This window comes from Platichthys flesus, chromosome 13 (assembly GCF_949316205.1).
Source record: "Platichthys flesus chromosome 13, fPlaFle2.1, whole genome shotgun sequence".
NCBI classification, from domain to species: domain Eukaryota; kingdom Metazoa; phylum Chordata; class Actinopteri; order Pleuronectiformes; family Pleuronectidae; genus Platichthys; species Platichthys flesus.
The window spans coordinates 15,213,118-15,477,302 of record NC_084957.1 but is presented as its reverse complement, the minus strand read 5'-3'; the positions used below and the strand labels follow the sequence as shown (position 1 = coordinate 15,477,302).

At 41.6% G+C, this 264,185-nt stretch overlaps 23 protein-coding genes, 3 non-coding genes and 1 pseudogene across 40 annotated transcripts; 14 read left to right on the top strand and 13 right to left on the bottom strand.

Annotated features, from left to right (window-relative positions):
• The first annotated feature begins 2,583 nt into the window (after nucleotides 1-2,583).
• Nucleotides 2,584-7,808, top strand: LOC133967791 (cell surface A33 antigen-like). The gene is made up of 7 exons (XM_062403448.1): nucleotides 2,584-2,731; nucleotides 3,097-3,263; nucleotides 4,505-4,718; nucleotides 4,849-5,013; nucleotides 5,119-5,235; nucleotides 6,068-6,191; nucleotides 6,286-7,808. Exons 1-7 carry the CDS (start codon nucleotides 2,650-2,652, stop codon nucleotides 7,043-7,045), a joined length of 1,629 nt encoding a protein of 542 aa, XP_062259432.1. The 5' UTR covers nucleotides 2,584-2,649; the 3' UTR covers nucleotides 7,046-7,808.
• Nucleotides 7,809-8,768: 960 nt separating this feature from the next.
• ildr2 (immunoglobulin-like domain containing receptor 2) lies at nucleotides 8,769-24,436 on the top strand. 4 transcript variants are annotated; one of them, XM_062401861.1, is made up of 10 exons: nucleotides 8,769-9,111; nucleotides 12,865-13,194; nucleotides 13,769-13,888; nucleotides 17,357-17,413; nucleotides 18,081-18,227; nucleotides 18,955-19,116; nucleotides 19,383-19,496; nucleotides 20,480-20,681; nucleotides 21,761-22,421; nucleotides 23,808-24,436. In XM_062401861.1, the coding sequence occupies exons 1-10, from the start codon at nucleotides 9,072-9,074 to the stop codon at nucleotides 23,841-23,843; spliced, it is 1,869 nt and encodes a 622-aa protein (XP_062257845.1). In that variant the 5' UTR covers nucleotides 8,769-9,071; the 3' UTR covers nucleotides 23,844-24,436. The 4 variants fall into 4 exon arrangements, with proteins under 4 accessions (XP_062257845.1, XP_062257846.1, XP_062257847.1 ...); XM_062401862.1 differs by having other exon boundaries at nucleotides 23,729-24,436; XM_062401863.1 differs by lacking the exon at nucleotides 17,357-17,413.
• A 4,223-nt stretch (nucleotides 24,437-28,659) lies between these two features.
• ildr1b (immunoglobulin-like domain containing receptor 1b) lies at nucleotides 28,660-37,586 on the top strand. Its single transcript, XM_062401860.1, has 8 exons — nucleotides 28,660-28,934; nucleotides 30,401-30,571; nucleotides 30,916-31,065; nucleotides 31,422-31,541; nucleotides 31,646-31,792; nucleotides 32,262-32,387; nucleotides 35,481-36,376; nucleotides 36,808-37,586. Exons 1-8 carry the CDS (start codon nucleotides 28,883-28,885, stop codon nucleotides 36,844-36,846), a joined length of 1,701 nt encoding a protein of 566 aa, XP_062257844.1. The 5' UTR covers nucleotides 28,660-28,882; the 3' UTR covers nucleotides 36,847-37,586.
• Nucleotides 37,587-38,317: 731 nt separating this feature from the next.
• Nucleotides 38,318-49,953, top strand: me3 (malic enzyme 3, NADP(+)-dependent, mitochondrial). Of its 2 annotated transcripts, XM_062402472.1 has the most exons (15): nucleotides 38,318-38,490; nucleotides 38,902-39,131; nucleotides 43,007-43,140; nucleotides 43,578-43,727; nucleotides 44,053-44,128; nucleotides 44,246-44,407; nucleotides 44,644-44,747; nucleotides 44,822-44,931; nucleotides 45,054-45,151; nucleotides 45,297-45,410; nucleotides 45,504-45,609; nucleotides 46,264-46,406; nucleotides 47,042-47,215; nucleotides 47,524-47,622; nucleotides 48,341-49,953. In XM_062402472.1, exons 2-15 carry the CDS (start codon nucleotides 38,907-38,909, stop codon nucleotides 48,500-48,502), a joined length of 1,857 nt encoding a protein of 618 aa, XP_062258456.1. In that variant the 5' UTR covers nucleotides 38,318-38,490; nucleotides 38,902-38,906; the 3' UTR covers nucleotides 48,503-49,953. The 2 variants fall into 2 exon arrangements, with proteins under 2 accessions (XP_062258456.1, XP_062258457.1); XM_062402473.1 differs by lacking the exons at nucleotides 38,318-38,490; nucleotides 38,902-39,131 and adding an exon at nucleotides 39,961-41,041.
• Nucleotides 49,954-50,389: 436 nt separating this feature from the next.
• On the bottom strand, nucleotides 50,390-57,709 carry nxpe3 (neurexophilin and PC-esterase domain family, member 3). Of its 3 annotated transcripts, none has more exons than XM_062402469.1 (7): nucleotides 57,584-57,709; nucleotides 57,323-57,458; nucleotides 55,347-55,549; nucleotides 53,779-54,548; nucleotides 53,191-53,261; nucleotides 52,856-53,077; nucleotides 50,390-52,767 (listed from the first exon to the last, which is right to left on the bottom strand). In XM_062402469.1, the coding sequence occupies exons 3-7, from the start codon at nucleotides 55,437-55,439 to the stop codon at nucleotides 52,211-52,213; spliced, it is 1,713 nt and encodes a 570-aa protein (XP_062258453.1). In that variant the 5' UTR covers nucleotides 55,440-55,549; nucleotides 57,323-57,458; nucleotides 57,584-57,709; the 3' UTR covers nucleotides 50,390-52,210. The 3 variants fall into 3 exon arrangements, with proteins under 3 accessions (XP_062258453.1, XP_062258454.1, XP_062258455.1); XM_062402470.1 differs by having other exon boundaries at nucleotides 57,323-57,431; nucleotides 57,584-57,688; XM_062402471.1 differs by having other exon boundaries at nucleotides 57,342-57,688.
• Nucleotides 57,710-58,279: 570 nt separating this feature from the next.
• Nucleotides 58,280-64,104, bottom strand: cep97 (centrosomal protein 97). Its single transcript, XM_062403143.1, has 11 exons — nucleotides 63,999-64,104; nucleotides 62,582-62,721; nucleotides 62,281-62,439; nucleotides 62,048-62,149; nucleotides 61,840-61,953; nucleotides 61,558-61,724; nucleotides 61,296-61,460; nucleotides 61,012-61,190; nucleotides 60,266-60,920; nucleotides 60,043-60,118; nucleotides 58,280-59,865 (listed from the first exon to the last, which is right to left on the bottom strand). Exons 1-11 carry the CDS (start codon nucleotides 64,033-64,035, stop codon nucleotides 59,368-59,370), a joined length of 2,292 nt encoding a protein of 763 aa, XP_062259127.1. The 5' UTR covers nucleotides 64,036-64,104; the 3' UTR covers nucleotides 58,280-59,367.
• Nucleotides 64,105-66,611: 2,507 nt separating this feature from the next.
• On the bottom strand, nucleotides 66,612-71,063 carry LOC133967102 (NLR family CARD domain-containing protein 3-like; annotated as a pseudogene).
• On the top strand, nucleotides 71,014-74,183 carry rpl24 (ribosomal protein L24). The gene is made up of 6 exons (XM_062403154.1): nucleotides 71,014-71,069; nucleotides 71,196-71,271; nucleotides 72,053-72,163; nucleotides 73,158-73,294; nucleotides 73,782-73,845; nucleotides 74,058-74,183. Exons 1-6 carry the CDS (start codon nucleotides 71,065-71,067, stop codon nucleotides 74,136-74,138), a joined length of 474 nt encoding a protein of 157 aa, XP_062259138.1. The 5' UTR covers nucleotides 71,014-71,064; the 3' UTR covers nucleotides 74,139-74,183.
• Nucleotides 72,582-72,762, top strand: LOC133967812 (small nucleolar RNA SNORA23). Its single transcript, XR_009924068.1, has one exon. It is a non-coding gene; the product is annotated as a small nucleolar RNA SNORA23 (small nucleolar RNA).
• Nucleotides 73,454-73,634, top strand: LOC133967813 (small nucleolar RNA SNORA23). The gene has a single exon (XR_009924069.1). It is a non-coding gene; the product is annotated as a small nucleolar RNA SNORA23 (small nucleolar RNA).
• Nucleotides 74,184-75,376: 1,193 nt separating the features above from the next.
• On the bottom strand, nucleotides 75,377-80,917 carry mpc2b (mitochondrial pyruvate carrier 2b). The gene is made up of 5 exons (XM_062402647.1): nucleotides 80,544-80,917; nucleotides 78,282-78,322; nucleotides 77,784-77,868; nucleotides 77,179-77,290; nucleotides 75,377-76,479 (listed from the first exon to the last, which is right to left on the bottom strand). The coding sequence occupies exons 1-5, from the start codon at nucleotides 80,635-80,637 to the stop codon at nucleotides 76,431-76,433; spliced, it is 381 nt and encodes a 126-aa protein (XP_062258631.1). The 5' UTR covers nucleotides 80,638-80,917; the 3' UTR covers nucleotides 75,377-76,430.
• A 1,845-nt stretch (nucleotides 80,918-82,762) lies between these two features.
• dcaf6 (ddb1 and cul4 associated factor 6) lies at nucleotides 82,763-102,806 on the top strand. Of its 4 annotated transcripts, XM_062402492.1 has the most exons (21): nucleotides 82,763-83,144; nucleotides 86,313-86,374; nucleotides 87,480-87,572; nucleotides 88,152-88,337; nucleotides 88,470-88,583; nucleotides 89,599-89,734; nucleotides 90,050-90,261; nucleotides 91,474-91,567; nucleotides 94,109-94,228; nucleotides 94,501-94,857; nucleotides 95,187-95,372; nucleotides 97,155-97,214; nucleotides 98,240-98,444; nucleotides 98,757-98,857; nucleotides 99,026-99,347; nucleotides 99,524-99,565; nucleotides 100,526-100,664; nucleotides 100,844-101,000; nucleotides 101,109-101,197; nucleotides 101,538-101,643; nucleotides 101,794-102,806. In XM_062402492.1, exons 1-21 carry the CDS (start codon nucleotides 83,057-83,059, stop codon nucleotides 101,850-101,852), a joined length of 2,928 nt encoding a protein of 975 aa, XP_062258476.1. In that variant the 5' UTR covers nucleotides 82,763-83,056; the 3' UTR covers nucleotides 101,853-102,806. The 4 variants fall into 4 exon arrangements, with proteins under 4 accessions (XP_062258476.1, XP_062258477.1, XP_062258478.1 ...); XM_062402493.1 differs by lacking the exon at nucleotides 99,524-99,565; XM_062402494.1 differs by lacking the exon at nucleotides 95,187-95,372 and having other exon boundaries at nucleotides 82,764-83,144.
• An 835-nt stretch (nucleotides 102,807-103,641) lies between these two features.
• On the bottom strand, nucleotides 103,642-112,119 carry gpr161a (G protein-coupled receptor 161a). Its single transcript, XM_062402496.1, has 6 exons — nucleotides 111,605-112,119; nucleotides 109,709-110,096; nucleotides 107,146-107,867; nucleotides 106,279-106,386; nucleotides 105,187-105,312; nucleotides 103,642-105,061 (listed from the first exon to the last, which is right to left on the bottom strand). Exons 2-6 carry the CDS (start codon nucleotides 110,050-110,052, stop codon nucleotides 104,787-104,789), a joined length of 1,575 nt encoding a protein of 524 aa, XP_062258480.1. The 5' UTR covers nucleotides 110,053-110,096; nucleotides 111,605-112,119; the 3' UTR covers nucleotides 103,642-104,786.
• Nucleotides 112,120-113,051: 932 nt separating this feature from the next.
• On the bottom strand, nucleotides 113,052-117,403 carry otc (ornithine transcarbamylase). The gene is made up of 10 exons (XM_062403421.1): nucleotides 117,249-117,403; nucleotides 116,996-117,134; nucleotides 116,817-116,898; nucleotides 116,130-116,217; nucleotides 115,757-115,910; nucleotides 115,564-115,686; nucleotides 114,887-114,940; nucleotides 114,656-114,805; nucleotides 113,974-114,111; nucleotides 113,052-113,859 (listed from the first exon to the last, which is right to left on the bottom strand). The coding sequence occupies exons 1-10, from the start codon at nucleotides 117,329-117,331 to the stop codon at nucleotides 113,800-113,802; spliced, it is 1,071 nt and encodes a 356-aa protein (XP_062259405.1). The 5' UTR covers nucleotides 117,332-117,403; the 3' UTR covers nucleotides 113,052-113,799.
• An 804-nt stretch (nucleotides 117,404-118,207) lies between these two features.
• Nucleotides 118,208-131,580, top strand: LOC133967099 (X-linked retinitis pigmentosa GTPase regulator-like). Its single transcript, XM_062402328.1, has 13 exons — nucleotides 118,208-118,238; nucleotides 120,475-120,600; nucleotides 120,707-120,799; nucleotides 121,125-121,187; nucleotides 121,271-121,429; nucleotides 121,523-121,672; nucleotides 122,043-122,201; nucleotides 123,301-123,456; nucleotides 123,871-123,995; nucleotides 124,225-124,422; nucleotides 125,005-125,211; nucleotides 129,664-130,338; nucleotides 130,441-131,580. The coding sequence occupies exons 1-13, from the start codon at nucleotides 118,208-118,210 to the stop codon at nucleotides 131,578-131,580; spliced, it is 3,282 nt and encodes a 1,093-aa protein (XP_062258312.1).
• trnad-guc (transfer RNA aspartic acid (anticodon GUC)) lies at nucleotides 122,434-122,505 on the bottom strand. The gene has a single exon. It is a non-coding gene; the product is annotated as a tRNA-Asp (tRNA).
• Nucleotides 131,581-133,258: 1,678 nt separating the features above from the next.
• Nucleotides 133,259-149,733, top strand: srpx (sushi-repeat containing protein X-linked). Its single transcript, XM_062403291.1, has 10 exons — nucleotides 133,259-133,403; nucleotides 138,870-138,926; nucleotides 141,476-141,664; nucleotides 143,144-143,320; nucleotides 144,178-144,304; nucleotides 144,392-144,513; nucleotides 146,101-146,280; nucleotides 147,229-147,362; nucleotides 148,598-148,719; nucleotides 149,010-149,733. The coding sequence occupies exons 1-10, from the start codon at nucleotides 133,349-133,351 to the stop codon at nucleotides 149,191-149,193; spliced, it is 1,347 nt and encodes a 448-aa protein (XP_062259275.1). The 5' UTR covers nucleotides 133,259-133,348; the 3' UTR covers nucleotides 149,194-149,733.
• Nucleotides 149,734-150,440: 707 nt separating this feature from the next.
• Nucleotides 150,441-190,251, bottom strand: sytl5 (synaptotagmin-like 5). Of its 3 annotated transcripts, none has more exons than XM_062402869.1 (17): nucleotides 190,126-190,251; nucleotides 168,890-169,250; nucleotides 168,590-168,805; nucleotides 167,430-167,542; nucleotides 166,317-166,434; nucleotides 164,721-164,858; nucleotides 163,805-163,913; nucleotides 163,545-163,674; nucleotides 161,939-162,051; nucleotides 161,188-161,283; nucleotides 156,308-156,486; nucleotides 155,898-156,000; nucleotides 155,642-155,803; nucleotides 155,425-155,533; nucleotides 154,081-154,219; nucleotides 153,781-153,989; nucleotides 150,441-152,746 (listed from the first exon to the last, which is right to left on the bottom strand). In XM_062402869.1, the coding sequence occupies exons 2-17, from the start codon at nucleotides 169,006-169,008 to the stop codon at nucleotides 152,604-152,606; spliced, it is 2,196 nt and encodes a 731-aa protein (XP_062258853.1). In that variant the 5' UTR covers nucleotides 169,009-169,250; nucleotides 190,126-190,251; the 3' UTR covers nucleotides 150,441-152,603. The 3 variants fall into 3 exon arrangements, with proteins under 3 accessions (XP_062258853.1, XP_062258855.1, XP_062258854.1); XM_062402871.1 differs by having other exon boundaries at nucleotides 161,948-162,051; XM_062402870.1 differs by having other exon boundaries at nucleotides 163,811-163,913.
• A 1,744-nt stretch (nucleotides 190,252-191,995) lies between these two features.
• On the top strand, nucleotides 191,996-194,587 carry LOC133967446 (dynein light chain Tctex-type 3-like). Its single transcript, XM_062402884.1, has 5 exons — nucleotides 191,996-192,131; nucleotides 192,855-192,896; nucleotides 192,995-193,118; nucleotides 193,235-193,312; nucleotides 193,851-194,587. Exons 1-5 carry the CDS (start codon nucleotides 192,105-192,107, stop codon nucleotides 193,919-193,921), a joined length of 342 nt encoding a protein of 113 aa, XP_062258868.1. The 5' UTR covers nucleotides 191,996-192,104; the 3' UTR covers nucleotides 193,922-194,587.
• A 147-nt stretch (nucleotides 194,588-194,734) lies between these two features.
• Nucleotides 194,735-203,131, bottom strand: xk (X-linked Kx blood group (McLeod syndrome)). The gene is made up of 3 exons (XM_062402883.1): nucleotides 202,786-203,131; nucleotides 198,051-198,313; nucleotides 194,735-196,785 (listed from the first exon to the last, which is right to left on the bottom strand). The coding sequence occupies exons 1-3, from the start codon at nucleotides 203,028-203,030 to the stop codon at nucleotides 195,848-195,850; spliced, it is 1,446 nt and encodes a 481-aa protein (XP_062258867.1). The 5' UTR covers nucleotides 203,031-203,131; the 3' UTR covers nucleotides 194,735-195,847.
• A 6,053-nt stretch (nucleotides 203,132-209,184) lies between these two features.
• LOC133967098 (gastrin-releasing peptide receptor-like) lies at nucleotides 209,185-216,992 on the top strand. Its single transcript, XM_062402327.1, has 5 exons — nucleotides 209,185-209,600; nucleotides 214,013-214,352; nucleotides 215,055-215,337; nucleotides 215,396-215,426; nucleotides 216,884-216,992. The coding sequence occupies exons 1-5, from the start codon at nucleotides 209,185-209,187 to the stop codon at nucleotides 216,990-216,992; spliced, it is 1,179 nt and encodes a 392-aa protein (XP_062258311.1).
• A 1,494-nt stretch (nucleotides 216,993-218,486) lies between these two features.
• On the bottom strand, nucleotides 218,487-223,142 carry asb11 (ankyrin repeat and SOCS box containing 11). The gene is made up of 7 exons (XM_062402999.1): nucleotides 222,987-223,142; nucleotides 222,458-222,537; nucleotides 222,262-222,369; nucleotides 221,401-221,551; nucleotides 221,175-221,309; nucleotides 220,027-220,215; nucleotides 218,487-219,916 (listed from the first exon to the last, which is right to left on the bottom strand). The coding sequence occupies exons 1-7, from the start codon at nucleotides 223,078-223,080 to the stop codon at nucleotides 219,792-219,794; spliced, it is 882 nt and encodes a 293-aa protein (XP_062258983.1). The 5' UTR covers nucleotides 223,081-223,142; the 3' UTR covers nucleotides 218,487-219,791.
• An 836-nt stretch (nucleotides 223,143-223,978) lies between these two features.
• Nucleotides 223,979-229,096, bottom strand: piga (phosphatidylinositol glycan anchor biosynthesis, class A). Its single transcript, XM_062402997.1, has 7 exons — nucleotides 228,959-229,096; nucleotides 227,342-227,824; nucleotides 226,972-227,242; nucleotides 226,572-226,704; nucleotides 226,247-226,379; nucleotides 225,162-225,368; nucleotides 223,979-224,729 (listed from the first exon to the last, which is right to left on the bottom strand). The coding sequence occupies exons 2-7, from the start codon at nucleotides 227,786-227,788 to the stop codon at nucleotides 224,430-224,432; spliced, it is 1,491 nt and encodes a 496-aa protein (XP_062258981.1). The 5' UTR covers nucleotides 227,789-227,824; nucleotides 228,959-229,096; the 3' UTR covers nucleotides 223,979-224,429.
• A 625-nt stretch (nucleotides 229,097-229,721) lies between these two features.
• Nucleotides 229,722-233,427, bottom strand: si:dkey-192g7.3 (uncharacterized). Its single transcript, XM_062403277.1, has 4 exons — nucleotides 233,206-233,427; nucleotides 232,187-232,489; nucleotides 231,344-231,429; nucleotides 229,722-231,255 (listed from the first exon to the last, which is right to left on the bottom strand). Exons 1-4 carry the CDS (start codon nucleotides 233,270-233,272, stop codon nucleotides 231,226-231,228), a joined length of 486 nt encoding a protein of 161 aa, XP_062259261.1. The 5' UTR covers nucleotides 233,273-233,427; the 3' UTR covers nucleotides 229,722-231,225.
• Nucleotides 233,428-234,305: 878 nt separating this feature from the next.
• appb (amyloid beta (A4) precursor protein b) lies at nucleotides 234,306-246,793 on the top strand. 2 transcript variants are annotated; one of them, XM_062403079.1, is made up of 18 exons: nucleotides 234,306-234,543; nucleotides 237,003-237,170; nucleotides 237,296-237,425; nucleotides 237,541-237,653; nucleotides 238,066-238,256; nucleotides 238,342-238,580; nucleotides 238,761-238,928; nucleotides 240,419-240,552; nucleotides 240,679-240,753; nucleotides 241,180-241,338; nucleotides 241,478-241,606; nucleotides 241,807-241,906; nucleotides 242,580-242,647; nucleotides 243,086-243,224; nucleotides 243,478-243,531; nucleotides 244,198-244,289; nucleotides 244,400-244,546; nucleotides 244,644-246,793. In XM_062403079.1, exons 1-18 carry the CDS (start codon nucleotides 234,484-234,486, stop codon nucleotides 244,743-244,745), a joined length of 2,268 nt encoding a protein of 755 aa, XP_062259063.1. In that variant the 5' UTR covers nucleotides 234,306-234,483; the 3' UTR covers nucleotides 244,746-246,793. The 2 variants fall into 2 exon arrangements, with proteins under 2 accessions (XP_062259063.1, XP_062259064.1); XM_062403080.1 differs by lacking the exon at nucleotides 238,761-238,928 and having other exon boundaries at nucleotides 234,307-234,543.
• A 74-nt stretch (nucleotides 246,794-246,867) lies between these two features.
• Nucleotides 246,868-252,875, bottom strand: gabpa (GA binding protein transcription factor subunit alpha). Of its 3 annotated transcripts, none has more exons than XM_062403081.1 (10): nucleotides 252,757-252,875; nucleotides 250,621-250,720; nucleotides 250,397-250,541; nucleotides 250,134-250,218; nucleotides 249,789-250,013; nucleotides 249,487-249,681; nucleotides 249,297-249,353; nucleotides 248,666-248,791; nucleotides 248,315-248,507; nucleotides 246,868-247,616 (listed from the first exon to the last, which is right to left on the bottom strand). In XM_062403081.1, exons 2-10 carry the CDS (start codon nucleotides 250,695-250,697, stop codon nucleotides 247,394-247,396), a joined length of 1,326 nt encoding a protein of 441 aa, XP_062259065.1. In that variant the 5' UTR covers nucleotides 250,698-250,720; nucleotides 252,757-252,875; the 3' UTR covers nucleotides 246,868-247,393. The 3 variants fall into 3 exon arrangements, with proteins under 3 accessions (XP_062259065.1, XP_062259066.1, XP_062259067.1); XM_062403082.1 differs by lacking the exon at nucleotides 252,757-252,875 and adding an exon at nucleotides 252,313-252,622; XM_062403083.1 differs by lacking the exon at nucleotides 252,757-252,875 and adding an exon at nucleotides 251,913-252,120.
• u2af1 (U2 small nuclear RNA auxiliary factor 1) lies at nucleotides 252,208-260,028 on the top strand. The gene is made up of 9 exons (XM_062403084.1): nucleotides 252,208-252,354; nucleotides 255,040-255,138; nucleotides 256,432-256,519; nucleotides 257,154-257,220; nucleotides 257,399-257,448; nucleotides 257,927-258,025; nucleotides 258,120-258,253; nucleotides 259,466-259,558; nucleotides 259,660-260,028. The coding sequence occupies exons 2-9, from the start codon at nucleotides 255,095-255,097 to the stop codon at nucleotides 259,850-259,852; spliced, it is 768 nt and encodes a 255-aa protein (XP_062259068.1). The 5' UTR covers nucleotides 252,208-252,354; nucleotides 255,040-255,094; the 3' UTR covers nucleotides 259,853-260,028.
• Nucleotides 260,029-264,185: the final 4,157 nt, after the last annotated feature.

The following is a 264,185-nucleotide window of genomic DNA, read 5'->3' as shown; positions in this document are numbered from 1 at the left end:
ACTCAAATGTGTTTAGGTCTGTACAACAACAAAAAGACACACTCGAGTAACTACAGTTTCATTTTCACCTTCATCTTAGAGCTATAGCTTAAAGCTCAAGTTTTATTTTTGTCATAAATTTTCTCACCTGTGACAGGGAGACTTGAACTTTCAGAGGTCGATATCAATCATACCATACCTACAACAAATCTATCTTTCATATGGCACACGTCTTTTCCTAAAGTTTATAATATTTACCATTTTCAATGCGTATGCATGAATGTTAATTGATTATTTATTTAAGCCTCAGAAAACACATTGAGGAATAAGACCCTCATTTACAATGGTGCCGAGGGTACAATAAAGAGTAAAACATTGAGAAATAAATAGATAAGAATAGAATAGATATGCATATATACAAACAGCAATACAAAGTAAAAGGTCACAAACAATCAACCCTGACGATTCAATAAATACTATAAAATACTATGGTTAAGCTTAACCCAACTTACAGTTACAATCACTGCAGGAGAAGCCAGCCGTACATGAAACAAGACATAAATCTATAGTTTGTGTTAACCAATTTAGCAATAAATTCTGTTTCTGATAAGGTAACAGTACTGTTAAACTTGTTGTACAAGAACATGTCCGCTCATCAAAAAGAGCAACGTCAAAGAAAAATGTAAATTAAGATAAAGAAAATACAGCTCAATTAAAAAATCTAATACAACACTTCTTCTTACACAGCCTACATATCTTTATTTACGACTTAGACCCAGACTATTAGATGGAAATTACAAACATATTATTACTACCCAAAAATAATAAAGCAATTATCAAGATGCACAAAAACTGAAAGCAAAACATATCAGTTTCTTTATCATAGCTTTGGTCATGGATCTAGAGGAAAAAGAACCAGCACACGTTGTCATTTCACTGTGATTTTGACACTACTTTCAGCTGCATAGATCTCGCTCACTCCATCCACTCTACACATCTGTCTATAAAAACTGGTTAACGTGTCCGTGGCCTCCCCCTGACCCAAGAAATTTCACTTCTCTGATATGGTGGGTTTTGAGGTGCAGACACGTGTCCTTCTAATCCAGTCGCTTCCTGCATCTTACCCATTGAGATTCACTGTCCATTGAATTACATCACCATTAAATTACATCACCTAACTAGATTCCCTCACCCAGTGAAACAGACTAACAGTTCAAAGATGGACGTTAACAACTGGACTGTGCCGACATGTTTTACTCCATTTATTAAAAAATTACAAACACTGATTAGTTTTATAACTTGAATTATTTTCAGGTTATAAAGAAAATCTACCAAAGAAAATCTAACAAAAATGTGTCCCTGCGTGTAATGGAGTTGAATGTATTGTCTACTGTACTGGATGAGAACAGGTCAGACTTCATGCACACAGCACAGAGGGTGGTAAGAGAGGGGTTAATGAGGGCTCAGCAGTTAATGTTTGCCCTGGGGCCCCCTCACCAGGTTAATCTGACCATACAAATCGTTCCATACGAACGGAATGCAAGAGGTATCTGGAGTTGTGCGGAAAAAAGACATGTAAAACTGTTCAAATTTAAATAAAACTAGAATAACAAGTTAAATGTGTGAACTCATAAGGCCCTTTAATTTAACGTTTGCCTGTTTTTGGAAGGTTGATAGTAGCTGTTATTATCTATTAATAGCCAATCACCCAGAACCAGCAGAAACTAGTGCTAATTAAAGCAGTAGGGTCAAAGGTCATTATACCTCAGGGACGTTTATAATGTTTTTATATTGTCTGTGATTTTCTGAATTTAGAGACAAGTGATCATCTCTTTGTGTGGGATTGAGTTCCATGTGTTCTGTGTAATACTTCCCCCTGCAGTTCAATTTGAGTAAAGCACCAGTTGTTGTAATGTCCACAAATACCTTGGCTTTGTAGGAAGACAAAAATAAACTGGCTGTGATCAACTGAGTAATTAATTCCAGAATATCGTGATCGTTTTAATATTAGTTGTTGACATTAGTTATACATTAAATTCACTATTTTAACAACCCTTAAGGCTTTTACTCTTCCTGTATATTTGACGATGTATAGGGAGCATATCTTACTTATGGAAACACAATCATTTTTCCATCACAAACCTTTCTTTATTTCTGAAAATGTGAAATATGATTATATTTCTTATTACTGGCAATATTGTTATTACTACTATATTTTTTTAAGACATTTACAATGTCATACCTATGGACTTAAATGACAAAAAGTATGTGTTCAGCTTCTAAGACATTTTATATTATCAACTATAGCTTAATTTATTTTAATTTCTTATCTGTTTACACACACGCAACAGCCGCTAATATGAGACATAATAAGAGGAAATATATCTCTTAACAAATACATTAAAAAACACATATTTGTTTACAGCTATAGCTTAGTTTGAAAAATATTTATCTACATTTCACTACATTTCATTTAGCGACTAACAATAAGTGCATTAAAACATGAGGGTACAAACCCAGAACATCAATGATTGGCCCTCTGGTGACATGTGACCTGTACCTGTTGACTTTTAACCTGGAAGAGTCATCCTCTCTGTACCTGGGAGTTCACAGTGAAGGTTAGGCGTCTCTCACTCCTTGACTGAGACCATCAGTTTGAGATATCTTTTAATGTCTGGATGGTTTTATCCTGTTACTGCGATGGAGACAAAGAAGCAGGTCGGATGGCGAAAGCTATTTCTGATTCTCACAGGTTGGTTTCATACTTTCATTCTTTCTCTTTTCTCTGAACGACCACACCTGTGTGCCATTATCGTCCATGTTAATCATTAATCTAATGTCTGGCTACTAAACCGGAACTAGGGTTTGGTTTCCCTCAAAAAAGATCTGCAGATTTAACTATTTGTAACATGCAATTTATTTATTTGTATTAATGTGTAAAATATATATTATATACAATAAACGGTTGTAGTTTGAGTAACTCAGATTTGAAGAATTTCTCTCTTGAGTCACAAAATTGGATGTCATTAATTTTAGCAAAAATAAAAAAATAATATAATTACAAACTTAGGAGGGCAGGGACTGGTTATCTGTTATTAGGTATTATTGTTGTTTCAGTGCTGCCCTGCTGCAGGAGCTTACAGGTTTCTATTCCTGAGCCTGAATACATGGTTGCAAGAGGAGGCGACGTTGCCTTGACCTGCTCCTTCAAACCAGCCCGAACCGACTTCAAAACAATTGTCCTCAGATGGGATGTCGAACCCAAGAAAATCAACGCTGCAATGGTAAGAATTTAAACTAACTGCCTGTAAAGAAATATGGAATCGATACATTTTCTAAGTGCAGAAATAATGTGGTAAAACGCACACTAAAATAACGGTTAACATTGTGGATCACTAACTTACTTAACAACTTAAGCCATGCATGTAAAACCAGCCAAGACAAATAGATATTGTGATTCAGTAGCAGAGTAATACAATTATACATTAATAACTCATTGGTACTGGATCGTTTAAACAGTGGATTTTAGTATATAACCGACTATTATTGTATTGAGTAAATAACAATATCACTTCCTTAAATGGACAATGGACACTTCCTGAAACTGATTATTCACTGCAGTTTATTTCTTTATCAAGGCGTCCTTTTCTTTATACACATGATAAGTTACAAATTCATGTTCACTGCAAACTCAACCTTACACTCTTTCCAAACAAGTGAGATAATAGTATCTTTATTAAAGTGTAAGTTGTCCTGAATTAAAAAATCCTCCAAGTGCCCATTGAAGTATTGTATTAACTCAGTGAAAATGGTGCCCCGCCTCTCTCACTAAGAGGAAGGTTAGTTTATCACTTATTGAGATACATCGTCTGAGGACAATGAACTTTTCAACCAAATTTCATGGTAACTCATCATATAGGTGGCAAAAGTTGGGATTTTAGGGGGTTTGCTGCCTGCTTGTGGAGTGTTGAGTCACTGAAGGGTCAACGTTCAATACCCAGCAACACAAACGTGTTGAACTTTTACTGAGCAACGGCGCCCTCTGCAGCCACTAAATAAAAACTAAGCCTATCAATTTATTGACCAGAGCTCTGACTGTGGTATCCCACTCACTGAACTTATAAACACGACTGGATGGTGAATATTACCAATGATCCCCAGCTTCCTGAACCGATAAGCTGCTGCTGTGACAAATTCACCAAACTCTGTTTTGAATTCCACATATTTTAAAAGTTTCCTCAATAAATTTTCTCGTTTTAACGGATCTACAGCTCAGCATTACTCTTGAGCTTGCTGGACCTAAATCTTCCGAATTGCCCTGCGACTATCAGTCAGTTCCACACTTCATTCACAAATAATTTCAGTTCAGTGCATGTAACTTTACACTCTGTACTGTATACTGTACCCTCTTATACCTCACAGTGTCATGGTGACTTGTTGCACACCACTGATTTTACTGTAAACATATGTTATTGTTATGTTAAATTGAGCAGATCTCTTCTGTTGTTTGTTTTTATATCTCCAGGAATCGGTGGCCACCTACTTTATCAATAATCCTATTGACATTGCACCTGCCTTTGAAGGCCGAGCCACTCTGGAGGTCGACCTTCAAAACTATGTGAGCACACTCACACTGAAAAAGGTGACAATACAGGACAGCCGTCGTTTCCAGTGCAGCGTCTTGATTCCCAATGACGACGAGGGAAACACAGCTGCCTCCACTTCCCTTTTGGTCTTGGGTGAGAGTTAACCACCGACGTACTTTAGTTATCTGTCTGCAGTGAACGCATGTATTCAAACATTGTCTCCATGAACACGTTGAATGAATAGAGTTATAGTTTTTACATGACATTCTGTGCTTTGTCTCAGTGCCGCCCTCTCCGCCGGTCTGCAGCATAAATGGGCGAGCAGAGTACTGGAACGACATCTCCCTCACCTGCTCGTCTGAGGAGGGATCCCCTCAACCTGTCTATGAATGGAAGGACTTCGATGTCAGATACGCTCCCAGACCATTTCCACCAAAGACAACTGAAAGTATGTTTCGTTGAGGCAGACATCTTTGGCCGCTGGCCCAAGAGTTGATTTTTCATTCGTCAGAGTCAGAATGAACAAATGACTCTTCATCTCATTATGTTGCAGAGGACGGAGTTCTATCTCTCTTCAATATTTCAAGAGAGACGTCAGGGATCTTCACGTGCACATCGACAAATCGAGTCGGTACTGCCAGCTGCAACTTTACCTTAGCAGTGATGCCTGGTGAGTGTGAAGACGTTATTTGCATAATCCTCTCTTCACAAGGAACCCTCAAATGTCCCTTAACCTTATTTCCTGCAGCTGCTTTCATCACAAAAGCTCTTATTAACTCAATGTACACTACATCATGCCAGCAACAAATATCAGGGGAAAAAAAGTAAGCAGCAGGTTATTGAACAGCATTCATCCAGTAACATATCAGACTTTTCCCTGAAGGAAGTAAATGAAAAATAGCTTTTAACTTGTAATTCCAGAACTGATATTTTTCATTGACAGTTTTCTATTAAACCAATGTTACATTGGTAAATTCATAATGCCTAATGACAAGTTACAAGGAAATATATCAACAATATTATCACGGTTTTATTCTGCTGCCCTCTAGTGTGCCAAAGATACAATTAACTCAGCTTAAACACTTCTTAGTATGTGTAGGCCACACGTGTACACTGATTGTTTATAAAGATGGATAACATGACAGCTCCCAAACATAGAAGTAAAATCCTCTTGATCATACCCTGGTGGCTGGATGCAGTATAGGTCATACAATCCACCTCCCCCATGTTAGTGGATGGGAGATACCAGTTCCACACCCAGGTCACATCTGCACACTCTCGCTCAATATGACGTCAAAGACAGCAGGATGATACGAGATGGCATTGCCTGTATCAAATATATTTTGGCTATTTTTGCACAATGGGAGGAAGTGTAGACACATGGTCCATCTTTATAAACCAACTCTGGTTTAACACTTGCACTCAAAATGACTAATGTAGCTGTAAATGGTGGTCAAATAGGGTGAGTGAGAAAACCCTTGTGTTTCTTCCTGTCTCTGCAGGTGGTATGAGGGAGGGCTCTGTTGCAGGTATAGCTGTAGGAGTCCTCGCTGGTTTCCTGGTTCTGGGGATCATTATCTTCTGCTGCTGGCGCAAAAAGGGCAAAAAGGACAAGTATGCTGAGGGGTATGTATTGTCGTGTGTGTTTACACCTCTGTCCATCACCAGCAACATCAATTATAGTGTATTGATTATAAGTATTCCTGCTTGTCTCTGTTAGTGCTCCTGCAGGAGTGGAGTTCTATGACAGAGATGCTCCTGAGGCTGGAGAGCAGTACTTGGACAACGAGACGAGCAGCGAGACAAAGCAGCACAAACAGCACGAAGAGAAAGAAGCTGCTCTACGAAGCACTTACACTGCAGCAGTTGGACACACGTTTGACGATGATCAAAACAGTCACAGTGGCAAGGGCAGTGACATCGACTCTAAACGTTACCGGGACGACAAGCCTAATCACTATCGTGGGAGTCGAGAGCACCTCGACGATAAACCTAGCTATCATAGTGGAAGCCGTGACCGCCTTGACGAACAACCCGATCTTTCCCGTGGCAGCCGTGACCGACTCGACGAACAACCCGATCTCTCTCGTGGCAGCCGTGATCGACTCGATGAGCCTCGTGATCGTTATGGTGGCAGCCGTGATCGCCTTGACGATCAACGGGATCGTTCCCGTGGCAGCCGAGATCGACTCGACGACCAACGTGATAATTACCGCGGCAGCCGAGATCAACTCAATGAGCCTAGTGATCGTTATGGCGGCAGTCGAGATCGCCTTGACGATCAACGGGATCTTTCCCTTGGCAGCCGAGATCGACTCGACGACCAATGTGATAATTACCGCGGCAGCCGAGATCGACTCGATGAGCCTCGTGATCGTTATGGCGGCAGTCGAGATCGACTTGTCGACCAACGTGATAATTACCGTGGCAGCCGAGATCATCTCGATGAGACTCGTGGTCGTAATAGGCTCGAAATATAGAGACGATCAACACAGGCCCTGATATGAGTAATCCTTTCTTACTGAAGCTCTCTAAAGACCAGTATCATTCATCGTAGCCAACCTGGTTGGTTTAACATGGTTGAAGGTCTGAGTTGCTATATCAACCTGGCAAGTTTTGGCTCTGCACCCCAGTGGCAGCTTGCTAACATTTATAACCAGTTTAGGATGACCTGAATTAAAAAAAATTATATAACAATAGCAACTATACAATATTTAGAATAGTCAACAAAAAGAAAAACTATATAATGTCTTGGTATCCTGATATAGGAGAAAAACAGGTGGTAAAGAAAACATGAGCATGTGGTTCGTCTAATTACACAGAATCTGAATTCATTAACTAAACCTAAACTTAGCCGAGGTGCTGTCAACATGCTGTATGTATCACATTAGTCAAAGAGGAAATAAAAATCAAATCTGATGGTAAACAGACATATTTTCCTTTTTAAATTGTTTATTACATGAGTATTGTTTCTCTCGTAGTGTTTTTCGTATTTGATAAAAAAATAACAACTCATAAATCTCATAAATGACTAATACCCTGCACACTTAGGACACCTAGGTATTGCAGTAATTATTGAAAAAATAGTAGAGTATTATGAATATTATTTACACTCCATGAACTTTTTTTGCATTATATCTGATTGGAAATGTCTGTTCAAGTCATGGTTTAAAATGATGCCATTTTTTATGTGTGTAATGAAGATCTGTCAATAGCCAAGCTTATTAAATCTTTTTTTCTATCGTATGACTCTGGATTAGAGGCAAAGTGAGTAAGTTTATGTTGAATTTATGTTTTACTTGAATTTGTTTTTATCCTTTACATTAATTACATATTACACATTGTGTGATAAATGATTTATATTGACTTTAAGAGCTGGCGCTAATTCAAATTAAATTAAATAAAGAAAATTGGCAAAAACATTTGCTTACGATTTATATTGATATATATATATAATGATATTTTGTTATATTGATGGAGGAAAATTATACTGCAATAATTACTGATATTTTTTTATTAAATAATATTCTAAAACACAGCAATATGACTAACGTACAGAATAGAAACAGAACCCCACAGGAATTTGTTACATCAATACATAATGATACATAAAAATCATACATTTTTAAACATGCCAAAAGAAGAGGAAAGTTGGGCTGGGAGACATCGATAATTATCATGATAAAATGTCTCATTATTATTTCTTTAATGTTCTTCTTTGCTCCCGAGCTGTGGTTTTAAAGTAAATTATTATTGATTTTGATTGATAAACATTTATATATACATATACATATAGATGAAAATAATGGTGTAAATGACCTCGTTTTGAGTCGATTTTGACACACCTGAGGCTTGTTTTTGTATAGTTTTTTTTAAGTTGGAAGAATCGTCCCCATTTACTTCCATTATTTTGGATTTGGCTGCAATGCTGTTTATCCCTGAAACTCCAGCAGTGTTTTGTGGACTCTTAACACTTCACCCACCCCCTCCATGGGCATAGTGCTGAGGAGATAATAAGTGAAATTTCAATTTTGGGTGAACTATCAACAACCTACTCATTGGGGAAAATTCACTCTAAATGTAAAAAATGAATAATAATGTGTCATTTATCGTGATGATTATTAACGATAAATCGACCAACCAAGTACCCCCCCCCCCCCCACCCCCCCTTGCATGCCCCCCTCCCTCCTCCGCACTCACGCCGGGCAGACCTGTCGACTCTGCCGCAGACATCTGCTCCTACAGCCGCTCCAGGGAGAAATAAAGAGCCGTAAACCACAGCACCAACCTCCTTGTTGGGTGTCGTGGACTCGTGTGCGGAAAAAGCGGTTGGGTCTCGGTGCTGTGTTGTCGTGTCGTTGATGGGACTCACCTCCTGAGTGTGAAGTGGTACAGTCCCGTTACTTCTCTCCGGAGCCTCCTGTGTTTGCAGCAGCGGCAGTTTGGGGCACGACGAGATGAGCAACATGCGGATAAAGTGCACTTTACTCTAACACGGACAATAGAATGAACTTATACCAGCTGGCGGTTTTACTGGGGACATCATGTAAGTCTCGTTTTGATTCTACAAAGCGCCTAACCCTCGCTAAAATGTCTCCTTTTTACGCAACAGGTTGATCCTATAAACTCACCGCCTCATTATCCCAGGCACCGTTACTCCGCACAGACGGTTTCCTTCAAGTTAACTGTTCGTTTTTCTTTTGCATTTCCATTTGTGTGAATAAGATAAGATTGAGCAAATCATTTACAGAAATGGTTCCCTCCGTTTTTAAGAACTAATAACACATCAGGGGCTTGATTGGGTAAAGCTGCTAATCCCTGGATTTATAGTGTGTGCTGATTTATATTGTGTATAGTTATAGTAAACATCACCTATTCTTACATGGTAACAATATTCCACATGTGTTTTAATATTGTGTTGTTACAGGCCTTAAGGTACAGGAAACCTTTGAAGTACAATAGTGAACATCGGGGAGTTACTTTATACTAAACTAGTCCAATGTAAAAGTTTATACACAGTGTAATATTATATTTGTATAGAGTGGTGTACTTTTCACTGGGGATGCAATGATTATAATAAGAAATGATTATTCCTGTAACACATTAAGGTACGTTTATTTATACCAAACACATGCACAGACATGCACAACACACTCATGCAATGGTAGCTATGAATCAATAGAGAATTAATAATAATCCATAATTGATTCATTGATTTAGACAGAGCTTCTCTAATACAAAGATGTTAATGCTTTTCTTTGACATTTCTTATAGTAGATTGAATATTTTGTTTAGTTTTAGGCCTTTGTTTGAGTAGCAACTTGTTTGATGTTACGTGGGTGCTGTACCTCCTTCTTTACGCTGTGGACCAGTCTTGTGGTATTTCTTGTTGTGTTTTCAAAATTGGAATCAAAAATTATTACTTCAGGCATTTTAGGCAAAATAATCATTTAAATAAAGACATTTTCAGGTTAATTGAAAATGAAAGTAATCCGTAGGAACAGCCTTATCCCCAGTAACAATAAAGTTCACCAGTTGTTGTAAATCTGCACCTCAAAAAGTGCACATTAGGTCTAAAGACGCCCAATGACACATTTGGGTGAAACACGCTCGTGAAAATGAATGTTCACTTTTCCCAGACTGAGTTTTGGTGTCACACTGGAGTGAAATCGTTGATAAAACATCAAGACTATATTCATTCTTATCAGTGTTGTTTTTGTTGTTGGGCCATTGAGTCAATGTGAAGGAATGCGTGACACAGAAAAGGCAGGAAATCCGACGGCTCTGCAGAGGAAAAGTCTGGTGGTGTTCAGGAAACATGCAGAAGCATCAGGAGAGCTAACAGAGCTTTGACCTGGACTACATTAATTTGTGACCACACACTGTTTTGAAATATACCGCTATGAACTGAGGCCTCGTCTTTACTCTAGAGGAGGAGGAGGAGACTGTCTGCTGTCTGTGCAACCTGTTCATTAACCTACAGTGAGTCACACCTGATGTGAGCTCGGTGTAAACAATAGTTAAAGGTGATGCATCCAACAGTCACTGTTTGCCTCTGCGAAACCTCCTCTCACCTCAGACTCATGGCATTCATGGGGCAACGGTTTGGTTTAAATCTCTAGCAGATAATTGGCCTGCCCGCACCCAGCTGGATAAGGCCAGGCTCTCCCATTGGCCGGGATCCGTGACCCCCCCCCCCCCTTTCCTCCCTTCCTCAAGTGGGACAAGAGAGGGAGGGGGGCCCTAACAATGGACTGGCCCATGAAAAAAAACAACAAAGGGAAGAGCAATGCTCTTTCATGGGAAGAATTTAGGACCCCCCCCCCCCCCCCCCCCCGTTCTCTCATCCTGTAAAATTAATTTGGTTTAATCACCGTCTTCTCTATTCGTCAGAGAAATCAGCAACCTAGTGATGCTGACCGGGGTTAGTGTGTCATGGAGGAAAAACACTCCCATTGGAGACTCATTATGATTCTCAATCAGACAGAAGTGATCAGAGACAATTTTGATAACTGATTATTTTATTTACTAAACAATGACATAATTATCACAACAGGAGGATGTGTTTTCACCCCTGTCCGTGCATTTGGTCGTTTGTTTGTTTGTGAAAAAGATAACACAAAAGTAACGGGACGGTTTACTATGATACTAAGTGGAAGGAAGCCGTATTAGTCAGGGAAAAACCCATTACATTTTGATGCAAATATGGATTTTACATTGAGACAATATCCCCTTGATGTATCTTGATGAAAAACCCCAGGCGTATTAAGAGAACTGATATTCATGAGCCTGTGAAATTTGGTGCTACTTGATTGAATTGAAGGGGACTATTGGGCCTTGGCAGATATATGCACACTACTCTAGTTGGTTTTTGTGTCAATCCATTAATCGACTAACTCGACTAATCTGTTCAACTTTTAAATAATGAAAGTTAGAGTTTGCTGGAGTGCGATGGTGGTGTGGAAATAGACCGACTTTCTCCAATTTTAGAGGGAACCTAGGAGAAGCATATAGCATTCTAGATAAAGGCGATAAACGCACACTGTATACGTTTCTCTTACTGGTCAGAAGGAGACTCACGCTAGTGGACTTTTGTTTTGATTTCCTGTCTGCTGGGAAACGTTTAGAGCGAGTTCCTGCCCCACCTAGAGCTAATATGACTCGCAGAACACACCCACCAGCGTCTCCATCCCCTCCCTCTGTGATGACAACCCCCTGCCTCTCCACGGGCCTCCCAGCCCCCCACACACACTGGAATTTAACCTTCTTGACCCTGGTACCAAGCAACAGAGGAGCCCCCCTCCCTCGCACACACCTAATCTCCCTTTATTTTGTTTTGACGATATGACGGATATTACTGTCCCAGGTGAAGTGTGGTCGTGAAGCATCTCTGCAGACAAAAAACGTACACAGCTGTTTGTGCAGCAACTGAGATGTGATCACGTGCATCATCCTACAGTCTATAAAGTGTTTTTGTCCTTTTAGACTCAGCTAAAACTAATACAGCCTTGTGATATTTTGTTCAGCACATTGTTATGAATGAGCCTTGACTAAATATATTAGTAATACCTTGCAAAATAACATAAAACGGTGGTAGCTGGGCCTGCTGTTCAAATCGGCTGAGAAGACATGCCTTCCTAATTAAAGTTAGCAAGATCCACCTTCTTCATTCTGTGGAGGAAATCAAAAGCTAATCTGAACTCTCGGCAGTCTGATGTAGATACTTCCAGTGGGCATCTCTTGAAGTTAGGTCTCTTGAGTAAACCCTGAACGAAACAAATCTGCCGATATAAGCCTCTACATCTAAAACTATTCGTTTTGGATGTTATGTTTGCCTATGTGCACTATATGTGTAAACCTTTTCTTTTCAGGATACTTCATGTTCATCTATGTTTATACTTTAATACTCTCAATTTGTGTAGGCTCTTTCTTTTTAATACAGGCAGTATAAACAATTTAACCAAAAATGTGGACTTGAACCTTGAAATTTGATCCCTTAAAACAAAAACACAGAAAAACAGGAACATAATGGTCCCCAGGATGGTAGAATTTATGCAGGACTGGAATGAATAATGACTGGAATTAATTAATTTATGATAATAATAGTAATGAATGAATATTTATGAATACAAACTGGTAACCCGGGGCTGTAAAAATGACTTATTACTAGTTCATTAATGACCCTTAGGCAAGAAGGCAGTTTGAAGACATTACTAGTTATTATCGAACTAGACCGTGGAGAAACTTTCACTTTCACTTATCTATCATCTTCTCTCCCTGTTTGTTTTGTCTGCGTCAGTGTATGTGTGTGATGGTGTCCATGTCACAGTGCGGGAGAAGCAGCGGCTTGGGATGCTCTTCCAGTCCGTGGTCCTCCCATGTCAGTACCAAACGGCCTCCAACCAGGCCCCGGTGGTGCAATGGTGGTACAAGTCCTACTGTCGAGACCGCACACGAGAGTCCTTCACCCTGCCAGAGAGTCTGGGCGTGCAGGCCTCCGATCTCGGAGCCAATTCCCACCTGGAGTGCTCCGACAGCGGCCGCACGGTTCGGGTCGTGGCCTCGGCGCAGGGAGCGTCCATGACGCTGGCTGAGCACTACAAGGGAAGAGACATCTCCATCGTAAACAGTAATGTCATCATTCTTATCCTCCAAGAGAAATATACGATTTAAAGAGAAAGAAAGACTGCAGCTGTTTGACCACTGCACCCTGAGATTAATCCCTGAGCAGGAATCATAGCTGACACTGCTTTGTGTTTCCTGCTCTCTAAATAAACGCCTTTTGTCCTCGTCTTACAATAGAGCAGGCATTAACACACGTGTTCATGTCTCATTTTAAACCTCAAGCCTTATCAAGACATAACACCTGTCCTCTAACCAAAAGTGCTGGTGGAACAACCCACATGCAACAAGGCGGCTCCTCTCATCATTCAGTATAGTTTAATTTAGATTTAGAAGGGCTTTAAACTCTGATTCTGACAAAACATTGTCACATTTTATTAAATTCTTTGATGCTTCTTAGATAAACTAAAAAACAGATTAAAAGAGAAATGTTCAACGTGTCAAATTGCAGGTCTCTCATGTATTCATAAATTAACACAGATGTCAGCTCTCCACAGAGGAACATTTGAATTTACAAAATGCAGCGGTTAAACACTGTTTGACTTCAGTACTTTTAACCTTGTCTTCCTGTCTTTGTGCAGAAGCAGACCTGCGGATCGGAGAGCTGAAGTGGGGCGACAGTGGAGTGTACTTCTGTAAAGTCATTATTGCTGACGATCTGGAGGGGAAGAACGAGGGCCAGCTGGAGTTACTTGTGCTTGGTATGTCTGTGCTTAACTCTTCAATGAAAGGAATGACAGCACAAACTGTTTGAGCCAGATCATGATCGGTTGACAACAGTTGTCCTTATATATGTTTATATGTTTGCATATTTAGTGTCCTTTTTATACATTAGTTAAGGTTTTAGAAAAGTATATTTGTTGCCTTTGTCCTAAAGTGTCCTTACATCAGCTTCCATGGACACGGTCCTGATCCTCTATGACGGGCTTAAATGTTTATCCGAGTTGGCTGGTCTAAAGTCAGTTGTGCATTATGAACATCAGGGTTGTGCAGCTCATAATAATAATCGTTTTCAGACATGGACCTTTAGAAATTGTGCAGACAATTGGGTCTGGGCATTATCCAGAGTTTGCCTTTCACATATGAAGAATGCAGCAGGAGATTGTCTGGGTCAGACAGATTCACATCAACAGGAAAATGTCCGGAATTCAGGCTAAGGATCGCGTCTGGGCAGAGAACGCAGGAGGCAGGATATGAATCCTGTTTGTTTACAAAACATCAACTCCGGTTGCAGCTCTTGAATCTCGTTGTCTTTCCGAGTTGATATCCAAACACACCACATTGCTCGCTGAGAACTTGCCGGTCATTCTCCTGTCATATTCTCACATGTGTTTTCACTCACATTTTTCTAAGGGGCTGGAAGGAAAAGTTGTGGGAAATGTCCAGAGCAACTGACTCTGACATTTGCTTTCTCACAAACGGCCCCTCTATTCCAGGAAAATAACTGGAGTTCAGTGCATGTCTGAAAGCAGCTCACGGACTCAATTGGCTAGCCAGGTTGGCAGGACTGGACTGTTCATCTTAAGTCAGTCGAACAATATTTATGTAAGAGTTGTGACACCATGTGGTCATATTTCCAGCTGCACAACCGTTTATGTTTGGGTGTGTTGTATTTGCCCATTGTAAAGGCGCGCCGCAGATTAATGATTAAACAGAGCTCTCGAAGCCGCACTGAACAGCTAATGTTTCGGTGCTAAAGGTCGGAGATTCACCATCTACTGTTAATGAAACCTGAAGGAGCGGGTCCAGAGAAATTGTGGAGACCATTGTTGCCAAAGCCACTCCTTAAGCCGTTACCATGGCGACGGTCTTTCTCACAGCCGACGGGCGCACGTTAAGGGTTGGTGCTGGAGCAGACGTAAAGAGAGGGGAAGAAAAAAGAAGAGAGACAAAGAAAAGGAGCAAACTGAGGCTCTAAACTCTCATGATAGTGGGATCTGAACGTGACCCAAAAGAGATTTCTTCCTTAAAGTCAAAACTGACCATGATAAGCTGGTGTTTAAGTTTGTTCTTTCATGTTATCTTTCTCCACCGTGCACTAATCTGATTATAATCAGCTCACAGGAGAGAAGGGGGGGTCAAACTTCGGCGAATAACAAAACTACTCTGGGTTTTTGTCTAGATTTTGTCTTAGCTTTGCCACTTTGCACCGTCAAAGTAAAAATTAGACAGTGGGTCAAAACACTTCAGCGCCAGATTAGCATTTCCTGAAGTTTTCACTGGGCTGAGCAGTAGATAATAATTTTATGTTTCCTAAACTAACCTCCTGACAGGAGCAGGTTAGTTTAACAGGGAAAACAGGGTTAAACCATAGACTGTATGTAAAGATGAACGATGGATCTCGATGTCTCCAGCATCCAGAAATGAAGCCACACTACCCTGGATAGGAACACTTCCATCTTGCACATTTGAACCCAGAGTCGGCACAATAGCGATCGGGGATGGAGTAGCAGTTGCACTACAACTAATTATGAGTCAGTCTCAACTGTCAAACATGATGCTTCACCCCGTTTTGTATCATTACATGACTAGTTAAAACCAATATCAGTACCTCTAAAGTTCAAGCATTAATATGTTACGTCTTGTTTTTTAGTCCTCCATTAGTTTAGCACATAAACTCCCATAAAACCACTGATTTTCTCAGTCTTCAAGCTGAACTAAGCTAAGCCAAACTTACCAGCATTCAGCACTAGCTTCAACTGTACTTATACCGTACAACTGTACAAAGACCCCTTTCAACCTTCTCATCCGACTGATGAAGCGTTAAAGCACCAACCTGTCCTGCCTCTTCTCCCCCAGTCTCTCTAATCTCTGGCTTAATTTTTCAATAGAATTACATTGCTAAATCTTCTTGTGCACTCCATTATTCATTCCTCGACCTTTACTGCTCTCCCTGTATCTTTCACTGCCTCCCTCCCTCTCAGGCCTGCATAGCTGCTCCGCTCTCTCAGGTTACTCAGTGTTACTGAGCCTCATGGTATGTAGATGAGTGTGCCAGGCCAGGGAAGCAAGATTACTTATTTTATCAGGGAGAAGTATATCATTTTATTTTACCATGATCCTGGAAACCACATACTCAGCACCACTCACCATAGAAACTGCCTGTAGTGTTATAAAGTCTCCCTGTAATCAGTGACTGGTCTTTACTCCTAATTATAGTCTGTTATCGCCACCTCATGATAAACACACATTAGAAACACAAATGCCTACTGTCTCTTTTCTTTTTTGCATTTTTCTTTTGGTTCCCTACATTTTGACCTGTTTATCTTGTAGATGAAGCACAGAGGAGGCATTGTTTCACAACCACCCGTTGAACAACCTTTTTAGACAAACTCCCGTGGTAAATTGTTGCCCTAGAATCGTGATATGCCCCAGTTTCGAAAACCCCCTCTTGGTCCTCACCCACATTGTTGGCACCTCTCAATTTGATGGTGTCTGTGTCTGTTTGCGCGCAACATACATCAGCATGTGCATTCATTCGTGTGCTGTGGAGAGGTCACGTGGTTGTTGTGCACCTCATCACAGAAACAAGGCACTGCAGGCCTCTTCCTAAATTTAGATTCAAAGTAAAATGAGTTTGACCTTTGAGCTCTAACCTTTATTCATGTTCATATGTTTGCAGAGACTGAATTAGGTCTTGAAATGTTTGACCTGATGGTGTCGCTAGAAGAAACGTTTAAGGTTCACCAAAGTGATCCAGCAGCAGTTCATCCTATTGGGAGCATGAATGTCTGGAGCAATTGCACCGGTGGATATTTCACTTAAAACTGCTTACATTGACATGTTGTCACTACAGGAAAAATCAGTGCAACTCTACAGCCATTAGGAGTCATCATCTGAGGACTATGAATGTTTGTACAAAACTGAAAGGCAATTGATTTAATGATTGTTGAGATATCTGGACTGACCTACTGATAGTCATGCTGCAAACAAGGCTAAAAATGTGACATGACCTCATAGATCTTAAAGAAAGGGCAGCTTAAAGGATAATTCACCAAATCTTGTTAAAACAGATTCATACTACATTAATTAAACATAAGTTAGTCCCTTCTATTACTGCATGGCCATTAATCATTCACCCTGCTGCCAGATTTTCTATTTGCCTGACCCTTTGACTCTTGCTTTGCCTCCTCTGCCGGCCTTCACCTCTGCTCTCCCTCTCTCTGCAGGCAGGACAGGTCAGCGGGACGATCTCCTACCTGAGTTTGATGTGGAGTTTATGCCAGGTACGGCACTTCACTTGCACTTATGTCTCATTTCCTGGCATTTTCTAGCTTTCCTAATGCGGCCTAATGTATAATTCTCACAGCCTAATCAAAACTTTGACTAACAAACATTGACTGACTGAGGAAATATTACCAGCTACAAAATCTAACCCAACCTGAATATACAGATAGTCTGTAGGTTATTGAAGCAACATAAAGAAATACATTGGGCATAATTTGAATTTCACAAGGGACGCATGTTTACTGAGCGAGAGGTTTCGAGTGGATTTCGGTTTACGGCACACCCTGAGGAAGTGTGTTGTTAGAGTCTGGATACTTAAGAGATGTGATGATGGATAAGAGTCAATTAGAGTTCCCTAGAGATCTGCTGAAGTCTACTATTTAAGTGCTCTGTGGCTTTGGACGCATATTCGGAGAGAAACAGAAAGATAACATGGTTTTTAATGAGAGTTTTAATTAATACAAATTCAAGTTTGGCCAACAAGTCTATCGTTTATGATGGCAGTGTACTCACCGAAACAACATTGGTGAAATGCTGTCAAAATGCTAAAATAAAGAGGTTAAATCAAGGGCAAAAAAAACAGTTGAAGTTAAACTGAGGAGCTGTGCACCTGAAATAATATATATATATATATATATATATATTATATTTGTGTATCTATTCCAGAGTGGGCGTTTGTGGGATCTGTAGTCCTGGGCAGCGTCTTGTTCCTGTTGTTGATGGGGATCTGCTGGTGCCAGTGTTGTCCTCACTCCTGCTGCTGCTACGTCAGCTGCTGCTGCTGTCCTGACACCTGCTGCTGTCCAAGACACCGTAAGTAACAAAACAATTGAATGAATTACTTAAAAACATGACTATCTTTCTTTATTTGTGTCATTGACGGCAGGTTAAGCCCCAATCCCATTTCACCCCTTGGCCCTACCCCTACCCCTTGTTTTCGGCGGTTATCTTGCCAATTGACAATGTTATTCGATTTGATTGTAATAACATTGATGAGATCTTAAATAAACCAATGCTATTATTTGCAGTTTCTGAACTGACAAATCTATAATATACAGTAAACGTCTATGCTAATGCTGGTGTATCAATTACAATTGAAATTGAAAAGCTTGGATGCTCTGCATTATTTCATGTATGAATCAATAGCACACCCTAAAATGATATGAAAATATGGGATTATCATGCAAAAAATAAGATTGTTTACATTCTAACACTCGCAATTTTTTTTTGAAAAAAATGACCACAATACATTGAAATGAAATTAAACTAAGATATAAAAATCATCATCGAACATTTCTAATCCTTATTATTGGAGAAAATACTACATTTGTGGGTCTCACTCCCAGCTTGCTGGTGATTTGCAAGGCATTCTGAGTTTCGAGGGCTATAAACTCTTAAGCATTAGCTCTACCCCTCCATACCAACAGGTTTGGGGACAGCCTACCCCTACACATGAACACGCATATCGAAGGGGAAAGGCTAAGGGCTAAGGGCTAATGGCCTTACTGTAGTTTTACTGTTTTGTTGTAATCCTGTGCAGTTTATGAGGCAGGGAAGATGGCAAAGGGTGGACAACAGGCCCAGGTACCTGTGTATCCCTACTACATCCCTGGTGTCCCTACTGTGGTCCCTATTGCCCCGTCATCCCACATGGAGCCAAAAATGACTTCCATCCCTTCAGTGGAGCATAACCTGGCGCCAGGTGAGTGTCGTCAATGTGGTTCCTAGATATTAGAAAGCTCTGTAACCGCCTCCTTCACTAACCCTCATCCTCATGTCTGTCGTGGAAACTACAGGAATGTCCAATCAGTCACATGCATGTTTGTTGTTTACATCTAATCTCTGTTGGTCTCAGTTTTTGCATTGTAAGAATTTGTATTAACCATTCAAGCGTCTGTTGCATGATTACTGTTTGTCACGATGTGTGTTTGTGTGTACGGGTGTGTGTGTGTGTATCCACATCCACAGTGCGCAGTGGTTATCGACTGAATGCCAGTCAAGGCCAGGACTCATCGAAAGTTCTGTACTACATAGAGCAGGACCTGGCTCATTTTCCCTCTGCCAAGATGGCTGCACGCAAACGTAAGCCTGCACAGATGAGGCCAGTCTCTGAAATCTGTGTGGTGGTGTGACAGTGTGTGTTTGTCAAAGTGTCTTTTTTATGTTATGTGCATTGTTTGTGTCAATTAACTAATTCTCATGTAATCCTTACATCCATTTCATAACATCTTACTCTAAGACCTTCTCATTTTCAAAAAGGAATGTTAATATGTTCAGCCCCTCTTTCTTTTACTCGTAAAGCGTTTAGGAGATTTGAAAAAATTCCAGGAAAAGAATTTGGACGATTTAAACAACCAAAACACATAGTCTTAGGCACGTGGAGCAAGTTCTTGAAGAGTTATTCCAACTAGAATTTTTTTAACTGCACCAGGTTTTTTCAAAAACAACACAATCACTCTCTGGTGTCTCAAGACACAAACACATCATCAACAAGCCTAACAAATCTGGTTTTAGGACCAACATGGGCTCTCAAATGTTTCTTATTTAAATGTGGGTTCTCGACAGGTAGATGATGAGTTGTGCACAGCACCACTTGCCGGTTTTAAGTTAAGGGTCCTGACACTTGACCTCTAACTCAAAAAACAAGTCACTTGACACTTAGTATAGCCAAATAATTCCACACATCTCTCTTGCTCTTCCTCGATCTGCCATTTTAGATAGATAAACATTAACGGGTAACTACGCCCCATTCCTCCACCAAGTTTTGTGCAAATCAGTTGAGTACTTTTTGCACCGTAAAAGCATAACCTCCTAGTGGAGTATATAGTAAAGCGCTAAGTCACTGAAGACATATCTGGCCTCAGTAATCCAAAGTGAGCTGTTATCCGAAGACGGGATTATATACTAAACAGTATATAGTTTGCAACATGCTTCCTCTCTAACACACCTCTTTAGTACTTCTACCTGACCACCTCTTATTCTGAAATGTTTTATAACAACATTTCACAGTGTACCTGAAAAATAATTTTCATGATGAAATTGGGTTGATGCATCTGTGCTCACAGCCAGGAGCCTATCAGAACTGAGCTCTCTGCACGATGGTGGGACAACAGACTTCAGACACACCTATCAGACGGTCCAGATGAAGGTGCTCCCGCCCATCGCAGATCTCGATGTCCAGTCAGTAGTGAGAGCAGCTCCACCTACACAGAGGCGAGGGCCCAGACGGGACAGAGAACACCTCTCAGATGATGAACTAGACCGAAGGTGCAGTCCCAAAAGATATAGCCAGTGTAATTGTGTCTGTATGTGTTCTCATGTGTGAAGAGAGTAAAGATCCCGTGAAATGTTGTTATTAGCTCTATACTTGTTTGAACATAGGCTACAATATGTGGCTTTATAGTTCAATTTTTCTGTATTTTTTTCAGTTTATATGCTGATGATGTCCAGCTGCAGCTCACCCATTCTGACTAACTGACTCACTGAAACTAGAACATAGATGCAAGCCAATATTCTCAATCTGAATTGTGATAAACGATTATTGTCCCATAATCCTTCACAAAAAACCACCTACAGTTGCCTTACTCCTTACACTCTTACAATCCTGCAGTAATCCTGACAGCAACCTCAGCAACACCACCCAGATCTTATCAATTAAATTTCCTCACATGCAGCCAGGACAAAATCTTCTAATTTACTTCAATGGACACAATATTACGATATTAACCTGATTAAGTCTCACCCACACAGTCTGATTAAGCATTTTGCAACATCAACATATGGCCTTTTACAACTGCTTGACAACATATGCTCTGGGTGTGAGTGTACGCAAGTAGGTAGCAATGTTGATGTAAATCATAATCAGATTATCGACATTATGAATATTAATTATATTAGTCACTCAAGTAAACATCATAATGTCCTATTCAGCATAATCTGAATTATGCTGTTGATGAAAACATAGTGACTGTGTATTCATATCGCTGCTTATCTACCAACACTTACAAAAACCAAACCAGTCTTTCAACACATTCAGCAGTTCCCTGACCTACATGGATTCAATTCAAGGCCGTTCTCTTCATTCATTAACCCCTCCACAACTAGGGACCCTGCTGCCTCCATCACACTATCTTTCTTTGCTCTTTCTGCAACATTTATCCCCTCCATCCCAATCACCAATCCTGGGGTGACTGGGAAGTTACTATGTTTTACTGTTTGATTTTATTTCTTGGCTTATTCTTCATGTATACAGTTTTCAAGGTTATTTTGCTGACCGAATTTGTGATGTAAGTGTAACCCCCATGTCACTGTGGGCTGAGTTACTGTATGTGCTCTTTTGCTGGTAGGTGGAACCCTCGCTCAGAGCACCTGAAGAGAAAGACGCTGGGCAGAAGAGGGCGCACCGGCTCCCTGGACGAGCTGGAGGAATTTGCTCACTCCTACGACTCCCACAGTCGACGGGCTGAGCCTCCGTACCGCCCGTATGATCGGGATTACAGCCCTCCAAGGCGTTCCTACAAAAAGGAGGATGAGTGCTGGGGGCGCAGGAGCCCCTCGCCATTACCCCAGAAGAGACGGGACACATGGGACAGTGATCGTCCGTGTCAGCCACCTCAGAGCAGAGGATACGACAACGCCCTCCTCAACAACATGTTGGAGAGCAAGGCGAGGGGGCGGGGAGCGGAGCGAGGCGCTGGGAGGACGGACGAGGACAGTGACACTCCCTCCAAAGGCAGCTCCAGAGGAAAAGGCAGCGATAGTTACAACAGCCGGTCGCCTAGCAACCGTCCAGAAGAGGATGACCCTTTGCCTCCCTACTCTGAGCGGGAGGCTGAGCGGTACCGCAGGGCTGACCCATCCACAGACCGGTACCGCACTGCAGAACCTCCCAGGTCAGACAGATACAGAGCCACTGAACACGCCACGAGGCCTTTCTCTTACACCCGCCCCCAACAGGGAATGTCCCAGACACTACAGGCGGGCAGAGAGGAGAGGAGCCGAAACCTGGTGAGTTATTTGTAGCAGGAACAAGGACTTCCTTCCTCTTCAGCTCCTCAGGAAAGGAGCCTCTGAATACTGTAAATAGTTACAGGATGCGGCTGGTGATATTCTATAGTTTTTTAATTGTCAACAAATCCCATGAAAAGGCAGTGAATTGTATTGCAAACTTGACATTAACCTTTTCTCTTCATCATCATTGTCCGTAATCTCTTAAAAAAACACATCAGTTAAACTACTCCTTTAGACAATTGCCATGAGTGGAATTATTCACTGTACCACATCAGTACAGGGAGAAGGGGTTTCCATTATGTCTGAAGATTCACGTGAACACTCACAGTTCGTTCAAGTTTTGGTTCACCAATGATTGCTCTCTGTTTGTCCTTCAACACAAACACAGAAGAATATCAAGTGAAAGAATTATAGAAAAACTGAGAAGAGATGGGGCACCTAACTGAAACTGAAACTAAACTCTAGCCTATTTGATCTGTATCTCACTGTGGTTGTACTTAATATATAAGAAAACAGAGAGAGACAGGAAAACCTTGGACCTCACAGAGATTGTGTGTGTTACTCATTGTTGACAGACAGGTTAAAGGCCATTACTTCCTGTCTTTCAGATGAGTTAGGCGAACAGTTTCATTCTTTCCTGTATTTTTGCTAAACTAATTTAAGAGATTTACTGTTTCCACTCTTATTGAGCTAAGCTCGGCTAAGAATTTCAGTTTGCCCTGCTTCCTATCTTTGAGCTAAGCTAAAAATGTCACTCTTAAAGTGTTTAAGAGTGGTACCATTTAACTAGAACACCCATGGTTCAAATCCAGTAGGGACTTTTGTTGATGTCTATCAAATTTTTTTTTTTTTTAAAGATCAGAAGGTATAGACTTATTGCTACATCAGAGAGGTAAGTGAAGTCAAAAAAGTTCTGAGAGACATCATTGGTTTTTGTTGACAGTATGAACAAAAGAGAACAGCACCAGTCTCTGCTTTAACATTTCAGAATGTTTCACAGTATTGTGTACATAATCTGTCTCTTTTGCAATGTACATGAAAGTTATATGGTCTTAACACTGAATCTGATTTGCTTATAGGTAGCTTTAACATATGTCTTTCAAAAAGGAATTGAATGAATGAGAAGTGAAGCTGAAACGATCACATTCACATTTGAACTCGTATAATCTGCGACCATCACAGTGTTACCTCGCTTATTTTCAGGCTCACTACCCAATCACGTGTGGAATCAGTGATACAGTTTTTACTAACCAGGCTTGAGCTGCATGACTTCTATAACCTGTAATAAATCTTTGATACCTCAGAAATCCGGCTGGACTAACCTCGCATGAGCATGAATGCGAAGCCTCCTAATCGTGTGGCTCTTGGTGTCTTCCTTAACAGAGCACCGCACCGAGCAGGGACTCACTCATTGTGTGACAAGGTTTCCCAGCCTCCATCTGCACAGCACTGCCAGTCCGTTCATTTAAACCGTCCTGTTGCGACGCAGGAGGGGATAACTGTTTTCCGCCACCCGCCACATGACGCCTGACTCCTCTTACTGATGTAACTGCACTGAGAAAAACAACATGAATGGAAGAGAAACGTGCATAAAGCAGCATGTGCCGATGTTTATGTTCGTACTGGACATTTTTACTCAAGTGCATTTATTAAACCAGTGTATTTCTGCATGTGTGGCATATAGACAATATGTATGTGGTGTGTACAGCTGTTTTATCTGATTTTTTTTAAACGTTGTGTGACTGTTTTTACTTCATATCAGTGCCAAGACGTGTTTTTTTTTAATTCTCTGCCAATGGTCTTTTGTAAACTAAGCAGAACACCATAGTCTTATTGTTTTCCTACAGTCTTCATAGTCAGTATACTGCAACTCAGGTTCACTGTGTATTTGTGTGGTTGTCTGTTGTTGATATTGTACTGTATGTAAGTACTGTACCTTGAATTTGCCAGCAGATTTGAATTGCACTGCTTAAATAAATACTTTTTGAATAAAGAAAACGTTATTAACGGCTTCATCTTCTAATATAAATACTTTAAAATGTGTGTGTCCTGGAAACAAACACAGCTAGGGGATCAAATATCAGTTATTTTCACTGGTGTTACTTTTGGACATTCTTAATCATTCTTAATCATACATATCAGACATTTTATTAGACATTTTTTTTAATGTGTATAGGTGAAAAATAATAAATGACACAAATCTGATTAAATTAGTTGCTACAAATCATTCAGATCATATATTTTTATACATTATTTTTAACCTTTGCATTTTTGGGAGAATATTGCTGCTTTTGTAATTTATGCTGTTTTAAAACTAAGCAGGTCAGAATTTCAAAGGTTTTACTTCTACAGGGTTTTACTGAATTTGATAAGAGGTTTGTTTCACTTTGGAATGACAAAGTCTAATATGAATAAAACTTTTCCCCATTGTTTGTTTCTTCATACTTCAACTTTTTTTTGGGCTCACACATTTGCATTGAAATTGTTATGAGATCATTGTTTTGATATTAATACCTTTTATCTGTCACATACTTGAATGTTTGTGTAGCTGTTTTATTTTATAACAATGTGTGTGATAATGTGTGTGTACCTTGGAAATTTTTTATCATAGCTTATCAAACACACACAATCATACAAACACTAGAGCTTTGTTGATAACTTCAATCTACTCAGTCTGCACATGTTACCACTCATGCAACATGTGTAGTTTAAAAAATTGATATCAAGGGATTTACAAGTGTGAATGGGGGCCGGTTTTCAAAGGACTGAGGCACAAAATAAAACAAGAAAAAAATTATCATATTTAGAGCCAATATTCTCTGCAGTAATACACTCTACACGATGATTAGTCACAAGGATTATCCTGTGTAATAAACGAATATTAAATAAACACCTTTAAATGTTCTAAAATGAAATGTCAGTAATGATATAGTTCAAATAACCTACTGTCATGGAAGGTTGGGACAGTGGGGACAATGGGACCCTAAACACAGACATGGCCCCCCAACCAAGAGAGAGACACTGAGACTGAAAGAGAAACAAAATGACAATAACCCACACAACAGCATTGTTTGTGGTCATTGTTTAACTTGTCCCTTCACTGTTTTGTGTAACTATATGTTAATTTCTTAGTCATCCTACTTGTCTATGCTGTCAATTAGTATCTCTTAATGCTTTAATTTTTAATAAGAAATGTTGACAGTTTATACAAAGGCTTTGGTGCAGCGGTCTCTGGGCCTGAACAAGTTAACCATCCTTGAACTCTGGAAGCAGAGGTAACACAGGAGCTGCTTCTGGTACCACTACGCCACCTCTGTAAATATGTTGTAGGTATTTTAAAACCGGGATACAAAAACTAAAACAAATTTCTCTATGTCTCCTCTAGACACTGCCAGGGGAGGACTTTGATAGAAAGCACAGACACTGAGGCTTTTCATTCATGCAGCATTTTTCACATGATTTGAAGCAGCACACTTCAGAGAGCTGAGAGCAGCTCTTGAGTCCAGCTCAGGCGCGCTTGTTTTGTGTCAATAATGAAGCTGGCCGGGGTCTATGTCCTGGATAAGAGATGTAAACATACTCACACAAAGAGCTCTGACACTCTCTCAACATGATTCATCCTGAGAGTGAACCTTACTCTCTTCGGCTGTTTGCCAAAACTGAATAAATGAAAACCTTCGTCTCAGTGAAGCTGACCTCCTTCTGCTTCACTCCTTTAAATTCAGATTACACAGGCTTCAATCCTTTTAATCCAGCGGCTGTTTTCTAAAATATTAGTGTTTACACGCTGAGGGACAAGAGAGACCGATTGAGATTAATTTTAACATTAACATCAAATGTAATCAGTTGCCAAATTAACATAATTGGATTTTGATAAGACTCATCAGATGCTTTGAACTCAGCAGGAAACAAAGTAGATTATAATTAATAAAGCAATGATTAACATATACGTTTCTTCCACCTTACCTTTTAGAGTGGTGTTTTCTCTGTATAGCCTCGATTTAAATGAGAAATGAAATGTGAAATGGTTTACTCAACACACTGATTTGTGTGATTAACCTTTGTGTCGTGTTCGTTTCTCCCCCCTTACTTTGGTGCTCCCGGTCAAATTTGACCGGCCTGTTTTAACTGCCCTTACATTAACACAAAAACCATTGATCGTCACCAAATTGTATTTAACTCCCTTTTAACCTGTAAACAATGTCTCAGACTACTGGTTACATGAATAACTGCAGTGAATAGACACAGAAATTGAAAGTTGTATTCCAAAATTAACATTTATTGTAGAAAAATCAAAACAGAGACCAAATTCACAGAACATCAGAACATCAACATGAACACATTCATGTGTGGTTCACGTAGGGCGACAGGCACATAAGCACGGGAAAGAGAGGACACATGGTCAGTCTGAAAGGGGTTCACGTGGGGTGGAGTGTGTGTGTGTGTGTGTGCGTGCGTGTATGTGCGTGCGTGTGTGTGTGTAGGTGTGTGTGTGTGTGTGTGTGTGTTCAGACACAGGAGTGGCATTTTGCAATCAGGTCACAGTGTGTCTTGCAAACGTAGGCATCACATTTGAAACATGTAAGACTTGTCTTATTGTCTCTAGGGGCACATAGCTTGCATCTCTTCCGTTTCTGCCCCTGTTTTGGGGGGAGAGTGGACTCTGGTAAAAAGAGTTGGAAGCTGGACTTGATGTCATCCACACGAGATGTTGCATACCGTGTTGGCCCTGGTGACATCCTAATGATATTTTCCCCTCTTGTTCTGCCTCCTCTGTCCTGGGGGGACGAATACCAGAGCAAGTTGCCATCCTTGGACTGGAATGTCACCTCAGGTGTGTATTCCACAGGGGCCTCTTCCCCAGGTGCCTCTTCCTCAGGGGCCTCTTCCTCGCCATATGTTGACTGTTTGGTCTCATGATGGTCTGGATCAAAATCAGGATCGTTGTCTTCTATTTCTGAAACATCCTCCTCTATTTCTGGTTCAACTCCAATCCCGTCTTCATCAGTTTGAAAAAAAAGGTCAAGAGCCTCTCTGACAGAAAAACGTCTGATCGGGCGCCGACTCATTGTGTTCAGAGTAAAATAAGAGCAATGCACAAGCAAGCTATATATAGGGGATCTGTGAGAAGATATCATACGGTTTGTATCGAAAGTGTGGTTCACGTGGGGGGATGGACACATTAGTCCGGGAAAGAGCCAGGTTCCCATAACAAACACCTAATTGGTAACTTTGAAGTGTTACACGTTTAGTCTGGAAGGTGTGGTTCACGTAGGGGGACAGGCACATAAGCACGGGAAAGAGAGGACACATGGTCAGTCTGAAAGGGGTTCACGTGGAGTGGAGTGTGTGTGTGTGTGCGTGCGTGTATGTGCGTGCGTGTGTGTGTGTGTGTAGGTGTGTGTGTGTGCGTGTAGGCGTGTTTGTGTGTGTGTGTGTGTGTGTGGTGGTGGTGGTGGATTTGTGGTTGTGTACTATCTGATGAATGAACACAATCTAGGGTCACCCATTCATTTCCTATGGCGGTCATTTTTGACCGGGAACACCACAGGTGTTACAAAGTTGACTAAACAACTCAAAATTCAATGAAAGTAGTGATCAGCAATTGTAAATGTTCAAATGCCTAGTGTGGAGGATATCATAAGCCCTTGAGACAATTAAATGTAAAACACAATATTTATGATTGATCGAAATGGAAATCGGTCAGATTTGACCCGAACACGACACAAAGGTTAACATTGTCGTACTGCAGAAATGACCAAACTCGGACCAAAGCTCCTGATGACGGCAAGGTGCACAACTGAGGTTATGACCTTATCATCTGTTGTTGGCCGCTAACACCTGTTAACATCTGCTGTTGGTTGGTAACTTAAATTGTGCAGAAGATCTTCAAACGTACAAGAGATATTCACCATCTTGTCCTACATTCTAAAATATGGAAATAACACTGTGTTATAATATTAATTAAATGAATCAAACAGAGTCTTGGCCAAACACATTTCCCCACAGTAATGTGAGGTTAGGGTAAATATGATCAGCAACAAAGTACCAGCTTTAGAGTTCCTCACAAAAGTAACAGATCTCATCCTTGTCTTTCTTGAATTGCTGCAGATAATGATTATTTGGATAAAACCTGTGACGTGTCTCCTCTTCTTCTTCTTCTTCTTCTTCTTCTTCTTCTTCTTCTTCTTCTGTGTCCTCCATGTTGCACCTGTCTGGGGGCGGAGTCATGATGTCACCTTTGTGATCTGAAGTTCCCTCTTCACGGACTCGTCATTCAGCGCAGGGAACCGAACCCCCACCGAACAACATGGCGTCCTATCGTGAAGCAGTGTGTTTACTATGAAGAGCAGCGGCCGCGGGACGGTTTCCTCCGAACACTTTTTACTTTTTAACGGATTTTCACTCGCCGACGGGATAAAGAGCAGAGCTTCCGCGGAACGATAAAGAGCAGCGAGATGAGTAACACGATAGTGACGGTGCTGCTGCTGCTGGTTTACCTACCGACAGGTGAGGCCTCGCTTCATAGATAATTAAAACGTTTATAACATATACACTTTATCTGTTCTTTCGTTGTGTTTATATTCAGGAATGTGGAGTGAAGACACTTAAACAAACAGATGAAACTCAGAGCAATGTGCTCAAGTTAATAATCGACAGGTGTAAACAGAACAAGGCCGACATGTTGTCACGTGACGGTGCACCACTACTTCTCTGAACACAGCATTTACTTTCAAATATTACTGGGCCATAACAATATATTAATATATATATATATATATATATATATATATATATATATATATATATATCACTTTACAATTTGCATCAATAGCAATATAACAACGGTTCAGTAGATTACAAGTAGTACAAGCATCACTCAGAAGCAAATACTGGTCTTTAAACTCAAAAGAGATAATATGTGACAGTAATCATGATAATTATCAATATCGACTGATCTCTATTTAAAATCAGATTTAATAAAACAGTCGTTTCTTATACCATGTTTTTCTTAAATTGTCCTCTTTTTGTTATGTGTCGTGTTTCGCTGTAGTCTGATCATTGTGTTTCATTATGTTGTTTGTGTTATCTGTACCTATATTATTGTATCACAATGGGACTTTTCTGATTAGATAAATTATTAAATTTTTTTTAAAGAATTGATCAAAACATAAATAAAAAATTTGATTAAAATATTATGTTTTTTTCTTCCACAAGAGGCTTTTAATCTGCAGAGAACAGCTGATAACGAGGACGATATCTCCTTCATCAGTTTTGCCCAGTCTCCCCAGTGTTGAGCTTTAGTTATTTCCCAATGGCTTAAGAACATGTGTTGCTATTATTTTGTCACCATTCCTATTGATGAGTGGCATTAGCTAAATAATGATGTGAGAGCTTCATGATACGCCATAGAAGTACGACAATCATTCGATTACTTAATAAGTAATTCTTAATAACATCAGATCAGCTATTTCTTGAGCTAAATGAATAGTAAACTGAATATATTTAGATTTGGGAGCTTTTGGGGCTTTTAATTGCTCAAACTAATCAGATAATGAAAGTGATAATAAAAGTTGTTAATTGCTGCCCGCTTGAGTTCTAACAGGACTTTGAAAAACCATTTAAAAGAGAATATGTAAACATTGAACTTTAAATCCTATCTCTATCTCTATTAGCAGCAGTTGCCTGTCATCAGTGAGCTTTCCTCTCTCACGCCCTGAATCGCTGATCATGATTGACGTTTAATGAAATGGTTTCTTTACACAGAGGTAATGCAGGCACAGTGAAAGACCTCAAGGCTAAGCTGTTAACCAGTCTGTTCAGATTCTTATCACTCCACCATCCAAGAGCAAAGCTATGACACAAGCAAAGCAGGAGTTTTTCTGTTTTAGAAGTACAGAAATTTGAATTGAGTCATTTGGTATTTTACATTATATCTGACTTTTTCATCTGACTGTTGTTCCTGCTTGTGTCAGAGCTGCTGTCCGTCCAGGTGATCGTTGCAGAGTCGGAGAGGAGCACGACTCTGTTTGCTTCTGTGATTCTGCGCTGTGACTACTCAACCTCAGCGAACCTTCAGGATGTGCTGGTCACCTGGAGATTTAAGTCGTTCTGTAAAGACCCAGTGCTGGAGTACTACTCCACAGGTGAGACGACGGCAGGAAAGGGGCAGGGATTTTTTTAAGGGCCGTAATGTTGTTGAACCAAAGGATGGGGATGAAAGAACAAAACATCAGGAAGGTTCCCATAGATGGTGAACGTTTCACAGTTGTTTTACCCTTTAGAGAAATTAATTTTATTAGTTTCCAAATCAGCAAATCCTCGTAAATGCTGTGTTAAATATGCTTTTCAAACCTCGATGTCAGTTCATTTACCACTAACTTCTTACCACCTGAATTCAGTTCTTATCGTTTTCATGAGTAAATGTTTAATGAACATATCAGTACCAAAAGAAAAAAAAAGATAAATGCAATGACTTGTGTTTCTGAAGGTTACCAGGCATCTCTGCAGCTGGGTCAGGACCCGTCCAATGACTGCCCGGACCGCCAGCGCACCGTCCGCACAGTGATCCAGAAGAGAGGCTCGAATGAGCCCATCCTGGGTGCTGACTACAGAGAGAGAAAGATCACCATTCAAAACAGTCAGTTTAACTTATTATTTTTATCCAATCTTACTGAATGCACTGATGTTTTATTAGTTGATTTAGCAAGACATCACACAGGCTGGATACAATGTATTTGCAGAAAAACAGGAAATAATAATATACATGTTAATATATATGTTCTTTTGCACTTTCTCCTTGTGACGTTTTAAATTTTATAATCATAACTGAAGAAGCGAAAGTGTCTAAACAAAGGCTTGTTAAAGCTTTTTATATTGTGTTATAAAAATCACCTGAAATTTGTTATTCCTTTTTGCATCGGTGACACCACCTTAGAACTTTGTGAAACAAATATTTCTGTATTTTTTGATTATTTTACGATCATCTGTCAACAGAGGCGGACTTGGTGATCAGTGAGGTGATGTGGTGGGACAACGGTGTGTATTTCTGCAACATTGATGCTGCTGGTGACACGTCGGGGGACTCGGATCGGGAAGTGAAACTCATCGTTTACCGTACGTTAATACAGTTGATTGACCTTTAGGTTAGCCTGGATGCATTAGTTGGTTTAACTGAGGTGCTTCAAGTGACAGTAGTAAAATCCTATTTTCTGTTCCAGACTGGCTGACGGTCCTGCTCATCATCATCGGCGCTCTCATGCTCATCATGCTGCTCTGCATATGTTGCTGTCAGTGCTGTCCACAGAAGTGCTGCTGCTATGTCCGCTGCCCGTGTTGCCCTCAGACATGTTGCTGCCCTGAGAAAGGTAGAAGAGATGATTATTTATTTTGTATCCACAATTTAGAAATAAAAAAGTCTTCCATTCTAGATCTTAACAAAGTTTTATGAATAACATGTTCCTAGGTAAATTATTCATTTTACAGCAGATTGACCCCTGACAGTGTAATATTATACACGGTTTTACTGCTCTACCATATAAACCTTTTTTACCTGACCGCAGGTTTAGTTTAAATCACTTTATATAAAGTATTTGAATTATAATGTTGCAACAGATGTGAGTCACTTGATGTCGGAAACTTGTTCGACTTTTGTTTTGAGCATTGACTGTATGTGAGCGGCAGTAGTTCTCCTTTTTCTGAGCATGAGTAGCAGCTGCCTGATGTCTTTGGAACAACAATAATTAACCAAAATCAACTCTCTAGCCATAATAGACAATAGTGAGCGGAGATGCGTTAACTGTTTTTAATGGCGTCTCTTCTCTGCTTGGTTTACAGCTGTGATGCAGCACAGGATGATGCGAGACGCTCAGAAGGCCATGGCTCCTTGGATGAACGGTCAACCCATCTATGCTCCCATCAGCTCCCATCCCTCCCAAACGGGCGTCCCCATTCTGTATTCAGGTGAGTGGCACAAAAGCACAATAGGACTCATCCTTAATAATTTGTTGAGTGTTTCTCCAGACCCTGAAAAGCATCAGATTTCACTACTGACTGGACATCCTCCTACTCACCCCATAACATAATCATATATAGCAGGGGTTTTCAACCCGGGGGTCCTCTGCCCCCTGGTGGTCCGCGACAGCATTGCAGGGGGTCCGCGAAATTCACTTCGATATTTCAACACATTTCCAGATTACTTTTGAAATCGTGAAAAATATCTAAAATATGAAAAATATGTCTAAAATTAAATATAGGTGATGAGGGGAACCTTGAAACCGGCTTGGGGCTTGAAACTGCCAGTAGTTTTCCCCTGTGCATGTGTGTTAAAGGTAGATGTAGAAGAGCGGTTGAGCTAGGTAGAAAAACTCTCAGGAGGTCTTGGAGATGTAGTTTGTATGATGGGATTTTTTATTTGCCCAAAAAGAAAGCCCAAAAGGGCAGAATTAAAAATGAAAATATTAAATAAAACAAAAGAGCGAAAAACGAATAGTTTTTAATAAGACTAATAAATTGGCATAATAGCCAAAACAATGAATTGCAATAACAGTCAACTTTACCACGTTCGCTGGTTGAGAAACAATTTCTTAGGAGAGCTCTAAGTATAAAACATCTATCCAGTAGCAGTTCTCCCAACATAATTAACAGACACGCTTAAATCGGGCCTAAGCACCCCCCAATTGTTTGCGTGATATTGTATGATTATCATTTGGGACATATTCTGTATTACTTTGTCATCTTACTCTTCAGTTGTAGCCCCAGCTTATGTTGATTGTTATTGATCACCGTTACTTTTAACGTTCTCTCAACATGTCAGCTACATGTCTGTACATTTCAGTCATGAACGTTATATATTGATGTACATATGGTTCTGAGATGCAGTAGAACTACAAACTGCATTTTAATTTTGTCTTTGATTCTTAAGCATCTGAAAATCAACCGCTTTTGTTGTTTTTTACACAGATTTTTCTAGATTTGTTTGAGGTTTTTAAATAAAACCAGCATGGAAAACCAAATGTTAAAACTTCCTTCTATCCACATGCACGCACGTAGGCACGCGCGCGCGTAGGCACATCAGTGGGCCGTGGATTATTTTGTAGTCCGAATGGTGGTCCCTGTGACAAAACCAGTTGAAAACCCCTGATACAGTTGCAATCAGAAATATTCAACCCCCTCACCTCAATAGACATTATAGTGATGTGGATGACAGATAATGACAAAAAAACCTCATCAAACAACAAAAGATATTTATTGATGCGTATTTTAGTTATTTTGACAACAGAAGTTGACTTAACTTTGAAGTTCAAATGAAAAATGTAACTCTTTCAACACATGTGCATGTGCAGTATTATTCAACCCCCAGCTTCAGTACTTTGTGGCACATCCTCTAGCTTTTATAACTTCTAAAAAATGTTTTCGGTAAGTGCGGACAAGCTTCTTACACATCTCGATTGGAATCTTTGCCCATTTTTCAAGTGCAAAAGCCTCTAGATCAGTGATGTTTGATGGCTTCCATGCTGCAACTGCCTTCTTTAAATCCCACCAAAGATTTTCAAATTTGAATCTGGTGACTGTGAATGCCACTCCAGGACGTTCCAGGATCTTTTTCTCAACCAAGCTTTGGTGGATTTGGAGATTTTGCTTTGGATCATTGTCTTGCTGGAAAGTCCAATGATCACCAAGGTTCAATTTGTCAACAGAAGGAATCACATTCCTCTTTAAAATGGCCTGGTATTTCTGTGAATCCATGATGCCATGTACACAATAAAGATTGCTAGTTCCTGCCGCAGAAAAACAGCCCAACATCATCTTTGACCAACCTCCATGCTGGACTATGGGGATGGTATTCTTCTGGTCATAAGCCTGTCCTTTCACACGCCAGACATAGCGCTGGTCCATACGTCCAAACAGTTCCAGTTTGGTTTCATCAGTCCATAGAACTGTCACCCAAAACTCTGTAGGCTTATCCAAATTCCTCCTGGCATATTCTAGTCGACTTTTGATGTTGCTTGTGGTCAAGAGCTGAGTGCGTCTTGGAGCCGGCCATTAAGTCCTTTTATTATTCAGTGCACGTCTTATAGTTTCCACTGCAGCACTTGTACCAGCCTTCATCAGGTCATCCTGTAGGTGTCTTGTAGTCACACAGGGGTTTATCTGAGTTGTTCTGACTAAGTTTCGAGGGTCTTGATGAAATGCTGGGCTTTCTTTCACGGCCAGGCATGTTTGAAGCTGCTCCATCAGTTGTAAACTTCCTTATAATGTTCCCAATTGTGTCTCTTGGAATAACATTTTTTGGGGAATTGTTCTTCTACCCAAGGCCTTTCAGGTGTGATGAAATAATCTCCTCTCTCAGCTTTTGTGTAAGCTCCTTTGTCTTTCCCATGATTGCAACTCACCTTGAATACCTTCATGGGTGGGGTTTATATATGCATCACAGCTGAAGCAAATGAAGGATCAATATAGAGTTCCCAATGGCTTAATAATGTTTCAACTCAACTTTAGGACAAAAAAAACTGTCAGACAGCTTTAAAAACAACAATATTATATAGGGGTTGAATAATTGTGACATGGCTATCTTAACAAAATATACTGCTACACACAAATACCACATCATGCATTTTCCGTGTTGATTTTCTTTATCACTCAACTCATAAAGAAGGCATCCGAAGCAGAATCTTGATCAAAGAACAAGATTCTGTCTACTTTAATTGATAAATCCTTAAAATCTTTGGGTGGTTGAATATTTCTGATTGCAACTGTATATAGTTATAATGTCTACCCCAAACCCTTAATTCATTGCATGAAAAGGTAGTGTGTCTCAGGTGCTGGATTAAGACTCCAGTCTCTCAGGAGTTGTGGGTTCAAATCCCACCACTGTCAGTTGACTTTCTCACTTGTGTTTGTTAGCTACTTGTAGAACATCCTACTATTCTATAAAGATACATAGGCCAGGAAGTAGAGCGGGTTGTCCAGTAACCATTGGATTGGCAAACATTTCGGAAATAATTTGCTCCAAACTCTGTTGTAAACGCAATATATTATCTTACTTTTTTCCAGGGTCATTCTCAGACTACCCTTCAAAACAAAACTTACCCATGGCTCCCATGCAGCAGATGGCCCTGCAGCACCAACACGCTCAACCACCCCTACACCATATGAATGGCAGCATGCACGGAAGCGTCCAAGGTCCCAACCAGGTGTTGGACTACCTGGAGAACCAGGTGAGGGGGCTGGATATAGTGGAACCTCAAATGGGCCCGCACACTGTCCAGCACAGGCCTCCACTACAGCCTTGGCCTCAGCTACACCGCCAGTCGCCTGCTCAAGCAGTTCCATACACGCCCGGGCCTCCGAGTATGTTGTCGGCCCTTGATGAGATGGGGGTGAGAGGGGTGGAGAGAAGGGTGATCACTCTGCCTCCTATAATCCAGCGTGTACCCAGCTTCACCTCTCAGAGGGGGCCTGCAGGTGGAAGCGGAGCCGGGGGGGCCCCTAGAATTTATAGTCCGTCCAGTGGGAGTACAAATCATTCTGGAGGAAGTGCCCACCGCGACAGACGTACATATAGAGACCGAGACGTCTCTCCACCCAGGCGAGGAATCTTACGAGAGTACAGTGATGACTCCGACTGGGATAACAGGCGAGGAAGAGCCCCCCCAGTGGGTTCGAGGAATGAGAGAGGACGCGGGTCCAAGAGGAGAGGTGGCGGGTCCAAACCGAGAACCCGAAGTCGAGATGATCTGATGGAGGAGCTGCACAGCAGAGCAGGTCGACGGGAGAGGAGCTATTCGCCTCCTCAGCGCCGCAAAGCTTCGTGGAGCTCCGACGACGAGCACAGCAGTGGACTGAGAGGAGGAAAAGGGAAGGGTTGGCCAGAGAAGCCTCCCAGCTACTCCTCCGTTGAGATCGATCCTGGACACAGCAGCGACCGGAGGAACTATCACCGCCTTTCTGTAAGAGCCACACACGAATACTGACACTGACACACACTTTACGCTTACTTTTCAATTCTTCTGTTCATCAATTTTTAGCCACGTTAGGCATCAGTGGATCAGTGGATGTCACTCTATCAACCACTTTTGTGTAAAGTGGACATTTTGATATTCAATGGATTGCAATGAAATTTTGTACAGACATCCCCAGAGGACGAATCCTTTTGGTTGTAGTGATCTCCTGATGTTCCTCATTAGGTTGACCTTCGTGTGTTTATCCAAGTATTTGTAGGATTGCAGTTAAATGTGGTTCTGACATTTTATGGTCTCACAGGATGAATTGTTGTAACCTAACTTTTCTTTTCGTGCCATCATCAGGTCCAAATTTGAATTTGTCCACCAATCATGTCTTCCTGTAACTAAACCTCATCTCTGTCACTCTTCTCTCTTAGGATAGAAGCTCCCGTAGTGGCACGAGCGTAGTCATCTGAAGTATTTCCATCTATTTAGACCCTTTTCTTGAATGTTTCCAGAACGGTGAAAAATTAAGACAAACAGAAAGATACCTTCATCAGTTCAATGAGTGTGCATGAATGTAGTTTGTTGGTTTGTACCCTTGAGTTGGGAATATGTATTGCATGGATAAACTTCCACTGAGTATGTAGTAAAAATATGATTCTTATGCATGAAGAAAAAAGTTAATTTGAGGCTTTGAATTGCAGACTTGCAGTTATATTAAGCCTGGTCTTATTTTATAATTACTGTGTGTGACTCTTGTCTTTGTATTAAGTGGTTATGTGTGTGTGTTTAGCTTCTGGTGGTGGATAAATGTTTCCTTCTGTTGTTTGTGAAGTAAACACAGTTTTAACAACAGATTGTTGGAGACTGTGACATTGTGTTTGTTATTTAGGTTGTCATGAATGCTTTGTGAGTTTTCAGACACATATGATGTGTCTTTGTTTTTTATAATTTCTTATTTTTACAAAATATCTTGTACTATTTAATGCGTCATTTTTAATCGTTATCTGTAGTAACATTATTAGACTGTAGCAGCAATGGAAAATACTCTGTGGACATTTGAAGTAAGGTGGACCATTAGTGGACACTATCGAAGCTCTTGGTGTAATTATTGGATGAAAATATAATTGTAATATTAATGTTTGTTTTTGTTGCAAACATGAATAGAGATGCAACGTCCTATATATGTATGTTTTTAATAAACATTTTCAGAAACAGCAAGTTTGCATTGGTTCCTTCATGTTCTTTTTTACTTTATGTACTTGGACATTACATTTAATGTCTAACGGTCTTGACTGAATTTCCCCTTTAATTAAAAATTGGTTCTTAAAACCTGTAGCAAAAACTACTTGATGGATGACAACAATTTGGTAAAAAGATGGGGTATGGGTCAGTAAAATAAAAAACAAAGTTTCTCGTAGAAAGTTTTCATGTGAACGAACAGAGGTGTTGATTCACCTGTACTGCAGTAAATTATACTGACAGGTGTTTCTGATAATTTGTCTTGAGGGCACTAAACCAGTTTAACCTGAAAGTGTGTGACCATGTGTAGCCCAGCAGAGGGAGCCACACGATTTGTATTTGTCTTCTGCGTGCTGCAGAGATGTTTTTGTGAGAAATGACTCAGAATTCAAATTTCTGTCATTTTTTTTCCTGAGCTGTGGGTTTAACAAAACGGGATGAAGCCATGAAACTTGAACAAGGGCAAAGTTACACAATTGATTCCATGTTAATAAGGACAGAACATCAAATATGTAGGTATCCATGAATCCATTCTTTTGTTCCAGTGCTTCTAAAAACAAGATGATCCTAAATGGCTCATGGATATGATTCTGTTTAGAGTTGTTACAGATGTAAGTGTTTACAGTGAGGGAGCAGGGAGGCGGTGCTGGCTGCTCCTCCTCCATTTGATTGGCGGCTCCTCGGCTCTGGGAGGCCGGACTCTGGGCGGACTGACCCGCAAGCACTGACCGCGGCAAGTGAAAACTGTCAATGTCACAGGATCCTGGATCAGCTGCGCGTCTGTTCGATCCCCGCTCTAAAACCTCCACTGACCCACAGTAGCATCGCACCATCTCCTGAGGACTGAAGTCACAGCAGCTTCACGTCATCTTCAGGTAAAAGGAGCTGCTGGTTGTTAGCTTCCTGCTAGCCAGCTAGCATTTGCTGCGCAGTTTGTCCCGTGAAGAAAGAGCTAATTCTCTTCAAATCTGCGGGATGATAACAGGAGCTAGCTGCAGGATATCTGGGTGAAAACAGGGAACACGTTGGCTGGAGGTTTAATCTCCACAGCTCAATACTTTCTACCTTATTACGGTTTGTAATGTTTTCTTAGCGCTGAGATAAAGAAGTAATGTGAGCTGTTGTTTATCACTGTGGTGACTCAGCTTCTCCAAAGCTAGTGCACTTACAGCAGGTTGCTTACTGGAGTCATTATTGTCATTACTTTATATTTGTAACCGAGAGATGACTTTGTATTTCCACCACTCTCCGGTTCTGACCGTGGTTGTCTCCCTGGTTGTCTGCAGGCAGCATGAACTCTCTCCCAGGCAGAGCAGCGCTGTCTCTGTGCAGGCGCACGGCCGCGGGCGGGCTGAGGGTCCTCGCCGGATCCCCGGGTCACCCCGCTGGGAGCCTGCCGGCGGACAGAGCCTCTTTCCAGGCTGTGCGGGTCTGTCACTCCGGGAAGACCCGCAAGGGCAGCATCAGCACCAAGAAGCGAGGCTACGACATCACCAGAAACCCACACCTCAACAAGGTGAGCTGTCCATAATGGGTCTTCTACTTTCCCTCACGATCACAAGTGCCTGTATCCTTAAATACACATAACTACACCTCTGGTTCATGGAGCAAATATCTACACAATGACACATGGCAACGTTTCAACCACAACACCAGGTGAGGGCCAGGGTGTGAACTAGAAATCCTTCAATACCATTTTCCCTTTCCCATACCTGGGCTTTGTAAACTGAGCCAATCTGAGACCAGTGCATTTAAAACAGCTCACTGTGTATATAACGTATAGTACCAGCTGTATGCTCCTAACTCTTTGTGGAAGTGGTGATTGCCATCATTGTTGTATGATCTGGCTCAGGTTAAACCCTTTAAAAACAGACACATAAAGCGAATGAAATCCATAGAACTTCTTTTTTTATCTTGTGTGACAGTCATAACTGAAAAACAAAACTACGCAACAAGAAGACGATTGTTATACGTAAGGTCAAAACACTGTGCTGTGTGTGACAGCTGCACAGCTGATGAGATCTCTGTGTGCCAATATCAAGATTTTGCATTTTAGAGCATCAAATTGTAAACGACATTTACATGGAGCTTTTCTAGTCTTCACAACCTCTTGCAGCCGTTCCCAGTACAAATCACACACACCCTCATACAGAGCTTCTGCAGCCTATGAATTTTATTGAAAGTACAAAGTGCAATGTTCGACACTGATCCCCAAAGTGCCCCTGATAACCTGCTGTGTATTTCATAGATTAAACAATAATCTCACAGTCAATAAAACATTTATGACATTAAGTTTCCAGTGACATCGGATAATACCTGTCACAGTTTCTTAGAGCCCAAGTAGACACATCCTCATATGTGTAATACAATTTGATGCTCTAAAATGCAAAATCTTTTGCTAGTTGTGCAAATGTGTAGCAAAGAACAAGCAATGATCTTCTCTGTGTCGGGAAGCTGTGTTGCCACTACAGTCACATGACTGTTTCAACAGAAAACATGAAGTCCTACATACCATATGCTATGTTTGCTGAACAAATGCAAACAGAGAATACCATATATAGCAAGTAAATACCACATTTATGCAGCGCTGGAGTAGCACATTAGTGTCAAAGCTGCTATCTAAAGTGAGGTGGTCAAGTTGGCAGAGGTATGAATGTTCTGAATGGTTCCTGCCTGTACAGTCGACCTTCTCTATCTCTGCTCTTTCCCAGTCTCAGTAAAATCATAACACCATAAATTCGATGTTAAGGAAAGGGTTTCGAAGGGGAAGTTATTTAAAGATGTGGGTGTGGTCAGTTCATGCAGCCTCCATTCCTACTTGCCCCTAATGTTTGGTTATGATACCCAAAGACGGAGACTTCAGATGCTTGTCGACCTAAGTGGAGGAATAAAGCCTTGGTGGGTTTAAAAGGGTCTGCTGATAATCTGCTACAATCCTATCTGTCAAAAAGAACTTTCTCTGGTGTGGTTGGAAACTCTCCAGTTTCCCCTTTCTTTGTCATGGGGTTCCTCAAGGGTCAATCCTTAGTGTAGACTTGGTTTGAATTAACAACTAAATTCTCTTGAACAGGAATCTTAACCTTTTCCATCATTTATATTCTCTGTTATAACGGTAAAACATTTGCAGTCACATTATGGAAAGAGTAGTTTTCAATGTTAAAGAGGAAAAGACTGCTCTTTTCCTCTGGCACATTTCTGGCACAAGATAAGATTGTGCCAGAAATAAAGAAAAACATCCAACAAGTGACTCAAAACCTTACAACGGGGAAATAACTTTCTTCTTTTTCGCTGCCTTGCTGTTCTATGAGGACACCAGCACAGATAAAGAAGCTTCAGCTGAGTTTATAGCTTTGATTGAGGACATGGGACGCAGTTTCTTCCCCGGCTGATGCCCAGTCAGCACTTGTATTGTACGCTGACTCACAGGTTAGTTCGGTGCAAGCAGTAAGGAAGTGGAGCTTAACTTGTATTGTTTTTTTTACATTTTTTAAAGTTTTTTTATACCATGTGGGTGATTTGCTCTGTTTTACACATACACTTATTCCACATATTTTGACATGTGTACTATCTTTTTATGGACAAAGGGTAATATACATTTTTACAACCACAGCTCTTCGGTGGCTTCTCTAAAACCCAATATAATTATAAAAATGTACATCCTCCCCTACTGTATTCTGGCTTAAAGTTTTATGTTGTCCTTTGATATTATAACACCACAGTACAGAACTTCACAATGTGGTTTGAATTGGAGTCGTATGTGTGTGTGTTGGCTGGTGTCACTACAGCTGCTGGTCAGGAGTGTCACCTTAATGAGTTTACTTTAGAGCCTCTTTACCTGCTCACTCTAATAGGTTTATCTTAACTCTGTTAATCTGTGACTTTTCCTTGGCCACGTTCACACTGATGTGGTTCATGGATGGATTACTGAGCAGCCCTACTGAGCACAGGCCCCAGGGCACAGCCAGACATGGAGTGAACAAATACATTGCAAATACAAAACTAAAAAGACACAAAACAACGACAAATAACTATAAAGTGATGCAAAAGAAACACTGAATTCATCACCTGTGCATCAGTGCTTTCAGTCCATATGTATTGCTGTAGTGTTGGATGTGTGGGGGGAGCTTTTACATGTCTTTGCCGTGGGGCCCATATTTCTATATTCCACTAATAATGTGGACGAACAGCATTTGTTTTAGAGCCTGAGCCTTTTTGTCGGTTGGCTGATTTAAAACTGGCCGATATGAGCCTTTCACAAACTGGTCTGATAGTATTTGCGGATTTATAGTTTTTAAAATAGAGCTCATCGTAAACTCATGAGGGTATAATAACAACATCTTAGGAATCATTAACAATTTTTTTAATATATATATTGGCTGTCATCAGTATCAGAAATGTTTCCTCCTTAATATCAACATGAGCCCCTAGAAATCCATATCGATCGGCCTCTGATTTGTCGATACTGGTTGCATGTGAAAAGTTCCATGCCCACCGATGGTAATAGTTTTTTTAAATTGTACTCCAAATTAACTTTCTCTCTGTGGCTCTCACTCTCTCTGCTCCTATCTCTCTGCCTGTCTCTCTCCCGCTCTCATGTTTGGTATTTAAGGCATCGGTATAACGGTATCTCGGTAGTATCTCCTTAACTGACCTTGCAGACAGAGCTTATGTTGGGCAGCTACAGTGAAAGCTGCTACACAACTTAAAGCTCTGTAGTGTTGCTCAGCATAAAAATACTCCTCAATGGGGAAGCAGGCAGCTTGTGGGCAACTGTAGAGGTATCGATTGTAAACTGTGGGTTTAATTAGAAACCAAATATCCAATAGTGTGTCACATTTCACACCCAGCTCTACCAGCATGAACAATTTACTGGGACAAAAGTGTGTTCAGGTAATACCCACGGTAAAATAAACTGACCATAGAAAGTGAGTTCATTCCTCATGTAGGTCTGTGTTTCCTCTGGTGTGTGAGATTCAAGAGGAAATGGAAAGAGTGATGAATAAGGGAGGAGGAAAGTGGATCTGATTTGGGAGGGAGTGAGTTCAGGCTCTTACGCCATTGGACAGAATAAATAGATTAAACCTCTCACTCCACACAGCTCACCCGAGTAAATGCTCGGCCTCATGTTATTCACTGCTGAACAACGTAGGGCATTTCTACTGGGCCTTGTTTTGTTTTCATACAAACAATGAATCATTTATAATTTAGAAAAAAAGATGAAAAAGACCTCTGTATTTGGGGGCAAGAATGAGTCATGATTCACCGCACAGCGTGATGACTAACATGTGAGTCACTGGGGTCTGGATTGTGTGCTTTTTTTTAATTTAGTTTTGTGAAAACTCCTCCCTGAGATCAAAGTGTTGTATAACCGATCTTTCTTCCACCCTGCAGGGCATGGCGTTCACCCTGGAAGAGCGCCTCCAACTGGGAATCCACGGCCTGCTGCCCCCTTGCTTCCTCTCCCAGGACGTGCAGGTCCTGCGGGTCATGAAGAGCTATGAGACGCGCTCCAACCCTCTGGACAAGTGAGGGAACAAACTCGGACACCATTGCTGAAGTGCAGACCAAGATTTGTCAGGCTGCAGCTGCAGATGTTAAATGAGCTTATAGTTATCGGGGCTGTCCCACTTGTTTGGTTAAATCTCCTTTAGCATGTCACATCTGGTGCCGGGTCACTGTCGACAGTTGTCTTCTTCTTTCATCTCGTGATTAAAAGTGTATCCACTGCACCACAAGGGCTTATAAAGAGGCCAACAGGGTTCTAGTAGTTTAAACACTCAATATGTTCTAGTAGTCAGGTATTTTCGATTAAAATCATGGACCATGATGCAAATTTCCAAACCATAAATCATGATTTATTTCTCTCTCTCTCTCTCTCTCTCTCTCTCTCTCTCTCTCTCTCTTTCTCTCTCTCTCTCTCTCTCTCTCTCTCTCTCTCTCTCTCTCTCTCTCCACATCTCAGGTACATCCTGTTGATGACGCTACAGGACAGAAACGAGAAGCTGTTCTACCGTTTGTTGACCTCTTACATCGAGGAGTTCATGCCCATCGTGTACACGCCCACCGTCGGTCTGGCATGTCAGCAGTACGGACTTGCCTTCAGGAGACCACGGTGAGGGTTTACAGAGGAGTGTGACTCACACTGGGGTCTGTCTCTTACTCTCAGGAAGTATTATCTCTACATGAACAGCGCATTTTTGTTTTCCTGACATTTCTGCAGTTTTCAGATCTAGAACCAAACTATTATTGGGGTTACAAAAAGTATTAACATGTTTTAATGTCAGTCACTTTAGGCTCCACACAAAGGATGATGAAATTACTTTTAATTAATAAAGTCAATGTCATCAGATCTCCATCATCAAATCAATCATACATTTTTTATCTTGGCTGTACCACGCCACCAATAGTAATATCTTATCTTTCCTACTTGTTTGCAGAGGACTCTTCATCACCATCCACGACAGAGGACACATTGCCTCCATGCTCAACTCCTGGCCAGAAGAAGACATAAAGGTATGACGCTCTCTCTACACACATCCGCACACACATACACAGACACACACACAAACACACACACACAAACACACAATGCCTCATTATGTGCCTCATATGTGTTTTGTCCGTGTGCAGGCCATCGTAGTGACAGATGGGGAGCGTATCCTCGGGCTTGGTGACCTTGGAAGCTACGGGATGGGGATTCCTGTCGGGAAACTGGCGCTCTACACGGCGTGTGGGGGTGTTCGGCCGCATCATTGTCTCCCGGTCCTGCTGGACGTCGGCACTGACAACCAGGCGAGTATTAGCTGAGCTGAAGGAAGGCAGGAAGCAGGGTTTATGAGCTGGTGAAGTGCTTCCTATCTGCTTCTTATCAGTCGTCCCAGATTACATATCAGACTTGCTTAGAGAGTCACTGAGGTGACTTGTGTAATCCTCTACTGAATCAAAGCCATCATCAACTTCGAATCCTGAGAGTAATGTCAAGTTGTCTCTTAATGATTCACTGATTAACTGAAGTGTTTCTGGCGCAGACGCTGCTCGATGACCCACTGTACATCGGACTGAGGCACAAGAGAATCAGAGGAAAGGAATATGACGACCTGGTGGATGAGTTCATGCAGGCGGTGACAGACAAGTGAGGGGAAACATTAGTGAGCAGGAGGCGATCAGGTGATCGTGTTGTCTGACCAGCTCTCTGTCGCTCTGCAGGTACGGGATGGACTGTCTCATTCAGTTTGAGGATTTCGCCAACAGCAACGCCTTTCGCATCCTCAACAAATACAGGCATCGCTACTGCACCTTCAATGACGACATCCAAGGTTTCAGCCTGTTTACTACTAGATCAAGAGCCCAAAATATATTAAATAACAGTCTTATGTTTCAGTGTTCAGTTCAATCCTCTTACAAAAGTGTTTCAGTGAAAATGTTTTTTTTCTTTCAGGCACGGCGTCCGTAGCTGTTGCCGGGGTCTTAGCTGCTCTGAAGATCACCAAGAACAAACTGTTAGACCACACCTTTGTTTTCCAAGGAGCAGGCGAGGTGAGAAGACACGTTGGGCTGATTTTTATCACTCAAAATATAAATAACTGCAGTTAATCCCAGGGAGATCAAAATGAGACTGATATTCAAAGCTAGAGACTGTGAGGCAGATGGAGAGTTGCCCAACCCTGTTTTCTTGTACCAGGCGGCTCTAGGAATCGCTAACCTGCTAATCATGGCCATGGCCAAAGAGGGGGTATCCAGAGAGGAAGCTGCCAAGAGGATCTGGATGGTCGACTCCAAAGGTCTCATTGTGAAGGTTTGTGTGTTCCTCGCCTCTTACGTCCTCTCAGATGTCCCCTGCTTATAAATAACAGAGTTTTATAAAAGACACAATTTTAAAAATTCTTAGGGAAGAGGCCATATAAACCACGAGAAGGAGGAGTTTGCCCACGACCACCCGCACCTGAAGACCCTGGAGGAGGTCGTGGAAACCATCAAACCCACTGCCATCATAGGTGAGTTCAACTGGTAGATTTCTGCTGTGAAGCTGTGGGGTGTCATCAAGACACTGTCGCACTAAACATCCTGAAACATCCCTCAGTAGAACTTTGTTGTATTTAATACATGAAGCCACTTTATAACCCACATTGTCTCTTTCACCCATTTATTTGATCAGTGGAAAAACAGAGAAACCTGTTAAAGGTGAATTTCTTTTCTCTACAGTTTATTCACCACAGTAACAACTTTGTAATTAGCTATAAATCGACTAACTCATGCTGTTTATTTAATCTGATCCTTCAAAGTTTTACAAGGAATAAATGTTAATTCTGGACCTCAAATTCGTACACTGCATGTATGATGAAGTGGAAGCTCTTTTCAGTTTCCTAATCAAATCTGCGATAACGTGACCATAATGGTTTCTACTTCAAATCCACAGTTTTTTAATGTTTAATGACGATATTATTTTGGAAACAAAGAGGGAGAGAAAACGGTTTCAGCTTAAAACTACAAGGTAATTTTATGATTTATGTAAGTCTAATTTAACCAGATGCAGTGATTGCACTCATGAATCCTACAAAATAAACCGTTACTCACATGCTCTCATTAATTGAAGTCTTTTCTGTTGTAAAACTGACTGTGGACTCTCCCTCTGTGTCCCGAACATGAAGGCGTGGCTGCTATCGGAGGAGCGTTTACTGAGAAGATCATCAAAAACATGGCGTCCTTCAATGAGAGGCCCATCATCTTCGCCCTGAGTAACCCCACCAGCAAGGCGGAGTGCACAGCGGAGCAGTGCTACACGCTCACAGAGGTGAGAGGTGCGCAGCCTCCCTGAAGGCTGGCTCATTCAGCCGATCGTAGACCCAAAAGTCAGCATAGAACACAAACATCATTACATCTGCTAGGAGGTCATGTTCTCATGGTTGTTTGTTAGTTAGTTACTGTATTAAGCAGTGTTACATAAAAGCAGGTCAACCAATTCCCTTTACATTTTGTGGAGGGGTGTGGCAGGACCCACCCCTCCACAAGAACAGATAAAAATCAATCTGTCTTTAACACAGCGAGAGGCATTGGCCCTGGCAGGGCACTTTCTAGCTATCGATCGTCTTTGTTGCCCAGAAATATTGTGTGTATCTCCGGGGCCTGTTCCAGTATATCAGGAAATTTGACACCAAAGTGACCAGGAATTTTTAGACTTTGTAAGATTTCCCAAATGAGAATATTTGGAAAGTGATCTTTCCTTTTTAGAAATCATATACACATGGCTTTCCAGTAAATTCATACAACATCTTTTATTGTCGGGTTGTATAGATATTAATACCCCGTCAATCTTCCCTTTTTATATATTGCCATCTACATCCTAACACACTTGTGCGTCACTGTCCTCTGCTGTCACAGAATACCTCCATCATCCCTCTCTTTTTTCCCCTTCTTCTCTGTTATCAGGGTCGCGGCATCTTCGCCAGTGGAAGTCCGTTTGACAAGGTGACGCTGGCTGATGGACGCACCTTCTACCCCGGGCAGGGAAACAACGCATACGTCTTTCCTGGAGTGGCTTTGGGTGTTATAGCCTGCAGGGTGCGCCACATATCTGACGACATCTTCCTCACCACAGCAGAGGTACGTTCCTCTTACTGACTATAGACCTAATAGAAAGATGGATGAGATGACGGCTCCCTAGCTCCCAAAATCATCTTGATTGGCTCCTGGCTGCATAAACCCTTTCTCCTCCAGGTTAGTGGATGGGAAATGGACCAATCTGAGAAAAAAAAAGGCATTTTAGTTCATTCTTATCACATTAATGTTTGTTCAAGTGTTCATTTGTCCAACAAGTTCGGTTTTATTTACTTATTTGATGCTCTAAAAACGAAATGTTGTGTTGGACACCTGAGACTGACGTGTGGAACTTTATTGATTGTGACTCTCAGGCGATAGCTGACATGGTAACAGAGGAGCACCTGGCTGAGGGACGACTTTATCCTCCTCTGAGCACCATCAGAGAGGTGTCCTTCAAGATAGCAGTTAAGGTAGGTGTCCTCTACATAATGACAGTCCTACATAAAAAGATAATGGTGATTATGGTGGCGTGCTCAGATGTTATGGAACGACGAGCTAAAAACAAATGTGTTAAATATTTCCAGATCTTTTGGGGAAGAAAAATTCAAATGAGGACATTTTCGATATTTAAAATGTTTTTATTTAAAGTGTCTATTTCATTAAACATGTTCTCACAGCTCACCAATAAAACCATCATATCAACTGAATGTAGTAAAATATCATTCATGTTTAAAATAAAACAATACTTCAACTGGGTTTCTGAATGATCTGAATTGTAGGCCTTTAGAAGTTTTAAATATTATATAATAGGTCTTTATATGTTTTAAAGTAAGTCTTAATTATAGTAATGTTCATCGAATTTAACTACTTTTGCACTTTAACATGAGTTTCCTTTTTAAGAGAAATGTTTTAGTTATAGTCAAACTTGAAAATATGTAAAGTGAGAACTCAGAATTATCTCAGTATTCAGGAATCCTGGAATATTCCTTAATATTCCTTCATGTCTGCGTTCTTGACAAAGGTCTTAAATTTCATTCATCATGGTCTTAAACAACTAATCTTTACTTTACAAACCCTGTGTAAAGTGACATTGAAGAGTCAAATAGCCACTTGAATGACTGACTGACTTAATCCTTAATATCTGAGCAATCACTCACACATATGCCTTTATGTGTCCCCCTCCGCCAGGTTGTCAACCATGCGTACAAACACAACATTGCCTCGTTGTACCCCGAGCCTAAAGACAAGGAGGCGTTTGTGCTGTCTCACATCTACAGTCCTGATTACGACTCCTTCACTCTGGACACGTACGGCTGGCCACAGGAGGCCATGAAGGTCCAGGACGTGTGATCAGCTGGTGTCTACACTCAATACTCTGCCCTGGCATCACGCCCAATTTCTGCATTGCCTCCATAAATACATACTTAGCCAATGATATTTTTCTTATTATGGTTTGTTTAAAAAAAAAAAAAAATTGTTTCCATAGCGCTCATTATCAACTTGCTGCCCATCAAACCCTGCTACATGCTGTATATATATCTTCTCTATGATGCCGGTGCGACCTGGTATCAAATTAGCATTTGTCCTGAGTGATCCGATGACAAGTGGTCGGCTCTAAGCACAAGCGTGAACGTTCCTTAATGTGTCATGAGATGTCATTCTTCTTTGCTGTGTGAATGCAAATCTGTCCTGGATCACATGAAGGGCCAGCAGCAGGTCAGCTGACGTCTCTGACCTGCTGCAGATTCACAATGAGTTAAACCCATTTTTGCGCCTCTCAGTGACCATGGTCTTTTGTTTGTGGCCCCAGCATCGACCTCGATCAGCACACAATGGCCGATGCTTCGATTAAATTGGTCGAATCTGTGGTCACAGTAGATCTGCAGCTCATTGTGTTCAGTCATTGCTCGCTCCCTCTGATTCATGTCGACACGCACCAACACACACACACACACACACACACACACACAAATCCTTTGGCCCCTCACTTATACAAATGACGCACATGTTTATTTTATTATAAGCGTGTTAGTAAGATCCAATCACAAGTGATCATTTTAATTTCCTGTGTGAACCGGGGATCTTCACGCTAACCTCAGGAGGGATGTTGATACCAGGTCTGAACGGACACCTTTGTGACTTATTTCCTCTGCTGTACTCGTTTTCTGAAAGTTGAAGATATAACTCTGTGATTGAAACTGCTCCTCCGTCACTAGATTCTCCAGCTGAGATGTTGTAATGCAATATTTAAACGCATGTGCAATGAATTATCTGTTTCTGACCCAAGCATCGGCGCTGGTGCACGGGAAACATTCTCGTCCCGACACAGACGATGAGAACTCGTTTTGACACTTGGTGAGAAAATAAATCAGACCAGCAGAAACTCTGGGGTCCTCTGACTGTGTGACCTCAGGTCATCACTGCTCCAGATTATGAGTGAAAGCCTCTGTGTCCCTGCTCATCCCTTCAGCTGCTTCCTCATATTTCACACTCCGGTCAGTGTGTTAACTTGCACACACTGAAAAACACTCCAGCTTCATCCTGTTCTTCTGCTCAGAGGAAGGTTTCCCCTCGACTGAGTGCGACCGTCAGGATGTCTCTTTTGCGGTAGTGTGTTTTCCTCCAGTTTTGTACGGAGCTCTGCCTGTTGTGTTTTTGCCAAAGTAACAGATGAGATGTATCTTATCTTATTTTACTCTCAGAGAATATGATGCTCAGAGCGCTTTAGTACTGCGAGACAAGCTTGATGTTTTTTAAAGAGAAATTAAACTTTTTAAATAAAATTGTGGTGACAATATGAATGATTTGTTGAATTTTTATCCCCTTTCAGTGCTTTCTTTGACACAGTTTCACAGAACTCCAAAAACTCAATACTTGAGAAGTTGATTTGGAAGGCTATGTTTTCGCCTCATCCATTCGTTTGCTTGCAGGATTACAGGAGTCTGTGCAAGTTGGTGCAGCTAGATTGAATTTGAAGGGTCTGTTCGGCCTTGGCAGAGGTAAACGCTCCACTGAGATACATCCTGGTTTAATTTGGTTACTTTTTAGCCTCGTTTTAGCTGGATACACTGGATTCATATATTTTTTTATTTCATTTGAAAAACAATGGTTTTTATCATTATTCAACAGGTCATTTCGCACCGTTTCCACTGATTTTAAACCACCTTTTTAAATATAAGAAATTTCTGCAATCATTCACTTTCTCTATACTTGCACAAAAAAATCAAACACATTCAGTAGGTTTTTGCATGTCTCTTTTAATATCAGCTGCAATCTGATTTCGTTGAAATCCTCCAACATTTCCAACAGTTACACAAAGGAACATTGATGAGAGCTCGTCCACCACAGCTCTGACCTGTCAGTTTTATGAACAAAACATTTTATTTGATTAGAAACTTAGTGCTGACTCAGCAACATGATGGCATAAAATGAATGGGCTATAAAATGTGAGTTAGAGGTTATGTACAACATAATCTTTGATTTCAAATACAGAGCGGAAAATTAAGACAAAAAAAAAATCAAATACACAATAATTTCATGTCTTTACCTCATACCAGGATAACAATGAACTGATGGTTATAATTAAAGGTTGATATAAAACATAAACAATGCTTCATTGCTGCTCCATCTATAACCCAAAGTTTGCGCTCATGGCTACATTTGTTGATCTTTTTAATGATATATGAAAAACAAAACAAGAAATACATGATAACTATTAAAAACAAAAAAATAAAAACTTTGATCGATTCAGGGACGGAATTAGATATAAAATAGGCACAATATCTCTTTGTATCACAAAGATCAGAAAACTCTCAATAAGCAACCTCCACTCTCTTCTCACCCCTTCACTGATGTCATATGATGAACATTAGAGCCCGATATGTGATCCTTTCACAGACATCTGTGTCATTGTTTATATTCGCTAATGTAAAAACTTCATTGATTCAACAAATCACTAATATATGTTTACATTCAATAGATATTTGGTTGTTTTTAGGCTGTGATTAGGTTAAACCGTAAAATATCAAACCTCAATAAAAAATGAAGTGAATTTTTTGTCTTTATATATAGCGACCGATATTTTAGCATCACTTTTTTTCTCTCCATCATCCCCAAAACTCCATATTGGTCGGGCTCTAATGAACATGTGACACTATTTGATATAGTTGTATAATCCTCAAATGTCCATAAAGAACATCCCAAACACAAAACTGAATAGGAAAGTTAAATATGAATAAAAAGGAGTCATTGCGTCAAGGTCAAGCCTGGGATGGACGGACATGCCTGCTTTTGATTTGATGATTTTGACCTCAGTAAAAGTTGTTGTCTGAAAGGCAAAGAGGCAGATTTGTGAGTCAGAGACGTCTTCGGGTAAAAGTCGACTGGAACTATCACAGTTAAATCTTTGAAATAAAGAGGATTAAGAAATTATAGATAAGAAAACATATAGATAAAGAAAATCATAGAAGCCAACACTGCAGCTGCCACAGGTGCAGGTGCAGTGTTGGCTACTATGATTTACAGGGCAATGATATACAAGATACAATACAGTAAACATGTGGTAGTATGTGGTTCACATTATAAATCATTCTCAGTGCACATGGACTCACAGTTTACACATGTAAACAAATAGATACAATAGTGGACGTGTTGTGACGTGGCTCGGATCGGAGTACCATTCTTTAACACTGAACAGTCTGAGAGAAAAAAAACTGATACGAAATGTCAATGAGATTTTAACTGTGGCAAAAATGAATGACCCAAAGCTCACACTGTGATTCTGAAAGAAGGACAGCTGATACGGGCCAGTTAGGTAAAAGAAACGCAAACACTCAAAATACCTCGGCACATGTCACCGAGGTCTTTGGCATTCCTGGTTGTGATGAAATGTAACAGGCAAGATCATCTGGTCTTTCAGCAGGGGAAAGACCAGATGATCTGCGCTTTCCCCTGGGTTAGCTCTGGTCTTTCCCCTGGGTTTGCTCTAGGGAAATAAAAGATCTAAAGAACATATCTGTGGATTCACAAGGTTTCCTCCAAGTCACTGTCCTGCTCCTGTTAGCTCTTCTTCTCCTCTGGGCAAACGTAAGACAGCAGCATGTCTATCATGTTCTTGACGATGGCTGGTGGCGGATGGAGGGCGTGGGGGAGGGGGTGCGCTACAGTCATTTGCCAGGCGTCCACCAGCAGGACGCTCATTCCCTTGAACATGGCCCTGAGCACCTCGTCCAGCTGCAGGGAGTACCAGTCGCTGTTGTACAGGCTCACCTCCTGGTCCAGGGCCTGGAGGTTGGCCGAGCGGATCACCACGAGCGTCCCCGGCGCCCGGTCCAGAAGTCGCACCAGAGCCAGCCGAATGTGGCGCAGCCGTCGTATGTACACCTCCACGGGGAAGGTGCTGAAATGGGCCCAGATGCTGAGGACCACGACGGTGTTGGGACCCCCCGAGAGGCCGTCCAGCTCGTTGGAGATGTACCTCAACTCGCTGGACATGACGGTGGAGAAGCGGATGGGCGGGCCGTGGCAGCGGTATTTCAAGAGGATGTTGTGCGCGTTGTCCACCGCCATGAAAGGCCCGACGTTTTTAGGACTGTTCAGGTTGAACTCCTTCAACCCTGAGGAGAGAGGAACGCACAGAGGGTCAGGTGAGGGGGGGGGATACACAAGGACTGAAACAAATTTAAGAAAAAAAAAAAACCTCACCTGGGACGAAAGCAATGAGGTACTCAAACCACTGCCTGACGGTGGAGTCTCCGTACAGGTGGATCATCTTGTCCTTCAAACACCGAATGATGGCAGATGTATTATTGAACTGGCGCATTGTGGCGCCCCCTAATGGCCTCCATGACTCCTCGTAGTAATACCCCGATGGCGCGAGCATAATGGCGTCTGGCTTTGCACTGCTGCTCTCTGCCTCTACTTTATCTGACACAATTCAAGAAATGGTGCAGAGAACTGAATTAACCTGAGTAGATTCAATAAAAAAAAAAAACGTGCTCCAACTGAAATGTTAGTGTCAATCTGCAGGTGAACTGTACCTTTTCTTGATGGGAGCACAGTGACTCTGTCGGGTCCTGAAGGGTGTATGTGCACTTTGATGTTTACGCCACTAAAACACAAAAGAAGTAGTTCAATGTTAGAGATTGAGGCTAAAGAATAGCATTTTTGTTGCCGTCAACAAATCCTATTAGAAGACCCAAACAAACAATGTTAGAGCACAGTCACAAATGTGGTGAGGTGTAGCGAATATCGCCAGACAAAATTAACCAAAGTTACGTGACAGGGCATTTAGACCCTCCCTAAATATTTGAAGGGTTCCCAGGCTCTCTGACACTTAGCCCCAAACACCCGCCCACCTATAATCCTATAACAGCCTAGCTCTATAAATCAAACTGAAAATAGTCGCTAAAATGAAAACGTTCAGCTGGCGATTGACACACTCTCTAGAAGCAGGATGATCGATTTGGGATAAACTGGTGTGTTTTTAATTGTTTTTGGACAATGTTGGTCTGTCGCAAAGGGGATGGATTCGTTTTTGGTCTTTTCATGGGATCTGTTCAAAGTAAGAAAAACTCCCAATATAACCAGTCTCATCCTTTCAATATTTTCTCCCATCAGTGACAGACCTCTGGAAGAGCAGTGCCTCCTTGTTGCTGATGAGGTGTTTCAGGTAGCCTCCTTTGGCGTGGTTGACTCTGGTGTCGCAGCTGAGTATCTTGGGCTTATAGCAGTACCATGGCTCCCCAGTGTAAAGGTCTGTGTAGTTGCAGAGAGGCTGCTGATCGGGCGGCAGGCACATGTTGCACACAGTCGTTTCAGACAGGAAGCCCAAGCGGAACAGGCTCTTAAAAAACACCCGGTCGGGGCGCTCTTCCCTGAGCCGCTGCAACACCGAGACCGCCTCGCTGGAGTGCACCAGCGTGACCTCGACCTGTGCAGATCCCACCCAGAGGAGCGGGAACAGAGCAGAGTAGAATCCATTCCTGTGGTCCAGCACTTTGCCTGCCACACCTGCGCCGAGCTCCGGAGAGTGCAGTCTGGCCAAAATGAAATCGCCGCCATAGCGCTTGGGACGGCCGTGGAAGTCGTGCATCTGGACAAGGACCTCCAGCTGGTCGCCCACGTGCCACTCCCTGCCCCCTTTGGTGGGCAGGATGGCGAACAGGCTGTGCAAAGGGTCGCTCGTCAGGCGCAAGGCCGTCTGTGCGGAGCGAGTGAGGGGCCCGGGCCAGGCGATGGAGTCCAGCAGGTAGCGCTCTTCCAGCTCATCTTCGGGGGAGGGTTTCTGGCCCAGCTGAGCACAAAAGGTGTGGTTGTGATAGAAAGTGGGGAGGAAGGACGACTGGATCCTGCTCTGCAGCTGGTAGAGCGCTGAGATCGTGTGACAGTTCCAGTTCTATAGAGAGGAAGAGAAGAGTGGTGACTTGTAGAAGCATGAAAAATAAAGGTTAAGGGACGCTGGAGAAGATGAAACAATCAACCATGAGACTGGCAGATTCAAATGCATTAAATACAGAGGCACATTACAGTATGTGTGTAAATGAATGTAATACAGATTGGAGCAAGCCGACAGAAGCCTTGACATTCAAGCTTTTTTCAGACAGGAACTTTCTTTCACATGAAAATGCAGAAGAAGAATGTCCGGGTCATAAAGTTCAACACAACGGGACCATTTCTGGAGCGTCAGGCGCCTGGGTAGAGCATGCTGCAGGCAGGACATTCCGCTCAATGTTTTTGTTTACAGCACATCAACCCCAGTGTAAACGTCACAGGCTCTGGGATCATGTCGTCTTTCTAAGTTGACATCTTCTGCGACATCCTTTACGTGTATCGCTTCTTTTTTTTCCTCCTGAGATATTTGTGTTTTCACAGTTTTGCGTCTGTCACATGTTAGAAACGTCATCGATCGCCCACTCGCTAGCTGTAAATTGTCCAGACACTTTTTCTGCTGCAGTCTAACGTGGGCTCATTCGGACGATTTCAGGAGATATTACCCGTCTGGCGTGATAATTTAAGGGTAATGTTTCGAGCAATTTACTTGGAAATTAGCTTTCTCACGTACAGCCCCTCCGGAAAATGTCTAGAGTTCAGTGAAATAAAAAGATAGATTTTTGAGATGGGTCCTGTTACTTCTTATGCTACCCTATATTATCCAACAGCTAGAACAAAACACTAATCCATCCTCCTTCCTCACCTCCACAGTGTGGATGTTGCGGAGCAGCAAGAGGAGTCCAAACAGAGCGAGGAAGAGGAAGATGAGGGCGTATTTGGATAGATTCCGGCACATGGTGATCTGCCTCTGTCTCCCAGAATCAGGCCCCGCGTCTCTCTCTGCTGTCACCACAGCGATGATGGCATCACTCCGTCCTCGTATGTAAGGATCATGTGATCATGAGACTGAAGACAAAGGCAATTATTATGTTTTAGATTTTTCAAAGATGTTGTCTCTGCTGGTTAGATGATTCAAAAATAGTTAAAAATAAAAAAGTATTTTAGAAGATTCTTTTTTTCAATTTTAAAAATCATATTGGGCCGGACACAGAAACCAGTCACTAGATACACCATGTACAGCTGTATAAATTGTTTAGTTATTATAATGTTAATAATTTTACTCAAGTTTTTTTGTATTATAATTCCCCAATATTTGAAAAATAAATACATTTTAAGTCATAACAATCCAAGCTCAAGCTCCAGTTATAGATATTTAGAGTTTTTTTAAGTTGTATCATATGGTCTTTATAATTTCTCTAAAATTTCTGTTCAGATCAGTTACACTAAGATAACAATTGCCCATCTAAACAAAATAACCTGGACCTTGAGCTGAGATTTGTCAAACTTGCCAATGTCAAAACCGAACGTGGCTGCTTGCATCTCTGGGACCAATGGTTCTGGAGAATGAACCACAAAACAAAAAACACTCTTCTTTCACTTCCTCCTCTTCTCCCTCCCTCCTTTCCCCACACATCCACTCTTCTCTACTTGTTTCCTTTGTTAATAGCAGAAATGTAACCTTTTGCTGACATAGTGAACTGAAATAGTGTTCTGTGTTTCGGTTGTAGGAACTTTTGTTTCTTACTATTAAGTGCTCTGTAAGAACTGTAGACAATACAGACACCTGCTAAAGAGAGATTATTATTTCTACTGAGGAAGTTGACATCAGTATCCTGCAGGACTTGCCTATGCATTCCATAGACAAATAAATAAAGTACAACTTGTTTAGATATATGGAAGGTACTTTTAGAGAAGGCCTGGCATGGTGGATTAGTGGTTAGCGGTGTCACCTTACAGCAGGAAGTTTTCGATTGAACCTGACAGCTGGCCGGGGCCTTTCTTTGTGGAGTTGACATGTCCTCTCTGTATCTTTAACCCACCCTTCACAGGACAAGTTATGGAAAATGGAAGGACACACTCTTAACAACGGCCGGTAAACTCTGACTCGTGCCCACTCACAGGGGCTACTAAGCGGCTACTCTCTGCCCAGTGTATCCCATCCACATTTTGCAATAGTGATCTGTTGTGCCCAGAAAACATGGCCGGGTTCAAAGGGCACCTGATCCAGCAAAACCATTACATATGCAGAGAAAAATGACCAAAAGCAATAAAGTCTATGAAAAGAAGACACCAAGAGACGCAAAACATCCACAAAGGATTAACTTTTAACATAAAGTGACTGGAAACCACCAAGAACAGATTCCAAACCAGTGTAGCTGAGCTCCTGCTCTTATAAGTAGGACAAGTGTCAAGACCCAGGGGGGGCGTTGTCTCATTAGCTGTCTATTCTGGTGCTCTACTAATGAACCCTGTACTTAAAATAAGCACCTATATTACATTACATTACATGTCATTTAGCTGACGCTTTTGTCCAAAGCGACTTACATTTTTAATACACTCAACATTTATGAGGGGCCATTTAGGGGTTCAGTATCTTGCCCCTATATGTACTCCGTTATTATGCACTTTAATCAGTGTATCCTGTGTGTGTGTGTGTGTGTGTGTGTGTGTGTGTGTGTGTGTGTGTGTGTGTGTTCTCTTTCACGATGCCCCACTGCAGATCCACAAAGTGATGTGAATTTAACTGAAAATACAATGTTCACAAATAACAAACTGGACCCAGTGGATTTGGGACATGTCTTCGAACAGCCAGCCCGGGATCACGATCAGTGTGTGTACCTGCTGTGTATGCACACACCTCCAGGACCGTTAGCGTCTGTTCTCATATTTCCTCCATCGCGAGTCGTCGTCCATCAACAAGCACCATCAGCCTCCATCACCTTAGCGGCTGCAGGAGCCACAGACAAAGAAGAAGCTGCTGGACAGTGATGATCGTTCAGAGATTCAGAAACGTCTCTGTTATCACCAACAGGGCTAACGTGTTGTTAGCTAAAAACAGCGGTGGAGCGGCCGTGACATGCTAACAAAAGTAACACTTACACATTTGGACGAGAGATCATCACCACGTCGGACCGTCAGCCGCCTGGGGGAGAGGGAGGTTGCGGTTAACGGCGCGGCCGGAAGAGAAGATGCAGCGGCGGGAAGAGCTGCTCGTCAGAGTCGGCGTCAGGTGAAGGAGGCAGAGCCGAGTGGGGGGCGGGGCCTGAGAGTATAGGTTTCTGCCCCTATAGCGCCATCTTGTGGTCAGTCCATCACAACGTAACATAAACCATAAAACGGTTTTTGTTTGTCCTCTTTTGGTTTTACCTTAAAGAGATAGTTCACCGAAAAATGAAAAACCACCCATAGTCTCCTCACAACTGCGCCGATGGGGGGGGGGGGGGGGGGGGGGGGGGGGCGTTTTACCCCTGAACACTTCTGAGGTTCAGGGGTAAAACAGCGTTGCAGCCAAATCCAATACAATCAAAGTAATGGCGACTGATTCTCCAGATGTAAATAAACAACAGAAAAAAACAGAGAATGCCTCCATGCTGCTCCTGTGGTGTCATCGCAGTGTCCGTAAGCCCCGACATTCAAAATGTCATTTACATGTTTTGAGCCTTAATGTCCACTGTTGTCCTCTTCCTAGTTACTGCTACTAATTAACCAATAGTCATGTTATATTTTTACTGCATAGAAACACTGCAGGACCAGGTTATTATGAAAAATCGTTTATTTCATCAGGTAACACAACCGGAATGGGAAAGTCTTTACATATAAATATAATAAAACACCTCTTATCATTAACATTTCACCTGGTCAAACTCTGTATAAGTTGATAAATGGTTATAGTAGAGTTGTAAATGTTAATCAGCACTTAATAAAACAGATTTCAATCCTTTTTCAGAAGATTATTGAGCAAGTCTGAGGTCTCTGGAAGGAATCAGAGAATATCAATTTGGACATACCAGTCATTTCCGGTATTACTGTACCAAGTGTTGTGGTTAATAGAGGTGAAAAGACTGATTTTGTCAACTAATAAATTACTCTTGAAAAAATGAATCTTTTTAGCAATACACTTTCTTTACAGGACAGTTGACTTGTCACAGCTACAATCAACGTCATTAATGATGGATGGTGCTGCTTACTCTACTGTTTATCATTATAAATTTACAGCTATTTATTAATCTGTGTGCTATGGTTTCTACTTTAAAATTCTTTTTAATTTTAGCTTTGCACACCAAAGGATTCTCTGAACAATTTTCAAATGAATTGTTCATAAAGTAAATGTTGACTGCAGCTGTATGTTTTAATTTATTTCAAAATAATATGAAACCTAAATTCTAATTGCATATTTATTTACATTTTTTTCATAGGTCAGTTTAACTATTGAAACTGTTACTTGATATATAGTATGCATGTCAATGCTCAGGTATAAATACAAATGTGGTCGGATGTGTGCTACGTTTAAAACATCAGCATCTTTTCTTATTTATTGCAGTTTATTAATAATTCAGTGGATATGGACAAAGTGAATGTGCCTGGTCTTTTCATACAAAGAGGAAGAAACCTTCTGACTGTAGATGACTAAAAAACTGATTTCAAGCTACTTCTGAAGCTACCTCACAATCATTGTCTTCACACAAAGAGGAAAGTGTCGCTTAAATAAGAGTATTAAGTATAAAACTCGGGTTACATTCACAGTAAAGTACTAGTTTTCAAGCCTGAGCTGGGTTCAGACTCGGGGGCGCAGTTGCTTGAAAACTGGGTCAGCTATCAAGATGAGTGCAGGTCACTCAGTGTCTATTTACACAGACTCAGGAGTTCTGTAAAGGTGTTGACTGTCAGACAGACGTTCCCTCCGTTCTTTGTGCTTCTACTGCCCTCTGCTGGGTGGAGTGGGACTGTGCTGTTTTACCGGGTGAGACTGGCGATGAAGGCTGTGATTTTGCTGTTCTATCACTGATCACCTCCTCCACCTCCTCCGCCTCCTCCGCTCTCTGCTGCACAGAGGAGAGGTACTGCTCCAGCAGGCTGCAGTCTGCGCTGTCCACACCAGCGAAGCCGCTCGGAACGGGACTCAGTGCACGCACCGTCTTCAGGGAGTCTTCTGTCCCGCTGCTCAGGAAGCTGTCCTCCAGCATGGCCTGCTGATTGCTCGTCGACTGGAAGCCAGAGTCTGGGAAGGAGACGTCTGTGCTGGGCGGCTTCGTTGTGCTGGAGGCCACTGGGGTCGCCGCCTTACACAGTCCAGGAGATGAGGTCTGATTCAGGGTGGCAGCCTGAGAGATGTCAGCCAGCCGCTGCTCCACAGACGTCTTCCACTGCTGCATAGACTGGAGCTGCATGTAAAACACAAGAGAGGTTTCAAACTAATTAGGCTGGAAATCACAGAAGTCCAGAGAGTATTTCTGGACATGATGCTGCAGAAGAGCGGCATTATACGACGTAAATAATGAATCAGGTGAAGTGAAGTGAATGAGAAGGACATTTTAAAATAACCCTCTTCAATCACCGACCTCTTTCCACAGAAACTTCACAGCCTCCTCCTGAACAAGCCTTTGTAGTCTCTCTTCCTCATACTGCTTCTGCGCACTGCAAACACAGAAGTTTGACCTTTTAGTTCCATAAAGTCAATATCTATCAGAAACCACAGTTACGCCATAAATGAAACAGACAAATACAAAAAGACTGAATACTGTTTCAGAAACAGTTTATTATTGCTGATGCTCGGTCAGTTACCTGTCCAGCTTCTCAGACAGGAACAGGATGTGCTCTTGCATCCTGTACAGGCGGATTTCGCTGCGCACCTCTCGGGCCACGTGGTGACAGCTTCGAGTGTAATGTCCCCTCCACCAGGACTGTATTCTCACTGCCGCCCTCTCGGCTCCCATCGAACTGGATTTGCTGGCACACATACCAGCGTCTTCCTGCTTGGGGGCTTCCTTCATCTCCACTTTAACACGATCAGAGGGTGTTTCCAGGTCATTTTGTGCTACGCTAACTCTGACCCCTGGTGAGAGAACTGTTGCAGCCTCAACAGAGATAACCTCTTCTTCGTGAGTCTTCCTCCCCGGCGTATCAACCGGAGGCGAATTCTGTTTCTCGTTTGTCTTGTGCTTTTTGGGCTGAGCTGGACGCTTCGGGGCCAAGGAGTCCGGCTCGAATGTCTCTGTCTCGTCCTCGCTGTCGGACTGGATCGTTAGTGACTCCACGTCAGACATGAAGGGGAGATAAGTGGAGTCTGAGGAAAGCATGCTGCCATTGAGTTTATCCTCATCTGTGTGAACATCCTCCAAAGACAAGTGCTCCTCTCTGAGCTTTGCGCAGCGAACTGTTGGCAGTGACGGGTGGGAAGAGTCCCCGCTCACCCAAGTGTTGACCTGCACAACTGGCTCTGGAAGTTAAAACACAAACGGCATAAATATACTCATAAAAACCATTTGTTTCCTGGAGACCAGCAGAGTATTAAGTCAAAACTCTCCCACCTGACTCTGAGACTGATGGAGCAACATCTGGTCCGGCAGCAGTGTTTTTCTTCACCTCTCTGGCTCCCTCCGGTGGTGTGGCAACCGGAGAACAGTGCATCTCCACGTCAAGATGAGTCGGACGAGGGGGACTGTGACCGCTCCCCTGCGTCTCCTCCAACAGCTGCCTTTGGTGAAACCTGAAGGGCAAAAAAAACATGGCAGCACAACAAAAGGTCGTTGGAGTAAATGTTTTCCTTCATCAGAAATGCAGTGTTAAAAGCCGGATCAGATTGACAGGACACCTCTGCTTATTGAGGATCTTCTCCAGCTTGGCGTCTTCTGCCGTCTCCAAGGCTGGCGATGAGGTCAGAGGGCAAACGGTGGTGAGGTACTGAACGAGCTGCACGTGCTGACCCGGTCGAAACAAGCGTCCTTTCCCTTGACTGTACAGCCACTCCGCTTTAAGACTGTAATGGTGACAATTACACACCAGATAGAAGAAAATTCAAAACGTGTGGATACTCTCTGTTACTTCACAATGTAGCAGCATAGACGTGTACACACCCTTCTTTTTGTGACACCACGTAGCCGTCCAGGACCTTTAGGTTCAGGCACCAGCTCATGATATAAGGCCGATAGTCAAACTCTGGCAATGACGGGGTTGCCATAACACAAGGGTTGCTCATTATAGACAGCTGCTCCAGGTCATGCAGCGGTGACAGGTATGACACCTACGGAGCAGGAATAAAAAAAAACAAAAATAAACGTGTGAATAAATACAAGCCCCTAATATATTTTAAATGAAGATCCCTGTTGCTGTGTGGAGTCGTAGACAAAGACAGTTACCTCATTGAGATCTCTTATCTCGTTCTCTGCCAGGGAGAGAATGGATAAACGGGCAGGCAGGTGGGCAGGAACAGTGCGAAGTGTTGTGATGCTATTTCCGTGGAGTAAAAGTGTCTGAAAAGAAAATTAATCAGTACAGAAATCAGATTTAATAATAGTTCTTTGTTTTATTTGAGCTGGATTACGACCGAGATGGCGAAGCACCCACCTTTAATGCCACCAGTTTCGTGATATCACCGATGGTTGATATGTTATTGTCAGACAGATCCAGGTGTTGCAGGGAAACACAGTTGGTGAGTTGTTCAATGACCTGTGTAAAAAAAAAAAAAGAGTGTACAGTTGGCTTAACATATCAACAAATGGGCTGAGACTTATTGGTGCACTTACATGTTTGTAAATAAATGATGATTTGTAATGTGTGAGAATCTCTCTTTAACTCACCTTAATATTGTTTCCAGACAGGTTGAGCCACTGGAGGTGGGGCAGATCTCTTAGCCCTTCAATATACCCAATACTGTTGTTGGGGAGATTGAGGACTCTCAGCTCTGTCAGCCGAGACACGCCCATCATTCTCACCAGACGGTTTTCTGCCACCGACAGCTGAAGAGGAAAAGACCAGGAATTACCACAGGACGTCCAATCATTAAACTAGACAGTGTTCATGTAAAGAAACCTGTATGACTAAGCTAAAATTCTGTTAGACAAAGAGAAAAAACAGTCAACATTTCAAAGTGGTCACTACCTGCTGAAGGCCCGGGCTCCGCTCCAGATAGTCCAGCTTCATGATGTGGTTCCGGTCCAGGACGAGAGTGTGTGTGTCGTCAGAGGTGAAACTGGGATCCAGCTTCTGCATCCCCTGGGCAGACAGATCCACCACAGGTCCTTGTGAGAGAAGAGAGGGTGGAGATTACACCGACTGGAAAACCACAACAACAACGGTGAGCGCATCATCACCACAACTACATAACACACTTATAACATACACAGTATACAGAGGGCTACTGCACTCGGCTTAAATATTTGACAGAAAACCTGTGTTAAAAGTTGAGGGAATTTACCAAGGGCTTCTTGGATTGTACACGAGTTTGTGAAGCCTGACTCGAGAACGATTCACTGCTTCAAGAATGGGAACAGCAAAATAACTTTTAAAGAGTTTTAAGGTTCAACGCTCAAGTTCAAAACTGCAGCGTCATCACATCCCTCCAGTGCTCAGATCTGTACACTGGCTCCAAGTCTGTCAAAGAATTTCCTTAAAAATCCTGCTGGTGGTTTATTAAGCACTTCATGGTTTAGGGCCACAATACATTACTGATCTGCTGCTATGTTATAAACCAACTAGACCTGTGAAGTCTGCTTTCCGTCCTCAGAGTAAAAACCAAACACGGAGAAGCAGCGTTCAGTTTTTAAGCTGCACGCACGAGGAACAAGCTCCCAGAGAACTGGTTGCTTGATTGAATTGAAGGGGACTGTTGGAGGTATGTGCTCCGCTGAGTGCCATACTTGTTTCTCATTTCTCACAATGCACTTCTTTCACTCTTTAATTTCTTCATTTATTTCTTCATTTTCTCGATGCAACTCTTTTTTAAAGCTCTTTCACATGGTCATATGTTGCCTTCACGGTTGCTCCTGAAGCCTGTTTATATTGTGTGTTCAGTATTGTGAATTGACTTGTTGTTATAATGTGCAATACATACAAACTGGCCTCATCTTAAAGAGCAGTAGAGATGAAACCCTGCTGCACTAAAGGCAGCGCTGGTTTTGGGTAATCACGTGTAGATCATAGGAACATTAGACAATATCTGAGTCGTTTCAACCGGTTTAACGGAACAGTTGAAATATACTCTAGTGCTATTGTTCTGCAGGACATATGATATCTGAGGACTATCAAGGACAGCGAGGGAGTCAAGGTACTGCATATTATACACACCGCTACGATCTGTACATCCACAGAACACACAGGCGAGTGAATAGCTCTGATCATCGCGACAAGTCTGACACATGATGTTTTGATGTGGATCCTCTGGACACGGCTAACGGCTTCGCGGCGGTTATTCACGCTAGAGCTAGCGTTAGCTAGCTACAAGAACACATCGGCCCCCTGGAAACAAACGCGACATACTCCAGTTCGTCTGACCACAACAAACCAACGAGGCTCTTACCGGCATCGGTATCAAACTTTAAATCTGCTACACCCATCCTGTCGCCCCGGTGTTCCAGGTTAACTGGGGAACCTGTCTTCTTCTAAGGCTTATACTTATTTTTAATGGCGGGTGGCACCTAACGTTAAAGGCGCATTACCGCCACCTACTATGCTGGAGTATTACTCTGCGGAAATACATAAATAAATAAAACTTACATAAATAAATTTAGATTTAAATAAATTAAAATAACTTATATCCTCTTCATTTAACCAATTACTTATATTAATATTACTTTAATCTTTTTGTATCTTGTTTTGCTCTGTTCATATGTTCTTATTCTTCTTTCCCCTTACTGAGAACTGTACATGGCAGATTTTCCTTGATGAATGTATTGTACCCCCTCCTCCTATCCCCTCTACCCTATCACACCTAGCTGCTGTATAACTAAGGATTCTATAGTCCAGATTTGGATTACTGATAAATACAGTTTTTTAAGTTCCTTCCATATGCTACTAATCTCCTGGCATTCCATTCTAATATTAAAACCAAGTGTGATCCAACCCATGCTGCCTCTTGGCTTGCCTGTGAATTGAGATCCTTTCTCACTTCCTCCCAAGTTTGTTCATTCATGTTTAAATGATTTGCAGCTGCTTTTACTGCTAATTGTATTCGGTTTGTGATTCAGTTTCTAATGTTGCATTTATGACTCATGCTATAAGAATGACTACTTTCTTTAAATCCACCCACACCTTGCCCTCTTTTGGTTGTTCTTATATGTTGTTATTTGCATCTGCATATGTGATTTTGTTTTGTAACCTGACCTGTTGATTCTCTATCTCCCTCTTCATTACTTCACATCCTCCATATAACAGCTGCTCAAGGCTCATTAACAAGTTTAATCCACGCTCACACAAAAACAAAGTGTCTTGTGATGCGTGACGTCACAAACACTCAAAGATAAGTAATTCACTATTAAAAAGTTTAACATCTCATCTAAGGAATTTTATTTGTTCATCTATTATCTACCGTACACTTTTCCGACCACAACTCCATTCTGGACTGGTTGTGAGAGTGGTGGTTTGGAAATAACACCATGTGCATTTAAAGAGAAATCAATAAAACCTGATGAAATCATGATAAATATTCGTTGTGCTCTGATTCACCGTTTCAGACTTGTTCTGAAGAAGAATCACATCCCTAAGACAAATCATCTGTTTTTATTTCACACATATGTAACACGACAATAATCGTGTGGACAGTCTCCCCCTTGTGGTTGTTCTGAGGTGGTGGTTGAGAACGTACAACAAGAAACTTCATCTACGTTTGTATAAAACGTCCTGGGGTCAGTTTTCTATTAAATGTATCAAAAATAATTATTGAACAGTTTCCTCAGAGACTTAAAGATGCTCTGCTCTTCATAAACTCTTCTTCATACTGTAAATGTCTCATTCACTTTTCTTCTGGTTGTTTCCATTATGTCAAACTGGTGATTTTGTTATTTTACCTGCACCAAGGACGGGCTGTTTCCACCTGTTTGTTTGCAAGAGGAAAGAAAACAAGAGTCATGATCCCAGTGAAGTCGGTGGAAGGATGTTTATTGAACATTAAAACAGAGACAACAAACAGAACTTTTCTCTCTGAGATGTTTTTCTTCTTGTTACATCTGGTTTGTCACAGAGGAAATGATCCATGTGTTTGACTCATAGACTGAATATAAAGGCTTTGACTGGGATGTTCAGCTGTTACACTACAGCGCCACCTGTGGGTCAAAAGTAGAAAAGCCACCACCGCTCTGCACCTGATGCAGAAATGAAAACGTTCCATTTTTAAGTCTAGAGTTTTGATCTTTTGTGTCAAAGACAAGTCATTTTTTAATCTCAAATTGATTTGATTGTGTTTAACTTTTGGTGGAACTAAATCAATTTGTGACATGAATCCAGGAACTTTCACCTCACAAACAAACAGAATGTGGTTCGACACACATGGAGACTTACTGAGGGACAAAGGTGGAACAGAATAAAGGAAAATTAAACACACATATTTTACTCTTTATAGGGGGTTTATATATTCTGCTTGTGTTTTGTCATTTCAATAAACACATTCTTCATGTGAATAAACACAATCGGTAGCGAGGGCCATCTAGTGGTGGAGTTACATATTACAACAACCTCCTCAGGATGAGTCTGGAGAGATTGAGATGTACTGGGTGAGTTAGAGATCAACTGAACCAACCAGACGTTGATTTAAACTTCCTATCCTTACCTTTAAGGAGAATGTGCACCACACAACAGTGTAGAGTCACTGTGGTCAGTGAGCGGAGCTTTTATACGGGTTGATCTCCAACTTAAACTGCATCAGGTTAGCTGTTCATCAGATGTTACCATGGTGATTTACCTCTTTAAGAAGTGGACGAAGTTCATAGGACTGAAATAACTAAACCTGAAGTTAACCTGATAACCACAAATCCTGCTTGGTAGCACAGACCCTGGGTCTGTACTGTGATACTGACTGTGTTTAGTAAAATACTGATGAAAGCAGTGTGGGCTGACTCCAACCATTTACTGACCTTACAGTCTCCAGTCGACAGGTTGAACTCTGCTGTAGATCAAGCAGCTCCTTCACTCCTGAGGCCTACAGGAGGTTATTACTCAGATACAGTCCTCTCAGATGAGAGGGGTTTGACCTCAGAGCTGAAGCCAGAGAAGAACAGCTGATCTCTGACAGTCTGCAGTTCTCCAACCTGGATAAAGACTAAAACTTAATTGTAAATTAAATTGAGTTCATGTGTGAAAATAACAAACACATATTCATGTTAGCACAGACTCATAACATGGAAGATAAATATGAAATCAGACATGTTTGACTAAAAAACGAGTCCTGATTCAGTACAAATAGATTATTTGAACCCGGTCTCTGTCCTGCAGATGAGTTTAGAAAATCCAGAACTAAACTCAGTGTTTTAACAAGTAGGTAAATATTTAAAATGTCACAGATTAATTAATGAATGGATTCAAGTTATGTATGAAGTGGAATTATGTTAAATTATAATGAAATGATAAATTGTGTATAAATGCTGTATTATAGAAATGCGATCTACAAAAGTCAGTCAGGGAACTGACCTCAGAGTCTTCAGTAGACAGGTTGAACTCTGTAGAAAACCACACAGCTCCTTCATTGCTGAGTCCTGCAGGCCGCTGTTACTCAGATCCAGTTCTCTCAGATGAGAGGGGTTTGACCTCAGAGCTGAAGCCAGAGAGGAACAGCTGATCTCTGACAGACTGCAGCGATCCAACCTGGATAAAGAAATATGAATATTTGAATGTTTCCTCCTGTTGTTGTGGATCGTAATCATGTCAACACAGACTCTCAACATGCTGCGGACCTCAGTCCAGTCTGTGACCTGAAGATAAATATCAGATCAGACGTGTTGGACCATTGAGGAACTACAGCCTTCCTGCAGTTCCTCACAGCTGGGATCAGTCTCTGTCGACCCTGTTCTGATGTGTTGAACTTCTTCAGGTCCAACTCATCCAGAACCTCCTCTGACATCTGCAGCATGTAGGCCGGAGCTGAGCAGTGGATCTCGGAGAGTTTCTCCTTCGATTTGTTCTCTGACATCAGGAACAGTCGCATCTGCTGATGAACTGAGTGGTCGTTCATCTCAGTCAGACAGTGGAAGATGTTGATGCTTCTGTCAGGAGAAATGTCTTCACTCTGCATCTCCTTCAGGTTATTTATCACTCTCTGGATGATCTTTGGATTGTTCTCTGTCCGACCCAGCAGGCCTCCTAAAACTCTCTGGTTGGATTCCAGACTGAGGCCGTGAAGGAAGCGAACAAACAGGTCCCGATGACCATTTGTACTGGTGAGGGATTTCTTCATGGTCTTCTTCAGGAAGTCATCCAGGGAGAAGGTACTGTCTTTGTCCTCGATATTCTCAAGAAGTTGTTGAGTTATTTTGTGTTGCGTGTGTAACGGTAAAACAAGTAGAGTGCAGCCAGAAACTCCTGAACGCTCAGATGGACAAAGCAGTAGACTGATTTCTGGAAGATCACTTTATCTCTTCTGAAGATCTCAGTACAAAATCCTTGGTACACCAAGCCCTCAGGGACATTAAGACCAAACTGCTCCAGGTCTTCTTGATAGAACATAATGTTTCCTTTCCTCAGATGTTCAAACGCCAGCTTCCCCAGCTTCAGAAGAACGTCCCTGTCAGCCTCCGCCAGCTTCTCATCGTACTTGTTGTTCTTCCTCTTTGTCTGAACCAGCAGGAAGTGTGAGTACAGGTCAGTCAGGGTCTTGGGCAGCTCTCCTCTCTGGTGTGTGGCCAACATGTGCTCCAGAACTGTACCACTGATCCAGCAGAAGACTGGGATTTGACACATGATGTGGAGGCTCCTGGACATCTTGATGTGTGAGAGGATTCTGCTGCACAGCTCTTCATCACTGAATCTCCTCCTGAAGTACTCCTCCCTCTGGGCCTCAGTGAAGCCTCATACTTCTGTGACCCTGTCAACTGATGCAGGAGGGATCTGATTGGCCGCCGCAGGTCTGGAGGTTATCCAGACGAGAGCCGAGGGGAGCAGATTCCCCCGGATGAGGTTTGTCAGCAGCACGTTGACTGATGACCTCTGTGTGACATCAGACACAAGCTCCCCGTGGTTGAAGTCCAGAGAAAGTCTGCTTTCATCCAGGCCGTCAAAGATGAACAAAGGTTTACAGACAGCGAGCGTCTCTGCCGCGAGCTTCTGTAACACTGGATGGAAAACACGGAGCAGCGTGAGAAGACTGTGCTGCTGGTCTTTCACCAGGTTCAGCTCCCTGAACGAAAGCACCGTCAGAAGACCCACATCTTGGTTTTCTGAACCCTCTGCCCAGTCCAGAGTGAACTTCTGCACCGAGAAGGTTTTTCCAACACCAGCGACGCCGTTGGTCAGGACGACTCTGATGCTGCTCTGCTGGTCAGTTGAGGCTTTAAAGATGTCGTGGCACTTGATGGGAGTGTCGTGGAGGCTCTTCAACTTGGAAGCCGTCTCAAGCGTCCTCACCTCATGTTGAGTATTAACCTCTTCACCCTGTCCCTCTGTGATGTAGAGCTCAGTGTAGATCCTGTTGAGGAGGTTTCTACTTCTTGTTTCATCAGTTATTTCAGTCACATGTTCATATGTCCTCCTCAGACTGAGCTTATGTTCATCTAAAACCTCCTGCAAACCACGATCTGCTGAAAGACAAGAAACAATGTCAGATACAGAAAAACTACAGAAAATAAAAGCTTTTTAACTTTGTGCTTTTCTAACGATGTTAAATGTTGATGCTGTATGAAGGAACAAAATAAAACAGCACACACATGTACAGTGCCAGTCTGTCTGACCTCCAGCTCCTGTTCTGGATCTTTGTCCTGACTGGGGACAGGAGGAGTCTCCTGAAGAACCAGACTGGTCCCAGTACGAGGTGAGGCACTGTTTGCAGAACCAGTGTCCACAGATGGTGGAGACTGGATCCTTCAGGACGTCCTGACAAGAAGCACGGAAGGACAACTGCTCCTCCTCAGAAACATGACTCCTCTTCCTCTCTCTGTGAAGACATTTCCTGATAACTCACATGTCACAGTCACAGGTTGTCATTACTTTTGTCATAGAGGTTTAGTTTTCACCAAGTATGTTTGAGTGTTGGTTGATTCGTTAGTGGGATTATAAAAAACATCAGATTACATGTTAACTTGGTGGAAGGATGTGGTCTGAGTACCAGATCAGGGGTGTGTGTGTGTGTGACATGTTGAGAGGACAGAATTTGACTAGTGTGTGGAATTGGATGCAGATCCTAAATATTTGTGAATTTCAAAGTGGTTTCATAAGGAGCGCTGGACAGCTGGACAACTGCTCTGTCGTCCTCTTTCTCCTCATAATCACTCATCGTCAGTCTGAGAGGAAACACACTGTGAGCTCAAAGGAATCAGGACAAACAAGTCTGTTTAAGAGACACAAGAAAAGAATACCAAGGACACACACGCACACGCACACACACACACACACACACACACACACACACACACACACAGGTGACTGTAACGTATGATTGTGAAAACACATTATGTTATTAAACACTTGATGAACAGATGTGATTAAGATAAAAAGTTAAACTGTGAGTTCACTCTGTTAATTAATCCTTTGAAAGCTCTTTGTTCCAGACCTGTGTTATAATGCCTGGGCCACACTAGAAGAAAACTAAATCATCTTCAGAGCAGGTCACAGTAGAAACAGTCTCTTACTCTGTGTGTGAGGGTCCAGGTACAGTCCTGAAGAGTATTGGAGGTTCCATGGACATGCCACTCTTCAGAGACACACAGCTGGACTCTGCTCTGTCCTCTTTGGGGCTAATATACAGTAAAATAGTGAAGTTATTGAGTACATTTGTAATATCTCTTTTTGGTGTTGCACTTTGCAACTTCAGACCCTGGCGCTTTGTGAAAATGACGAATCTGCGACCGAGTCTGCCAACGACCGACAACATCTGGAATAAAGAAAACAAATTACTAGTTGCCAGGTTCCCCAGTTAAACCGGAACACCGGACAAACACCTGCCGCCGCCGCAGTGAAGCGAGAAACATGAAACGTCTGACACTTGTCAAAACGGCTAATCCGAGAGGCTCCTGGGAAATGTCGTCCACGACGACTGTCGGTCTCATTGCATAGCGGTGTCTTATTGGTGCGGAAAATCTACAACAGCCCTAGATTCCTGAAAACCGCCTGCCAGCTTGTAATCATTGGGAAATAAGCTTGGTAATAACGTTAACGTCCATTCATTTATTAAGGTGTTTTAAAGTAAGATATTAACGCTTGGCCGGTTGCTGCTACGCCTGCTAGGTAGTGACGTCAATGTAATGAAAAGCTGAAGTAGTAATGTGATTTAAATATTTATTACAACAATATTTTTTGCGTATATACAGCGCTGAAAATATAAACAAAATACTACCAAACAAAAATGCTCAGTGTTTATTTTTGTATTAAAGTCAATTTTTACCCTCTCAATTCCGTTTCCGTATCCGCCAGCTTTCTTTCCGGTTGTGTGCCCTCTCGTCGCCATCATGAAGTGAGTGAAGGGGAAACTATCAAATGCCATCTTCACCTTTAAATAAACATGTTAACGATCCTACACAGATCAATGTTTCGCCCGTATTCTCCTCTTTAAGTGATGGCTTGTATTTGTCGTTTTCAGGGTCGAGTTGTGCAGTTTCAGTGGGTATAAGATATACCCCGGCCATGGCCGCCGATACGCCAGGATAGACGGAAAGGTAACCACCGGTTTATCCCCACACTGTCCTCAGATCTAATGAAAACCACATTAAATCCATGTTGTGATGCCCTCTTTAAACTAAAATGTGTGTAACTTAAGCTCTGGGGTCGCCCAATTGAAATGAATCATATGTAGCATGCTAATGTTAGCTCCTAGCATCACCATGTAGCTACCAAACAAGGTAACTGACTGCTTAGGTTTTCAGTGGCTTTGCTTTTTAACAGTTTTAGAAATGGCTCATGTGAACAAAATCATGTGTCATGGTACGTTCTAGTTTTTTCAGTATGGTGTCGAACATGTGACCAAACGCCACAGTTCTGTTTGATCAGTGTGTTGTCTAATGTGCTCCATTAAAGTTGTGTATTAGACAAACTCAATTTTAAACTTTGACTGTAGTTTCCTACCACCGAAAGACTTTGTTCGTAATAATTTCCTATGTGTATTGTTACTGATCATTGTTTAATTTGTAATTTTTTATGGTGTATATTGTAGATTACTTGACAAAGATGGACATTTAGCTGTAATTTCTCTCATAGTGCCCCTCAAAATCCCAATTGAAATTTAGAGTATTGTGTTAACATAACACTCGGCCCACTGTCTCTTAAACTGTTCAATGTTTGCGTTAATTTTTAAGATATTCAGGACTGATTCACTAAATCATTCAGATGATCGTTGAGTGTGTGGAGTCTCAAATAATTGAACTGTTCAGGTGACTGTGAGTGATCTTAGGACATTGTGTATCATAAGTTATTAATGCTGAGGTCATTGTCTTCATCTAGGTGTTCCAGTTCTTGAACCACAAGTGCGAGGCAGCTTTCCTGTCCAAGAGGAACCCCCGACAGATCAACTGGACTGTGCTGTACAGACGCAAGCACAAGAAGGGACAGTCTGTAAGTAGATGCCTGCGTGTGGATGGTGTTTTGTATATTTGTGGTGCTTTTATCTGATAGATTTAGTGCTGTAAGGGGGACGGGATCGAACCCGGGCCGCTGTAGAGACATAGAGCCTCGTTATGGTCTAATTTAGGTTTTAGCCTACATTGTTATAGTGTCTGCCACTACTGTAGCAGCCACTATCGGCTGATGAAGTAGCATTTGTTGGTCGAGTAATATATTAGCTTTAGGTGCGGATATTTGGTTTAATGTGATATTGGCATTTGACCTGTTCTTGCACATCATGATCAGCAGGCCACACTGGTCTATTACATTTATGATTGAACAGATTGAAAGCTCTATTAACACGCTATCACAGTAGATGGTACATGTAGTAGGGGTTTCCACTTATTTCCACTCACAGAGTTTGGCTGCAGGTGACTGGTGTGCACGGTGTTGGTCTGTGTTATGTGTTGCTGTCGGATTGCGTTTTGCAGTCTTGGCAGCAGCGCTCACTCCACACCTACAGCCATAGAAAAACGAGAGATCATAGTACTGGTCCTTGACGTCTGTATGGACTTCTCACCATTGATCAGCCTCCAAATTCTCTGACAAGCTACAATACTTATCAAATGTAACTGTAATATGTACAGTTTGATTTCAGTTCCGCCAGCTGCAGTTAAAAAAAACAGCATTTAAAGTGTTACTGCAGTGAATCATTTATTTTATTAAGTATGCGGAAAGTTCATTGCCACCATAATTCTAATTTAACATGGTTCCTGTTTATTGATTAGTCATAGTAACAGCAAATTCGGTATGTAAGATTATTGATGTCCATGTGGAGGGGGAGGTATCACTTAACACAAATGGACTTTTTTTTGGATGGTTTGGGACCATTTCTCTCCCTTCTAGAGAAATTTCTACCAGGTTGTAATTGGATTGGACATGTGCATCTCTGAAATAACTGCAATTGTGATGTTGGGCCACAAATTAACGTTTGTGTGTTTAACAGGAAGAGGTGAGCAAGAAGCGTACCCGCCGCGCTGTCAAATTCCAGAGGGCCATCACTGGGGCCTCCCTGGCTGAGATCATGGCCAAGAGGAACCAGAAGCCTGAGGTCCGTAAGGCTCAGAGGGAACAGGCCATCAGGTAAGACACAATACAAACGTCAGACTCCTTGATTTATCTTGCCTTGCTAAACTTCAAAGCCCAGGAGTATAGGAGCATATGTAGTATGTGTCACCCTCACTTATTTGCTAGATGTTCGCTTATTTGCTCAATTGAGGCCCCCCCCAGAGTTTGGCTGCAGGTGACTGGTCTGCACGGTGTTGGTCTGTGTTATGTGTTGCTGTCGGATTGCGTTTTGCAGTCTTGGCAGCAGCGCTCACTCCACACCTACAGCCATAGAAAAACGAGAGATCATAGTACTGGTCCTTGACGTCTGTATGGACTTCTCACCATTGATCAGCCTCCAAATTCTCTGACAAGCTACAATACTTATCACATGTAACTGTAATATGTACAGTTTGATTTCAGTTCGGCCAGATGGACTTTTTACCCCCAGTAATTTACTGTCACAGTTTAGCAAGACTTAGATGACAATAGGATTTATTTTCACCTACCCGTTTTCTCTCAGAGCTGCCAAGGAGGTCAAGAAGGTGAAGCAGGCATCCAGGAAGCCCGCTGCCCCAAGTGCAAAGGTAAGATCCCCTGATGCGTTGGTTCTTCCATCTGAGCTCAGCATCATGGTTTTCAAATGACTAGAAGTGTAGTTTATTTGTTTGCCTCTTAATGTACATGAAAAATATCAACTGCCTGCTCGTCTATAATGGATAATTCAGCCACTTCATTTTTTTGAATTGTATGATGCATTTCTGAATTTTATGTATTAAATGCATTTCTCCTTCTACAGTCCACCACCAAGGCTGCACAGAAACCCAAGGTTGCCAAGACCATGAAGATCAGCGCACCCCGTGTTGGTGGAAAGCGCTAAGCTCATCACTTATGGTTGTGAATAAAATGTTGTGGTTAACCAGCATTTGTGTACTTTCTTTTTTTATTTAAAAACAAGATGGTGAAACTGAGAGCCTTTTGTCACAAATATGTGACCCTGCTGTACAAGATAAGAACACATTAGTGACGTGCCAAGTTCAGACAGGATTTTGAATGGTATCAGTGTTAAGGAAATAAAGGGAAACTAATTGATTTCTGATTGGCTGAATCAATACAAATACTTTTTGTGTTTAACCCTGACAAAAAAATCGCTTTTTATGAAATGTTGTGGATGGCTCTGCCTTTGGTACCATACAGACTGACCCTTGCTTTCCTGTTATGTCTGTTCTTGACGTTTATGGTTGTAAAGACCCGATGTCCCCAAAAAAATAACCCTCCTACTTTAACGCAAGCTTGGGTTAAATGAGTAATTCCCAAGGAGGTGTGTGGGTCTTTGACTGTCTAGATATTACCTAATACTATCTTAACCGTAAATTCCTGTACGGTGTCATAACAAATCAACTCTGGATGTGTTTTTTCTTTGTGAACTACACTGGTGTTGAGGATGGTAGATCCTGAGATGTTACTGTAATGCAGAGTTTGAGCAAAAGGGGGCGACGTTCAGCTTGTCTGTCCAAGGTCTTGAAAAGATAGAATCTCAAACCATGAAATTAGGTTTTAATAGTTAGTCTAATATTAACTATTACTTCCCTGTTGCAGACGGTAACATTATTCCAATGTATTCTCAGCATTAGTTGCCACTACTTCAAGTGGCAACGATGCTGAGACCATAAGCGGGCAAATGTCTTTAAGCAAAAACTGTTATCCATTTATCTAGCAACATCACAATTTAAAGTTAGGTATATATAGTTATATATACACAAAGCTTGGAAGCACTCACAAAATTTGATAAAAACAATCAGATGTATTGAATTGTCCTCTTATAAACTGATTCAAGGTTCAATTTTTTAACTGACACAGGTATTACAGAGTCTATTGGTAAATACTGCAGAGGCTCCTCAGGTGAGGCTTTGAAGAGATGTATTGCTTATACTGGAAACAGTGGCTCACATGTTCTGCAGCCATAGACACAAATAGACGTTCAAAGCCTCCTGTATTAACTGCTCCCTATTTCCACCATCACATGTTCACTCATCTTCTATTGTTTCAGAGCTTATTTCATCGACCAATATATATCATACAGTCACTATGTATAAAATATCCATAACTTAAATCCACTGTAGGTGTTAAATATGATTTATTAGAGAGCCACAATGATCGACCTTCATAGTGCCATTTTTCTCAGAGCAGATCAAGAAATACTCAAGTGACGACACCAATTATTGCTAAAATCAAGTAGGGATATTCAGTGTAACGACAGTGGAAACATGTCAAAGAAAAAAATATCGAATATATTTTCTAAGAACGAAGAGGCATCAAGAGGGAGGGTTTTAAAATCAAAGAGCCAGAGTTAGCGTGTCAGTAACAGTTTTTACTGGTTCACTCTGTCGTAACAATCAATAAAAAGCTGCACATGTTAAATATGTGTTATTGGTGTCAATATCAGAAAATAACAGCATCTTTCTATACACTTTGGACTAAAAGAGAAAAAAATTAAATCAAGTGATTCATAAATTAGGATTTGCTCGCACGCAGATTAGAAGACTTTAAAGCCGTTAAGATGGGAGGAAATGTTACATGGTAATGAAATACAGATTAAATCATCACTGAGGTACAGATGCTGCGACTCAACCGAATTCTAAACAAGTGGTAGAAAAAACTAACTTGATGGCGTCCTTCTTAATTTCATTAGGAAACATTCCTTCTACCACGTTCAACACAAATTCAAGATTCAAGTTATATTTTTGGGGAAATTATTGCACGAGGTACTGATCTGCTACACCTGAAAAACAATGATGGAAAAAGCAAAACTTCTAAATTAGTGCACGATATATAAAGCATGAACTTAATGTACAATCATTCAACTTGTTGAACAAGTTGTACTTGTGCGCTGATGACCGCCATTCTTGAATGTGTTGACTACAGTTGACAAAAAATGTATCATGGTTCTTTTCTTATGTGTTTTTTTTTAAACCCTGAGGAAATTAGAAACTTAAGGAAAAGTGCACAATTCCAACAGGGACGACAGGCTTGATGTGGTAGAATCGTGGTTATGGCATGGATATACTGAAGAAGACAGATGATGATGATGATGGTGAGGGGGCAGGTCGGTGCCTGATCTCAAGTCTCCCTTTCAGTCCTCTGCAGGTGGAGCACCAGCAACAGAAAACACTCAGGATTCAGCAGCTTCTTTAGCCTCTGCCTTCTTATCCTGCTCGAACCTGTTGTAGGAAACAAATATATGTGACATTAGATCAAACTGCTCATAAAATGTATCTTTATTCCACCAAACCACAGTTAAAGGGCCCATTAAAGTATGACGTGCTTCTGAACAAAAAGGCAGATCCAGGAATTTAATTTACCCTTCTTAAATTTAAGAGAAATATGTGATTTGGACATTTTCACTACTTTACCAGGGAATCATTCATGGATCCTATTGAGCAAATTGAGGGAATTGCTGTGTTTGTAATGTGGTGCAGTTTGATTGAATTAAAGGAGACTGTTGTGCTTTGGAGGACGGATGAGCTCACAACTGTGTGTCAATACAGAACACCCTCGCTCCGGAAAGGTTCAACAAGCGTATAATCGAGGGGTGGATCTTTGGTATCGAGGTTCTATCGTCATGTATCTCGACGGTGAACATTGTTTAGTTTCTTCTGCCTTTCAGAGTCGTACACACCTTGTTAGAGCTAATTTCTCTGGTGGAGATCCGTTTAATATGGACTCTGGAAAATGAAGCCCTCGGGTAAACTACTGTATGTTACACATTTACAACTCTTCCTGCATCAGCTGCAGATCACTTACACATTAACCTGCGGCCATGATTTCATATCAGCTATGAGTGAGGAACACATATTGAACAGAAAGCTACTGTTAACTTATCTTAGATTCCTAAGTATTAGTGAGAGATGAAAACAAACCTCCAGATCCTCCAGAGCTGGGAGGCTCCTGCGCTGCCGACGAAGAAGTTGACAGCAAACAGGTTCCAGTTCTTGGGGATGATGACCAGTGAGTATCTGGACCAGATGAGCCCTGGTGGAGAAGGACAGCAGGTAGAAGTGAAGGTTATGCACACTAATGCTCAACTGGCGGTCGCTCATGAGAACAGAGTCTATGCTTTGGCAAAGAAGTCGGGAGATAAGATTTGTTTAAAGATACATATTGCAAAAGCAGACACATCAGGGGACTATTAGCACAGAGGAGGCAAAATCATAGACAGACGATTAGTAAAAATATTAATGAAGAATCCAAGTTTCAAAAATACACACAAAGCACTAAACCACATTTTCCTTACTTCATACACAGGTGTCTTTTTTAAACAGTTTTTTAAATATGATTTCCTATCTTACAAATTGTTCTCCAAACTCTCCAAATTGTTGGAGTTTAGGTGGGAGGTAGGTAATGGGAACATGTAACATGTTGGGATGCCAGTTACATTATCCTCGATCACACGAGTTTCAAACAAAAGTAAAACATGTTTCAGACGATCATTTTGTGACAAATGCAGTTTCAAATCTCTTCTCACCTGTGGCCGTCAGCACTGCAGACTGGGATTTACTGAGCTTGTCTGCTGGACGAGTCATATCAGCCAACCCGGCTCCGACCAGACCCTGTAGGAAAGACACCACATTGTCTTTACTCCATTAAATCTGGTGTGGAGGATTTTCTACTGTAGTTACAGTTTAACAACCCACTTTAAACTGATTTGACCGTTCCCAACCGCAGCAACCTGTGGTGGCTCCCAAACGGGATTTGACATATTTCAAAACACATGGAACAGTTCTTAAATACAAAGTTGTGTTTATTTAGTCTTACTAATTGTTTAATGGATCATTGTGTCTCAATAGGCAACTAAGCAGTTCAAATAAAACAGATTGCATCACTGACTTGAGTGGCTGCTACAAACAGATACAGCTTAAAACAAGTAGACAAATCTTTATAATAAAGGGTCAAAATACAAAAAGGTTGGGAACCTTTGCTCTAACAGGTGTTATTCAAGTTACTGAGTGAAAGATGCAATTACCCATTTAAACACTGGGGCCCAGAAGAAAACTGTTCTTGGACCTGGAATCAAAAGAAATTGGAAATGTGAATTTCATAATCATTTTGAAACAATGGACGTAACATTATGTAGTGTAATTAAAAGTTTTTTTTCTCAGAGATAACTAATCTCAGTAGAAGGTTTACATGGACAGCAACATTCTGATATTACCCAGATTAAGACAATAATCAAAATAAGTCACTGCCATGTCAACAGCATTTCCTGAATTAATTTTGTGTTTTAATCGCGTTATAAATCCCTGTAGAGTTTTCACAGCATTTCTTGACATAAGAAATATGGGGTTCAAGAGTAAACAAGATGGAAAAACAACCAGAAGTTTATCATCTTTAAAATCACACGACTCACTGATGCAGGTTAGAATTTTATAATCCTGGCAGGAACGTTGTGGATGTAAAGTTGACTCGATTCATAATCAGACAATGCTCTGTCACATATACATGGGAATTTGAATAGAATATTCTATTAGCAACTGTCTTGTTCTGAATACGGTCATTAGTGAGATTATTGGTGTCCCTGTAAACGTAGTGAGTGTTTGTGAGTATCAGAGAAACAGGTGCTCAGACATCTCAGTGTCCAAAGCCACTGGGAGAAGACGCATCGACGCAATCAGCTCTGTGTCGTTTACTATTTAACACAGGTAGGGAAAATGTGAGGGAGCTTAAAAACCCGCTGCTCTGAAACCTTCTGTCGTCATATAAGAACGTTCTTCCAAGAACTTCTCAAAAAGAGGAAAATCAGATGTAAAGTAAACAGATTGATAACAGTCTGCACTCCCCCTTCATTGATGCAACGGGACTTAGAACCAAACAGTGACTAATAAGAGACAATAACACATAGACACCAATTAAAAGGATTATTTTTGTAACATGTCAATATAAACAGAAATTTGTTTTGGCGATGGAGAAGAGAATTGATAGATCAATAGTAGTGAGCTGCATCTGAGGCTCACACAAGTGACCAGATGCTTATCGTGTTGTTTTAAGCACGGCTTCACTTTTCGATTTGTCCTTTAATGGCAGAACTTCTGAACTTCTCTTAAAGGCAGGTCTTAATTACACAATCTGTTAATGTCACTTAAGGACAAAAAGTTCCAAAGCAATAACATGGACTATCACACCATCAGGCTGATAAGGAAACCCAGAACATCAATAAAAAACACACACACACACACACAGTCGTTGGAAAGTATGTCACCACTTGATGTGACATGAAAATGATTGTCACTGAGGTTTTACTCCTTAAGAGAAGGTAGTTAACTTCCTGCCAGGCTTCTCTAATGGGTGGAAGGATTAGACATAACCCCCGACAGCGAGGCCTGGGTATCTATCTAAGAGACACTGACACCTTTTGCACAGGAAGCAAAACCAGCTTTTAACCACATTCCTGACCAATGCTGAACGTGGAGGAGGACGTCTGCTGGCAAATCATCACAGAGCGAGTTTGCTTTCTGTCACCGCCCCTTTGTACCTGGCAAGAAAGTCCTTGCTGTACCCTTGCACAGACCAAACAAACCAAACTGAGCCCAATGGCGCCTGAAACTCCTTAATCTCAGCCCCCTCGAAATATGTCACAGAGATCATATGTGTGTGTGTGTAAACAAATGCTCAGTCTATTAGTTACGCCTCAGTGAAAACAATACAGTCTGCTAATCCTCCGTCTTTGTTTAAACTCTATTAGACATGTTTCTTCAATCTTCTGTTGTTTGTGGTGCATTTACCTATGAGGTGTTCCTGATAGATTTTAGATTTAGAAATGTGACGACCAAATAGAGCTTTGTGAAGCTGGCATTTGTCACAACTGGAGTGGCTAATAGACTTTAAAATACCTCACACAAATTTGGGAATGCAACAATTTCAGACTACAACAATAAGTTGATCTGCAGCTTTTCTCTTAGCTTTGAATAAACGATTTAGAAACAAACACATTTGGACTTTCGATCGAAGCAAGGAACTTAGCAGGTCAACTGAACTTGTTTGGTTTTTCATTGACTGAAGTGTTGGGCTGTTGTTTGTCATCCAGGCAGATTAGTGTATCCCAGACACGTTATTAACACAGTGACCTCCATGCAGCTCAGGTGCATGGAGGGTGCAGGGGCTTCTCCCCTCCAGGATGAGGGGAAAGTGGGGTTAGTGCATCCGCATCACCTCGAATAACAGCCGGACAGAGCCCCACACCCGTCACCCACAGTCACAAACACACACCAAGCCTGCTCATCTGCATTACCTGCCGGGTGGTTGTACAGGGGTCTCAGTTTGGCGGGCAGGATGTGCTCGATCCGGTCCATGATCCGGTGGTAGGAGGCTCTCAGCGCAGCCATGATCGTGGATGTTCACGCGGAGAGATGAGGACACTTAACCTAACTTGAAGCTAGCTCAGGGGGCTAGCTTGCTACGCCTATTTCCTTTAGCAGCCACTAAGTTAATAAACTCCACTTGTCGTAACCTGTTGGTAGGGTGCCGACGAATAAAAGAGCGACGGGCGGGTGAGAGCGAAGCGCTGGATGCTGCCGTCCTACTGTCGACCTTCGCCCGGTGTCTCTCTCACCATGCTAGTGATGCTAACCGTCAGTAGCTGCTTCCTCTGACCGATACTGAGGTGACTTTCTGTGCGACGCAACCTACCGCGCGAGAGGCGGGGCTCTTCGTTTCCTTTGTTCTCATTGGCCGGCCAGCTCGGAACCTCAATATGATTGGTTCAGATTACGACGCTACTTTTTGTACCCGGCATATCCCAAGTGGGTGGGTACTAATAATCCTCTTCGATACATTTTTATTTTTAAATAAATAAAGATGACACAATTGAAAGGAATATTTAAATATTTTTTTGTCAATATTTTGTTGCAGTTTCTTTGATTTTATGAATTTCTTCTACAAACAAATATGGTGTTGGTGTTAATTGTATTACCTCTGTCAAATCAGAATCAGAATAAGAATCAGAATCAGAATTCTTTTTATTGCCATTACATGTATATTTGCACATACAGGAAATTGCCTTGGTGTGGTTGGTGCACTTTACAAACAACAAAATAAAAAAAACAATATCGAACAATATAACAATATAAAAAAAAAACAATATATACAGTAGAAGAGTTACGTGCGGTTTTAAGGTGCAGAGTGTGCAAATCCCACACATTTAAATAGAATATATATACACAGTTAAATATTACAAAACATCCAATCGTACGTATAAACACACAAGCACGACATTCCACATTTAATAGTTTGTATATTTTTCCTTTCTAATATTTGCACTTGTATGATTTTAGTTGTACCCTCCATGTAAGTGCTTAATGCTTAAATCTCAAATTGTATCATATTTTGAGATTTTAGCATTACTTTACTATATTAACTTAATTTGATTTTCTTTGTGTTCAGACGAGGCCCCCAAGTCTTTGTTTAGACGAATTATCGATTAACAGAAATAACAGAATATTTTCAGAACAGCTCTATAAATAAATGTACAAAATGGATCATGGGCTCCAAACTGGCATATTTACTTTGTGCTGTTCGTTTTTATCTATGCAATTCGTTACAATTGGTATAAAATGTAAGTCCTGCTAGTGGCCTTATTTTATAGAGATCCCCCTCTGTCAAAACCTAACAATACCCTGATAGAATACATCCTGCTTTATTCCCTCCAAATAAGGAGGTTATGTTTTTGTCTGTTTGTTTTGTCTGTTGGTTGGCCGTGTGTGTCTGAGGATGTGGAGGGGCAGGGGAGGAAGACGCACGTCTCGTAATCGTTGACAATGAGCTGGTTCAGGGGTTCACGTTTTACATAGAAGTGGCATGACATGAGCAATATTTAACCCATGAATCAAGATTTTATTCCATAATACCTTGGTTAAGAAGATGATGTCTAATAAGAATTGTGCACTCTGGTGTTTATATAAACATTTTTTTTTTACTGGCACTGATATATTGTGCCTACATATAGCACTTTTTTAAGCTATTGTACTTACATGATCCTTGCTGTTCTGAGTATGTACCCTCATGGTTGAATACACTTATTGTATGTCGCTTAAGATAAAAGCATCAGCTAAATTATATGTAATGTAATAAATTTGATATTACATGTGTATCATTTAAGAACAGACTTGAGTTATCATTATTATTATTATTATTATTATTATTGTGTTTTTTTCTAATGACCACTGATAAGACAGGAGCACTTGAAGTGTAAATCTGATTAGCTGTGGCCAGTGCCCCCTGGCCAGGGCCCTGGTTCCGCCCCTGTGACAACCAAGCGTAGACGAAAATAATATATCTTCCTTGGCTGATTTATTAGGATATAAAGACTGTTCTTTTATTGTGGTAATAAAGTCAAACATTTTCCAGCTGTTGTCGACTCCGTACCTCACCCCGCTTCTCCGTGAGCTGCTCGGTGTGTTAAAACGAGCGCCCGTGTGTTTGTCTCGCGTTGTGTGGACACAGCTGACCGCTGTCTGCGAGCAGGAATAAACCAGGCTAGGCTAGCAGCCCGGACAGTTAGCAGCCCACTGAGCGGGGGGACGGGTCGCACCAACCGAGCGGCACCGCGGAGGCAGGACCGGAGCGAGTCTGATTTTATCCGACAATGCAAACACCGAGTGTCGCAGCTAGCTAACGTTAGCACCATCCCCGCGGACCATGGCAGAACCGACGATCAACCGACGATAGAGAGACAAGGCGACATCGACAGGAAAGCGGTTCGCTTAGTTTCAATGTTATTGTCAATTGAAAGCACATTTGGTCACAATGTCCTGCTCTGGGAACCTGGTGTGGGATGTAAATAAACGCCTGATCGGATACAACGAGCCCAACACCATCAGGACCAACTACTTAGGTAAGAACAAAAGGAAGCTACGCGATGCTAGCGGGGCAGCGGAGGAGGAGGCGAGCAGGAGATGTGTTGTTGTGTGGTCGTGTGTGGCAGAGGAGGCAGATGAAGTGACAGCCAAACTCAACATGGCCTCTTAGCTTTTCCTTCGTGTGCATGGTGTTGTTTCTTATATAAGGCAAGAGAGCTGCCGCTGCCGCCGCTTGCTCAGCACAGGCACATCCCTCCACATGTAAATATAGTCAATGAAGACACGTGAGAGTTCCCAGCTAAAGCAGCCACATACATGGGATTTTGTGTTATGTATGACTGCGACTCTCTAACAGAACAACATCACACACACATATATAAACATATCCTCTTTCACCGACTACAGAACATTGCACACGAATCGCAGCACGGATGCAATTTCCGTGCAATCGCAGGATTTGCGCAGGTGGATAATGCAGAGCTAAGGAGCCATCAGCAGGCGAGACCACCACACTACCTGAACTCTGAAGTTCACCAGTACCATGGCCTGAAAACACATGACAGTAAAAACAGGGATCGATCATTTAGAGCGTTTAATGTGTTTTCAGTTCTGACCATGCGACCAAGTGTCCAGTTCAAAATGCTCATAGCAACAAAGTGTCGTCATTCATATATATATAAAATGTCATAGATGGAAATGCTGCTATGTGCACTTCATATCTTTTGAAACTGTAAGTGTTGAACTTGTCAGGAAATATGATGATCTTTTGAAATATTGACGATGGTCATACAAACAAGATCATTTTTACCATTCTGTGTTCCCTGAGGGATTAGTAGCCTTATGTGTCTTTGTTGGAATGTAGCTGTGACGTGTGGTTCAAGTCTTGTATCCAAACGACAAACGATTGTCATAACCATGACAGCAGCACATCGGGAGGGATGGAATACATGGCCCAACATTTTCTATCAAGATAAAAATGTTCATATTAGTCAACATTGATCTTTATCTCAATGACTGTCACTTGATTATGTCTGTGAAGTTTAAAGACCGATTCTTGCTTCTCAGTGAGTTCCTTATGGACAGAGAATGACCAAGACTTGATGAACAGCGAGACATTCAGCAAATCTGAGGTAGATTAATCAATCAAAGTTATTCTCATAAGGCAAGAAATATCTTTATATTTATATGTGAGGGAGCCCTCTCCCAGGATGGATAGAGGAGCAATAGATGCCTCGTGTATCTAGTTGATATATTGGAACTCATCACTGTGCACAATGCATAAGTGATTTATAGACATGTAATTAAAAATTTGTTATAGTGTAATAATTACTTTTTCCAATATTTTCTTTCTTTTATTGGCCAATCCTACACATCATTCAATACTCCCCCCCCCCCCTTACACAAACAATATTTTAATACATTTTAATTAATTAAACATGTTAGTAAATGCATTGTGTTGATTGATTATGACTTGCCAGTGTACTGGATCCCTGAATGTGGAAAAAGTGGCTGTAAAATTAAGTGTATAAATATTATGCAGTTTTGTATTTTTATTTCATATCCTGTGGGTGATTGCATGAGGTTACACAGACTATTACTAAATAATGAACCAGTCTGATTTTTTCCGTGTATATATAGTCCTCATTGAAGACGTGTCGGTATAGATTTTGATGTAAGTCTCCGTGTCGGTCGCGAGGGAACAACACGTAAGAGTCGAGGTGACTGCAGAGGAAACAGAGGACTAGGCTCCTGGTGCTGGCGGAGAGGTTTTGAGGGCTCTTCTGCAGTGTGTCAAAAAGTCAGCACCTGACAGTGGTTGAATGAAGATTTACAAGCCTGCAGAGGTGGTGCAGGGGCCACTGAGGTTTAGTCACTGCTGCATTTAGCAGGACTGATACGGTGTGAGCTTTTATTGTGCATGTGTAGAGGCGACACGCGGAGAGGTGTGGGTCAGAGCTCTTGCGGGTTATATTTAGCTCTTAGAAGTGGGTGGGGGGTGGGGGGTTGGGGGGTAGCAAGTAGTGGTCTATATTAATTTCCACAAGAGAAACCTCCGGGGGAAAATAACCGTGTTGCACATTTACATGTGTTCATCAGGTCAGAGCTGTTGGACTTCCCATGAACTTTAGAAATATTATGTTTTTTTATTTTCATTGGCTGCTGTTTTACATGATGATTAGAGACTAAAAAACTCTAACCCCGCATTTGTATTGGTCAGTATCTGATCTATAGATTCATTTTAATATGCATACATGTTAATGTTAGTCCCTTTGAGTTTGACTGTCAGTTATATAAAGCTCTCTGAAGTCAGGACCTTTTCCTACTCTGCTGCTGTCAGAGGACAATCCCTCCACTGCTTATAAAACTTGCCGGAGCAGGTTGGGTATAAACAGCCTCCGGTTGTAGCACAGATCTGTTTGCCCAATAGATCAGGCAACTCTCGCTGTAACTTGTGCAACTGCTTTACAAGACGTTTGATTTGTCATGTAAAAAAAAAAGTCAAACAACATGAGCAACTTGGAGGAAGGAAGTTGCAGCTGCTTCATCCTTTTATTACATTTATCTTATATCAATCCAGAAAAGAATCAGAAGATTTATCAATAATGACTGGTTACCCGAGTCTGAAATTAAATTCCACCAGTCTAGTAGTGAAACAGTGTGGGTTTATGTGGTTGAATCCTGGTTTTAATCAGATCAGGGGTTTGGAGGAGCATCCTCGCTCTGTGCATCCTGGTCTAAGAAAACCAAATAAAGCTTTATGCTGGATATTGGGGCAATAATAGAAGTCAGGATTGTGTGACATGTTAAGACCTGATCCTCCTTGTTGATTAGGGAACATAGAGGCTGAGATGATGTGATCGAGACACAACACAGATGACGAGAACCCTGGGTACTGTTAGAATAATGTATCATGCTCCGTGTAAACAGTTGTGATCACGACAAGGAAGAGTCTTGAACCAGAGCAACAAGTGGACTCTGTGTTCAGATCCAACAGGTTTTAACTTGTAATATATTTTTTAAATCAAATCTTTTAAATATCACAAATAAGTGAACAAGTATCACCCTGAAGAATCGATTCCGAGATCAAACCTTTTTTCTTTTCCTGCACAGCAGCATGATTTAGACAGATGGACGGACTGTGAAACAATATGAAACAAAATTGTGATATTTTTTTTACAATTTGTGTTTTTCTATTTTCACAGGTAGAAGAGAATTTGTCCAGAGGCTTAAACTTGAAGCGACACTGAATGTACACGATGGCTGTGTAAGTGCTCCACATATTTCTATATCTATTCATTGTTGTTCTTGTTTTATTTGCATGTGTCCAAAGGAAATATTTTACCCTCATCAGTTCCTCGACCAGTTTGAGACCTTGGTGTCCGAACAGAGAGCAGATCTCTGACCCCTTAGAAACCTGAAGCTGACAGGTTAACAGTCACGCGTCCTGTCTCAGTATCAGCACGGCTGTCTGCCCCAGCAAAACACCCAAACAACAACAACAAGTGTACAAGGCCCTGGAGAGCAGCAGTTAATGTCTGCCCTGTGTAAATCAGAACTGCTACACTAACAAGGATCAGAGGAATATTTTTTTAATACATGCTAGATATTTATTAGATGCTTAATCTATATATGGACGAGCTGCGATGTTCTATGTTAAAACTAAGGGCTGTTCAAATTAGGACAATTATTGGAAAAGTCAATTAACAAATGAGAGAAATGTTTTAATTGGAAATATTTGTTTAAGTTATGTGCATTTGCTACTTTCTTGTTATACGCAGCAAAAATTGAGAAAACAAATGGGCCTTTTTATTTTGAAGATTTCCTTTCAGGCCCTTAATGCTGATTAAGTATAAGGTTAATCAGCGCCTTGCAAACACAGGTATATTAGGCCAGATGAGTTTGCATCTAAGAAGAAAAGATGATGCAGCAGCTTCCCCGCAAGAAAGTCATAAATTATAGAGACCGCACCAGTGGAGTATTAACTAAGAGGCAGAGCATGGATACTAAGAGCTAGATCTACTGATGCACCATGGCCTGCCACTGCTGAATGTATGAACAGAGGAGAAAGGAAAACTAGAAGAGAAACTTGGTCTGACTGTCTCTGAATTCCTGGAGACTCATGGTGGGAAGTAAATATTTGTTAATAATGTTAGAGACCTGCAGTACTGAAAGTACACAATACCTCACAAGAAGAACCGGTTCTGAAAACAAATAAAATTTTATGGGATGAAGTCCAGTTTGGGAGCCACATGGCGGATCCTCACGTCCGAGAAACTGTAATCATTAAAAAAATGAATTAATAAATACTTCAGTCTAAATGTAAACTGCATTTCTGTCTTGTCCTCATCCAAGTTTTTGTGTCTCCACAGGTCAACACGATATCCTGGAACGACACAGGCGAATACCTCCTGTCAGGATCTGACGACACATTTTTGGTTATCACAAGCCCATACAACAAGAAGGTTGGTCTTAATCAATAAAGAGGTTATCACAATTAAATACAAAGTTCCATCTTATTCTGAATTTTTTTTTCGTAGGAACAAGAAAAGGAGGTAAAACACTGTGATGCAGCACTTGACCACTAGTAGATTACTTATACTGAAAGTTTTGGATGCCTATTTTATTACAAATTTTACATGTTTGTTATATAACCGTTATACCCCCAACCTGGCTGTAACAAGCCACCAGCGATCACACAGAGCTACCTGAAGAGACACTTAATGGTGTTTGAAATGTATTTTCCTGAGTGTTTGTATGCCCCATAACAAATACACAAAAAGTAGATAAAAAGTGGAAGAATCACCTCATGTCTATAGCATTGGTGTGATTCTCTGCCAACTGTCTCCTGAAAAGAAAGCAATTTAATAGTCATTAGTAAAATAAAAAAAAAATGTATCCATAATTTCTTTTTTTTGCAAATTTCGTTTCCAGGGAAACAAATTGAATTCAGTTCAGTATCTCTCCTTTTTTTAATGTTCATTGGTAGTTTATACATGTTAAATATTTTTCCAACAAACATTCATGTATTTGCTTGTCTCTAGGTTAAGAAATCCATACGTTCAGGTCATCGGGCAAACATCTTCAGTGCGAAGTTCATGCCGCACACCAACGATCAGGAGATCATCTCCTGCTCTGGAGATGGCATCATCTACTACACCCACATTGAGAAGAGTCCTGAGTTCAACAGACAATGCCAGTTCACCTGTCACTATGGGACAGCGTATGAGGTACTGAACCAGAGAAATGTCATAACACAGAACCTGTGCTGTAGAAATAACATATCTCACTTGAGATATGTGATCAGTTTGTTTTTTAATCGTAACCCTCGTTACCCCCCCCCCCCCTCTGTTTTCCGTCAGATTATGACGGTACCAAATGACCCCTACACGTTTCTGTCATGCGGGGAGGACGGCACCGTGCGATGGTTCGATCTTCGCACGAAGACGAGCTGCAATAAAGAAGACTGCAAAGATGTACGGTGACAACTGGGATATCTGTTCTCAATTCGCAGAGCAGAAATCACATTAGGGTCTCCAACAATTTCTACTGATTAATGAGAGGATAATTTTTTTAATGAATTAAAAAAAATCGGGCACATTTACAATGACAATGACATTATGTTCTTCACACATCGTTGGACATAATCTTTAGCAATAAAATAGAAATGTTTTCACGTAATTAGCAGCTCATGAATAACTTTTATTGAACTAACTTTTTTCAGCCTCAGACATTTTTAGGATTCATGTGGTTGTCATATATCCTAAAATATTTTATAGATTTCGTCCACCACATTTCCGATATAAGTTTGTCCTCCGCACTGCTCTCTGTCACAAACATCTTTCTGTCTCTGATCCAGTTTTCTTGGCTTCAGGCCAGGCTGCATCAGAGGAAGCCCAGTGCCTGATGGAAAGATGGATGTTGTGTGTGTGTCTGTGCGTGCGTGCGTGCGTGTGTATCCCAGATTGTGTTGCCTCTTCTTCTGTTTCATGCTTACTTCTCTCTCTTAGTTATCCTACAACGTGTCAGTGTTACCAGTTGAACGTCCACAGCTGGAAAACTACAATTATTTCGAAAATGTATTTTCCGATTTGCTCAACTGGACCTAATTGTTTCCCCGTTCATCCATCTGCCTGGACCTGATCCTTAGGTCTAACCTCACTGATATGAATGTGGTCAACATGTGACATAATACTGGAAACACATCTCAGAATAATCCTTTAGAATAATAAAACATTAAGTTAAATCGACTTCTCTTTTAAACATAAAAATCAAATACAGAATATCATTACCTTAATGAGGGTAGGATTTGATTTAAGACTGTTTGAGTTTTATCTCGGAGTACCCAATAAACTGGTAACTAGGTGTATATTGTGATTATCTACAATTATCTGCAAATATTTAAAAAAAAGTGCCACTTCTTTAGTTGCTGAGCAGACATAATCATTTTATTCTAGTGAACTAACCACATTGTGTTTTCTTGGATTCCAGGACATCCTGATTAACTGTCGGAGGGCAGCCACCTCTATATCCATCTCTCCACTGGTGCCATATTATCTGGCCGTGGGCTGCTCCGACAGCTCAGTGCGAATCTACGACAGACGTATGCTGGGAACCAGAACGACAGGTCAATTCACTTATTCACTCTGCATTCTCTATATCTATGTTATTGAAGTGGAGCTGTGCTGCCTTTTTGGATGTGATTGAATTTGTCTAGAACATCTGAACAATCAAGTTATAAATTCCTTATCAACTACAGATGTTCTGCAGATTTAAAAAATATGGTTCGCATAACCATAAAAGGGAATTTGTATTACTAAATAATCTTTATTTTCAATTATTCTCACAATTGGCCTTAGCAGTTATTTAGTGAGGCTGACTGATGGAGGGGATGAAGCAGACATGAAGAGTTTCTGAATATCTCCCCGTTTCTCTTCCTCAGGTAACTACATGGGCCGGGGGACGACGGGCATGTGCGTTCGTTTTGTCCCCGCTCACCTGACCAACAAGTCGTGCCGGGTGACGTCCCTCTGCTACAGCGAGGACGGGCAGGAGGTGCTGGTCAGCTACTCCTCCGATTACATCTACCTGTTCAATCCCAGAGATGACCAGGCCCGGGAGCTGAAGGGCCCGTCCGAGGAGAGGAGGGAGGAGGTGAGCGCGCAGGACAGACTCGAGTAGTGTCATCGCACATCACACGAGTCCGGACGGGTATTTTTTAGTCATGCTAGCGGCTTAGATTTGAAGACACGAATATCACAACAATGTTTGGATTGATCGCCATTAAAACTTTACTCCGATATTCATGGTGCCCTGAGGATAAATCCAAACGATAACTTGATTTGTAGTCACTTTGATCTTAACATGTTTTACTTGAATAAGCGAAATGCAAAGTAGAACTTAGGCTGATGGGAATATAATCGTTTTTGCAGCTGTTTGGGTGAACAAAAATATTAAAGCTAAAGAACCGTGGAAGGATTGTTTGTTGTGAACAGAGCCGATATCTGCTTGTTGTTGCTGTCTGCTTCCTTGAGAACACTGCGGACATCCGAGCTAAATCTGTACTGGCTGATGCAGTGCAGCGAGTGGAGCTAAATGAGAGAGAGACAAGGAGGAGGGAGGTGAGGGGGAAGAGGTGCAGTGACGAAGAAGGAAAGAAAAACATGATGGAAAATTAGTAAAAAATCAAATCTACAGCATGAGTGTTGTCTTAGATATAGTTTTGGTCATTGTGTATCTGTCTGGTGTTCGCGGTGAGAAGCAGTCGCTGCTGCACATGAGAGTGAATGTGCTGGATCATGGTGCCAGCGTTTCAAAGCCTCGTGGTGAGTTCAGCTGTGTGGAGATGCAACCACCACACACATTCCTTTCCAAATTCAGCGACTGACGCAGGCAGTGTTCCTCTGTCCTCCAAAATAGTTCAGGATGAGGGGGGTGGGGGGTGCCAGCCAAGAAGAAGCTCATTAGCCAGCCTTCCCCTTTTTTTTCTACCTGTGACCCCATTTATTCAGGGGCTTTCCCCCCCCTGTTACTAGCTCATTCATCCTCTTGCTCCCTTTCACCACCTCCCGCCCATGTGCATACCCGATGACATTTCTTAAGTAAAGCAGTTGATAGTCGCTGCACTAAGACCCCCATTTTCTATTTCTGGCCGTCAGCCTGTTGCCCTGTAGCACTGCGAGCCAGGGGACTGGAAAGAGATTGCAACCTCAGTCGTGCAGTGAGGAAGGAGGGGGCACTTAAAAGAGGACACTGACCTCTGTCAGTGGTGCAGTGTTTTGCTTTGGCAGCGGAGCTAATTTTGATCTTGCTTTGACTGACGAGCTTCTAATATTTCCGTGTGTGTGTGTGTATGTGATTCCCCAGCTGAGGCAGCCTCCAGTGAAACGCCTCCGACTACGAGGGGACTGGTCTGACACTGGACCCCGAGCTCGCCCGGAGAGCGAGAGGGAACGAGACGGTAAGATCACAGTGACATGTATGTTTAGTTTAAAGCAGGGGTCTCAAATTACACATCAGGCCCCTGAGAACATTTAACAAGGTCACCTTCATATTGCTGTTAGATGTTGCTCATCATACATTCATTTTCTCACACTATTTTCTATTTTAGAATAACCCGGTAATTTCCAGATTATGCTGCAAAATCAGAACATACATTTTTTCCTCTTTTTTAACCGTGCTATGTGCTAACCTAAATAGATACAAACTCGAAATCCTTTTTATCCCTTTTTAACAGTAACAACGTTGTCATTCATTTTCAAAGCCCAGTATTTAGCCCTGTTTCATGTCCCCATCAGTTCCTAATCCAAATATCTGGCTCTTTAGCTGCTTAATGCTCCATTACGTTCACCAGCCAGTCGTTACGTGTGTCTGTCGCCTGTCTGTTGCTGAGCAGGTACTTTTCAGATCAGCATTGTGAGAGCAGTGACATTGAACCAAAGTACTAAAGTTGCAGCCATAAACCATAAAGTTCTGCAGAACTGAGGATAACTGTCACTATGAATGATACCTTTCACATTACCTGTGAACAACCAAATGGTGATTTAACTATTGACCCGGGAGAAATTAATGAAACATTCACCTCATTTTATTCTAACCTATATACATCAGAGGCGATCAGTGATAGAACTGATATGGAACATTTCTTTTGCGATCTCGAGGCTCCTTCCATAAAGGTAACGGATAAGACAAAGACCGAACTCCCATTGCAACTGTCTGAAATTATTAACGCAATAATGGCAATGCAAAGTGGTAAGACACCTGGCCCCGACAGCTATCCAATAGAATTTTTTAGGACTTTTTCTAAGAAACTATCCCCAATTCTTCTTGAAATGTTTATGGATTCTATATCCCGTGGGTCATTACCACAAACACTGAGGCATCGATTATTCTCCTGCTTAAGCCAGGTAAAGAGAATACAGAATGTGGTTCATACCGACCCATCTCCCTCCTAAACAGTGACGTGAAGATCCTAGCTAAAACTCTTGCCCTACGCCCAGAAACCACAATGACTGATGTGATCTCTGCTGACCAAACCGGTTTCATTTTGGGTCGACACTCATTTACAAATATCAGACGGCTTTTGAATATTATTCACTCCCCTGCGTCCAGTGAGGTACCTGAGGTGGTCATCTCGCTGGACGCAGAGAAAGCTTTTGACAGGGTTGAGTGGGAATATTTATTCACGTGTTTAAAGAAATTTGGGTATGGTCCAAATTTTATCTCATGGATTAAACTTCTTTACAGCTCACCCAAGGCCTCTGTGGTTACAAACGGCAGGCAATCACAGTACTTCACCCTGTCGAGAGCGACCCATCAGGGATGTCCAATTAGTCCACTGTTATTTGCCTTGGCCATAGAGCCCTTATCCATTTCACTCAAATCATTGCCATCAATAAGTGGAATTTTTAGAGGAGGAGAAGAGCATAGACTAAGCTTATATGCCAATGATTTACTATTATTTGTCTCCGACCCTATTCTTAGTGTACCTCATATCCTCCATGCTCTGTTAAGATTTGGTAAATTCTCTGGGTATAAACTGAAATTTAGTAAAAGTGAATGCTACCCTGTTAACAACTTGGCTCTTCAAATTCAGGAGAATGTTTTACCGTTTAAAATGTCTAGAAACGGCTTTAAATATTTGGGCATTAACATAACTAGAGATATGAAAAACCTCTATCGCGAAAATTTTGCTCCTCTACTTGATAAAGTCAAATTAGATCTAAAGAAATGGAGAACACTCCACTTGTCCTTGGCAGGTAAAGTGAATTGCATCAAGATGAGTGTGCTCCCCAAATTCCTCTACCTGTTTCAATGTATCCCACTTTACCTTCCTAGGTCTTTCTTTAAAGGTATTGATAGTGCTTTTATTTTTTTATTTGGAATGGCAAGAACCCTAGGGTACGTTTAGAGGTTCTACAGAGGCCTAAATTACAGGGAGGCCTAGCTCTTCCTAATCTGTTCTACTACTACTGGGCTGCAAATGTTCAAAAAATAATGTTTTGGCTTCACATTACCTGTGATCAATTGTTAATATAAGAATATAGCTTTTAGCCGCTTTTTTTGTCCGTCTGTCCCATCTGCAAAGAGGAAGCTGTCGTTCTCCAGGAGTAAAATGAAACATTTTGCGGTCTGATCGCTACAAGTGACCAGGGGGATGAAAGTTTATTTTCTCAGGTTCAGAATTACCATACTTAATATTTGTTTAAACCCCCCCCAAAATTAAAGCCCCCTCCTAAGCAGAGAGCTAACTATTAAAATCACCTGGGTTGGACTCTCACCACCTGTAGTTTTTTTATTGTTGTTCATTTGATTTGTTATTTTGCTCCTTCAGCAACAAGGTCCCTGTTTTGTGCAGCTACAACAAAATAAATATCAACTTTATGTTCTTGCAGCAGGTTCCTTTTTAAAACAGCATGTCAACAGGATGTTCTGTGAAGTCAAGATGTGTGAACAGTTGACAACGTCTTACAGTGTTTTTTTGTTTGCTTCACTCTTGTAGGTGAGCAGAGCCCAAACGTGTCTCTGATGCAGAGGATGTCGGACATGTTGTCTCGTTGGTTTGAGGAGGCCAGCGAGGCTCAGAGCAGCAGAGGAACGCGGCCACAGACACGGCCCAGAGGTGAGAGGACGTCTTCCACAGGCCCACTCGCTCGCTAGGAGTTTTCTGGACTTTTCCCCTGTTGTATTCTCTAGTGGATTCATTCGGACAGTTACTGGGCGTTAAGCTGGGGTAGATGGGCGGAAAGGTTGCGGAGCAATGGACTCAGACATATGCGTTCTCACAAATAGCCCCTCCCGCATAATGTCCAGACTCCAGTGCAGGTCTGAAAGCAGCTTTAGTGAACACCTTTTCCATGCTGACAAAGTATCTGTTATTATTCTCGCTTTCAGGAACAGCCGTCCGTCCCGAGGCCTCATCAAATCCTCCAGCTGCCCCTGCAGGAGACTCCAGTCAGAGCCCCAGTGCCCCTGAGAGGCCTGTGACGACAGACACTTCAGTGGAACCTGCTGCTCCTGCAGCTGCCACCGCCGCTGCTGCCCCCATGCCTAAGTCCACCTCCTCTTCCTCCTCAGGGTCTTCATCAAACGTTACAGCACCTCCTCCCTCAAGCTCCACATCAGTGGAGAGTTCGGTCCCTTCCACCTCCCTCCTCACCTCCTCCCCTGAATCAGAGCAGAGGAGTCAGGCACATACGACCAGGACCCCCACGCCGGCGGCCGCGTCCACCTCAGAAGCTGCACTCTCAGGTAAAAGGTTAAAAAGACACACACCAGTCACTTTTTTTTTCACAAATAGTCACAGAAATGTTACTCTTTACGTGAATATGCATCCTCTCCTCATCAGTAGTTGGAGGGTGAACTCTGTGTATAAGTGTGTGTTTGTTGAAGCCTCTCCACTCAAGCAGCTGCCTCACTCCACTCTTTTTCTCCTTCAGCATCCTGTTGTCCTCCTCTTCCTCCTCATCCTCATTTTCTTTCCCTGACTGTCTTCTTCTGACCTTTTCCTCATATCCTCCTCCTCTCAGTCTGCTAATCGCTTCGTTCACTCTCCCTCTTCTCCTCTGCCTCTCTGTCAGAGTACGGTCCCCACCGGCTTCCCATAAGTTTAGTGTGTAGGCGTTTGCAGAGGTTACTTCGGCTGGCCGACCCCCCGGGACACGGTCAGCTGGCGGGGCCATCTTCTTCCTCTGCAGAGAGAGCAAGAGAGTCACAAAGAGCTGCTACCTCTGCTGCTGCCGCTGCTGAGACGCCACCCCGTACAGGTTACCCTCCCCTCCAAGCTCCCCACAGCACCCCGCCTGTCCATACGGGCTGTCCGCCTGAGCCCCCTCCCCTGCCATCCAACCCTTAGGCTCAGCAGACATGTCTGCTTGAAGAGACAGTCATGCTGTAGAGAGACTCGGTCTTGCCAGAACTTACCACTAATCCCACAGTGATCCTCTTTCTTTTACAAATTTTTCAATAATGCACCTTGTACTTATTAACCCCTATAGGTGCCACTGTGGCCTCTCTGCTGTCTGTTCAGCCCCCCACTCACTAACGCTCTCACTCCATCGCTCCCCCTGTCGCTTGAGTTCTCACCTGCATACCCTCCGGTTGGAGTGACACCAGCTGACGTATGACACTCTGCTTTGGCATCCTCATGGCTCATGTGGTTGTTCACCCGTGTTTGTTGATACACAGCAGTGACCATAATACAGGGACTGATTCGCTTTGGTTTTGATCTCACTGCAACTGGAGAATCCTAACTGAAGCCCTTTTCAGACACGGAACATTGATGTGAAATGACGGAAGCTTTACACAGACAGCGACAATACTCAGATAACATTTGGCATGTGGTGCTCGGATAGTAAAAGGTTTAAAGTGGTCATATGAAGGGATGAGCTTATTCTCAGGCTGCATCTGTGGTGGTTTTTAAATTTAAATGTTGCAGCCTGAGCCTTGATTAATCACCACAGTGAGCTTGGGAGGCTCCCAATGGCATCTCAAACTGAATCCTCATTCTCAGTTTCATTATTTATTAGTGGGCAAATGCAAGTGCTTATTTCTATAATGTGCACCAGCATAGAATGACAATACGTGAATTTGGGACTCTCTTATTGAATGTGTCAAGTGGCTGGATATTGATTCATTCATCCATGCAGTTAACTAAAGAATCAAATAGGCAGTGAGCAGTGCTGCTATTTATTTTGTTTCCAGACTTCAAAAGGTTGCCGTGTTGAACTTCCTATTTGCACACGAGATCAAAGTATGAAATTGCCGTCATGTTTATGTCATGAGGTCTCGTGTCTGAAAGGAGCTTGTTTTACTCAGACAGGAGTTAATCTGACACCAGTGTTTCAATGAGAGAATAAAGAGTCATGGCTTGTTTAAGTTGAAACCAGCCTTCACTATAAGAGCAGGGGATATTTTAATCATATAAAGCATGTTGCAGACTTGGTAAGGCATTGATCTCAGAATAAGTCAATCTTAATGGTTGTGATTAACGGACTTGTATACCATCACCGATCTAAATCATTGATAAACTAGAATGACACTCAATAGAGTGGATACCTCCGCCAAGGCCCAACAGTCACATTATGAAACCATATTTCATTAGAAATGGATTCCTGATCCCATTCTCTGAGAAGTTAAGGGGAAAATGCTGAAAAATGCTTCACAATGTTAAAGACAGTGGGGGAAAAAAATCCAGGATCTGCACAAAGATTTAAAGGGTGGTTCCCTGACCCACACTGCATCCTCCCACCAATGTTTTTGGAAATCTGTGCCGTGGTGTTTGTGTTATCCTTCTTACTAACAAACCAACAAACGGACAGGGGTATAAACACAACCTCCTTGGCGGAGGTGGTAAAATAGTACTTCTGTAGTAGACGTGTGAACTTTTGATTGTTTTGAATCGGACTTGCTGATTTTAACAGCTTCCCTTGCTTGGCGTTGGATCGTGTTTGTTGTTTCTGTCTCAAACGCTCTTTGCTCGTTGACTGTGTGAGCGCTCAGGTTTGACCTCTGTGTCCAATATTCAGAGGGTCTCATTTGTGTTCCAGATTCCCCCTCGTCTGTGGTTAACAAACAGCTGGGATCCATGACTCTTGATGAACAGCAGGGTGCGTCCTCTCCCCCACCACCCTGCCACTCGCTTTGTCTTCCTCACCCTAAAAAACACCTTTCCTCATGTTGAACCTCTCCAGTGTGTCCTCCATTGCCTTGACTCTCTGTCTTTTTCATACTTGGTCATCCACAGATTTACTTTCACATTATCTGTCCACCACAGATACTAACAAATAATAACTCATCAAAAGAAATGAATATTGATTTATTTACTGAATCAATACATTTATTTTAACTGTTAAGATTAGTTTACCCAAATTAAACCGATTTTTTTATTTTTTTTAATTGATAATTACACTTTTGATCAATCAATTGTTTAGCCCACAAGAATTCTAGTGTTTTTTGTTGTACAATTTAATATCCAAGGGGAACATTAAACTGTTCATGCTAGAGGGGGACGACTGATACTTATTGATCAATGAAAGTTAAAAACAATGAATTGTCCCTTTTACTTACAAGTGTATTAAGTAACCAATTATTGCAGATATGAACCTAATTTGTTCTATTAGTGAGATTTGTATATACTTTCATATTTTTATAACAAGCATGAATAGAAAATGAACTTTTGTTGGCCTAAGGTTGACATTTTTTTAAACTCTACATGGCTCCAAAAACTCTGACAATAAAAAAGTGTAATATAGTCCAGGTTGAATCTCTGTGACATGATTGTTATTAACAAACTGAGGTGTGTGTAACGATCATTCAAAGCCTTTGACTTGTGTATCTTGTGTCCCTGTGTGTTTTCGTCCCGTTGCTGTGGCTGCTGGTCGTCGATTCGTGTCTGTCACTGTGTGTTTGCTCCGATAACGTGCGCTGCATGCTCCCATCTGTGTTCAGTGCTTTGAATCGATGGGAAGTGATGCGACAGGTGGTTGCATATTTCCAGTGTGCTTTACATGATGTGAATAATAGTTGAATGAAACGTTTCACATGTTTTAATCATAATGATTGATTTAAACACAAGAACTGGTATTTTTCTACCACACCAAATAATCTGTGTTTGCTTGTGTCTTCGTCTCAGGAGGAGCAGAAGCTGCAGCTTCACCTCCTGGTCAATCTGCATCTGCACTAGTGGTCGGCAGCAGCAGCGGCAGCAGCAGCGCTCCCTCCTCCTCCACCTCCACCGGCACCAGTCGACCCAGTGCAGCAGAGCCGGTCATCAGCCTACATTACAGCTCAGAGGGAACCACCACCAGCACCATCAAGCTGGACTTCACTGATGAGTGGTGAGTCCTCGGCTGAGAGACTCTCTCTTAGAGAATAAACAAATTATCTTTTGTTTACAGAGTAGTTCTTTATTCCAGAAAACATGTGATATTTACAGCTGACCAACAGGGGGAAGAGTTTCTTTTTACTTATATCTACATTCAGTGATGTAGCCTTGATTTACAAAACCTTCCCCTCTGAGTTGTTCTGTATACACAAATGTTGTAGATACAGATGCAACATCGATATCGAAATAAGTTTTTTTTTATTGAGGAACAGTTGAAAACACATTATAAGCTTGAGGGACTCAATCACTGGTCTTTTTCCTACAGGAGCAGCACGTCTGGCACTATGGGCAGCGGAGCTCGCAAAACATCTGAGGCTGTACAGAGCAGAGCGAGTGTGTCCACGGAGAGTTCAGCATCGGGGCAAAGTGAGTCGTCTCGTCCAGCTCTTTTTTTTAAAGTATTGTTTGTTTTCTGAACATAATTGTATTATACAAACAAGGCTATTGTGACACTAGAAAACAGCAACACAAGCCAAATCCAATTAAGGAGTAAAAATAGAAACGAAATTTTGTTATAATATCTTTCCCCCTCAGTTCCCTCTGAGCCCATGAGGCAGCAGAGTTTGCCGGCCGCCTCTGCAGAGCCGCCGTGTGACGCCTCCTGCAGCTCGACGCCTCCGGCTGCGGCAGAGGGCTCCTCTCAGGGGGACAGCACGGAGAGGAGTCAGCCGGAGGGTGCGGAGGACACATCGGGAGGCTGCAGGAGGGCGGAGCCCACCGGGGAGAGCCAATGCGGCCCGCTCCCATCAGAGTGGGAGGGCCAGAGTCAGCCCGCACGGGGCAACCAGGACTCTGATGACAGCGATGACGATCCCATCCTCATCCCGTCAACGAGGCTCAGAGGACAGGGACAGAGGTACGTCAGACATGATGTCACTCTCCTTTCTTCATCTTCTACGAGCAGGAAAACAACCTCATGGGTTTGATGTCAGATGATTTTGATCTAAATGCTGCTCACTTTTTAACAGTGGTTAACCTGATTTGGTATATTTTTCTGATACTATGCAATTGACTGTTTTACTACAAATATAGACTTAGTACCAGAGGATCTGCAGTAGGAGATAGGATGATCAGGTAAAATGTTTGCACTGGCAGCTCAAAGCATCTAACCTGTCAGGTGTGACTATAGACTGTTTATGAAGATGGATGACAAGCCTCCACTTCTTCCTGTTCTCCAAAAACAAGCTGAAGTAACCCGGATGTAAACGTTGCCATCTTGCACTATCAATGTTATTTGGAGGCAGAGTGAGTCTCAGCTGTCAATCATGGTATTTCCCCCCAACTTTATAACATCAAGTAACTACTTACGACTTAGATAATTTCTTTAAATTTGGACATACATTAGTGTGATAAACGCCTGACATGACAGAAACCATCTTTAAGAAACATTTCCTTTTGCCCGTATTTTAACTCATTGTTAAGCCACCTGGGGGCGATGGAGATAATTTGGGTTCACTTTTGGGCCGCTGTCAAGTCGTCCATCTTTACACACAGTCTATGTCCGTGACCTGCCGCTTTAAAACTCAACACTGTGTAGAATGAAGAGAAGGGTTTTTTTGTTGGTTTTCGATCGTTTCCCTCACACTAACAAACACACAGTTAACAGAGTGTTGTGCATGTCAGTACTGACTCTGAACACGGTGTGAGCATTGTGAAGATGTTACACTGGAGAGCAGTTAGGAATGAGGCCTGAATAACGAATCCGTGTGAGTGCATGACATCCTGGTGAAAAGGAGCCGAAGCACAGTTTTGATTTTCCCCAGTCGGACGTCTTTGAAAAACCACGTGATGCTCATTCAGTCACACTGTTGTCGTGTAGTGAGTGGACAGCACTTTGCACAACACGTTTAATGTTCTTTTTAAAGTGGCTGCTTCCAAGTTGACAATAGCTTGTCAACTTTTTTGGTTTAAAAAAGTCCCGCATCAATTCAAAGCATGGCGTTCATGAGCATCGGCGACAGCATGTGTGGTGTCTAGTCTTCTGCCGTGTGCTTTATAGTTACACATGTTTTTTTTTATTGTTGTGTTCGCCAGACGCTCGGCAGCAGCTCGCATCCAGGAGCTGTTTCGCAGGAGGAAAGAAAGAAGGGAGATGGAGGAGAGCGAGACCCAGAACATCAGGAGACCCTCGGTCAAGATGGTCTACAAGGGCCACCGCAACTCCAGGACAATGGTACACCTCAGGCCACTTGTATCACATTAGTCAGAAGAGCTTAGAGACCTTGTGAAAAATCCTCTTAAAGCAAGACTTCAACTTTTTGCAGAAAAAATTTGCTAGTTCAGAAATTAGTAAATGAAAAAGGTCTATTTTAATACTTGAGTCAGAACTTCCTTCATTTTCTTTATGCGCAGATAAAGGAGTCGTGTTTCTGGGGCAACAACTTTGTGATGAGCGGCTCCGACTGCGGCCACATCTTCATCTGGGACAGACACACGGCAGAGCACCTGATGCTGCTCGAAGCCGACAACCACGTGGTCAACTGCCTGCAGCCGCACCCCTACGACCCCAGTGAGTCCAGCCCCAGCCTCACACTTTCATCATCCTGTCTACAAACCTAAAGGTGACGCCATGACGTCGACCAGGGCGCTAACCGTTTCATTTTCTGGTCTGTTTCAGTTCTCGCTTCTTCAGGGATAGACTACGACATCAAGGTTTGGTCGCCGCTGGAGGTTTCGCCATCATTCAACAGAGTCCTCGCTAATGAGGTACAGGAGATCACTGAAATCAGTCGGAAGTGGAAACCATGCCCTGTGCCAGATTCATCTCTAGGTTTAGCTATACGATTCCCGGTGCATGTTAACTTTTAACATTTTAACTATAAACACTAAAACGGGTCTCATAAAGCACCCAGTTCTTCACAGGGTAGTGGTTATTTGTTGTAGCTGCACGAGGAGCCAAGTGTCGGAGGCCGTTCTGCTAAGCATGTTGTCCAGGATTGTCTTTAGATATTCCCTCCAAACACTTCCTGTCGTCCGCCCAATTGATGTGGCTACTCACTCTTATTGACACACCTCTTTTCTGTCGTCGTCCTCCTTCTCTTTCCAGGTCATAACTCGGAACGAGCTGATGCTAGAAGAAACGAGAAACACAATCACAGTCCCGGCCTCTTTCATGCTACGGATGTTGGCCTCCCTGAACCACATCAGATCAGGTACACTCAGAGCTATGTTTTTTAAACTTCATGCAAGTCATTTGGAAAATTTGTGCATATTAATGTCCGACCGCAGAAACTTTTATATTCTTATGCTTTTCTCACGATTTTTTGTAAATGTCTTGTTTTTGTGCCTTTGCTGTCCTGTAGATCGACTAGAGGGCGACCGCTCTGAAGGCTCGGGTCAGGAAAACGAGGAAGAGCAGTAGCCTGCTGGGATTTTATTTTACAGAAAACATCATTTCTTCTTGCTGTATAGCACTTGAAAAAAAAAAAAAAAAACTGATTTGTACAAGTATAGTGTAGAATACTTCCTTTCGGAAATTAGTACAATTTCTTGGCCCCCTTGTGTTTTTTTAAGATCACTTTCTTACTGATGTTTCTGTACGAGGATAAACTGTGTGAATGCAAAAGGAAAGGACGTCAGCATATACAGTATATATATATATATATATTATGTGTGAGAATTACGGCGGCTGGTGTGAGAGGATGTAAAGTGCAATATTTTGTTAGGAGAGAGTGAACTTTGATCAGTGTTAACGTGTGACATTTTGAATTTGTAGCACAAAGCTAAGAGATGTTGATGTGCTGCTGCGGCAGTTACGCATGTGAACAAGGAGTTTCAGTAAAACACATTTTGAACAATGTAAACATTTTGTTGTTGAAGAGAAAAAAATAAGGAAAAAAGCTGTGGATCTCTATGACGGAGTATTAGGGCCATGTTTAAGAAGAAAATATTAATTTCGAGAATGATATATTAAAAAAATATATTTAAATGAGAAACAAGTCATAATATAGTCTATAGTATACAAGTAAAAATATTACAAGGATAAATAAAACATTTCAAGGAAATTACAAGCAGGTTTAACCTGTGCTCGCCTGAGTTTTATTCCTTCAAAGTTTTGGTATATAACAAATTCTGAAAAAGACGCAGATGAAAACAATCGATTACAGCATTCTTAATCATGAATACAATATTATGACTTAATTCTTGTAAAATTCAGACTTTTCTAGTAATATGACGACCTTGTTCTCGATCTCAGATTTGTTTCCCTTCTTAAGTGGCTCTAATACGCTGTTGTGTTTCTTCTCAAAGGGTTGTTACTAAATTATTATCTTTTACAACATTTGGAAAAAAATAAAGCGAAATGGCTTCTTAAAGATTTGGGGTTAATGTCGACTATAAAAAAAATCTATCAATGAAATGTAGCTTTAATTAAAAAGCTTCTATTTTTGCACATTTGATTTTTGAAGTGGTAAAGTCCACATAAACAGAGTTCCCAAGATATAAGATACTACAGAAAACAAAGTTCATCAGTCAATATCACTTAAATGTTAAATTAGAACTCTGCTTGATGGGCAAGACAAAAATAATCTTTAATTGAATTTAAGAGTTTTAAAACCTTCTGGACTAGTTGAATTGCAGACGTGGCAACGATTTCAAATCCCAGCAGCTCGTAATAAGGACGATATTTTTAAGTTAAAAAAAACTTTTAATATAAGAATCTTGATACAAAACTTTAATGCAAATATGGGTATTAATACTTTCTGTATAGTAAAACTCAAAAGGTTACATCACTTCTCAGGTTAACAGCTTTTTCTTACAAAAGTAGTACCTGTGCAAACATAGTACGAAAATACGAGGTAAGACTGAAGCACCAAAGACGTGCTCTACTCATTCATCTCAGAAGTCCTTTAATGACAGTGAAGGAAAGGATGGAGTGTAGAAACTGAGGTAAATGTACATGTACTAGATAACAAGAAAAAAACTTTGTAGTTAAAGACCTTTACTTTTCATTAAGACTTCACTTGTCCTCTGATTCAACAATGAATTAAATTTATTTTTCAGTGAGTTGACTTTTAATGACCAATAAAGGAAAATACAGTCACTTATGTCTGACATTGTCGCCCAGTAGGTCCACGACATAATGAAACATGGGCTAATGTGTTTCCATTAATATAACACATTATGTTCTCTTACCTCATTTGGTTCTGCTATTATTCTGCTTTACATATGAAATAACGCCGACTTAACAGTTATAAATCACCTCGTCCTCCGACATGACACTAGAGTGGTTCTGTGGGAACGAGCACATGCCACGTGTTCAAGTGCAATCACTCTGGTACCTCCACAGTCGTCTGAAGCAGATAAGCATGAAATGTCGGGACTGTCCCTGCAGGTATCTACACAACAAGCAACACACTTTATATACTTTACTTATACTAGAGATATTTGGCCACAGATTTTGCTGATATGGTGAGGCTCAGGGCTGAGCAGTACAAAGACACTGATCACTGATGTATCTCCACACACAATTCATCCGTTTCTATTACAATTCATTCTGTATTCACACCACCATTTTAATTATCCAGGCCACAACTAAAAATGCGATCCTTTCAATTTTTTGGGAAAATGCTAATAAACTGAATGTCTGGGTTATAGAGTTGGTTATAACAGGAATTTACTCCAGTTTTATGTCATTTTATAGACAAATAAATGTTCAATCATGTAAATAATCTGCAGATATATAATTGATGTTGAAAAGACCTGAGTTGTAACCCTGCAATGCCCCTGATCAAGTTATTGTCATACATAGTATGTATGTGAACTACTGAAGTGGAGTACAAACACAACTTGGCTCTAAATCTGTTTCTACACAACAGACAAACTGAGCTCAAAACAAACATGTCTTTATGTATTTAGGTTACAGTTTTAAAGGGGTCTGATAACAGTGTTGTGAAGATAGAAGTGAATATTGTTTCATACAGCTCAGCCCTGATGTCGCATCCGTTCCTTTTGATTCTGAGGACCAACAATAATATGTAATGAACGATTTACTACACGAGACCATTCGGGTGACTGTACTTATTTGATGACATGAATCCGTGTAAAAGCTTGGAAAGAAACTGCTGGTGAGCACCGTGTGTGGTCGGACCAAGTGGAAATGTACCTCTGCCTTATCATTTCAAGTATGGTGTACCTATGTGTCACGAGACTTCATCATGTGTACCACAGAGCAGGACAGGCTCCGCTCGGACAGGTCACACAATAGCGTCGAGGGTGGGAAACCAGCACAGTTCACCGATAATAAACTGAGTATGGTCGATGGATGTCTGACAAGTTACCAGACGAGCCGCATCTTTCAGACTGGTTTCTCCTCTATGTCCTGCTGTTCTTCATCTCTGTCGTCTTTGACGATCCCTTCATCGATACTCTCCAGCCTCAGTCTCTGACCGTCTAAGTATCTAGGTCTCGGTACCGCCCTCGTCACAAACAGTCCCCCAGGCAGAGCCAGACCCTCGCCAAACAGGGTGAGCTTAGCATCGCTCTCTATGGCCAACGCCAGGCAGGAGGCAAAGGTATCGAGAGATTTGTGCTCCTCTGCGTGGACTTGGGCCGAGGACGCGTTGACGTCAGCTGTGGAGAAAAGTATAGAAACTGAATTATTGATGACCAATCTTTATTTATTTAGCAAATCCTCAGTGAATACAACGTTAACCCCCCTGTCTTATCTTTGGGGAAAGAGAGGAAATGACAGATACCTTTGGATTGCTCCACCTGGTCTTCAAAGGTGACCGAGCTCCTCCTCTTTCCGGACGGATTCCCGTGCTGCTGTTGATGGGAGGAGCCGTCAACAGAGAAGTCATCCAGCAGCATCACGTCTGTGCCTGTGGGGGGAAAACCAAAATCCTTGTTCAGGGAAAGAAAAACTTTACAAATAATTAAAAACCTTATAATTAGCCAGAAAAGGACAGAAATGTGTCTACACTTAACATTACTTGTCTTATTTATGTCATCCTCGAATGAAAACATGAGCTGTGACACAGGAATGTGGAGCCTGTGGTAACAAGGCTGAGGGAGTATGACGCAATAGGGTGAGTAAGACCTTGTTACGACATTTCACACCTCCTGTTTATAACATTGTCTCCTTTTTATATAGTAAGGATCAACTATAGAGTTTTCTTAAGTAGAATAGACACAATTTAATGGCATGAATGAAACGTATGTTAGGAAACATCCAACTTCCACTGGTAATAACCAAATGACAACTCAGTAAATTTATAATATGAACTATCACTTGACGACAGAGGGTTGTGGTCACTAAATTGTTTAATCCAGTTTCTCTGCTTTATACAAATGAAAATAAAAAATGTTTAAGGTCTAGATTGTTTTGGGGCAGTTTAGACACACAATGAATACAAATGAATCATACTGAGTTGCAGCTGTAGCTGAGTTTGTGGCCATGTGAAAACATTGTTTACAGATGGAGAAATCTTAGAATTTTTAGATTGTATGGTCAAGATATTTAAAAAGTCAACCCCTCAAAAAAGAGCCACTAACATATTTTCCAATCACACTGGTATTTGATTAGTACGCTCTACACGTGTACTTGTGAGGTTTGTGAGTTTATTGAACAGTGGTTGTAGGTATGTTATTTATTTAGAGCATCATCTAGTCACAGCAAATGATGTTGGCAGAAGATTCTCAGAATGTCATTAATTTGTCATCCAGCCTTGAAATCAGGTGTTGTGTTGGCTGTATCACATGTAACATCAGAATCAATATGTAATATTTGAAGTGGGTTGTAATCACAGATGCATAAAGTAAAACTTGAATAACGGATCCTGACTTACACGAGTCCTGAGTGAAACTGAAGCCGGTATCTCCTGTGCTGCTACCAGGGGCCAACAGATGCCCTCCACCAGCAAACATGGCCGTCAGGTGTGGCGACATACCCAAGTCTGAAAGGGCACAAGTAAATTCTTATCATACGAAAAATAATACACATCACATAAAATAAGTAAAACAACACCACAACACAAAACGCTATACATGAATATAATACATTGAATTATCCTGAATGTATTCAAGTTAATCATTGCATTCACTACCAATCTAATATATTCTGGACAAAATTAATCAAATGCTATATTTCCCACTACAAATTCATTGAAAAATATATTTTATAAAAGTAATTCTGTACATTGTTTTGGTTTGGTGTGTACACAACACACAATGACTGCAACTGGAAACCAGATTCAAACTCTTTGCATGTGTAAACATTTTTAACCACATTTAGTCAAATATGACAAATTAAAGGTTCATCATCTAGATTTAGTGAAGAAGTGAAGTTTTATGTTGCAGCTAAATACCCCTCACCTTACTCTTCCCGTTCAAGGTGAATGAGAAGCGGTGGCAGGCTTCAATTGTCATAAAAACTCAAAAGGTGTTTAGTTTGTCCAGTCTGGGTTAATGTAAAAAACATGGCAGCCTCACTAGAGAGGACCCGTCCCCGATATAACTATAAAGTATTTAAATATAATGGGTAATACCATTACATACTAGTGAAAACATCACTAGGATTATTTTATCTGCAATTTCTGCCTTTCTACCTGAATCTTACAACCTGAACCGTTACCATAAAAAAAAGTCGGAAATCCATAATACAGAGATACACCAACATCCTCATTCATACTGAGCTGCGCAGGAACCTCTCCCACCTGTGATTCTATTGGAGATGCTGAAGAGTCGGGACGTCCTATGCCGAGTAGCAAACGACTCTCTGTAGTAGCGGTCTCCAAAGAACATCCCCAGCAGCTCCTTCCTCACCGTTTTATTCCACAAACCATAGATGAGTGGGTGGCACGCGGCGCTGCAAAAGGAAAGCCATGCGACCAGAGTCTCCAGCCCCTGAGATACACTCCCTTGTCCCCACAGAGCCTCGGTGCACACCACACTGACATACGGCCCCCACGTCACCAGGAAGGCGCCGATCACCACTAAAATGGTGACAAAGGCCTTGAATTGGCTCCCTGCGTACACAAGGCTCCGCCGGCTCCCGCTAGAGGAATTCGAGGTGCTGGAGTTCTTGCGTCCGTTCTTCTGAGCTCCACTGGAGTCGTCCTGACTCACCACGACTGTGCCGCAGTGGACTTTACGAGCTTTCATGCGGGCAACGCGGAAAATGACACCGTAGCAGGCCAGCATTACGATCAACGGCGGGAGGATGCACCAGCTGACCCAGAAGGCTGTGTAGCTCGGCTCTCTGTGCCAAGACGCAACGCAGGTCCACTTGTAGCAGTCAAACTCGAAGGAGGACCAGCCGAACAGAGGGGGCACACAGCCAATCAGAGAGTGTAGCCACACGTAGGCGATGACCACGGCGGCCCGGTTTCCTGTGATCTTCATGGGGTAGATCATCGGGTAGAGCACTGCGTAATACCTGTTCGGACAAAAGAGGAAACTAGTAAGGAAAGCACCAAGTAGGGAGACTTAACACCTTTTATCAAGGAACCGATCTGAACGTGTGAAACAGGAACACAAGGCTGCACTTTCCCTTTCAACAATGATTTCTGAAAAGCTGAAAACAGAGGAGAAACAGAGAACAAAGCATGTACTGTATCACCCGAGGTTCTTGTGGTAATTAGAACAGCCGTGAGAACAGTAGGGATTGTTTGTGTCAGAGAACATTAACAGGATGGCTTAGGTACTTGCAATACAGTTATTTGTCATCATACACTGCACAATCACACTGAGGGAAACAGAAAAAGGAAGAAAAAAAAAAATCACAAATTTCAAATTGACATAAAACTGAGAAAACCGGTATCAAATGAATGTTTAGGCTTTTTTTTTACAAGATACACTATTTAAACAATTAATAAAATTACATATTTTATTGTGATTAATTGTAAATTAGAATAAATAAGATCAAACATTGAATAACAATTAAATAACTAATTATTTAAGAGAGTTCAAAAACAAATCATCAAGCTTGATATTAGTACTTATTAGCGATGTACCTGAATGCAGTTTCAACTGTCCCTTTTTTATTTTGAATTGAAATAACCCTGGCTCTACAGATGAATGGTGCATTCACGTCAGAGGACATTTGAGCTTGCTATGTGTAAGTCTGTCTAATGCTTGTCACTTGAGTTCGGAAAATCTCTAGATGAACTAAGTGGGTTGTTAACTAATCTTATTTACAAGGATGCAGGCAGAAGGGAAAAAAATAGACTTATTGAGTTAGTGAGCATGCACATGTTTCTCTCAGAGTCCACTACAGCAGAAACTAGCTTTGATATAGACAGAGGTAAACAGGCAGTTTGCTTTTACCACAACAGGTTTGTTGCTCACAGAATATGCAAAAATGACATATAACTTATAGTAAATAACTGGTCAGCCAGTGAAGGAACTTACTGCTGCATAAGGAATGAAACATTAACATGAACATTTGAAGAAATATTAATCTAAATGTCCCTTCCGAAATTTACGCAATAAATACTTTCCTGCCGTCCCCAGACTTGTGTACAACTGTAATCATCAATTACGTTTAGGGGCTAAACTATAGAATATACACGTACAGCCAAGACGCTTTGCAACTGTTTTTATTCGGCCATGAAAAGGCTGCTTCACTTATAACAAATGCTGGGCCATGTTTCCAGTGATTAGACTCGCTTTAATTACAGTGGCACAAATAGGAATATGTATTAAGGAAGTTAAACATTCCTTCTCAGCAGTAACCTGCCTCGCGCTCAATGACACAGCTGTGGAGAACAATCTGATGCAGCTGCACTGGTTATGGTGGGAGTTAACGGTCATAATCAGAGGCACGGGAACTCTGACCACACAAACGCTCCTCTGTTTACCTCAAACCACTGTTTTCTCTGAACGACAAAAGAAGTCTGAATCTAAATATGCACCACTCAAACATTTACAACCGAAACATGAATAATACATCACGTTTAATTAGAGCAGTTTATTATGAAAATTGTTATCTAACGACACAGTGGCCCCCAGCTCTTGTTTTCAATCAATCACATGTTTTTGTATAGCCCATGATCACAAATCACAATTTGTCTCATAGGCTTTGACAAGGTGTGGCATCCTCTGCCCTTAACCGTCAACAAGAGTAAGGAACCACTACTAAAGAAACCTTTTAACAGGGTAGAAAGAAGGTAGAAACCTCAGAGAGAGCCAGATGTGAGGGATCCCTCACCCAGGACGGACAGAAGTGCAGTTGATGTCAAGTGTACACTATCCAGCTTAACAGAACTCAGCACCAACCTGTCAATGGCGATGGCCCCGAGGGTGAGCATGCTGGCAGAGCTGATGAGCAGGTAGAGCAGGGCGGTGAAGTTGCACCAAACCACCCCGAACACCCACTCCCTCTTGGCCGAGCTCACGGCCACGAACGGCAGCACCAGCGTGGACAGCAGCAGGTTGGACAGGGTCAGGCTGAACACAAACTTGTTGCTGGGCGTGAGCAGATAAGGCCTGCGATAAAGGGTGACCACGACCAGGAGGTTCCCCAGGCAGGCCAGGAGCGTGATGGTCACTATGGAGACCGACTCCAGGGCAGCCAGACCCTCACCATTGCCGGCTGCGGTGCAGTTCCTACTGGTGTTCATGGTGAGAGGTTGGGCCACCGGACAGGTGAAGGAATGGTAGGAGACTGTTAAAGAACAAGACATGGACAAAAGGAAAGATGGTAAGAGAAATGACAGGAAAGACTCCTGTTTGCATGACTGAAACTCCCCAATACTGTATATTTCTATGCAGATAAAAAATGGACTTATAAAAAATGACCTAGTGGTTTTGGCAATGGTTTTATATAGCGCATTTCGGGTCTTGATGATCACTCATAGCTCTTAACAGTACAGTTTTACATTCACACACACGTTCATACAGTGCACCCATTAGCAGCACTTTGTTGTTCTATGAGCCAAATCAGGGGTCAGCATCTTGCCAAAGGACACTTCGGCTTGCAGATGGGCAGACTGGGGATCGAACTGCCGACCTTCAGGTTGGAGGACGACCGCTCTAGCCCTCAGCCACAGCCGAGTTAGTATACATACTACACACATATCTTTCTTACTTCTGTATCATGTCAGCGCATTTGGCCGGGGAATACAAGACACCCCTATTTACACACACACACAAACACACTCACTCTTCCAGTTATATATATAAACAGAACATGTGGAAAAAAGGGACACATATATACACACATATATTTACATTGACTTGATAAATACCATTTTCTGCTCTTCTCCTAGAATCGAATTCAGGCTAATTTATAAGTTTAAACAAATGCCAAACATTACATGTATGAGATATTAATCTCATACTTAACCAGCTTCAACATTTAAATGATTCTTACATAATTATGCATTAGTAATCCTAATGATGTCATCACATAATATAAAGGGCTGTAACTAATCACCATTGTGATCATCAGTTCATCGCTTCCCCAGTAAATCATCATGTTTATGAAATGTAAACAGATTTCTCAGGTCATGTCTGACAAACCCTGAAAATAAGAAAACCAGCAGAATGTCACATATCAAAATCTGCAGCCTGAGCATATTTGACATCTTTGCTTGAAAAATGACAGAAAGAAATAATCTGTGATCAAAACTCTAGTGATATTAAATCACATACATGACACCAAGAAACAACTTGTCGACTACTTTTGTTTTATTATAAAACCATATCTGAAGGTTCACAAGTTTACATGTATCACCATCGTTGACCCAGACTGAGCTGCTACTTCTTTCCAAGCTTTAAAAGTGGAGCTCAAGAGTCTGGAGGAATAAATCCTTTAGAAGTGAAAGTTCGCAGTTTCAGAACAAAGTAGTGAAGCTGTAAACACTGACACTGTCAAGTTAGCCTCGTTAGTTTTCGTTGTTTTCCAGCGGATTTGTTAGCATCTCTCAGCTCGGCTCGAGTCAAACTGCTCACAGTAAAACCTCGGGAGTGAAAGTAAACTTTAAAACGCGGTGTTGTCCTCCTCCACATCTCAGCCCTGACACACATCGACTTTATCAATGTGTAGAAAGAAGAAAAGAGGGAGAACACATCGCTAGCTCAAACGTCAACCGTTAGTTAGCCCGGGTTAGCTTCAAAACTTTCTCCCATTGTCCGCCGCTGAAACGCGTCCACTTCTCCCCCGGCTCTTACCTGCTCGGGCTCGGCTCAGCGGCACCACATGTTCGGCCCTGCGGCGACAAAACCTCCATCTTCTGCTTTCACGCTGGGACCCGCCGGGACGGAGAGCTGGAGGGTCTCTGCAGGACCCGGGACACAGCGGAGTCTGAAAACATCGGAGCCGAATCACACTCGACCAGAGGCGGCTGCAATGGCGTCCTCCTCCCCCCTCCTCCGGTGTGTGGGTGGTCCAGCCGTGTTTTCTTGAGCACCTATTCAGCCTCCGCCTCAGATAGTGTCATGTTTTTACATCGCTACAGCTTCAGAAGCGCTTAAAACCTCTTAAAGGACATTTAATCCGTCCTCCTGTTCAACGTGAAGCTCAAGCGTCTGATCTCATATCAGAAATAACAATATAAACGTATGCATGTGTCTTTAAGGACGACCTGTTGATATTTGTGAATGAAGCCTCGTTTTTTTTCCAGCCGGACCACCCACGTGGATCAAAGCTTCCCGCACTAACGCGTCATCCTCCGTCAGCCAATGAGAAGCAGGGAAGCAAGACGGATTCCGTCCATATGGTGGCGCAGTCTGCCAGACGATGCACCCAGGACAACGAATCTGAGGCTGATAAATATGAATATTGTAATATCATTATAATATCTATGTAACAACACATGCATGTAGATAAAATCTTACTGCTTTTAAAATATAGATATAATATATAGAATAAGAGGCTCCAAAGTAAAACTCATGCAGTCTAATGTAGCAGACTTGCAGTAAATCCTACATATGTGAATGTTACGATTAGTATTTGTGTTTTATTGCATAACTTGTGTTTTGTTTATTTCATAACTCTTGGTGGCGGCTGATCCTGGACAGATTTCAACAAGACTGCTTGATATTCTCACATATTCTATTATTATTGGCAATAACTCCTCCATTCTCAGCACCCTTCGTTTCTATCAGACATTTTTTTTATGAAAAATACTTTCAATATTGACACACTTCTCCATTATGCTAAAAACTGTTTCCTCTTATCATTGTTGAAAATAATTTAATATTTTTTATGTCTTCAGCTCCATACGGCATCTATCGCACTTCTGTCTGTTCTGGGAGAGGGATCTCTCACATGTGGCTCTTTGATTCCTCTCTGTTACTAGGTTTGTTTCTTAGTAGTTTTTCATGGATGTCTGTACTGTCTCAGTGTCCGCCGTCTCTTCATGTGATCCCAGTCTGACTCCATGACTTAACATTTTCATTATGAATGATTCTCCTCATTAATAAATGTATTACTTGGAAAGGACAAGAAACTAAGGCAGCTCTTGCCTTCTGGCAGTGTTTGTAAGGACTGAAATTATTTATAGTGTTTGGTATTCTTTCTTTTTGTTCCATGATTCTGCATCAAATCTAAGGGACAAGTCAGAGAAAATATTAAAAAACTGATATTTACACTCTCAAAAATGATGACAAATTTAACCACTGGTTAGAGATATTTATTGAAAAACTAAATATGTATTTCAATATTTCGACATTACCCAGGTTTTTTAAACATTTTGTATTCCATTTGCTAAAACGTGAAAACATTTTTCATTTTAGCAATAAACAACTGTGTATATGATTATCACATGTTATCCATACCGCTGCTGTGAGTCAGCCGGGATTATCTGTTTAGTAATATCTGTTATTTATGTTGCCATTTTGGATTTTGGTCTTTCTATCTGGGCATGTTTAATGCATGAGACAAAAACAAAATAAACTAAAAATCCAATCTATGAATTGATTTTCTTACTGTTATAAACAATACTTTTATATTATATCCAATCCTGAGTCTGCAGTAACATAATGTTTATAATTGTCATAAACTGGCTGAGATATGTTAAAACAGTGGTTTTGGTATGATCACGCTCGGCCAACGTGTCGTACAAGTTACTAATCTTTTCTCTTTCAGTAACACACATTCAAAAGCTACATTTCCACTGTAAACTTGCCACAATCATTGCGCTCAGTCACAGTAAATTTAGAATGTAAACAGAAAACCATGAAAGCCGCAGTCTCCTATTGAGGAGCGGGGCCAGGCAAACCATGCCACCTGTGCTCTAAATCCAAAAGATGTTGTCACAACGACTTTGAACTCATTCATCTTGTGTTAAGATGGTGAATAAGTAATTGTCTCGTCCTGCAGAATCCCCTGCAGCCGGACTATAACACCACGTTAAGACCTGAGGTTAGAACTTCGGCATGGGGATCTGTGGAGTGTAGTCAGTCAGAAGAGAAACCATCAGACCCTGAGAGAGAAGAGAAACATGCAGATTTATACCATGAACATGATGGATGTTAACGACTGAGAGGATCTAATTTAACCCACACAAGGTTCCTGTGAAAACTGAGTTTCATCTCACCATGATTGTCCACTTCCTGTTCTCAGCCTCGGGGAAGACCAGGGAGCGGGAGGAGTAGAAAACCTCATCATCCACCTCCTCCATTTTACGGGGGAGACAGTGTAGGAAGGTCCAGTCTGGTTTGGCCACACTTCCTGTCTGAAATGACCCAAAATACAAAGGTCTTAATGAAGTATGAACCAGTTTACAATCCCTACACATCTAGTTATTTTATTCAGAAAAAGTGCCTTTAGTGCCTTTGGACAGTAACAGAAATTCAGTATTTGTATTGACAAATTAATTTTATGTGCACTTTTACAGATAATATCACCTAGGCAGTTTTGTTCATATGATAATCTACCGTGTAAAGCATTTTCTCTGTTTATAAAAAGTGCATCTGATTTAATTTTTACCTTGGGTCCTTGTTCATATAAATAAAGTAACACACACTTAACCCACAGTTAAATGCTACTGCCTTGTTTAGAGTCATCTATTCTTACAGGAGCCGGTTTGAGACATAGTGGGTGTATTTCAGTGATAGTGTGTGTACAGTTGCGTGGGAACAGGCTCCTGCTTATTTCACCTAAGCGACAGGCATGCTGGTGGGTGGCCCTTTCTGCGTTCTGTACCAAACAAAGTCTGAAAATGTCAAGACGTTGGATTCTCCCTTAAATATGAATACAAATACTCAAATCGATTTTACCTTCATTGTAATCTGGTAACCATGAAAGTCTTTCAGCCTCTTTTTCTTCTCCTCCTCCTGTCCCATGCTGACCCAGGTGTCAGTCACCAAAACGTTGCTTCCGTGTGCGGCCTCCATCGGGTCAGAGGTCAAAACAAGCTGTGTCCCATGCTGAGACAAAAATAAACCATCATGCTCATGTTATCAGACCTCAGGTATGTTTATAGGAATGACTCTTAATGACAAGCTCACCTCTTTGCAGAGTTTCTGTGCCTCTTGAATAACACTCCTCTCTGGCTCATACCCCTGTTATGAAGATAGAGTTTTAGGTTAATATCTGGTTAGAAAAGCTGATGTAGATGGTGATAAAGAAGCTAAATGATTTGTTCCTCAAGCATTTCCTCTCTCAAGACTATATGGGATTAAATCATTTATTGCAAATAGCTCAGAACAGAGCAACCAACAAAGATCGAGGTTGAAACATTCAAGACTAGAGGATGTAGGACATTTCTAGGCATTGCTCATTCATTTCTAGGCATTTTGCTACTATGTTAAGTGGCTAGAAATGTCCGGCTCATTCGGATTGGTCGGGGCATTTCTAGGCATTTTGCTACTATGTTAAGTGCCTACAAGTGTCCCACGTATTGTACATCCCTAACCACAAGTGTTGGACAATTCAAGGCATTTTTCTATAATGATAAGTTCCTACAAGTGTCCCAAGTATTGGATAATTTTTGGTTCTTCACACTTGGACTTGTGGCTGAGCTGGGGACGAACCAAACCCTTTATCTCAATCATCCAAGAGCCGCTGACAGTTCTCTGCCTGCCTCTACACCTGCTAACTACAAAACGACAATCTGCCAACAGAAGTTATAAAAGTGGACTCAAAGAGAAGACAAATGCTTGTGATGGTGTATAACGAGACAAACCTTTGGTGTAGCGATCTTAAGATGAACGCCCAGTTTGGCTGCAGTCATCATGAAGGAGTGGAGGACGTTGTTGCCGTCTCCAATCCAGCTCACTGTTAATCCACTGAGCGACCCATAATGCTCCTGTAGCAGAGAGGTCATTTTAAAACACTACATCATTTTCATTTATTGAGTAAAGTGAAGAGTTAGATACCTGTAAAGTGAGGAAGTCGGCCAGGATTTGGATTGGGTGGTAGAGGTCGGACAGACCGTTGATGATGGGGACGGAGGCATCATTATCCAGCTCCTCTAACGTGGAGTGACTGTAAACTCGGGCCAAGACAATATCACAGAATCCTGAGAGAACCCTGAGGAGGAGGAGGAAATATTAAACATTGGACTGAGGTTCATATACAAGATCAGACACTCGGCTCTGTCACTTCAAAAATAAGGATCGTTACCAAAAAGAAAAGTTCACTGGTTAGACTATGTCAAAATCTAAATCTAATTCAAATGGCATCATAAAGAACAGGAGGACAGTGCTCGAGACCATCAGGACCATTTCAACTCCTGACTCTAAGACTCACCTGGCTGTGTCTGCACAGCTCTCATTCACTCCCAGGTGGATGTCCTGAGAGGTGAGGAAACAGGGGTGCCCACCCAGCAGAGCAAAACCTGCAATAATAATATTTAGACAACTTCAACTTGCCTACAGAGCTTGAAAATAAATTTAGATGATTTAGCTCAAGTGCGTGTGGATGTGGTCCAGGTATTTTTCATGCACTCATGTTGTGGGGGACCTAGATCTGTTTACACAGCTACATTATGAAGACTGGAGACGAAACCCCATAACGTAAATCATTACATTTTAATGTGAAGACATGTTTTTTAGGTTTGGTTTTGGTTAAGTTTAAGTTAAGGTTAGGATTAAGGAAGTAGTTACCATGGTTAAGAATTGAGTCCCCATGTTAGGCAATGTGTGTGTGTGTGTGGGTGTTACTGCTGCACAGAGGCTATTTTACAGGGTTGCACTGAAAGTCGTCCATTCAGCAGTTCTATTGTGTCAATGCAACAATAACTTTGAGCCCTGCTAACAGTGGGAAGACACATTCTTCTACGAGCGGGCACATACATGTAATAATGGACATTTGTGTGAACTTAACTTGTCCAGTGCATTTATTACTTTTACCTCCAATGACCCACCTCCACTATCATTCACGTGAATGTCTAACTGAGCCACATGGCACACACCAGAGCAGATAACAGCACCGCACCTGTTTCTGTGGACATTCTTGTTCTGGTGCTCCTCTTCTCAAATATCATAGCAATGGACTTTCCTTGCAGAAGAGGAAGATACTAAAATAGAAATGATATTAAGATTGTGACCCATACAGAAGATGCACATACTTTAAAAAAACTGGAAAATGAATACATAGTTATGACAGCAACATACCTGTTTCTCATGTTTGATCCTGTGTTTCAAATCTCCTGACACCCACAACAACCTCTTGATCTCATCTGAGCTGAAATCTTTCAGAGTGAGACAGCTGCGACCTTTCAAACTCACCGGGGCGAAGGAAGCAGCTCCACAGCTGAGCAGAGGAACAAATGAAATCCCGATGCATGAAACATTCTCTGCACTTTAACTGCAGAATAACTTTGAACCAACGTGAAAAGTTCAAAATAACTCATGTGCAGCTTCTCACCTAAACCCGCGTGCCGAGCGGCTGTGCAAAGTTTTCAGACATTTGAAAACTGGGCTGTTGACGGAAAATAGTTTAACAAACATTTCAGCTCAAAAAACAAATTCAGTGGAGGCGCTTGTTTTGATTCAAAGTTTCATCAGCATTGAGTCACCGCCTCTCAGCCACATTGCAGCCGGAGGGTCACCAGCCAACCGACAGCGTGGCTGCTGTTGACGTCAGTGCAGGGGGAGGAGAGGAGGCGGGGCTTAGAGCTGCAGGACAGATGATGTAATATTATTATAACCAAAGCCTGCACAGAGAACACATCTCTACATATTATACATCGTGTGTGCAGGAGTTTAACCAGGTGAACATAAAGGCGACTGGACTTGTTTGCGTTTCTTGAATCTGTGTTTTTTTCCTTTGTGTGCAAGATTTTTTTTTTTTTTTACTTTTCAATCAAATTCAACATCTTTTCTGTAGTTTTTTTCCAATCAAACTAGGTTATTTAGTAAACAAAAACAGTTTTTCTGTTTTCTGTTTTCAAATAAAATGTGTATTTTATGTTCTTAGAATCAAAATATGTAATCTCTTTGTCTTGTACTTAGTTATAAATCCTGTTAACAAATGTTCTCCCTTTTTCTGAAAGGTTTCTCTTTCCATTTTAAACATCTACTGATTTCTCATAAAGCATTTTGAGCCATGTCTTAATGAGGATTAAAAATATGCATCCATCTAATATCCTGGATTTAGGGTACTCATGTGTCGGGAAATCTTTTTTGTAGATCTTTTTATTTCACTCCACACCAAATACAAAATACTAGTCTGCTCTTTATATAATCAAAAATATCATTGCCCATGACTTGATCCCTGGTTAAAACCAGGATGATCTTCCTGGTCCTCCCCTACCTGACCTCTCCTTCATCTGCCGGTCTGAGCACAGAGCTACATGTGACATGTGAGGGGGGGCAGTGGAGGAGATGACCGGACAGACTGATGCAGACATACCTGGTGAGCCTGCCATCTTGTTCTCCACACATACAGCCTTCATCTCTGTAAGGTCCTATTTACCTTTGAATACTGCTAATGTATGCGTGTGTTGTAAAAACCTGTTGCTATTCCTGTCATGCTGCCTCTTAAAGAGATGAGATGTGACAGCAGGCTGGGCCGGGATTTAGCCGGTGTTAGAGAGCATTCAGTCAGACAGTGCTGCCTTCAGGTCCCTTGTTAAGTTAGAGAGCAGACAGTCAGACAGTGATGCCCTCAGGTCCTGTGTTAAGTTATAGCAGTCAGTCAGACAGTGCTGCCCCCAGGTCCCGTGTTAAGTTAGAGAGCAGTCAGTCAGACAGTGATGCCTTCAGGTCCCGTGTTAAGTTAGAGAGCAGTCAGTCAGACAGTGCTGCCTTCAGGTACTGTGTTGAATATCACATTCGTCAGCAGAAAAGTGCAGTCAGCTCTGTGCAGTGCAGAAATGATGTGCGTTGCTCAGTATACAGTCCCTGACAAAAGTCTTGTCGCTTGGGTACAAGTTGACCTTAAGTGCCCCTCAAATATATTTGTAATAATTTTTTTTTAACAAGAAATGGCCAATTTCAATCCCAACAGCTTTTGAAATAATGTTTTGGTGCCAAACGAAACTGCTGCAAAGCATTCTAAGGTTCACAGCTTGGTAAAGCCCACTGATTCAGTTTTTGCAAAGACAAAAGTCTTGTCGCCTTGTCATATGATGCACCCAATCCTAGATTACAGCCTCATCTGTGATCAATAATTGATCAATCAATTAGTGGGTGTGTATTAAAAGAACCCCTGCACAACAGACTTTCAAATCAACTGCAACTTGACCTCTGACAACATGCCTAACCCTGACACCTAAGCATTGATTATCAAGAGGCTGAAGACCAGATCCACTGCTGAGGTGGCTGAGACCTTCAATGTGTCTCAGCGTCAAGTACAAAGAATAAGAAAAATGTGTTTTTGACAAGACCAGGTCCGGCAGACCCCGCAAGACAACTGCTCGGGAGGACCGTTTGTTGGCTTGAAAATCCAAGGCCAGCCCCTTTTCCACTGCAGCAGAGCTCCAATAGGCCTGGTCCCCTTAAGTCCCTGTGTCAACCAGGACAGTAGAATTCAGTCTCGAAATGGCCTCCATGGTCGAATCAGTGCCCAGAAACCAGCACTAAACAAAAGTCAATTAAAAAAACGTGTGGCATGACCAAGGCCCACAGCCTGCTAAAAGGATGGACGCTGGAAAAGTGGCAGAAGGTGGATTTCTCAGATTAATCTTCGGTTGAATTACATCACAGCCGCCGCAAATATTGCAGGAGACCTACTGGAGCCCGCATGGATCCGAGATTCAACCAGAAAACAGTTAAGTTTGGTGGCTTAAAAAATCATGGTCTGGGGTTACATCCAGTATGGGGGTGTGCGAGAAATTTGCAGGGTGGAAGGCAATATCAATAGCCTAAAATATCAAGAAGTATTAGCTACCTCTTACATTCCCAACCATAAAAGGGGTCAAATTTTTGCAGCAGGATGGTGCTCCATCGCATACTTCCATCTCTACATCAAAGTTCCTCAAGGCGAGGAAGATCAAGGTGCTCAAGGACTGGCCAGCCCAGTCACCAGACATAAACATCATTGAGCATGTCTGGGGTAGAATGAAAGAGGAAGCATTGGAAGACAAATCCAAAGTATCTTGATGAACTCTGGGAGGCATGTAAGACTGCTTTCTTTGCTAACCCTGATGACTTCATCAATAAATTGTATGAATCATTGTCGAACCGCATGGATGCAGTCCTTCAAGCTCATGGAAGTCGTACAAGACATTAAATATGGATCTCACAGCACCACTTCTTGTATGGTGCTGTGAGATCATTACTGATATAATGCAACATATTTTTGTATTTGAATTAAATTATTTGTTCAATTTTCACATTACTCTCTGTAGGCGACAAAACTTTTGTCTTGCCAAAATCTGACCTTTCTGTGTTCATTAAATGATCAATCTTTCTTCAGTGAGGCAAATAATTTGGGAGGGTTTTAGCTTTCACATGAGCCATTTCTAAAACCAATGGATTAATTAAAAGTCAGGTTATAAGCTGTTGTTTCTACAAAATGGATAAGTGACAAAACGTTTATCAGGGACTGTACATACTGCATGTGTGTGTGTGTGTGTGTGTGTGTGTGTTTGTGTGCGTGGGGGAAGATACAACAAGACAAGATTTTTTTTGTATTCTGTTTCCTGAAGAAACAGGAGCCATCTTCACATTTGGAAAGAGCAGCTTTGCAGACAATGTGCCCAGTAAATTCTGGTTGAAGAACGACCATCCAGTGCATATATCCTGTGGTGGGGCGCACACTGCTGTCATCACAGGTACATATATGTAACTTTTTAAATGAATACTAACCTTGCTCACTTATGGACAAAAAGTCCTTTTCTGCAGCCAAGTCAAACTTTCTCATCTGTTGTGGTTATGCAGACAATGGGAGGATCCTCATGTTTGGTGCCAACACCTGCGGCCAACTGGGACTGGGATTTAAAAGTGCAGCCAGTAAACCTGCCTCGGTGAAAGGTACGTCACTTCACATTCGGACTGTAGCTATAATAAACTGTTTTATTTCCTTATTAATTCCTTAATTAACAGTGAAAAAGGCCCTGGGTGACACCTCGGAATCCCTTAACAGTCCGAAAGCCAACAATATGCAGTTTACACTCACTTATGACAAAGGAAATCGGGCAAAATATCACAACTGACTTGTTGAAATCAAACAATATTTGGTATCTTGGCTCAGAAGTATGTTTGCAGCAATAAATTAATATTGTTTTTGATTGATTTTGTCATCTGACTAAGAAATTCCATTGATTGTATTAATAACGGCTATGTTTCTCTTTTTTAGCCTTTAAGTCTGAGACGGTGAAGCTTGTAGCTTGTGGGAGAGATCACACAATTGTCTTCACATGTAAGATCAATAATGACCATTTCTGTGAATAGTTTGTGCTCAGTGGTTGTTCTCGTGTTGAGCAAGGTTGTGCATGTTTCCAGGGCAGGGTTGTGTGTACAGTGCTGGCAGTAACCAGGAGGGGCAGCTCGGTTTGGGTCACTGCAGCAACACGACATCCTTCGCTCTGCTGCCTCCCTTCTGCGACCATGCACCCGTCAGGATGCTCTCTGCAGGGGGCAGCACCTCAGCTGCCTTAACAGGTTAAAACACCCTTGAGAATGAACTGCTGCACATCGCCCAAACTGTATGAGTGTGTGTGTCGTTGTTGTACTACTATTTCTGTGTGTTAGCAGAGGACGGCAGGCTGTTCATGTGGGGAGACAACTCCGTGGGTCAGCTTGGTTTAGGGGACGAGGGATCCGCAGCAGAGCCCAGAGAGGTGGATGTTGGAGAGGCGGTGGTGTGGGTCTCCTGTGGATACCACCACTCAGCATTTGTCACAGGTACAACACAAACACAGCACAAACACAGCACAAGACTCAATCTTTTTATTCTGTCAAACAACCTCTGTAGCACATGATTAGCAAAAATACATTTTGACAGGCAGTTTATCTTAAAAGTTCAAATAAGTTTTCTACAATAATAATACTGGAAGATCAGTCTGTAGCTGGGCTGCATTGTGTATTGCAACTATTTAAAAAAAAAATATTTTTCATTTAATTATTTACTTAAGTGCTTTTGCGTTTGCCTCTTTAGGGATCAATAAACTATTTATAGAAAAAAGTCCCATTAACAGTGATCCTACATCAATATTGTACATTCAGATGTCTTAAACATGATTCCTGGTGTTGGGACTATTGTGTTGGTTTCCAGTGGCTGGAGGTCTTTACACGTTTGGTGAAAGTATGAATGGACGTCTTGGTCTCCAGACAGAGCAGCTTGCCAATCACAGAGTCCCCCAGAGGGTGCAAGGGATTCTGGGTCATGTCATCCAGGTGTCCTGTGGAGGGGAGCACACTGCAGCACTCACTGGTAGGTGTTACAGACATTATCATTTATTTTTCCTGCTCCTCTGTTTGAACTAAACACACAAAATATTTGACCTCCATGTAATAATAGGTGCAAGAATTCAGATCCTTTACCGATTGTGGTGAAATCAATGATGCAAGTGTAAAAAATACTTCATTTGTGGTTTTGAAGGTTTTATCCAAGAAAAATCACATTATCAGTAAATTTTGATCAAAATCGGACAAAAAGCTTTTTCCTCCCCGTCGGGGAATTGAACCCCGGTCTCCCGCGTGACAGGCGGGGATACTATCCACTATACTAACGAGGAGTTAGATTATGGGCTAGTATATAGTCTACTTATTCCAGCGTGATGTCAACAGTAGCGGAACTCTCAAGGACATTTCTTCTAACCTAGATAGATAGATGGATACTTTATTAATCCCGTGGGAAATTCAGATCATCCAGTAGCTTGTACACTCACCACATCACTGACATACATACATAAATCATATACGGAGAACATATTTACAGATACAGGAATGGAATGCAATGATGTGATTGTGTCAGTGTCCAGTAGGAAAGTGTTCTTGTGCTGCTGGAGTGGATAGTACAACAAAATATAAACTGCATATATATATAAAAACAGCAGATATATATATATATATATATAAATATATAAATATATAAGAACATGTAGTGGTAAAGTCTGTGCATGGGGCTAGTACAGCCAGTAAAGAGATTGGATGGTACAATAGAATATAAAATGAAGCTATATAAAAACAGCAGAAAAAAAAAAAAAATATATATATATTTTGAATATGTAGTGGTAAGTCTTTGCATTGGTCTAGTTTAGCCAGTTAAGGGATGGACAGTGGGTTGTTATATAATAATGAGATGAGATGAGAAGAGTAGAAAGAACCTAAGAAGTAACTCAATCACTCAGATAAATATAATGATGTAAAAACAACTATACTTCTTTTTAAATATAGTGGACTACAAGTATCATATAACGGAAACACTAAAGTAGGGTAATTAAATATAACGATTATATTTTCTAATGATTACAGTCACTGGTGTTAACTGTATATAACCAGTATGGCCTGTTTGTCTGTTTCTCTGTCAGAGGAGCATGTGTACACGTTCGGCAGGGGTCAGTACGGTCAGCTGGGCCATGGAACGTTTCTGTTTGAGGTCGATTTTCCAAAACCACTGAAGCACTTTTCTAACGACAGCATCAGACATGTCTCCTGTGGAGAGAACCACACTGCTGTGATCACTGGTAAGATTTCTCTTGTCATCATAATAGCATGTAAAACAGTAAAACCTGTTCAGCTTTGGGGTTGTTCATGCATGTTTTGAATAGTGTACATTTTATTCGAGGATTCAAAATAATGCATTTTTTTATGTGGATGGGGAAACTGCTTCAGTTTCAACTGTTTATCTTGAAATCAAACCTAAAATGACAGAAACCATCTTTTAGGAAAATAAAAAATTATCCATGTCCCATCTACTAACATGGAGGAGGCAGGAATTTGTGGTCTTTATTGCAGCCATCTTCACTTTCGGGACGCCTTTATATCTGTTAATTTTGAGTTTGTTGACAAATGGATGAATCCAGGTACTATTCCATTACAACCACAGATTATAACACAACCTTTAAATCTGATTTCATGTTATTTCCCCTCCTCTGCAGAGAACGGGCTGCTCTATACATTTGGGGACAGTCGTCATGGAAAACTGGGCTCAGGGGAGGAGAACTTCACCAACCAGTTCAGCCCAACACTTTGTAGACGTTTTCTGAAATACAACGTTCAGTTAGTAAGTGGATCGTTTCATCTGTAGCTCCAAGTGTGTGCCTGTCGACTTTATTTTAGCAAAACAATAACCCTGAAGCTCTGCAGCTTGAATCGCTGTGTAACTGCTGTCTATATCCTAGGTGGTATATCCTTTGTGTCTGAGAGTAAATCAGTCTAAGTGGTTGTTGAGGCCGATTAGAGGAATTATACAGCACACAGTTAAAAACTCCATGTGTTTTTCCTACATTCAGGTGTCCTGCGGTTGTAACCACATGCTGGTACTGGCTGCACCCAGACCACCAGAGAGCCAGGAGGGGGTGCCAGAGACGAACGTCACCATCAATGACAACTTGTTGCGTTTAGAAATGCTCCTGTTCGACACTTGGACGGATCCAACTCCACTGGTCCCAAAGTCTGCCCTCGCTGCTCGAGCTCGCCACAGAGAGAAAGTGAGAACCTCCTTCTAATTCTAACGATAAATTGACGGAACTGTCCGTCTCTATTATAATTTTCTCAACAACTCGTCATTCGATTGACATCAATCTTTGTGGATGTTTCCGTGAGAATCCATGGATGTGCAGGTTTTTGAAAAAAAACGCAGGATTAAAACATACAAGCTAAAAAAAAAATCAATGCATTCATACCATTTAACTGTGTCCAGGTCCCTTTCATTTAAACATTGGAAATAAATGTTACTATTACTGCTGGGTAGTACCTAACATAATTTATGCCTTAGTGGTTTCCCATCATAATTTGGCAGGTATGATGATGAAAGAGATATTTAACTGGTTTCCATGTGGTATTAAAACGTCTGTAACAGTCTCCTGCTCAAATCTTAGAAATATATATTTTTGGGGTTTTAGTTTCAGATAATTGTAATCATTGTTTAAATCCAATAGGGGGCAGTGTTGCACCAACATGTGCCTCTGCTGTAGTGCCATTAGCTAACTGTTGGAGGAGCTCAATAGATGTGACATAAACCTTTAGCTCAGTAATGATTATTTAGCTGTTTACCTCCTCTTGTGTTTCAGGAGAGCTCATTGGATCTGTTTGGAGAAATGTTCCAGAACCTCCCACGTTTGAACTCCGACTTCCTCAACGCCTCATGGCAAACATCCAGAAACGTCTTTACCCGCACAACACGTTCAAAGGATGTGACCACCCCTTCATCACCCCCCAAACCCCTGTCGGACACACCACCAAGCCCACCACTCTCACCCGCACCTCTGTCAGAATCTGTATCCTCCAAGCCATCAAGCTTACATTCTCGATCATCACTTCAGAGTAAATCCCATAGAGTCTCCTCCTCTACATCTGAACCCGGAGACTTTCCCTCTTCCACACTGTTGCCAAAGTCTGTAACTAAACGTAACCCGAATGTGTCGGGGGCAAAAAATGGCAGAATGTCATCACACACTACAGGTCTCAGAGAGAGAGAACGCCTCACCTCATCACCAACCGGTATATTAAACCTGTCATTTTAACAGTGCTTGTTGCAGATCCATGTAAATCCATGAATAAGTATTAGATGTTACAGATGTTAAACACACTCTTGTCTTCTGTTTCAGAGGGAGAAAATGTTCAGAGACAAGTGATCAATGAAGATTTGCAGAGCACAAAAGGAGTCGACTCTGACATTTTGCCAGATACGGTGAGAGAGAAAAAATACATAAATGGAATAAAAATAAGTATAGATACGAATATATAATGGAATGCATCACCCTTAACACATTGGATTGCACAGGCAGAATGAATATTGCAGTTACGAGAGTTGAACCAGAGGGAAAGTGGAGTTCATAATGGGTGCGTGTAGCACATTGTTCATAGTTGGACGTTATTTTCCCCTGTAGGCTCCTTGGCTGTGGTTGAGGTTGTGTGCACTCCAGGGCAGGAAGAGGCAATGTTGAACACTCACTTAGTTTTCCAAGAAATGTGCATAGCTCAGCAATGTGTGTGTGTGTGTGTGTGTGTGTGTGTGTGTGTATGTGTGTGTGTGTGTGTGTGTGTGTGTGTGTGTGTGTCTGCAGCCTGTGTGTTTGTGTGTTTTAGTGTCTCAATATTTCACATTAATTTGCTCTTTAGTTTGGATTGACTCTACTAATAAACAAATGTTGTTGGGCTACACACACAAACACACACACACACACACAAACACACAAACACACACACACACACACACACACACACACACACACACACACACACACACACACTTACATACATACACACACATAATGCTTTGGAAGAGTTGGCAGGAACTTGCCACATCTCATCAGTGTTTCCATTGCCAGGGATGAAGCAAGCTGTGGAGTAATGTATGAACATGTGGTGCTCAGTAAATTTTTCCTCTCCTGGCTGTAGTTTTAAAAAGTACAGAGGTATTTTTTACAACTCATCCTCATGAATAATAATAACAAAAATAATGATAATACACTTTATTTCTGTAGTACTTTTTTTTTACAAAGTCCCAAAGTGCTTCACAAGATGTTAAAACAATAATCTACCCCCTCAGCATCAGCCTCAGCCTCAGCCACAGCCGCCAACCATGAGGAATTTATTATCAAATAATTCCTTATTTACACATTTAGTAGTTATCATCACATCGAGTCATGTTTCTGACTATACAAAGACTGTAAGTCTAATATTTTAATCTCTATTATCTCTGTTTTTGGTCTCCACCATCCACTGAGGGAACAACCTGTCTCTTTCACTGCTATTCTCTACTTTATTCACCAGACAGTCTGTACCTTTATCTGTGTGGTGCTGAGTATTTAGTGCACAGGGTTTTTTTTTTAGCTTTTTCAGCTTCCTGTTGTGGCTGAAAATGAGACAGTGACTCTGATAACTCAGCTTATCTCTGAAAGCTGAGTTATCAGAGATACTGAGGCATTCTGCCAGCTCCATAGACTGCAGATATAAAGGCTCCTTCAGTCTGGTCATGCTGGAGGTTCGGCAGATTTGTATTGATAATACAGCAAAATGTTTTACTGTGAGTGACTCCTTTTACATTGTCACATTGATTCCACATTGTAATTTGACACATTATTATTAAGAATATTGATTAGAAACATTTTAAAACAAGTGAAACTAAATGTATGGTATTTTTTGTTACATAAAAATATTATGGACTTCGTTTAGGTCTTTAAGTGATTCAATTTAGGTTTTGTGCACTAAGAATTGCATCATATTTTAAAAACATATGTTTTGAATGTTAGAATGTAATTTGCAAGTCACTTAAAATGTCAAACCCTTTTGTGGAGTCTAAAGAGGATTTTACCCTCAGAAATTTAGTGAAGTGTAGTATATATAAAGTTGCATCCATTTGAAATTCTGAAATACAAGAAACTCAATATTATATGCAGTAGTACTCCAGTGGCTGTACCTCTCTTTTGCTCTGTTGTGTAGGCCTTGATGTGTGACAGAGAAATAATCTAGAGAGGCACAAAAGATAATTCTGCGACCAATTAAACATCATCTCACTGACCCCAAGTTTACCACCATCTGTTGATCTCCACTGTAAAATAAAAATTAAGGATTACTCTTCTTTTCTCCACCGTCACCATGGTTTTCTCTCACGCCCACACCAACGACAGATTTGTTGATGACTGATTTGTTATGTTTGCCCGTAATCAACATATGTTCTGTGATATTCTTGGAATTATAATTGAAATCTATCTAAACACCATAACAAGCCACGATTTCCCTTAGAAATTGTATAACACTTCCTCTATCATTTCTTGTTAAAAATCATACTGTGCAGAAATGTAATTGTACAGTTAATCTAAAAATATACTAAATAATGTATTTTTGTGTTGTTGCTGACATGATGATGTATATACACTGTTATATTTAAAATATCTATTGTAAATATTGTTAATGAATAACAGCCCCATCTGAAATTATACAGTCAGATGAAATTTGGCAGTAAAATGTCATAATTATACATGTACAGTCACATTGATTGCAGGTCTGTTGCTTTTTTTTAACTCAGCATATGACCTTTTTCTGTTTATTTAAAATTTCACATTTAAACAAATCTCTGCTTTCTCTTTGATTTATTTCAGGAAAAGAAAAAGGGCCAAGCTCTCAGAGGAACTACAAAAGACGATGCTGCGTTTACTGAGCAGCTCCAGTCCGGAGGGAAAATAGAAAAAACTTCTCACGGGGCCTTCCCCGCCGAGCTCCTGAAAGGCTGCAGCTCTTTAAAGAAAGGAGCATCTACAACAAAGAAAAATAACCACAAAGTCACATCCAAAGGAAAAGAGAACATCACAAAGCAGCCCAATACAATCCCAAATCAAGATGAGAAAAAGGCACAAAAGGAGCTCTACCCTATTAAATCCACAAAACACAGTAGGAATAAACCATCAGAGATAAATGAAAAAGCACCACAATCTACTCACCTGGCTAAAGCAGGTCAGAGAGCAGCTGCAATGAAGGAAAGTGGAAGGAAAAGTACAGATTTACAAGAAGTCCACGTTAACCAAGAGGATGTGATAGAATTGATACGGACAGCAAACCGAGAGGAATCTAACTTGTCAGCTTTGGACAAGACATCTCCTGTTATCAAGGTCACAGAAGGAAATGAAACAAACAGCATGTCTTTTCAAAGAGGAAGTTCAACTTTCAAGGGAAAAGCTGTAGAGGAAGACGTCAAACATGCACCAATCAAGATGAAAAGGACAGACGTCAAACGGGCCCCAGCGAGAGATGCGCACAAGGTTAAATCTGCAGCAGGGAATGGTCAAAGTAAAAAGCTGTCATCAGTGAAAAAAGGAAATACACCTGTCACCATCCCTGAGAAAGCCCTGAGTGTGACATCCACACCTGTGAAAGTCAAAGAGAAGCAACAGCAGCTCAAATCCACACCAGTAAAAAGTCAACATGTAGAAAAGAATGCAGTTCAAAGTAGAAGTGAAGGACACGGTGCAGATAAATCTGACATGAAAGGTAAACCTGCAGACGAGCAGAAGTTACCTGATGAAAAGATAGCACAGGAAAGGCCTGTGTGGGAAAAAGGAGAGGAGATCAAGGATAAAGGTGAGGCAGGCCCTAAGGAAAATAAAGGGGCCACGCTGAGGAGAAATAAGACTGTATCTCCACAGCAGGATACACCTACACCTGTGGTGGGCAACACACTTTCCTCACAAACCCCTCAGAGAACAGAGGAGGTTTTTGTCGGCGGTGCCAAATTCCTGCAGGCCTTTGAACCTGCTGATAGAAATCTGCTTGTTTCACAGAGTGAAAACAAGGAAGCGGAGGATAAACCAAGATGGGCACAAATTCTCAGTGACGCAGTCGCTGTTCTTCCTGCTGCTGGGATGGTAGGTGCAGCTGTGGAGGTCCTCGCTGAGGCAGTGACAAGTGTACAGGCGGACATCAGCGACACAGCCGTCTCAACACCGTCCAGAGCATCCAGTCGAGGGAAAAAGTTCACAAAGCAAAGTGCGATAAGGCAGACTTCCTTCGCCTCGACATTGTCCTCTGCAGAATCGTCAAATCAAGAAGAAGAGAACACAAAGAAACACGCTCAAGTCAGTGTCCCATTAGAGTCTCGGAGTAGAGTTCAAGAAGATGACTGCGATGATCGTGATCAGTCTGAACATGAGGCTGTGAAAAGTGACATGACTAAGCAGACAGGGGTTGAAGACTGTTCGCAAACAGATGTACACACCTTGAAAACTTTCCAGCAAGACCACGAAGAGGAGGAGGATGAAGATCAGAAAACCTCAAAGGTAACCTCCAGAGTAGATGTAGGAGAAGATGATGAGAGTAAAAAGGAAGAAACTGAAGATGAGGAAGAAGAGGGACAGAGTGTAAGCAATGTGGATGACAAAGAGGAGGAAGAGGAGGAGGATAGAGGAAATAGTAGCTGTGACAAAAAGGATGAAGAAGAGAGTGTTTCTGGAGAGGGTGAGCCAGAGGGAGATGATGAATCAAAGGAAGAAGAGGGTGAGGAGGAAACAAACTCTAGCAGTGAGGAAAAGGAAAAAGGGACTGAGATGAACAATAGTATGGAGATTGAAGAGGAGGAAGAAGGAGAAGAGGAAGAAAGCAGTGAAGCGATGGGTGAAGGTGGAAGTGAGTCTGAAGCAGTTGAAGAAGAGGAGGAGGGAAGTGAACACTCCAATGAAGAAGAAGGGGAAGAGGATGAAAGTGAGGTGAGTGAGGACGAAGAAGATGAAAGTGGTGAAGAGTCGGTGAGCACAATTGACAGCAAGAGTGAAGAGGAAGAAGAGGGTGAAACTGAGGAGCAAAAAGATGATCAAGATTCCACAGAAAGTGAGGATGAGGAGAAAGACTCAGAAGATGAAGAGTCAGATGAGAGCATAGGAGATAGGAAAGATGATGAGAACAAGGATGAAGTGAGTGTTGAGATTGAAGAGGAGGAAGAGGAGGATAACGAGAGTGATGAAGAGGAGGAGGAGCAAAATGAAAAAAGTGAAAAAGAAGATGAGGCGTGTGAGGAAGAGGAGCTGTCAGATGAGGGGGGAAGTGGTGGGGGTGAGGAAGGGGATGAGGAAGAAGATGGGGAAGAAGAAGAGAATGAAACAATGGTTAAACTGACAGAGACAAGACCCACAAATCTGAGACAGGAACAAGGTAAACATAAGATTGAGGATGAAGGGGCAGAAGAAGCGGGTGAGGAAGAAAAGGAGGAAGAAGAAGAGGGTTTGTATAGAGGAAAGGTTGCAAAGGTGGCTGAGGACGAACATGAGAGTGAGGAGGAGGAAGGAGAAGATGAGGAAGAGGAGGAGGAAGGAGAAGAGGGTCGGGAAAGAGGAAAGGTTGCAAAAGTGGCCAATGAAGAACATGAGAGTGAAGAAGAGGAAGAGGAGGAGGAAGGAGAAGATGAGGAAGAAGAGGGGGAAGGAGAAGAGGGTCTGGAAAGAGGGGAGGCTGCAAAGGTGACTGAGGACAACCATGAGAGTGAGGAGGAGGAAGAGGAGGAGGAAGAAGAGGAGGAAGGGGAAGAGGGTCGGGAAAGAGGAAAGGTTGCAAAGGTGGCTGAGGAAGAAAATGAAAGTGAGGATGAGGAGGAGGAAGGAGACGATGAGGAAGAGGAGGAGGAAGGAGAAGAGGAGAAAGGAGAAGAGGATCGGGAAAGAGGAGAGGTGTCAAAGGTGACCAAGGAAGAAAATGAGAGTGAGGAGGAGGAAGAGGAGGAGGAAGGAGAAAAGGAAGAGGAGGAGGAAGGAGAAGAGGAGAAAGGACAAGAGGGTCGGGAAAGAGGAGAGGTTTCAAAGGTGACCAAGGAAGAAAATGAGAGTGAGGAGGAGGAAGTGGAGGTGGAAGAAGAAGAAGAAGAAGAAGAAGAAGAAGAAGAAGAAGAAGAAGAAGAAGAAGAAGAAGAAGAAGAAGAAGAAGAAGAGGATGAAGAAGAAGAAGAAGAAGAAGAAGAAGAAGAAGAAGAAGAAGAAGAAAAGAAAAAGACCCAGACAAAAAGACAGGACACACAGAAGTTGCCTCCCGACAGAAAAGAGAAGCAGCAAAGAGAAAAATCAGAACCAGCTCGGAGGACAAGGCAGAGAACTGCAGGAGAGAAGAACCCAGAGGAGAAGCAGTTCTGGAACAATGTTCTACCACAGTATCTGGACCTGCAGTGAAGGCTAAAAGGCAAAAGGTATTCAAGTGGTATTTAGAGCCGGAGAAAGTTTTATTTTTTGAATATTATATATATAGATATAGAGATATTTTGTAAATTCAAAAAATACATTAACGATTGTGCAGACAGTAGTTGATCTTGTTAAAGATAAATAATAATAATCTTTTATCCGGCTCTGGAAACATCTGCAGTACTTGTTGCCAAGGCAATTTAATGCTGGTTTTAGTCATTTCAAGGAATTTGTTGATAGTAAGAAAAATACAGAAATCACAGAACATTCTTTAAAGATCAACATTTGGTTTAAAATAAAGAAATGTTTGATTAAACAAGTTAAATTAAAATTTTGGTTCTCTGTACATAATTGGATATGATTTGGATTACTTAAATTAAATTGTATATATAAATTGTTTTGTTCTTCCTGATCATATTTGTATTCCTTCATTCTGCCTGGATTTTGTATAATGATTACGGTTGAGCTAAAGTGCATACTGTGTGTACGTTGGCGTTAAAAACATAAATTCAAATACTTAAACCTTAAAAGATTCTTCAAAATATACCCAGTGAGAGCACCCACTCAGTTTAACTCTGTGTAAACAACAGTTAGACACAACAAGATAAAGCCCAGAGACGGCCTTAATCCCAAATCATTGCCTGTAACACCACATTAAAGTTGTCAGACCAATCCCTCAGAACCAGGTGAGAAAAGATGGAGTCTGTTCAGTCTTTAACTCTTTCTTCCCCTGATCTAAGAGCCGGGTTGAGGCTCATGCAGGCGTTAACCGTTGGCCGAACCCTTGTGTAATTACAGCTCAGGGGATTGTCCCGCACGCCTCCTTTTCCTGTTTCCAGTCAAGACACGGAACGCTTCAACACCTTCATGTGTTGACTCGCCTCCAAACGCACACGCACACACACACACACACACACACACACACACACACACACACAGACCCCAACACACACTCTATAACCCAACTTCATGCTTGTGGAAGAGGGAATTAAACACTGATTATTCTTACACCAGCGCTGAACTTTCTCTGAAACTTTCCGCTGTGAATGTTTGTTTACATGAGCAACTCTTATGAAACAGATGAATAATCAGCTGTTTGCTATAAACATGTCGAGCCAGTATCAACCTGGATCCAACTAGATTTACTGTAAGATCGTCACATCTGCATCAGCAAGTGGCAAAATAAGGAATTAAATCTTTCCACTGTTTTACTTCAACTTCACCCTGACGATGAGAGGAGATAGAAATTGAAAAGCCTCATATTATGTACATTTTGCACTTTTGGTAAATGTTCTTATTTTTACTCAATAGCCTTTTATTGTTTATTCGCTACCTCATTGTGACTTTCCCTCGTTTTGAGGATCAATAAAGTTTGATTTCATCTTATGAACTATCCTTGTTTAGGACCCTTCAGATTTATCTTGTGACCTATTAATGGGTTCTCATCCCTCAGATTGGATAACATTGGTATCATTTATGTGGTTTCTTTGAATCTGATTTGCTGCTCGTCTGTTTTTATGTAAAGTAAATGCGTCAGATTTCTCCTGTGAATGTAATGGAGATAGATGTGACCGTTTTACGCACAGAAACAGTGTGTCAGTGTCCTGCGCACCGGTGGCCCGGGCTGCCCGAGGAGAGTCCTCCCTTGTTTCAGGACGGAGAGGCGGGCCTTTGGAAGCAGGAATGCGCTGGAAGTTTTCCTGCAGCCTCCGCTTCACGTGTTGAACAGCGACCGTCCCGCGCCCCGCTCGCTACAGACATGTGGCCGCTGCTGCTCCTGCTCGTCCAGCTCTGTCTCTGCTCCGGCTACGAAGGTAAGCACCGACCGAGGGGCCTCTCATCCACCGCTGTGACTTTATCGATTAACCCCAAAATAATCAACCGTCTGATCTTTGCACCCAATGTGGAACACGTGTGAAGTCACTGGTCTGGAGGATGGGGCCGAGGTACAAAATTTGTCCCAAAGGAAGACGTCTCGTTCCACTTTTTACGCACGAGATCGAGGCTTCCTGTCACCAATGGGTTTTGGTGAGCCGCGGTTGTGTTTACGTGGAGGGGGTGGACAGACAGCGGGGGGAGTGCAGTGTGCATCTGGGGGACGTTTCTGTGCTGAGGCTCAGATGAAAACCCGGCACCGCCACTGTAACTTTTCATTTGATCCTTCCATATGTCTGTGGTCTTTAGAAAGTGAATAATGATCAAATAATCAGTTTTTCTATTTTAAATACCGGATTAAAAAACGCCCTCAACTTGTGAGTGCCTGAGGTCCGGGAGTGTTTTAGTGTACTGATGAGGTTCTATCCTGGTGTTGAGCAAACACAGAAGGTCTCTCTCTCCCTCTCTCACTCCCTCTCTCACTCACTCACACACACAAACACACACACACACACACACACACACACTCACACACACACACACACACACACTATTCTGCATAACTTCAGACGACATTACATTGACCTACATTGGTTGAAGAGTTACAGCAGTTACTACTTCTCTAACCCTAACCCTCAACTTAACCTTAACCTGAACTTAACCTTAAAACAAAAACCTTAACCTTTACCACTTCTGACCCTAACCCGAGCCTAACCACAGTTCGCATCTCACCACTAACATGAACCAGGACTTCAGGAATGACGTTTTACTCCATTGGGACCAGGCTTTGGTTCCCATGAGATCTATTGGAGAAGGTCCCTAACAAAACACGAACACACTGAGGTAGAGCTGCAACAAATGATCAATCAATCAATCAATCAAATGAAGTGTGGAATGCAGAAAATGAATTGACGGCTATCAATTTAAGGATCGATGAATAATTTAATTTTTGCCAACATCTCTGAAGTTCTTTAGCTCCATCTCGAGATTGTGAGTTTAGTGAGAATCTTTGTTGGTTATATAAGGCATAAGACTTTAGGAAAAAGGAAAATGTCATGGGGATTTATTTGTATATCTTTACTTTTTTAGATGAAATTATTAGTCAAAAATAGAAATAATTCTCATGTTAAGCAATAATGGAATAGAGGAAAGTGTAACATCCAATCTAAGGCGACGATGAAGCCAGAAAGTTCAAAACAGTGTGCGTGTGTGTGTGTGTGTGTGTGTGTGTCGTGGCTATGTGCCTGTAGATGGTATGAGAGTGGCTCACTGCTGCTGTATGATCATACAGGCTGCAACATGAACAAAACTGTAGAGCAGATTTACACTGACAGACTAAAAACTGCTTGTCGAGCCGACAGTCACGACTCTCTCTCTCTTTCTCCCCCTCTCTCGCTCTGTGCTCCTCTTTGTGTATGTGTGTGTGTGTGTGTGTGTTTATTTTACAGGGGTATGTTTGTGTTTGTTTTAGGGGTCAGTCGGCTCATTTCTCAGTTGTGTGTGGATGCCTGAAACTGGGTGGGAATTGTTTGAGAACTGTTCTGTAGCAAGTTTTCATTAAAGGTCGATCACATTTTCCATGATGAGTCTTGTACTGATGTGGGTCAGGAGCAGAGAGATCACAGTGAGTAACCTGAGGAAATGCCACATAAAATAGCACAATCACTGCAAAACAGTGACTACAGTCGTGTGTGTGCGTCTGACAGAGAAATGAAACAGATCAGGAGCTTAGTGTGTATTAATGGAAAGCTGATAGTTCAGTGTATAACTTAAAGCTGCATTAACCAGGAGCAGCAGAACAAGCCGTAAACACAACATCGATATTTTATCACCAGATAAAACTGATTTAATGAATGTGTTCGCGAACAGCTGCAAACCATCCAGCAGCGTTATGAGCAATTCAGAGTTATGTTTCCGATGAAGGCAGATTTACACATCACCGCTCTTGTGTCTCTGAGACTCAACATATTTAACCAGAAATAAAATAGGAGATAATCCATTACAGTGCCAAAATGTACTTTAGTACAGTAACTAAGTATATGTACTCGGTTCCGTCTCACCTCTGGTGGTGACGATGTGCATCTGAGCCTTTACTGAAAATGCAGCATTTTTTCATCACTCAGATCTCAGACAGCAGAAATCTGACATTATACTGTACATATGAATTAGATTTAATTGATATTGGGATCATTGGATAACGTGTATATAGATACACCTAAAGGATATACATAGATAAATATGTGACATTATTGTAACATTGAAACAAGTTTATTTTGAACCACTAATGGGGACATAAGAAGCAGCTCTTACAGACAGTTGCAGGAGTGGATGTGTTGGTAAATACAGTATAACTGGAACAGAAATCATTTGTGCTGGAGAAAAATATTACATAACTGCGAAATCATGGCGTCTCCCCTGCTCCGATAGCCTGTAGCCATACTTCAACTGACTTCACATAATGACAGTGTGTATTACAGACCCGCAGAGAAAAGCTAATTGGAATATCAGCCTCTGTAATTTAAAGCTTACACACTCCCAGAGGTTTTCTGCTGTCTGCACTTCTGCCACTGAGGCATCTTTCTCTTTTAAAAGTAGGAGAATTGGTTCAGTCAAGTTAATCAGAATGCAGAGCTGCAGACCGAACAGTGTCGAGCCTGCAGGTCCATATGACACACTCCACATTAAGATAGACGACACATCTCCACTTCGTCTGAATATTCAGAAATGAAGCTGAAGTATCCCGAATGCAAACACTGTCCTCGTGCTCATTTAGTGTCTGAGCAGTTACGATCAGGGAATGGAGTCAAGTTGTTTGTGAGATCCCATAGATACACATGCTTGACCAATCACGAGTCATTCTCAGTGGTCAATCATGACACTTAACCTTGTTTTTATTACATCGAATAAAACCATCTTCGAGAAAATGTTACTTGACATGTACTTTGACTTTTTTGAAATGAATGACCTATAGTGCAGTCATGTCGTTTATTTTTTATACATAGTCAATAGTCTAGCCAGGCCCCCTCCAGCTAAAGGCAAGAAAAATAACTGCAGCAAACGTTTAGGTCTGCAAATAAAGGCATTTAGAATATATGAAAGAAAGGAGGATATCATTATATCCTTGTTATTAGAGCATGAAAAACAAAATAAAAGAGCGTTTGGGTTGGTGTCTTACAAACATTTATGGCCCTGTAGGCTTGCCTCAGTGTCCTTAATCAAAAAAGGTAACTTCAGACACCATCAAACGAAAGAGTTCTATTTAATTTGTTTAATTAATTCGTAATTTCTATGGAGATGTGTTCTTCTTTGGAGAAATAAGAGAGCCAAAAGAAAAAAGCTCAAGACAAATAAAAATAAACTTCCTTTAAATTGTTCCTCTGGAACAATTTTTTGTTTGTAATTGCAAACATTTATTGTTTATTGTCTGGCTTCAGACATTTAAATATTTTATAGGCAATTATCAATGGGACCGAAAACCCCCGGCTCATAATGTTTATCAGAGAAAAATGAATACAATTTAACAATTGCTTAGCTAACTTGTCTCATTGTTCTTCTACAATGAGTGAAAGGCAATGACTGGACTTGCAACACAAGTAGATTTTTTATGTTTGGGCATTTATTAGCTGCAGGATGCTACAGGGACAAAATTATGCAATTTTTAATGGTCAATTTCTTTAATGGGGTTTTGGAAGGTTCTCTTCCATCAGTGGAGAGGTATCGATTATATGTCTGAACTGAGGTTTACGAATGTGGGGCTGTGCCTCTAACAATGAAGATGTCTGTTTAAAGGGGTACTTGGAGAATACATTTAGGTTTCTCCTTTATCAATTAATCATTTTGAGAAGTGATTTTTTTCAATAACGAGGAAAATCTGTGAAAAAGTGACAGAAGTTTTCTGATGAGAACTTGTCTTATAAGACAGTTGGGGCTTTTCGATGTCATTTATCAAAGTAAACTGATTATCTTTAGTGTTTGGACTCTTGCTCGGTCAAAACACGACATTCGAAGACACATGTGACTGTGAGTTGTTTTAATTCATTAAATTATAATAAGTATCAAAGCTTTTATGAAAAACCTTATGGATGATGACTTTAAAACACATATCCATAGTTTTTTTTTACAATCGGAGAAGAGTAGAAGTTCTTCATTGTTTATCGTGACTTGTACCAGCCAATCAGAAACAGGTAGCCTCCGTTTGACGTGGTGTACGTTGTTATATCCGATGTTACAGAACTCTAACTGATCTGTTTTCTGGAGATTTATTGTAAAACTAAGGCTCATTATAAAGAAGACACATACACAAACACTCACACATACCTGTTGTTAGTTTTCCATACTTTTCTCTGCCTCCCTCTCCCCATTAAGAAGCTGTTACTAGACTTTTTCCCATTAGACCTCTAAATATGACTCACTCGGTGTGTGGGTTTGCTCTGCACAATCCACGCTGTGTGATCTGACTGCTGAAACCTCAAAGCTTGTTGTGTGTGTGTGTGACTTGCAGCGTTTTGGGTCCAGACACTTTTTTTTATTAAACTGACAGAAAAGCCATGAGGAGAAATGGGGGACGGGAGATGTGCTCACCACAGTATCAGGTTCATTGATCAACACGCGGCTGAAATGTGGAGCCGGAGGAGCTCGAACACTCCTCCCTTGTGGAGCCCGAACAGAGGACACATTCACACCGAGGTTTCAGGACATCCCGGGGCCAAGGTTGAACACCCCTCCCCCCTACTTTAACCCCTTCCTCACCCATTTCCTTTTTTCCTCTTCGTTTTTATTGCATCTTGACCTGCTCCTCCTGATCCCTTCTTCCTCGTTCCCAAAATAATCCTCCTTGCTCATCAAAATTCTCCTCACATTTGTCTTTTACCAGCGCCGCTCAGCTGTGTCCTGCAGCAGCTCTGAGAAACATTTCCCTTCTTGAACGCTGCAAGTTTTATCATCTGATTTAACCTTTGCTCCGTCTGATAAATCTGCTCAAAGTTGACTCAAATTAAATCCCTGTCCATGGTAAGTAGGATCTATCTGAGCCCTTTTGGAACAACAAGTTTCAAAATAACTGGAGCTTCTTCTTTCATTTCTACCAAACACAAAATGAGGGTCGCAGAACAAATCACGTATCAATTTTTCCTAATCATCTGGGCAAAAAAAAACAGGGATCTTTACGGGTTCATCCTTTCTGGATGTGTCCTGTCCAAAAGATTTATAACGACCGCCTGGAGTTTGGTACAAATGAAAAGTTAAGTAATGATTTGCAGCCTGCTCTTGGTGCTGTGTGGCTGAAAAAAAAAAAGGCCGACAGTTCAGCCCAGGACGATGCTGTCTATTGTTGCCTAACATCTTGGACGCAGCTCTTTTTCGTCATAGTAGTTGCTTTTTCTTTCTCTTTTCTCTCTCCCCCCCAGGGTCAGGACAGTACGCCTACGGAGACGATGAGGACTCGTATTCTCGCCGATATAAAGGTGACATCATGCAGATACACATACGGTTATTAATTTCTAGGGAGTGTTTGTTGTTTATCAGGGGCAGCTGCTGTTTGCAAGTTAACTACAGTTCCTCTCGTCCTGATGAATCATAGTGAAATGGCACTTAGAGCATCTTCTTCCCTTCTCGAGATGTTGCAGGGTAATGAAGGGGATTTAAATAAAATCTCTTAGATTTAATTGGATTGCTCAAAAGTGCTGGTGGCGTGGGTGATAGATCTGAAGTGATATATGTGGTGTTGTCAACTGTTCTACCTCCTTGATCAGCATTGTAAGATCAGAACATAAATGAGAAAGACATCTAGATTTTGAAATGCCAGCAAAGTCTCTGATCAAAACAAGTTATGCTCAACTTTAAATAAGTCATTAAAAACTATTTATTTTTATCTCCAATATTCAGCAGGAAACTTTGACAATATGAACAATTCTAAACAGAGCTTGGTGGATTTGTTACAGCAGCAGCTCTTCTGGTTCTGGAACCTTGGGATTATGGGTAATACCCACCGTTCAGTTGTGTTTCAGTTCAGTGTGTGGGACTGCAGAGGGCGCTGCTGCTCAGTAAACGTTACACAGTGTTGCTTTAAAGTTTTAGAGCAAGAGAAAAAAACGCAAGGATTGTTATATAGTCAGGGCAGCAATTCACAGTGACAGGGTTAAATGAGAAAAACTGTACTTTTTATTCAACTGCATCTTTAAAGAGTCGTAATTTAACACCAGCTCATTCAGCCGGCTTTGTAAACTGACACAGTTTCGTCAAAGTAGCTTCCAACTTTATATTCAGAGTCACTTAGATACGGAACATTATCGTCCAGGCCAAACCAAACACTCTCTGTGTGTAAAAGCTGAAATGTAGTATTATTTTCTCTCTCACTCAGCGGCTCTGGAGACTCTGCCAACACACACGCACACACACACATGCAGAGAGAGAGAGAGAGGGCCCGAGGCAGGTTCGCTGTGTAATGAATCCCCTTTTCATTCCAACTGAAAATTTGCCTAATATGGTGCGTGTCCTCTCCGAGTGTGTGCAGACAATGCGTTGGTCTTGTGGGTTGGAGTTTGTCCTGAGCCAGCAGGAAACAAACTGCAGGTCTGGATTTCTGTGTTCTGGAAACGAACCTGGTTGCCTCTCAAACTTGGCATCAGACAAGGGATTCTTACGCAAGCGTTGTAGAGATGGCAGCCGTGTCTTCCATGGGAGGAGACAAGAAGAGAAGTTTTAGACCGATGGGACAGTTGTTGTTTTGCTCAATCGAGGGATTGTGTTCTGGACTATTTCTATACAACAGGAGGTTGTGTCAGACATGTCACAGCAACAGGAACATTTAGAGCACTTGAACATGGTCCTTATCGTCAAAAGCTCTTGAATCTCGTCTTACCAAGTCGGCGTATTCACTTAGCTCCTCTTGTCTTTTTTATTCAGAGACATTTGGCCTTTAGTTTTTTCCAGTCTCAAGTGGGCTCATTCGACCATTTTTCAAGGGGCCTAGCAGGAAAAGTTTTGCAAATGTCCGGAGCAGCTGACTCTGACGTTTACTTTCTCACGTACAGACCCCATGGAAAATGTTATGAGAATATATGGACGTCAGTTCACGTCTGAAAGCAGCTTTGGTCTGGACCAGTAACTTCCTGGTTTTCCAGCTGAAGTAGTCCATAATATGATCCCCATAAAATGTCATGAGATACTGCAGACATATGTACGATCTTCAGATGTGAAACTTTGCTGATGTGGAAAAGTTAGTTTATAATCAATAATAATAATAATAATAACGAATGCAACGAAGGGCAATATGAGAGTTAGTGATAAATCAAGGCGTACACGAAGCACATGACTTTCATGTTAAATCTAGCTTATAAAAAAAAGAGATAAAAACATTGGATGTGTGTGTGGACCAATGAGCCTTTGACAAGTTGCTCAAGTTGATGCCTCAATCAAACTCTTAATATTCACAAGGCAGTCGTGGATGTGCATGATTTCACTTTAATGAGGACGAAAATACAACTGACGTGTTTGTGCTCGTGTAATCAGGGTTGTAATTCTGCAGGGATAAAATCTCAGAGGGGTGAAAATGGAAGAAGATGCATAATAACCAGAGCTGAGTGTTAAAATAGGGCCGCACTCAAAACACAGACTTTTATCTTAACCTCTATAGCACACACGTACATTCAGAAATGTAAGTGCCCTCTTCACATCATTATCTTTTTCCTCAAGTGAGACCATCTTCCTTGCCTCATCAGACACTGTTGGATTATGGGAAGTCTCAGACAAGGTAATGAGAAATCCACCGGATCTGTCTGAAATCAGACGATGGGCGTGTTTCTGCTTTTTCACACTTAGAGCACAGGGAAGGCTTTCTTAGCTTTTAAAGTCTTCAGGTAAGATATTATTGAGCCCATACTAAACACTGATAAAGCAGACCCTTTCTCCAGTAGTGTGGTGTTGTTGAGTTTCAGGTTGAACTATAAAAACACTGAATTGCCTTGATGCTGTGGAAAGAAAGTCAGTGTAATAATCTATCCTCCATTTTTAGGGGCCCCGTGGTGCGCGCCCATTAAGATAAAACACGGCGATGTGAGCTGCCGCACACCCAGAGGAGAGCACCACAAGGACGTGATGGGGACGCGCTGTAAAATCCGCTGTAAGCAGGGATACGAGGTCCGGAGCCCGGAGGTGGTGTGCATGGCGAACAAACACTGGTCCTCTAACTACGCCTGCAGAGGTGAGAACTACCATCCACACAGCGGTGTTTCTGAGGTGTATGTGTATGAATGTAATAATCTGAATTTTAGGCCTTAAAAGGTCACATACTAGGTCTAAATTACGATAATGTTGATGTAACGCCACTTCAGTCGCCATTTGAGAAGTTGTTTTGGCAGCATGCATAGTCAGACATTAGCACACTGTAATAAAACTACAAACCAGACCATCTTTGAACTGATAACTGATCATCTACAAACACTCTGGTCAGAATTGGATGGATAACTACTGTCTGTGCCTGTAGTTAAAGAGATTATGTTTCTAGGTTATTCTCTACTTATCTGCAACCCCGACATCTTAATCTTGAACGGCACCCATAGAGCTCACATCCCTGAGAGTAATTCTCGCACTCTGATATTCCTTCATATCTGTCGTAATTCAATTTGATTTAAAATGTTTTCTTTGTGGTCTTAAAAAGTCAGAAATTTCCCTTTTTTACACATTTATAATATCTCTAAATATACAAGCGTTGTCTTTTTGGATTTAAAACAATAATCCTTTACATTCCTGAGCATCAAGGTTTATTTCTTTGGGTGAAGTTTGGGAAGATGTTGGGTTTTCCATCCAAGTCGTATCTGCAGCAGATTTGTTTTCAATCAGTCAAATTCGTAAACAATATCCTGGATCCATTACGTCTCCCCGGAGTCTCTTCCTGGCGAGTGTGAAGCCTCTTTGGAAAGAAACAGTATTTATGAGACATGGGGCATTAAACTGCTCCATTGTAACTCAGACACTGATGGAAAATTACTGCCGCTGCTACTAAATCTTAAACCCCCACCGCCGCTCCAGGATAAATGAAGTGGCTTTTCTAGACAGAGTGGGGCTGATTAGTTCTGCAATAATGATATAATCAAGCAAAAGGAAAACCATAACTTTAAAAGGTCAACACAAATTGGTTGATATCTTTTAATTAAAGGCCAATATCAGTGAATGAATGCACCGGGTTTAAATTATTTCAAGTACGTGAAAAGACTGAAGAAGAGAAGCTATATTCCGCAAGTCATTAGCAAGCAAAGAGGGAGGTGAGGAAACTTCTCGGTGTGTGGGAGGATGTTCGAAGGGATTTGTTTAGTGAAAGCTATAGATTGGCTTATCTAGTTCAGTATGACTCATCTTTTACAGTCTGAACTTATTTTTATGAATCAGTGCACTGATTTGGACGAATTTAACTTGTCTTGATTTTATAGAGATAGATATAGAGCAAGATATGGACTTTAAACCTGGAAATGACTGTGAAACACTGTTGACTCATTTTTGCACAAGGATTTCAAAGTCATAGTTTAATACGTTAAAAAAATATAACCAGTTTCTTGACTTTTTAGTTCTTTGTATTTCTCTTTTTGGTTTTTATTGGGCTACAGTAGGTGGAAGATGTCCAGTTTGGGTGTAACGATTATCAACGACCTTAGACAAAGTTGTGAACTGAACTCTTCTCTGACAGAGATCCGCTGTCCTAAGCTGGACATGCCCGTCAACGGAGGCTACAAGTGTTCGGACGGCTCTTACTTCAACTCTCGCTGCGAGTTCTTCTGCTCTCCTGGATTCAGTCTGAAGGGCCAGAAGACGGCGACCTGCCAGCACACCAAAGTGTGGAGCGCTGCTGTTCCCACCTGTGTCGGTAAGACTGTGTGTGTCTTTCGTGCTGTGGCAGAGGACCGGAAGCCTTGTAAATGCCTACAATGGAGAGAGACTGGTTAAATAACATGTTTATATTCATATTATTGATTTCTGTAAAATACAAAGACACACACCCACACACCAGCAAAAAATGTGAATGTATTTCACGTCTTTGTAGCTTGAGTCTGAAACTGAAAATGACAGTCTTTTGTGAAAATAGGAGTGATAAGGCTCAGGCACTCAGCTGCACATAGAAATGGCTGAAAAGTCCTGCAGCCTTGGTAACAGTGGGCAATCACAACACACACACACACACACACACAACACACAGCTTCAGATGTTACTGCAACACAGCAAGCATATACTCACCGATGTTATTTGTGAAATGACATTGAATCTCCTTTGTCGGCCTGTTAAGATTCATTCTCCTTACAGCGATGAGGCATTTTACTTTTCTGTTATTGCCCTAAAAACAGGCCGTGACTATTGCAACCCAGTCTCCAGACGAATCTGTTAAATAATTGAAACGTTTCATATCAACCTGTCTCTCAGCAGCTCTGTGCCTCGATAACTCAATTTTGTATTTTAGAGGTGATTTCTACAGGTAGGCGCTGCCATTAGTTGCTAAGATGAGTTTTTCTTATTTATTTAATTAATCGAATTAAAATTAATAAAAAAAAAGTCCAGTCTACAAGTAAAAAATATGGTAGAGCAACATACATCCAGAAAAAAGGTTATTGGTTTGCTGTATCCGGCCTTTCACCCCAAAGTCACCAGGCTACTCTCCATTTCTGATCCATGCAGTAACACATGTACATTTGAATGTCGACCATTTGTTTTCTCTCTCTCGCTCTGTAGATATTGATCCTCCCAAGATAAAGTGTCCTACTGTGAAGGATAAGTGGGCAGAGCCGGGAAAACTGACAGCGAGGGTGTCCTGGGACACACCGGAGGGTGTCGACACTGCGGATGGCATCCTCACAGAGTCAGTCTAATACCCAACACACTTGTTATTCCCCCTGGAAGCAGCCAGATCACAGTGAAAGATTAAACCTGAGCCCGTCTTTTGCAGCGTTATCCTGAAAGGGAAACCTTCAAAATCAGACTTCCCAGAGGCGCTCCACAAGATGTCGTACACCGTGTTTGACCGAGCAGGGAACAAAGGATCCTGCCGCTTCACAGTCAGAGTGCGAGGTGAGTTTCTAAAGACGGTGTCTGATTGTCTGTGTGGGGCAGGGTCTCAGTACAACTTTATTCTAAGGGGTTATTTCCAAGGGGTCTCCTGGAAAGTCTTTAATAACTGTGACATTTTGGAGGAAAAAACTAAAAGAAAAGCAAGCTTACAGTCTTTGTTGGAGGCAGAAATGCAGGGAATCCAATCAAAAAAAACAAGATTAACCAAACCCATCAGGGAACAAGAAATGTGAGGAAACACTGGGGAACCGAGCAGAAGAGCACAGAGATGAAATACACAAGGAGGCCAGGATGATTAGACTGAGGTGAAGCACTTCAGGGGGCAGCAATCAAAGCAGATCGTAACAGGTTCTACTCAAAGAGGAAACAGACCCTGTTCAATCGCTAGTGTCACCTACATGTCATTTGGTTTAGAGCACAGCAGGTCAGCTTAATGGGGAAAAAAGTTAAATAAATGGGAAGTACAACTCAAAAACATGGAGAATAACCTCTTTAGTTAAAATTTGATTTAATTATTTACTAATAGGAACTTTTCTAGGAATCTGTTGCTTTGGTTATTTATGAAGTAAGTCATTTCTTTGGAAGAAGGTCAGAGGTGTTTCTATCAGCTGTGATGGAGCTGCTCCTTCTCCATAAATGTGATAATCCTGCCTCCTAGAGACGAGAACTAATGATTTGTGGTTGATGGGTCTTCTTTAGCTCGAGTCAGAAATTTTCAAGTTCATAGCTTTGAGTTCCGAGTAACATTGATGACAAAAAACAAATAAACAGCTGTTCAAGTGTGAAGCTGTTTAATGAGAAATATCCCCGTAATACCTCTGGTTTAGGGATTTAATGGATTCAGAGGAATCTGTGTCCTCCATCATGACTCATGATGTGATGCATACAGCCGGCTTTGATGAGCACCTGAACCAACAAGCACCGGAGATTAACTAGGTGATAATGTGATATTTCCTGGATTAAAACACTCAGGTAAACAGCTGTGTCTCTCTGAGCCTTTGGAATGAGGTCAGCCGTGTTATCCAGATTAATTCATGATATCATCCAATCATACAGACTTAAAAAAATCTGGCCTCTGAATTAAGACACAACTACTCTTCATTTAAACCTCAGTCCTTGAAGTGAAACAACTAAATTCCTCCCTCTTTGTAAAAAGTCAGACTCGTGTGATGAAGCCGGCGAGCTAGTTCTGGCAGGCAACTCGAGCTGCGCTGCGACAATCATGTGACATACATCATGTGACATACCTCAATCTCCACAACCATCTATATTACAAACCCACCTCATCAGGTGGTCTATTAAACAGAGGAACCTTTCCCATCATCCCCTCTGGCTCGCACTGCTGCTGCGGTATTGCCACCAGTTGCTTCAGCCCCTCCACCACCCCAGCATCCACCTGTAGGCTCCAACTGGGGGGTTACAAGTATTTGTTCATCACTCCCATCATTCCTGTGTAATCATATGGGGGAGGGATTAAGTTGGAGCCTAGACGTCAAACACTGAACCTGTTGTAATGCTGCAATAAATGTTCTCTGAGTTGTCCGACTGAGCTCCCATTGTGTGCCTCGTGTGCGTCTCTGTGTTCAGTGCGCCGCTGCAGCTCACTGTTCGCCCCTGACAACGGTTACATGAAGTGCAACAGTGACGGAGACAACTACGGCGCCACGTGCGCGTTCACGTGCACGGGCGGCTACGAGCTGCGTGGCAGCGCTGCCAGAGTGTGTCAGTACGGACTCACCTGGTCGGGCACAGACACAACCTGTGCAGGTACGTATACTGCATGACGATGAACACACACTCATCCACGAACAGACAGATGTCACAAACAAGCTTGGATTTAGAGTTGAACCTATTATTTATTGGAATATTTGTCATAGCAAATTGAAAAAATGAATGTTTGATCAAGGAAGGATCTGCAGCATTGGGGTTTATTTATCAGATTACTTCATCACCAAAAAACATCTCTTTGCTCTGGTTTTGTTTTATCATGCGTCCGAGCACAGTTTGTTTTCAGGTTGTCCATACATCCCGTCCATGTGAACACAAAGGTCAAAGTAACCAACCTCACATAATCCTTTTCCGCCGCATGAACATGTTATCCTAAGAACACCTCAAGAGGAACCTTCAAATTTGGCACAAATGTTCACTGAGACTTCCAGAATAACTGATAAGATTTGTGTGGTCAAAGGTCCAGGCCTCCCAAAACAGGATTTTGGCTTTTTGAATATTATATCTTAAGTCTGCCTTAAGGGAATATCTTAAACCCTTGGATTTAGTGGGATAAGATTTTAGTGGTTAAAGGCCAAAGGTCACGTTTACCTCATATAATTGTGAATGTCATATTTCTAGAGCACACATGCAGTGACTGCACTGGTTGGTGGAGGCACATAAACGCAGAGTATCATTTCTAATTTTTCCATTTTCTATAGTTAAAAATATCATGTTGCAGATGCTTTGTTTGTATGTATCTATTTGTGCTTAGCTGCTCTCCCTGTGAGAAGCTCAGTTGAAGTGAAAATGGCCCCCGCTGCTTTTCATCGATCTGAAAATCTAATGCCGGATGCTCGTCAACCGAACATCTGTATCTGTGGCCTGTGTTGCAGCTCAACAGACAATTATAAAATCATGCGGCATCCCCTTGTCATATTGTGCTGTGATAAATCCCCTGTGCGTCTTCTTCATTATCACTTAATCGTGCATTCATTGTCATCGCAGCCATGAACATCAACGTGGGCGTCCGGACAGCTGCAGCGCTACTGGACCAGTTCTACGAGAAGCGACGGCTCCTCATCATCTCGGCGCCAACGGCCGCCAATCATAATTACCGCTTCCAGATGACGAACTTACAGGTGAGACACGACGCAACGACAGAACACGAGCAGGAGCTCAGAGGCGATCGCAGTGATTGGTGTCATCTCTGCTCCCACGGAGAAACGCAGTGTGTGTGTGTGTGTTTGTTTTTGTGCGTTGGGTTTACTCTCTCGCTCAGTGGGACAAAGCAGCAGAAGAATAGGAGGGAGGGCGCGGTGATTAAGAGAAAATGTCAAGGCGATGAATAAATGATACTGACGCTGGCTGTGATAAGGCGGTGCCGGAGATGGATGTTCCCGAGCTAGTCACAATCCATTAAGTCTGAACTGTCTCTAAACGCCCGACCTTTCAGAGCGCCTGGGTTATCAGCTGGAAGACAAACAAATAATAAAAGTTAGTGTTATTTCTAATCAGCAACTATTTTGATAACCAATAAATAAAATGTCAAATATTTGCAATTTGAGCTGAAAGGAACAAATGTAACCTTTTAATTTCTGGAATTTTTTTATTATTTGCATAATTCAATTTTGAAATAATGTTGTCTCTGTGGCACATTTAATTTTCTCCTATTTTAAGAAAACTATTTTTTTATTTATTTATATACGTCTATCATAGATAGAAATCAATAACTTCTCCTTTACTGCAGCCAGCCACCAGGTGGCGATCAATACATTTAGCCTTTGAGACATTATGCCTGATCCCGACATGTCGTCCATCTTTATTTACAGTCTGTGTCGCCATCAAGTTTATATAGCAGCTTCCACTGGAGCAACTGTAGTTAACAAATACAAATACATTACTAAACATGGATCTGTTTACAGCTACATTATACAGTGTAAACCATATATTAATTAAATGATATATGAATGTCTTTGATGTGTGTTTATATAACAGAAAATTACAAACACAAAGTGTGTTTTTTAGGTATAAACCAGTTCCATTATTGTTAAATATATAATACTAAGCCTTGTAAGATTTATTGTGAGGAAAGTTAATGTAATGATACAATCAGACTGCACATAAATCATTCTGCTCAGGCAAAATCGAGCATCCTAATGAAATAACAATGAGTAAAACGCCTTTTTGAGTTGAAGTCTTGAATAAATCATGAAAACAATCATTACTTGCAGCCTGAGCGCTATCTCAACTTAGTTTAACAGAGTTTAATACTCTCTGGACTTGGAGTTTTGTTTTGTGCTGCACTGGAATCAATAGCAAAGTTATAAAAGTTATGGATCCGTCTTGTTTTCCTCCGTCTGACCTGTGGGAGCAGCAAGCCCAGTGTGGACTGGACCTGAGGCATGTGACAGTGATCGAGCTGGTCGGGACTTACCCGGCTCAGATTGGACGGATGCGACACCAGCTTCTCACCCCGGCGCTCTCCCTGCAAATCAGGTACACCCAACCACCCACACACACCCACCGACACACACACACCAACACACACACACACCGAAAACACACCGACACACACACCGACACACACACACACACAGCTAAAACCTAAAAACAAGTCTCCAACTTAAAACTATATTATCTATGTCACGGGCCTTTTTTTGACCCCTTAAGGAAGACAAGTCCCAATAGTGTGACCATGTCAACAGATATACATTATACCTGGAGCACACGCACGCACACACACGCACACTCCACAGCTGCTCACTGGGCTGATGTGTGTTTCCTAGGTTACTGCTCCAGATCCCACAGAGGTCTTTCCAAATGGTGCTGGTGGACAAGCAGGGCATGGACAAGCAACGCTACCCGTTCCCCATCACCGCGGCCGAACTATTCACCACCATCGACACCTTCCCGCTCCGCAAGGACGAGATGTTGCTCCAGCAGGAGGCGGGTCATGGCTGTCAATCATAAAAACACGGCTGCCTTTTTCAGTGCACATCTGCGGACTGTCGGCCATCTTTGATCCTTTTCCCTCCCCAGTGAGAGGAGACTGGACCTGCTCTGTTTCTGTCCACATGTCCCACTCTACCTAAACTCACACACGTAACACTGCAACATCCCAACTACTCATCCAACTCATCCAATGAGAACTCATTTCAGTCCTGTATCCTAAGGTGTGTGTGTGTGTGTAGTGTGTTTGTGTGTGTGTGCCATCAAAAGAGTCATGGAGATTACTAAGTGGGTCATACAGTACATTACAATCATATTGATTCCTCAGTCACGTCTTTCTGTATGTTTTATTATTATTATTATTATTGTTATTGATATTTTCAATCAGAAATATGTTTTACTATTTTGTACAAAAAGTATTTTTACTATAGAAATCCTTTCGCCTGTCTTAATATTTATATCTCTTTTCTTGGATAATGATGTTCTCTGACACTCCCTGGAAAACTGTAAAGTACATACGTCAGAATTTACAAAACACTGATTAAAAATGTTTTTCATGGAGGATGTGATCTTCAGTGTGTCAGTGAGAGTGCACGAAAGAGGTGTGTGAGAAAAAATGACGCGACCCTGAAGGGCAAATCATGGCAAATAAGTAACCGGGACGACAGGTAAATACCGTTGAAACATGAAAAGTACACTGTACATGAATTAAACAAGAAATATATTTTCTCTTCAGGTCTGGAAGTAAAGATGGATCCAGACTTTTCCAGATTTAACCCTCAATGACTTTCTTCTGATGAAACCATAAAGCAGAGTTGAGTTATAGTCTGTCACACAAGCTGATGATGAAAACGACTCAGACTGCGAATAATCTTTAGGTTCAAAGTTTGGTTTGTGCCACAGAAATTAAATCAAACAATTTGAAGTTGGACAGAAAATAAATCAGCAGCTCCTTTGATCATTCCACTGGTCTTTTAATTTACCAAAATCCCTGTGAAGTACTATTTCAATGTGAATATTTTCCACGTTTATCTCATATCAAAGCACTTCATTAACTTTAGGTTTTTGACACTTGCTGGCTATTTGAAAACCTTCGACTGGGTGTGGAAATTGCAATGATAAATGACTGACAAATATTTTTGTACACTCCTTCAGTCAGAAATACCCAACTAGTGTTGGAGCTACTACTTACAAAGAAAACACAGAAATAGTCTGGTATACATTTAGAAAAATTGGAAACATTCAATAAATCAATCAAACAATTAGACTATGGAAAGATGTGTTTATTTGAAAATATTCCCGTAACATATTTTGGACAAAAAGGCTTGAATGGAGTGAATCTGATGTTTGGAACAGAGACACCACATGATGTACATCAAGAGCTTCTTCAATTAAACGGGTATTGCACGAGCCTCTCATCTAAAATACATTGTACAGTGAACACCATGAGTTATTACTTTAAGTGTGGAGTGTGAAACTATTTTGCTCTGCGAGTTCGGTTTTGCCAAGGACGGGCGTTGGGAAACTGGCAAACCGACATGAAAAATGGATGAGCAGGGTTTTAAACTGGAGGAACCTTTTTAATTCATCTTTTGGTGAACTGCGTGATTCGTCACAGGATGGTGGGCCGCGGAGCCGCGAAGCCGTGGGTGACAGGGACGAGGTGACCGCCACTGCCACGTTATCGGGCTCCCCCTGAGACGAACGCAGCGTTGCTCAGTGCTGACTCACTCTATCACACAGCGGCGGCCCTAGGGTTCCTGGGAACCCACCGCAAATCACACGTCCTCTTCTGAGTGTAAATCAATGTCATTATCAGTGCTTTTAATAACCTCCTTTTGTTCTTGTCTAATACAGTACCATGCATATCTATTATCACACTGATACAGTGTCATGTTCATTTACATTGAATCTAGTCTACATCATGGATCCATCCAGACTTTGTGCCACAGATTATGTTTTACCAGACAGTCAGGGGTGGAAACGAACTGAGCGGGAGTACTCCTGTTACTTGACTTGGTCACAATCACGGTATAATGTTCAGTATCATGAAAAAGGATTTTCGAATTTGGCAAGATTTGACCTCATGGTGTCGCTGCGGTGAAATTCATAAATCACCAAAACAACAAGTGATTAACCCTCAATTGGACTGATTGCCACCAAGTTCGTTGTGTTGTAAAATGTTGAGAAATTTCCTGGATGAAGGGAAAACTTTGGCTGATCATCTCACACAGATTCATCCTCTGGGGACAATGACTCTCTGAACAGCCTGAGCCACAGAGCGACGCATGTAACATGTGAGCATTTGTATGATTTGTGGGTCAAAGGTCATTATGACCTTGCAATCTTTTTGAAATATTTTCTCATACAAGTGAAATATGAGAAAACTGAACACAAATGTCAACAATTTATAATATTACGAATTAAAAATTATGAATATTTCGACCAGAAGGCATTACTGACTCGTTGGCGGAGTTTGAGTAAACTTAAACGTATTTGGGTGAAGTATTTCTACTTCCATCCATTACCTGTGTATTTGTATGGTCTCGACCTTACAATGCAAAGTGCCTTCTTATGATTTGGGGCTATACAAATAAAACTGAATTAAATTGAATAGAATCTGGAACACTTATCCTGTGAGGGTCGGGGGGAGGGTACACACCCTGGACAGGTCGTCAGTGTAACGCAAGGCCAACATAAGCTTTAGATTCTTCAATCATCAATTAACATGGACTCTGGGAGAAAACCCCACACAACAGGGGACTCAAACCAGGAACCAGGCTACCGTGCTACCCTCTGCAAAATAAAGGCTTATGGGGGGTTTCTCTATTTGGATCCCTCGTACATCTGAAACAGAAGCATGGCCGTGACCACACAGTGTGTACGTACTCTGAGGAGTCTTCAAGTGTTCTCAGCCCCTCATCACCCTGCTTCAGTTATAATTAATTGGAGTGGGATGGCGCAGTCGCACTAACACCAGTCACTTTCCACCCCTGAACACAGCTGTTAATGAGGCACCATTGTGTGCTTCAGACCAGGATGGAGCTTCGTTGTAAAGGGAACGTCTACGTTTCTACATTAATGGTTGGTGCGTTGTCGACTGTGGTCTAACTCAGCCGTTACTACACGAGGAAATGACTCTAGTAAATGAATCACAGAGACGAGGACGGACGCATCAGGAGCCACACTGTGTGCTTATTCTGTAGCTATAGTAAGTTACATACAGGTTTCTGTTTTTATATTCAGCGGTGAACAGCAGTGTTTGGTCAAGACTAGATGCTGAGTGTGTAAGGCATGACTGGCTGTTCTGGATCTGAACATCTCAGGGTGGAGAACAAGTCGGGATCAGTCTCCACCACTCCAACCTTCTTCTTTTTCTCTTCCTCCTCTCCCTCCTTCTTTATCCTTCATCCCCTGGGCTTTGGTCCGGCTCATGTCTCACGTTTGCGCATGCTGGATCGCAGCATCAGTGTGCACTCCTGAGGGACCTCTGGGTTGTCAGTCATGCGTTGCCACACCCGCTGTTCCTCCCCGTAGGAGTCCATCCAGTCTACCTCACTCCCATAGCTTTTGCCTTCAGGGGAGAAACAAACAAACGAGCAAACATTAGTTTTAGTTTGCTAGAACTACTCGTGCTGCGGAGCCCCGAGGAGACAAACGCTCCCTCGGCACTCCGCTCACTCTTTAATATTTGATGAACTGTAAATGAATGGATGAATGAATTAAGTTCCGAGGCCCTGGGCTCACAAAACAACACATTTTCATAGGACTATAAGGGCATCAGTAAAATGCATATTTGAATTCACTCGATCTAGATTTCTATTTGGGTCTGAACAAAATTGCACAAACTCATAAATGGCATGTCTGAGAACATGTTGAAAAACACAATGTTAAAGAAAGTGAAAAGATTCCTGGATTCCCCTGATCTGGATTCTCACCAAAACGTTGAATCCGTTCACTGGTTTTGTATTAAGTATTTTGAATAAGCCTTCTAAATAACATAAAAATGATTATCAAGCTTCTTTGCAACAAACATACAAACAAATCTATCAGATTGTCAAAGTTTAGTTTAATTATGTTTCAATTGTTATAATGTACAGTAATTGAGAAAAAAAAATGTCTGTCACATTCTATAGAATTAAAGAAATCAAGATTCGATTAGTTAAATATTTATGAGTTCAAAATAAAGAACATGTTAATATTTGAAGAACCAAATTAATCTGTTAGCCCGAACACTGAAGTACAGCCTTTCTTAAATACGACGAGGGGTAGTAATGTTAATATTCTGCTGCAGAAATCACATGTTTTTGTTTACGTGTCTCGCTCTTCCTCGTCATCCTGAGATGTTTGTATAATTTAGTTTTTTTTCAACTTTGTGTGTCTGACATTTTCCTGCTCTATGGGCCAACTCTGACATTTTAGAGACATTTTTCTCCGGAGCTGGCAGGGAGAAGCTCTGGAAAATGTCCGGAGCAATTGATTTGGACATATGTGTTCTCATGCAGCTCTCTTGGTAATTTCAGGAAAAATGTCTGGAGCTCAGTGCATGTCTGAAAGAAGCTCTACCAGAAAGCTCTATCCAGACATTTGACTTTTTCTCACACATACCTGTGCCGGCTCCCAGCCTGACTCCTCCCAGGAAGACGTTGCTGGCCAGAGCCTCTTTGTCCCACACGGTGAGCTCCAGGCAGACGTTGTCCAGGTCCCCTGGCTGCAGGCCGCAGTAGGTGAAGGTGTGGTTCCACTGCGGGTGCACTGTGCGTCGCTCCACCGCCGTCTTGTGCTTGGTCGACTTGTTGCTGTCTGGAAGCAGGTACCTGGGATGAAGGTGAGAGTTAAAATTACTGCACAGTGTTGGGGCTGTTCTTTGTAAATCACAGGTCATGTAACCAGCAGGGAGCAACTCACCCTTTTACAAACGGATCAGACGTTCCTCCAGACTTCACAGCCGTCAGATTTTTAGCTCCTTTGACGAGCAGCTCAACCATGCCCCCTTGAGGGAGGGTGAAGCTGCTCTTCTTCTTGCCTTTCAGGAACCCTTTCTTCACTGAGGAGGGAGATCGCAAACAAATCATTATTTATTTATGTAACACTTGAGAAAGAAAACAGGTCTGTAGTATGTACTTTACATGGAAAGCATATGAACGCAAGTGTTTACAAAGACAAACACATGGACGCACGACATGTTTTTCAACAGTAAGCTATACTCAGGTGTAACAAACCACACAACAAAGAATAGGCTTTAGATTTAAGGAAAACAATTCAACAGGTAATTAAGACTCAAACAATCAATCAATCAATCCAATTAAATCCCATGTAGAGTACTAGACAAACTATTAACTTTTGGATGCGTTGCAGCGTTTTTTGTAAATTATTTTGCATAGACTTATTTTTTTAACTTGCTTTGTCTCGTAACCTGTCTGTTCATCCCCTGACTAAAACCATCCCTGCAGTGCAGCATGGTATTGAGTTGAAGGATGGATGAGTGCAGCCTAATACAGAGAGGTCCTTGAAGAAAACCTGCTCTAACGCACACGGCCTGAGAATGAGGCGAAGGTTCACTTAAAGCAGAGAAAACACTGGAGAGGCTTCGAGTGGCCCAGAGCCCAGACCATCTGTAGAGGCCTGAAGAGAGCAGCTAACAGACGCTGAGATGTTCTGCTTGTTACCCATTAAGATACAAAGAGGTTATTTCTGTGAAAGTGGCTTCAACAAAGACCAAACCTTTGTGTACATTTGTAAATGAGAGATTTCGGTGTTTCAATTTTCATTAAATTTGCAGATTCTGAAATCATCTTTCACAAAACCATGTAGTGTATTGAACAAATGGGAAACTGAGAGTTAATTTCTCTGTCAAAATTTGATAATGTAATAGCATACCGAAGCCTGAAAGTTCCTTTCAACTCAATACGACTGCACAAAACTCCACATACTCCTAAATATCAGCTCCCAAAATGGGTCAGTTTCATCAATGAGTTATTCTCTGGGAAATTGGTGAAATCGTCAAAAAAACAACAATTTTAAAGTTTTAAGAAAGTAAAAAAAAAAAAAACTAGATCAGGACCCTTCATTTGGATCCACACCATCATTTAGTGGTTCGTTCCTGACCCATTAAACATCCATGCTGCCAACTAACATACAAACAAACATGCTAGTGAAATCATAATCTCCTTTGCAGAGGTAATAACACAAAAGCTTTTGCAACCTGTTCCACAATATAATAAATAATAGACATCATCGTTTTTAGTGTACCTTGCACTTGGTCCAGAGGCAGCGTAAGGTTCTTCTCTGCAGGTATATACTTCAACACGACTGTCAGTTCTCCTTTATACTGCATGGTAGAGTCTACACCGCTCTCCATCTACACAAACACATTTTCACAAACCTCTTAGGCACTTGTTGTGTGTTTGTAATTGTATAACCCAGGAGAAGAAGACAACATGTGTACGTGCTGATTTGGGGTTGCTACCTTTGGCTGCAGCGAGTACCACTCCTCAATCTGGGAATCGAACTCGCAGGTGTCCAAGGACAGCTCCACTTCTCCCAGGAAGCTGTTGTGTCCGAAGCGGTCGTGGTGCCACACGGACGCCTGCAGGGTTCGAGTCTCCAGCTGCGAGTGGCTGATCACGTACTGCACGACATGATGAGGAAACACAGAAGCTTTACTAAAAGAATGAAGCTTCATTGATCAAGACTGGCCGTTGGGGAGTTTTTCAGCCACTGACCCTCAGATTCTCATTGAAAACAGGGTTAATGTTGTTGGCCTTGATGCTCGTCTTCCTCTTGCTCTGCCGCGACATGTCTGGCAGCAGGTAAGTCTTCACATATCTGCAGTGAAAACCACACAGACACTCAGTCGAGCTCCATCGGAGGAAATCACATGCAGATTCGTCCTGTCCCCACTATATTACATCAGCTTCTTGCACAGGCAATTATGGATATTTGTGGCCAATATCAGTCAAATACAAAACTTATTTAGATGTTTTTTTTACAGAAAAAGCGATGTTTGGCAAGAATTCATCAAATTTGTCGATTAAAACAATGACATGAAGACGGATATTAAAACAATAAATGTTACTATGAAGAGTGACAGTGACATTAGCAAATATCTGTGTGTGTGTGTGTGCACTCCTACGCGTCCGTGCGCTGCTTCCTCTCGTCTCCCGTGGCCAGATTGTGACACTCTTTAACCAGGATGTTGAGCGCCCCGGTCTTGTAGCTGTAGCTGATGTTCAACAGGATCTCGCCGCTCACCCTGGCGTTGCCATAGTCACCAGTCTCGCTGTACATGCTCATCATGCTGTTTATACTACTCTGTTATGGAGACACAGGAGGAGGAGGAGGTCAAAGGAGGGAAAGAGGGAGGAAGATGTAAAGAAAAGACAGGTTACACACGAGCGGCACGGCCGGAAAAGAGGGGAGACGCCGAAAATACCTTTGTTAGCCTTAAAGTTTTTGCTAAATGCTGATGAAACATGGTGGAAGTACTTTGCAGCCCTTAATGAACATGAATAGAGTAAAAATATGTGTCGATCCACATTAAGATTAAGAATAAGATATTACATCACTACTACTGGATCCTAAGAGGGTCTTACTGTCTACAGAAGGCTTAAGTATTCAGTGGGCGACACATAGTTGAGATGTGAGCTTGACCTTGAGAGCACTGTCCTCAGTGAAGCTTCCCTCGGTAAATAAATGGAAAAAAGGTCAAACACTGTTGACCAAATTCCAAACATTTCTGTAGGAAGAGTCACTTTTATACCGTGTAAGTTTGCAGTTTGTATCATGTACAGAAATTAGTTTTTCATTTGTGTTTTGGCATTATTATTATTATTCACAAAAGATAGAAGAGGGAGAATGAAAGATGTCTGTGACACACCCCTTTTCAGGAATGAGCAGGACTCAGGATTACTGCACATGAAATGACGTCATGGGTCGGGATGATCAGTAAAGCTTTTCCCCAGAAGTGATGCATGCACACAACCGAGAGAGTGAAATGAAAGTGACAGTGATTCCCATGTGTGTGTTTGTGCTTTGTCAATTATTTTTCTTAAACTACCGATCTCTGAAATTCAAAGTTGAGAAAAATATCTGTTACAATATTTAAATCTTCTCAAATTGCTTAAAGAAAGATGAATTAAAAAATAGTTTATGTACTATCACATAAAACACAAGTGGAGCTCCTCTTAATCTGAAACTTTCAGATTTTAGTTGTTAAACTCAACATGGGCCATCTATTTTATAAATGAATGGCATGCAAAATAGTTAGTTGCAGTGGTTACAATATATTATTATTGGGCAACTGTGGCAGTCAACAAAATGTATAAACATAGTGTAATGTTGCCAGAATAACAATTTGAGCCTTTTATTGGTGGAAAGCAGCAATTTTAGTGGCCATCCAAAATATGACATGATAGCCACTGCTGTAACAGTGCCACAGCTGCTAGAAGATACAATCTACTAAACTGATTCCAAATGTTTAAGCATGAACCATACATTAACACACATTTATAAACATGAGGCCCAAGTTGAAAAAATACTGCAATTCCCCTTCAAATAAATGTGTATATTATATATATAGCTGTATAACCAGAAGAATAAACCAAAAAAAGACAAAAACTAAAAAGGGAAACAGTCAACAGTAAAAACACACACACACAAACTATTGAAACTTGTCTTGACTTCTTGTCTTGTTCTCACCAGTTAAATCCAGAAAGTTAACTGTATCTGTGTGAGTTAAGAGTCAGTATGTCTCCACCCTCTGAGCTTCATAGATTACAAAATTAAAAAGTCATAATTCTTCCACAAACTAGCTTACAAAACACATTTTACTTCCTCATATTGTTTACCTGGAAAACTCATTTCATGAACAAAATACCCCAGCAGGTAATTATAAATGCAGCATTTCTTGGGGAAGCAGGCTACCACGAGTGTTCAGGACAGGAAATAACTGGTATAATCCACTGATAATGGTATTCCTGTCCAGGGAAGACAGGTATACTGGAGAAGGTAAATCGTTTACCTCCTCCAGGGAGCCATTGGGATAAATGACTACTTCAATGTAAGGGGTTAGTCTTAATGGCAAGAGATGAGGATAAAACCACAACACGAATGAGCACAAACACACACCGAACATGCAGCTTCCTTTCGGAGCATACAGGTGTGTTTAAAGTAAATCTATGTATTATTGAATCTTGCATGTACTATTTGTGCTCTGCAGCTGCACCTTCACTCTTCTATAATGCAGTGGTGAATATAAACGCATGCACAAACGTGGAGGAGGAGACTTACAGTCTCAGCATCTGAGTCGGGGATATTCAGGTACCCCCACCTTCTCTCTGAGCCAGGAGTGGAAGACTAGCAGCCGGTTCATTTAAGAGACAGAGACAGGAAGGAAAGACGGAAGGCAGAAAGAGAGGGGAAGGAGAGACATCAGAGCTTTTGATCTGTTAGTGATAGAGGCAGACCCCGAGCACAGTCAACCGGCCCCTGAGGAGGAGCTGCACAAAACCCAGTCTCTGGCAGAAAAGCCAGAAACCCCATTACACTCGGTCACCATGGTGATTATCAGATGAAACAAGAGATTACAACTGATCTGGAAACAGCAGCGGTGAAATCAACACACAGACACAAACTCACAGACACACATGCACGCACAGGGTAACAGCTAGAACAAGAGAGATGATTGGTTTCTCAAATTACTTTATATTTTATTCTTTTGAAAACCATTCATTTCAGCCAGGTTAGCTCTAGAATGGCAATCATTTGATCAGACTGAAAAATCTAAACAACTGATGGATTCATTGCATTGGAAATCTGTAAAGAAATGACATGATCCCCTTGGGATGAATAGAAATAAATTTGGTGATGCTTTAGGGTTTTGTTAAGCACCAGCATCATGTCACGATTGCACTTGACCAGGGGCGTGTCTTGTTTGTCTTATATCTTCTCCTTTCCTTCAAATAAGACGTCCCTTACTCTGATGTGCCATGTGGTAATGTTAGTTTCTGAGGTCCGAGTACAGACCTAAAACTCTGAATAGTAAATCCTTACACACGCTCGGCACAGAGTGATGTATTGCTACTTATCATAATTATTCTGTCTTATCTCTGACAGCAGCAGAACGAGCATCTTTAAATCTATACAATGCTGCATATTTCATTGTGAGCTTTTTATCAGAAAGTAAATTTTCAATCCTTTACAGTGTATTAAGGGCACTATAAGAAAACCCGATACAATGGAAATAAAATGGTGGAGAGTAAATGTAGTACTAGCTCACAATGGTTAACAGAGAGTGATGTTCAGACACATGTAGCTTTACAGAGCTCTGAGGCTGTACACTCTTATTTCACCTCAACCTTTCCCAAATCATTAAAAATATACATTTATTGCTATTTGATGCAGCAGCATAACTTGATTAATAGAATAGAAATAGTCATTTCTCTAAAGCCTGAAAAACACTATAACACACAGTAAATTGCACAACAGTATAATCAATGGCACTAAACAGCACAACAGTTGTGCTTTCATTATCCACCCAGAGCCCTCTATGACACAACCGTGTGTTTGTGGGCAGAGTATATCACAGATTGAATCAATGAGGGACTCATCTATCTGCATAATGTCCCTCATCGCCTCCTTCCAATTCCATTCACTCTACCAACAGCAGGTTGGCGACGGCCGTTATTATACGACATAATAAATGAGAGAGGAAGCGCATCTGTCTTGGCTGCTTACTTCTCAAATTACACACTCACACAAACACACCGACGGTACCATGCGTCATGACAAAAGACAATTATGTTGGTCATTTGAAAAACGGGATTTTCTGCCAGGATAAGTTATAGCTGATCACGGGAGCCAATGAGTAAACATTGGAAAGTCAAAGGTTCCATGGTATTTAATATCATATTTAACCATGAAGAGAGCTTTGGGTTAATGTGCTGATGCTTGGAAATCCATCCATCATGTCTGTCAGCACAACACATTTCAATTCAATATCACTTCTCAGCTCCAACTCCTGAGTTAGTGCCGCTAACTCTGGAGTTGGAGCTGTGACAGTTTGTAACCAATTCACACACCCAAGCCTGATATTCATTAACCCATGTTGATTTTTCATCCACTGTCCCCTGGGCATGCACTGCACTTTGTTCACCAGCCAGTTTCTAGCCGCGTGTGCCTGCTCCTTGGTTCTGAGAGCGATCAGAACTATTTCTTAAATCAAAACGATGATAATAAGAGTAAAGAGAAGCATAAAGTTATGGGCCAGAAAAACAAAACAAAAAACAATTAGCTTAAGGATGGTAAAATGAGATTATGTTTTCATCTGCGTTTGTGAGTTAGTTAGTTAGTTAGTTAGTTGGTTGTCAGGAATAGCAAAAACTATAGATTTCCTTGAAATTTGGTGAAAGGTAAAGATGGTGCTGATTTGGATCAGAAATCAAATAAAGGTATTATATTGGAGCTTTCTGTAACATTTTTGTTGATTTCTCAGAAAATAGGGTCTTGATGCTAAGGGTCTCTGTTTGAGGTTATAGAAATAGGTTTGAAAGACAACCATTTTGCAAAAAATACTACAAAAACTGCATAACTACAGATGCCACAAGGGTTCTTCTAGAAATGTCTGTAAGTCATTTGAGTATAATGTTTAAAATATAAACCATTGAGTTGCTGTATTAACCTAAAGAAACCCTTCTACATAAACATTACTCTCCTTTACGAAGCAGTAATGTTTCACATTAACATACTACTAGTCAAGTTTTATAAATGCAGCAGGTTTCCCCAGGCTGTTATATTTGTGTTGCAGGTGTCCGTGACACAAATTGGCCCCACTGCTCACATGATGTTTACACAGTCAACACCGGAGCGTACAGCCTTACTCACTCCTCAGGTGACACTGAGGCAATGTGTATACAGAGAGTGCATATACACAACCTTTTTATGAGCACACAAGACTCTTTACAGAATATATTCTTCATATTTTTGTGTTTGCAGTGGCTTGAACACGGGCTTTACCGTTGACACTGCGTTGCTGAGGCGTCGCCGGGCCGTCTGGCTGTGGGCCGACATCAGGACATCGATGTCTTCCTCCGCATCCTCATCGGAAAAGTCCTGCAGATGACAGCGCTCAGTTTTAATCAAAAGGGAGGCAACGTCTGGAAAGCTGGCCAGTGCCTCTTTAGGATTTGCTCTGTGTGGGTGTACGCAGCCAGTTCCCGTAAATTCGATCAGACAAGTCGTGGACAATTGTTTTTCACCAGCAAAATCAAAATGTCACCGGGTGTACAGTAAATGGATTGGCGTGAAGGAAGGAGTACTTTTATGACCCAATAGCGTGTGTGTGTGTGTGTGTGTGTGTGTGTGACCCTGTGTTTGTATATCCATGAAGAGCTTTGAATGCAAATGAAAACTCAATAAACACAAAGACCGAGCCGCCACGTACAGGCCGCCTCATCCTCCACCTGTTTTCAGCCTACAGCCGTTTAGATGCTCCTCATGCTCTTTGAAGTGAGCTCTGAGTGAAATTAACATTCAGCCCCACATCTCTGACGCATCACGTTCAGCCACAGATCCTGAGCTGGATATGGACAACCAGTATTTATGGATGTATTTAAAAAGGGGCACGGACTGAAATAGCTAAATGTCTCTGTAAATGTCACACTCGAAAGCTCCGGCTGTGACGAGAATCTGCGGCGACACCGCTGCAGGAATATGGGATCAGCGTGTGGGGACACAGTAGGAACACAGGAAGAAGACATATACTGACGCTGTTTACTTTTTCGTTGAGCCCGGGGACAGAGCGGCTTCTGAGGCTGAGGGCCTCGTCACTGGTGGGTTCAGAGCCGGGAACTGATAGGTCCATCTCTGAGCGACTGTGATCTGGGAGAGAGGGGAGGGAAACAGGATGGGTGGGGGTGCAGAGGAGGAGGAATGAAGGAGAGACAAAGTTGTTTCAAAGACGGCGTTTGAAGGGAATGCAGGACTGGGAGGCAAAACACTGAGAAACGGAAGCAGACAGCGTAAGAGGGAGGAAACTAATGATCATGACCATGGTTCTGCTTGGATCAAGATCACGACTGTGAATAAAGTTCTTGCAAAAATAAATGGCAATGAATTTCAATTATTTTGCACTTCAGGTACAAGAAATAAAGCTCAACTTGTTTGATTTAGACTTGACATTTGAACAAATCCCATTTCCTCCGTGACATCAGAACCAACATCTGAACCAGGCTGGTTTTAAAATCAGTTGTTTCCCATCCTGTTTTCATATGCAACCATTTTATGAATGTGTGCGAGTCAAAATTTAATGTGGCCGCGTTCGTGTAAGTGCATCACCATCATTAGGCTTTTCTGGTGCGAGTACTGCATTAGCCATTGTGGTTGACAGTCGCACTCTTTCTTCTTCATGAGCTCAGTCATTTCTTTTTAATGTGGAGAGAGAGGAGGAAGCTGATGAGAGGGAGAGTTGACGAGACTTTCAGCCACAATATATATTTGTGTATTTGTGTGTGTGTGTGTGTGTGTGTGTGTGTGTGTGTGTGTGTGTGTGTGTGTGTTGAAAAAACTCCAGTCAACACAGTTAAAGTCAGGAACCTTGAAGATGCGTGACAAGAAAACCTAAAACCTGCAGGCAGGAGTGTTTCAAAGGACTTTGGGATTTCTGTGCGCGTGAGAATTCTGCTGCAGCTTGATTGAATTGAAGGGGACTGTAAGGCCTTTGCGGAGGTATGTGCTCTCATGAGTGCTATTCCAGTTTCAAAATGACATTAAAGAAAGTATCCATAAAGTAAGGGACATGTCTAAAAGAAGAATTATGGACACAAAAATTAAATGTATGATAAAATGATATATATATATATATATATATATTAAAAAAAGTACTAGGTTTTTATATGCTGTTGAAGATACGGTGTGAAACATCTGTGGGTGAAAGTGGAGATACTAAGCGGAGCCACTTTAAACTCTTCACACACAGCTGTCACTCGCAGAGATAAAGAGTTTGACACAGACAGAAAGTGAAGATGATTATACTTTAAAAGGAGAGAGCTCCACACATAAAGAAGAGCAGCAGCGAGTGACGGGGAGCGAAAGTCAATAATGTCATTTCTGCAAACGTACCATCTGGAATAGGGAATAATCTCGACCTATAAAAGATACTTAGCAGTCTGTGCCGCAGCCCTGATTAGCCTGTCTAACATCCCTTCTGATGTGATACTGCTTCCTCTGACACATTTTCAAACTGTGACTCTGATGGGGAAATGTTTGTGTGTGAGCTGTGAAGCTGTGAGACAACAGCAGGAGGCAAGTTGAGTTAATGTGGAGGAGAAAAAAGAAGAAGAAGATACAGGAGGAGTGGGATCTGATGGAGGTACCTGAGGAGACTGAGGCCTTGGACACAGAAATAGTCGGGGTGCCAGAGTTCGTCCTGTGATGGCCGACACCTCTCTTCTCGGGCGCACTGTCGCTGGAGTGTAAACTGGCAACGCTCTCCGCTCCGTCAGGCTGTTTGCAAACACAAACACAAACACAAACACAAACACAAACACAAACAAACACGTCAACACCAAAGCTGTCAAAAGAACATTTTAATCTAGAATGTGTGTGTTACAATGTGTGTGTATGATTTGCTGACCCTGACCCTCCGGTTGTCGCTGGCAGTGGACAATGTGTCCGGAGTTTGGGATCGCATGTTGTTAAGGACTGTGGGCATCCCTGAGGACTCCACGGCAACAACCCCGCCCCTGAAAACCAGTAAGATCGGAGTTCAACGACATCAACAAGTATTGAGCACTTGTCAAAGAACATTTTGCATGAAATCGGTCAGAAATAATAAGAACAGCTCTTTGTGAACCAGTGTTGGTGCAGCTTCAGAGTCCAGCTGGCTCGATAACTGCAGGTCACTTTAGCAGATTCAGAAAGTAAACTGCACAACAGCATCACCACAGGCCAAACAAACAGCCCAGGTCAAACAGGCAGGTTCACAACTGGCATGTAGTCAGTACCAGTGACAAAATTTTAAGAGTTGAACAGTAGTTGAACACTTGAAACAACCTGTGTGAGGTTGTTTGGCTGCGGTAGTTGGATTTATTTAAATATCACTTTAGCAGATGCTTCAATGTGACGGAACTTTCAAAACCATTTACTTCAATGTATTTAACTTTTTCAGCCATCGAAAACATCTGCTCCATTCAAATGAGGTTTTACACTTTAGATTTTATACTGAAGAGACCGAGGCTGCACCAACGCTGGCTGGATGAGCTCTGAGAACATCTGCTGTTGTCTCTGCTAAACAGGGATCTACATCGACTGTTCCAAATCTGAGTTAATCTTCTAATGTGCTGTAATATGTGTCCACACCATTGTTATTTTTGTACATCTTTTAATACCTTTTGCTAGTTTTATGTTTTTATCCTAAGTCTTTGTTTGCTTGCTAACACGTTCCTATCTTATCTAATTTCATGTCTTTGATTTTATTGTAAAGCACTTCCAGGTGCATTTTATGTATGAAAGATGCTAAATACAATTTATTGTTATAAGTATATTATTACCTGTTTGAACGTGGACTCGGAGCAGAGCGAGCACTTCGCACACTCTGAACGTCTCCGTCCGAACCAGATCTGACGCTGGCACTGTCCACTCCGTTGTGTGGCTTCAAGGTGAGTCGGTTGCCTTTTTTATTCATCCTTCTGCAAGCACACACACAAACACACACACACATACATACACAGAGCCAGTTATCTACTGTATATTAGAGATACAAGGTCATGTCCATTACTTCAGAGTCATTACACTGTGTGTCTGTCTGTTCTCTCTGCTTTATCAGGATCATCTCGGTCACTTAACTCTACAGTGTGCATCTTGAGAGACGTACAGCCCTGGTACATAAATATTTTATTCAATTATTTCCACTAAATAGGTTATTTTCTGTCCCATCCTGAAGTCTGCTGATTATGTGATCTGCGATGATCCAGATTTAGAATTTTTACCCAGGTTAGCTGAATGGCTGTTTACATGACGGTGATGTTGGTGTTGGTTGATCCACCACTTGGGTCCACACTGAAAAATCCTATCTGTTATTGGATAGATTGCCAAAAGATTGTGTACAGATGCTCATGCTCCCCAGAGAATGAATGAGTCATATTTCAGTGATCCTTTGACTTTTCCTCTAGCATCACCATTAGGGGTCAAAGTTCCCCAAAGTTGAACTCCACTCAAAGCCCTGCTGTGATTTGCTTCCCCACAGGAAGGAAAATGTTTAAGTTGCCTTCTCGCTCGCACAGATTTATATAATTTACATGTATTTCGTGTTGCATTGAATCTGTGAATATTTGAAAAAATCTGATATATGCATGTAAAGAAAACTTAAACAAAAAACATTTCTGTCTGTTCTTCTTTCACTACCTGAACAACCTATGGACCCCCTGATTGTCTATCTCTAATGTGTCTGAGGTTGAAACATTCAATTCTGCATATGAATATTTATACTGATATGCAGATTTGTCTTTGCTACCACAATTTCCAAATTCAAAGCAAGTAAAATGTACATTTGATAAAACTATTAATATTGCTGTAGTATTTATTATTTGTGATGAAGTAAATTGTTGGAATTATTACTTTTTAATCAAAGGATTATTTGCTGTATTAGAGAGAACTCTGCTGGTACCGCTCTGATGAAATCGTTATCGTTCCTTGAGATTTTGAAGTCAAAGCAGCAAATTGAGTACATTTCTTTTTGACAGAATGGCTCTAACATGTATTGTTAATCAGATCTTTTCTGCTTTTTGTCCGTGCAGCTACTTTGACTGAGGCACTGCGATGCCTTCAGGAACCATTAGAGTGCCGACAAGATGTGGTGATGTTAGCCTGCACAATCCAATTATTGTTGTGTTGCTTTTCTAAATGTGTTTTAAACTGCATTCAGAGCCTCAGAAATCACTGGAGCATCCATTTGATCTTATCTAAGGCCTTTGTGCTGAAGTGAGCCGTCAACACCCTGCAGAATTCCTCAGAACTTATCTGATGCCCTCTCTTCTGTCAGGCTTCTTTTGTATTTTCATGCTGTGGAATAAGTCACTGAGTAAACCCTATTAAATTAACATTTGTATGACTATAAACTCAGCTCTCAGTCTTTGTTCAAATCTTACTCTTTTCTCCTGACACCGTCCATAGCGCTGCGTATCGCACTCCTCTTGGATCTTGGCGTGCTGGATCGCTCAGACTCCGAAGGGGCCGGTATGTTCTCTGGAGGCTTTTCATCTTTAGCTTAGGATCAAAACCAGAAATAAAGCATTAATACAATCGACACATATCCGACAACTTCACCTACTGCACTCGACGAGCACTTTATCAGGAACGCCTGCACATCTGCATACTCATAATTATTGTCCAATCATGCAGGTACGGCCAGGAACTTTAGCTATTGTTACATGACATTTTAGTTTTTGAATTTTTGATCTTTTTTTCAGACACAATTTGCTCACAATGCTGTGAACAACAGAAAAATGGATGGAAGCAAGAGGAGATCCAGATTGGAGGTGAAATAACTGGGTTACAGTTTTTCAGATAACAACTCTTTACAACTGTGGTGAGCAAAAAAGTTTTTTTAAGAAAGTACAACTTGTGAAACCTTGAGGCAGATTGACCACATCAGCAGAAACCCACATGAGACAGTAGTGGACATAGGTTCACCAAAGAATGGAAAAATGGGGGCGGCTGAGGCTCAGGAGGAAGAGAGGGATCTTTGACAATCCCTCCAAACTGCTTTCTGGAGTCTCCTTGGTTATATGAGACTTGTACATTGAAGCGCTTTGAGTAGTTAATATAACTGGAAAAGTACAAGTACAGCACATTTACATTTTACCGTTAACCACAGCCTGGACTGATTTCTAATGAGACTGCAAATGACCGGGTTGGAATTTGACGTCAACAGCAGGAATCCATTGATCAACCTGCCTTGTCAACAGACCAGGATGCTGCTGGTGGTGTAATGGTGTGAGTAATGTTTTCTTGACAGATTTGGGGGCCGTTAATACCAGTCAATCTTTGTCTGAATGCCACAGCCGACAGATCTGCAGAGATTTTATGATGCAATCATGTCGACATTGAGCAGAATCTTAAAAAAATGTTGGTGGACTCCATCCCACGCAGAATCAAGGCTGTTTTTGAAGCCGTTAGAGACACTCGGTGTTCCTAATAAAGTGCTCATTACTGATCATTTACAGTTTTCTAGATCTGTGTATGTGAGTGGTCGGACTCACTGATGGGGCTGCTCAGGATCGTCTGCTTGATCACGTCGGTGCCCGGCGCTACCTGCTCAAAGCGCTTGGACCGTTCCTCCAGGAACCACTCGCCTGTCACCACCTTCAGCTCCCTGCAAACACACCAAACTGACTGAGAATTCAACTCCTCAAAACACCAGGTCACACTGTTAGATGTTATCATCAGTTATTTATTGGTGTAATCAGACAAAACCCACTGAGAACTGACAACCAGTAATATTTTAGTCGGTGCTGAATAATTCCCACTATAGCAGAGCTGGAAATGTCTCACAGTCAGAAGTCCTGCCATACATTTTTCCGTCATGATGTTTGTAATCTTGAATTTTTATCGAAAGTATTTTTGGAGGGATGATGATTAAACTTAAAAATCATTCTAAAAGCTGCAGTTTGTGATGAAGTCTTTTTGGGCAAAGTGGTATGGATTTTCTGCAAAACCATTAAATCAGACATTAGATGTTGCATTGGTTGTTCCACCGAATAATTGTCAAATTGGAAGCGTTGATGACAGGCTGGGTGCTGCAAGACTTAATAACTCATATGATACAAAAATGAGGTTGACATTTTCACCCACTAGAATTTCGCATTATGCTTTTACAATGGAAGAATCTCTAAATCGCAGGATTAAACACTGTTTTAATGATACTGTAAGAGTGGTGGTAGTTGCCATAGTAACAGAACACGCCTGTTAACGGAGCTCAGAGGGCGGAAGAGTCAAACTTTGAGTGAAACAGCAGAGTAGCCGTTCAACACTTGAATGCCTCATTAGCAGAAATAACTGTCGGAGAAGTTAACAAAGTCAACACAAAACAACAAATAGCAAAAACTTCAGCTGAAGAAGATGTGATGCATGGTGTCATTTGTGAGTCTTATTATATCTTTTAAAACTAAGGAAAGAACTAAACTGCAGCAGTGAACCACTGGTATAAATAAATGATAAATAGCTCTCAAGTGTCTTTAGGGGGTTAAGGTGGATTTTTCCTTTAAGCCTTGGAGAAGCTCCCAGCAGCGAGACACCTGAGGCTGCCAGCGACAAGCAGAGACAGATGTTGTGTCATTTACCATCTAATCCAAACCATCTGGTCTCCATTCGTCTTCCAAACACTAGATATCGATTTGGTCCCTGCAGGCATCGCACTTACGTGATCTTGGCACACACGTTGCACCTCCACTGGCGTTCCTGGTGGATCGTAACCCGACAGTTGTTGCACACCCGCAGCTGACACTCCTCGCAGAGCTCCCCGCGGTCGAAAATCAGGCCCAGCGTCTTCAGGCAGCGGGCGCACTGTCGCTCCCCCAGATCCTGGGGCCGACGGGTTCCCTTCCGTCTGATCTCCAGCAGCTCATTCTTCAGCTTCCTGGAAAAGGAAAGAGGAAGACATCAGGAGCGATGTTAAGAAAAGTCAGAGTGAGGTGAAAATGGGTGGAACTGGAGTCCTCACCGTATCCTCTTCTCCTCTCGTTTCCTCAGTTTCTCGTCTTTCTGCAGCACCTTCAGGATCATGTCTCTTTCATGTTCCAGCAGAAAGGAGAGGTTCAGATCCTTATCAGCCTGCTCCATTGATCCCTCAGTTAGACGCAGGCAGTCACAACAGCCGGCAGCGATGTTACATGAAGGGAGTCAGAAAGAACTACATCCTGATACAAAGTGCTCCACGTTCTGTTCTGCTAACGGTCGGGTTGTTCTTGTTCTTTGAGTGACGGCATAGCCTGAACTTCCCCAGCGCCGCACTAGTGTTTCCTCCTCTTCCAATCTTCTGATTCTTAGAGAAATCTGATGACAGACGACCACTAACAGGAAGCCTAGAGGAGAAACAAAAACACAAGGAGAGGCCAGTGAAACACATCTGAGGTTAATAATTTAGTAGAAACTGTAACTGGATCAGAGGCAGTTAATAAGTTGTAAATTAAGAGTTCCAAGAGCACAGCGAGGGTATTTCAGCAGGTTAGTTACAGAGTAAAAACACAGACTGTTAATAAAGATGGACGACATTACTGCTCAACAAAAATGAAGCTAAAGCGTCTCTATCGCCCCCTGGTTACTGGCTGCAGAAGATTTAATTTCATGTCATGATTGACTCTGTTGAGCAAGTGTATCAATGGGACCTCCATAACTCAGCTCTGCACACTGATCAACATCCTATTTTCATCAAAAGCACAAGCATCTGTATCCTGGATATTGTGGCTTCATTTTTGAACAATGGGAGGACTGGGCAAGATGGCAGTGTTGGTATCCAGGATGGTTCAGCTTTCAGCAAATGAGACATCATCCATCTAATTTAAATACAGTCTAGGAGTGCATCAAAAACCCCACAGTGTCTGGAGAACATTGGACAAACAGAACAAACTGGCATAATGAACGAACCATGATTTGTTTACATTCACTAAGTGGACCAGTCACGATAATCAGCAGGGGATGAAGTGGCTGTTTAAGGCTGGCAGCTCCCTCTGTTTCCCCTCACCTCCCTGTTGTTTCCCTTCTGTCCCCGGATCACTGTGATTGGAGTAAAATGGAATTTTGGCTGGAAATACCATTCACAACCCCAGAGAAGCAGGTCGATAGAGAAACTGAACCAAGTCACGTGGTCTGTCTGCTTGTTTACTGATCTCCTCAAGCGTCCCACATGCTTCAGGCCTCACTATTAGAGCAAAGGGACCTGACGTCTCTGTGTCACAATCAGATATAAAATACATTCAAAATATTGGCAAACGAGCCATTTATGAGTAACCCTCATAGGTGAAAATGTGTGTTAGAATATGGGAGGTCCAGTAAAAGTCCAGGTTAATGTGCTTGCATGAATTAGAGAAAGATGATTTGCCGAAGTACAAGGAAAAGGACAAGTAATTGGAAGACATTTGACGGCTCCACAGCATCTTAACAACCGTCCAATTAGGCTCCGAGCCTGACATTCACATTGACATTTTTCAGCTTCCACTAGCGAAGCTCCGTCCGATATACACAGCAAGACGAGTACTAATTATGTGCACACCTGCATGCCAACGCTATACAGCTACGTTATATTCATTTGGCAGATGCCTCTGTATGAAGAGCCTCTGCGGGGATCACAAAGTCTGCCCATCAGTCGGCTCAGACTGAAATACCTCATCAGCCATTGAGATCTGATGTGAAATGGTGCAGATATCACAAAGCCTTTAATCCTTGGTGATCGTCATAGGTTGATTTTGTGGTTTGGGGTGAAATGTCTCAATAAATGTTGTGTGGATTGTAGACTCTTGTTTCCGCCCAACTATTAACAGACTTTTGTTGTTAACCATCTTGACATATTTGTAGACACTATGACATATGGACGGGAGAAGCGACAACCCTTTGGATCATGGCTCCATGAGCTGATGATGATAAACGATGCAGTGGAAATGGAAATGTCACTTCCACCAGTGCTGTGGAAATGCCAAGTGGCTCTGATTTCACATAAGGTGTCTGCGAGATTGAGATAAATGATGTGCTTTGAATGCAACACACACACACACACATGCATGAGCACATTTGTGTCACCAAAACCTTAACCTTAACCATGACCAATCCATGCATAAACCTCACCCTAACCTAACCAGGTTAATTATGATTCACATCTTTCCCCTAACCTTAACCAGGACCTCACAAATAAGGCTTTGCTACATTAGCTATGAGCTGTGGTGAGTTCACACACACACGCAGAAAAAGAGACATGATTCTCTATCACTGCAGCAGCTGAACAAGTTAACTGCTCTGAATAACCTGATTTGCACGAAAATAAGCTTCCCATGCCGTCAATAAACCGTGGAGATCACAAACTAATACAGGGTTATATGAGGAACTGAGGAGAGAGACCAAAAAAATGAAGTTGGGAAATAAAAGTAGAATGAAGTGGAGGGATCTGCATAAGCCCACACCAGCACCCTTCAGTCCTTCTTCATTACTGTCTCTTTCATCCTGGTCCTCTCTCCTCTCCCTCTCTTCCCTCCACTTTACATGAATTAGCACTAATGAACCGGCAAACATCATCCCAGCCTCGTTTGCAGCCCGAGGCACATCATGACATCGACGATTACAGCATTTTAAACCGAGCTGCAGCTGCATTGTGGCCCACGAGGAGATTTCTCCTTCTGTGAGGTAGAGATTTGATAGAGGAAATAACGAACACACGCAGACACAGTACCTTCGCATTTTATATTCACATCCACTTAACACAGTGATTGGAGATTGAAATTTCCTTTCTCGTGCTTTCTTACCCCCGCCAAAGAAGAAAGGTTTTCACCCCTGTTTGTTTGATTGTCAGTGGGATTGTGCAGAAACTACAGGAGGGACAGCCATGAATCTTTGTGCGTCTTGATGGAAAAAGAATCAGGCATATTCACAGGATGGATTTCTATCAGTTGCGGCAATTTGATGCAGCTTGAATGGATTTAAGGGGTCTGTTTGGCCTGGAGTTTTCATTCTTCACTCAACTATTGATAACAAGTGCAATGTCTTCCAGGAGAGAGGGTTTGGAAATATCCACAGTTGTTCATATCTCAATCTCAACAATATCACATCTCCTCCCTCTCAGCACTCTGGACTTTAAACTGGTGATGCACTGCCACTGATATCACTTCAACATATATCCAATACGCTAGTATCGTAACAATAGGGCCAAATTATGGGCTCAGTCCACTTGATGAAATTTGACCTTTATTCTTATGTTTACATGTATGGGTGCTATGTGGTGAATCAGCTGCACACTGGTAAACGTGTATTTTTCCTAAGAGGAGAGCTAACATAATGTGGAGGGAGCTTAAAACAAATAGAGGTTATGACAACTTCTTCACAAGTTCTTCACATGGTTATAAAGATGTACGAGGCGCCTCCACCTCCTCTTATTGAAGAAAATTGAAGCCACAAGAGCCTGGATGTGGATGCCGCCATCTTGTGTTAATTTGTTTCTCACTTATACATGTGCGCCACTAACTAGGACTCAGTCTCAGCTGTCAATCAAGACATTTCACCCCAATTTGTATAGCATCAATTAAGTGATTCAAACCAACCTTACTGGAAAAACTCTTGAATTTAACCAACGGTGTGATGTGAACAAAATGCAATGAAAGAAAGCATCTTTGAGAAAAATGTATTTGACGTCTACTCGACTTTTCCCTTTTCTACTAATCAATTATTGTGAGTCAGCAATACACTGGTAGACCCATATTTAACTAAAGGAAGCTTAAAAATATCGGTCAGCAGTTTCGAGGTATGCTAACCGGTTTCACAGCTACCTGCAGAATATGTACATGCAATGTTTAATGGGTGGCAGCAGCGCTTCAATTTATAACACAACTAACTTAAGCACTTGTATCAGATCGATACTCAGTGTTACTCAATACCCAAAGTCCATGTATTAGGACTATGAGAGGCTTGCTTCCCTATACTTCAACATTAGGGATACACACCACTGCACAGACTGAAATAAGAAAAACTGAAAATGCAGCCTTAAATAAATGAAATCTAGGCCATCACAACCTCAGAAAAGAGATTGGAACAGCATATGAATATCCTGGCAGCTGAGAAAACAGCGGGCACATGATCTTCCTGATGTACCGGACACACATGACTAACACTTGGTCAACAACATCAGCGAAGCAAAGCTAACATTTATCTGAGCTTCTTTCATATTACAGCTGTGCTGCGAGAGCAGAGTTTGAATTGTGTGCTGCAGTAGGCGTGGTGTCTGACGCAGCCCTCCCTGAGCACACACAGCGCACATTCCCACTGCCGCGCTCTCTGCCCTGAGCAAACACCAGCGAGGAGACAGTAAAACTGCTGAGCAGGAAATGCTCCTGAAAATACAACACAGCTCAGAGGGAAGCACGGTGACTCACGGCACCCTCGACACAGAGTGAGAGGAAAGTTTGCATCTTCTCCACTAGTCATACAAGCACGTTGTTCAAAGACACACTGCATCATTTCTCCCAACCTGCAACATCTGACGCCACAGGTGTTTAGTAACCGTTGCATTTTACCACCGGTCAGAGTGGTGCTCACAGACAGCACAGCCAATCTGACTATTACAGATCACAGGTGAGCTGCCACAATTGGCATAAAAGCAAAGTAAAAGTGGATGAGAAACATAAAACACAGTCATTACTAAACATTCGGCGGTCGCACAAATGAACAGATAGCCTATGAAGTAAGAAACCAGGGCCACACGTAGCCTCCAACAGCGTCTGTCACTACTTTGGTATAAGGTTTAATACTGGACTGTTCTTCCAGAAGAACCATATACGGTGTCGGATGACTCATTTTATTTTATTACCCTCTGTCACTGACATTACAAAGGGTCCACATTTGTGCTTTTCACAGCATGCTCGGCTTTGGATGGGTGCACTGCCCTGTCAGACTTATAGGATAATTCTGTTCATAATTTACATTTTTATTATCCGTTTTTCATTGCCATTGTCTGTGCAGCCAAAGCCTGATATAAGTTATTTCTCTCTAATGCTGTCTACAAACCATTAAACAAACACATAAAATAGCCACATGTGCCGCAGAAAATAGTTTCTGAAAGAATTCGCTATTTACTCTAGTTTGAGTTGTTTTGATAAAAATGGCCTGAGGTCAATGTGGAAACTAAGGACACTAATATCAGGCAGAATCAGAGCTTCTTGACGTGGTTGAAATATCCACAATATTAATATGGGTACCGTCAAATGTCAAAACACAAAGATTTGTAAAGTATTCAGACCCTTTACCCATTTTATTGTGTTGTACATTTAATTATGAATTGATAACATGTACAAAAAAAACGTCCCCATCAATCCATACTCGATAACCTATAACGACGCAGTGAAGCATGTGTTAGAAACAGTTAACTATCATTAAACTAAATTATCGTTTAGCAAGGCACACGTGCATGCTTTCTAAAGGGACCGACACTTCACTGCATATCAGCATGTCAGCATGTCAGTCCAAGGAAATCCATGTAGACCTCAGCGATAAAATTGTTATGAGGCATCGATCAAGGCAAGGGCATGAAACCATTTCTAAAGCTTTGAGTGTTCCTCGGAGAACAGTAGCATCAATAATAATAACTGTGAGATGGAGGACGTTTGCAGCCGGGGGAGTGATGAGCTTGGTTCAGGGAGGTGACCTGGAGAGAACTAACGGAGCTTAAAAAATTGGAAAACCTGCCAGAAGGACACCCATCTCATCTGCACTCCTTCAATCAGGCCTTTATAGCAGACACGTCCCATTAGATTGTCAAATGTGTGCAAAAAAAGAACTTGGGTGCATTTCATTTTGTTATACAATCCTGTACTTTTCCTTATTTCACGTCAAAAAGTCTGCTGTGAAAGGGACCTGTGGTAGACCAGCGACACATATTCCACAGAGCCCCCCCCTATGTTGAAGGATGGTGGTGGCAGCTTCAGGTTATAGTGGTGCAGCCCATTATCAGGGACCAGGTTCAGCTTTCAGCACGACAACAACCTGAAGCATGACGCCAAGAAAACACTGAGTGGCTTTGAGATAAGTCACTTACTGTCCTTGAGTGGCCCAGCTGAGGCCCAGACTCGAACACCAGAGCTCAAGATTTGAGGAGAAACCTGAGGAGGGCAGCTCAGACGCGTCACATCAATGTGACGAAGCTTGAGAGGATTTGCTGAAGAAGAAATTGGGATAAACAGCTCAAATCCATGTGCTAAGCTTGTTACCCAAGACGACTTAAAGCTGTGATTCCTACCAAGGGGCTTCAACAATGAAGGTTACTGAATACTTTCTATTAATGAGAGATTTCAATTTTTTTTTTTAAATAAATGAGCTTTCACTTTGTCATCAAGCTTTATTTATTCTGCCTTTTGTTTCTCTACTTCCAAACCGACACAAATAACAACTGCTCAAAAAAAAGGACAAACAATCAGCACACAATTGGTGATACTTTTCAGCGGCTGTTTCCAAATTCTAGACCGGACTTTATACCTTTATCAAATTTATATATATATATATATATATATATATATATCTATAAATCGATATAGTCGCCATTTTGTAGTGCTGTCCGAATATTTGCCTATACAGTGTACTCATTGTTTCCCACAATGCATTGTGACAAGTAGTTTACAACTACTTTACAACTACCCTAATTGAGCAGTATATATGATCATGATTGCGCATGGGGCATCGACGGGAAGAAAAATGGGATAGAGAGGAGAAAGGGCAGCGTCTTCAGAGAAAGATCAAAACAAGTGGTATATCATTATCATACAGTGTTAGCAAGTAGAAAAGAGTGTAGTAGTTGTAACACCATTTTGTATATGTAGGTACAAAAATAAAATGTATATGTTCATCTAGCTAAGAAATGTCCATTTTAAAATACAGCTTGAACAGAATTATTAATTTGGATGGCGGATGACACCTTGATGAAATTGAATTATTTCAATAGGATTGATTTGCTATCGGATATTAACTATTACATTGAAATATCGCTGACATTCTGTTGTGAGGATCCTATTCTCATTTTGTATCTGTTACAAAACCTTTCTGTGCGATCATCCAAGTCGGGCAAACAAGGTTGAGAGAACATTGTTTGATGTGCGGGTATTTTCTTCCAGAAATGTGGGTCACTCCCGTCTTCTTCAAACGAAAAATGCATCAGCTTAGACTTCAGCTTTTAGCCCTGTCGGTTCTGAGAAGAGCCCCACGCATCTGAAACTCAGGAGATCCCTTTTGCTTTAGAGATCGTACATAAATCATAAAGTACTGTAGCTCCTCTTGCCTCGTATCAGCAGATTCTTCATCCCCAAGGGAGGACAAGGTTTTTCTAGATAATTTCCTCTGGCGTAACATTGTTTCGCATGTACACTAGTACACCATGCTTGGAGACAGTAGTGAGTCCATATCATTAATAAATCAAACACATTGCCAGTTGCATGTAACAGACGTAGGCATGAATCGAGGTGGCTTTTCTTCAAGATGATAGTTGGTTGAACCTGCAGCCTCTAATGGACTGTGGCTTTAATAACTCGCTTGAATCTACAACCTCTAAATCCTGCGGTAATAAAACACAGGATGCTGTATATTCTCCTCTTGAATCATTGATGCGACACAGACGGCAGCAGACAGTGATGATGAGTGGCAAAGAGCGTCTCTGGTGACCACTAAACAGCAGGTCACAACACAGGGTCTTATATGGTGCAGACACACACATACGTTCAAAAGCATGCTCCAAGTGTAGGAAGCATCAATTATTCATTAATAGAAGTCAATAATGACACTTCACAGCTGTTTTCACCACTGCTATGTCACACACCACAAATACAAATGTACTGTACCTCTGATCGTCAACATCCGAACGTTTGAGAGCTTTGGTTTCTCTGAATGTTGATGTGAGGAGTAAATACAGTTGACAAACTAGTCATTATGGCAACTCCCATTTAGTATGAATGCGGCATACGCATGGATGGTGGGTGGGGATTAAAGACGTGGAGGAGGTGGTCTTGGTGCTTAATGACGCTAAAGTGGTTAAAGAGGTAAATAAATGCGGAGGCGTCGCATCGGCCAAGGACTGCTGTTCGAGGTCATTAAATGATAAGGCTTTTCTGTATTTTTTCTTGTTGTCAACAAATAACACACATAGGACAAAACCAACAGTAAAATTCATCTCACTAGTCAATATGCTGCGTTTGACCAAAGCCTGATACTGTATCTTTGTCCTATTTGGCACATGAGCTCCGCAAATATCCCCAAACTATTCAAATATTTGAGTGTTTCTGTTGTTGGCAGACTACTACTGCTAAAAAAGACTAATGTGGAATAACGCCTGGCCCCGGTAGTTATGCAGCGCTTCTTAATAATTTTGGAGTAATGTCACAGTTTTACACTCATCTAAATAGAAGACTTTATTGTTAAAACAAATGAAATTAGTTATTAGTGACAGAAATGATAGTTGGTTCTGGATTTGTCACGGGAATTTAAATATAAGAATAGCCAGGCTTATCCTTTACAGTCAAATTTAAAAGATAAAGTTCTATGTTTCAATTCTAGGAGTATCTTCCACCCTCAAAGAAACTCTTTCCTATTTCTATCGTCAGTCCCACAAGATGTAAACACAGTGTTCGACTACGACTCGTGATGTTCAGACACTCCTAGTTGTATAAACCTCTCCTTGTAGGCCTGGCAGCCTTTTACCTTATATCTGTTTTAGTGGGGAACAAAGAGAGAACCTGTGTCAGTTGGATGTTTCATTTTTATGAATCCTTTTAACTTGGTTTAACCTGCAGTAATTAGTTTCTTCTAGCTCCAAAGGCCAAAGCATCCCACAGGTGAGGCGGTGTACTTTAAAAGCTAGAATTGTTTTGAATTGCATTTAAATTATATCCTGTGTTTTGGTTAGCCCCCTAAGGAACATAAAAATAGCATTGATGGATGTTAGTGGAGGTATTGACGTGACTTGATTTCCTCAGCCGAGGAGGTTATGTCTTCTGTGTGTTGGTTGGAAGGTTTATCAGCAGGATTGAAGGGATTTCCACAAGATTTGGTGGAGGATAGTACGAAGGAGGCTATTTGTCATGGACCCAGACAAAAGGGTGGATCTGGGAATTCTAATCACTTTCTGTGAGGGCCTGATCAGGGTTTGTTTACTTGGTACAGATCCAAATAAAAATCCGGATTTAGTGGATTTAGATGTGTCTTCATGAGGGGAGTGTTGGGCTTTTGTGGGGGTATGTGCCATTCTAGTTCAATGCTTTGTAAAAAGTTTTCCTTCCCATGCAATATCACCCTTAAAATGAATTGCATCACAGATAAGTCCCTTGAACAACTTAACATGTGCAACGCAAACCAGACGCTCTATGAGCTTATTACACCACTAGTGTATTCTCTTTAGATCTAATAAAAAATTCTCTATGATAAAAGCAACATATTACCTCATGTGAGGGAAGGAATCACACAAAGCAGCAGGGCAAACTGGACTATAAATCCAGACAGGTGTTATTTGTCCTAATTCATTAATTCAAGGAGAAAATCCAGAGGGAAATATCAAGTGAAAGATACAGTGACAATGAAAGAGCAGCAACACTCACTGCATCCTAGTAGGGCTGCTGCACATAAGAATCATAGAGTAAGGACAATTAAATGTACAATTGTGGGTCTACAACAGTGAGTCAACAGACTGAAAGTGCAAAAATAAAACAGAAAGCAAACACACGATATATAAGTGCTGCGACAAACATCCCCCATGCTTGTTGTTGTATCTCAAAAGCAGCTTCCGGCTTATCTCAACCTAGAGGAAATGAAGCTGATAACATTTGTCCTGTTATCTCAGCTGTGCATCTCCCCGCATGTAATCCACTTCCAGGGGTCGGATGTGGTCCTGGGTTCTCAGCAAAGGTGAAATCAATAGGCAGCCATCGTCTCCTCGGAAAGCTGAAGATGAGATGAGATGCGCTGGAGAAGTTTGGATTGAGCGAGCAACAACTCATTCAATGATACATGACATGTTTGTCCGAGTGGAAAGTATCTCTGCCTGTGTGTACTGTGTGTTTATGTGGCGATCTCTCTGTCTTTCTCTTGACTCTTAGACACACACACTCCTCCGGGACGATCCGCACCCCCCCCCTGCCTTGAGACCTGTCAGACACACTGTCCATGCCTCTTCCAATCAAGCGAGGATCTGTCTGCAAAAATTCTCGCCACTGCTCCTCGTCCTCCGGACTCTCCCCAAGTCAATAACTCTGCTGAGAAACAGCCTGTCGTGGTGTGTCAATCAGAATCCAATTTGAAACCGTAATTACTCGCTTGGCTCAAAGGTAATGAAGCGACATTAAACAGCGATATGAATAACTCACCTACGTCAAGTCTGACACCTCGGATAATGGTGACTAGCATTCTGTCCTCACAAGATTTGGCCTTTTGCTTATAATCATGGGTCCACAGGGACGGTGGAGATGTCAGGTTGCAGCTAAAAGAAAGATAGCCTCCACCAGACCAGCAGCCAATGCTTTTGATCTAATCTCTAAATTGGCTGCCAGCAAATAATCATGCTCGCACCGGAGATGAGTGTTACCTCAGGGGAGAGGAAGGACGTGGTAAAGACGTCCTGGAATAAACCAGTTCAATTCTCCAAAAGGAAGAAGTGTTTATCAGAGTTCTGAATGACCTGAGTGAAACGGCTTCTATCACAGAGAGGCGTCACACATTGTAAAGTGGATAACATCACTCGCTTTCTGATGGCGCCTCTGCAAATGCATTCACGTTGTTGCACTCGTTCTTACACAAGAGACAGAAGTGCTAAGGGGGAGAATGAAAAAATAAAGAGCTTGACAGTGAAGTTCAAATATGAGGATGCAAACGATTGAGTCAGTTGCAACGGACATTGTCTGGAACTTTTTCTGGCAACTCCCTCGTAAAATGTCCGTAAAAGTCATCGCATGTTGATGAAGCGACGGACTCGACACTGGAGGAATATAAATATCTCAGGATGATAAAGAGGAGCCATACATGTCATAAACATATACGAAGATGTAAACTGGGAAAGACAAAGAGATTGGACAGCTTTCGGTCTCCTGGCTTTGGCCTCCTGTATGCTCTCCTCAGGCGCTTCCCCTAAACAGGATGTTCCAGAAATGTTCCTGTTGTTGGGAACACATCTGACCGAGACAATCTCCCACAGTGTTTTTTCATTTTTCATTTTTCACTCCATCTACTCGAGTCAGAGCTCCTCTCCACGATAAGATATGTTTCTACTAGAAGATGCTATGAATAACATTTCCACTGCTATTCCACGACTATTGGATATTATAGCTAATGCAGAATATGAATAGCATCAAAGCTCCGACCCCGTGGCTCCTCACAATGAGACAGCAAGCTCAGGCCCAGTGGGAGGCTGGAGTGACAATTGACTGACATTCCCCTCTGGCAGCACGAGCAGATCATGGATGAATTAAATAGAGTGAGAACTGTACGGATGACCAACAGCGCAGCCAGTCCACAGACTTAACGAAAATAAGTACCTCTTCACGGCAGGACTTAAATTTGTTCTCAAGTGTTGGTCGATTTATTTAAGTAAATAATATTTCCTCCACTAGTATCAGGGTTGTTTTCCAGAACACATGCATCACTCGAAGCACTGCCCTTGCAGCCATCGTGCACATGTCACTACCACCGTAACATTACAGCTCTCCGAGGAGCTGCTGTCAGTAATGACCTATCAGACCTGCACGCCTCCACAGTTTCCTGTGGGGCTCGATGGAGCAGAAAACAGGGAAAACAACCAACAGAGTTGGTGCCTCTAAAAAAACCTTATCCACACCCTCCCTGTCAGTTGTCCTCTCTTATTTCCGCAGCAGTCCTCCCTCCACTTTCTGCTCGTCTACTCTAACCTTCACTGGACTCAGTCTCCTTATCTGAACGCTGCGGATTGGCCTCACAATGATGGGTTGTTTGTGCCATTTCATCCCCTAATTAAGAGGAAACGGAAGCGTGGCCTCCAACTGCTGCAAGCAGACCGGCAGCTAAGGCACAGAGCCGGAGACTGAGCATGGATGACTGCTTTAGTTGATTGTGTTGAGCAGCTGGGTGTGACTCATGGAATAAAAGCAGAGGAGATCAGCACTTTAAGGGGAAAAGGAATCAGCCAGATATAACAGGCACTCAGCCATGACTTCAATGCAGGTTAAATGTTCTGACCTTGAAATCTCTGATTTTCAGTCACGGCACATCTAAGAATGAGGCTTAATGCGACTAAAGCAAAGTTCAAGACTTTCCTCCTCCTTATTTAGCCGATAACGTTCAGAGCAATCATTGTGTGATCACAGTGGCAAAGCAGATTTTTCCTGAATACTTTTCACTTTCATCTGATTGACTTCTGTGAGGGAAATTACACAAGGGTCAGGTTTATTTATTTCAACACTTTCATTCGTAAAAAAACTATGACGTTCCTCCCTTGTTGACTACAAAACGTACTCCCGTTAAAAACTAACCTAATATGATGAAATCGAATTACAAAGACAAGGAAAAAGGCCTTAGATCATTTCCTGACCTATGACGGCTCAAGCCGGTGAAGCATGACGAAAAGCCTGTGTGCAGTGCAGAGAATAAGAAGACTAATCAGAGCTCAGTCCAACTGAGCATCAAACTAATGAAGCTTATATTCAACTTAAATTCAAGTTTGGTGCCTAAACACGAGTCTACAGCCGAGTTCAGCACAGCAGCGATTCCAGCTGAAAAATGACATCATGCTAACATGATGATGTTGAGCAGGCACACATTAAACACATTCGATCATCTTAGCAATTGTTTTTCAGCGCTAATGCTAAATTAGCACAGTAGCCCATTTGCCCCTTTTGTTGTGTTGCAGCTTGTAACCAAGGGAAATTGGATATGAGAAGATTATAGCAACTCTTGAATGCTGAATTACAGAAGTGTTAATGGAACAAAGTTGTTGACACTGACATTAATAATCTTTCTACTCGGTTGCTTGTAAATATGGTGTAAACATCATGACATGACACTTACCCCAACCCCCCGCTGGGTCCCTGTATTGTGTGACTCCCTGCCTGTGAAGAAGTTATCAGGCTATTTTGTCTGGACAAAAGTGGAGAACCAATCACAACCCATCATTTGTACCATCTCTGCAGGCAGGGCGCCAGCATCGTTAAAGAGCATCGAGAGCCTCTTTACTGTAAAGTGTGTCATGTTCAAATTAAGTCGAGGGCAGGAAAACAAAGAGCCTGGCATACAATGTGCTGCATATTATTCATTCATTGTATCCGCAGCCGCTTCACTGACAACATTTCAACCTCTTTGCATGAACCTGATGATGCCAGTGAATGAAAATGATAAATACAGCAATTCTCTTATGAAATGACACAGACACAACTCAATAATTATCCACCTCTGTCTCTTTTCTTATGTCTCTGTTTCTAGAAAATAATGAACAAGACTCCAACGCATACTGCATATTCAATTATTCGAGACGGATGATAAAATGATAACAATTATTTTCGCAATATAATTTTCCTTAATAGATATAACAAATGTGTAATAAAAGTTCAACAGAACTAATTTCTATGTAATGATTGGATACGATAACCTGCTATTAAGACAATTAAAAAGACAAAAAGAAGGTTTTACTTAATTTTGCTCCTGTACATTTAGATTTTAAAATCATTTAACGTATTTTTATTGTTCCGCCACGAATTTGAGAAAAGATGTTAGCAGGGGCTTATCATGAGCAAATATTAAAGCCAAAATTTAAAATCTACATTAATAAACAAGCAAAACCCAACCTTTAAACTTGAGGGAAATAATGATAATTATTATATCTTCCCCATCTGCACCCTGTATAAATCAGTTTGTTTGCTACTTGATTATTCTGTGGAGCTGCAGTGAAAACGGTCCAGATTTCAAGCCACAATCTGCCGTCAACGCCAAAAGTCTGGCACCGGTCAGGTTTAGGATGCAAACTGTGAGACAGCTCGAGTGCCGGCAGTCTGGTTGTAACACAAACACACACGCACAACTACACGCTTACTGGAGAATGTCTGAAATCTCTTGCCTTAGCGAAACAAAAATGACCATTTAATTTTTCATTTCTAGCGCACCTTCTGCAAAAAAAAGGGAAAACGTATATATTTAAGAAACTCTACAAGGAATTATCAGAAGATAAATCTAGGATTTTTTTCCACTTTTGGTTTTCAGCCTCACGTGTTCAATACTTCTCTGCACGAGCACTTAAAGAACAACGATAAGAGGTTTCCAGATTGAGGTTGGAATTATTAACCCACTTTCAGTTTGGCCTCTTCTGCTGCTGCGGCTTCTTCTTCACAGAGACACAGAGAGCTCCCTCTCTTTTCACCAACATGTCTGAATATTTCATAGCCCTCCCTTCCTGTTTAGCCGCCGCTCGCCTAACACGTTTCATTGCGCATCATCTTCGCAAGGCACGGCTAATTAGGTGTGCATGTGTTCAGTGCAGAGTTAGCGTTAATCTGAGTGTAACGTGGAAAGCACGTGTAATCTGATGCCGAGTGGGTGCAAATGGATTGTGATTTACATTTTTTTAGATCAGTCCTTGTGTCATTTTTGCTTTAACATATTAAGGAGACAGATGCACAATGAAATGCAGCGTTTGGAGGACGGATGGGTGTCTGAGCTGACCGACACTGGAGGAGGGATCGATGGATTAACATCTTTCACCAAAGAGAAAACAGTTTCAGACAGGTGGTACTTAAATCCTCCAGCTCGAAAAGCTCAGCCTGCATTTATCTACAGTATCAAGTCAAAAAACAGAATCACAAATTAGACTCTATTCCAGACAATGAGGTCACTGGACCTTTGAATGCTGAAATACTGTGTATTCAGTTCATCTTTTAGTCCATGTGACAACAGGTCACAATATGAAGATATTCTCTAAAGACAAACTTGACATATTCTAGACAGGAGGCCAAAAACATGTTCAGTAAAGCCAACATGACTTTGACCTCTGACCACCCAAATCCAATCAGTTTATCGGTGAGTCTAAGTGAATATTTGTGCCACATTTGAACAGATTTTTTCAAGACGTTCTTAAGTCAAAAAGGGATTTGTGAGGTCACCACAAAATTTACCATTGACTACGAATTTTTGTACTAAATTGTAAGAAATCCTTCCAAGGCGTTCTTGAGATATCGTGTTCACAAGAATGGGACGTAAGGACAGACAGACAAGCTTAAAAAACATAATGCCTGTTGCCAGTGACCAGACTTGTTAAGACCAGATGTTCTGCAACCAGTTTGGTGGAGGAGGTCTTGACCAGCTTGCCAACACAAAGCTTGTACTTGTAATGTAATTAGTCTTTAAAGCTCTGTTTACCAAAACCACCAGACACAAAAACAGTTTCTTCCCCCTCGCCGTCTCACTTCTGAACAGCTAACCCACTGTGGCACTGTGTATTAACTCTGGATCCTTATAATGACCACTGTACAGTTACTCCCGAAATTATATGATATTATATATAATATATATTATAATTATATTTAATCATGTTTACTTATTTCACCCTCACTGAAAAATTGTAATATGCACACCTGCACTTCTTTTCTTAGATCGTCGCACTGTTCGGACTGTTGTATTGTTTTGTTTTGCTTTTTTTTGTTTTGTTATGTTTGTTTTGATATGTGTATTCTTTGTAAGTAACTGAGAGCCACTTTACCGAGTCAAATTCCCTGTTTGTGCAAACTTACTTGGCCAATAAACCTGATTCTGATTCAGATTCTGATCACCAAACAATTAACAATATCAGTTTTTCCAGGTTAGAAACATGTTATTAGAAGGCAATACCACAACCTTCAGCTCTGACTGCCATGGGCACAGAAAACACAGCAGATGTGTGTACCAACATTCAGCCCAGGACGTATTGACACTCCAGATAGCTCTTACAATCAGGTGCACGATGAAACTTAACTCCCCGAGGAAATAAAACGACAACCTAGAGGTGCGCAAATGAATGCCCTCCTCTTGTGATCCAACTCCGGTGAAGGGAAAACAGAGAGAGCAAGATATGGTAAGAGAAGTCAAGGACTAAAGCAGCAGAGGCCAATTTGACTTCTATCAGGAAATCCTGCTGAAACCGATGATTAATACTTATTACGACACTGGGAATTACCCTTTAATCCTCCACCTGTGGGTCTCCACCTATAATGACATCATAAATCCATCTGAGCTTCTACCTTGCCCTTGATAAGGGCGATCGCTTTGACCTGATGAAGAACAAAACATCGTCTATTTCCTCAGCAGAAGATAAACAGCGTATGAGCTGTTCACACGCAATGCAGCTATTAGTTTTCATGCAGAGAAAGTAAGATTAACACAACGCTGTCATATGTCTATATACTAACCATTGCTAACAATTTCCCCCCATGTTTTGAGTCCTCATGCTAAGCTAAGCTAAACTAACTAAAAGCTGTTTATAGCTTCATATTCAGTTGTATCAATCCTCTCGTCTCACTTGAAGCAGAAAGCAATTACACATTTCACAAACTGTCAAATTGTTCCTTAAACTTTGCATTACGCATTTCATCTCCTTTCAATAATATCAATATATAAATCACTATTTATATTATATATCTTAAAAAGATATAATATAAAACACATACATACATTTTTTTCAGCATCTTTTGCAAATTTTATTACAATCGTCCAACAGATTTGAGAGAATGAATCTTAACTAAAGTGCCACTTTAGCTTTCAAACACATCACAGCCCTGAAGCAAATTATAAAACATACACTCCAATCTATTCATGTTGTTTTGTCAACCGGCAGTTAATGGTTTTCAGATTTTTAAATGAATATTATGTGAGCAAAATGAAATTTGATGGAAGATTCTTTCATCTCGTTTTGAATCATGTTCACTGAACCTTCCCAGAGAAATGTTCATTAGTAAATAGCACTGTGGTTTCATTTCCCTCAATCCATTCCACCCGGTGATGCCATTACAATGGCCTTGATCAGCTCAAACACGTGTATTGACTCAACACCTTGATGTACACGACTTGCAAACAAGGAATCGAATTGCTGTCCGTGTTTGATGTACACTCAGCTGTGTTGACTTTTCCAAAACACTGGTCAAGATCCTGGTCCTGGGAAATAATCAAATAATCATGCAATGTGAACAGGGGGAGGGGGGGGTATTTTGAGCCTGCATGTGTGTCCAAGCCTTTGGCCTGATTTTCGATGTTGAAGTGTCCCATTTTCCATCACAGCCCTCAGAGGTTCAGTTCAGCATGAGCGGCACACAGCGCCCACAGAGGCATGTGTCCATCCACATTAGAGGTTTCGGTGCAGGGCGACACAGAAGCAGCGCTCCCTGACCGGCAATCTATTACTGAACTGAGTCATTCCTCTCAGCACTGCCTCCAAATTACATTCCTGCTTTTCAGATTTTTTTTTTCTTCTTCTTCTTCTTCTTTCCTCTCCTCCCACATCTGCGTGATTGAACGGGGGAACGCGATGTATCTCTGAGGCCGGGGCTATAGACTGCATACCAAACGGTTACGCAGCACACACAGGGGAGCCGTGGAGGAGAAGGGCATCAATGAGTGGGAGGGAGGGGAAACTCCGCACAGAACGGCGCCACGGATATCACTCAATGCAGCAGCACAGTCTGTTACAGCAGCTTACAGGGTTTTATGTGGATATGATATAATAACGCAGATTATCACATGCATTACAAAAGGCTTTAATAAGATAATCGTCAGTGTGGACGAGACGTGTGTGTAACTCCACGGTGCATGTCTGGTTAAAGCTCGTTGTTTGTTAGACAAGGGAGTGGGCAGTGTAAATAGGATTTATGTGAGCTACAAAGAGGATGCCAGCAGTTCTAGTCAACAGAAATAAACAAAAACAGTGAGATTGAGAAAAGTTCCCACACAGACATATTGCAGTGCTGTCGTTTGATCTTACCATCAGAATGTGTTCAAATAGTTTGTTTGTTGGGATTCAATGTATCTCTATTTTGGGATTTCCTGTCCACTCTTGAACTTAGCGTCTCATAATTGATCATAAATTGCAGAGGTGGCTGTCGGCCCTGTTGCCTCACGGCGAGAAGGCTCTGGGTTCCAATTCCGGTTCCTGGAGCCGTTTTCAGACATGAACTCTGGCAAATGTGTGGAAAGCTAAGTCCAGACATTCTCCAGAGGTCGCCTTTCACATAGGAACAACACAGGAGGAGGTTGTCGGGGTCAGACGTGTTCACAACAACAGCAAAATTACTAGAACATACAGTTGAGAGGTGGAACCTGCCTACAACCATGAAGTATTGATTCCCCTTTGAAAATCATGTATTTTTGTTCACAGCACATCAACACCAAACTCTGTTCTCAGCGTCGGAAGCTCAAATTTGATATTTATCCTATGATATTTGCAAACTTTGTAGCTTTTTCCAGTGACGCATCTATCACACGTGTTAGAAACATCACTGACGTCCTCCTTCTAAATCGGCCAGTTTGGTTGGCCTGTGGTGATGCTGGTAGCAGATTTCTCTCTGTAAAAGTGACCTGCAGTAATTAAGCTGCGGCAAATAAAGAACTGCTGCTGCACTCAGTCTGCAGCGGCCTGAAGCTGCACAAGGAGCTGTGCACCTGTTTATTCAAAGTTCAGGTGAAGCCAGAGAGGGGAGAATCTGCTTTTGTGAAGACGCCCGTTACTGAGATTGACAAAGTCAGAGCGCTGGTGGGATGTTTGTTCACAGTGTTTTCCTTCTTTGGACCCTTAACCAGACACATGCCAAGTGTCAGCTGATAAGATGAAACAATTTTGAGATATCCAAACAGACAGACTGAGATTTCTGGAATCATTCGACAGATGAAACACTTTGGTGAGACATTTTTTTTTTTTTTTAATGGCACGAAAAGGCCAGACTCTGACTTTTGGACAAATATGGTATTTATAGTCTAGTGTTGTGGTTTTTGTCGGACATTGCATATCCGTCTGGCACCCTGAGCTGCAGCCTGCGGAAATGCATAATAATGTGTGTCTTTGTGAATGTGCACACACACTCACGCACACGAGCACACACACACCTCCGCTCCGTCTTTGCCAGATCTTGGAGACGGCAGACCTCTAATGCTGTGTGACTGCACTCCCCCGGGGCTTTCTCTTTCTGCTCCACTGGATGAGCTCTGCTGCCTGCACATAGAGAAATCAGGGAATCCCTTCATTCTCCAGCTCTACTCCTCCTCTGCTCGCCCATTTATTCTCTCCTCCTCCAGCCTTGTGTGTGTGAGTGTGTGTGTGTGTGTGTGTGTGTGTGCAGTATTACTCAGTTATCATCAGGGAGCCATTCTCCCTCTGACAACGATAAAACAGCCTCAGCAGACGCAGCGTGTGTTTCTTAAAGCCGAATGAAGCAATTTGTGGCAAAGTCGTGACGACAAATTACTGTCGGCCGGAACAGCGATGTAACATTGGTCAGGGCTGGTCACAAATAAACCTTAAAGAGACGGCTCACTTACGTATTACAGCCACTTGCGGGGCCTCATAATGATACTAATTGTAATGAATGAACTCGTGGGTGTTGTTTTTTTACTCATTAGCACTAATGCTTTGTTTTAATTGGCAGCGGTCGGGAACACAGGGACTTTGTGTTTTCTGAGGGACGTCTGTCGAGGGAAGGATCGGGACACATATCGGCTTCTCAGGGCGATGTGAGGAGCCACATTGACCAGCGGCTGCCACGGAGCGACGGATCTAATCACCTCTTCCGTAAGTTGATGTGACCTTTTCCCGTCTTCACCCTCAGTAGCTGCTCAAGCTGCTTCGTTAAAAATGGGCAGACCTGATGCAGCGGATGAGACTAAAGCTCGAAGATCCCGAACACGCAATCACTATTAAATCAAGTAGTCGGTTCAAAACTTGATCTGCAAATTTCAATTGTGTGTCTTTGGGCTTTAAAAAGAGAAAAGCCAAACATTTCTCGGTTCAATCTCGATAAGAAGGACTTGCTTGGGACATTTGAAGCCCTTTTCAATATTTCTTTGGCATCTTGTGACCAGGAGCAATCGATAATGAGTCATATAGATTTGCTGCATCCCTAAATTGATTGATACAGAAACCAATGCAACTCCAACAACCCAATTATAATGTGCTTCCTGTCGGCATCATGTAATTCAGTAAACCAGACTCACACCTTATCGAAGCAGGACTTTAAATCCTGCTGATTTTCAAAATGCGCTCAGAGTGAGGGGGAATCAAACACCAGCTAATCTGAGCCGAAACTCCCCCACTGGATTGGTGTGAGGTCAGCATGTGGGGGCTGCCGGTGGACCTGAACGCCTCCCCAGTCCTGGAACCCCCACTGACCATGATGACAGGAACCAGCAGGTTATCATTTACATCCAGCTGATGTAGAACAATGAATCGTGAACATTAAAATGAGATTCCTCTTTATGCTCATTTTGGACGCTGCAGTTTTTGAATGTGTTCGCTTTCAATACAGATGTGTTTCTATCCTTTTTTTCCAGCCCGTTAATAATCAATGAGCGTTAAACTAAATAACAGGAAACTCTCTCCTCGGTGTCTGAGTGCTCTGCTGCATTTCTGTCACATTTCCCTGTCTCCAGTCATCCCTGAGGAGCTGTGGGATTTCCTGGTGATTCCACATTAAACACTAAACTAACATGGACAAGGTCATTATCAACTATCAACTATGAGGCACAAACATATTCTAGGAACATCAGAGCGATTAAAACGATTCTGAGACAGGAAATCTTTCACCAAACCAGGAGATAACATCATGCACACATCCTGTCTGTTCAAACTGCTGCCCTGCTTCTTCATGTGACATGGCAAGTGTCACATATTTCCACCTGAAGTGGATTTGTTTCCACAGACTATAGAATTGACCTGAGTTGACTGCCGGTTAGAACCCGGCGTCGAGACCACGAGCCAGGAGAAGCAGCTTCTTCTTCTTCTTTTGCTGCATTGCACCTGCACACACGCGCCTAACTTTGGCCGGTGAAGTGGCTCCGTCTGGTCCCACCGACATTAACGCTCCGAGGGTCGCGGTCGTGACGGTGGACACGCCGCCCCTTCCCACCCCCACAAGATCATTAAACAAGGCAAATAGAGACCCGTCCACCGGGAACAAGCGGAAGCGGCGGACCGTGTGTGCCATATGCCAGAGGAAGGCGCGGCGGGGCTCGGTGTCCCGGACCCGCGGAGCGGCGGGGTCTTACCTGGAGGCTGCGGGTTGGAGGGGGGAGCGCGGCAGGCAGGAGAGGAGCGAGTGTCCGGGGATCAGAGCCCGAGCGTCAGTGTATCGGTGCAGCGAGCACCGTCTGAAGACAGGGGACTACAGCCAGGGTTTTCCCGACAGGAGGGGGCGTGGTGTACGCGTGCATGAGTGTGCGTGTTTCTGCGTGTGTCTGTCTGTGTGTGTGTGTGTGTGTGTGTGTACGTGTGAATGTACTTGTACAGATATCTTTGGGAGAGCCATTTCGAGCCTTCAACCTGCAGAATGAGGACATTTTGGCCTGAGTGTTGAGGGTTGAGGGTTAATTAAAGGTTAGGCATTTAGTTTGGATGGTTAAGGTTAGGGTAAGGGGCTAGTACATGTATGATGCCAATAAATGTCCTCACTAAGATAGATGTACAAATGTATGTTTGTGTGTGTGCTCGGGTATTCCCACTGTTGCAGGGACCAAAATCTGTTTTAAAAAGTCATATTATGGAGACTTTTATTTCTCAAAATCAAGTCCTTGTGATGTGAATTAGTTAGAATTAGATTTAGGTTTACATTGGGTTTAAGTTAAGGTTAAAATAATAATAGGTTTAGATTAGGTTTAATTCGGGTTGGGCTGTCCTCACTAAGCTAGAAGTTACTGTTTTAATAAACATAAATATCCAGTTAAAGGGGGGATTCCGTCAAATCTCACCTCCCTGTTCTGCAAGTGCTGGACTCTATATGTTCTGGGGAACTCCCTGCTGTCTCTGCTGGTACATTATGTATTATGGATTTCCCCCTTTTTCCTCTATGAGCTCCTCTGGGAGTCTGTTTCTCTGCTGCAGAATTACGTCTTATGTAATCGTAGTGGATTTAGCTGGGGGAAGGAAACAGGACAGATGTGATGAGGAGAAACCCCCACAAATGAATACATGAATATTACAATAAGACAACATTATACCTGATCATTACAGCCTCTATATGCTTTCTAATAACCTGATTATGCGTGTTCTGTCGTTCTGTCCTTAACCATTACCCTATGTACTGAGCTTTTCTTTTATTGTGCCGCTCAGGGATTTATATGTATGCCCCTGTTTGATGAATGTTACACTCTGTGGGCTATTGCATGCTTCTGTGTTGCATGATAATGAGCATAATGATGCCCTGCACACTTTATCTTTACCAACATTAACATTCCCCTTTCTGCTCTGCTCTGTCCTATTTCAATTCCATGCCTATTTTTAGTGTGACTCTGTAACATCAGTCCAGGGACAACAGATACAGCACAACAGATTAGTGTGTTAGTTTGTTAAAAAATGTTGTACCATCCCTGATGGATAAAGCACTAAAGTAAATCTAGTCATGACCATCACTTCATTACAGGAACACAACCCACACAAAGAATACATGTGAGGTTATGTTTCACATGTTTAACATATGTAGAGATTTCACATGTAAGGGATTCACAGAAATGGTTCTCAGATATGTCATGTGTCCTCCCACACTCCAAGACATGAAGGATCTAGTTACCTGGAGACTCCAAATTGACAGTAGGTGTGAAAATGAGTGTGAAAGGTTGTCTCTATATGTAACCTGGGATTGGCTCCGGCTCACCTATAATATAAAACATATCGGGAACAATACTTTTTTGTGTGAGGATTTAGATATTTATACTGAGCATATAACATAAAGCATATAGCATATGACATTTAACTACCTGATTATACATGAAATAGGTTTAAGTCAGTAGAACTAACTACAACATTTAAATGCCATTTCTATATTTATTAATATCCAATAATATAATGTGACAGTAACAAGTATGGTGAAATGTGCGAACTCAGCCACAAGGGGGCAACATTACACCCCAGCTTCAGGAGGAGCGGACGCCTCTTTATCTGAGCTCGTTGAGTCTAAACCACCGGAAGTGCTAAGCGACAATAATCTGAACAACAGACAGGGAAGCAGGCGTTTGTGTCTGTGGTGGAAACGATGGAGGAATTTAATTCTGGAGATGAGGTGAAACTATTCTTTACTATTTCTCACTTTACGTAGCCTCAAAGCTGTCGCTGTCATTTACTCTCGAGGCGCTTTGGAGCTACTTAGCTTGTGTAAGCTAAAGCAGCTATGGCTGCAAATAACGGTGTTTCAGGCTGGGTGGGGTCAGATCATTCACATTTATACTAATAGCAGTATATTCTATAAATAAGCACGTTTATTTTACAATTTTCATACGTATTTATCATTTGTATTTCGTTTACCTATTTGAATCTTTTATTTTGCTTGAGAAATGTTTTAAAATACTTTTTCTGATTTTGAATCTTTTATTTTATTTTTTTATCTTAACACATCGTTTTAAATAATATGTTGGATTAAAACCACAAATGTGGTCAAATTGATATAATAATTGTTAAAAAATAAAGTGTTTGAATATGATGTGAGTCTAGTTTGTATTTAGCGTTCAGTTGTTGATTAGATTTCACTGTAAACATCCCGAGGTTTATTGTAGGCTAAACAATGCCTCGTTGCAGTTAGCTCTTTGGATAAGTTTATTTGATTTTATGTTAGTAATTGATTCAGGAAGCTGTAACTTTAAAGCACAGAATTCCCTCTTGTGTTTCCTCTTACGCTATATGTTAAAATCAAGCTTTTTAAAACGTGAAGTCAAACTCTTTCTGCTGAAAATGACTTGCTGCAAAAACTCAAATAGACTAACACCGATGTATTTCAATCATCCTGCAGGTTTTGTTCAATGCCGATGAGGCCACTCTCTCAGTTAAAGAGGTGAGTTTGAATCCCTGGAAATGTCAGTTAACTGTATTTCAGTGTAAATCCACTCTTTTGTGTGATGACGGTGTTTGTCTTCTGTGGTTTGGTCTCAGTGTATTGAAGGTGTCCTCGGAGGGACCGATTATAACCAGAATAAAGTGAACCAGTGGACGGCCGGTATAGTGGAGCACTCTCTGACACACCTTGTGAAACAGGGACGCTCGTTCAAATACATAGGTGAGCCCACTACCCGACCTCTCACATACAGTAACATGAGATGCTAACACATGACGGACCTCATGTTGTGTATGGAGGTAAACGTGTGACTGATATTGGTCTCTGTTTTTTTGCAGTAAACTGTACCATCATGCAGAAGAGCGGTGCTGGTCTCCACACGGCCAATTCCTGCTACTGGGACACTGCCACTGACGGTGAGACACAACCTACAATCAGAGCTGGTATCACATGCAATCGTTTAATACCAGTAACTATCTGACTTAGTTCCAGAATATACAATATCTTAATTCAGGAATAAATACATTTTTGACTACAAAACCCTTTTTTGTTTATTCAGAAAGAGAAAATCACAGTTGTCTTAAACACAGGCACCTTAAATTGGCAAAGTTATTAAAATATTTATGTTACATTTCAAACGTAACTGTCATCTATCTGATTGAAGATGGGTTGAACGAGATCTGGACTCTGATCAGGAATTCAGTGCCATCACCACAGTTTAGTCATCCTCATTAAAAAAATATAGTTAGGACTGGAATATGAAATCTTGCAGAATATTTTTTTTCCACTAACAAACATTTATTGGGTGCTATATCATGTTTATTAACAATTACCCGATCAGTGTTTTCTGCTCCAATATCTGTGTTTGAGTAATTCTGTTCAAATCATTCATGGGATAATGTAACTTAGAAATTTCTCTTTGACTTCAGTGTACTTTCTCGTGCTGTTTTTCAGGAAACTGCACAGTCAGGTGGGAGAACCGCACCATGTACTGTGTGGTCAGTGTGTTTGCTGTGGCGCTGTGATCGCGGCACAGGGCTTTGTCCTGCTCTTTCCTCTAGTGCAGTCGCACTGTGACCAAGAAACCAGGAAGATCTTCAGGTGGACGTCAACGGACAAGTGGCTTGTTTCTTCCCACAGGCAGGAAATGCGTAACGTCAAAATAAGAGTTGTGGTTTGTGAGACCACAGTCTGCATTTGGCGGACTCGTCTCCGAGAATAACTTGCAAAGTCATGGTCAGTGTTAGCCTCGTGGTTTTGTTTTAACACTAAATATTGTGATCCGTCAACTTTCAAATTGTCCCAATACTCTTTCCTTAAATGTAGACACCTGACTTGTCCTTATCCTTCATTACATTCCCAAACCGACAGGACTGAACAGTTGCTAGAGAAAAGTTTCCCATTTATTAAGATGAGAAGTTTTGATTGATACTGAATAACTTATGTAAAGTGTTTATGCCCGTCTGCATTTGTCTTCCTGATATTTATACTGGTCTGTAGCTGTGCAGGTAGGAGGGAGTTTATTTCAAGGATGGACTCGTTTAAATGATCCGTCCCAAAAAAACTAAGGCACTTTTCCCTCAGAAATTGTAATGTTTTACTGTATGTTGAGTTTATTGAAGCCGTTTGTGAATCAACCAATAACTGACCATGAACTGTGGATTCATTAAATGTATTCAGACAAACACAAACTGTTGCTATTATTCTTTCCCATCTTTCTTGAGCAGGCCATACATATTTTGGAGAGGGGACATTTTTTGTAACATGCAGTTTGGGCTTTTGTCCACTAGAGATCAGCATAGAGTGAGCTCATCTCATCCAAGAAAAAACAGTTCACATATAAATATATAAATTTATTAGATTTTTTTGTTCTTTTCTTTTTGAAGTATCATCTTTGAAATGCCAGAATTTGTTTCACAAGTTATTTCTCTTTTTGGCTTGTTCGTCTTAATTGTACAAATGTCAAGAGCATTCATGTGATTGGCGAGGTCGTCGGTCCTCTGCAGATACAATGCAAAAAGGAGCGCCAGGTCAAACAACACTGACGTTCCCTCAAACACAACTATACATGAAGGTGGAAAAAAAGAAATATACTTTGTTACAGATTTGTGCACTCAGTGTAAATGTTGTAACTGACGACAGACATACAGACGCAACTAAAGCATTTTACATCACAACAGCATTTGCTGCTCAGCGTTTGAATCAAAGCCACTTTTTTTTGTAAACGTGCAAGAAACATTACACTTAGATGTGCGTGCATTCACAGTAACGTGTTTGGTGATTAAACGGCCTCTTTAAAATCGGCAAAATGTGGAGATTCCTGTCTCAGTGACAAGCACAAATACAGAGGAAGCAGCACGTGGTTCTGATAAAGCTCTTATCAAGGAGTAAAAAAGCTGATTGCTCGCAGCCGCAAAAAAGAGCAGGAGGTCCAGAGAGATATACAACTGTTGAAAACAGACCCTCTACCCCCGGGAGAACAATGCACCTCACCCAGAGGCTCCACACATGCACACCTCCATGCCAAAGACATTTTAAATACAATCAATTCAAATGCAGGGCTCCTTGTGATCAGTAATGCAGCATATATAGTTTCCAAACCTAAGGAAAAGTAATGGCATCCATGGGTTTGTATTTGTAACAGGCTGCAGGATGACCGGTCAGGATGTCGGCTGATGAGATGGCCTTGCACCACCTCTGTGTTGTTTTCAAACAGATTAACACTAAGCATGTTTGCAGCCAGGACAGATCTCAAGTTAAGGACACGTTTGCTTCATGTAGAAGTAACCCACATGATAGAAAACACAGTTGGGATGAGTGAGATTAAGTTTGAAGGATTTAAAATGTAAACTCAACTCACAGGCGCATCCATGTGGCACTTAAAAGGTAGCTGAGGGTATGATAACTGTCAGAGTGGATGCTCTGAATGGCACCGTACACATCGTGATGCTCTAAGCATTGCAGGTGAGAGTGTGGCTGATGTCGCCATTGATTCCGCCTCCTACATTACTGCCCGTTTCATTGGGAATGTCACAGATTGTGTCGTCGAGCATGTCATAGGTTGTGTCATTAGGGGCGTCGCCTGTGGGCTCACTGGCCGAGTCTTGGGCTCCATCATCGGCCGGCTCCTGGCACGTGGAGGCCCTCGGCGGCTCCAAGGCGGCCTTTCCCATCGGCCTGTTCTGCGGTGAAGTGGAGTCGCACATGAGACACAGAAGCGCCGAGCAGTCCCACAGGCCCTGGGACATGTTGGAGGTGAAGAGCCTCCGACACGGATGACAGAACTGGTAGAAGACCAGCATGAAGGAGATGGCCATGGCGTAGGCGACCAGCAGCTGCAGCACCAGCAGCGGCGCGCAGATGAACTTGTAGAAGTCTGTTTTGTAGATGTACCACAGCAGAAGCAGCGAGGCGTTCTCCACAAAACGCAGCATGTAGTACACGGCCATGCGATACCAGTTCTGGGATTTATTGATGAGGTCGGGGTCGTTGAGTTTCACCTGCACGGCCGACCAGCAGAACATGTTGATGCCGGCGTAGAGGAAGGTGAGCATGCAAAGCACGATGGTGGTTCCCACCCTGGTCAGAGTCTTTTCTATATTCTCTGGGAACGGCGAGTGACTCTGCCAGAACAGGATCCAGGGGTAGAAGAAGAAAACAAGGAAGTTGAGCGCAACCACAGGCAGAACCCAGAGCTGCAGCACGGAGCTGAACAGCACCAGCACCACCACACGGGTGGCGATCTCGAAGCTCCTCCACATGAAGATGCACAGATACGCCATCGGCCGGATGTCCACTTCATAGTCGTCATATTTGATCTTAATGGCCAAGATGTTGCAGCGCAGTGCTCCGTACACAATGGACAGGAGGGAGATCACCATCAGTGTGCCTGACAGGGACAAACAGAGAAATACGAGGACGACATCAATTAAAGGAAAGAATCCCATGTTCTAGTCTTTTCCAGAAGTGAAAGTTGAGTTTCATTTTATGCAAGAAAGAAAATAGTTTGGAACCTTTTAAAGAGTCTTTACCCACATACATGTTATAAAGAGAATAAAGCTGCCAAGAAGATATACATATGCACAGTATGAAATATGCCTATTCAAAATAACACATCGTTAGTGAGAGGGACCTAAAACAGAACTAAAAACAGTTTGAGGTTTGAGAGTTATATTTATTTATACACACTAACATAACAGAAATTGGAAATGTTTTGTGTTTTGGATTTTCACAGAATCTGGTTCTCCTGTCTTTATTCAAAAATTCCTAAGGAAGAAATTAGTAGTTAACATACTGTAACTTTGGATGAGCTGTAGCTGTAGCCCAATTCTATCATCAGCCAAACTCTGGAGGAGGATAAATAGATTTCATCACGTGCACTGAAGGCACACAATGAAGGAATCTTCTACAGTGAATGGTAGGAGGGGTTACAGCAACCAACAATGTTGTAAATGCACAACAGTCAGTTTCGGTCACAAGGGGCGTCTCTCAATCAAAACAATAGATAGCAGCTTGTTGACGGTTTCCAGGTTGCTTTTGTGATCTCCTCCCCTCATTATAACAAACAGACTTTGGCAGACACAAAACTGACACGTGTGGAAAGAGAATATGACGACACTGAGACCTACCTTGATTAAATTAACAGATTTCTTAGGGATGGAACATTTCTGGAGGCATTTGGGTTGATTAAACTACACATCTCAACTCGTCTTAACGGTTTAATGCATACAAGTCACACATTAAACCTTTAGAGTACATATGGACACCTGACTGGTTCTAAGACAGTCGTGGCAAATTGCGAATGTACCCCGTCAAGGCCCTGAAGCTTTTGTTCATCACTTCCTGGTCGTTAAACCGGTGGGCGTGTAATAGAAGTGTCAGAGCCGCAGCTGCAGAGAACATTAAACTGGCCCACTGTATTTCTAACCTCTTGTGTTTGGCCCTAATGCAGAGAACAGATGCTGTGTGATCCCTTGAGTTAATCTCAGTGACAGAAACACTGGCAAACACACACATTCACACGGACTGACCCCTGATCTGAATCAATCTGATGAGAGAATCCCCAATATCAGATACAGGACGCAGCATTGATTAGGATGAACTGAAGCCTAATCAAAGGGTCCAGAGTCCCCCCCCCCCCCCCCCCCCCCTCACCTCTACCGATGGACACCCCCTGCTGCAGGACGCAGATGTAGAGCTGCAGGGTGAGCTGGGGCGCCGACCCCAGAAAGGCCTGGATGACAGAGGTGCGGGCGAAGGCTGCTCGGTGGGTAAACAGTTTGCCCTCCGCCTGCCCCACCTGCCGCTCCACCTCCTCAGACTGACCCCCGCGGGGGATCTGCTTCTTCCTGGTGATGCTGACATACGGCTCCTCCACTCGGCCCACGCTGCCATAGATACAGAACGCCTCCAGACACCTGCAGAGCAACAGCAGAACAGAGAGCATGAGGAGCGGCCGACCCTCTCTGACGTTTAGAGACACTCACTGAAGGGCTGCAGACACATTACAGAAACAAAATGATTCATTTTCACATTCAAACATCAACCTCATGACAGAATGAACATGCTCATGTTTAGGGGCCTGTGGTTTAGTTTAATTTGGTAGAACGTTTATTAAAAGTTGAAATCTTACCATGAAGTCAGATTAATGTGTTATCTAGATCACCCTGGGAACCGATGCTGCACCACTAACAAACCACAGCTATGTCTGAATGGAACATGGACTGTATGTACCATTCAGATTTTATTTATTTGAATCAACTCCAATAAATTGTACACACTCATTGCCGAAGTATGGAAATCTGAAAATGTGGAAAACACCCTAACTCACAATTTTTTTAGAAAATGAAAAAAAAAATCCTGGATCCACCTTCTTATCCAGATCTGTACCAAAAGGGTTCATGGTAATCCATCTTGTAGTTTTTGCGTTATCTTACTAAGCAACAGACAAACAACAAACAACAGCAGATGAAAACATAACCTCCTTGGTGAAGGTAACATGAACTACAGGGACAACCAGATCCTAAACTGTACTGATTGTTTTCTTGGGCACGTCAGAGACGCTACGAAATACAATGTAAGACTTAAAGAGTGGATTCGTACTTTCTCAAAACAACTCATGCTCTTGAACACTGATAGAATTATTCTTCACACAATCTACACCTTTCTAAATCAGGTCAGGCTCAAAAGTGACAGACTTTCAGTGTGAAACTCCATCTTACAGTTCGCATGTTGCAGCTGAGAGGACAGACGCAGTATTGTGTTACACTACATTTTTTGGTAACTCAGACTGCGAGGCCTCTTATTAGTTTTAGAGAACATTTAATTACGGTTCTGGATTAAATTCCGCATCTCTTTTTAACTGGAGTCACTTTAGAAGCAGAATCTGCTCATGGCCCGAATAGAGAAGAGGAATGATTTCAACACTCTACAGGAAAACATGAATAAGTGAAAACTGTTCAAAGACTGATCGGAAAACATATGTGTAGGTGGAGGTGAGCAGATTTTACTCAAGCACTTAGAAAACCTTCAGTACAGCTTCAGTCAAACGACTGTCATATACCCCATAAACAATCAGGTTTATTTCTAATGATAAATTACATAAGATGTGGGAAAATCTGGTCTCAAATTGATATCTATGTGTTATTATGAATAGCGGAAGATCTGTCAGAGACAGTGCGTCACAGTCGTCAGCTGACATCTTAAATGCAGATGTGGGCAAAGAGCCAGAGGTCGAAGCGGCGCCGAGTCGATAAAGAAGCACTTAAAACCAGCCAGGCAGGAGGTTTAATTCACAGTGGAACTGAGGGTCGGACTGATTATCACCGGACTCACACGCACACTGAAGGTTTAAAGAAAATGCCAAAGTCTCATTCAAGAAAGAAGTAATAAATATCAGACCCACACAGTTTTTAGTGAACGTGCTTATGTCTTTCCTGGTTTTTGAAAACGGACAGAGTTTGATCAAATTAAATAATCTTCACTCGGCAGAATCAATTTTTTTAATGCAATAAATAGATTATTACTAGAAGTCGCACACAGTGACAAAAACACACATACTCTTATTTTATGGCTTGTTTTAGTGTTTTCAGCTCTGCAGCTCACAGTTTGGTTCAGTCTCACGATTTTAAAAGTGCAGCAGCTGTTTTCAGAGACAAATATCTGAAAACTGACTGAACACAACCTCGGTTAGCGACAAACTGACACACACAGTGAAGCATTTATCAGCTGAGGAGACCGATTTTTCCATCAGTCCCAAAATCCAAGAGGTTGTAAGTGTAAACAATTGTTACCTCCACCGAGGAGGATACGTTTTTACCCGGGTCTGTTTGTTGTTTTATTTGTTTGCAGGACTACCCAAAAACTACAGAACTAATTTCAAACAAACATGGTGGAGGGATGAGCCCTGGGCCTGAAGTACCCATTACATTTGGATGCAGATTAAGAGGCAGGCAGATCCCCATTCGTTTTCCACTTTCTTTACTATGTTTTATGACAAATAAATAATTTTAAATTATCCGACCACTTCCTTTTTACTATTATACATCTACTATCAAAATTAGACTGTTGCACGAATGGATCTCAACTTGACACCCCTCTTACATAACAAACTAGTTGTGATGGCACAAAATAAGCTTGTACATTCACGTCATCAACCACGAAACTCAAATATCCAGAAGAGGTAACAATATGTGAAACACATTTTTCAGCTGAGGACAAATTCTAACGGTTTAAAGAGGCAGGAAAACATTTAATGATTTTTTTTGTGAAGCTGTTCCCAAGACTCAAAACACTCAACAGGCTAATTAAACTGCACTTGTGTTTATGAGCACAGCCAGGGAAGCATTAAGAGTTGCTGATTAAAACCTAATAAATAGAAGTTTTCAACCCAACAACATACAGTGTCATTCCTGCTTTGACACAAGACTAGAAGAACTCATGCCTGAGATACTCGACATGTTGTTTTTGGGCGGATGATACCGAGAAGAGGAAGTGAGGACATTCCCCTCTGTGGCTGTGCTGTCAGAGATAAGGCGCCAGCGGCGACATGTGCTATTCTTGGTTGAGCTCTTCACCGAGGGAAGATGTGGTGGTCCGAGAAATAGTCGTTCGAATGCACACGCCAGGGGGAAATGGGGGGGGGGGGGGGGGGGTGGGGGGGCAGGGTCACGTCCACAGAGGCCACAGCTGGGGAATCAACATACGCTGTGTGAGACGTCCGCTCTACTGGACGACCAAAGGAAATACTGTTTATATACAACAAAACAAAGGCTGAGTTGAATGTTGATACTCACAAGCTGACTTTAAAAAAAAATGACTTTAATAATTATTCAGATATCAATTCAAACTGTTATATTGAGCGATGCAGCAAGATTTCCTACAATTATCATATTGTGACAACATGTCTACAGAAGTTGTTGGGAACATTACTTTAAAACGGTTACAGCCTTGGGTAAATTCAACGGTAAAGATAAAATCCTGTGAGTAAAAGCTCAGAGGATTAAAAGGTAAATGGGCAAGTAATAATTCCTCCTCCGATTTGTTTTACTTTTGTCGTAACTACATACAAATTGACAAAGTGTCTGTTTACTTCTCATTTATAGGTATTATCATTCCTGTTGTGTGTGTCCTTTAGATTGATCAATTTACTGACCTCCTGACAAAACATAATGCAACTTGCTGCCACACAACAAACGCTTACATACCAAAGAAAAAACATTAGTGGATTATCATCAGATTGGTTGGATTACCATGTGTGTAAATGTCCTCAATGGTCATTTCAACTGTAATTATGTGTTTCCATTAGAGCCCCGATGAACAGCTATTCTAATGATTGATTAGTCTGCTTTCTCAATAATTCGATTGATTATTATAATTAAATGCAAAGTTAATGTCTTCAAGCTCCTCTAACCACACCCACAGATCAGCTTACTATAATGTTAGAAAAGATATTTCGAGACACTAAACTCATCAAATATTTATCCTTAGTTTGACAAATTAAAAAGAATAGATCATTTAAATAGTTGCTGATTGCTGTGCTTTCAATCCACTCCATGAATTTCTTAATGGGCCAACAGTTTCCACTCTAGTTTTCATGTTCCAGGGGTTGACTGGGTTCCCATGGGATTCCTGTGGTCATATCTCGAGCTGGTGTGTATGTTGGAATCAGTGTGAACCGCAGGATTAGGCTCTGATTCCTTTAGCAGAGGCAGATGGTCCAGCCAGACCAGGGCCGAGCTTACCCTGGGAAAGAACAGGCCTATTGGGCCTCTGCTCTGCTTGTGTGCATATGTTATAAAAGGTCCCTACATCCGAGCGCAGCAGCCACACTGATGGATGTGTGTCAGCCGCTGGATGTGCTCCAGCCTTCATGCCGAGTGATTTCATGAATAAATCAGCCCCAGCTCGGGCCTGTGAGATCACCACGAAGATGATCACACAGTGAGATGGAGGAGATCCCGCAGAGAGAGCTCTGACTGTGGGGGCCGAGCAGACTGTATGTGGAGCATATCAATGAGGAGTGGGAGCATTGATCAGCGTTTGATTCCGATGCCACAGATAGGCTGTCATTGTTCCGGCACGTGTGCAGCCATTCGGGGGGGGGGGGGGGGGCGAAAAGGCCAGATAACAAATGAAAACAACAGCATGTGGCTAACGCTTCGATCCCAGCGGCAGTAAGCAGCTTATGTATTGCAGAGGCCGGACATGTTTATAACGCGAGAAACCATCCGTGGAGTCGACACCTGTGCGTAATGACGCTGGTTTCATGGCCTGGTGCAGAGTAGATGAAGAACACTGTGGTTCCCTGTGTGTGTGTGTGTTTGTGTGTATGGGGGAGGGGGGTGTTGGGGCATTATAGACACACACAAGTAAACAAGTCCCCACTGACCTGACGATGGGTCCGAACTGCAGAATGTGCAGCAGCAGGATGAGCGGTCGGTCCCTGCCCAGGTCCCGGTGGATGAAGGTGAGGGTCAGCTGGACGAGCACGGACGGTAGGAGCGTGAAGAGGAGCGTGAGCCCCTGCCAGATCTGGTCTCCGGCGGAGCGGTACGTGGAGCTCAGGTACAGAGCCGCCGTGGTCTCGGCCGTGAACAGGGACACCGACACAAAGATGGAACTGGGGAGGCGCATCCTCGCTCACTCCGCCATCTGGGGAACGCGGCGCGCTGCTTCGCTCAGGGCCCGTTCATCCATCCCGCAGCCACAGCGCGCTCTCTCGTTCTCTGGCCACACTGGACGGGGGGGACTCGGGGGCACAAGCCGCCGCGGCAGCAGCAGGGAGGCTGGATGTTTTCACAGCCCGGTGTCGTCCCGGCGAGAGACTGCAGGGGGCGACAGAGGCGCCGCGCTCTCCTGTGCGCACCGCAGACGGTGACAGCGAGCGCCAGTCATGTTTACTAATTCATTTTTATATGGAGTTTTTAATATTGAGGAAATAATAATAACGATCTGCGTTTATACCCATATCATTTTCTTGGTATGAAATAAATACAATGTATTGTAATATAATGATATCAGTTGTACATTTTTATTCATTTGGTTTGTTTGGTGTTTTTTCCTCTATTCTGTCCCACACATGTCACTGTTTTATGTGATATTATGAAAACAAAGAAGAAGCTGGACATAAGACTTGTAGATGTTGATACAATACAACATATCAAGCTATTTAAATGAAGCAATAAACTGGAAAACCCTAAAAATTCAGATAACTTTTTCCTTGGTCCTGGTTTTTCTCAAATCCCAACCTTAAGGGACAGTTGTGACATGGATATTTCCATCCACAGCTTCTTAGATTCTACTATTATACACGTGCTGAGCTCTGATATTCTCAAACATCCGTCAACAATATGGTTGGACGCATCCTTAGCGGGGGAATCACAGGTGAGGGAGAACTTGTTTGTGTGCTGGGTCGAGCAAGATGGAGCAGAGGAAAGCTGCTAATGACGAAGGGGAATCAGAAAGTCCAACTGAATCATTCAAAACTAAAAAGAGGACTAGCAGAAAGGACTCAAGTGAGGAGCTGTCGCAGGCCCAGGACAACCCCCAAGGCTGTGTGTGCGCTGAGACGCCGCCGCCATTTAGAAACTGAACATAGACATTATTTATCCAAGACTCGAGCATCTTTCACACTGAGAGAGCATCGGAACGGCACAACGCGTAAAGTGAAATTGTGTCACTTTAGGCGATGTGTGATTCAATATCAAGTATGTCGAGATAAACTGCTTGAACGGGGGGGTGTGGGCTTAAACGCCTTAAGTGTATTTGGTAACGCCTCAAATGTGTTTGTCTTCTCCCGGATATTCTTGTTATGCTCTGTTATACAAAGAGTAAGAATATATTTATAACGATACCCTATTTGCATTTCTCTTCTGTTTGCATTGGTTGCTTTGCAAATTGTTATGGTTAAGTGTGGACGTTATTGGATTTGCACTGCATATTTCTGCGTTCATATAAAAAATGTTAATGCTATAAAATTAAAAATATGTATGATTCTAGTTCTGTGTTGGGATCAAATAATTGTGATTAAAGGTGTGGGTGGGCTGCTCACATTTTTCAGTTTTCAAATTGAGCTGCCGCATTCTTAAGTTTGGGAATTGCTGCTCTAGGGATTCAGATGGATGTAGTTAAAATATAATTATAAATTTAATAAGAAAACAACAATTTATACATTTAAAGGAAACTGTGAAAAAACACAACCAGTCTTAATTTCAGTTGTTTATTCACTAACAGACATATTTTTGTAAATAGATTTCCATAGAACAGATGCAGAATAAGTAGCTTTTGCCCACATTGCAGAACTTGATGTGATATGTTCTGGGGCGACTTAAACAAATTTGGATCACAGCTTAAGTAAATGCACCAACTTTGAAATGATTAAAACATTAAACATTCGACTAATTAAATAAAACAATTCAAACGAAACGCATGACAAACAACGACGAAAGTAGTTACTAAATTGATTTAGTAACACGATAACACAACATGGCGTCAATGCACCTTTACATTGGTAGCCACCTGCCAATAAACCGAAGAAGGATGAACTGAAATTAAGCATTTATCAAAGTGCAGATGTATTTAGGGACATGGACAGAAAAGAATTTAGGTGGTAAGTTACTTAGGAATTCTGAGGCACAATACTATAAGCTGTTTATATCAGAATTGATTCATGTGAGATATTTTCATTTGTCTCTGTTGTGTGAAACTGCAAGAAGATAAACAAATCATAATAAAATACTATTATAAGATGAAAGATGATTGCTCATTCTATAACTTCAAAATATGACCATGAAAATGAAATCTATGACTGTCATTATTATCGGGCTGTCAATGTAATTTCTGAAGGAGATCAAGGATTTCCTAGTGTGGAATTGAGTGTGTTTTATTGTTTTTTTAACTAAACTGGGCTGAAAAACAAAAGATGCTTCTCAATGAAGAGATAATCAAGCATATAATCGCTAGTTAATCAATAATGAAGCACTGTTACGTGTCGGTATTAAATATATACACACAAAACAAACAAGAACTTACTATATGTTATTAAGGGAACTATGAAGGTGTTTCTATTCTTTTCTTGGTCGAGCCAGGTTAGTTGTCTTAAGAAAATGTTGCTTTTGACAGTAGCTCCATATTAAGTGGGCAGACATGACAGCAGTGTAACACGTCTATGACAACGCTCTGCAAGAAAGCTAATAAAGCATATTTATCTAAATGTCAAACTTTTTTGGGTTAGGCAACTTAAACACTTGGCTACGATTCAGGAAAGATCAACGCTATATTAAAAAAACGTTGATTGGTCCAAGAAACTGAACATTTTATCATTATACAAAATTACATATTATCTCTGCTTATGCGTCTTATCTTTTGCTTGTGTAATTGCCAAAATGACATCAGGATCACAAATCTGAGACTGTGCTTGCCTCCCCCGACCAAGACCTCAAAGAGCCCCTCAGCATGTGTCTGTCTCTTATCTCCTGGGATTTTACTATTCACTCAGGTCACACACGTAGTTTAACTCTACAAACAGATAGACTTCTTCACTGCATCTGCATTAAAAGCCGAAGTTATTCCCTCTGCAGAATGCTCTTCGTATGAATGTCTGACCTGCCTTGCAAGGAATAAAGTATATACTTACAACAATATTATTGGTGAATCTCATTGTTTCAGAAGTCTAACCATCAAATGTCCAGCACCCTTAAAATCCAGTGATCTGAACGTTGACGTTGGACATAAATCTTGAGACCAAGAATTGTCAAATATGGACTTACATCATTGAAATACTGGGATGGAGTGTCCGAAACAGTATGAGGGAGACATGCATGGAATATATATATATGTATGTATATAGCTATATACATAAACAATGTATCATTGTAGTGCTGCATACACAGTATTGCATCAGTAATTATAATGATACACAATATAAAATAATATATTATGGAATGCTTCCTCCTCTACTGTAATCTGTTACTCAGTGTCATCATTTTATTTACAATAAAGTGCCACCAACATAAACTACATATCCAGCAGAGTTTATTATTGTTGTTGTTATCGATAACGATGACGATGGAATGTAAAGCCCTTGCATGAGTCAGGCAACTCCTCATCTGTACCAGCAGGTGGCGGCCGAGGACCTCAGTTTAGCCGGCTGCTGTCCGTGGTGCTGAAGAACTAAAAGCCCTGTAACACACAGGGACCAAATTTCAAGGGTTCAAAAGTAATTGGACTCTTGGATATTCCGTAATCCAGAGCAGTTGTGCACATAAACTGAGACACTGAGAATTGACAGTAGTGGAGTTGTCTGTCCATCTGAAGAGTGAGAGAGATGTCTAATGTAGTTGGGTTTTATAAAATGGGTAAACTCAGGTCTTTCGGAAGGTGGAGGTGAGCCAGTGTTGTGGGCCAAAACCATATGTTTTAATGAACGTTGTACAACTTCACAGCAGGAGAAAACTGTGTGACCATGACATCAGATGAGTCACCACGAGATGCTGGTGAACCTCAAAAACAGAAAGGGCAGTTCACATGAAATACAAAAAGAAGTCATGTTGAAAATTGATGAAATGGGAAATTGTGGAGAAATATAAGAAACAGCTCTAGACCCAAAGCCTCACCTGTCAAACATGTGCTGGTTCTGTCCATGCTGTATACGGCTGCCAGTGGAACGAGGACACAGGGATTTACAAAAGCAAAAGGATGGATGGAGAGGTATACAGATCCACATGATGTGCACAGGATCAGGACAACAATGATCAAAACATATGACAGAATCGGCCAAAGAGCTGTTCAGGGTGAAGAGGTGGAAACTCCTCAAAAGCGCTTTGGCTGACACGTTCACCTCTCAGTCTACCTGAGCTGTGTTCCACTGGCTGGGACCAGACTAAAGGCAAAGAGACCCCAAAACAAGCTGAAGAGCTGGAGGTGGCTGAAGTAAAGGCCTGGAGATCACCATCTTAGAAGATACAAAATCCTTAAAAACAGTTAGGGGGACATATTCACTCTTTCTATTAACATTTAAGTTTTATTTGACTTCTGGTAATCATCCTCAACCCCTGCGCTGCTCCATTTTATAGTAGCCGAAGCATTTAATATTCTGAGATTTGCGGGTCGTCCATGTTTGCTACAGCGTTATCACTCTACGGGCCATTTCCATGATGATTCAAGTAGTTATCTAAGTCAAGATGTGTGTGAAATGCTTTGAATCATTTTTTGATTGGAAATAAGTTGAAAGGAATTGAACTATAGGACAAATGCCAGATAGATATGGAGGTGGGAATAAAGGTCGTCTCATGAATCGACGACTAATTACGTTTTTGACTGCAAAAGGGCAACTGTTTTCATAAAAAAGTAAAATAAAGCTAAAAGATATGCAAATTAAAAAAAAACTTTTCTGAAATGGAAAGACAGTGTGTGAGGTAAGTGGGTATAAAGAGATGGTGAGTGTGTGTGTGTGTGGGGGGGGGGGGGGCTGCCTTTACATCAAAGAAGAAAAGAAGAAGTTGCAGCTCTGAAAAACGTAATTGGGTCCATCTGTTTATGACTCGAAAAAGCAGACGATGGAATCTGTATCGGTTTCTCTCTCATTCACGTTCCTTGTTGTTGCCCTCGGTTTTTATATACATTTGTTGGGGAAATACTTCTGAGAATAAGTAACTCTGCGGCTATTTATGTTCTTTGAAAAAATGTTAAGTCAATTTGGAGTAAAGTTCTCAGATGTGGGAGAAAATTGCTCAAGTCATGCTTCGAGAAGCACATTTTCGTCTTTCTTATCTTAAGTCTTGATACAACAAAATTTAATTTGCATTTATATTAGAAAATGATTATGGGGCTCAGTTGGAGCCATCTGAAGCACCAGTAAAATAACATCACATTATGACTTCAGCATGAGATGTGGTCAGGGTACAGGCCATGGCTCTCTCCTGCCGTTTTGTATGTGTGTGTGTGTGTGTGTGTGTGTGTGTGTGTGTGTGTGTGTGTGTGTGTGTGTATGTGTATGTGTGTGTGTGTGCGCGTGTTCGTGTGCATCTGCTGGGCAAGGCTTCCAGGGACTCTTCTCTTGCCATTTAACCTTCCTGCAGCTGACCAAATAATCAATGCTTTACATGCATCATAGCATAAAACCATAGTCTCTTTCATCCAGACACCACAACATTGCTCAGTCACATAATGAGCACTACACGGCCAAGATTCAAACGCTTCTATTCAGATTGTGCCAAAAACATCCATGACTCCTGTTCACCAAGGATCCGGCCTGTTGGATTTACTGTTTCCGAGCTCTGGCCGTTCACCCTGCTCTGATACCACCTGCTCTTTTTCACCGTTTCTTAAGCCAAACTCAAACCCCAACCCTCATCCAGCCCAGCCACCACCAACTACACCCAAAGTTGCAATTCACTGACTTCAAAATGCTTCACTGACTCCTGCTCTGCATTTAATCACACAGTCATACCATATTTGGAAACTGCATGGAGACTGCAATCATTTTGAAAATGAAAAATATTGGTTTGACCGGTAATTCCCCTATGAGCCGTGACAGAAGCAACTCTTTTCCTCCTGAACTATATTCACTGCAGATCATTTGAGCAATTCAAGTGGAATAGGCTTTTCTGCAACCTTGAAAGAAAAAAAAAGTATGTTCAAACCAATTCTTCCACTCCCCTGCAATCTTGACGGCCCTGAGCGCGCGTAAAATGACGCACGCGCGGGCAGGAGGGCGTGTAGTTTAAAAGCCAGTCACCATGCGGAGACACCACACTTTCCCGCTGGACACCTCATCCCCCTCACTGCCATGTCTCTGGACGACTCATTTCTCCCAGACCCCGAGGACCTCAGGGGTCCAGTGTTTCTGAATTTGTCCAGAGTGTCTGTGGACTCCACGGAGCAGCACCGGTACAACATATGGCTCCCCGGCATCGTGATCGCCGCCGTCTATGGGATCATCATCATCGTGGGTCTGGTCGGAAATGTCACTTTAATGAGGACATGTTTGTTGGTGAAGTCAATGCGGACGGTGCCCAACTTGTTCCTGTCCAGTCTGGCTCTGGGGGACCTGCTGCTGCTGGTGACCTGCGCCCCGGTGGACGCCAGCCGCTACCTGGTGGACGAGTGGCTCTTTGGACGCGTTGGATGCAAATTGATCCCGTTCATCCAGCTCACCTCGGTGGGAGTCTCCGTGTTCACCCTCACTGCTCTCTCCGCTGATCGGTAGGACGACAAATGACGGGCTTATTTTAAAAAGTTTGATTTGAATTTAACCCCCCCCCCCCCAAAAAAAAATAATTCATGATTCACACCTCAAACATATGGGTTTTTTTAAATAAATGAAATCCACGCAGAAGAAAACAGAATAACATGAATGTCTTTTGTTCCAATCATCAGTGATGTAATGTAATTTGAAGCTTGGGGTAAAATCACGTTTTTAATAAACAGGATAAGATTTTGCCCCAAATGAAAAACTCAGCAAATTGTAATAGCACTGAGAAATTCTTTCAATGAGTTCACTGTGGAATCCAATGCCTGGAGAGAATTTGGTTTTAATTTGGTGGATTTGGTCTGAGATAGTCTCAGCATCATCCTGGATGCATTATCATGACCACAGACCCCACTGTTACAAATAGTACACATGCACCCTGTGTGCCCTGCAGGGAAACCTACAACCCCACAGCATTACTTTGATTTACATTTATTATTTTGACATTGCATCAGAACAGGAAGCATCAGATTACGCCATTTTACAAATAATTCAAACTTTTTCATGATCCTCTAATATTGCAATTTCTAACTCACACATGTCCATGTACCCGATGACATTGGTGAGGTTTAGTTGAAACGATTTCAACAGTCATCAAGTTAAATGCAGCCAACTAACTTGAGTTTTTTTCTAAATTTAGAGGAATTAATAATTTATTAGAGAAAAATTGTCAGACAGCCCATCAGATTTTTTTGTAAGATCTTTTCAGCAGGCACCTCGGAAACATACATAGTCTGGCACAACTTACTGTAAGAGCAGAGAAAAGATAGAGAGAGAGAGAGAGTGAGAGAGAGAGAGAGAGAGAGAGAGAGAGAGAGAGAGAGAGAGAGAGAGACAGAGAGAGAGAGAGAGAGAGAGAGATAGAGAGAGAGAGAGAGAGAGAGAGAGCGAGAGAGAGAGAGAGAGATGTGCATAATACTTCTCATCTTGGCAGGCTAAGTGCTGAACAGAAACAGCAGAGCTGAAGGTTAATACAGAGTAAAACTGCATGGTAGCAATTGGTGATTAGTTCGCCTCAGAAAAATGGCCCAATCTCGAGAAGCAATGGGTAAGAATATTCAGTTCACTATGTGTACGTCAGAAAATGGAAGGAAAGAAACAAACTAAAGAAAAAAATGATAAAATGCTATTTGTATAGCCCATATTTACAAATGACACTTCGTCTCATAGGGCTTAACAAGGTGCCACATCCTCTGTCCTTGACCCTCAACTAGGGAGAGGAAAACTAAAAAAAAACATATTAACGTAGAAACCTCAGCGAGAGACACAAGTGAATGATCCCTCTCTCATGGTGGATTGAAGTGTAAACGGATGTGTGTTACAGAGCACATCAACAAATGAGAAAAGACTAACATAAATTGAGAGGTGTGTCAACGTTTATTCAAATTGCTACACAGTTACATGAACAATATCATTTTTCACTTAATTACTTCCCCTCACAGAAAACAAACAAATAAGCGATGCAGTGAGAATTTGCTCATAAGAAAAGAATAACTGTAGGTCGGAAGACAAAAGCACTAATAGAAGAGGGAAGCTGACTGTAGCAAAATATTTATTTTGTTTATCATTGTTGCACATGTTCTTTAAAAAATATGATGTGATAAAAGAAAAAGCCCCAGAATCTTCTGTGAGCAGTTTGCTCTCTATTAACTCTCAGATCTTCTTACGCCTCCTTCTTTTTCTGGGTTGCTTCCTGCTTTTCACCTCCAATCCACTCCTCTGTGTGTGTGCAGTTTGCTCTCAATCAATTCCACTGTGTGCAGTTTGCTATCTGTTAACTCTTCTGTGAGCATTTTTCTCTTTATTAACTCTTCTGTGAGCATTTTGCTCTCTATTAACTCTTCTGTGAGCAGTTTGCTCTCTATTGAATCTTCTTTGAGCATTTTGCTCTCTATTAACACTTCTGTGTGCAGTTTGCTCTCCATCTCCACCTCTGCGCCGTTGTGATGCACACTTCCTCATTCTGAGCCTGCTCCTGGCCCAGGTTCACATTATCAAGCTCCACCTGGAGCTCCTCCTTTTGATCAAGCTCAGTCAGGCAGTCGACTTTCCTCCTCAAGAGACTGCACTTTTGTGCTCCACATTAGCTCACTGCTCTTCAGCTCGTTCTACTTTTGAGCAAGCTCAGTCAGGTAGCTGATGTGGGCTTTGGTGTGTGCACGTCTTTTCTCAGTTTCTCTTGCAAGAAGCCCCTGGGTTATTTTCAGCTCCACCTTTAGCTTGCTTTGTTCGCTTTCATGCAAGTGAGCCCAATCATTTACAGACTTAATCATAGCCCTGCCTTTATAGAAGGAATCTCTGAGGCCCTTCACAGTTGCCAGGAGCTGTGTGTACTCAGTGGCACTTAACAGGACTGGTTCACAAGTCTAAAAGATAGAAACATACATGAGCTCATTATTATTCATACATATCACATGAAAAGCAAACCATGGTGTAATTAAAAGGATAGTTCACCAAAAAATGAAAATTCACTCATTATCTACTCACCCTTAGTGGTGAGTGAAGTATTTGAGTCCACAAAACACTGCTGGAGTTTCAGGGGTAAACAGTGTAACAGCTGTTTAATCCAAGAAAGCTATTGGACGTCTGCATTTCCAACGATCCCTGAATGCACCTCGTTAGAAGTTATCAGAGGACATTAATGCTTTAAAACAAGGTGCAAATTACCTCTTTCTGTGTCGAATATGAATGCCAGGTCTTGTGGACACTTGGACGACACCACAGGAGCAGTATGGAGACATGTTGTGTTTTCACGTCTGAAGATAGCTCACTAATATCTTCAGTTGTATTGGATTCGGCTGCTACACCGTTTACCACTGAAACTCCAGTAGTGTTTTGTGAACTCAAACACATCACCCACTCCTCCATCAGCATAGGGGTGGGTAGAAAATGAGTGAATTATCATTTTTGGTTGAACTATTCCTTTAAAGTGTTGGGCTCCACATCTATTGAGTTTTTTGGGGTTAAGGATAAACTGCACCCAAAAAAATGCATTCAAATTCTTCATGAAATGAATAAATAACAGGGAAAAGCTTGCTGGCCAAGATTATTGAAAAAGAGAAATGAGAAAATCTTACCAGTTTTCTAATTATAATTATAATTGGCACCCGCAAATAAACAAAACACTTCAAGACTCTGAGGGGTAATATAGCCTCAACAGTAAAGAGTTAACCACTGAATTTAGAATTGGACACAGAGGTAGAAAAGCCATCAACACAGATGCACTGTCTGTAGTCTTGAGGATTTGTGAGGACCAGCCAAAATGTCCCCACAACATCCAAATGTCACAACAATGGTGCTATTGACCCTCATACATATAGATAAACATACACACACACACACACACACACACACACACACACACACACACACACACACACACACAAACACACACACACACTCGCACACATACAGTACAAATAAAAACAATTACATCTCTTGCTGTTTAGGTTAAGAAACGTCAAGTGTGATAAGCTTAAACTCGTTTTCAGGTCTCAGATCCTTGTCTCTTACTGATGTTGTGCTCAAATACAATTTTTTGTAAAAAATGTGTTGCCCGAGCACAGTTTTAGAAACAAAGCATGTCAATAAATCAGTCAAGTTCTCAGTTTTCACCATCACTGTGAGTGAACATTAAGAGCACATTGAAAGAACTCATTTCATTCAAACATCCTTCTGTTCTTGATTAAATCCTGTGACAATTGAAAGCTCTACACAAGCACACACGAGAGGATATGTTTCTTATATTACGCACACACAGATCATTTAAACACATTGGACAACTCTTCTGCAGCACATAACAATTTATTCATTTTAATATAGACACTGATGGCATGCTGTTATTTCTCACAATGCTTTTTACATATAGAAATTTACTCTCAGTGATTACAGAGGTTTGTACATTGTGTTAGAACCTGTATTACAATATTCAAGTGTAGATCTAGTATTGCAGTCCTGCCACACTGTCCCGGAGGACCACTGTGTATCATATCAATATCGACTTAAAAATAATACATTTCATACATCTTCCCTACAGATTTTGATATGTTGAATCAATAAAGTTATACTACATTTATTTTGTTAATAATTTAAACATCACTATCCACTACCACTTTCCACCATCACAATTCCCCATCAGGATTGCCAATCACTGTCATGATCTATGATGGACTTATACTAAATTCTAAGGCCAATGTCCTCCGCCGGCTCAAGATCCACGGTCCACTCTTCCCATGCAGTAAATCATCATGGTCTATCATTGTTCTCTCAGTTAGCTTTTATGTTATTACAAATTGTGTTGAAATTGAAGATTCTTTCCCATGCACAGGTTACAACAGTTAGCCACAAATTTGTCCTCGTCCTATAGGTACAAAGCCATCGTCAAGCCGCTGGACATCCACAGGTCCAGGATCTGTTTACGAGTGGGGGTGATTTGGCTGCTCTCTTTGACTCTGGCGATTCCTGAAGCTGTCTTCTCTGACCTGCACGCCTTCACCACCAGCCAAACCAATGAGACGTTCATGACCTGTGCGCCCTACCCTCACGCCAGGAAGCTGCACCCGCAGATCCACTCCACCGCCTCCTTCCTCATCTTCTACATCGTCCCACTCTTCATCATATCTGTCTACTACTGCTTCATCGCTCGAAGCCTGCTCAGAAGCTCTGTGGATATCCCGGCTGAAGGACACCTTCACCTCCAGAAACAGGTCTCTGTGAGGAGTTTGTTTTGCTTACGTGGTCTTTGCATGAACCATAACAGGAAATAATTCATATCTATTAAGTCCCCAAAATACTTTGATATTTTGAGAAATATGCTTTCTCTTTTGAAAGTAAGATTAGAAGTTTGATGCTGAAACTAATGGAAACCACAGGCCTGGTTCTACCAAAAGATAAACCATTAGTAGTCTACCTGTTATTGTCTAATTCCTAAAACTACAAACAAACTTGAGCCTAAAAACTATTTTGCAGTTTTGTTGGCTGTAAAATTCAGAACTATTTCTACATATGGACACTGCTGGTTGTTACAGGTTTCTACAGAGGACACTGCAGCTTGTTTGGTGAATGATAATTTATTAGGAAAAAAAAAACAAGGCAGAAAATATAAGGAAAAAGAAAGTGGAGCGTGAACAACCAAACAGATAAAGAATACGAATACAAGGAAAACATAGTAGTGTTCCTGATCTGAAGTGTCTGACAGAAAATCCAAACAGTCTCTCAGAGCGTTCAGTGTATTTCCGCTCAAGAAATAGATATCAAACTAAAAAATATTGTTTTTACGCTTTTATTTTTGAATGGACAGAAAGACAATTAAGGAATAACAAACACACACATCATGGTTATAACATTCCATATGCAAATAATTGATCTTATACAGTTTTGTTGATAAAGTCATTTCTCTCTCATTTCAGATCAGGTCCAGGAAGCGACTGGCCAAAACGGTGCTGGTGTTTGTTGGCTTGTTTGCCGTCTGCTGGCTGCCCAGTCACGTGATCTACCTGTACCGCTCCTTCAACTACGACCAGGTGGACACGTCGCTGGGCCACTTCATTGCTAGCGTGTGTGCTCGCATCTTGGCTTTCACCAACTCCTGTGTGAACCCGTTTGCTCTTTACCTGATGAGTAAAAGCTTCAGCAAACACTTCAACAAACAACTATGCTGCACGTCTCCCAGGCGGTTGAACCACCAGAGTAGTGCAAGGACGAACATAACCACCATATGAAAACACCGTGGTTTTCATAAACTCACCAGATCTGCACTTAAGCCGAACTGGGGTCACAATGTTGGTTGCCACCCACCAGTTGAATTATGCAGTAACAATAAATTCAAGCACAGAAATATACTATATACATATAAATGAGCTCCGTTATCAAATATGTTTATTGTAAATTACATATATTATTGGAATTAGTTGCTAGATTTTTGACACCCTAAATCACAAGGTTCTTTCAGTATAGAGACATTTTTTTTTTTTTTTTTTTTATATTTTTATTTCAAAATAGTAATTAAACTCTACCTTCCTCTGGTTGCACTGACAGCTCCAAAAAAGAAAAGCCAAAGCCTCTCCCTTGGCACCTGGTGGCTGGCTGCAGTATAAACAATAAATCAAATCAAATCAAATCAAAGTTTATTGTCACGTGCACCAATGACAGCGTCATCGGAGCAGTGAAATTCTTATGACATGGCAGGCATCTACGCAGTAGGCGACTTTACAAAATGAAAAAAAATAACATACTATGTAACATAACATATAACATAACATTGTAACATATAACATATAACATATAACATATACAATATAACACAGTCAAGTGAATATTAAATTAACTAATATGAATATATGTATAACATATAAAATAGTCAAATTAAAGTCAGAGTTAAATGAAGCAGCAGTTTACAGGGTGAAGGAGTGGGGAATATTAAATAAAATAATATGAATATATGTATAACATATAACATAGTCAAATAAATTCAAATGAAGCAACAGTTTTCAGGGTGAAGAAGTGGGGAATATTAAGTAAGATAAGTATATGTGAAGTAAGTGTATTTGTATGATTCGGGGAGCAGAATGTACATGGTGACTGTTCAGAGGATAGAAAAAAAACAACATGCTATCTAACATAACATATAACATCACAGTTTACAGGGTGAATGGGATATTAAATTAAATAATATGAATATGAATATATGTATACACATAACATAGTCAAGTCAAAGTCAAATGAAGCAGCAGTTTACAGGGTGAAGAAGTGGGGAATATTAAATAAAATGAATATATGTGGAGTAAGTGTATTTGTATGAGTGTGGGAGCAGAATGTACATGGTGACTGTTAAGGGCGTCAGTGTTGATTGTTCAGAAGCCTGATGGCCTGGGGGTAGAAGCTGTTTGTGAGTCTGGTAGTCCGTGCTCGGATGCTCCTGTAACGTCTGCCAGACGGCAGTGTGAGAAGTCCACAGCCTGAATGGCTGTGGTCCTTGATGATCTTCCATGCTTTTCTCAGACATCTTGTATTGTAGATGAGTTGCACGGAAGGGGGATGGCAGCCGATGATGCGCTCCACTGTCTTCACCACCCTATGCAGGGCCTTGCGATCAGCTACCAAACCAGGCAGTAGTGCAGCTTGAGAGGATGCTCTCAATGGTGCACCTGTAGAAGTTTGTAAGTGTTTTTGCAGCCATGCCAAACTTCTTGAGTCTCCTCAAGAAAGTATAAGTATAAGTATAAACGCTTTTGTGCAGTTTTGACCACAGAGTCCGCTTGTTTGGACCAGGTCAGGTCATCCGTGATGAACACACCGAGGAACTTGAACTCGGAGATTCTCTCCACTACAGCTCCATCAATGTGTAACGGCCCGTGACCCCCCCCCCCCCGCAGCTTCCTGAATCTCCTTGGTCTTGCAAACGTTGAGAGACAGGTTGTTCTCTTGGCACCATGTCTCCAAGCCTCTGACCTCATCTCTGTAGGCGGTCTCGTCGTTGTTGGAGATGAGACCAAGGATGGTGGTGTCGTCTGCAAACTTAAGGATGATGTTTGAACCGTGTGTTGCCACACAGTCCTGTGTGTACAGGGAGTACAGAAGGGGACTGAGCACGCAGCCCTGAGGGGCCCCGGTGCTCAGGGTCAGTGAGGAGGAGGTGTGGTTACCGATTCTCACCACCTGGGGTCTGCTCGTCAGGAAGTCCAAGATCCAGTTACACAGAGGGGTTTAAAGACCCAGGCTCCTGAGCTTGGGGACGAGTTTGGCAGGCACAATTGTGTTGAACGTGGAGCTGTAGTCCACGAACAGCATCCTCACATGTGTGTTGGCCTTTTCCAGGTGGGAGAGGGTGGTGTGTGTTGTCAGGGCGATGGCACGTCCGTCGATCGGTTGGGGCGGTATGCAAACTGGAAGGGGTCAAGGGTGTCAGGAAGGGTGGAGCATATGTTGGTTTTGACCAGCCGCTCGAAGCACTTCATGATGGTGGAGGTCAGTGCTACAGGGCGGTAGTCGTTTAAGCAGGTGATGGTTGATTTCTCAGGTATGGGGATGATGGTGGCCTGCTTGAAGCTGGTGGGGACTGTTGACAGTTGTAGGGAGAGGTTGAATATGGAGGTGAAGACCTCTGCTAGCTGGTCGGCGCACCCCCTTAGGAAGCGGCCTGGAACTCCATCGGGCCCAGATGACTTTCGAGGCTTCACTCTGTGAAGCTCTCGCCTCACGTCAGCCACGTTCAGGGACAGAATGCAGTCAGAGTGCATCGTCTCGGTCCTCAGCCAGTCTATACATCCCCCTTCCCCTATGGAAACGAATAGGAATGGCCCAAACTTAAAAGTCAAACTACACGTTTATCACATTTTTCTCAAAGATGGTTTTAGTCATTTGAGGCAGTACTCATTACAATGATGTGTGTTCACGATTCCAACCCCGATGCTCCTGCTCCAGATGTTCAAGATGGAAGACTTTGTATCCAGGATATTTTGACATCATTGCTGGACGGCTGGAGGAAGTGGAGAGACACCATCCGTCTTTATAAACAGTCTATGTTTATCATTGACTCCAAGCTTTATGTTAACCTTTTGGCTTTTGAGGACCTTCTCTTTGTGTGTGGCCTGGCCCCTCCGTGTACACCCACTGGGATCTTTGGCTTCACAGAAAATGTCAACAGCCAAGTTCTTGAATCATTCGTGAACTGGGTGTACAGCACCTTCAAATGTCCTTGTGTAGGAGATGGATAAATCAATGAAAGGTAAGCCTCAAAGGTAAAGAATTAACCACTGCATTTAGACACAAGAAGTAGGAAAGCCATTTACACACATACACAGTTCAAATACAGACAAATACATCAGAGCACATATGACTCATTTAGAACTCTTGCTGTTTAGGTTAAGAAATGTCAAGTGAGATCAGCTCAAAAAAGATTTGCAGGTCTCTGCAGGGGAGACCTTTGAGGTTGGCATTTGAGAATTGGAAGATAATTCTCTCTTAGCAACACCAGCCATGAAATAAAGTCCACTCCTCAGTTCCTCAGATCCTTGTCTCTTACTGATGTTGTGCTCAAATGCATTTGAAAACTCTACACAAGCATACATGAGAGGATATTCTTCTTATATTATAGTATGCTCACCCAGAAAATTAAAACAGATTGTACAACTCTTCTACAGCATATCACAATTTATTAATTTTAACAAAGACACTGATGGCTTGCTATTATTTCATGCAATGCTTTTTACAAAACACAAATTTACTCTCAGTGAAAACAGAGGTTTGCAAATTCTGTAAAAAACTGTATTACAATATCAAAGTGTAGATCTAGTATTGCACTCCTGCAACACTGTCCCAGTGGACCATTGTGTATTATATCAATACAAAAAAATATATATACATTTCATACAACAATTCAACTTTGATTATCAACAATTTGAATGTTCGTTCACGTGTCATGCTAGCTGAGGGCCGGCATATGTGGCTCCCACCCACTTGACTTTTGCAGAGACCTTGCGGGGGATATCAGCCCTTGTTGAGCTCTATTCTCTCCACATCACCATACCACATTTTCCAGACAGTTTGAAAGACTTTACACTGTTGACCCAAACTCCCTGGAGCCACCAAAATATTTTATGCATCTGTTTTGCATACGCAGCTTTCTCCCCTACAACTGTAAACAGGTGTTGATATGTAAAATCATAAAAAATTCTACTTCACTTGTTTTATATTTATTCAACATCCAGTTATTCTTTCCTTAAAAGTATAAGTAAACATCACAGTGGCTAGAATATGAATACAACTGATCTCTGAAATTTTCGTGATCAGTAATTATTAAAAGCATCCATCCTTTGATAAGGGTCAAGAGGCAGGTTATGCCCTTCACAGGCCACCTGCAGATCACGGGTCTGATATACAGATACAAACAGCCATTCACACCGACAGACAAATAGAATTGCCAAACAACCTAAGCTGCTTGTCTTCGGCCATTTGGGTGGAAGCTGGCGTACCCGGAGAAACGCCCACAGATCTCAGAAAGAACCTGCTAACCACTGCATCCACGTGTCGCCTGGGAAAGCTATAATTCTATAAATGTGACTGCCTTGCCCCCTCATCTGTTTTGCCTTATAGGTCAGTGTAGGGGCCTGGATCAATGTGAGCCACACCATCAAGCTGGAGATGCTTCATTGGTAGAGGAGGAAGTCCTGGATACTGCCAGGAATGAACAGGCTGGACACTCTGTGCAGACGATTGCTTCCTAGACGTCTGCGAATACAGAACCGACTCAACTCAGACAGAGCGTACGGACCTGGGCAGAAGGGACAGAGCAAAGTTGACACAAGTTCCAAGGAACTAATCAATCAGTGTTTGGTTGTGTGTGTAACATGGATGCGAGTGCCTTCATACTCTACAACACACCTCTTGTCTGTAGTTTGGTTCTCAGTGGGCTGTTTGGTGCTGACAGGTCCAGTGGAGTTTTTCCCTCTGTGTTCCTACAACACACGTCAGCTCCGAAGTCCAGCAGAAGGTCCACGACGTCGGCTCCTCCAAATCGAACTGCAGCGTGTAAAGGACTGTCCTGTCCAAACCCTATTTGAACGTCTGCTCCTGTGTGCACACACAAGCACAGAGGGTTTATCTCCTGGATAACTGAAGAACACCACAAGCAACATGTTTCCTCACAGGCTCCACCACTTTGATGAGAAATAGTCATAATACAGAGTGGAAATCTGTGGCTATAATGGAATCATTATTACAAGGGAACTTAAAGCAGAGCTATGAATAATATTAGATCATTTGCAGCCACATCAACAAGAGCCATAAACATCACACACTTTTCTGATCTGTGAAAGGGGGTGGAGACAATGACAGTCCCTAAAAGCAGTTGCCATAGCAACCAAGGTTGTAGAGATAAGGTATGATGAGTCTCTGGCTAGAGTCAACAGTCACAATACAGGTGCCCTTCAGGGACAATTGGTGCATTTCCAGGAATAGACCAGACTAATGACACCATAACTTCATGTCCAACAGAGTGTTCACACACAAGTATGGATACATGCTGTGAACCCTTGAAAAATTTAATTATTTGGACATGTAGTACACTATTTGTACTACCTCCTGTGTGGAAGATTACCTTCAGAATTTAGTGACATTACATAACTTGGATTGGGCATTGCTGTTCTCCTCGATGGAGCTTCATTATAGCTTATGCTCACGACATATGTTCCTCCGAAAGCTTATTCCATCCCGAGTTAAACAAAAAGCAACATTTCCATCAAACAGACGGTTCAAAACCAAAAGAAACAAAAATCTGCCGTGTTTCGGTGATGATGTCCATGGGGGTGTGAAATTTGTTGCAAATTAAAATCTGGATCTACTGAAAATAAAATACAGGTTCCCAATAGTGTTTTTACATTATATTTGACTTGTTGTGTAACTGACCGAATCTTTTAAAGCACCCTGCAAATCAAATGTAGCATCAATAGTGAATCAAAGAATGTGAAACACCTAAAAGAAGCTCATTTATCTGCTAAATCTTTTTGGACCGAGGTCACAGATGAGAGTACCTGTGCGAAGCAGCAGCTCCACGGAGACAGCGGTCCCAGCCGTGCAGGCAGCATACAGCGGAGTCCCCACTACTGGCAGCTCCATGTCAACGTGTGATCCGTAGCTCAGCAGCAGCTCCAGACACTCTCTGTGGCCTGATGAAGAAGCGCCTCAGTGTCAGAGCCTGAGCAGTGACAGATCATAGTGACAGATCTTTAACACCAGTACATGTTTACACATACACACCTCTCTTTGCGGCCTCGTGTATTGGCGATGCCAGCTGACAGGGGGGGCTGTTGAGGGCACTGTGCTGCAAAATGAGCTTGACACAGGCAGAACTCCCGCTGCTGCAGGAGTTGAAGAGAGGTGTGGCCCCATCTATTGACACTGTGTTCACCTTTGATTGGAGGGAAAGAAGACACATGATTCCACTGGTGCATTATCATCACTGCTTGGTATACAGTTGAATATTTAGTCCATAGCCTCACTTACATTCACATGGGAGATACAACATTCGAAACACTTCCACTTCTATCTATCTATCTATCCATCTCTCTATAAAAGTAAACCTTAAAACCTTCACAGAGAAGGATTTAACGCAGAACTTATGTATCAGACCATATTGGATTGCCAACTGAATGTCTTTAATGATCATCAATGATGCATCAGAACTCCCAATTTCTTCTATCGGCAGCTGTGGTTTAGAGCGTAGAGTAGTTTGAACACTGACCAGAAGGTAGGTGGTTCCCAAAGTGTCCCTGGGTAAGATACTTTCACCAAAATTGCCCCTGATGGCTGTGCCCACAGTTAATAAAGCTCTGTATGAATATGTGCCTAAATGGCTGACTGTGACTTGTACCGTAAAGCACTTAGAGTGGCCGATAAGACTGGAAAGCTCTACCTAATGTCCTGGCTGTTTAATCTCCAAATGAATTTCAACATTCTGTTTAAGTGCAGAACAAAGACTTTGGATTTTGTCCATCATCAAATACATTTTATCATTTCTCAAATGATGGTTAAAGTAAACCCTGTTTTAGTATTCATTTTTTATGCTCAAGCTCAATTGTCATCCCATTCCTTCAACTGAAAAATGGGTCGCACTCTTACATTTGCACCGTTGTCCAACAGGAACTTGGCACATGCATAATGTCCACCGAGACAAGCTTCATGCAGGGGAGAGACTCTGTCCATGGTGAGTGTGTCCAAGTGGAAGCCCTGCAGGAGGATAAGAGAATGGTCAGGGTTTTAATTCAACATATGAGCCTGAATCATGAATATCAAGACAGAGCAGGGTTATGTTTACCTGAGCGATGAGGCTTCTGAGGTTGAGCAGTCTGCCCTGGTAGGCGGCCTCGTGGAGAGGGGACCTGTCCGACCAGTAGTCTGACAGACAAAGGACACGATAGGTAAAGTCTCCCTTTCCAGGAAGGGCACAGATAGATAGCACGCTCTTTGAGGTTGAGATGGCCTCGTCTGAATACACGTTTATCTTGTTTTTCAGGGTCGGCCCAGCCATGAACACCCGAAATCTCTGAACAACACACACTCTGGGCTTTGTTGATCACTGTGGAGCAAGTCAACAAAACCTCTGTACAAAGTTTCTTTGTTTCAGCAGATCTTCAGTTTTGTATTTACAAAAATGTAACTTTGAAAGAACTTAGAAAAAACTATAGAGACATATTTGTTGCTTTCATGTAAATATGTGCAAAGAGAAACTACCTACTGTTGGAAGTCGTGTAATGAGAAATCGAAACCAGTTTTGTGCTTTATTTTTCCCAAAATACAAAATAACTGAGTCGAATTGATCAAATAGAAAATAAAAATACACCTACCAGCCATCAGTGGGTTACATACCAGTCCCCCATAGATATACAAAGGCCTTTGCCAAGCTGTGCACAGGGAAACCTCTGTTTGAACAGCAGCCATGAAGACAATGAAATAGCAGCAGACTTTTCCACGACTGTCCAGGACTCAAACTCAGCAGGTCAGATACAGCCCTCCTCCCCTTCTTATTTGGGTCCTTGGTCACCTCCCCCACATTAACACCTTCCGCCCACCCTCATCCCAGTCCATGGATTTAATCTTCATTAGAATATTTTGAGGGAATGGCGCTCCACTGACGTACCTTGAATAAAATACTCAGAAATGGGCATGTAACCGGCTACAAGCAGAGGGACAATCAAAGACCTGCACAAGTTTTACACTCTCCATATTATAGAGGTACAAGAGCTGTGTGCTGTACTTCATTTCGCCAAATCTGTCTTGTGTGATTTTGCACTATTTTCTGTTCGGACGGCCCGTTTTCCGCTAAAAGGACAGTTTTATCTTGCCATCTCAAGTCGCGTGATCAAAATATTCTTTCATTTACTTACACTAAAACACATCTCCGTCCTCTGAAATGAATTCTGATGAGATTCAGTCACACAGCTCCTTACGTCTCTCTACAGATTTGTTCTATGGTCACATATCTGAAGCTCTTGTTATTGTTGCAAATGTTACACGTGACAAAGTTCAGTATTTTCACTTTAAGCTGTCTGCATCAACTCACAGAACAAGGCTGTTTTTGTAGGCGTGATTTAATGTCCGAATGCCAAACATGACGCAATGCAAATCCAAACTGTCAGCAATGAATAGGGCCCCATCCCATCACCATCAACTCCCGTTTCACAGATCCTTTGTGTTTCGTCTGGTACTCCTCATTCCTAAGAGCCGGAGCTTTTGTAACACTATCTCTGAGTAAGCGGCTCTACAATGTCTTTCTGGGTGTAGTGTCCTTGCAAGATAAAACTGGAGGCAACCTTAATAAACAAAGAGTGCAAACAGATGAATTAAGGTACACTTTATTTTCTGGAGTGGGACGTCTGGTAGTCACACAATCGTCTTAGAAAAAACCCGGGTTTGATAATCAGTAAATCGCAGAGGAGAGAAAAGATAAACAGGAGTAAAATGAGTGGCATCAACATAAAATAAATACAAATTTGCACTAAACATAAAAAGTACACTGAAAATAATTCACTGCAGTTTAGAACAATGAAACGGTAAGAGTACAATTTATAAGCCCTTTTACTCACAATGGTCAGTGCTATTTATAATGTGTTAACCAAATCAAAAAAGTGCGTATTACAGTCGCTCGGGCTCCTGCAGATTTCCATTTTAATTTGTAAATATAAAAATAAAATCTTAAATAGAATGCTGTCAAACAAGATCCCTCTGATAAGTAAATGTAAACAGTGTTTGGAGTTACCGTGAGCACATTCAGCATTAAGTAGTTGCAGCTATGAGTGAGACGGAGGTATAGAGTGATGGAGTTCTGCTTTTGGTTCCGCGGATCTTTTAGAATGAGTTTCTTTTTTACTGCTCGTTTCTTGCCTCCACAGTCCGTGAGGGCCGGTGGCGTCCACGGCGATGTCCATGAACCGATCTGGCAACCACCACTGCAGGAGAAGCAGGAAGAGGAAGTCTACAACAGCCACAAATGCAAAGATGGAGCCGGCTACTGGGCCGCAGTGAGCCCTAAGTCTCCGTAACCGTCTGTCCAAAGGCAGCACCTCCTCTCCGGCCACTCTGTCGTAGACCTGAGGGGGGGAAACCCAATGATGAGGGGCGTCAAACGATTCAACATCTACCACTGGAGCCTCAGCTGAGGGAGTCTGTACACTTACATTGTAACAGGGCAAACCAGGTCACATGGCAAATACATAAATAAAATCTATGTACACACACACACACACACGCACGCACGCACGCACGCACGCACGCGCACGCACGCACGCGCACACGCACACGAACGCACACACGCACACGCACTGTAATCTGTGTCAGCAAACAAACTGTCTCTCTATTTAAACACTCACCTCAGTGAAGTTCAAACACAGAGAGAATACATTCCTGTATTATTCCAAAGAAACCAAGAGTCAGAAGGTCTTAAGCCCATCGACAAGCTCTAACGTGAATCCATCGATTGAAGTGACGATAACAAGATATGACTGAGGTGTTGGTGAACTTACTTTTTCAGTCCTCTCTGCAACGTTTCTCCAGGTGTAGAGGGTCTGCACACGTGAATGGATGGATGCGGGGGAGGGGACAGAGCCGGACCGCTGCCGGGCGATAACCGCTTCTAGACCAGCACACAACGCGCCAACAGTGGGCTCACACAGGGTGATCAGATCTTCAGGTAACACTTCAGGAATGCCGCCGACACGGGTGCTGACCACCTTCAAATTAAAACAAAAACTTTATGCACAAGCAGTGAAGACATATAGACCAGAGGTGTGAGTGATGCCATATCAGAATCTGTTATAGTATCAATCTAAAGTTTTGAACACGTTCTTTGAAAGTATTAAACACAACACATTGAACAGTCTTAGTATCAGGTTGAAAACAATAATTTCATGGACTTCTTCTGGGTACAAGTTTCTGTGTGAGTGCTGCTGTAAGCGTGTACAGACACGCTCAAAATATGCATTCAGATCTTGATCTTATCTTAGCAACCTGAAACCTTTTAAAGATTTAGAGAAAGGGCAATAAACCCTTAGATTAGCTGAACCCGGCCATTTACCAGTCACATTATTCTGTTATTTCTGTTCCTCAATTAATAGCTGACAGAACTGTTTTCTCCTCCTCTGAGGCCAAACTCCCACTGACCAAACTTCCCCTCTCACATCTGATTGTCTGGGTCCTGCATGGTCAGCTTCTGTCCTCCATATGTATCCATTATTGTCATGAATTGGCTTGTTTTTAATGATCACCATTTTCCACCAAAAATCTCGCTTTGGCTCTCCTCCCTTTTCTCCTCATGTGCTATGAAAGGGAAAGGAAATCTATGACAAGATTTCAACAACTACAGCTACATCATCCAAATTCTATTTAGCTCTGATAAAAGGACTTCAGCTGCTGTTTTTGTAAAGCTGATGAGATATGCAAATATTTGTTTAGTTCCCTTTTTATATCCATGTTTGGAAAAGTCATTGTCCCATGAAGAGCCATGAGTTTCACTACCATAACTGATTAAATTCATAACCCTCCAACTGTCCAGCCCCCATCACACATCACCATTTCCTCTCATTAAACTGTTGCATGAATGGCACCAGACCTGAAGTCCACAGCTGGCTCCCTCCACAATGGCCATGCAGAACGCTTCGGTCAGTGATGTGTTGAGGAAGATGTGACCCTGCACCAAAACGCTGCAGACATCTTTATGCTCCAAAGCCCCAAGAAGACGCACCCTGCAAAGTTCCAATTGAAAGAAGTTAGGCACATGCAATAAATACGTTGTGGACATTCTTGTCATGGATAATGCAGCAACTCACTGTATGTCAACAAAGACACTCTAAGGAATAATTAATAGGGACCATATCCTTAAAAGAGGTTAAAATCATACCATCCTGTTAAATATTCTCAAGAATTATGTGCAAGACCTGTCATGCAGCTGGTACTTCTCTCTCACTTCCTCCAACACAATTCTCTTCGGCCCCTCTCCACCAACTAGAAAGTGCAGATCTGGATGTTTGAGGCAGAGCTCTGGGATTATTCCACCAAGAAGATCGATTCCTTATGAGACGAAGAGCAGAAAATCGGTTTTAGCAATGAATGTAATGCAACACATACACCTCAACACTTTATACACTGATGGTGGATTTATGAGGATGAGGAAATATGATAATTATGTCAACCAATGTTCTCGCTTTTAGTATTATGTAAATAAACATTTATTCTTCGAAGCCCTGAAGATGAAGGGTTTTGTCCCTTCACCACTGCCTTGACCACAGCCACCTGGAAATATTGAAACATAGCTTATACAATTGTATTTCTCTGTACCCTTGCGGTAGACAAGACGGCTGATGACCACAATGGTGATTCTGTCGTCTGGGCGCTTGGAGGGATCCGGGGTAAAATCCAAAGGGTCAACAGCGTTGGGAATAACAGATACTATCTCTGGGTTGAGAGCTGCTCGGAGCACCGTGTTCTCTTTACTGGTGTACGACACACACACAATGTGGCTGGTATCGCACAGCGTCACAGTCAGGAGCTTGTTGGTCAGCACAGAGCTGATGTCAGCGAAGCCAAAGAGTGAGTGGTCAGTGAATACCTGTGAATGATAATGGTCTTTAGATCATGTGTAGCACCGGTACAGGGGTAGATACAAATATTTTAAAATGTTTCATCTTGATCATTAGGAGTCACAAACCGTGTTCAGGCCCATGGTCTTGGCGTGGAACAGTGCATCATGGGCCAGAGCGGAGAACGAACTGTGTGCATGCACCACAGTGATGCATTCTCTGAAGAACACACAGCGTAGCAATGGGAGACTGTGGAAACAGGTAGTGGCTGTGGATTGGTTGTACATCACCTGCAGGGGAAGGTAGTACACCTTAAGTCCATTGGTCAGGTACCTAAGACCCTTCCTCCTTCCGTAGGCATGGGTGACGATTACCACCTTGTGTCCCTTTTCAACCAGACATTGGGAAAGCTGGTAAATGTGACTTTCTACTCCTCCCATATTTGGATAGAAGAAGTCGGACACCATGCAAATGCTGTGCTTCCTGTTGAGGACCCTGACAGACTCAGCAGGAGCTCCAGATTCTCCCTGAGATGAAGGATTGCTCAAAGCTGCCGCTCTCCTCCGTTGGCCCATGGCAGATTCCTTGTGTGGATGTGCCCTGCACCAGTACTGTAATGAATTCATTCACCTGTTAGTGCATCAACAACAATTTATTCAAAACAGCCTCAACAGTATTTTAATAATCTGTTAATAAGGTGAACATTCATATACAACCCCAGAAAACTGAATGAAGGAATATTGCTCATCACAAGTTCCCAAAGCCTGAGATTGTCATTAAATGTCTTGTTTAAACAAAACGTCAAAAACTAAAATATTCAGTTTACAATACTGTGCAATGTAGTAAATACGAGTATTCTACTGCCAACCGTCTAATTGATTATCCTATGAATCATTGCAGGTATAGATTTACTTTTTTTATTACAGTCTTCAGCAAAACACCACTTAATACTTAACTATCTTTCTTAAAAGGTCCAGTAAGATCCAGCAAGGTCCAGCAAGATTTAAGTGAAAGGGATCTATTGACAGAATTTTTTTTTATAAAGTATACAAATTGTTGTCTTATTTACCCTAAAATGGGCCCTTTATATTGAAATACTTTATATTAACATCATGGACCCCACCTCTCTATAGAGGCCGCCATGTTTCTTGTAGTAACCCAGACTGGACAAACTACACACCCCTTACATTTTTATGAGAACTGAAGGTTACCACAAGATCTGGTTCATGTTTGGAAGGGGAGGATGATGTGAGGGGTGTTCAGGTGCAACAGGCGACCTCACAACTTTGTCACTAAATTCTAAACACTGCAACTTTAAACTCGTCCAGGATGAACACTTCTCATAGGACATGTGATATAAGGTGTTAAGGTTTACAACTGCATTCAAAGAAATCAACCCATTACCCATGAACCTCCCAAATGCTGCTGTATGTATTAAGACACTTCACTGCCTGGTGACACCTCTCTGCTGTTCAGTGTTTATGTGGGATTTGCTGACTGTCCTGACTGTGTTAAGATGATTGTGTGATCGTTATTCAAAATGAGGGTTCACATAAAGGTCTACACAATGACACAGGATAAAACACAAACAGAGTATACATTTCTAAGTAGATTGTAATTATCTTCTATGTATCATCGTCTGAATCAATATCTATTAGCATCAAGCTAACCCCCTTCCTTCAGATACAACCTCTTTACAGACATATGATCAACATATAGTTCACACAGTTCAAACCGTAGCCTACCGTGGATAAAACTTCACTCTTGTTCCGGCCTGTGAAAACACACAGAACTATGTATTAGGTTCAGATTCATTTCTGCTCACTAGCCTCGAGCTAGCTCCGTAGCCGCCCGTGTTACTTCCTGCTATCTCACAACGTCAGACGCAGTGATGACGTAGCACGTCTACTGGACGTTGCTTTATGTTTTGGTTGATAAGTCACCGATTTTACTCTCAGTAAGTACTTTTAAGTGTTTCCTCGATTGAGGAATAATATTACATACTATTTCAACGTCTGTAAATAATTATCTGTGTTGAAGTTAGGAATTAGGTGTGCAGTAAAACAGGACAACAACAACAATAATATAATTTATGTCTATTGAGTTGTTAAAATGTGTTTTAGTTTATTTTTCCAAAACATTTTTTGGCTGTCCCACTTGATCAACATGATTGATCATGTGTGACAGTATGCTTTGGGTAACAATCACTTAAGTTCTTTAATGGATAAATATGCATTTAGGGACTTCCTGATGCAAATAATTTTAATCTTCCGATATTTGTTTTACATATTAGATCAACATATTATACATTTCTATATTCCTTAATATGTTTTCCAACCAAGAAGAAAATATCAGGATATCATAATAAAAGGAGACATGCCATAGCTGTTAGTGTTCTTTATGCTAATAAAGTTAAATTCTGCCTGAATTTGATAATCTGGGACACTTGTGTCAGAATTAAAAAAAAGAAGCCTAAATCACCTTGCTTTAAGCACACCAGGGTCAATATTAGCCAATTAAAAAAAGTTTATTGGGAAAATGAACAAGAAAATGCATATTATTCCTAAAAATGTCAGAATTTATATTAACATGAAAGCCATATTTATTTCATAAAGAACATGAGCTTAAATAAAGAAACAGTAATATTGATTTAAAACATTATATTAAATGTGTATCATGTTTTAAGAAACAAATTAAATTTCAATCATCAGCAATCAACAATAACCATTTATTCATTATGTGATTTGACATTCGGGGCTTATCAGGGAAAAGACAGTCTTTGCAGATGAGAGACCATCATCATCCATCACCCCATTATCTTCTGCACATGTTCGAACTTTTAAAAATGGAAAACAAAAAGTCACATATTATTGCAAGTCCCTCTCCTCCAGCTAGCTTCAGATTCCTGATTATTTCACAGTTCTCAGAGTTGAATGATATGATCAAACATTCCACAGGCTCTCTGTCCAAAACCTAGTACATATGACATAAAATTACATTAAGTTTCTCCACAATTTCAAAACAGGTAACGGGTTTAAATGCCCTGGTTGATTGGTGTAAAAGCACAGAAAGTACCTGTCATAGCACCTTATGCAGAAAAATCCCAATAAATGAACCAAAAACGCCTTATTTGCTGTAGATGGTACAATTATAAAACATCAAAAATATTGTGTTCATAATATACAGTGAATATTTTATACAGTTGTTCCAAACAAAACCATATTAATAAACTTATATAGTAAATCTCTGTAATAATCTTTTTTTTTACATGTAATTAATGACAAAAAGTATTAAATCACCAAATAGTTCATTTTTAATTATTCTTTAAGGATGAACAACATTGAGAACATAAAGACTGAAAACACAGAGAAAGCGATTGTGATTTACTCAAGCCTGTCACACTATAATAAGTATTGAACTCCTTCGGAATCTTTTTAGAATACATCATATGTCATGTGGTTTCGCAAATAATGTGTGTTTTATCTCTGTCAAGGCATTTTGTGTTGGTTTGTTAAGAGAATTGGAAAAAGACAACTGGACAGACTTCAACGATAGTTGGTGGACGGATGTCTCAGTGAAAAACCCAAGTAGATTTAAGGTGGATCAGAATCAGTGGTCACATCCAGGATTTTTCAATTACATTTTTTCAACATTGTTAGAGCGTTTTTCAACATTTTCGAGCTTGATTGAATTTGAGATGACTATGGGCCTTGTCAGGGGTATGCTGATGCCTTTCTAGTTATTAGTGGTTTATAATATGAAGTTTCTCTGTTGTTCATATGCTACAGGAACCACAGCGGTAGTTTTGGTTGAAAGATGTTTTTTCTTAGCTTTTTTTATACCTGAGATGTAACCAAATACATTTAAACGTACAAGTTCAAAGTCACAGACATTTCTCTCTCTTCCTCTTTCTCTTTTGACAGTTGACAAAAAATCCATCTGTGGCTCGATACAGGAGGAAACTTGTCTGGAAACAGCCACCGCATGAGCTTGAAACCACATTCATGACTGATCACAGTTGTGACCCCCCACTTCTCTTGTCCTTGGTATCAAATAAAAAGTTTGACCGATCAACACAGGAGACTCCAGGTTGATTTAATGACTTACTCTCTCACTATGGCACCACATACCAGGCAAAACCCGACCAGCAACACAATGGGGATGATTTTGAAGAATCGAATGCAGCTGGCTGATAGCCCTTCGGGGTTGGGTCGAGCTGCATTACCGTAAAATGTAAAAACATGACAATTAATAAGCAACAAATCAATTTTTTCTCAATTAATTGATGTCATATATTTGATTTTAAATATCCTTACCAATGCTTTGTGTTTATATGCTGTAGTATATCCACCTACCATGTAAACCTACCTTCCTACCTTCCTTCTTACCTACCCACCTGCCTGCATTCCTACAAAACAATCTACCAAACTACTCACATATACCGACCGATCTACCAACCTACATACCTACCCATCTTCCTACCTACCTATTACTGCTTTTGCAACTAATATCATGTATTAAATTTGTCGATGATAGCAAAGGATGATATACAGTATAACTCCCATCCTCTCCAAAACAAAGAGTTACCTGAATTGCAGTAATAGTGAATGTTAGTGGTTAATGCCTTTGGCCTTCACGACCCATTTAACCTCTGAGGTCCACTTGAATTGAATGGAGAAATTGCTATGGAAATGATAAAGCCCAGTAGGAGGACCCATTGGGGACGGGTGCTCTATGTTGTTGGTGAATGGATTTATAAGAAGCTTTCCATCCAAATATTACTGAATTTCTGGTTCTCTGTAGCGTCCTTCTACATCACACTGGAAAAGGCTTAAACCCTCTTTCAGGTTGCTAACATTGCGCTGTAGTTTAATGGAGAAGACCTAATTTAAAACTGGAAAATGAAACTCTGCTGTAGATTGACGGGTGAATGGATGAGTGATCAGATAGTGCAGGTATGCATCATGACTTACCAATAACGGTGAGGTTTTTCGAAACGCGGTTGTACACTCCTTCAGGGTGAATGCATTTGTATATTCCCGTGTCATTTACGTTGAGGTTGCTCAGGAAAAGAGAGCAGTTCCCAGTTTCATTCACAAATATGTTGGCTCTGCCCTTGTATCTGACATCTGTGTCGGTCCGGGTGATTACCTTCACCTCAGTTATGTCTGATTCCATTTGCCAGTAAAAGTCTGCGTTCGGGTCTCTGCCTGGGCAGTCGCAAACCAGAAGTACACTTTCTCCTGCGAAGCGTGTGATGTTCTCCGCTTCATTCGCTGTGGAACATATACGATAGACCCGATCAACACATACACTGTAATACTTAAAAACAAAAGTTTCCCTGCTGCTTTGAAAATTGAATACTTGTATATGTTCTTCTTTATAGCGTTGATGTTAATAGTTACACAACAATAAATATATAATACACATCCAATCTTACAATCTCATATTACTATGACATCATCGATGTATTATTATTTTACGCTTATTTTGTCGTGGTATATTAATGTCATCGTTTTGTAAAACAGTAACATTCACCTGTGCATAAAAGTTAATTTCATTTTGATACTTAAAACATTTCAACTAGCTTTGTGGTGCTTTCCCCTTGATATCTTCAATGAAAAGAAACTGGTTTCACGTGGCAAATGCCTAAGTAACTTTAACAGCTTGCAACATTGCTCCACTACACCTTTCTGAACTCGTGCACGTCGATACAACCCTCCCGCACCCTCAGATCTTCTTCATCCATTCCCCTCACCGTACCATCTGCCAGTTTGTCCACCATGGGATCTAGAGCTTTTAGCCGCTCTGCCCATCACCTCTGGATCTCCCTCCCACCAGACATCCGCAATCCTAACTCTCTCTCCATGTTTAGACTAATTTTATCACTTGCTTTAAATACATGTAATAATTTACAAGCCAGGCCTACAATCCTTCCACAGCGGAAGATAGTGTCAAACTCTACTGAGCAGTTTGAACCATGAACGCTTACCTGAGACAGCTAACACCATTAGCACTCCCAGTATGCTCCTCATGTTCACCGATGAAGCTGTAGACATGAGTCCAATCTGTGCTGTGTTGTTTGATTCCTTGGATTAAAAGTCAAGATCCGTCAAAAAGTTGTATAAGTGGTGAAAAATCCAAGCGTTCAGGGAACTGGAGCGAGCCGTCCACACACGTCTTCTGTGAGCGGTGTGGGAGAAAGTGAAACCATTGATCGTCTTTATTGCGAAAGAATAGAGTCATGAGATTCCCTGGGAGAACCCATAAAGTTTGGTGAGGGCAAACTGCTGAGAGTTTGGATTAAATGCCTTCTTTGGATTTACAAATATTCTAAAGTTAAATTGAGCATTGCAGGAACAACAATCATGCAACACAGGTAGATTATAACAGGATCATTTCTGCCACTTTGTTAAAGAAGTTTCTAACTCCAAATAATTACTCAATATCACAAAAGTAATGACTCTCAACCTAATGATATTGAATAAGTAACTCAAAATAATAAATTATGGTCTCAGAATAATGACAAGGTGTCTAAAAAAAATGACTAACTCATAATAACTTGGTATTTCAAAACAATGTTCCACTAAGTCAAAATAGCAATATCCCAAAATAATGTTTTCACTTAATCAATATATTACCATCGTTCTTGTCCTACTAAGTCAATTATGACTTATTATCTCAAAATAACAACTTAACATTTCAAATTAAAGACTTATTAACTCAAAACAATAATAACTAACTAATAATAAAAATTTGCTAATTTATAATTTATTGGATCTCATAATTAGGATTTACTTACTTTACTTACCTACTATCGTACAATAAGGCTACTAACATCTCATAAATAAGACTGATTCATGATTTCCTCTTACTATTGTATCATTCCGCGACGCACTATTTCATAAATTGGATGTTTTTTAATCTAAAAATTTCGTGTTTTTTACCATCTCATAATTTTGTGTTAGCTTTTAGGCAGTTATGTTCTTCCATACTGATATATCTCATCGGTCAGATATGAATTTCCTTCCAACAAGCTCGCGCCCGCTCCCACGCCCCCTGGACGCAACGTCACGCCAGCGCCACCGCCAGGAGCTCAGGAGCTCAACCGGGAGGAAGCATCGGGATCGGGACACTTGGGCTTCCGCCGCGTCGACAAACACACACACACACACACTCGACCGTCCGCTTCTACGTGTATGTGCATTAATCCACACCTGTCCACTAGCGCAGAATTCGTGAACACAGCGGGGGTCAGCCGGAGGAAGCCATGGGAGAGCACACGGCGTTCTTGCTGTTACTGGTGGCGACCTTGACGCTTTCAGCCGAGGTGAGTACAGACGGAGGACCGTGAGGGGGGAGGAAGAGTAGCTGAGCTGTCCCCGCACCAGCTCTGCTCATTGGAGGCCGGGGCCTGCGTGAAGCCGCAGCGGCCTCCAGGTGGACGGACGGACGGGCGGGCGAGGGCTTGTTACTCAAAATAACGGTTAAAAACGTGAACGTGACTGGAGTTATTATTCTAAAGTGCAATTCGCTAACACGTCAGGAATGTTGTGTAACACGTCAGCCCGCTGACATGATCCCCAGGCACCCCCGATACCCTCATGGAGCTCGACCCTATAGATGGTTGTCCGCTGATGGGTTTTAACGCCTTGATTCAGCGGGTTTCACCGGGTTCAGGTATTTGCTGGGTAGAATTAGCAAAGCGATGCTACCAGGCCCTGTCGTTGAGATGTCAGTGGGTGACAGCCTGGCTCCTGTCAGACATGTTGTTGTTTATCTCAGGATGATATTTGTTTTGAAATCTCACTTTTGTTACGAGACCGAGCCACTGCTATCTTCTGCAGCTGGTCAGCGAGCTGGGTTCCATCCCATAGTCAGTGCTGGGGATAGGATCTGGGAAGCTAACATCGGCTAGCTGTGTCTAGAAAATGGCTCGGATTGGCATGGCAACCGCTCTCTGCCAACATGTCAGTCATGTAAAAACATGTAGTCGGGTTTAGACAAACTAGAAAAATACAGCAGCTACAACCACGTCGAACCAACACCCTCCGACAGCGACGTTGTTTTTCAGTTTTGCTGATGCGGAGCGGGCTGTGGGTTCTGCTGCGGGTCGAGCAGTTGTGGTGAGACGTCTGAGGAAAATGGAAAAATAAAGGATGCAGCCTTTTTTTTTTAGTTTGACACAAGCAAGATGGCGCCCGCAGCTTACTGCTGCTGGACCGTGGACAAACATGCAGCTAAGGATCAGCTGGGAAAAGGGATGACCGAGGCAGACATTGCAAATTATTAGACACACGGTGTGTTTTATTTCCACATGCATGCTGCGTTCGTGGATGCACGTTATTGAGGGAGAGTTTCTCTGAAGAGCAGACACAGCGGCTGCAGAGTCCTCAGCCAAACCCCTGTGTGCTGCAGTGGAAAATGTTCCCAGAACCAATTATGCAGACTTTTCTTAAAAACTGTAAAAGCTGTTTAGCTCAATATCCTCTACTGGACTGACATGTAGATGTCTGGGGTTTAAAGCCAATGGAAAATGTATATAGGCGAAGCACAAATGTGGTGTTATTTTGCCATTTTGTTTTTGTATACCAGGCATTGGAAATAACAGGTTGTTTTGTCACACACTGGTGACTTACTTACTTGGTGTTCAATTACTAGACAAAACTTTTTTTTAATACTTATAAAGTCCTACTTATCCCAAATAGCTCAGAGAAATTACAACACATTCCGAACAAAAGATTGGTTTCTGGGAGGTTACCCTAGCATTCTGAGTTGTGACCACAGAGTCTTTAAACCTCATTTTGATTTATTTCCTGTAGCCTGTAACATGTTGACATAACACTCCTTGTGCTCAACCAAGCATAGGTTCGTGCTTTAACTGCTTACAGCTGCAGTTTTTCCATATTTATTTAAACAGCATGAGCGAAGTGGACATGCCAAGATGTTCAAATAGAAAATAGAATCGTACATTTATAGAAATAAATGGAAAATATTATGCAATAAAGGTCAGAAAACCGTTTTAGCGGAGATGAATAATTATAATCTATTACAGTCACAGGAAGCTAATATTACGCAGAACTTCACTGGCAGACATGGCCTCAATTTGGAATTAGTCATTTAAAGACTGACAGAAGATGGCTTGGTGGCTTTTGTTAGCTTGAAAAAACGAATTTGTAAGTTAAACACAGTGTAACTTCAATTTCTTCTCAAACCCGAATGAAGGAGAAGATTGAGTGCAGAGAGCGATGTCCTATTGAACAGGTGGAACAGATGAAAGCAGGGGCAAACAGCTTGGTTTGATAGTTGTGGTTGAATACGTTTTCTACCCTCTGCTGTATTGTCTTATCTACACTCTCATTGCACTTTCATATAGGGAATGGATAAAGCCTCTTAAGACAAGCTGACAAAGGGGACATGTGCTGCACAGCAGCTTTAATACTTAGCTCTCTGGCTTATGGGCTCAATGGGATAAAACTTAGTACCTAGCCTTGCTTAGGCTTGAACCAGTAATGATTTAATTTGTTTATTCATATAATAACTTATATGAATACAGTGGTATTATGAAATGATTCAAAGAGGCCTATATCCTTCTGATAAGGATTGTTCTTGTTCTATGTAGAGAGACAGATGTATATCCAGGATTGTATGAGAAAGGACGTTGAATAAACTGAGGGGATCTAAATATATATAAGCTGCTTCAGGAGATTTTTGTGGTGAAGTGATACTTAAGCCAGTTTAGTGCAAACGGTCTTGATTGTTGTCTTTTCTTTCCCTTTGTATGACCAGGTGCCCGCGGATGACTCCCTGGGTTTGCTAACTGAGCCTCAGGTGGCCATGTTCTGTGGAAAGCTCAACATGCACATCAATGTACAGACGGGCAAATGGGAGTCTGACCCTTCCGGCACCAAGAGCTGCATTGGCACCAAGGAGGGAATCCTTCAGTACTGCCAAGAGGTATTTAAGCAGAGACGGTTAGAGATAGGGACACACGCACAGAATCAGTAACCTAGCAAGCAGACAAAAGAGAAAGGCAGGTAATGTAATGACAAAGAACATAACTCTCTCTCACTGGACCCCAGGTGTACCCAGAGTTGCAGATCACTAATGTTGTGGAGGCCAATCAGCCCGTCAGCATCCAGAACTGGAGCAAGAAAGGCCGCAAGCAGTACCGCAGTCACACGCACATTGTGGTGCCGTACCGCTGCCTGGGTAAGCAGCTTTACTTATAAAGGTGTCTGTTACTTGGCCTGTTTGTGTGCAGGATTGCATGTGTGAATGAGGGCACTAACTACGTGTGACGGACAAATCCATGTTCACGTTGCAGTTGGGGAGTTTGTGAGCGATGCCCTGCTCGTCCCGGACAAGTGTAAGTTCCTGCACCAGGAGCGAATGGACCAGTGCGAGAGCCACCTGCACTGGCACACAGTAGCCAAAGAGGTGAGAAGAAACAAGATAGCATTTCATCATAACACATGAACTTTGTGTCGTTTTTTTATACTCCCAGTATTATTATATGAACCGGTGGCTTTATCATTCCACTGGTCCCTTTTTCTTCTAGTCCTCTGTAGGCTCACACTGTGACTCAGCACTCCTTAATTGTATCCTCCCACCACTCGTGTCTGCTGTAAAACCCCATTGACACTTTGTTCTGATTGTGTTTCTTTCATTCTTTATTTATTATCCTTTATTATTATTTCTGATGGTACTTCAATGTGCAGTCACCCCCGAAAACCAATTACAGTATGAGGACTGAAGTAACGGAATGTTTTCAGCGTTTCTCTTTGGATGTTGATCATATGTGAGAAATTGAGGCTGAGACAACCTGATTAATGTCTGTTATTAAAATTAGTCCTGTGGAGACCGCACAATGAATCTCCACGACTACGGGATGCTGTTGCCATGTGGCATTGACCGTTTCCGAGGGGTGGAGTTTGTCTGCTGTCCGGCGGAGGCAGAGCGAGAGACGGAAAGCACTGAGGTAGACGGGGAGATGTCTGACGTCTGGTGGGGTGGAGCCGAGGCCGAGTACTCTGATAACAGGTATCATCACCACCAGAAACACATGTGCACACACATATACACACACCTGTTGATACAAATGCTGAACCAGCCACTCTCTTCCCAGCATGTCACGTCCAGCAGACACAGAGACCGCCGCTACAGAAGATGACGAAGACGAGGATGAACAGGCGGAAACTTATGAAAGGGACGAAAATGGAGACGATGACGAAGATGATGATGAGGAGGATGAGGATGACGAAGACGATGGGACCGATGAACGGGATAGCGATGAGCGCAATGCTAACATTGACATGACCACCACTACCACGACAACCACTGAATCAGTTGAAGAAGTTGTTCGAGGTAAAAACTCAAGCGATCACACACCCGTTGTGTACATGAGTTCAGTCTGTGAATGTTTTTTTATGGAAAATGTTTGTTGGGCACGTGACATGCCACATTTTTATGTTTTCCATGAAATTCAGAAGCCCACAATTTTCCATTCGTTATTAATTTGCGTTTGCCTGTGTGCACACACCTCAGCTGTCTGTTGGGCTCGTGCTGAGTCAGGCCCTTGTCATGCCATGCTGGAGCGCTGGTGCTTCGTGCCTGCGAAGGGCCGCTGTGCCCCCTTCTTGTTTGGGGGCTGTGGGGGCAACAGGAATAACTTTGAGTCGGAGGAGTACTGCCTTGCTGTCTGCAGCAGCTCGTGTAAGTCCAAGGACCGGAGTCATCTAAACCCTGAAGTGTCTGCACCACAAGCCTGATTCCTGTCCTCAGGCTTCTCCAGATCGTCTCTGTCTCTGTTTCTCTCTATCACGAGTGTCTGATGGCTCTTAACCACACAGAGCACTAACAAGTGGATCCGGCTGCTCATCCTCTAGTTCTGTGTTGAGCATTGCAGGATCATTTCCTATTTTCAACAAATAATACGAAATATTTTTTTGTTCTAAGCTAAGCTAACCGCCTGCTAGCGGTAGCTTCATATTTAGCAGAATAGGGGATTGATTTTCTCCTCCAGCTTTAGACAAGATTATGAATAAGTTAACTCACACAATGTTGAGCCAGTCTTTACTATTTTTAAAGGGGTTATATTATTATCATATCAAAGCAGCTGGAAATTTTAAGGTTTTAGCAAACATTGCCAAAAGAGTTGTAAATAGAGAATCTGTTGGGGACTACTTTCAGCTGTTGATTAATACACAGTTTGGTTCTCTAGTATTTGTGGCAGATTGGTGTATGTGGGATTGACTTAAATAGAAACTACAGAGCCCTTGTGGATCATAATGTAGAAACAGTTCAGTTGACTAATCTGAATAGTTATTCAGACAATACTAGGGTATTAAGTTTGTTTGAACTCTGCAGTGAAATGAAAGGAGTAAAAAGGCAATTGGAACGAATGAGTGTTCCTGTTGGAAAGCAGCCAAGATGCTCAGCCTGTTACTCACACATGAAGCCAGTCATCCACTTCCATATATTTAATGATTCTTTTCATCATTTTCTAACCAGTCACACTAACGGATACTTCTTACAGCATGTGGACATGGTGCATAAATACTCAACCTTATATGTCATTATGTGTGTACATGCATCTATGTACACGTATGCTTGCATGCATTCCAGCTGCAAGGTCTTTTGTTTGCTGCCGCTGTTGTATGAGGAGTCTAACCAGGGAGTTTTCGGCCTGTAACATTGTCCTCAACACGTGTTAACTAGCTAAGTGTCTCTGTGCTTGTGAATAGGACAGAGTGTTGTTAAAGATTAATGGGCAGATTTGCTGTTTCCACCCAGAGAAGCACCACACTCCTCAATGGTGCAGCGACTGCCCTGATCCTGACTCAACACTTTTCATCTTATCTCCAGGCTCCCACGTCAAACAAAGGCACAGGCGGACATATAAACACACTTACACTGGAAAACCTATCACCTTCACTCCCCTTACAATCCGCATCTCTCTTAAACTAGCATTTTTCTGTGTGTATCTAACATAGTATATGTTATTAACCAGCATTTAAACTTATTGCTGATTTCACTGTCTTTAAATTCTGTCATAAGTCTTGTATTTGTGTCTTGAACTGAAACTAATGTTGCCTTTTATAGAAGGCTGGGTTTTAGACTCACTGTTCCAGTCGCTCTGCCTTACATCAGACTGTTTTCTCCACTGCCCTGCACTTGACATTTCCTTGCTGGTTCTCCCTCAGTGCCCACCATGGCCCCCAGTCCTCCAGACGCTGTGGACCAGTACCTTGAAACCCCTGGCGACGACAGTGAACACTCTGACTTCCAGAAAGCCAAGGAAAGCCTGGAGGCAAAGCACCGTGAAAAAATGTCCCAGGTGTGTGTGTGTGTGTGTGTGTGTGTGTGTTGACATTTACATCCCTGACATGACTTTTTTTCCACTGTCATGTGACAAGGCCGTGAAAAGGTTGTTTTTGTGCCTGACGGGACTCTCATTGTCCAGGTGATGAGGGAGTGGGAGGAGGCAGAGAGACAGGCGAAGAACCTTCCGCGTGCCGACAAGAAAGCTGTTATCCAGGTAGGACACACACACACACACACACCACAACCTCTACTGTTATTGTGTTTGTTTTATAACATCATTTGTGAATGTCAAAACTATTTTGAATGAAAACATTTGAGCTGCATCATCTTGGCGTTAAATGGAAGTCAATGTGAAACATGACCCCAAGCTTCAAATCATTAAATTTATTCCTTTATGAATTACTACTGATGACAACCTAATGATCGTATTCAGCACATTAAGATATAATAAGCCATGAGGTTCATATGAGTCATTGAAATGTTTTAATATTTCATGTTTTGACATGTATTGGACACAGGGTCACAAACTTGGAATATGTATCAGTTTCAGTGTACGGTTATTATCGAGATAAGCAGGGAAACCAGATTGAAATTTGAAAAGGAAAACAAATACATTTTCAACCCCATCTTTGCTCCGCAGCACTTCCAGGAGAAGGTGGAGGCTTTGGAGCAGGAGGCAGCAGGAGAGAGGCAGCAGCTGGTTGAGACCCACATGGCCCGAGTGGAAGCTCTGCTCAACAGCCGCCGACGCCAGGCTGTGGAAAACTACCTGAGTGCCCTGCAGGCCAGCCCTCCACGGGTAAACGTGCATGTTAACACATAGCCACAAACACACCTTTGCACTTTCCCAATCAAGACAATATTTATGACCTCCGGCCACGGGTGTGTTCATAGGAATTAATTTATACACTAACACCATAAACCACTTCTACCACCAGGCTCGCCAGGTGTTGAGTCTGCTGAAGAAGTACGTCCGTGCTGAACAGAAGGACAGACAGCACACGCTCAAACACTACGAGCATGTCCGTACAGTGGATCCCAAGAGGGCCGCGCAGATCCGACCTCAGGTACGGTTTAACCGTCACTGTGGTTAAACTTGACAGGACAGAAAGATTTAAAATGTTTGAAAACAGGGCTACAATTAAGTGATATACATTTAAATACTTTTTCACATACAGGGTTATGTCTAATGAATTGAAGATCAACAATCTCTTTTACCATTTTTAGTGTTTATACTGGAACTTATTCAGTTTCCTTCGACCTTTAGGTTTTGACTCATCTCCGTGTGATAGATGAGAGGATGAATCAGTCATTGGGTCTCCTCTACAAAGTGCCCACTTTGGCTAATGAGATCCAGAACCAAGTTGGTAAGTGTCATCTTCATTCTTTATACTTAATGGATTCGTGCAGGATTCACTTCTTTGGATCTAAATTCTCTTTAATGTAGCAGTGTCAACATATCTACATGTTGACATGTAGATATGTCAACAGGTAGACATATCTACATGTTGACATATAGAACAACATTTGTGGTTTTTGACCAAATAACACAAACAGGATGTAAAGTATTCAACACTGGGCAAGACAGCAGATCAGCATATTTTCCACAGTATCAATCTATTCATTTAAGTTAACGTCTACCGGCTTTAAAAATGTGCTTTCAGACACCTTTCATGAACCTGTTGTAATCTCATGCAGATGTTATAAATCAATCTCAATCTGCTCATTACCAAGGAAGGGGTCCAATTAAACCACCTTAAATGTGCTTTGGGAGAATCGATACTGCACTAATGAAGTAATCCTGCAACCTCCTGTAGTGCTGAGAGAGGATGAAAACCAGTTTTACAGCGTGCCCTGGGTCCAGTGATGAATGGCGTGCGGATAGCGCAGCATCTTTACAGGCTGTCTTTAACAATCAGGATGCTGCATGGCCTTCACTTGGCATGCATTTTTTACATCCCTCTGACTCCCACCTTTTTCTCTCCCCCAGCCATCATCACAGTGTCTCTCTCTCACTCACTTTTGTTTTTTCCTTCTTAGCGGTGATAATGCAGAGAGTTCAGTCGGAGCTGTCTCAGCAAGTCTCTTCTCTGCAGAGCGATGGGCGGGTGAGTCGAGCTGCACCCACTCTCATATGCATGGAGCCCGTTCTGTATGAACCCTCCATCTCATGTATATATAAATAGAATCACCTCTACGAATGATAAAAGACAAAGTCAACACAGTCAAACTCAGAGAAGCTAGCTGCAGAAAGCAACGAAACACCAAGGGGGCAGAGACAAAGGGTGTTTGCCCAGAGTTTGTTTCAGCTGATCACAAATAGTTGTGAGTGTTATCTGGCAAAGCGATTGAATAGAAGTAGAAACATAACCATTAATTTAACAGGATACTGTTTCTAAAGGGCAAACCAGATTGAAGCTGCAAGTGTTTTAGCCACAATACGTCAGCAAGCATGAGAGATGTCCGTTTTGAGCAGATAATTATCAGGATTGGATTACATTTTCAAAGAAACCCTCCCTGATATCAATGCTCTGTTGTGGTTGCAGGTGGACGGCAGGGTGAGCTACGGTAATGACGCTCTGATGCCTGATCAGGCCTACAGCTCTGCTCCCATGGACCCTGGCCTGGACGGACTTGGCTTCATCCACCCTGAGAGCTTCAATCAGCCCAACACAGAGAACCACGGTAACACCCACACACACACACACACACACATACACACACGCACACACACCCACCATTGAAATTGAAATACACAGAGACTCATTGATGAGTTCCAAAATGAGATATTTTCCATATAAATTAACCTGAGTTTAAACTCAACAAAAAATCGTTTTGACAAGGTGTAGTGTAGTAAATGAGATGCCATTTGACAAAGTGAGTCATTGATGAGATGATTTCACATTTGATCATCTCTTTATTTTCACTTTTCATTCAGTTGAGCCTGTTGATGCTCGTCCAATTCCAGACAGAGGACTACCCACACGACCTGGTGAGTCATGCCCTTCGTCACCACCTCTCTTGGTACATAGCTTCACGTCTTTGCATGTTACAGCCACGGACATATGGAATCTGAAGATTTGAAAAGATTCAGTAATTTAGAAATAGAACTGGGACCTAACCTATGAAGGGAAATAAATCTTAAAATCTATTCTAAAACTGACTGGTGCCCAGTAAAGGTGGCCAGCTGAAGGCGTCGGGTTGTTCTCTGACTCGACCTTGAATACAGTGATTTACAGTAGTTAAGATAAGATGGTATAAATGCATGTATGGCCTTGTAGTCTTTGCTAGAGAAAGGACCTGACTTCTTTAAATGGAGGCCAAAGCTGTTCTGTAGGGAGGAGAAGGACTTTGGAGGGCAAGAAACTAATATTTGTCCCTAAACCTCCTCCAGCTAAATCAAACTAAATCGTAGATAGGACTTTATTCCACATGTGAATATGATGTACATCCATGTAAAATGTGAACCCTTATCCCTTAAGCCCTTATCTTAATTTCCTATTTGCCCTTGTGTGTGTTCACGTTATTTATTGGACAAAACACAACAACTAATGTAATCTTGTATTAAGGACAAAGAATTGCTAATGCACACCTACTTGACTTTGTGCATGTTTGTTCCTTTAACCCACTTTGTCTGTGCTTGCTCTGGTCCTGTCAGTGTCTGCCCTGAAACCAGAGGAGATGCCAAAAGTGCGGATGGAGACTGAGGAGAGGCAAAATGCTGGTTATGAAGTGTACCATCAGAAACTGGTGATGACAACCATTTGATTTCAAAATAACGGACTCATTGTTATGGTCCTGCAGTGGCCTGTGCTTTGTGCACAATAACTCATTTTTCTTTTCTTTTTCTTCTAATGTAGGTGTTTTTCGCTGAAGATGTGGGGTCCAATAAAGGTGCCATTATTGGACTTATGGTTGGAGGGGTTGTCATAGCAACTGTCATTGTCATTACCTTGGTGATGCTGAGGAAGAAACAGTATACGTCAATTCACCACGGCGTTATCGAGGTAGGGAAAGAGCTGGATGAACATGCAGCACAGAAATCACTATTTCGCGGTCTCTTCTTTTGTTTCACTGGCCTTTTTGTTTTCCCTGTGTTTGCAGGTGGATGCAGCAGTGACACCAGAGGAGCGTCATCTGGCTAAGATGCAGCAGAACGGCTACGAAAACCCCACCTACAAGTTCTTCGAGCAGATTCAGAATTAAAGATCTGCTCAACATTTTCTTCAGGCATATCCCAACCCCACACTCTCACCACTCGAAGGGTCTGTTCCACTCAGGTCCTTTGCCCTCAGCTCTGACAAACTTCCATTTCTCACCTTGTGGAGGGGGGGGGGGGGGTGGAAGGCGTGAAGACGAGACACAGGCTGGTTTTTATCTTGTTTTAAAGTTAGTGAAGGATACAGTTTATATCTCAGTGGGGGGTTTGGGCTAAAGGAAACTGACATGGAACAAATCTTCTAAATTCCAGATCCCTTGGTTGTACAGAGGAACACACAGCATACATTTACCTGCATTTGTTCAGACAAGGGTACCCTGTCTCAACTACCCGATTCAGCCAATGAGAACAAAAACGTGTTTGTATTGAACAGCCACCACCCTGTTGACTATTTACATAGCCAGGGCAGTACCAGAGAGCAGAAATATGTTAACCCCGATTAATTCCATGTCTCTCCTTCGTCAGTCCAGCTGTTAATTTGTTCTTCCTTGTTTCCTCAAACTGTCCCACACGACCCTGTTCCCCTGCTCTCAGATGACAGCTGTGCTGTTTGATGACATAACAGCTCTTAGAGTTTGCATCGGGAGGAGAGGTTCTCAAAGCTCCTCTCCGCACGATTAAAGCCCAGGTGTGTCAGGTTTATTTTTCAAAAAACGATAAAAAAAATGTCTGAAAAAATATACATTATCAAAATGTGTAAACCTAAAAAAAACATTGAATGTTTGTTTTCTGATTTTTTTTTTTTTTTTTATGTGTATTATATTGAGACAGAGATTAGCTGTAAGTATATGTAGTGCATGGCAATATTGATGACAGATACAGTTGACTGTATGTTGAGGTCCTCTTCCTAGATATTTCAGCAGGATGTACATTTGTAGTGTCTTCTTTGTGATCTTGTGATATGGAGAAGAAAGAGTATTCAGAATCTGGTCTGCTTCGTGCTCACAGACTTGCTTTAACTCAATCGTTTCTCTTTATGCTCATCTCCATGCTTCACTGTTGCGTTAGCTGCATGGGCAAAACGCTCTATACTGTATGTAATATATGAAGTGTAATAGTATCCGAAAGGAAGACGATCGTGTTACTGTTTGCGTTCTATGCACTCTTTGTCATTTTGGAAGTCTGATTATTATTATTATTACCAAATATTATTGCTGTTAAGTCCCTGATGCCAGTTCACACTGTTGCTGCACATTGGGTTATTAGAATGAGGATCATGGTTTAAACTCCAGGAAGGTTTCTCTGATAGTGTCATTCCAGATATTTCTTTTCATTCCAATTTCTCTCTTGATTGTAAGTATTTGGAAGATGGAGATCCAGTTCGCATTAATGCAGTTTCAATATCAAGCTTGGTCTTTTGCCCTTATTCCCACATTTCTCATATTTAGCCTGTCTTTATGGCTGTGTCAGCAATATTGTAGAGTGCAGCATTTAGGAGTCTGCGCAAGTATCTGATGCTGGGAACGGATGGGACGCGATAGTTCTACAAAGATCAGAGCAATTTTCTCAATGATCCAATCTCCTCTCCAGTTCCTCACGAAATCACATGTGCACATTCTATTTTTCTACATTTCCTGTGTCATCTGCACATCTGTTGTAAAGTCTCTTAATAATCATCATAGAGTGGAAGACACACCATTACCATTGACAACGGGATGATGACCACATCTCACATCAGCACCTTTCCCTCTCCCCTAAATTAAGTTATTTACGCCTCCACCTGCGGTAAACATGAATGTGACCTGCATATTGTGCATTTAATCCACAGAAATACAACGCATATCACCTCTGCACACTATTTCCACATATGTACAGAAACACTAACTGATGGTCTTAATCAGGTGAATGTTTGAAATTTGTATTGAGGCTCACTCTGGGTGTCTTAGAAGGATCGTGATGAAAAATAAGATGCTTTTGTTTCTAATTGATTCGGTGACCTTTCTCTGTGTAGTTAAATGAACCGTTTGCTTAGAGTAAGAAGAGGCTTTCTACACTCACTATACCATGAATAAAGTTTTGAATGTACGTAAAACTACCTGGTGCACTGTCATGACTCAATGATTTTTAAGAAATGAAGTCGATAAAGCTGAAATGATTGATTCCAAGACATTAAGAAAAAATGCTTGCTGCTTTATTCCCCCTAGTGGACAAAAAAGGGTCCAACAGTTTAGGGAACAATCACTAAATAAAATACAAAACGGGTCCTCTATAAATGGAAAATATGAAAATACACTTGCCCTTGGGGCTATCAAAAAACATTAAGTACCAGTATATACAATGGGAGCAATTCTTAGCTATAAACGAGGAACACATTACACAAAGCTGGTTCTTCAGTCACATGTTCAAACATCCAGTCACATGCACAACAGCATCATTCAATAATCACACACATATCCTGCACTTCATCCTGACCTGCACACGCATCTCTTGGTTAGAATTAAAGCAAAAAAACAAAAATTGTATCTGCCCCAGTCTAATTGGACTTAAACTGTAGAGAAATTACCAAAGTTGTCAATCCACACTGATCAGGGATCAGCTTTGCATTTCTGTTCTCAGTGAACACAGATCTGTGAAAAAAAATGGATTTGATTTCCCATCAGCGGAGGAGCGAGAGGGCGCTGTAACGCGGCCTCCCTCAACTGTCCTTGTCTAGTGTCGTGGTTGCCAAGGTCACTGTAGTGATGGGCTGACCCATGCCGTGCATCTGCATGCGTGCCAGTTTCTTTTGTTCACACTCTGTCACCAGGCTGTTGAGCTCAGCAGCGCTGTAGCCAATCAGAGTCCTCAGGTCGCACACAAACTTGTAGACGAAGCGCTTGCCTTGCACTTTGCTGATCATGTCCCCGTCATAGTAATACCTGAATAAAAAAAAAAAAAAAAAATCACAAAATAACGGCATCAAGTTAAACAAGTCAGGTCAAGTATTCAAGACTTTTTTCAACAAGCCACCTACAAACACCTACAGAAAGGTAAAGGATATCCAGCAGACATGAATATCAGTTAACTACATTCACCACGAGGTCTCCACAATCTCAAAAACCCGAATGCAACACCACAACACAACTACAAAAGCCCCACAACCCAAACAAAATCTTAGTGCAATGTAAGTTTGTTAAAACCTCGACAAGCAACCTGCCACTAAGAATTTGATGCTTGTCTACTTCAGGTGTTACGGTACAAGTGCTTGAAGTGCCAAAAAAGGAAGAATGCATCTTCATCATTTGTATTTGAGTTTCCCATTAATGTGCTTATGTGAGAGGTCTCAAGTAACTCCTCCTTAACAGCTGTATCATATCTTCTCAATGTGAGGTGTTTTGGTATCATCTTAAATATCTGTCCTACAGATTTTTTTACAGAGAGTTTACAAACTCCAGTTAGCATTTGTGTGCACAAACAGGTAGTTTGAAACAAATTGTGGCAGTCATTGTTTTTGGAGCTTGACCTGTGTTAGTGACTAAAGGTCCAGATTTCTCAGCCTCTGCTGCTTTGAATTTGAGTCCACTGACTGTATGGAAGACAGAGTAACCCTATAACAGATAAAAAAGAAGAGACTAACCTGAGAGCTCGGCTGAGTTTCTCGTAGTTCATCGTTGGCTTGTTCTTGCGTTGGCCCCATTTCTGAGCCACAAGTTCAGGCTGGTTGAGTTTGAACTCGCCCTCCTCTCCCACCCAGGAGATGCAATCTCTTGCATCTTTGTCTGTCAACAGCTCCAGCAAGAACTGCCACAGCTGGATCTGACCGTTGTTACCTGGCAGCAGACAAATACAAAATTCAAGATAAACTGAAATACACCTAAAATAATAGAGGCATTTGCCATCCAAAAACTGGAAGTTGTGGCAATTGGTTGCAGAAAACTAATATTTCGAAAACTAATTAGCTAATTAGTTTGTCATTTGTGTGTACTACCTGTGCGGTTGCCAGGTGAGCTGCGTTCCTCTCCACCTGAGATTCGTGGAGTTCTGGGACCACGACCCTGCTTCATTACCTTTATGGCCGTGGGGGTGCTCACCTGAGCCGGGATGATCTGAACAGCTGGAGATACACAGGTAAAAGTTAGAAATTGAAAGTTAATACATTTTCATTAGAGCTGCAACTAATTACTAATTTCATAACCAATTCATTCTCCAACCATTTTCATTTCATTAATGCTAATCACTATTTTCAGGGAATTATTGTGTCTGGCCTTTAATGCAAAAACAAAACTATGCAATTACTCATCATATCGGTTTTAAAATAACGTGGGAAGCTGAGACTAGAGTATTTGGCATAACTGCTTGAAATATACCTAAATGATTTTGTCAAAATAGTTGTCGTTTAACTGATCAGGTGTGGTTTTGTATGGGTAATGACACATATGGAAAAATGTCCCTCCTTCAAATATTATTGTTTTTTAATCACCTTGCTTCCCAGTGAGCAAGAAAAAGAGACTTAGTCTGAATTTCCTCAGCCAAGATAAATCCAGATCATAGGTGAGACTGGCTTAAAGAACAATGTCAAATATAAAACATTTGAGCCGATCTTTCGCAGGAACACTTACGTTGATCAATTGTGACTGTTGCGTCTCCTCCAGACTGATCCTGACTTGCCAACACATCTGAAATATGAACAAGGGACAAATTAAATTAGAATTTTCCTGGACAGATGAGATAAAATATGTACTTTGCATTATCTCTGTTCAATTCTAAACACACTGTCAAAGAGTAGGACAACCACACCATCTAACTTACATTTGCGTAGGAGCTCCAGGTGACTCCACAGTATCTCTCCATTAGGCACTTTCTGAAGGAACTCCTCTTGGCTGAAGCCGCAGAGGTCTCTACCTGGGATGTGAATACTGCCGATTTCCATCTCGTCAATGTTGAATTCCTTCATCACCCAAACAGCCCAGTGGATCACCTGGTCAGCTGACCAGAGCATGGGGTCTGTGGGGAGAGAGAGACACCTCATTTAGAAACATCCACCTCTATTTCTCACTACATTAAGAACCGCTTCTCATCACAGTAAAGGTTTTAAGAAAGACTTTCCTCACCATATGGTATGCCGAGGCGGACCTGCTCTTTGCGGTAGCCTTCAAGTGCTGCCGCCCAGCGTGTCACCTGTTCCGAGGTCTCATCAGAGAGGCCGGACCTGTCCACAGCAATCAGTTGACCCTCCTCGACCAGAGTACTCTCCTCCCCTGCCGCATCTGGATCGATGACCACTTCTACTGTTTCTACTGGCTTCACAATTTCTAAAATGTTCAGCTTCTCCTCACCTGAGAAATGACAAGCCACAAGGATTTAACATTTGGACACAAGGAGCAAGACAGTACTGTATATTTGCTGCTCTCTGAAATGTTCCATTAGCTTTGTGTCAGTGTGACTGAGATGAGTACCTTCTTTGGTTATAATTTGCAGACTGAGCTGCACTGTTCCATCCGTCTTGACCCCCTGATCAAAGAGGCTGTGATCCGGGTGAAGCTAAAAAGAGTACACAACAGAAGTCAAGAGAGAGACGACTCAGCATACTCTCAGTGAAAGCGACAACTATCAGGCCTGCATTATACATGAGTTTCAGGCAACAGAAACAACTTTATCAGATCATGAAGGGATCTTCATAAGCTCTCATTTTGGACAGAAGCAGCACACATCACATTACCTGAATATCCTGCAGGCAGATCTCATACGCATCCAGTGGTATTTGGATGCGTGGCTCCAGAAGCTTTTTCAAATTTCCGATGGGCTCATTGATGTCAATGTCTTGCTGAATCAAATCAGATGCAGTGATCGTTTGCTCCTCGACTCTACATAATAAAAGAGAACTGTTAATATGCAAATACTGTATGTGCAAGAATCGGCACCTCAAACATCCATTATGCTTACCCTTCCTCCAGGCAAGCCTGTTTCTCCCGCTCATCGATCTCGATCTCTATCATCTCTTCTGTTTCACTTTTAGACATTTTGTTTTATGCAGAGAGCCAAGCTGTTGGAAAGTAATTAAAGATGTGGTTAACTGCCACTTGTCAGGACAAACACAAACAATAACACAGTTGTGTTTTGATATTTTTAGTAAAACACAGTCACAACATAAACATTGGCTTCAAAACAACATTCTTCAAATGACGAAAAGAAAATATTCTTCACATGTGACAGAATCAGAGAACGTTAGTAATCATACTGAATAAATCAATATAATACTAATTGATTAATCAATTAATTGTATAGCTCTAAATTTCAGTGTTTAGGTTGTAGTGTTACAAATCAGGGGTTGATCCATTATGTGTTAAACCTCATCACTGTGTTTACAGAATGCACAAGTATTATATATTTTGAGCTTCAGTTGTATTGCTATCGGTATTGATATTGTGATATATAAAAATTATATAGAAAGTTGTGTTATCATTCTGTAAGGAATTTACATTCTAATATATATATATATACACATTTCTGTACTGTACCTCACCCTAAAACAGAGCATAATTGCATTGCACACCTCCCTCCAGTAGCCAGTAATAACACCATACATAAATGTTTTTATATAAAATAAAAACAACCCTCATGGTACTCTATTTAGTTTTTTACTGTGTATCATTTGGTTAGGGAGTATGTACAATTTCTAGTACATTTTATGCTTATAACATTATATTGTTAACTATATTAATTATTCGTATCCTTTTATACTACTTTGCTCTATGTACAATGCCCTTGACATGTTGGTGTAAAAAAAATGATATTCTAATTTGGGATCAATAAAGTATATCTATCTGTTTATTTGTAAGTCTAAGCAACAAAAACGACTGATAAATACCAACAAAGTTTCTTTAATCCATTTAAACGGATAATTGAATATATAATAAACACAGAGTGGGGCTTGTGCAGTGAAGTTTGTGACAGCGGGTGAAGTGTTTATGTTGTGAATACTCAACACAGCGGTGTAATAACTGCAATATTACTAGTAGTGATAGTAATAATAAGGCCTCTGAGCCTCGACTCCTCATTGGCTGTGAGGTACAGTTCACTGACTGCTGCGGCTGCTAACGCTAGCCAACTCGAGGGCGAGGCTCTGGCGTCTAAAGGCCAGACGGTAGGCCATTAGTGAGCAAAAACATTCACCACACATACACGTACATCACACGCACATGTGGAGAAAACACATCCAGCGGATAGTTACACACCGGGTGACACGTGTCACTGCAGTGGAGCTGTTCCGCGGGGAACCAAGTTAGCTTAGATTTAGCGAGCAAATGCTCCACTGGGGCGAGGCAGCCCTGTTACACAAGCCCCGCTCCCGACGTGCTAAACAGCGGTTAAACTATCCCATAACCGCGCCGCGAAATCATAACCGCGAAACAAATGTCCGATCAGGCACAATTTAACTCTGTGCGTAGAAAAGTTTTGAAACGGAAATAGAATAAACGGAAACAAAACAGCATAGGGCAAATGGAAAGGAGCCGGAAATCCTGGCTAAGGTTTACAGCGCCGCAAGACTTCCGAGAGCAGCCGCGTCCGATGCAAAGAGGCAACTTATGCGGGGGAAACTAACACCGCAGACCGAGTGAGATGTTTCTAACTCACCGGAACGATCTCCAGCCAAACACCATCCAGGACTAAACAGAAGTATGTACTCGAATCCAAAGCAGAGTTTATCGTCTGCGGATGTGAACGCGCTGTTTGTTGCTGGACGGTGAGCGCCCCGGGAGCTTTCCTGTTAGCATGGTTGGCTAGCGCCGAAGTATCGTAACTAACTTTTTTAATTAACTTCTCCTTCTCAGATAAGGGGAAGTGTATCATAGGTGTGGCGAGAGGCGTCCGTGTTAGCCTAGCTTGGTTCCTGGTTCGTATAAAGGCGGCCTCACCCCACGAAGCTAACTAGGAACCAACAACATCTAGCTAGCTAGGTAGCAAGCGAGCTACAAAACAGCGGGAAGAGTCTGAGCACGACAAACACGACCACGTACATGAGCACGATTCGGTAGTTTCTGTACAAACAAACACGGGTGTCCGTGGAAGTATTCATACCTGTTAAAAACCAGGCCCTCCGAGATGTAGAGAGTTCAACTATGGTGGATAAGCAGCCAAATTTCACACAGTCGAGTCGTATCATGCAAGTTATTTGGTGAAGTACAGACACAGTGAGGAGGGCGGAGACTAACTGGCATCACTCAAGTTATAACTAAAACAAAAAACACTGAATCTTTCTGGGGAACTGTATCTTTATTTCAACTAGCACTTTGATTTTTTTTTTACACATTTTCCCCCTTCTTTGTACACACATGTGTCCAAGCAGATCAACTTTTTGTGGTTTTAATAAAGTAACTCAACATGGTTTCACCTCTGTGTCACCCATTTTAAACTGATTACCCACAATTCAGTTCTCATTTAGCTAAACACAGACATCCCATTTTATTCCACCAGGTAGCCAGAATGCTGTGTAAACTGCATGCTGTTAAGTGATTTTTTTTTTATCTTTAGAATACTGTGTTTTAAATCAATAATAAACCTTCATGTCAAATATAAGCAGTTTGAAATAATCACAACAGGATTAGGGAGATTTCTCATCATCCAGCAACTTATTAAAACTGGATTTTCAAACAGAATTTTTCAAAATGATGTGGTCGAAGGGCAAGGGTCCCTGCCTCTGTAACTCTCAAACAGGCAAGTGGCTCTTCAGGGCCCTTGGCAAATGCCCGTTATCTGGCTTTCAACCCATTTATTGATGTTAACACCCATTTCAAACAGAAGTCTCATAAATTGGTTATTTTTTCCCCATACCAACATACAAAATAGTGACATGTAGACATGATAAAAACCGAAGCTATGTATCTGATTTAGTTCATTAAATGCAAAAAGGAAAGGGAGATAGCCCCCTTCCCTACAAAAGCTTGTATACAAACGGAAAAGAAAAACACCCTTGGTTCCAATACTTTTGTTAAATGTCTTTGGTACTATTCTGGTTGGTCACTTCACGTTTCATAGACTAAACCAACAAGTTCCTAGTTTGCCTTAAAAGGCAGTTTCCTTTATTTGTTTTATGCACTGAATCATCAGTTGTTGAATTTGTTATTCTACTAGCCAATGTTATCAATTGAAAAGTCCAGTATCCATTCATGTTATGCACTTGCCTTGTTGTTATATTTGTCTTTTGATATTGAAAGAATCTGGTTTATGAAATAAACATATTTTATCAAAATAAGAAAGTGGTCTACTATGTGGCATTTATGATTAGAAAAAAATATTAATGTTATTTAATTTTCTCTGTCAAAATGTTGCACCTGGGGGCCCCAAGGATTAGTAAAATATTCATGGACCATAAAAGCGGCCCAGAAAGAGCTATACTCTATAACACATGATTTGAATATGAATCGTAACAGCTTATGATTTACCATGAACAAGTTTAAATATCCACATTCAAATCTGTAATATTTTAACTATTATGTATTAATAACTGCATTTACTGAATGCTGAAACCAGATGTTTGTTTTCTGGGTATTTCAGGACGCCAAATGGTCACATTATTCTAATGGGTATTTCAAAATGAACAGCATGGGTTCGGCTTCTGTTTTGAAAGTCTCACTAAAAGCGGAAGTAAACCTTATTTAAGAATACTTCCGGTTCACCTTCAGAATATTTTTTTACGGCTTTCAGAGTAATGTTAAAGTAAAGATGAGTACGTTTTACAAAATAACTTTATTGTCAGCTCATAAAAGTTCGAGAATGGTCATAATAGCACTTTCTCTCTTAAACCATAATGATTTAATGATAACTTTAAGTCATCTGGCAAAACAAGTTTTCAAACAGTAACACTTTTCTTAAAAAATGTAAGTTAAAATGATAGTGTGAGGACAACCCAGCTTAGTGGATAGATTCTTGGATATAATGTGTATTAACCAGTGGAGAAAAGTTGCATTAATACATTCATTATTGTGTCAAATATAATTTTAACATTTGGGGAGAAATACCTTACTTTTCTGATGCACGATGTCTTTAGATCTCTTTAATTGAAACATGGATGAAGTGAATTGCTGATATTAAGGTCAACAATTAATATTTATGTAATATTGCAAGTCAACACATGCATACTATAAACCAATCTAACTGTTACCAGAACGTACTACACATTGTACTTGTACATGATAATTAACCCAAATAAGGTTTGAACTTTAGGTTCATAACATTCAATGCACATGAAATTATTTGACCACACAACAAATTGTTAAGTGATACTATAACTGATGCAGGTTTTGTGCAAGAAGGCAGAGTTTGTTGTATCATGCAAGTAAAGATCCTGCTTTTATTCTGAAGGTGTTGGAGCGGAAGTTGGGTCGCTGCCGCCGCTGAGTGAACGCAGGCGGCCAAGATGGCAGAGTACCTGGCGTCCATTTTTGGGACAGAGAAAGATAAGTAAGTGATTAACTCTGATTTAATTGATTCTTTCAAACATTTGTATGTTTATTTTACTAAGGCTACTGTGACTTTCATTAATTTGTGTGTGGTGTTTAGTTTCGATGGCTGGAAGCGACACGCTGGCTATAGCTAACAGTGCTAGCATGCTAACCCCAGGAAAATACCGCGCCGCCGTCGTTAGCTACTGTTACTGGAGGACTGTTAGCGACGAGTTACCTTTTTTTTGAATGAATAGTCTCACCTACTCAGTTATCTTCAAGTAAATGCGACCCGGTGACTTCTATCGACCTTTGAGTCGGGCTAAGCTAAAGCTAGGTACTTTTTGAAACCTATCCCCGTCTTTGTTCCACTGGGAAACACGGACCAGCAGGGCGAATTCGTCGCGTTATTCAGATTAAACTGGTTCCCGATCACAACTGCTACATTAAGTCTACTAAACCTAAAGTAACAAGTGAGACCAGGTGTACATCCAATGCTTGAAATATCCTGCAACGCCATTGTGCTACAACTAAACTTATAGTATTTCAGTGACTCTTCCTCCCAACATGTCTTCACCCCCTATATTCATTCATCCATTCATTGTAATTCAAAACGTTTGAACACTATATAAGATTAAATTCTGAGCATTAACTTCTAGCTCTTGCAGTTTTCATTAATTGATTACAGAAAACAATGGATTTGAAATGATGGATGGTTGAATCATTCCTTAATGATTATTGACACAGGCTGCTTTTCACAAGTGAAAGTATTACTGTTTTATCAATGTAGTTGTTTGAATATAAGCATCAAATATATATACCACTTGACTTGTTTTTATGTACACAGTGGAAACAGTATGAATGAGATAATGAGACTAGATGACTGCTATATCTGATGGGATGAACATCACAGATTGTTCAATTAAATAAATCAGATTTAATGTAAATTATGTATATAAATTAACCAGGTAACATTAAAACAACTCCCCACACACTTCGGGGAATTCATAAAAAAATTGGGGGAATGCTTATTTCCAGGAAAATGTATGCCTTGAAAATATAGGTCGCTTATATACATGGGTGTAAAAAAAAAAAAAAAGTCTGTTAACCTGCTAGAGTTTGGGGAGGACCAAGGATTCCAGCTCCCAAAACTCAATGCAGTTGAGACCATAGTGTAAAGTTAACTTTCCACAGTTCGTTTCACTTGTAGGTTTAGTTGGGGGAAACTGAAGTTGCATGTAAATACTGGCATAAGATCCACGAAAACAGTTTTGTTTACCTTTTCTCATTGTCATATTTTCTCTTTCCCCAGGGTCAACTGCTCTTTTTATTTTAAAATTGGAGCCTGTCGACATGGAGACCGCTGCTCCAGATTGCACAATAAGCCAACTTTCAGCCAGGTAAAATTTCCTCCTGTCTTTAACCCTTAGTTTTCATTGCTATATAATAGTAATAACTTGGTATCAATATAGATTTTAAACTTAATTTTTCTACTATCTTAGGGTATTTACAAACACGCAGTTCATTTTAACTAGTTGCATGTTTGTATTACCAACATACTTCTCAGTGATGTTTTTGAATCCTTTCTTTCTATGTTTACAATAAATAATCCTTGTGACTTTTTTTTTAATATTATCAGTTACTGTCTGCAAAACAATCATAATAATAATTGTAAACCTTGTTGATGTACATACAAGGAAAAGACTGTAAAATGGAGTAAATATCCGACCAAGTATTCAGTAACTGGTGATATCCCTTTTAAAACACTTATTCCTTTGGCCATGTTAGTTCAGTTTACGAGCACAGAGGGTTTGGTCACCAAGCTGTACATTGAATGATGAAACATTGATTCTGTAGCCGTAAGCCTGTTGACCAAGAATTATGGAAATGGACAAGTAATGGGTATAAGTTCATCGATCATGTCTTGTTCCGTGCTTGCATTTACGCTTACAACTACTAGTCTCATTAAACTATTGAATTTTGACATTTTCTCATGTCCTTTGCATCTAAAAAATGTGTTTTTTTGTGTTGCAGACAATTGCCCTCCTGAACATTTACCGGAACCCCCAAAACAGTGCCCAGTCTGCTGATGGACTCACCTGTAAGTGCTTCGACCCACATCAGAGCTTTGTGACAGAAATATAACTTTCTCTAGACATAACCCTATGTTTTCTCACTCACTACCGCTGCCTCTCCTTCTAGCCTTTCTCTGGAATTGAATATGTAGCAGAAATATAAATGATATCTCTTTATTTATTTTTCTCTCCTGTAACCACCAGGTGCCATCAGTGACATGGAGATGCAGGAGCACTATGATGAGTTTTTTGAGGTAATACACATCATTCTAGAGGGTTTCATGTGTCGCTTTTTCTCAAACCATTAACACATCACTTTAAAAGTTTTTATGAGAAAATCATAGATATAAGGACAATGGTGCCATTTTGAAATGTGAACTCTCAGGTTTGTTTTATCTGATTCCTAAACACCTTTACATACAGCAGAATCCTTCAGGAGTTTAAACAGAATTAGAGTTCCTTCACAGTCAAATAAAGGTTAATAAAGTTAAAACATCCAGATCCATTTACTCTTCTCCTGTGACCTTAACAATGCAACCATGGGGTCGCTAAACAGCAGCTGTGTAGCTGAATTACTGCATTCAAAAAGGTGGCAAACAAAACGATGTTTACTGCAGGGTGCAAAGTTAAGAGTTATTTCCCAAAATTTTAAGCCAGTCCTTTTATGGACCAGCTCTTCATTGCAGTGAAACAAATAACATTTTATTTAATTTCTCTCTTCCGCCTTTTCAGGAAGTCTTCGCAGAGATGGAAGAAAAATATGGAGAAGTGGAGGAGATGAACGTATGTGACAACCTCGGGGACCACCTAGTTGGAAATGTTTACGTAAAGGTGAGTTTCGGGCCTAAAAGCAAATTAAGTCACCATTACAGTATTTATCTTGTATACAGAGACTGATGTCTTGCTGGTATATTTATATTTCTAGTTCCGTTATGAGGAGGACGCGGAGAAGGCCGTGATTGACCTGAATAACCGGTGGTTTAACGGGCAGCCCATCCATGCTGAGCTCTCTCCTGTCACAGACTTCAGAGAAGCCTGCTGTCGCCAGTATGAAATGGGGTGAGTGCTCCAAGCTGAGGTCGATGACTGTTTTAAGAAGGTTGTTTAACAAGGAAACGTTTAGCTTATGGTGCTACATCCAAAGAGGAGTCTGAGAGTGTTGTATTTAAGGTGGGAAAACTGTGACTTAGTAACAGTCAGTAATTATTAAGATGAGTGAGAAAATAAATACTCTTGGGCCGGCGCATGCTTCTGCAACTGCGTCTGCGGCTTTCACGCAGTTGTGTCGAAGGACTCGTTGTCATTCATGCTTACCCCAGGGTTGCACGTGTTACAAAGCAATTCAGCGTCAGAACACTAGGCGGAGTAACGTTCTTTGTTGAAGATGGCCTTAGAGAAGCCTTATTTGTGTGTGGCAGACGTCGTTGACTGTTTATTTACATCGCCACTGGCTCCTTATAGCCTTTTTCTGGCGGACATATCCGCCAGTCAGTGATGGGTTGTACAAGTGGTCATACTTTCGGATCTCTTCTGCCAAACACTCTTTTGTCCATATTCGCTCTTCTAAATCTTCTGTTGTTTCTGCCGGTATTATGGGGCATGATACCGGAAATGCGACTCTGGAAAGGATATAGTTAGCAGACCAATCACAGCCTTGCGGGCTGCGGGAGGCTTGCAGAGCTTTGCCGTACGATTAAAAAAAAATTGGGCGACGCACGTAAGAAGGGATACGTAAGGGGTCCGGAAGGGCTCTTGCGCTTGCGGGCCCCTGAAAACACAGAAGCATGCGCCGGCCTTTAGACAATGATTCGATTCTGGCCATTTTGGGTATCTCAGTAATGAAACCACAATCACTACATGGGAACTGCAGTAGATCTCTCCGGGTTTTCTATAAAGCAAATGCAGTTGAAGTTAACTTCAAATTAAATACTGCAGTTATTTAACAATTTGGGATTGTCTCACTCTGTTTCCTTTTGTGTGATTGAAATGGGACTAATATAAGGTCTTTTAATTCTTTAATATTGTTTTATATTTTGTGCAGTATTGTTGAATTTTTCCTATTCAAGGGCATAGTGACTGTAGAAAAGACCAGATGGTCATGTTTCATCTTCTGCCATTAAGCTATTGCTGATCACTTTAAGTTGTCCATGTCAGAGAACAAGCTTGTTTTCTCTTGTAGCTGCTGTATATAACGTGTTGCTGTTGACGTCATTATACCTCAAATGTGAATCTTATGTCATGACGTCCTTTTTGAATTTGTCCTCTCTCCAGGGAATGTACTCGTGGTGGCTTCTGTAACTTCATGCACCTGAAGCCCATCTCGCGTGAACTAAGGAGAGAGCTCTACGGGCGCCGGAGGAAGGGGTAAAAACTTACTCACTACCTTTACACCAAGAAGACACTGAGGAAAACCCTGTTCAACTAATGTCATTGTATTTATCATCTACACTTCTGCTCTTCCACAGCCGTCATCGGTCTCGTTCCCGATCAAGAGAGAGACGATCTCGCTCCAGAGACAGAGGTCGGGGAGGTGGAGCAGGAGGTGGTGGTGGTGGAGGAGGAGGAGGTGGTGGTGGTGGGGGAGGTGGAGGAGGAGGAGGTGGCCGTGACCACGAGAGGCGTCGCTCCAGAGACAGGGAGCGTTCAGGGCGATTCTGAACCTCCGGCCATGACTACTTGTCCTTCCCTCTCCGTATCAGTCTATTTTTTAAGTTTGTACCCTCCAAGGTGTATTCTAGGACTAACAGACAGGTACCCGCTCATGAAGCTGTGACAGCATTGACACCCTTGTTTTTTTCTTGATTTCACCTGATTAAATTGAACATTTTTACTTATCAGGACTCATGTGAGTATTTCTTGTTATCACATCACTTAACTCTCAGTGCTTTTCTAATTCCTGAGCTGTATTGAAAGAAAGTAAGAACTGAATGTACACCAATGATTTTTTAAAAACCTAATTAGCTGTTTATTAAACTAATTACACGGCTTAGAGCTCATTGTTTAAAACGCATGATCAGATCGCTTACCTCCTGTTCCTGGATTTAAACTCTAATAAAGTGTAATGTACTCCTTACTCAGAAATTCCTTTTCTGAAGATGAACCTCATCAAATGTTCTTTCTCTAGTGTCCTCTGGCTTTTTGCAATATCTCAGTTGACCACAGGGAGGCAGAGGTGACACAGCATAGACCCCAAAAGTGTGTTGACAGGACAATACTGAAACACCGTTTTATATTCAGTTAATCACAGATGATATCCAAACCTGCCCTCAGTCACTTATTACATTTATTATACATTTAATATATTCACTTACTTTAAAACTATACATCTTAGCATATAGTATGATTTACACATAACCTTTTAGAATATAATTATGGAGATTATAATGCGATACTGATTTAAAGGGGCAAAAACGATAAAGTCTATATTCCCAAATGTTAATGTTCCCTAAATGTAAAATGTTATTTCAAATTAATTTTTATGGAAAATGATTTTACATTAGTGTAAGAGTGCAAATACTTAATGGAAGAACGGCATAATGCTGCACTGTCACACACAGCATGAACTTGTATCATCGAAGTCAACTGATATTTAAATTGTTAAAGTGAAACAACACTGTTTCACTTTCACAATTTAAAAATCAGTGATGTCACCTTATTTGTTATTTTTCCCAAACTACTGAAAAGGTAGTTTTCATGAACATCAGTTCCTTAGTTTCCTTCACTCCTCAGACGTCTCTACCTGTATTCAATTTTAATTTATTACTCCTACATTGTGCTGTTTAAATCTTTCAGAACTTTAGCGGATTGGCATGACACTGAGAAATCTGGCATGTCTGTTTTTTATGAAAAAGAAAAGAATAACGTGATCTTTTCACAAATTTAAATGCATAACAAAATGATCACTTCAGTAGCTGCTGCTTCAGCCGCTGTCCTGACCAGCCGCTTATAAAAACCAGTAACCAGCTTTAGTTGGAAAATTGAAGACCTTTCCTCTGTGAAACTAACAAATCAGAATAATATTTATCGTGTATGAAATAGCTGAAATAATATCGTCATTGATTCTTCATTAAAACATGTCACAAGCCACGTTGGAAGTGAAAAGGCGAGATTCTCCATCAGTTCAGTTTGATGTCGTCATCCAATCAGAAACGCCCTGTGGCTCTTCTGTGAAAGAATGTGTTTCTCACTGCGCCGTCATTCTTGACAGGGGGGGGGGGGGGGGGGGGGGGGGGGGTGGTAAGGGAAAACGTTTCAAATGACCTGTCAGCTCCGATGTCACTGAATATTGACTTCGCATGGAAGTGACACTCACTGCTGAGCTGGAAACTGTAACCATCAACTCCATTATTAAACAGGGCCACTGTGAGGGGGCAAAACCAGTCATAGCCCAACAAATATAACAGCAGATGGAAAACCACAGACAATCACTGTGTCCTTGACTGGAGGACGTTCTGCGTGTGTTTGTGTTTGTGTGTGAGGTCTCTATCGCCATCGGCCAGAAGAAATGCTGACACCTATATTCTGATATTAACGTTGATTAAGACAATAGTATGAATTGAATGAATGAGTTATTTGTCCGGATAGGAGGAGGAAACAGTTGTGGCATTCTAAACAAGCTAAACTATAGTAATTGTTTAGATGATGACCAGAAAATCAGTTGCAGGTTGATGCATGGGAAATTACAACGATCTCCAGGATGAATGGCCGACCTTTCAAGGGTGTAACCCCCCCCCCCCCCCCCCCCCCCCCCTTGCCCAATGTCATCTTGGATTTTCTTCAGCTCCCCATTTGTAACCCTGGAAGAGATAACCAGTATGGATGGATGGCGGTGAACATTCAAGGTTAGACTCGGTGACGTCACAACCTCAGAGGGGTCAACCCAAGATGCAAACCCCTGGTAAACCTGAAATACAACAAAAAGGGTTTCAGTTCATTAAAACAGAAAGAGAACCTGTAGAGATCTGGAACCAGGTTCTATAGTCTGATGACACAAAAATCAGTCTCTGTCAAAACATTGGAAAGAGGAAAGTGTGGCGAGGAGAAGACGGAACGCGACCCAGTGATGACGACAAACCGCTGCGGTGTGTGGGCAGGGTGTTCTGGCTTCATTGTCCCGCTGCACGATGAAGTTCCTCCTGAGCAGTTTGGAAACATGTGACTGTCAATTGGCTGTGAAAGTGTTTCTGAGTGAATCCGGCTGCTGCCCTCATGGGTAAAGATGTCTGAGCCTGTTCCAGAGGCAGCCGTGACGCCACCTCCACCCTGCTTCACCGAACTCCTTTGCTCTGCAGATCATTTGTTTCTACACACTTTCTGCTCATTTCTCTACTTTCTACTTTTTAAATTCCCCTCTGGCCTTTAATGTCTTCCTGCTGACGAGTGTTTTGCGTCCTGTGGTGAAGCCTCCACGTGACATTTTCTGCCTCATGTCACTGTCTGATGGGTTTGGCCCTCTCTTCACCACACGTCTGTTACGAACTGCTTTTGACCTGTTTTCCCTCTGACCTGTGTCTCAGTGCAACTGCAGTTTCCTTCTTTTTCAATACATTCGAAATTGTTCATTTCCAATAACTCGCTTTTCTCTAATAGGCACCACCCTGGGATTCAAGTTGGTTTATTTATTTTTGAACAACAAACGCAGTCTGCAGAGGTGAATCCTGAGGCTCAAAACCAGAGCAAATATTCAAAACAATTCATCTTAAAGACAACAGGAAACATCAGTCTTGAACAAAGGTGGTTTCAGACTAAACAGACTATTTTAAAAATCTTTAGTATTTTTTTTATCCTAAAATTCCAACGTTGCCCTGACACTGTCGTAGTTTTGTGTGTATGTTTTTTCATGATTCTTTAAATAATGTAAAGAAAAAAATGAAAATGAATCAGATATTCAGAAGTACAGATCCCAAGAGATAAATCTGCAGAGTGATAATCTGTGCGTTGGATTATCACATCTTCAGGTTTTAAACTGAGTAGTTTGACCTCACCGGGGATTAGACCTCTCTTGTTCTGCCTTCATGATATTAAACAGCTCACAGTGTCTGAACGTCTCTGCTGTAAATGAATGGGCTGTTTTCCTTCTATCCTTCTAATCTGCAAAGTCCCAGTGAGTTTCTGCTCCTTGTAAATACGTTAATGTGTCTTTTCCTGAGGGAGTGAATGTGGCCTGTGATCAGGTCAGTTTAGTTTGGAAGGAGAGTCGCTCTGCCTCGGCTGCCTCCTGACGTAAATTGGAAAGTTCGACTGTTTTCACAATCAACAGGTCACTGGAGATCCCCACAAACAGCGGGTGTGTTTGGAAATGATGCGATGACACGGGTGCGGTTCAGCCTCTCAAAGCTTCCTGCTGCCTGATGAGAGTAATTACAGAATTAGAATTTAACTATTTGCCTCTCAGGGGCTTCAGGGAGGGGGAGCCGTGAGTTTCTCAATCATCCAGTGTTTAATTTCACACTGCAGACAGAGAGACCCTCAAATGACCTCCTGGTGGGCTGAACCGGAGTTAGAATGATGATCGCACACTTTATTTTGTTGGGACCCACCCTCTTCAGTAAAGCTGTCCCCCAAGTGAAATGTCTGAGTGAGCCCATGCGATAATACAGCGGGGAAATGTTTGGAGATTTCGCAGTGATGGTGTGTCTTCTAATCCGCAATGGACAGAAGAAGAAAAGCATATAAATATCTCAGGAGGAAATTCAAGGAAATATGGGACACCTTCGTGCAATTTTTGGAAATTAATGAGTGGAAATTAATGAGTGAAACAGAATAAAATAGCAGCACCTAATGGGATGAATATTAATTGTACCTAACTATTATTATGAATAAGATAACGTTACTTTATCTAGGCTTTTGATTTGATTGATTGGAATTTAATTTAATTTATTTATATTTGTATATTCATGTCTTCATTTACTTCCATTTATTCTTATATTTATATATATGTATTTTTTTATTATTATTTTATTTAATCTTATTTAAGTTTTTTTAATTTCTT

What these genes read in the sequence shown, in the direction of transcription:
- LOC133967791 (XM_062403448.1), top strand. Translation starts at nt 2,650, where the DNA reads ATGTCTGGATGGTTTTATCCTGTTACTGCGATGGAGACAAAGAAGCAG. An exon ending in AGAAAATCAACGCTGCAATG is followed by an intron (nt 3,264 to 4,504) that starts GTAAGAATTTAA and finishes TTATATCTCCAG; the next exon opens with GAATCGGTGGCCACCTACTT. An exon ending in TCCACCAAAGACAACTGAAA is followed by an intron (nt 5,014 to 5,118) that starts GTATGTTTCGTT and finishes ATTATGTTGCAG; the next exon opens with AGGACGGAGTTCTATCTCTC.
- ildr2 (XM_062401861.1), top strand. Translation starts at nt 9,072, where the DNA reads ATGAACTTATACCAGCTGGCGGTTTTACTGGGGACATCAT. An exon ending in TGATGTGGAGTTTATGCCAG is followed by an intron (nt 17,414 to 18,080) that starts GTACGGCACTTC and finishes TATCTATTCCAG; the next exon opens with AGTGGGCGTTTGTGGGATCT. An exon ending in GGAGCATAACCTGGCGCCAG is followed by an intron (nt 19,117 to 19,382) that starts GTGAGTGTCGTC and finishes CCACATCCACAG; the next exon opens with TGCGCAGTGGTTATCGACTG.
- ildr1b (XM_062401860.1), top strand. Translation starts at nt 28,883, where the DNA reads ATGAGTAACACGATAGTGACGGTGCTGCTGCTGCTGGTTTACCTACCG. An exon ending in AGTGAAACTCATCGTTTACC is followed by an intron (nt 31,542 to 31,645) that starts GTACGTTAATAC and finishes TTTCTGTTCCAG; the next exon opens with ACTGGCTGACGGTCCTGCTC. An exon ending in CGTCCCCATTCTGTATTCAG is followed by an intron (nt 32,388 to 35,480) that starts GTGAGTGGCACA and finishes ACTTTTTTCCAG; the next exon opens with GGTCATTCTCAGACTACCCT.
- me3 (XM_062402472.1), top strand. Translation starts at nt 38,907, where the DNA reads ATGAACTCTCTCCCAGGCAGAGCAGCGCTGTCTCTGTGCAGGCGCACG. An exon ending in GAAACCCACACCTCAACAAG is followed by an intron (nt 39,132 to 43,006) that starts GTGAGCTGTCCA and finishes TCCACCCTGCAG; the next exon opens with GGCATGGCGTTCACCCTGGA. An exon ending in CCTTCAAGATAGCAGTTAAG is followed by an intron (nt 47,623 to 48,340) that starts GTAGGTGTCCTC and finishes CCCCTCCGCCAG; the next exon opens with GTTGTCAACCATGCGTACAA.
- nxpe3 (XM_062402469.1), bottom strand. Translation starts at nt 55,439, where the DNA reads ATGTGCCGGAATCTATCCAAATACGCCCTCATCTTCCTCTTCCTCGCT. An exon ending in GCAACATCCACACTGTGGAG is followed by an intron (nt 54,549 to 55,346) that starts GTGAGGAAGGAG and finishes TCCTCTCTATAG; the next exon opens with AACTGGAACTGTCACACGAT. An exon ending in CCTCATTGCTTTCGTCCCAG is followed by an intron (nt 52,768 to 52,855) that starts GTGAGGTTTTTT and finishes CTCTCTCCTCAG; the next exon opens with GGTTGAAGGAGTTCAACCTG.
- cep97 (XM_062403143.1), bottom strand. Translation starts at nt 64,035, where the DNA reads ATGGGTGTAGCAGATTTAAAGTTTGATACCGATGCCG. An exon ending in AAAGTTTGATACCGATGCCG is followed by an intron (nt 62,722 to 63,998) that starts GTAAGAGCCTCG and finishes TTCTCTCACAAG; the next exon opens with GACCTGTGGTGGATCTGTCT. An exon ending in GTGGTGTCACAAAAAGAAGG is followed by an intron (nt 61,461 to 61,557) that starts GTGTGTACACGT and finishes TCACCATTACAG; the next exon opens with TCTTAAAGCGGAGTGGCTGT.
- rpl24 (XM_062403154.1), top strand. An exon ending in ACGCCAGGATAGACGGAAAG is followed by an intron (nt 71,272 to 72,052) that starts GTAACCACCGGT and finishes GTCTTCATCTAG; the next exon opens with GTGTTCCAGTTCTTGAACCA. An exon ending in CAGAGGGAACAGGCCATCAG is followed by an intron (nt 73,295 to 73,781) that starts GTAAGACACAAT and finishes GTTTTCTCTCAG; the next exon opens with AGCTGCCAAGGAGGTCAAGA.
- mpc2b (XM_062402647.1), bottom strand. Translation starts at nt 80,637, where the DNA reads ATGGCTGCGCTGAGAGCCTCCTACCACCGGATCATGGACCGGATCGAG. An exon ending in GGGCCCCAGTGTTTAAATGG is followed by an intron (nt 77,869 to 78,281) that starts GTAATTGCATCT and finishes TCTTTCCTACAG; the next exon opens with GGTCTGGTCGGAGCCGGGTT. An exon ending in CAGCTCTGGAGGATCTGGAG is followed by an intron (nt 76,480 to 77,178) that starts GTTTGTTTTCAT and finishes TTCCTACAACAG; the next exon opens with GTTCGAGCAGGATAAGAAGG.
- dcaf6 (XM_062402492.1), top strand. Translation starts at nt 83,057, where the DNA reads ATGTCCTGCTCTGGGAACCTGGTGTGGGATGTAAATAAACGCCTGATC. An exon ending in ATAAAGAAGACTGCAAAGAT is followed by an intron (nt 88,584 to 89,598) that starts GTACGGTGACAA and finishes CTTGGATTCCAG; the next exon opens with GACATCCTGATTAACTGTCG. An exon ending in ACAGAGTCCTCGCTAATGAG is followed by an intron (nt 101,198 to 101,537) that starts GTACAGGAGATC and finishes TTCTCTTTCCAG; the next exon opens with GTCATAACTCGGAACGAGCT.
- gpr161a (XM_062402496.1), bottom strand. Translation starts at nt 110,052, where the DNA reads ATGAACACCAGTAGGAACTGCACCGCAGCCGGCAATGGTGAGGGTCTG. An exon ending in CATCTCCAATAGAATCACAG is followed by an intron (nt 106,387 to 107,145) that starts GTGGGAGAGGTT and finishes GTGCCCTTTCAG; the next exon opens with ACTTGGGTATGTCGCCACAC. An exon ending in CAGTTTCACTCAGGACTCGT is followed by an intron (nt 105,313 to 106,278) that starts GTAAGTCAGGAT and finishes TTCCCCCCACAG; the next exon opens with GCACAGACGTGATGCTGCTG.
- otc (XM_062403421.1), bottom strand. Translation starts at nt 117,331, where the DNA reads ATGTTTGTTAAACTATTTTCCGTCAACAGCCCAGTTTTCAAATGTCTG. An exon ending in AAGAATGTCCACAGAAACAG is followed by an intron (nt 116,218 to 116,816) that starts GTGCGGTGCTGT and finishes TTATTATTGCAG; the next exon opens with GTTTTGCTCTGCTGGGTGGG. An exon ending in AGCTGTGCAGACACAGCCAG is followed by an intron (nt 115,911 to 116,129) that starts GTGAGTCTTAGA and finishes CCTCCTCCTCAG; the next exon opens with GGTTCTCTCAGGATTCTGTG.
- LOC133967099 (XM_062402328.1), top strand. Translation starts at nt 118,208, where the DNA reads ATGACCGGACAGACTGATGCAGACATACCTG. An exon ending in TCACACAATTGTCTTCACAT is followed by an intron (nt 121,188 to 121,270) that starts GTAAGATCAATA and finishes GCATGTTTCCAG; the next exon opens with GGCAGGGTTGTGTGTACAGT. An exon ending in GCACACTGCAGCACTCACTG is followed by an intron (nt 122,202 to 123,300) that starts GTAGGTGTTACA and finishes TTTCTCTGTCAG; the next exon opens with AGGAGCATGTGTACACGTTC.
- srpx (XM_062403291.1), top strand. Translation starts at nt 133,349, where the DNA reads ATGTGGCCGCTGCTGCTCCTGCTCGTCCAGCTCTGTCTCTGCTCCGGC. An exon ending in GTATTCTCGCCGATATAAAG is followed by an intron (nt 138,927 to 141,475) that starts GTGACATCATGC and finishes CTCCATTTTTAG; the next exon opens with GGGCCCCGTGGTGCGCGCCC. An exon ending in TCCAGATGACGAACTTACAG is followed by an intron (nt 147,363 to 148,597) that starts GTGAGACACGAC and finishes CTGTGGGAGCAG; the next exon opens with CAAGCCCAGTGTGGACTGGA.
- sytl5 (XM_062402869.1), bottom strand. Translation starts at nt 169,008, where the DNA reads ATGGAGCAGGCTGATAAGGATCTGAACCTCTCCTTTCTGCTGGAACAT. An exon ending in TCAACGAAAAAGTAAACAGC is followed by an intron (nt 161,284 to 161,938) that starts GTCAGTATATGT and finishes TGTCATCTGCAG; the next exon opens with GACTTTTCCGATGAGGATGC. An exon ending in TCTGATCCGTTTGTAAAAGG is followed by an intron (nt 153,990 to 154,080) that starts GTGAGTTGCTCC and finishes CCTTCATCCCAG; the next exon opens with GTACCTGCTTCCAGACAGCA.
- LOC133967446 (XM_062402884.1), top strand. Translation starts at nt 192,105, where the DNA reads ATGGAGGAATTTAATTCTGGAGATGAG. An exon ending in AATTTAATTCTGGAGATGAG is followed by an intron (nt 192,132 to 192,854) that starts GTGAAACTATTC and finishes ATCATCCTGCAG; the next exon opens with GTTTTGTTCAATGCCGATGA. An exon ending in CCACTCTCTCAGTTAAAGAG is followed by an intron (nt 192,897 to 192,994) that starts GTGAGTTTGAAT and finishes GTTTGGTCTCAG; the next exon opens with TGTATTGAAGGTGTCCTCGG.
- xk (XM_062402883.1), bottom strand. Translation starts at nt 203,030, where the DNA reads ATGCGCCTCCCCAGTTCCATCTTTGTGTCGGTGTCCCTGTTCACGGCC. An exon ending in CAGTTCGGACCCATCGTCAG is followed by an intron (nt 198,314 to 202,785) that starts GTCAGTGGGGAC and finishes GTTGCTCTGCAG; the next exon opens with GTGTCTGGAGGCGTTCTGTA. An exon ending in GGGGGTGTCCATCGGTAGAG is followed by an intron (nt 196,786 to 198,050) that starts GTGAGGGGGGGG and finishes TGTCCCTGTCAG; the next exon opens with GCACACTGATGGTGATCTCC.
- LOC133967098 (XM_062402327.1), top strand. Translation starts at nt 209,185, where the DNA reads ATGTCTCTGGACGACTCATTTCTCCCAGACCCCGAGGACCTCAGGGGT. An exon ending in ACCTTCACCTCCAGAAACAG is followed by an intron (nt 214,353 to 215,054) that starts GTCTCTGTGAGG and finishes CTCTCATTTCAG; the next exon opens with ATCAGGTCCAGGAAGCGACT. An exon ending in AGCCGAACTGGGGTCACAAT is followed by an intron (nt 215,427 to 216,883) that starts GTTGGTTGCCAC and finishes GCTTTTGTGCAG; the next exon opens with TTTTGACCACAGAGTCCGCT.
- asb11 (XM_062402999.1), bottom strand. Translation starts at nt 223,080, where the DNA reads ATGGCTGCTGTTCAAACAGAGGTTTCCCTGTGCACAGCTTGGCAAAGG. An exon ending in ATGTAACCCACTGATGGCTG is followed by an intron (nt 222,538 to 222,986) that starts GTAGGTGTATTT and finishes TTTGTCTGTCAG; the next exon opens with ACTACTGGTCGGACAGGTCC. An exon ending in AACCAAACTACAGACAAGAG is followed by an intron (nt 219,917 to 220,026) that starts GTGTGTTGTAGA and finishes CCTTCTGCCCAG; the next exon opens with GTCCGTACGCTCTGTCTGAG.
- piga (XM_062402997.1), bottom strand. Translation starts at nt 227,788, where the DNA reads ATGGGCCAACGGAGGAGAGCGGCAGCTTTGAGCAATCCTTCATCTCAG. An exon ending in CCGTCTTGTCTACCGCAAGG is followed by an intron (nt 226,705 to 226,971) that starts GTACAGAGAAAT and finishes TCGTCTCATAAG; the next exon opens with GAATCGATCTTCTTGGTGGA. An exon ending in AAGTACCAGCTGCATGACAG is followed by an intron (nt 226,380 to 226,571) that starts GTCTTGCACATA and finishes GGAACTTTGCAG; the next exon opens with GGTGCGTCTTCTTGGGGCTT.
- si:dkey-192g7.3 (XM_062403277.1), bottom strand. Translation starts at nt 233,272, where the DNA reads ATGTCTACAGCTTCATCGGTGAACATGAGGAGCATACTGGGAGTGCTA. An exon ending in AATGGTGTTAGCTGTCTCAG is followed by an intron (nt 232,490 to 233,205) that starts GTAAGCGTTCAT and finishes TATGTTCCACAG; the next exon opens with CGAATGAAGCGGAGAACATC. An exon ending in TGCTGGTCGGGTTTTGCCTG is followed by an intron (nt 231,256 to 231,343) that starts GTATGTGGTGCC and finishes TTTGATACCAAG; the next exon opens with GACAAGAGAAGTGGGGGGTC.
- appb (XM_062403079.1), top strand. Translation starts at nt 234,484, where the DNA reads ATGGGAGAGCACACGGCGTTCTTGCTGTTACTGGTGGCGACCTTGACG. An exon ending in TCCTTCAGTACTGCCAAGAG is followed by an intron (nt 237,171 to 237,295) that starts GTATTTAAGCAG and finishes ACTGGACCCCAG; the next exon opens with GTGTACCCAGAGTTGCAGAT. An exon ending in GCCGAGTACTCTGATAACAG is followed by an intron (nt 238,257 to 238,341) that starts GTATCATCACCA and finishes CTCTCTTCCCAG; the next exon opens with CATGTCACGTCCAGCAGACA.
- gabpa (XM_062403081.1), bottom strand. Translation starts at nt 250,697, where the DNA reads ATGTCTAAAAGTGAAACAGAAGAGATGATAGAGATCGAGATCGATGAG. An exon ending in CAGGCTTGCCTGGAGGAAGG is followed by an intron (nt 250,542 to 250,620) that starts GTAAGCATAATG and finishes TTTATTATGTAG; the next exon opens with AGTCGAGGAGCAAACGATCA. An exon ending in CCTGGAGCTCCTACGCAAAT is followed by an intron (nt 249,354 to 249,486) that starts GTAAGTTAGATG and finishes TTCATATTTCAG; the next exon opens with ATGTGTTGGCAAGTCAGGAT.
- u2af1 (XM_062403084.1), top strand. Translation starts at nt 255,095, where the DNA reads ATGGCAGAGTACCTGGCGTCCATTTTTGGGACAGAGAAAGATAA. An exon ending in GTCTGCTGATGGACTCACCT is followed by an intron (nt 257,221 to 257,398) that starts GTAAGTGCTTCG and finishes TGTAACCACCAG; the next exon opens with GTGCCATCAGTGACATGGAG. An exon ending in TTGGAAATGTTTACGTAAAG is followed by an intron (nt 258,026 to 258,119) that starts GTGAGTTTCGGG and finishes TTATATTTCTAG; the next exon opens with TTCCGTTATGAGGAGGACGC.